Genomic DNA, 288358 nt, shown 5'->3' with positions numbered 1-288358 from the left:
ATGAGAATACAATCCCGACTTCATGGATCAAACACTTTATATTGTAACTGTAAAGTGCATTTATATAGTGCTTACTATCCCTGAGGAGCCATTGAAGCGCTTTGCAGCAAGTAGAACACTAATCTGGAACTGCTAGGGCGACTTTGTCAATTAAACCATTAGCAAAGTCCCCACTTCCCTTAAAAATATCTGTCAGTCGCCCCTAAGAAAGGCATATGGAGCCCTGAGGCAGGGAGCGGCGTATTATTATGTAGGACATATATTTTTCAATATGTCCTAACAGCGAAAACTTCCAGATTGTCATTTTGCTGTGGAAACATTAGAAGCCCCATTGGCTCACACAGAGTTGCCAGCTGACCACTCCGCCCGCTAACTTCTGAATGAGACCACGAAAATGGGTCCTTAAAGGTTTCAAACTGATCGTGGCATTAAACCCGACTTGATGCCCAAGTCAAAATTAATGTTAGTTTTATAATAAGGCAACTTTCAGAAGGTTGCCACCCTGTAGCCCAGCCTGACCAGTGACCGCAACTGCTCAGTGGCCACCAGACAGCCTTTCTGCCTTCCTGGATAGTCACGTAGACGACTCCGAGGCTTAGGAGCAATAGAAGCTTGCTACATGGAGAGGGGTTGCCTCCCCTTGCAGGAAGCCACTCAGAGTATTGGCCCAAAAGGCAAGCTTCAAAGGCGAACCCACCTTTGGCGGGCAAAGAGCGATCACACACCTGAGGGTTGGCCATTTGTTCAAGTAGACGGGCTTGTGGCAGAAACAGAGAGGAAATCAGTGCCCAAACCGGTTTTCCCATCGGTGTGTAGCCTTAGGTAGCCACACCTCTAGAGTGGGCTACCAAGCTCCTAACATCCAAGGTAGGGTTTAGACTTCTTAGGAGTGGGACGAACAGTGCACTCTGGGATTGTTACATACCACACATTGTCGGAAGTCTTCACAGGGCAGGAGGGAGCCTGCTAGCGCATTGGCTAGTGATCGCATCACCCCCTCCCCCACTGCTCTTTCTGGACATAATGGCAACCCTGGCACCCAGAACCTCAGATCACTACAGAACTGGAGAAAGGACCAAAGAAGACTGCCATGCTGACCCCTGGACCTGGCAAAGAGAGGCTGCACCGTCTGCTGGATTGCACCTGCAGCCTCTTGGGCTTGCAAAGAGAGGACTGTGTCTATGGCTCCTGGCTCAAGGAAATGGCGGTCCTGAGCCCCAGACCAAAGAAGGGACTTCAAGGGTCCATCAGCTGACCCCCTGGAACCACTAACAGGGCCATCAAAGCTGAAGTAGCCCAACTCTATAAGTCAGTATTAGGCCTGGGCGAAAACTATGCTACTCTCGCAGAGTGTGCGTAGTTTGCGCAACTACGCGCTAAGCGAATTGCACGTAGCACAGTGCAAAAACACGTACCGTAGCATAGCGGTCATTTTTTGCTCTCTCGCGGTCCTCAACGTCAAGTTGGCGACCGCGAGCGAGTAAAATCAACATCCCGGCGAGACTTTTTCCTCGTTCGCGATCGGCAACATCAAGTTGCCGATCACGAGCGTGGAAAAAAAAACTTCAAGCGAGATTCTCAACGCGGGGAGGTCAGGTTTCTCATTGTGAGTGGTCGCGTATGCTCGCGACCGCTCATGATGAGAAACTACCAGTCCGCGTTGAGCAAGCTGCCGCTCAAGTACAAATCTACTCGAGGGGCGGAAAACGACTGCTTGCACTGTGCATGATGCCGTTCGCATTGATTGCACAGTGAGGACAAGCATCTGGCACTGTGCAATCATTGTGAACAGCATTTCCCTACCACACTACGCAGTTTGTGTAGCTACCCGTAGCGCATAGTGCACTTCGCGTAGCTACATGTATCGCTACTACGCAAACTATGCCCAGGGTTAGTCAGTAGCCACTTCTGGAGATTCGCCACAGACCATCGCTGGGCACTCCGAGAGACTGATCCGCGATGGCAAAAAGTTGCACCCGACTCTGCCGGGAGTGTCATCTGAATCCAGATTGGTGACCCAAGAGGGACAATAACCTCCATCAAAGGATACTGCTGGACCTGCTGTGACTGTAAATTGGTAGCCCAGCAGCAGCTGGCTTACTACTGGCTCAAAGAGGACTTTGAAGGAACCCAAACTCTGTGGCCAAAGTCACCCCACCTGACCCGTGAACCGAGAACAAATTGCAAGGTCACCGCCGTCAAATGCACAGCACTCTGAGCATCCTTAAGCATCTTCCTTCTCCGGGATCCGCAGCATCAGGACCAATACATTGAAGTCTACGGCAGTTGTGATGTAAAGTTCAGAACTGGACTGGAGCACAATTTGGCAGCCAGATAGCTGTCCAAATACTCCCTGGTGGCCCCCCTGACCTTGTCCCTGCTGGGTTTTGTCACCCCTGTTGGGCTGGTGTAGCCGAATACAACTCTTCCAACTTTTCAAGTTTCCAAACATTACGGTTACCAATGCTTGTATGCGGTTGTGACTAAAAGTACTGAGATTAACATGTACTTTAAAACTCTATATCTCTGGAATCCTCCCATGGATTTGGCTCATTTTGGACTCTAAAATTCACAAAAATATAATCTGTGTTTTATAAATTAGTGAAGGATTTTTTTCGTATCGTGTGACTCTTAATTCATTGTTTGGTGCTTCTGAATTCTTTACACTACTTCCTTTGAGTAACCCTTGCTGCTCGAAGCCACAGCTACCTAGGGTTGAGCTAAAGATTTTGCAAATGAGCCTGACTGGACCCAGGATAGTTTTGCAAGTGTTTTACACGGTAGGGTCACCCAACCACACCATATAATACACCCAAATCCTCACATGTAGTAAATTTAAGTTGGTGCTGTCTTACATTTCCTGTAGTGTGTTGGAAAGGACAGATAATTGAAGTCGACTAGTAAAGGGAAGATGTGAGTTGTTATTGGGTGTAGTGGATATGTGCACCTCTTAGTTCGATGAATTGTATAAAGGAAGAAAGAGTTCGTACAGGACGTCTGAGAGTCCATTGTAGTCAGGAAAGGTTGGGAGACTGGGTCAGTCTGATTCACCGAGAAACCAGACATGATCCCCGGCAAGAAGAAAACTGACCTGTAAGGATTTCAAGAGCTTTCCTGAAAGAGCAGGGACTCCGTCAGGAAGAAAGGGCTTTGGCACTAACAATTACGTGAAAGGTAAACGTACCTCAGACACTGATTCATGAACATGCCAGGCGTTGCGAAGTAACACCAAGCAGCCTTTAACCCCTGATGACATCACAAGGATGACCCTTTACCCCAGCCCTCAAAAGTCAGTTATTTGCGGCTGAGACTATTGGTAAGGACTAGGAATACACACGCGGACAGTGTTGTGTGTTCTGTATTGCATCCTGATGGCTAGTGAGACAGAACACTCCAAGCACTCACCATAGTCTAGTGACAGCGAGGAGTCAGAGCACTGAAGGACTCACCATGGTACACTGACAGCGAGGAGTCAGGACCCTCAGAACACTCACTGTGGTCTAGTGACAGCGAGGAGTCAGGACACTCAGGCACTCACTGTGGTCTTCTGACAGCGAGGAGTCAGGACACTCGGGCACTCACTGTGGTCTTCTGACAGCTAGGAGTCAGGGCACTCAGGCACTCACTGTGGTCTTCTGACAGCGAGGAGTCAGGACCCTCAGAACACTCACTGTGGTCTTCTGACAGCTAGGAGTCAGGGCACTCAGGCACTCACTGTGGTCTAGTGACAGCGAGGAGTCACGGCACTAAAGGACTCACTGTGGTACACTGACAGCTTGGAGTCAGGACCCTCAGAACACTCACTGTGGTCTAGTGACAGCGAGGAGTCAGGACACTCAGGCACTCACTGTGGTCTTCTGATGGCTTGGAGTCAGGACCCTCAGAACACTCACTGTGGTCTAGTGACAGCGAGGAGTCAGGACACTCAGGCACTCACTGTGGTCTTCTGATGGCTTGGAGTCAGGACACTCAGAACACTCACTGTGGTCTTCTGATGGCTTGGAGTCAGGACGCTCAAAGGGACTCACCATGGTATACTGACAGCGAGGAGTCAGGACACTCAAGGGACTCACTGTGGTCTAGTGACAGCGAGGAGTCAGGGCACTCAGGCACTCACTGTGGTCTTCTGACAGCGAGGAGTCAGGACACTCGGGCACTCACTGTGGTCTTCTGACAGCGAGGAGTCATGGCACCAAAGGACTCACCGTGGTATACTGACAGCGAGGAGTCAGGACACTCAAAGGGACTCACCATGGTATACTGACAGCGAGGAGTCAGGGCACTCAGGCACTCACTGTGGTCTTCTGATGGCTTGGAGTCAGGACACTCAAGGGACTCACTGTGGTCTTCTGATGGCTTGGAGTCAGGACACTCATGGCACTCACTGTGGTCGAGTGACAGGGAGGAGTCAGGACGCTCAAAGGGACTCACCATGGTATACTGACAGCGAGGAGTCAGGACACTCAGGCACTCACTGTGGTCGAGTGACAGGGAGGAGTCAGGACGCTCAAAGGGACTCACCATGGTATACTGACAGCGAGGAGTCAGGACACTCAGGCACTCACTGTGGTCGAGTGACAGGGAGGAGTCAGGACGCTCAAAGGGACTCACCATGGTATACTGACAGCGAGGAGTCAGGACACTCATGGCACTCACTGTGGTCTTCTGATGGCTTGGAGTCAGGACACTCATGGCACTCACTGTGGTCTTCTGATGGCTTGGAGTCAGGACACTCATGGCACTCACTGTGGTCTAGTGACAGTGAGGAGTCATGGCACTCAGGCACTCACTGTGGTCTTCTGATGGCTTGGAGTCAGGACACTCAAGGGACTCACTGTGGTCTTCTGATGGCTTGGAGTCAGGACACTCAAGGGACTCACTGTGGTCTTCTGATGGCTAGGAGTCATGGCACTCAGGCACTCACTGTGGTCTTCTGATGGCTTGGAGTCAGGACACTCAAGGCACTCACTGTGGTCTTTCAATGGCTTGGAGTCAAGACACTCAAAACACTCACCATTGTCTACTGACAGCGAGGAGTCAGGTCACTAAAGGACTCCCCATGGTACACTGACAGCAAGGAGTCAAGACACTCAAAACACTCACCATTGTCTACTGACAGCAAGGAGTCAGGGCACTCAGGCACTCACTGTGGTCTTCTGATGGCTTGGAGTCATGGCACTCAAAACACTCACTGTGGTCTTTCAATGGCTTGGAGTCAGGACACTCAAGGGACTCACTGTGGTTTTCTGATGGCTTGGAGTCAGGACACTCAAGGAACTCACTGTGGTCTTCTGATGGCTTGGAGTCAGGACACTCAAGGGACTCCCCATGGTATACTGACAGCGAGGAGTCAGGACACTCAGAACACTCCTCTCGGTCTCTACTTTGCCACCTTCACTAGACTCAGTGTGTTCCAGGTGGGAAGGTTCTTTGCGGAGGGTTGATGGGTTGATGGGATGCTATAATGCTACAAAGAGGCTGTTGAAATGAGTGCTGTTGTTGGTATTGGGGGGAAAACGTTGCAGGCTGAACCTTGGCCAGGTCCCTTTAAAGAGCTGCCCCCCATGTTCCTTTCTACCATCATCTGTTCTCATCACTGCTGCTCCTGTATGGGATGATAAGGAGGTACATGGAAATAAAGGGGTGGTAAATCGACACTAGGCATTAGAGTGTACTGTTCTGCCATTCACTCCGTTTCTGCGCACCTTTGAGGAGGGTGGTGTTATATCACGTGCGTTAGTTTGTCGGTTTCATCCTCGCTTTCTTCATCCCTCAGTAACAAGATTCAAGTCTTGAAAGAACTAGAGGACGACAGAGACCCCAGTAGAAAATCAGTCGGAGAAGATCACAGAAACAGTGATATCAGCCTGCCAGGAGGTACTGGACCCCAAGAAACACCAGCATTAAGAATGGATCTCCACTGAGACTCTCCGCAAAATCCAAGAGAGACAGGAAAAGAAAGCTGATGTCAACACCAGCCAAACAAGAGCAGAAAAGTGAGAGCTCAAGGCGAATACACCAAAACCAACAAGGAAGCAAAGAGAAGCTTAAGAGCAGAGAAGCGAAAAGTCATCGTTTTTTCAACAGTATTCCAGGAAGCAGCAAGGCATGGAAACTTGGAAGAACTCTATGACATAACAAAGAAACTCTCTGGCAGATACAGCAAGCCAGAAAGAGATGTTAAAGACAAAGCTGAGAAGACAATCAAGGGTAACAAAGGCCAACAACGAAGATGGGTGGAGCACTTTGAAGAACTATTGAACCAGCCGGTGCCGCAGTCTGCACCAGGCATACCGCCAGCTGACAAGGACTTGCCAATCGACTACAGCAGACCAACCAAGGAAGAAATACGGCACACCATCAAACATCTGAGAAATGGGAAGGCAGCACGACCGAACAACAATCCCAAAGAGGCACTGAAGGCAGACATTGAACCACGAGTATCTACCCCATGTTTGGAAGGATCTGGGAAGAGGAAGAGCTGCCATCAGACTGGAAGGAGAGATATCTCATCATGATCCTCAAGACAAGTGACCTAAGTAACTGTGAAAACTACAGAGGAATAACTCTTCTATCAACCCCAGGTAAAGTGCTCAATAGAGACATCTTGCACAGAAGGAAGGAGCAAGTCAACGCTCAGTTGTGAGACCAGCAAGCTGGCTTTCGCAAAGATAGATCCTGTACAGACTAGATTGCAACACGGCGCATCATCACTGAGCCGTCGATAGAATGGAACTTTCCCCTCTATGTCAACTTCTTTGTATCTGAGAAGGCATGTGACAGCGTGGACAGAGGGACCCTTTGGAAACTCCTCCGCCACTACGGTGTGCCAGGAAAACTCCTAAGAATCATCAGGAACTCTTAATTGGAAATGAGCTGCACGGTAGTCTATGGAAGGCAACTCACTGAAGCCTTCAAAGTGAGGACCGGAGTCCGCAAGGGTTGTTTGCTCTCGCCTCTTCACTTCCTGTTGGCCATCGACTGGATCATGAAGACATCCACAGCAAGGAGAAGAAATGGGATTCAACTGACACCTTGGACGCTGCACGGTGACCTGGACTTTGCAGAAGATCTGGCCCTCCTCTCCCGTCACGGCCAGCACAACTGCAGTCACTCTTGCAGGAGATGCACTGGAAGAGGTTGAGGTCTTCACCTCCATGGGGCAGTGCCATAGGCAAGCAGGACAGCACAGACGCTGACGTCAAGGCAAGAATCAGAAAAGCAGGGGCTGTCTTCATTCAGATAAAGAAGATCTGGAGCTCCAAGGACCCAACGCTGCAAATCGAGATCAGGCTCTTTAACCAATGGAAAATCAGTCCTTCTGTACGGAGCAGAAACTTGGAGGACAACAGCGACCACCGCCAGCAAAGTCCAGACCTTCATCAACACTTGATTTAGGAAACATCTCCAAATCCGCTGACCATGCGCCATCAGCAACGACCTTCGGCAGCAACTCCCTCCTCATGGAGAAATCATGAAAAGATGCTGGGGGTGAAAAGATCACACACACTGCAAGCGTGCACCAACCACCACCAGGAAAGAGCTCTGAGCTGGAACCCTCAAGGGAAAGGAAAGAGGAAGGCCCAGAGACACCTGGTGCAGAGGCCTTGATCCCGACTGTAAGGAGATGGGTTACACCTGGAGTGGGATAGAAAGGAAAGCCATAAAGAGATGGCTGGAGAACCCTGGTTGACGCCTACACCCCAGGTGGGGTTGTAGGCATAAGTAAGTACTGTTCTGCCACTATCGGGCAGGTTAATGACTTGGTCAGGGGAAATAACCAGCGCAGTGAGAAATTACTGAATGTTCCTCCGCATTTTTCCGCACTGTCATCCCATTTACCAGGCAGGAAATCTACCATCTTATGCCAGGTGGATGGTGCCCAGATTTGAGCATACTTTTTAAACTGTGCCCTGCCTCCTCGTTTAAACTTCTAGCAGGTGAAAGCTAATTTTTTTTTTTTTTTTTAACTCTTCCAAGTTTAGTATTGTACATTTAATATTGAGGTTTTCAAACAGTGCTGGGGTTTGTGCTGACCTCAGAGGCGACCGGCTGTGGCCAGCATCTGATGGTGCCGGAGGCTGGTGTGCTGACTCTTCAAACTACCCATCGCCTCTACTGAGCAGTTCACACGCGCGCAGCTCACACGCGCGCAGTTCACACAGGCGCAGTTTACACACGCAGTTCACACATGCGCAGTTTACACGTGCGCAGGGACGTGCTTGGATTTTCACTCTCCTTCTAGCAGCGATCGTGTCAGGGCGCTAGACATGTTCAAGAACAGCCTCACAGTAGTGAATCATTCTGTTTTTAAAATAGTGGGGCCAGGGGTGTAGCTTGGTCAGTAAGATTGAGGAGTGGGTGGGTGGGGGGTAGCGGGTGGGCGTCAGATCTCCCAACAGCCACACTGGTTACGAGAAGCTGGGCAGGAGGGGGTCTTAGGGTGTAGTTGGAAGGGAGAGGAGTGCGGCTTATGAAGGGGACTTCTAACTCAATGTTTTGTAAAATAACCATTTTTTAAGACCTTTGAGACCGAGACAGTGAGTGTGTGTGCGTGCGTCTGTGTGCGAGTTTTTGTCTGCTTGTGTATGTAAAACTCTCAAGTGGAATCTGACAAACACCTCACCACACCCAACTTAAAGGCCCTGTACCCAACAATGTACTCCAACATTTATTAGAAGGGTAACACCCCAAACGCCCCCCCCAGTCTACGACCCTGATCGGGGCGTATTTCTATGCCCCTCCTCTGATCCCCAAAGAAGCATAGAAATACGACTCCTCTGGGGAGAGGCGGATACGCCGGCGGCTTCCACGATTAGCGCATCCTTCCAGCCGGCTTGTCTACACAACCTGAGCTTTGATGGGCTTTGGGTGTGTGGAGTTACTGCAGGGTTACCACTTCCGGCGGCTTGGTACTCTCAGAGCCTGTCCCCCACCTGAGCCCGCATGAGGCCCATCGGAAGGCTTGGGTAGCACCTCAAACTGGAGACCAACCAGGGGTGCAGGAGAAGGTAAAGAAGTACAACATTAAAGACTGGAAAGGACTTCAGCCGGTTGGAAGAGTGTCAATGTCCAGTTTCTATACATGACTGGAAGCAGGCTTGTTTCTAAACACACACAGTGAGCAGCACAAAGGGGCAGTGAATCAATAGGTGAAGCGATGGACTAATACTCACTGTGGGGGGGGCGGGGGGAGGAGGTTTACGGAGCAAACCTTGATGGGCGACTCAAAGCAGCATCTTTCAGATGATGACTTTGGGAGAACCTCTCAGTTTGACCACAATAACAGCTCTGTCTGTTGCAGGGCTCTGAAGAGGGATCACCGCTCAATGCATTCTAAGGCAATCCATACGTACATCTTTCCTTACATGCATGTAAGTAACAAAGGAATGTTTCTAGCAGACCAATATTCCCAAAGATATTCAATCTCAAGATCTATAAATAAATACACACAGTAGTGAAGTAGACAGCCGTCCTAGGTTGTTTAGATCGCATTTTGCTATTGAGTCTGAAACCGAAATCTGCGAATCAATTTATTAAAAGAAATACGGAGCCTGAGCGTGCGAAGGATGTGGGTTGGGGGAAGGAAGAGAAAATGACAGCATCCGACCCTTCAAAGACTTGTCCATAGACCGCCTAATGCTCGAACACATCTGTCACGCCAATCACATCCACGCTCGATGCCAAAGCCCTTCTAATCCACTTCATCACTTTTATGGAAAAGTACGTGAACATCCATTGCCCGCGTAAAACACGCAAGCGCAAGCCAAGGCCTTTAGCACCCTGGTATTCTAAAGACCATCGGAGGCAGGACTGAAAAAGAATCGATACTAAAGTCCCACCGCGCAAAAGGCAGACAGGCCGTCACACCAGCCAAAGCAAAGTACTACCCCAACACCATCAATGAAGCCACAAACCCAAGGAGAAGGCTTTTCAAGGCAATCAAGCTCTGCAACAGCCCCCTTCATGGCCCTCCTACCCTACACTCTACAGAAAACTGCACCACCATCAACCCCTCCTTCCATGATAAATAACAGAGGCTGACAGCACATCAGCAACGCCAAGCCTGCTTCATCGCTGATGCTCAACCCTTCCGAGAGAATCCTGCCATGGTCAGCCTTCAAAGCCATGTTTTATATCTCGCGGACATACTCAACTCCCTCAAAGCCACTTTATATGAAGATGGTGTCTTTTTACCGCTGTTCTTCATCAAAGCCCTCTTTCAGGGCGCTCGCTCGCCTCTACAGACCATTGCCCGTGCCTCCCTCACTCAAGGCACCATCCTAGAAGCTCCCTATACAGGCCGGATCCTCTCGCTCCTGAAGAAGCCTACACTAGACCCAGATGATCTCGCCAAGTCCTGGCCCCTCACTCGCTTACCATTCACCGGCAAGATCATCGTTCATCTACGAGATCACATTCATGCTGTCTTCTGTATGACTTCAGATCACGCTGCAGCACGGAATGCAGCCTCGCAGATCGTAGACGAAGCCCTCGACCACAGATGGAGATGACTCCTGCTTCCTGATACTCCTGGACCTCTCGGCTGCCTTCATCACAGTCGACCACCCCACTCTCACATACATCCTAGAGTTTCAGAGGGGGTCACCAGCAGTGCCCTTCACTTGCTCTCCTCCTGCCTTTCCACCGGACCCCAGCGTGTTTGCCTGGGTCTCCGGGTGCTCAAGAGCTCTATCACCGTTGGAGCCCCCCAGGGTTTCCTACTGTCCCATCATTTCCAGAGTCTCAATGGAGCCGTCTGGGGCTCTGGTCACTGACTGAGAGCTGAGAATGATTCTACAGAACTCTTGATTCTGTGTGTGCGGTGAGGAGGTCTCCAAAGCTGTGACTGGTGAAGCCCCCGTGGTCAATGGGAGAGTCTGGGTGTCAAGAGTCGGGCGAGGGGGTGCTAAGCCCTGGGCAAAGCCTGGCAGTAACCGGCCCTCTAGGTGACTTGTGGCTCCTAGGCTGGTTGGCAGCCCTTGTGGGCATCGGTGAGTGCCCCTTGTATACCACACACCTGGCTACAAGGCAATGACTGACTGCACGTGAGGGGTTTACAACAGAGTACTGGACAGAGTAAGGGGTGCAGAAGAGAAAGGGGGTGCATGTCGCCGGAGGGGGGCGCTCTAATGAGGCACTACAGCAAATGGTGTAAAAAGGGGCAAGAACAGCAGAGGAGAGGGTGGTGGGAAGGATTCTCTTGCGAATGATTCGAGTGAGCGTTAGGTCACGTGAACTACGTGTCTATGATTGTTCAACACCTTTGAGAAGTCAGCCTCCTATATAAGCACCGGAATGCCTCCAAAATGTGTCTAACAGTGCTTTGCACGCCCCTCCCAATAAATAACTAAATGCACATAAAGGGGCATATTATCAAGCCAGGCGATAAAATTATCGCCGCTTTACCGGCAGAAAACTGCCGCTAAAACGGCGATAATGGGCTTGATAATATGCTCTATGGAATTCCAATTGAAGCCCATGTTAGATGTCCTTCCCATTTAACATGGGCTTCAATTGGAAATCCATAGAGCATATTATCAAGCCCATTATCGCCGTTTTAGCGGCAGTTTTCTGCCGCTAAAGCGGCGATAATTTTATCGCCTGACTTGATAATATGCCCCTAAGTGCGATGTTAACAAGGGTTTGTTAGTAATCTAAACAGTCGCTTGTGGTCACGCTAGAAAGAGGATATTTAATGATCAATCAACATTCGTATTTTCCGGTTTAATGTGAGTCTCTCTTCCGTGTGAATCTCCTGTGGTAATGAACCGTAGAAGCGCCTGGAAGGTACAGAGACTGGCGCGAGGAGGAGGGGTTCAGTCATTCTTAACATAGGCCGGGCGCTGGAACCAGATGCAATTGAATTTTGAGTGTTTTCAAAAAATGTGAGCAATTCCAGCGCTGAGAGTAGAAGATAGGATGGTGTGCTGCTCCAGGGAACATGCTTTAAGGAAGTTAAAAATAGAACTTGGACCACTGTCCATATTTAAAACAAGCCTCAGATCACCCACTGCTGGCATGCCAGGCAGCCAGGGCCCCTTCCGCCAAGGCTTGCCAGGCATGAGTAGGCGAGCCACGCATATTAGACAACAAGTGTTCTGTTTGCTGTTCTTGAAACCGCTTTTATAAAAATGTAATTAAGGTACAAGGTTGCTGTAGATGGAACACACTGCCAGCGCCGCTTGACAAGCCTGTGGAGTGAGCGCCCTCTCCAGGAAGTCGTGAAAACTGCACCACTTAGACACATTTCTTTAATTTTGTGCAATAGAAATTAAGTGCTCTGCCTGGACTACCATCCTTGCCTCCTGGGGTGTGTTATAAGGGGCGTTTCACTCAAAGGAGATGCGGTGGACTTAAGAAGTTCCAGGGACAAACCCCAACTATTCAGTGTAGCCTCAAAGATGGTCAATTATCACAAGTTGTAATAGGTTGAAAGTGACGTTTACAGGGACTCTACCTTTGTATCGTATTGCAATCTTGTTTTCACCAGTTTTACATACCATGAACCCGACTGCACGGTATAGGAGCGCTTTAGGTGAGCATCAGTTACATTACACAAGGTCACATTCATTCATTATTTTTATTTTTGTGGCCTGGGGGCATGAAGTGATGTGCACAGAATCACAAGAAGTTAAACAGACGCGGAGACTCCACCCTGGTTCCCCAGTTCCAAAGTCCGCATCTCTGAACGTAACGTCACATCCTCCCCATTGCATTTATATGGCGCCTACTATCCCTGTCGAGGGGTTGGAGCGCTTTAAGGTGAGTAGACTACCCCAGAACGCGAGATTAGCCGTTAATATCATGCAAGGGCTTTATCTCTGCTGTTTTGGCTTTAAAAGCCAAAAAAGCAGAGATAAAACTAGTGCCCTATCAGCAACAGGGTGCTAACACGCAAATTTGCATGTTAGCACCCTTTTACTCAACGCTTCCCCTTGCATCTCTAATGAGATGTAAAGGGGGCGTTCCAGAGTAAAATAATAGGAGAAATGTCACCAAGCGACATTTCTCCTATTATCAAGGATATCGCTAACCCTGTAAGAGATTTAAAAAAGCAGCGCTAACCGCGGTTAACGCTGCTTTTTTACGTCTGGTATTTTTCTGACTTAGCCATGATATCCTATGTAAGGTGGATATCATGGCTAAGTATGTCTATCCCTATCAGTAAGCTATCGCCAAACCTTGTGGGATTATCGCTCTATTTCCAGCGATAATCTCACAATTGGAAGCTTGCGCTCTGAATTTTATAGCTTTGGAGATAAGCGTTGCTGATAGCACGCTATCTCCGCGATAAAATTCAGAGTTGGCCAGCGATAATTATCCTCGCGCTAAGAGCGCTGAGCGATAATTATCGCCGGCCCTTGCTAATATGCCCCATGCTTTTTAGGTAGTGAGTTTAGCCTCAGATCAGCAGCAACCTTCACCAACAGAAACCTTGACCGCACCACAGCCGTTTGTGTCTGTTTCCGGAACAGGTAGCTAGCGCTGGAGGACGCACGTGACGCTCAGTTTGGGAATCGCCAGCTCTCAATAGTTGTTGTAAATTTCAGGTGGTTGTCAAGGTCTTGCTGGTGCTGGGAGGGAATGCCATCATTTGGCAGCCAGTCCAGAGTAAGTAGCGCCACAGACTGATTTTTGTTTGAAAGGTGAAATGGTTGATCGGGGGCGAGTCCAAATGTAACTTTCTATCTATGCATTTATGGTTGATTTCCCTCCAGAGGGAGTCAGGACCTTTGTTGTCTATTTCCTTGTGAGTGAGAATAGTTTGAGTGAATCTCTTCTGGCTTCAGTAACCAGTGGAGATATGTGTGTGTCTTTAGATGTAGAAGTAATCTTACGCACGGCGGCATCAAGACAAGATGGCCGCTCATAAGAACCTCTCCGTGGCACCGAGAAGCCTTCGCTCACCGAGGGACGTCAAAACGGCACTACACTGCCGTAAAACATGGGACAAGGTGTTGGAAGCTCTCTCGAGCGGCGAGATAGGCTATTCGACCGTCTAATTGGTACCTTTTTCTTCTTTTGCCTTGCCCTTCCAGTGCGCTCCTCATATCGGCCGCCATTTTGGAGGCTCCGACGCTCACGTCTCCTCAGGAGCCAGCGCACCTGAGATTTCTTCTTCCTTCTCCACCAGGAACGTGTTCTCAGAGGAGGGAATAAGAATATCCAAATTAGGTCACACATATTTTTACTTTCTTGCTCTCCTCATGAGTTTTAATATTTTTGTATCCAAAGCGGGGTACAGAGTTCCTCAAGTACTAGAAGGAGGAGATGAGGTTGGTAGATGGAAGGTTCAGTCACCAAGAATTGTTGGAAATCAACAGGGAACCAGGGAAGTTCCTTTAGGTGGAACTAATGCTCTCACACACCCAGCAAGCTAGGTGTCATGCTTCATCATATGAGCATTGCCCCTCGTCAAGTCGGCGCTGCAATCCTTGACGGGCTCCCGAAACCGGGGCTCTTTATCGGGGATCTTTTGTTCCTGCCGATATATGCTTGGGTGTAAGGGGCCTGGTAGAATGAATGTAGCAGAAAATGGAAATTTATAGTAAAAAGGGTTGGTCAGTCCTAACAGTGTTTTATTCAAAAGGTAGACTACCCTATTAAAAATATGTAGAGTGGCTAGGTGCTAGAAATAAGGTGTCTAGACGTAAAGCTCTACTCTAAAATGATCGACATGTTTCTTGCCATGTTTGTCAGAAGGATCAGGGCAATTCATCAGGATCAGGAGCTGTCTACATAAAAAGTGGTGATGTGTGCTCTACATACCACGTCCGATGCTGCTGACCTGTAGAAATAAAGTAACAACATCAAGGGTAAAACCAATTACATCTCTACCATGAGTACATAATGTCAACAATGGTGTTGCAAGAATCACCGTGCATAACGTGAAAATAACAACCTGCTTCAAGGTGCACTATTTCAAACTACTACTTTTAATATTTTTGGGCAGCATTCAAGAAATTCTACGATAGCGTTCTGGTTCCTATTGGTTCCCATTGTTAGACTGCGCATATTCTGACTATACAATATTTTTCACAAAATAAGTCTATTTTTATTGGATTATTGGGTCATTTGCTGCGCATTCAGTTCCAATTTAGCCTTGGTGGTTATTTAGTGACTAAAAAAGCTTGTTGCTCTTTGGCTGTTACCAATATGGATTCCATGCACTCAAGTAAACCTCAAGCTTCAACTATTTCTAATACCAACGGACGCAAAGAATCTGGTGCCAATGCTAATAAAAGGGTTAAGAAAGACCCCTCTTCCCCAAACAAATCACCTCTGCCTCTGACGCTAGAGGACATTATGGACGAGCTGAAACATATATGAACTTTTATGGCAGATACTACTGCGATGCTTCAAAGATTTGAGGACAAGTGGTCAAGTTTGGATTCAAGATGTACTGGGGTTAAACAAAGGATTAGTGACGCTCAAGATGTTCTTGCTAAGGTAGAATAAAGTGGTTCTTCAGTTAAAAAAGCTATCAGAAGATTTGGAGTACCGGAATAGATGAAATAACTTACGAATTTATGGTATACCGGAGAGTTTGGAGGGTCCCGACATGATCAGTTTTTTGAAGTTGCATATGCCAAAAATAGTAGGCTAGCCGAAACCTACGGTTCTCAATATCCAAAGGGCTCACAGGATTGGTCCTTTCAACGTCTCAACCTTCAACAGACCACGTGGGATCATTACCTACTATCTTCAGTACTCAGATCTAATGTTGATTATTACAACAGCCAAACAACGAAAACACATTTTATTGTCTGGTCAGAAGATATTTTGCAGTCAAGATGTCTCAAAATCTACCGCTAATCATCAAAAGGAATTTTTAGATCTCAGACCCACACTTCGATCCATGAACGCTCGTTATGGTCTTATACATCCCTGTTTCTTCAAAGTAACATCTAAAGAAAAGACAATTACTTTTGAGGATCCTGCAGGGCTCAAGAGATGTATTCATGTGCAAGAAGGAGAAGACATGGAACTCAGTAAATCTTAAATGTTTCACATCTCTTATTTAACATGAGTTTTATTCTCTTTTTCTTCATACATGTCCGTACCTTCCCCTTGTTCTGATGGAATTGTTTATGTTCAACATTGTTTATTTACTCAAATGCCCATGTTTTGTTCAGCTGCACTGCCTCCTTAATGTATGGTAAGTCTCCATGGTGCCGTGCTGGTTATGTTTTCTTCACTCTAATATCGTCCTTCCACTACTTGTTGCTATCGTTTGTATTTCTTCTCTGTGTTTCTTTCAGAGTGGTGTCCGTTCCTCTTGCTCTCCCCCCTCATTATTATTGTCCTTTCTGTTCTTGACGTCATGGCTAAAGCCCCTTGGCTTTTTGTCATCCCTCTTCTCTATATAAACACCAGAGGAGGCCGTGTCCTCCTCTTGCTCCTCTCGTCTGTCCTTTTGGTTCTTAACTATTTTCTACCCAATCCCGTTGGGTTGTATGAATACGTTTACTTTTTCTACTTTTCTTCTATCTTTCCCTTACATTTTTTTCCTATTCTCCTTTTCAATACAATTTTTTTGTATTTTAGAAGTCATGTGTACTTAAATTTCTACCACGTTGTCTCATACTTGTTTTGGTGGGTTGGCATATTTACCTTTTACAGGTCTCCAATGGATTTTTTATTAGCTTAATATATATCGCTTCAATGAATGGTTTGCGTATTGTCACATGGAATGTTAAGGGCCTTTGTAACCCAGGCAAGAAGCAAAGAGTGTGGTCTCATTATTCAAAGTTGAAAAGCCAAGTGGCTTTATTACAAGAAACACACCTAAGAGAGCAAGATATATCCTCTTTACGCAGACATGGGGTTAGGAGTGTTTTCGCCTCCCCTTCTATGAATAATAAGAATGGTGTTATAATATTATTTCATAAATCTCTATGTACTCATTTGCTAACCGAAGTTAAGGATGATAACAGCAGATGGCTTTTGTTAAATCTTAAGATACATGATACCCAATTTTTGATCTGTAATGTTTATGGTCCTAATGGTATAGATTTAGTATTTTGGAATTAATTTTCCACTCTCCTTTCTTTCCATGCAACAGAAAATCTTATAGTGGGTGGCGACTGTAATCAACTGATGGATCCTTTTTCAGATCAGAAATCTCAAACTAGGTTTGTTCCTAACAAAATGCATAAGGCTGTTCATAAAGCTATATCTTCTAGAGGGCTGGTAGATGTCTGGAGAACTTCACACCCTAATGTTTTAGAGTTCTCTTTTTTCTCTCCCACTCACAGATCCCATTCTAGAACAGATTACATATTTTTCACACAATCCACTCTTCAATTCCTGACACATGCTGAGATAGGTTCAATACTTATTTCTGATCACACCCCTGTCATAGTAGATTTGGATTATCCCACTCCTACACCAACTTCACGCAGATGGAGATTTAATAATTCCCTTCTGCTCGACAACCAATTTACTGAGCACTTTACAGTATTTTAACAGGAATTTTTTTAGAACAACCTTCCCTCGGACTCAGAGAGGAATTTTATTTGGGATGCGTTTAAAGCCATGGCTAGGGAGTTTATAATAGATTTTGTTTCAAATAAAAAGAGGAAGGCATTTAGAGATTCAACACTACTCTTAAAACAAATTAAGTCCCTAGAACGTGAATATTTCTCTTCAAATCCCTCAGATACCTTGTCTAAGCTCATTAAAGCTAAACTGCAATATAATACACAGTCCTGAGAAAGCGCCTGTGGTAGTTTGCTTACGTTTAATGCTAGAATGTTTGGTGGTCGGAATAAGGCTGGTAAATCTCTGGCTAACTACCTTAAAATTAAAAAACAAAAATCCAAGATTGTTGCCATAACGGATAGCGATGGGGTTAGACACATTAGGGACTCCAAGATGTTAGAGTGCTTCACAAAGTACTACACTATGTCGTATACCCTTGAGTCCTCTCCTTCAAGTGATCAGATTGATGCTTATTTCCAATCCATTCCCAAACCCCCAGAAAATTCAGTTGACTTGTCCTCTCTTGATGGTCCAATTACGGAGCAAGAAATTCCTAACTCCATTTATCACCTTCCAAAAGATAAACTCCTGGGCCTGATGGTTTTTCTTTACGTTTTTTTCTTCATTTTAAACACCTGTTAATTCCTAAGTTGTTGCTTCTTATTACTCATTTTTCTAATATGGGAAAGACACAAGGCTCCTTTACTCAGGCCATGCTTTGTCTCATCCCTAAGAAGGACAAGGATCTTTCTTAATGTGGTAACTACAGACCTATCTCACTAATTAACTCGGATTGCAAGATTTTTTAAATATAATTGGCTCTTCATATCAATCAGTTCATCCCTGAATTAGTTGATAAACATCAGTCCGGGTTTGTGAAAGGACATTCTATTGCAGACAACTCCAGAACTTTTCTTGATATAATTCCTTTGGCTTCCAAGTTGAACTCACCTGTTGCTGTCATAACTCTGGATGTGGAAAAGGCATTCGTCAGAGTAGGCTGGGAGTTCCTTTTCGGAGCACTGAAATGGCACGGCTTCAGCCCACCCATCATTCTTTTCACCCAGTTATTATACTCTGCCCCCTCCACTTCTATTTGGGTTAACGGTCATCAATCTAATTATTTTTGCCTCCAAAGAGGAACTAGACAAGGTTGCCCTTTTGTTATTTTTAGCTTTGCAACCTTTCTTGGAAAGCATCTGTTGTTCTCCACAGTTTACTGGCTTCCAATTTAAGAATATCGTCATTAAATTTACAGCATATGCAGTTGACATCCTATTATATCTATCCAATTCAAACACGTCTCTACCAGCGTTTCTCTCTTTATTAATTGAATATTCTATAGTCTCTGGACACAAACATACTATAGATAAATAAGAGGTCCTGTCCCTAAATAAATACTGCCTCCCAGATATGTTTAAAGACACGGGGTTTACATGGAATTCAAAAGGTATTAAGTGTCTAGGCGTCTTATATATAAATAATATTAAAGACAGCATTAGAATGAACCTCGAGATCATCATGAAAATCACGGCGTTGATGGAAGGCGGGCCTCCATTATTTGTTTCTTGGTGGGGTAGATTAGCAATGATTAAAATGATGCTGCTACCAATCATCAATTTCTACTTATCCATGCAATCAGTACCCTCCCACTGTCTTTCTTTAAAATCATTAACATTCTTTGATCAAATTCTTGTGGAATAAGCGCAATCCTAGTATCTCACTACATCGTCTTCAGCAACCCAGAGATTCTGGTGGGGTACATTTTCGTAACTTCTGCATTATCATCCCACCTTTACTTTGAAACAGATCTGGTTTTACCTTTAGACAAACCCACACACAACGCTAGCCACCTGGGGCCAATTAGTGCAGGCCCAACTTACTCCTTTTTCTTTAAACGAGTCGGTTCATATTTCTCAACCTGCCAGGATCTTTCTCTCTCCTATACTTGCCCATTCATGGCAGTTGCTAAATCTGTAATTGCTTTTTTTAATTCTCATGTAGATATTATCCCACAATCACCTATTTGGTACAATAAGTACTTAAAGCTAAACAATAGAGTTCTTTTTTGTAAAGAATGCATTGACAAAGGTATTATAACCATCGGCCATATACTTACTGACGGCTCTCTTATTGACTTTTCAGAGATCAAGAAAAATATCATATATCCTCTCAACATGCCACACATTTTTTACATCTTAAAACTTCCCTTCTTCTTCTCGTCACTCAGGATTCCTCTTTGGTTCCACAAAGTCAGCCTCCCTCTCACAATTTAGATTTCTCCTCAAATAAAAGCATCTGGGATTTATAAAATTGTGTCCCGTCCTTCACACTTGAGAACAAAATCCAAGGTGGAATTCTCATGGGAAAGGGACCTTCACCAGGAGTTTCCCCTCCAGACCTGGAGTTCCACATGGGCAAAGGTCCACACTTCCTGTCGTTCTGCAAGCACAACACAAACGTTGTATTATTTTTATAACAGGCTTTTCTTGACCCCTAAAGATCTTCATAAGATCCCGCTGACTAACAATGCAAAATGCTGGTCTTGTTCTTACGATAAAAGTGACTTTTTACACATGGTTTGTCTTTGCCCTTTGGTTAAAAAGCTCTGTCTGCTCATTTGGAGGAAGCGGAATTAAATGTTCGTCACGGCTTTTGATTTTGATATTTCACATCTTTTCTTAGGCAGCTCTTCCCCCCTGCGGCCTTCTCAAGTGAATGTAGGAAGGGTTATTGGTTTGACTATAGCTATTGCACTGCAGACTTTTACCACAATTTGGAAAGACTCCTCTAAAATGTTTCTTATTGGCTGGTGGAATCTAATACGTCATCATTACAGATTGGACGGTTCACTTGCCACTTCCACTCCTTTACTGATTATAAAATATTGATTATGGTTGCCACTCACATCATTCCTATCCAGACAAGCTGTTCTATCCAAATCTACTGTTACTAGTTATGAACCTCCATAAATGTTGGTAAATCTTCATTAGCTTAGTTTTGTTATGACTGCAATGCTGTTATCGCTTACTAATTGCTTTTCCTTTTTCTCTTTTCCTTCCTTCCTCTTTTCTTTCTCTCTTTTCCTTCTATCTCTTCTCTTATAAAATCTTTTAGAAATGTATATTGTTTTGTAAATTGTTTATAATTTTCAATTCGAGTTCTGATCTATTGAATTGTTAAGCTTGCATATCTCTTCTTGTATTCGCCGTGCTCGAATTCAACTATTTGAATATTGCGGTATACCTTATATTTGTTTCTCCCTATAACTTCAATAAAGCATTTTAAACAAAAAAGATGTAGAAGCAATCTTGCAGCTGAGTTCTGAATTCTCTGAATTCGTCCCAAGGCTGAGAGAGAAATCCTGAACTACAGACCATTTACGCCATCAACGTTTAAGAGGATGAGTCCTGTTGTCACTGACTTGACATCCAGGAAGGAGAATCATGCTATGGCTCCTTCATAGCGCCGCGGGCTGACTTGCTTCGTTTCTCCACTTGCTCTTTTACCGAGGGTGTAAAGTCTCTCAGTGTCGAGCTTTCACACTTCTTTGGATATTTTGGCGGAGGTTCTTGATTGGCTGGTCAGAGTCTAAACGAATTACAGGTTTTCTATTCGGCACAAGTATTTTGTTTTTTCATGCGTAGTTTAAGGTAGTTTCATGTCATCCAGAGGTTTGCAAGTTCGATACAGTTCGTGAGTTTTGAGTTTCATGTCTGTGGATGTGGTGATTGGGCCCTCAGGCCCGCATGCAGATAATGACTGACACAGGACACAGGATTACTGGTGCAGTAAACTGGCCACGAGCACGTGCGCTCGGCCCCTTTTATTGTCAGGGTCACCTGACTGGTGACGCCTGTGGTGGGTGGGTGTTCAGTGTGGGTTACAGGCACAATGGAACACTAGACTGTATCCAGCCGGATACTACATCCCTCCCAAACTTTAATGAAAGTTCAACCAAATGAAAAGTCCGAACCTGTGGGAGTAAACACAAGTTACAAATAAACCATAAATTGGTGATCAGGACTTCCACGTAGTCTTTTTGCTGATGGTCAACTGCCGGCGAGGGTGTTCTGACAGCCGGGACCACTCTGCCTCCTTGGCACGATGTCTGAGTGTTCTACGGATGTGTTCTTTTGGACTTACATCGTGGAAGTGCGCCTCACAGTCTCTTTCTTGTACCGCCGTCGGTGGAAGTGGGGGGTGGAATGATGGTGGACCATTGTTATTCAATTTTCCGCTGTGCGCCCTGGTAGAGGTGTTTCCTCCGACTAGTAGTTGAGTAATTGTCTTCTTCCAGGACTCACCGTTGCAGGATATCCCTCTCACGGATATCCCTCTCTCGTGGGTGTCCCCTCTCACTGGACGACCCGGAGGCCCTTCGTTGCCAGGTTTCCACTGGACCGGTGGACCGCCGCCTTGCCGCTCCCCTCGCGTTGGGGGAGCCACTGCGGGTCCTCTTTCTGTGTCCGAAGTTCCGCCTGAAAGGGTGCTGTTGGCACTTGGTCCTTCGCGCTCTGCCTTTGTTCTCCCAGGAGCTCCAGAGCCAGCTTCAACAGTCCATCTCTCGTCTTGGGGGTCCGCTGCCACCGGTGTCCCTGAGGCCTCTGCCCCTTGGATGTCCACGGTCCTGTTTCCGTGACGTGGTTGTTACCAACGGACCGGCCTGCTCGTGTCTGTCGTCCCCGGGTGACCTTCGGGTTTACGCATCGATGTATACTCCCAGTGGGGCTGATGTTGTTTTCCAGGTACTGGGTCTGGGTGTCCATGCACCTTCTCACTTCCCTCTTCGGGTACTCCCCTTCCGGTGTGTGTTGTGTTGATCTGTCACGCACACCTCTTTGCTCTTCTCCTTTCCTCTTTGGGTGTTCCCCTTCTGGTGTGTGTGTTGATCTGTCCCGCACACCTCTTTGCGCTTCTCCTTTCCTCTTCTCTTCCTCCGTTGTGGCGTCATGCCACTCAGGATCTGTCTTCCTTTTCCTTTCTTTGCGGCGTGATCCAGTCTTCCTGCCTCCTTGCTCATCCTTACCAGGCTTCTTCGTGTAGCGTGCACTCTACGCGTTTCCCTCTGGTCTTGTCCCGCCACTAGGACACTGTCTTCCTTTCACTCTGTGACTGGACCGGTCGTCGCGACCTTCTGTCTCGTAGTTGCTTCTGATTTCGAGTGATGTTGATGTTGCTGGACCTCTTGTCCTTCTCCTCCTGGTCCTCTTTGCGGACCTTTCATGGGGTCCTCTTCATTGATGTCCCCTCGGACTTCCTCTTCTCTCCGGCTCTGACCCTTGGCAGGTCAGTGTGCTCTCCGACCTCTTGTAGGCCTGTATCCTCCTTGCGACCAACTGGTGGTCAGCGTCGTCCTCCTTGCGACCATCTGGGTGGTCGGCTTCTTCTGTGCGACCATCTGGGTGGTTGGCTTCCTCCTTGCGACCATCAGGGTGGTCGGCTTCTTCCGTGCGACCATCTGGGTCGTCGGCTTCAGTCTTCCGTGCCACCATCTGGGTGGTCGGCTTCCTCCTCCTTGCAACCATCTTGCTGGTCGGCTTCTTCCTCCTTGCGACCATCTGGGTGATCGGCTTCCTTCGCGCGACCATCTGGGGGCCGGCTTCCTTCGTGGTGCGACCATTTGGCAGGTCGGCTTCACGAGGTTCGTCACGTCGTGTGGCTCCCTGTGTCTTCTGACTTGTCAGGCGCTAGTGCATGCTTCACTTCGTACCGTCGTGGTACCTCTTCAGTGTAGCGTTGCTCCTTGTACCATGATCTCTTGATGTGGTGGCTTCTTGGCGCCACTGGGTGTGACTCGACATCCTTGCCCGCCAGTGTCGGATACTTGCTGCGTCCATCTTCTTCAGTGGGTTCCTCTCCTGTAGGCGCTGCAGTGTACCTTCCGCGTCCGGGGCACCTCTGCGCTGAGTCCTCTAGTTCGCTCGAGGGTTCGCTCCACTTGATGCGGCAACAGCGCAGTCCTTGCTGGGGTGGATGTGGCTAGACACCGTTCTTCTTACTTGTTGCAGCGGGATGGCGCTGCATCCCTGTGGCACACTGTCTCTTCTTCCTTGCGCTTCTGTCGCGTTCCTGCGCTTCTGGCGCATTCCTGCGCTTCTGGCGCGTTCCTGCGCGCCTCCGTCGCGTTCCCGTGCACTCACCATTGTGCATCAGTCTGCCCTTGCGGTACATGCCTTGCTGCCTCTTCTCCATGCCTCTCTATTCCTTTCCTGCAGCTGGTGCAATGCTTCTCTCCGGCCACTAGATGGCAGTGCAGGGTTTGCTCTTCTTCCATTCAGCAGCGACCTTCTCTGCTGCTGACCTTTTCCTCCTTGTTCTTTTCCAGGCTTTGGTAGGCTGTGGAGACGGGCTGGAGCTATGGCAGAGCAGTGGAGAGCAGGACACGGGCTGGACAGCAGGTAAGTCTCTTCATTTTTCCATTGAGAGGCAGGGGGGGTGGCACAGGCAGTGTCAGTGGGCTCTGTGGAGGATGAGGCATCATTCGTGAGCTGGGGCAGTGTCTTCCTCACGTGGATGGTGGCTGGGCTCAATAGTTTCTTTCCATTTATTCATCTTCCCCCGCACCAGCCTGGCACAGTCACAGTGTGCACCCGTGATCGGGGCACATCTCTGCTGCCACTTAGCTATTCTGCCTGCCGCTCCACTCGCTCTGCTGGCCTCATTGGGGTGCTTCTTCTGCTCTCCCCGCCCGCAGCAGCTCCTTTGCCATCACGCTGCTCGGGGCGGGGGAGGGTCGGTGCTAAATGCCGGCACTGGCCGACGGGCAATGCACGCAGTGCAGGCTTCAAAGTCATCAAGCGGCGTCGGCCGCGCGCTGATTTCCCCTATCTCTCCCGCCCCCTCGGCAGCTCCTGCCTTCGCTCGCTGACCGGGGCGGGGGAGTGGTGCTGCGGACGGGGTCCCTGTTTAGTGCTGCAGGTTTCTTGCCGCGGACCGGGCACTTCCTTTTTGTCTCCCCACCCCTGCCGCAGCAGTCTCACCTTTCATATGCTGCGCGGCGGGCAGGGGTGCCGGTGTCGTTCCTTGACTGCGGGTGGGCTCCGCTTTGCCGCTCGTCCAGGCAATGGGTTGGGGTGGTTAGCTACTCCACCCCCTCCCTCACTAGCTCCCGCGACGATCCCGGCGTTGGCTCCTCCAGACCTCTGGTCACGACGATCTTCCCGCGGGGTGGGCTCCCGCTTTGGATAGGGTTATATTCATTTACCCCGCGGCTCCTCGCTCACTCACCGGGGGCTCGTCGCGGCCGATGCGGGTTGGCTCCGCACGGCTCGCATTTCTCCTCCTCCACCAGGCAGGTCGCGGCCGATGCGGGTGGGCTCCGATCGGTCCGCTCTGTATTCGGGGTGATCCCCCCCACCGGGATCACTGCAGCCACGCGACAGGGTCGGGGTGGGCACCCGACTTCCTCGCTATCTCCTCGGGGCGACCTGTACGCCCGCAGGGCTCGCGACGGTGCGGGGTGGGCTCCCGGTCACTGTCCTCGGCCTGGGGCTCTCCACATGCCCGCAGGCAGTTAGGCGCCATCCGTGCCTGCTGGGGTTTACACGCGGGCAGCTCTCACCCCTCCTTACATCTTGCTGGGCTGCTGCACGCCAGGGCACAGCCCCCTCGTCGCCAATGTGGTGATTGGGCCCTCAGGCCCGCATGCAGATAATGACTGACACAGGACACAGGATTACTGGTGCAGTAAACTGGCCACGAGCACGTGCGCTCGGCCCCTTTTATTGTCAGGGTCACCTGACTGGTGACGCCTGTGGTGGGTGGGTGTTCAGTGTGGGTTACAGGCACAATGGAACACTAGACTGTATCCAGCCGGATACTACAATGGACTCGTTTTTATTCCTACTTAAGCAACTAACAAAGCCTTTGCATGATTGCACATTAATATGCATTTTAAACACAGCGCCATCTTGTGTTCGATGCTCTACGCTGCACATTCGCCTGGCTGTTTGAGTAATTGTCGCCTCGTTAGAAGCTTGACATAGGCATGCAGGAACCACAGATATGTGGAGACCAGCTTCCTACCGTCCCCCCTGTATCCTGTCTTCAACGTCTTCTCACACTCCTGCCATGAGACGAGCCAGGCGCCTGCTCGTAGCTGCTACCTAGAGTTTCGTACAGCATCACATGTCCTGTCCTCTGCTTGCTGCACCCTAGAAACATATAAAAGAAATGTGACTTGAACTGACCTAGCACTGAATACTCCAACAGCGCAGACGGTGACGCGCCAGTATGTTGTCTTGTGAATTTGCACTGAGTATTTTTACTCCTTGCTCGATTTTTGCCATTAAACCAGTATTAAACGCCAGTGGCCTCTCAGGGGGGTGTTTTCCATCCACAGAACCAGGCGCATTGGCCTGGAAGAACATTAACCCAGACACCAAAGGGGGGAAGCACCAGACTCCACAAGACACCCCAGGTGCTGAGGTGAGGGAGACAGCCCCCTGGGGGGACAGGGGTGGAGGTGGCCCAAGGTGGAACCTGGTAACGAGGCGCGACCACGCTAATTTAAGGGAAGTCTGAACATGTTTACTATTTTTTGCTTGGCTTCTTTGTATGTGATGTGCTGAACTTGAAACAACATCTTGTCTGTGAAGGAGACAATTGGACAATCACCCCCAGTCACAGATCTGGGTTGATTCCATCATCGTTCTTCAGCTCACTTCATCACCCCAGTTCTGACCCAGCCATATGCAAATCCGTTTTGACCCTGTGCCTCATGGGAACAGTCCAGCCTGAGCTGCCAAGCCAGGTCTTCCCTGCACCGGAAACAAGCATCCTGGGGCTGATTTCGGGATAACACCCCTCAACAGCCAGGCTAGCTTGAATCCAGTGGCAAAGTGAGCAAGGGACTCACGTCTGAGCATACCCTACCAAACTTAGGGTAAACAAAGTAAACACAAGGAGGTGATGGACGGAGCGCTGAAACGTTTCAGACACTCACGCCCAGTCACAGATCAGGTTTGAATCCATCATCGTTCATTATTTCACATTTCCACCCCAGTTCAGACCAAGCCATATGCAAATCAGTCCATCATCTCCTTGTGTACAGCCTTTCCTTTTCCCAACCCCTTTTCTTTGTACTGAGGTAAGAAAGTAGCTTTTACTCATCCACTCTTGACCCCTTTGCTTTCGGCTAATCTTCGGTTAATGCCACAAGGCTCACAGACAAGACTGTGCAGTTCGAACAATGAGCCTCTTTTACACACACATTCATCCTTATAGGGTCTGTGCAGGCCTCCTGACACCCCTGCCTAGCTTCTCTATTCTGCAGAGCCATCTCGCTCACATACCAGTCACACGTGAGCATGTCCTAAAGCACCCAAGCAAACTTCACCTTTTCATATAGCTTCAGCCGGTCGAGTGCTGGGCTGAACTCCACCCCAGTTCTCCTGGAGACATTTCATTTTTACCTGCTTCCTGCAGGCCAAGTGTGGAGTCCTGACCAGCTCTCTTCCCACCTCATGCCAAGTGCAGGAAGTTCCCGCAGGGACGGACTGGTCGTAGTGGGCACCAAGGGCTTTCTCGGAGGTCTGGAAGGATGGCGGCCAGTTTTTGAGTGTTGAGTTCCATTTTTAGGTTGAGCCTAGAGCAGCGCACCTCGTGGGCAGAGCTGGTAGGTAGGCCTGGGCGAAAATTTCGTTCCGTACGCGGAAATTGCGATAATTTGACATTTTTGCATTCCGCGGAGAGCGTGAAAATGTCAAAATTTCCGCTTTCCGCAGCTTGGCGATAATTTGTTTCTTGCTCACGCTGTAAAATAATACATTCTCGCGCACGCGCGATCGCCTTACCTGAATCCCTGCGTTCGCCGACAAGTTTTCTTGATCCGGTCGCGTTCTCCACGAGATGTTGTATTGTTTTTAGCCATTTGCACTGTCTCGAGACAGTTCGCGCCCGCAGTGACGTCATGCGGCGCGCGATCACGTCTTTCTTCTCGCGATCATGCACCGCGAGACAACTCAAAACAAGATGGCCGCGCCCGCGAGCAACCACATGGGTAAGTTGGCGACCCGCAACCATGCAGAAAATCTCGCGAACATGCGGGAAAAAAACTTCTGCATCTTCGCGATATTTCCGCTTGTTTGCGATAATTTTAAACATTTTCGCGATAATTTGCGAAAGTGGATTTCACAAATTCCGCCCACCCCTACTGGTAGGCAACCCTGGTTGTGATGGAGGGCAGAAGTGGAAAGCCGTCTCGCTGTGCGGGTTACAACCTGCTGCCCGAGGCCAGCCTTCCAAGCGCTTGCCATCGGCTGCACTCGCCCAACGGCACGTCTGGCCTCCCTCGGGTGTTCTCGATGCCACAAGTGACCCGTGCCTTCTGGGCACAGTCTGGGATCTGGGGCGAATAACCACATATGCAGGGGCGCAGCTTCAGGGGGGTGGTACACCCCCCTAATGAACAGGGGCATAGGTTGGTCAGTAAGAATGGTGGGGGGAGGGGAGAGTTTAAGATTTACCGACAGTCAGGCTGGCGCATAATGTTAAAATACATTATTGGACACGCGGGGAGCATGTGTGCGGCCTAAGGGGCAGTGGGAAGGGGGAGGAATGCGGAGGGACAGGCGAGCTTAAAGAGAAAACTTACTATTTTATAAAAAAAATATCCAACATTTGTGAGGCCTTTCAAAACGGAGAGTGAGGGTGCGCGCTTTTGTGTCTGTTCATGTAAAAATTCTTGTTGGGATTCTGTTGCCACTGCTCTGGCCCACATATAGTCCCGGCTTTAAAAAAAAGTAAAAAGTGTGTTTTTGAGCTCCACTGTTGCGGAGTTTAATCCGTTGCTGCCTTGTATTCGCCCGCTCTACTGCCGCAGCTCCAACCACTAGACACCCTGTGCTACCGGTGAACTGGAACTTCCATGCGGAAAACTGCAAGTCCCAGAATGCAATCGGCGTGAGCTATTCTCACCTGGAGTGGGGCATCTCGGTATCTCTGGCAACGTAAATGCGAATTTATAAAGCAATGGCTAACTATCAAGGAGCTGTGAAGGAAACAACTTTGAAAATAGCTTAAGTAAAACTCTGTTCTCTAAATCTCTATATATTTGTCTTTGGCTTTTATGCATTTAGTCTTACATTCTTTGGTACAAAGAGGCTGTAATTAGTGGTGCTGCAGCACCCCTGGTGTTGCCCTCTCTGCATCTGAGATTTGTGTCAAACGTGTTAGTTTATTTCCAAGGTTTCAGCATCAGTGCCATGAGAGGGAATGCCACGCCTCTCCCCTTAAAACAAATTCAGAATCCTGTCGGATTTTGTTCATTTTGTTTAGTACCCCGGGAACCGCTGCTCTCCACCCAGGAGCACACCTGGGGTGAGTGCACAGTCAAAGGCACGGGTTGAGAGGGCGGGGATGGGAACTGTCATTGTGTTATATCATTTCTGTGTCTGATCGTCCCCTTCACCATCCATCAAATGTTGTTGCAGGCTATGTTATGAAGGTTGTTTGGAGCTCAGCATTTAAATATTGCTAAGGAGGGGCGGGTGCTTTACTGCATCCTATAAGTGCCCCTAACAGTGTATGTGAGGGGACGTCAAATGTACATCCTCATGCTCCTCACAACCACTTCCCCAGCGCAGTCTCCCCTTTCTCTTCTGCTATCCTTCCTTTCAGACTATCTTTCCCTCTCCACTAACCTCCTTTGCTACTCACCGTCGCCAGCCTACGCACTAGTCTCCCTTCTAATTCCCTGCGCCCACTCAATCTGCATGTTCCCACCCTAAGCAGTGCCTCTTCACTGTTCCTTGTCTCTCTCAGTGTTTTGTTCTCCTCACTGTGTACTGTACTCCTCCTGTGCATTTACCTCCTTCTACTCCCAGGTCATTATTCTGCCCTATATGTCCATCGCCATTGCCCCTCCCAGGGCTCCGTCCCTACACATTACCACATTACCTCGTAAAAATTATTAACACAAATGTCCCTCAGCGCCACACACTTCCACGCCACACAATTTAACTCTACACATTTCCATTCCATAACACATAATTCCACAACAAACAACATATTTCAACTCAACAACACAACTACATACATCCAATCCACACCACAAAATTCCACATCATGCCACATAATTCAACAACACACCACATAATTAAACTCCACAACATACCACTCCACTGCACAAAATGCAAATCCACATAATTACACTCTAACACACAATCCCACTCCATATAATTCAAGTACACTTAATACCACTTAATTACTATCCACATTTTTCCATTACACACCATGCCACATAATTCCACTACACAAATCAATACCAGACAATTCCACCACATACGATTCCCAAACTAACAATTCCAAGCCACATAATTCCACTCCACACACATCCACTCCAAACAAAAACACATGGGTAAAACACATTCTCATTTACAACGCCAATACCTCTAACTCTCACAAATGCAAGACCAATTTGCATTGCAAATGCTTGTTCTTATTGGGGGCTGGTTTTGCAGTAGTTCTGTAATATCGGCCCCCAGAAACAAAAGCAGCAGCAGCGCTTCTCACTAGAATCCCCCCCCCCCCATCCGGGGCCAGTCTAACAGTCTAACTAATTTGCCAGGGCTGGTTTGTGTTCCCAATCCGGCCCTGCGTTTCCAATCAACTGCACCAAGTTCTGGAAAAGACAAAACTAGCTCTGAGCCCACTTGAAGCCTGGAACATGTTTAGTATGCAGACATATAGCAGTGTAGCTGTTCAACGAGACAGAACTTTGCCTCACCAAGTAATTGAGCAACTAATGCTAATCCCTCCCCACATTTCCCCCGCTTTCATACATTTCTTCACATAAGTAACTGTAGCAGTATACATGGGACAGAAACTAAAACTTTAGAAAAAGGTACCAATAGGTGCCTCGGCTTCTCATGAAGGGAACAAAAAGTACCTTGGGAAGAGATTCATTTGCAGAGATCTCCTTCACTGAGCTAACTTAACCGAGACAGCTCGCTTCGCCGTCCAGGCATGAAACGGGACTGGAAATGTCAGAGAGCAGAAACATCAAGTGCATTCATTTCACATGGATATGCAAAATGGCTGCGCTTTACGGCGGCTGATGTCTGACCTACAAAAGAACGAGGTAACTAAGTTGCAGGAAAGCGTCTGGCCATACCACTGCAGGATCGTCCTGGATGGAGCAAGGAGGACCCAGAGGGCCGCGCCCTCCAAGGCAATTTGGAACATCTTGGCCTTAGAGCCCTCAACGGGCGTTTCCTTCCTGATAAGCCGCCTGGTCTCTCATTTCTATCCAAAAAGGGTGCATCTCTCATCGACTACCCTTTTGTCAGCCTTTCCCTCTTGAATCATGTCTCTGGATTCGGGTTCGGCAATAGATTGGAAAGCGATCACAGCCCTCAAGAGATGTCCCTCAGCATTAGGCTGATGCAACACGAGCAGGCAGCGGCACAAGCCTTTGAAAGCTCCACTATTAACTTCAAACGCGTTAAGTGTTCAGTTAATAACCTTCAGCTCCCGGCGACAGAAGCAAAGCACAGGATCGTGAATCCCAGCAGGACAATGGCGGACCCAATCGCAAACTGGATACGTTTCTCAAAAACCTTTATAGCCAGGCATGCTGAACCAACAAAACACATGAAAGCGACCGGGTCGCAACAGCGGACCCCCTGGGTCCCTGTGATACGATCTGCCAAACGCAGCATGAACCGGCTATGGCGAGGACTTAAAAGGAAGCCAATGGACCCACTAATAATAACCAAACTAAGAGTTGCCCGAAGCCACTTGAAGGCTGCTAAACGGGAACAACGAAGGGCTGATTGGAATTCTTTCTGGGCCAGGCTTTACCATGATATAAGGACAAACAATTCTGCGAGGTTTTGGCGCACAATAAATAGTTTAGGGGCAGAGTCCCCAAGGTTGCCTCGTCTAAAATATTGGAATCTGAGTGGTACCTTTCCCTGTACAGCCATTTTAATGACCCACAAGACTACATCTACAACCAACCTTGGACTGAGGGTAATCGACCGCCAGAGCCCCTATATAAAGCGCCAGTAATTGAAAAGCAAATTGAAAGCTACAATCAGGCTACTGGGTCAGAGGTATGTGTGCCTTCAAGGGATTTATTCTGATATTTAATTCGATTATTCAGTATCTTTGTTATGCGCAGGATATAATATTTGCCTGCCTGGTGAATTATTCAAAGTTATTTTAGCAACACAGTTCTTTTATACTTAGAAATCAGTCTTCACTTAAATAGACTTTAAATAAGCAGTGTAGGAAGGTGGAATCTGACTGCATGGTTGCCCCCACTTTTTTCCTGGTGGTTGAATGGTTTTTGACTAGTCTGGCTGGGATCCTGCTATTCAGGACCCCAGCCTATCTGCTTACTCCCTTAAATGACTGGTGTGCATATTAGATGCACTAGTGATTGGATACTGTGGTACCTTATGAGCCCCTAGTATATGGTACCTTAGGTACCTAGGGCATTGGTACTTCACAGGCCTACCAGGGGCTGCAGCATGTATTATGCCACCCCTGGGAAGCATTCTCAATCTGACACCACAGGCCTGCTACTGCAGCCTGTGTGAGGTAGTGTTAGCACTCCTCACTGAGGTATAGGTTCCTATATCTCACCATACACACACATATAAAACTATCAGTCACCCCTATTGCAGGCCCTATCAATCCTGAGGGCAGGGTGCTTGGTTTACAATGTGAGGGGGTACCTCTGCATGAGCAGGACCCTCTGCAGCTGGCAGAGTCTATTCTCTGTGGCTGTTTGTGGATGCGGTTAAACCATATACTCTCAAGTGCATTATAACCCAACGGTAAATGCAAACTTTGGAATGACTGCATCAAAACATGTTGTGTTTGGTGTCAAACAACTTGGAATCATACCCCCACAACAGTAACTGGTGTGGGAGTATGATCCCACCCTTCTAGAGGGGACGACATGTACCCACTGTGGAAACACGGTAGAAATCTGAAAGAGCCCTGGCATCACAAAATGGATGCCACCAGCACAGACACTGGGCTGCCCTCCTGCTGCTGACTGAAACTCGCAGTGGAGGAAGCCCAACAAATGGCATCCTGTCACAGGGAGGTGTCACCACCTTCCAGACAGGATTTAGTGTATTGGGGCTGGGTGGGTGCACTCCTAGAGTGCTTTGAAGTCCTGCACTGGGGGAGCAGTAGGCTCCTCTGTGCATATGCCAGCTCAAACTGGTTCAGGGGCTACCTCTCCCTGCTCTGGCGTGAAACTGGACAAAGGGAAGTGGGTGTAACCACCCCCTACCCTGACCCTCCCAGAGGAGTGTTCATAAAGCTAGTCCCTCCCTTTTTTTTAGTATAAGATACGGAACCCTTGCCATTGCAAACTTAATATTCCTGGACGACGCTTTACAAAAAGAATCCTGGCCCTTCCACGTTCCACTACCTTTGGAAGACGGAAGAATCTCCCTTGGAGTCAAGGAGTGACTCCCCTGCTTGGCAGGCACCAAAAACTCTAATCAACGGTCGCAAACTTTCCCGCTCCCGCTGGAGCCCGAAGTCCCTGCAGCCCCAGAAGTGGATTTCCTGACTTCTCGATGGCCATTGTGAGTCCCCAGCAAAGCTGGACCCCACGAGTGACGAGGAACAGTAATACCCATGTACCGTGCACTATTGTCGAGTGCAACCCCTTCACAACGTTCTACGAACTTGTGCTTTGGACCATTTGTGGCCCAAACCTCCAGCAGGTTGTGCACCGAAAATCAGAGGCCTACCCCATCCCGAGTGACCGTGGGCTCCTGTAAAGCATTTCCTCATGAGGCGTCTTCGCGATCCCTTGCCCGTTGGCTTCCCTGAAGACTTTCTGATCAAACCAAAGGGCTCCCCTGATTGCTACAGGCCTGCCCACACTTACCCTTGCTGGGTGAGTTCTTCAGACCTTTCTGGTTTGCACCGCTGACTTTCTTCAATTTCCACAAGACTTGCTGTTGCCAAGGCTTGTTGGTGCTAATCCGGTTGCCGACACCTCAGTAAGCTGCAGACGTAGTGGAACAGTCCGAATCCAGCTCCTGGTCATCATCGATGCCTCCTGGACCTCGTGCCTGAAGAGTCAAAACACCCTTGATCACCTGAAATCACCCGACTTCCGTGGGCATCCATCTTCCTGGCCCCGGGTCACTGGCCAGTGACTGTGAACACTGTCCCTTCTGCTTTCAGGTCATCTTCATCTTGAATCCAGCCTTGGATTCCACCGGACACTTCTTCAGTCTTCCATAGAAAACAGCGACGCAACCCGACACCAAAAGACACCTATGCACCCGGCTTCCCTGGGTGAGGTAACTCATGCACTCCGGTGCCCTAGTGTGTGTTGGCCCTCGAGTTACTTACCTTGTAAGTGGCTTGCTTGTAGACTCTCCCGAAGTACCCTAAAACTTTAAAAATCCAACCGCGACTTGCTCCATTGAAATCAATAGGGAACCCACTGCTGTGTTCTCACACTGCACGCGTCTCCCGTGGGTCTTTTACTTACCTGCCTTGGGTGGATTAGTGAAGTCCCAGCGATTCTACAGGCCCTAGGCATTGTCCCCTTGCAAGTCAACTTTCCTAAACCTCTTTTTTAGTATATGGTCTGGTACGCCCCTAGGGCCCCAGCCATATTTGTGCTTAAGTTATTGTTAAACATTTTCTGCATATTTTACCTTGTTGTTTCATTTTCATGCTCTTTGTAATTTACTGTTTGATCAGGATTGACACAATTTCTTTATTTCTTTTAATGCCCATGTTCATTGTTTCCATATGCAATTTCTCTTATATGTTTCATTTGTAATCCCACTCCCCTCCTCCTTCCTGCCCCTTTTTTTTTTTTCCCCTCCCTATCTCCCCAATTGATATCTTGTATTGCATTTACCTTTTCATTGCTCAATAAAACTCTTTTGAACTTAAAAAAAAAAATTGTTAAACATTGATATTTGAATGTGTTCCTGACTTCTAATCTCATAAAGAGATTAGTAGAGTGTGTCTAGAAATAAATACATATATATTTGATTTATATACCTGTGTGGTGTCCTTTCATTTGGTAATTCAAGAGATTATAAGGTAAAACAAGCTGCTTTACATTCCTCAGAGGCTTAGCCTGAAGGCAGCTCTCCACAGCTACCACTAGGATAGCTTTCTTTAAAAGGTTGTCTTAAACCTATCTACCATAAGAGTCGAATTGGACTGGTACAAGGTGGCCACTATAACTAGTGACCAGCATATGCCAGGCCAACTTCTCACAAGCAGCAAAAAACGGTTGTATCTAAAAATAATCAATTTTATCTTTGAAATTTCATGAAGGGTACTCCAAATAATACATACAATGAGAAGGCAACAATTTGATATTCCAACCTTCACAATTCCAATTGTAAACACTTTCTCACAGTCTAAGTACAAACATACATTTTGGAGAAAAGGTGTTTGTGTCGACGTTTCAGTCTCTAGGCTTGCGTCGATGAGACTATCTTCAGGACTGAAATGTATTGAAAGCAGTTGACCCCTGAAATCAGCAGTGTGTGAAAATGATTCTCAAGTATCAGCCACAGTATTACAGCCGTAATGCCAGCCGGGGGAACAAACGTTTCCGTATCAACGTTTATTCCCCTGACCGGCATTTTCGTAAGGAGATCACAGACTCCCAAGCGCTATGGCGTGAATATATGCCAGAGAAGTAAACGCCCTTTTCATTAAACAGAGCGCAGATTTAATAAAGCCAGTACGAATTTTAAGCGCCAGGATACCCGTCGGGTGATAGAGCACTATATAAGCACCTCATTACATTACATTACATAAACATTGCATAGGCTTGCGGCTTAAAGATACGCCGGTTGCAGGTCCTGAGTTACGGCTATATTATTATATCCTGCGCATAACAAAGATAGTGAATAATCAAATTAAATATCAGAATAAATCCCTTGAAGGCACACATACCTGTCCATTTACTTTGCCCAAGCCCTCAAGGGTAGATTGGGTTGTCCACTACACTTACTACTGGTACGGAGGGCAGCAAAGCCTCGGAGGTCCAAATCCAAAAGCAGATTGAGGTTGAAAAGATGGGGCCCCAGCATCAAGAGGCATCCCCTCAGCCCTGTTTAAGGAGGCTCCTGCTTTCTGGGCTTCTCAGCTAGCTTCGCTCTATTCGACTATTCTTTTTTTTTTTTTTTTTTTTTTTTTTTTTTGAAAAACCTTTACTGACGTTTCAATCATTTACACGTATGGGCCTACAACCCCCCGGGGCCGGCCGCTAAGCAATCAGAACAATAAAAGCACGTGTAAACACAGGCGGCACCTCGGAGAGCAAAGTCTACAATACAGTATAGTCCGGCCAATGAGCCGCTCAGGTAGGACACCAGGAGAGAAAAGGTTTTTCATTTTATAATAAAACAAAACAGTAGGATCAGGTGCCAAACAGTTTCCCAACAGCGATAAGGGCTAGGATAAGAGACGCAAGCAGCAAGCAGCAATACATTGAATCAATGGCGCAGACACGGGAAAGTACGGATAGGGAGAAATATCAAAGATAGTTGCGCCTACAGGTCCCCGTACCTAAAGCCCAGCGAACCCCCCGGAAACTGTGGCACACATTAAGAGCAAGCAATTCACGATAAGAGAGGTGTACCGCGCTGATCCCAGAAAAACAAACAAAAAGAAAACAGAGAAGAAAAAGGAGGCCATGGAAAAAGAGATAAAGACTAAAGAGTCCCCTCCCCCATCCCCCCACCCTGCACCTCTGCGAATGAGTATGGCCCCACCCCCCAGCAGTGTGCCTGTCGCCCTGGAACTAGACCCGAAATATAGAAGAGACAGGGAAAAAAGGAGTAAGAAAGAGCCCCCCCAGACGGGGGGGCGGAAGAAATGTAATAAAACTGGAGGAGGGCCTTCAAAACATACCCCCGGCTTCTCTCTCCCGCACGGTAAAGTCTCCCCACGGCAAACAATTAGCAACACCAAGTTGATCATATCAAAAAAGGGAGGGGGGGAGTGGGGAGCATTATGCACCAACTATGCGAATAACCATGAGAGCACGCAACCATGAGTCCGCCTGTCTACTAGGTGACCACTCCCGACGGATCAGCCTCAGCCTTGACCGCTCTTTGCAATTCTGCCCATGCCTGCCCCTCGACCCAGCACCATGTCCGATGTCCCAAGGTACAGGAGTGTCCAAAAACAGTCGGGAAGCGACGCACACAGGTGGGGTGGAAGACTCTGAGCATCAGCACGGACCGCTTCATGGGGGGGCGTCTTTTCCAGTGCTGCCCCAGGATTTACACTGCACACAAGGTCCAGACAGGCTGAAGCAGTCGAATGAGACACACGCTGCCGGAATCGTCCCTGGGCCGCCAGAGACCGCGCACGGGACAAGGCCTCCATCTTCCGCTCAGGTCCAACACCTCCGGAACAGATCAAGCCCACAGTTAGCCGACCACACGGTAGCATACTGTCCGGAGTGTCCGGCTGTACACTAATCGCGGGGGGGGCCGCAACATCTTCCTCCTGTGTGCAGTGTGGAAAGCCACTGTGTACTGGTGGACCAGCATGCCGCCACTGTCCCAACGCTGATACCACACCATCTAGCTTCCTCCCCAGGACCCCGGCGCCATGAGCCAAGGAGTAATGAAGGGCACCAAGGGCCTCCAGGAGGTCGCCGTACCCCAGGGCAGCTCTCTCCGATCGCTCTGCCACACTTCCGACCGTCACACACCCCCAGTCCCGCTGCGTCCCAGCGGACAGGATGGTAGGCTGCATAGTGACAAAAGGGCCGCTGGGAAGGCCCGACTCGTATTGGGGCCAGGACCCCGGGACCAACGCCTCAAGGTCCACGTCGCTGAAGACAAGGATCCTGGGGGAGGAACAGATGCAACCGTTGCGCGGTCACGGGCAATAGTCGTCTCCGCCACGGACCAGCTCCCGCAAAAAGCCGGGAGCAGCCCGCAAGGATCAGGGCGAACCAGGGACGGCGCCCGGGCAGCTCACAGTCAAAGGCAGGGGCAAACACCACAGAATCCGAGAATCGCACACCCGGGCATGTCCTCGGTCCGCAGCGCTCAGCAGGGGGGGAGCGACCACAGCAAAATGCAGGCCGATGGGAGCAACACTCCGGCGGACCGACTCCACCCAGTCACCACAGGCCGCTGTTGTTAAACTGCCGCCCGGCCAAGGCGTCCACTCGAGGTCCCGGCTTCGGGACCGCACGGGCCGCAAAGTTCAATCGCTGATTTCTCCGGCGGTACTGCAGTCAGAAACCTCAGGATCACACGATCGGTTGCCACTTTCGTTTACAAACACGATCGCGTGGCGCAGAATAAGGATCTCATGCAGGATATCCGTGCGGGGTGCGGAGGTTCACGGAGCCGGGAATCTACGCTGCCGTCCCGGTCGCCATCTTGGCTCCTCCCCCTATTCGACTATTCTTGAAAGGAACACCATTCCGCCCTCATGGCAAGGATCGATCTTCGTCCCAATTTCTAAAGGAGGAGACAAAAAATCCCCATGCAACTATTGGTTGGTTGCTTTAATTGAGAACGAAGCGAAGTACTTCGCGGGGATACTGCTAAACTCACTCCGGGCATGGGCCGAGGCACGCTCAATAATTCCACCAAACCAAACCGGATTTACAAGTAATACCGGCACCATGGTCAATCTTATGGCACTTTCCTTTTTAATTGACCAGGCAGAGATTAGTAACGGCCCGATTTATATGGGGTTTATTGATTATAAATTGGCGTTTGACAAGGTCAACAGGTCAAAGCTGTGGCAGAAGCTCTCTTTATTGAACATTCCAAATAGTTTCTTGAGAGCTGTGCAGCTTTTGCATCAGGACACATGGGTCAGGATCAAGATTGGAGTTGGCTCCAGACTGTCACCACCAATTCCGACAATGCAAGGCCTTAAGCAAGGGTGTGACCTGACACCCATACTTTTTTATTTATTTTTATCTGATCTCCCGGAAGCCCTTAATCTAGCTAACTTGCAGTCACCCAAACTAGGCAGTCTCCAACTGTCAAATGTATTGTATGCCGATGATGTGGTTCTTTTAAGCCACACAAAGATAGGTCTACAACGGCTCCTGGATGCAACCACTGTATACTCAAATAGGAATGGGCTTCAGATTAAACTAAAATCCTGGCGGTTTGCTCAGAAAGGCCCAAGAAGCTGTCATTGGTCTTAAACTCGGAAAGAATTGAAGAAACCATGTGCCACAAATACTTAGGAGTTTTCTTCAACAATAACGGAAGATACAAGAACCAACTGGGCGAACAGAAAATGAAAGGAACAGTGATAGCGTTTGCACTCAGCTCCGTTCACAAGAAATGATTTGGCCTGACCTTCGCTCCAACCATTCAGGCGGCCCAGGGAAAGGTTATTCCAACTCTACCCTACGGAAGTGAGGTGCTAAAAGGACTAGACTGCGGCCAACTAGACAAAATAGTCGCAAAATGTTTTTAGAACAACCTTCCAGCTACCGTCCCACACCTCTCCGGCAGAAATCAGGCTGGAATTCGGCATCTGCAGTCAATGGGCCGAAAGATGACTTTTTTAAAGAGCTGTCATAAGCTAAGGGTGTCAAAGGAGGGCAGCCTGGATCACCACCTATGGGCACAGCTGAACACAAGACGATGGCTAGCTGGGCACTGCTATTTGCTCTGTGGGCTCAGTATCCTCGACCTGAGCGAGCTCTGGGACTTACATGTAAGCCAAAGTGAATTCAAGAGGCTTTGCGAAACTCAGCACGAAAAGGCTTTCCTCAGCAGAAGACAGGGCTAACCTCTCAGTCAGAAGTCACGGTTGGATGTCGCTCAGCACCTATGCACAGCTTAAACCTCAGAGTTATTTAACTCTCACTTTCAGTGCACGCACCAAGCTCCGCTTTTTAAAATTGAGAATGGGGGTGAATCCATTGATTTGCCATCTGCCCAAATGGAAAAGAGACTGTGCCCTGGAAGCATGCCGACTTTGAGGCCAACATAGGGAAGATCTACTGCATGTACTGTGTTTGTGTCCTAACCTCTTGAAGGAAAGAAGGGCTCTTCTACGAAAGGGTTGGATCGACAAGGAGGTCAGGTCATGTAGAGGTGCAGTGTTGGCCTGCTTTGATCCCCGGAACATCACCCTAAATTGTGCACTGGTTAGGTTTATGGATCGCGCTGCAAAAAAACTAGCGGCGGGGAACTGTTCAGCGCTTTCTCGACCTGAGACCCAGACCCCCTGCTTACCGTAATAGCGGTTGGACAAACTCCTTTTTCGAGCAGTTAGGCACATGGACAGTTTTTTCGAAAAATAAAATAAAATAGAATGGTCAGCAGAAGGGGAGCAGCCTATAGGTTAGCTAATCCGGGTCTCAAACGCTATTTTAATCTTGGACTTTATAGGAATTATGGACAGTGCACCTACAAGAGAGTTTTATAAATTGGGTTGCGTTTACCCACAGGAACCACGTTTTTTTCTCAAATTTAAATATTGTAACATTTTTATCGGCAGTGTTTGCAAGGGTTTTTAACAAATCATGCAATAAAGTTTCTAAAGTAAAGTGCTCTACATATCCATTTGTAAATGCATAATTAAATCATGATAAAATGGCAAAACACGTTCCCTGTGCTATAGAGGGTATGTTGTTGCATTATTGTGGCAGCGTGGGTGTTGATAGCATCTCAGTAACCCCTAATAATGTTTGAGAAAGTTTGAAAATATATATGGCTATATTTCTTAGTGTGTAGAAGATTGAATGTTTGTGTAAGTAAGGGGCTCATTACGATGCACGTCAGACTAGCTCCCGCAGTCCTGTCGGAGGCGGTTGGACCACCGTTGTCTCGTCAAAAGCGGTCAGTTTGACCTCCGGATTACAATGCATGCATCCTATAATAAGACCGACCGCTGAAAGACCACCGACTCCAACAGATTTTCTCCGACTACCGAGATGGCGATCGGAGAAAAACAGCATCCATAGACCAGTATTACGATGAGGGTTTCCGACAATCCGGCCTTGAGTCGTCGGACACAAAGGATTTGGGGTGCACAGATCTGGGTTGAAACTATCATCGTTCTTTAGCTCACTTCGCCAACCCAGTTCAGACCCAGCTGTATGCAAATCAGTCTTGACTCTGTGCCTCATGGGAACAGTCCAGCCCGGACTGCCAAGCCACGGTGCATACTCACCCAAATTCACTTCTCTCCATCAATCTCCGCCATGGATACCTTCTTCCAGGTTCCCCCTGCACCTAGGCAGCTGAAACCCGATGATTGTGATCCTGTGGGCGCTGGAATCCAAGTAGGTCTTTATGTGGTATGTATCCCCATGGACTGGAATGTGCACATTCCGCTGCACTCCAGCAATGGGGTACATGGTGCACAAGGCATACCCTCACATATGCCATGCATGTGTGTACAATTCACGTTTATTGTGAGCTTTGTATGCATTTGCAGTGACATATTTTGAGATATATGCTCCATCGTAGATGTGAACTCTGTGGTAGCAGCGGCTGCATCGTAATACAATGTGGGGAAGCTTCCTGGACTCGGCAGTCGGAAAAGGCTCGTGAGGATGGCAGTCAGATTATCGTTCCGACCGGCATCGTAATGAGCCCCTAAGTTCTTTAAGTGAAAGTGCAGATCACAAGTATGTGGTGGTTTCTTGAACGCAGAATTTTGGGCAATTCCACGTTGTCCGCGGAACGTGAAATTACCCAAATTCTGCAAATTCTGCGAGCGGAACAGAATTTACCGCCCAGGCCTACTTATGATCATGAAGTTGTGGGTGTATGCTGGTAAATCCGTGCATGTATGATAGTAGGTGTTTACATGTATGACGGTCAGTTGGTTGGCGTATGATAGAGCTTGAGTAGTTGGATGATGTCAGTGTGTTGGCATATGGTGGCGGGTGTACTGCCTCTTGCATATAAAGGTTTGTTGCTGGGTGTAGGAATTTGAACATGGGTGTGTGGTTGTCTGATTGAGGGTGTGTTGATGTAGGCTGAGGGGAGCCAGATGTGCAATGGAAGGTGTTATTTATTTTTAAAGATGAAAGACATAAGCCAGTATTCTGGGTTAGTAGTTAAGGGCGACATAGTATGACGGACTGTGACACAGAGTGACGCAGCACCTTAACTGACATACGATGGTGAGTCCATTGAAATTTGATTGGTATGCTGGCCTGTAAAGTTGGTTGTGCGTACGTATGACGGTAGATGTGTTGGCATATGATATGGCTTGTGTACATTTATGATGGTTTGTGTGTTTGTGTATGATGGTGAGTGTGGTGGCTTATCGCTGGTTGTGTGCACATACAATGGGTTGGCATATTAGGTGGATTGTGTGGACGTACCTGGAGTATTAGCATTGGCTGATGGCTGTGTGGACCTATGATGTTGAATATGTGGATGTACTGGTGTGTGATAGTGGTTGTGTGACATATGAAGTGAGTACACCACCTGCCTTTCTGTCTTCCCGCTGCCCCTCTGCGTACCACCCTGCCCTGCCCTTGCAGTCCCCAGGTGTCCACACACTTCCTGCAGTGACTTTGTTTGCCCTCCATATCCCCTACATTCTAAGTCTATGGCCATTGCTCCTTTGCAGCCCCCATGTGTGATCCTGCCCAACTGCAGTCATGCCCTTGGATTCCCTCTGTGTGCACCTCCACGCCCTTGCAGACCCCGCCCCTCTTGGCATATAAGTGTGTGCCCCCACCTCTCCTATGCTCCTCCTATGCTCCTCTGTGCGGTAATGCTCCACTCCAAGCCCAAATGGAACAATCATGCAGCGGTGGGTGGCATTCGGGGGTTCCTCTGAGGTTGTAGTGGGGAGGCCCTGCAGAGAAGGGCGAAGTTGTGCAGGGGGTGGGCAGGGAAAGCGCAGTTTAAAATATGGGGGAGCTCGCAGGTTTAGTAGAAGATGTTCAAATACTAGATTAGTTAGAATAAACTCAATCCTGCGATTTTTTAATAGATGCCCTATATACACATCATGCAGTTTATGTAGTCTATGCACTTTATGTACAGTGTTTTAGTATACCTAGCCAATGGGAAAGTGGGTGATACACAAAACCAAAGCTATAGATGACATATAAAAGATAAGAGCAGTAAACGGTACATGGACCTTATGGATACGGCGGCACTGGATTCCTTTTCATGCACTTTTTAAGCACTTTCATACACTTTATATAATTTATGCATAATATTTATATGCACCTAATCTGGTTGGGAATAAGGCTAGATATGAGGCAGATCAGCCCTGTAGGATATGTATAACCACATATATTTATATATGGATAGAGATATATAGCAATTTTGCCCGTTCATGTATTTTTAATATTTTGTTTAGTAAAGATTACTGGGACGCGATGCCATCGGGTGGTGATGGATGACGAACAGTAGCAAACTGAAAATGATATTGTTTCATGTGTATGGATTGAACAATAATTGTAGGACAAAAGTCATTGAAAAGTGGTTAATAATATATTCTCCAGATATAATTCGGATCCAAGAGACTCAAATAATGAAGCCAAAATGGGAGGTTTTTCAATGTTTCGCAGACGGGCGGCTTGGAGTTTGTTCCTTCATCAGGAGCCGCACATAGGGGTGCAGCTCTGGAAGCAATGTCAGGTGGAGGTCTGTGGCACTCAACAGATAGAGAGGGTGGACGGGTGTGGACTAACGGACCGCTGGATGGTGAACACATTACAGCGGATACGATATATGTCCCCATTGATAATCTCCCAGCACCGCTAATTGATTTGTTTCAGCCTGTTATGGCCGATCCGGGAAAATTAATTTTAGGGGTTGGTTTTAATGTTATCCGTGTCCGAGGCCAGACTCATCGGTAATCAATCAAACAGAATAATCCTAGAACTCTTGAGGCATTCCAGGACTATAAGAAGGGATTCAATCCAGTGGATCCCTGGAGAAACAAAATCCCAACCAGCAGGAGTGTACCTGTCAGTCTGCTGGATACAAGTCAGCAGTGAGACCCAACTATTTTTAATATCCAACGATTTTATCCTTAGACATTTTAAACACCACCGAATGGGTTTTCAAACCACTCATTCGTAGAGATGCATATTGTAGCTTCCGAAGCCTCGGTCCATCCGCAGATGGCTGATCAATAAATGAAATCCGGAAGAAGAACACAGGGTTTTAGAAACTAAGACAGAAATAACTCATTTTCTTTTTTTCTTTTTTCATCATGAGCATTCTGCACGAAAGGAGATGGTCTGGGGTGTTTTAAAGCTGCTTTTAGGGCCACTATAGGAACCAGAGATATATAGCAGAAAAACACGTCTAGATGTTTAAAGAACAATTTAGAGTTTCAGTTAAAAATGGTGCGCGATAATTATCCAATCATAAGACGAGCATCAACCATCAAGGTCTTGAGCAAGCGAAGCAACAGATGCAGAACTAGTATTATGAGCACAGTTATGTGTCCAGTAAAGGTATCTGCAGAAGGGATATGAAGAGAGTGAGGATTCCGGAAGTTTCCAACCTAGCAGACACAGAGATAAAACAGTCAAGAATACCATTACGGGGGGAGGAGCCTAGCGCGCAACCAAGATGGCCGCGTAGGCACAGGGCTCCCGAGGGCCTCCACAACCTCCCACGTCTATCCTGAATATATCCTGATTCTATCGACGGGCTTCTAAAGGCGAACCTATGCGGAGATGATACCTGTTGTCCAAATTCAAATCGGACTTCAGGAACCGGGATAGCATCGATTTCAAGTCAGCGGCCTACTCCTGCCCTTGCCCCGGATTCGAGTTGGCATGGTGCCCGGGCAGAAAGTGAACAACAACGGCCTGCAGGACCCGGGCCGGTGCGCACCCCCTACTTTCACTTTCGTTTTCGGGTCTCCTCGCTGAAACTGACGGAGGGACCCTGGATTGTCAGCATACATTGATAGTGGGAAGATCGGGTATCCTGCCTGGATCTTGGACCCTAGTCTGGACCACCTTTTGTGATCGCCGAGGCTCCCTAGATCGGCTCTCCGAGGATTGCTAATCGTTTTGGTGGACGACAACCTTGGCGACCATCAGACAATGGCGGCTAGATTGGACGGAGACAAGCAAAAATCCAAGACGACGAGGCGGGGAGCTCATAACATGGACCGCTATACCCAGCCAAAAGGATCCCCTAGTGGCCTGCATAAGTCACCGGAGAGATCCAAGGATGTCCCGGGATCGTCTACGGAGTTAACATTGCAGGACGTCATGGGCGCCATCGATGAGATGAAAGCAGCAGTCGGCCAGCAATTCGACACCTTGGCCCATAAATTGGACACGGTTTTGATCGACGTTAAACTTGTCAGAGCGGACCTTTCACAAACGAATAAAAAGGTCAAATCCTTGGGTCTGACAACGTCGAGTCTGACAACGGACGTGTCTGACCTGCAAACCGAGGTTCGTAATCTGCGGACGTCCAATGATTTGTCTGTCCGTCGGCTGGAGGATTTTGAAAGTAGGGCTCGGCGGAATAATGTGCGCATAATAGGGGTACCGGAGAAAACGGAGGTCCCTGCGGCTGACCTCTTCGTGGAAGTCCTCGTGATCAATCATCTCGCACCCAAGGGATTGAGTAAATTCTTTGCGGTCGAGCGGGCCCATAGAGTTCCGGGTGGTAAGCTGAAACTGGGCGCTCCCCCACGGCCCCTCAGTGCCAGAATTTTTCATTTCAGGGACAGAGACGCTATCCTGCAGGCCTCAAGGGTGAGTGGGCCGACGAAGTTTGAGAACACTAACATAAGTTTCTACCCGGACTTTACACAATCGGTCCAAAAGCAGCGACAGGGGTTCATGGGTGTTAAACGGCGACTGAGAGACATGGACCTGAAATATGCGATGCTCTTTCCGGCCATGTTGCGAGATGAGTTTGAGGATCGGACACATTTTTTCGATCGGCCGGAGGAGGTTGGAGATTGGCTTGATACCCTGCCCCAGCGACGAAGTCGAGAGGGACCGACCGAGGAGAACGGAGTGGGCCTGGCCGGACAGGAATAGACTTTGGTTCCCGGTGACTGAACATTGCGATGACACTTCCATATTTTGGTTCGATGTTTCTATTCAGTGCCTTATCCTTAAATGCCCGGGGGTTGTGGGGTGCTCAGTGAGGCTCTTTCCTCCTCTGGGGTTTCCTTTTTGTAGATTAGTTAATGCTAGGGCGACAGGCACACTGCAAGTTGGGGGGGCTACATGGGCTCACGCAGGGGTGCAGGGAGGGGGGAGTTGTAACGGAAATGTTGGTGGGGAGGGGGGAGTTGGGGACTGTTTGAATGTTCTACAAGGCAACGTAACGCTATACGACTGGTGGTCGGGTTCGTGTTCTCTGGGGGGGGGAGTTGTGCGCGGGGTTGGGATGGGGGGTAGGGGATTGAGAGTACTTTTGTGGAATGTGAATGGCTTGGGGGATAGGATTAAACGTGGAGTAGTGCTGCAGTTCTTGAAACGGCTGTCGCCAGACATTGTATTTCTGCAGAAAACGCATCTAATTGGGAATTCTTGCCATGCTATGAATAGGCGGGGATATCGTCTCGTTGTGCACTCTGGTTTCACTTCTGGCTCACGCGGGGTGGGCATCTTGATTAGAACCACTCTCCCGTTGGAGGTAGACGATGTGATTCATGATGATAGAGGGCGGTATGCTGCACTTGTAGGCCGATGGGAGGGCAGCACCGTCTCGCTCGTTTCTGTTTATGTCCCACCGGGGTTGCAGACCGTAACTTTCGCTGATTTGGGGCGAATGGTCTTGGGGCTCCCGGGGGGGGGTTCTGGTGATGGGGGGCGATTTTAACTCTGTCGCATCCGGTAGAGCGGATCGTCACCCTCCCAGGGACCTCCCGGGGGCACAGGCCTGGCTGAGTGGGTTTATAGATACCCTCGGGCTGATAGACTGCTGGAGACTGATGCACCCGGGGCAGGCGCAATACACTTTCCACTCAGGGGCTCATGGCAGTTTATCGAGACTCGATTATGTCCTTATGCTGGCGGCCAAAGCTGTGATGATTAGGGACGCAAGACATCTGGCCCGGGGTATTTCTGATCATTCACCACTACTGTTGCACGTTGAGGTCACCCCCGGGGCTGAGGGGAGGGAAGCACCGATTATCCCCTGGTACCTGCGTAATCCTAAAATCCGGGCGGACCTGGTCAAGTCCCTTGAGCGCTATTTCAATGAAAATGTGGGGTCAGTGTCATCTGCTGTCTCGTTGTGGGAAGCCTTCAAAACAGTGATCCGTGGGCAAGCACTTTCTCTAATTTCCCACTCCAAGAAAAGCAAGACTGAAGAGGTGGTTCACCTTGAAAACGAAATAGCCCAGTTGGAGGGGGACCTGGAGTTGGGTGTTACGAATGATAAGTTGCATGTTCTCAGTCTCAAGCAGCTTGACTATAAAGCGTTGGTTACTGATGCTGCCAAAGTGATGAGTAGAGAGCAACAAGGGCGCTTATACGATGTGGGGGATAAGGCTGGAAAATTGATTGCATGGTTGGACAAGGAGAGAGCGAGTCGAGTGGTGCCGGTTATTGAGAGAACGGATGGCGTGCGCGTGACTGACCCTGTGGAAATTGTTGAATGTTTCGCGACTTAATTCCGCGAAGTATATTCTCCAGTCTTGGATGGCCTTGAGGATGACTCTCATCTGTTGCTGAGAGATATTGCGTTGCCGTCTTTGTCAGAGGCGGACAGGGTACTAATGGATGCGATGTTGTCGCCTGATGAGATTGCTTTGGCCATTCGCTCGGTCGCTTCTGGCACGGCCATGGGTCCCAACGGCCTTCCCATCGAACTGTATAAGCTGCGCCCGGACAAGATGGCGCCTCATCTCTGCGACATGTTTCTTGAGGCACGTGACGTGGGCTCCCTCCCCTATGATCAGCGTCTCGCTACAATAGTCGTGATTCACAAGGAGGGGAAGCCACGGGATCGGTGTATTTCTTACAGGCCCATCTCATTGTTAAATGCTGAGCCTAAAATTCTGGCTAAGGTTTTGGCTAATCGTCTGGTTAGGGTCGTTGGCGACTTGATCCATCCGGACCAGTCCGGTTTCATACCTCACCGTAATACGGCTCTGAACCTGAGACGTCTTCATGGAGTGCTCGCCAGAGCGGCGTACATACGTGAACCGGCCGTTTTGGCATCCTTGGATGCCACAATGGCGTTTGATACCCTAGAATGGCCGTATCTTTGGGCAGCGCTCGCGAAATTTGGTTTTGGCCCCGGGTTTATCGGGTGGGTGAAGTTGCTGTATGAGGAGCCGTTGGCTCAGGTAGTGGTGAATGGCAGAGCGTCGGCGCCCTTCGAGTTGGGAAGAGGCACGCGGCAGGGTTGTCCATTGTCACCCCTCCTCTTCGCACTTGCATTGGAGCCTCTGGCTGCCTGGCTACGATGGGAGCCCTCATTGCGCGGCATTAGGTGGACGCCTGAATTTGAGGACCGCATCTCTCTTTATGCGGACGACATTCTCCTGTACCTCACATCTCCACGGCAGTCTTTGATTGTACTAGTCGATGTTCTGACCTCGTTTGGTCGCAACTCATGTTTGGTCATTAACTGGGCCAAGTCATGCGTCTATGTTCTCTCTGGGGATGCTCCCCACCTCCCGCGTGGCTGCCCTATCCAGATTTCGCGGTCAGGGTTTAAGTACCTGGGGGTATTCATAACATTAGACCCCGTGGCCCGTTATGAGCGGAACTTACTTCCCCGACTCCAACGACTGAGGGCCGACGTCTCGGGGTGGCGACGGCTCCCGCTTTCGCCGCTCGGACGTGCGGCGTTGTTTAAAATGATGTCGCTACCACGATTCCTGTATGCACTGCAAAATACACTCGACGTCATACCGGCCCGCTACTTCCGTGAGGTGGAGAGCTTGCAGAGGCAGTTGTTTTGGGACGGGCGATCGCGAATCGTTCTCTCAAAATTGACACTCCCTTGGTATGATGGGGGTATTGCACTCCCCGATATCAAGCGATACTATTGGGCGTCCCAATTGGCGGCGGTGAACCACGGGATGTACGGACCGGCCCTGAACCTGGCGTTCGAGATGGATAAAATGCTATTGCCTGGGGGGGATTATAATAGAGCACTCTATTCGAAGTCTCCGGGTGTGCAGTTGACAGGCCCAACCAAGATAGCGGTACGTGTGTGGCATGCTGCTAATGCTGCGATGGGTTGGAAGGACCGCCTGACTCGAGCGACTCCATTGTATGCCTCAGAAAGGCTGGGCTGTTTGTGGAGAACTAAAGGATTTGAGAAATGGGATATGATTGGCATATGTAAGGTGAGTGATCTCTGGGTGAAAGGGGAGTTTAAAACGTTTGAAATGCTGAAAGCGGAATATAAGCTGAATGATAGGGAGTACTTCCGGTATGCTCAGGTCCGTCATGCATTGTGCTCGGTTTTCCCTGATGCTACTGCTATCCCGGAAAATTCCCCACTGGAGGACAGGGTGCTCGATGGCTACGTGCCTGACAGCACAATCTCCTTGATCTATAAAAAGCTTATCAACGACCGGGCAGACCTGTTGACCCACTTGAGGGAGACCTGGGTGGCTGACGGTTTGGAATTAGATGATGAGGACTGGGTCTCGGCAATAGCCTCCCCGAGGGAGGTGGCAATTCCGGCCCGCCTTCGGTTCGTACAACTAAAGATACTCCATAGAGTGTATGTCACTGGTCCCCGCCTGATGCGCATGGGTTTCTCCGTGGATGGGATGTGTAAGCGTGGCTGTGGCTCGCTGGGTACTTTCCTTCACGTTATATGGGAATGCCCTGAGGTGGCTCGCTTTTGGCGTCGGGTGCATGCTGTAATGGAAGAGGTCACTCATGTTGCTCTGCTTCCAGAAGCTAGGAGATGCCTGCTGAATGTGTGGGAGCCAACCGATTATAATGTGGCGCAGACGCATTGGGCGACTTTGGGAAATATGGTGGCTAAACGCGACATCGCACAGTTATGGGGCTCCCACAGGTCGCCCAGGGTCTCGGTGTGGAAGGAGAATATGGATTGGTGCATGTTTAGGGAAAAGACGGTGTATGTAGCGAGAGGCAAGCCTAGGAAATGGACTGGGGGTGGGGTCTGTGGAATTCTTATCGCGGAGACATCTGCGCCCCTCCTCTGGCTATTGTATTGGATGTCCCTTTGTCCCCCTAGCTGACCATTCCTCATCTGTTAGGTTATGAGTAGGTTACAGTTTGATTTTTCCTCTGTTCCCGGGCCCCCCTCCCTTCCCTGCCGCAGGTCATTGATTTCCTACCCCGGGGAGCGCGTCCTGATACTCACACTGCCTATTGCCTTGTTTGTGTGTAATGTTTATTTGTTTTAAATTGAAAACCGAAACCGTATTTAATATTGTCACTCAACTACTGCTTCTGCCTTCACTGGGAGTGCTGATGGACTGACGGGATCCTCGGATTGACCAATCTGTATAACGGTGAAATGATACGTCTCATGCTAATGAGTGGCCGGCCCAAGGGGTTGTAGGCCCATGTCTGTAACTCTTTGAAGTCAAATAAAGGTTTCTTTAAAAAAAAAAAAAAAAAAAAAAAGAATACCATTACGACACTGAGACAAATGTTCAAATCACGGATTGTAAAACCATCCACTGTATGATCCTTCAGCATTATGAAAAGATAAGTGGCCTCTGGCAAAAAGTGGCTATTTGTGAGCTGTAACACTTTTTGAGAGCTTTCCAATTCCAACACTGGGGGGCCGATTCCAATCCGGGTCGGAAGGGCACCGAACGCAATCCGGCCGGAAAAACTACGCGCCGTACGCGTGTTTTCCGCCCGACTCGTACAGCTGTACGAGCGTGCAAGTACGATGCGAGCTACATGAAATTCACCAACCGACTCGTTTCCGGGTCCGAACCGCTCCGTACGTCTCGGTCGTAAGCTAACCGTGGCATGCAATGGATGCGATTCACGACCGACCCAGTATGATGCATGCTTCGGACCTCCTGTGCGAGCCAGAGTGTCCAGCTCGCAAATCGTCTGGGTGGTTGCCTTTGGGGGTCCGCGTCGGACCCCTGTCATCAGGGCCGGACTGGGAACCAAAACCGGCCCTGGCATAGTGTTTGGCCGCCTGTCTCCGAATGTATTTACATTTGTTAGTGCACCTCTTGCTATGCCGTAAGAGATGATATGTTAGTGATGGCCTCTATTGACAAGATGTCTAAAATTAAACTGTATGCAGATGAAATTGTGCTTTTTTGTAATAACTGATTTAGAAGTTCAGAATGGAATTTTAAATATGTTTTATTACTTTCAGGAGATGTAAGGATAGAATAAAATATGTTGAAGACTAACATTTTGATACGCCATTACAAGACGGACACTTTACTTCCAGAATTGCGGTCTCTGGTCAATTGGAAGTTATAGAGATATCTGGGAATATTGACAACTATGATGACCTTTTCAATGTAAATTATATACCATTGTTTGACATAATCAAGTCTTATTTACAAAATGAAACCTCTCCTAATTTCAATTTTAGGTAGAATAGTGCTGATTCTAATGTAGGTTTTACCACTATTAAATTCCATACATGCAGCACTTCCTTGTTCATTGCACATTAAATGTTTCAGAAAAATTGAGGGATTGTTCTCTGCATTTATTTGCGCCAATAAAGCACCTATGCTGACATTAAATATAGTAAATAAACCAGCAAATGGAGGAGGGCTGGCCCTGCCTGACGTGAAACAATATCACTTTGTGAAGTCTAAATAATTATTTGCCTGTTACATAACATAAAATTGGTTTATAACATATTAGATAATAATTTTATGAGTAAAGTGCTTGCACAATATAAAATAGTGGAATTTCTGTATTTAACTAAGACACCAAAAACGTTTGATTTAAAACAGTGACGTTGAGTATTGAAAAAGAAAAAACAAACGTTTAGATATGTTATGCTATTCCATGCGTACACTCGATTATAAGACATTATAATATACTTATGTGGTATATTTCTTAAACAAGGATACATGGAAAACATGCCCAAATTGTTGCCCCGCATAATAGATTTTGTAAAGGGGCAAGGGTATGGGCTTGCAATAAAATGCTGTATTTATTAAAGAACATAGACCAGAAAGAGGCAGTGGTCAGACTGGAACTAATTGATGATTTTGAAGAGACAACCTCATACAGATCAGTAAGATTTTTTAAAAATAGGCCGGCGGAAATGAAAGAGATAAGAGTTCTCCTAAAAATCATTCCGAAATGGCGGCCAACTGAGAACCTGACTAGTTCAACTGAGACGTTGAACATCAGCACAGCGCCTTGAGACCCTTACGGGTGAGTAGTTACGCTTTACAAGAAACATTACAAATCGCTGTAATTATTCCATTCTTAAAGAAGAAAACTTTTGTATAATGCAATTTGTTTTACTAAATGGATACTGTATAGACCACCAGCGTTTTTAAACAGAATGATTTTGCAAATTCCAGGAAATTGTTTAATGTGAGCAGCACAAGGCGAGGGCAGCTGGAAGCATATTATATAGCAACGCCCGAAACTGACGATCTACGGGACAACAATATTGCAACATTGTCGGACCCCGCGGGATTTAATGTTTTTAGATGATGCACTGTTAATCTTATCCTATCCTTTGCATTTGGGCTTAAGTTCAAGTCATCACATAAAGCTGTATATAGCAATGCTTGTACACAGTTTCTAAAATTGCAAAATTGGAGAAAAAAGTCAAAAATGTTCAAACAATGGGAAAAAAAACGCAAAAGAATAAATTTAAAAAACCTTATTCAATAAGTTCTGGGTCACATAGGAATTTCTGGCTATCTGGAATTACTTTGTGTAAAAATGCACAATGGATCAATTTCTCTAGTTTTGGAATGTATTACTATGGTAATTTATTATGGGCTGGTGCAATTGTGAAAATTCAGAGGCTGTCTTTTTACATTTGAGTTTTTTTGGACTGCGATATATATGAAATGTGATTTTTTTTTGTACTATATTTCAATTCATACGCATAACTCATGTGATATAAAGATGAATGTAATGGCTGTGATGTCTCCCAATAATATATGTTTTGAATGACTTACACCATTGACTGCGCGTTGGCTTTTATTGCCTCAATTGGAATAATTTCAGAAGAAGGAGCAACGGATGACCAGATAGTTACATATTCAGCATTTATTAATGTCTTGAGATGAGCCGGGTGTGACCAAGGGGTCTGTGTGTGCACCTGTGAGGCCTGCCTGCACTCAACCTGCGGTGCTGCTCATAACTCCTCCCACAGGACAGCCCTGCATTCTGTGATGGTTCATAGGCTGCAGGTTGCACCTTGTTGGCCTGCCACGCTTGCCTCACTTCTCTCCCTCAGGACCTGCTGCTTGCCCTTCAGCACGTCCAGCTTAACATCACATATGTGTACACGTCACACCTCCCATCCTCCCAATCCCAGTGCTTTAAGTGGGAAAAAAAACCTGGGGGTGCTCTAAAAGGGGCGTGGTTAATGTCTTGAAGGGGCGTGGCCTATCCGAGTAGGGGCGTGGTCTAAATCAAAACTCTTTCCAGATCGCATGTGGAAGGGGGTCCAAACGGGACCCGGAGGAGATGCTTTGGGCTAAGTTGTTGAATATATCCTCAGTGGGGATCTGAGGAAAGGCCTCTGCTTATTCAGGTCCAGATGTTCAGTGAAACCTTGAACAGTTCTCCAAGTTCAATCAACAGGACCTGTCATTCGGACACTTAAATTCTCAGCATACCTCATCCAAGATTACGAACAGCCATCTTTAACTATTCTCCCTGCCACGTACAGCCCAACAAAGAGAAGTGTAACACTCCATCTGAATGTTTTTAAACCACTGTCAGAGGTGTGCCTACCTGGCACACACCTGGCAGAGGCCACTTGGAAAGTTCACGGGATTTCAGCTCAGGAATACAGGGGTTCGAGAAAGGTGTTGGGTGACTGTTGGAACCAGCGACTAATGGAGATGGATTGTACGTGCTTCCTCCAATAAAGTACTTTAGTCATACCTACCTGCTGCGTACAGTCCATTCCTATAATTGGCGATAAGTTGAATTTGAATCACTGGAGGAGGTCTTTCGTTCTACGTGCAGCTCTTGTTCCAGTATATTCCTTCCACTAACTCATTGGGCAGCAACTAAGGGAGATGGATTGTACCTGCTTGCTCCAACACTTTACTCATACGTACCTGCTGCGTCCAGTCCATTCCTACAGAATACAATTCGGGCACACTTGGAGTAGTTCAGCACAGGTTTGTGTCACATGAATAATTTTGTGTGGATTCAATATTAGCAATAGTGGCATTACATTTGTATACACGATCTAAAGTCATTCTTTTTTAGAATGATATATAGTCTTCAAGTGTTCAGTGCTACACGTTGAAGTGACTTTAATATTTGGAGCATATCACACGCAGCGCCCTCTTTATTGGTCTTTTATTCTCCTTTAGGTTTTGGCTCCGGAGCTCTTACTCCCCTCTTGCGCGATGTTGAGAATATAAGGGCGACGCGACTTGGGCATATTAAAACACACACAATTTAGATGATGCCAAACATACAGCTTAAGAATTTGGGTACATGACGGAAGCCTAACATGCAGATTGCCCCAACCTTTTATATGAATTTCTTATAAGTATCCTTAACTCACTGAAAAAGGCTTTTTATACGCGCGTCTTCCCCTGTTTCTATAGACGTCCTAACGAGCCCCACTAAGCACTTTCCAGGGAATATCCGCTACGTAACCAGTGAATACCACAGACTGCCTTCCCGCTCTTTTCTAGAGAGCCGCCTGCAGTGCAATACGTAACTGTCCGGCGTGCGCATTAACTGCTCTCACGCAGAGCCACTCCACCGATTACCCCTGACAGCCTCTCAGTCACGGCCGGCGCCGCCATCACCAAGGGGAGGCCTGAGGAATGAGAGCTCGAGGAGGTGCTGACACCTTCCTTTGTCACACCGGTGTCCCAGGAAGGACAGTATTGACTGAACGCCTTCCAGATCTTTCTCATACTGCCGGGGTCAAGAACCCAGTCTTCTAAAGCGACACACAAAAGATTCATGTATTTTTTATTTGACCTCGTCCGGGAAAATGTGCGAGTTTAATCTTATGGAAGCAAAAATGATTTGTGTCAGAATTTAGAGTTAAAAGAGGAAAAGGAAATAAGAGAAACTCTTTAACAACTGACACTTTAATGTGCGATTATGTACCGTCTATAAACCACTTCTTTCTGGCAGATTACAACACCGAGAAACCCATGGTGCCAATTTAACTATGTCTAGCTCTAAAGATCTATTTTCTTGTAAAAGTCTGGTTGTATCCAAGAAGGGGTTCTGATTTTAGGATTTGGACTTGCGACGCATTTCCAGACTTCCCCTTTAATGGTATCATGTGATACTGTGACTCGAGTCTTTATGTTTCTGAAATATCTTCAAATAAAAACACGTGACATTCTTCTGGACAGTGTTTCGCTCTCATGCCAGTAAATACATTAAAATAACTTCTCAACTCCTAGGGCGCGCTGCTTATGGCATTTATAAGCACAAGGATACATGGAAAGTTCTTAGAATTTACTTTGAAATGCATTATAAAGGAATGCAGTGCAAGTGGGTTGAAAAAAAGCACAAGGATGCATGGAAAGTTCTTAGAATATTCAATGGGCCCTCAAAACGGGTCCGAAAAAAAAAATAAAGAACGGACTACCTTTAGTAGCCACGAAAATAGAGCCCGATAGAGACCCGTTTCGAGGGCCCCAAAAAAAAACTGCCGGTGCTCAGACCCGGACAGACCCGGCCCACTTAAAGCCCTGCCCAATCCGTACATTACAGGCCGCCCTCACCACAAGGACCCAACAAAGTTCAGATACTCAGGGCGTGGCCGCGCAACAAGATGCTGACGAGTGACCGCCACGGGCCAGAGCACCAATCCGTAATAGGCATCCTGTAAAATATGGCAGCGGCCTTACTCCACACCTCTCACAGCCATACATGACCCCACAGCAGTGCTTACTCGCAGAAGGAGGCCCAGCACCTTGAGGAGGTGACCCGCGCCGCTGCTTGCGGCCCATCTTACTGGTCAGCTAGAACAGAACGCGGGTCACTGAGGTGCGGGCCGACCCTGGCTGCGACCAGGGGATGTCTTAACAGCATTATAGGCCCCTGGGCAATGGAGTGCACTGGGCCCTGACTGCACAACCACTCAGAGGAATAAAAAGGTTTAACGGGAAATGAGTGTTAAATTCTTGTCTGCATGGGGCCCCTATGCTCGAGGGGCCCCCGGGTCAACTGCCCAGGGTGCCTAAGCGTTAATATGGCACTGGCTGCGAGGTGAAAACTGGTGCTGTGGCCTGCGCTCTCCCCGAAGGGCAACACTAGAGCCGGTGGTCATCGAGGCCTGCGATGCTGCGGGTGGGTACGGGTGGGCACGGCTGCCAGCCTGCTGAAGGCAGCTGTTATCCCCTCATAAGAAGGCAGCGATGTGATCCTGTCGGCACCCTAGGACAGAGGTCATCCAGTGACGTCGGAGCTGTGAGTTAAAGGCAGGCCCTTCCTGTGAGCCCAGGTTTGAAATGCTGGCTGTGAAAACGGGGGCTCCCAGCTACAACCAATGTCACAGTGTGTACGATACACATATTGGTAATGCGGAGACGGGTGACACGATGAGGGGTGAGCGGGGTCCGACAGCAGGCTGCGGGATTGTGTATTCACAGATGGCTGGATCTGGGGATTGCAACTGAGTGAGTATTCAGAGATGGCTGGAACTGGGGACTACAACAGATCGTGTATTCACAGATGGCTGGATCTCGGGACTGCGACGGATTGTGTATTCACAGATGGCTGGATCTGGGGACTGCAACGGATTGTGTATTCACAGATGGCTGGACCTGGGGACTGCAACGGATTGTGTATTCACAGATGGCTGGATCTGGTGACTGGAATGGATTGTGTATTCACAGATGGCTGGATCTGGGGACTGCAACGGATTGTGTATTCACAGATGGCTGTATCTGGGGACTGGAATGGATTGTGTATTCACAGATGGCTGGATCTGGGGACTGCAACGGATTGTGTGTTCACAGATGGCTGGATCTAGGGACTGCAACAGATTGTGTATTTACAGATGGCTGGACCTGGTGACTGGAATGGATTGTGCATTCACAGATGGCTGGATCTGGGGACTGCAACGGATTGTGTATTCACAGATGGCTGGATCTGGGGACTGCAACGGATTGTGTATTCACAGAGGGCTGGATCTGGGGACTGCAACGGATTGTGTATTCACAGATGGCTGGATCTGGGGACTGCAACGGATTGTGTATTCACAGATGGCTGGATCTGGGGACTGGAATGGATTGTGTATTCACAGATGGCTGGATCTGGGGACTGCAACGGATTGTGTATTCACAGATGGCTGGATCTAGGGACTGCAACAGATTGTGTATTCACAGATGGCTGGACCTGGTGACTGGAATGGATTGTGTATTCACAGATGGCTGGATCTGGGGACTGCAACGGATTGTGTATTCACAGATGGCTGGATCTGGGGACTGCAACGGATTGTGTATTCACAGAGGGCTGGATCCGGGGACTGCAACGGATTGTGTATTCACAGATGGCTGGATCTAGGGACTGCAACGGATTGTGTATTCACAGATGGCTGGATCTGGTGACTGGAATGGATTGTGTATTCACAGATGGCTGGATCTGGGGACTGGAATGGATTGTGTATACACAGATGGCTGGATCTGGGGACTGGAATGGATTGTTTATTCACAGATGGCTGGACCTGGGGACTGCAACGGATTGTGTATTCACAGATGGCTGGATCTGGGGACTGCAACGGATTGTGTATTCACAGATGGCTGGACCTGGGGCCTGGAATGGATTGTGTAGTCACAGATGGCTGGATCTGGGGACTGCAACGGATTGTGTATTCACAGATTGCTGGATCTGGGGACTGCAACGGATTGTGTATTCACAGATGGCTGGACCTGGGGACTGGAATGCATTGTGTAGTCACAGATGGCTGGACCTGGGGACTGCAATGGATTGTGTATTCACAGATGGCTGTATCTGGGGATTGCAACTGAGTGAGTATTCAGAGATGGCTGGACCTGGGGACTACAACAGATCGTGTATTCACAGATGGCTGGATCTCGGGACTGCGACGGATTGTGTATTCACAGATGGCTGGATCTGGGGACTGCAACGGATTGTGTATTCACAGATGGCTGGACTTGGGGACTGCAACGGATTGTGTATTCACAGATGGCTGGACCTGGGGACTGCAACGGATTGTGTATTCACAGATGGCTGGATCTGGTGACTGGAATGGATTGTGTATTCACAGATGGCTGGATCTGGGGACTGCAACGGATTGTGTATTCACAGATGGCTGGATCTGGGGACTGGAATGGATTGTGTATTCACAGATGGCTGGATCTGGGGACTGCAACGGATTGTGTATTCACAGATGGCTGGATCTAGGGACTGCAACAGATTGTGTATTCACAGATGGCTGGACCTGGTGACTGGAATGGATTGTGCATTCACAGATGGCTGGATCTGGGGACTGCAACGGATTGTGTATTCACAGATGGCTGGATCTGGGGACTGCAACGGATTGTGTATTCACAGAGGGCTGGATCTGGGGACTGCAACGGATTGTGTATTCACAGATGGCTGGATCTGGGGACTGCAACGGATTGTGTATTCACAGATGGCTGGATCTGGGGACTGGAATGGATTGTGTATTCACAGATGGCTGGATCTGGGGACTGCAACGGATTGTGTATTCACAGATGGCTGGATCTGGGGACTGCAACGGATTGTGTATTCACAGATGGCTGGACCTGGGGCCTGGAATGGATTGTGTAGTCACAGATGGCTGGATCTGGGGACTGCAACGGATTGTGTATTCACAGATTGCTGGATCTGGGGACTGCAACGGATTGTGTATTCACAGATGGCTGGACCTGGGGACTGGAATGCATTGTGTAGTCACAGATGGCTGGACCTGGGGACTGCAATGGATTGTGTATTCACAGATGGCTGTATCTGGGGATTGCAACTGAGTGAGTATTCAGAGATGGCTGGACCTGGGGACTACAACAGATCGTGTATTCACAGATGGCTGGATCTCGGGACTGCGACGGATTGTGTATTCACAGATGGCTGGATCTGGGGACTGCAACGGATTGTGTATTCACAGATGGCTGGACTTGGGGACTGCAACGGATTGTGTATTCACAGATGGCTGGACCTGGGGACTGCAACGGATTGTGTATTCACAGATGGCTGGATCTGGTGACTGGAATGGATTGTGTATTCACAGATGGCTGGATCTGGGGACTGCAACGGATTGTGTATTCACAGATGGCTGGATCTGGGGACTGGAATGGATTGTGTATTCACAGATGGCTGGATCTGGGGACTGCAACGGATTGTGTATTCACAGATGGCTGGATCTAGGGACTGCAACAGATTGTGTATTCACAGATGGCTGGACCTGGTGACCGGAATGGATTGTGCATTCACAGATGGCTGGATCTGGGGACTGCAACGGATTGTGTATTCACAGATGGCTGGATCTGGGGACTGCAACGGATTGTGTATTCACAGAGGGCTGGATCTGGGGACTGCAACGGATTGTGTATTCACAGATGGCTGGATCTGGGGACTGCAACGGATTGTGTATTCACAGATGGCTGGATCTGGGGACTGGAATGGATTGTGTATTCACAGATGGCTGGATCTGGGGACTGCAACGGATTGTGTATTCACAGATGGCTGGATCTGGGGACTCCAACGGATTGTGTATTCACAGAGGGCTGGATCTGGGGACTGCAACGGATTGTGTATTCACAGATGGCTGGACCTGGTGACTGGAATGGATTGTGTATTCACAGATGGCTGAATCTGGGGACTGCAACGGATTGTGTATTCATAGATGGCTGGAGCTGGGGACTGCAACGGATTGTGTATTCACAGAGGGCTGGATCCGGGGACTGCAACGGATTGTGTATTCACAGATGGCTGGATCTAGGGACTGCAACGGATTGTATATTCAAAGATGGCTGGATCTGGTGACTGGAATGGATTGTGTATTCACAGATGGCTGGATCTGGGGACTGGAATGGATTGTGTATACACAGATGGCTGGATCTGGGGACTGGAATGGATTGTTTATTCACAGATGGCTGGACCTGGGGACTGCAACGGATTGTGTATTCACAGATGGCTGGACCTGGGGACTGGAATGGATTGTGTAGTCAAAGATGGCTGGATCTGGGGACTGCAACGGATTGTGTATTCACAGATGGCTGGACCTGGGGACTGGAATTCATTGTGTAGTCACAGATGGCTGGACCTGGGGACTGCAATGGATTGTGTATTCACAGATGGCCAGATATGGGGACTGCAACAGATAAAAAATTAGCTAGCATTCGCGCCAAGAATTTTCAATTCTATTAAGGACACGAAGGTGAGGATTATGCTTCTCTTTCTTTTATTTGCTACTCACAGCAGCCAATGAATATCGTTTTGTATGCAAATAAAACTACATTTCCCATGATGCTCGTCCATACATCACATCCTGTATAGCCCCATAAGAGCCACAGTATCCTGTTTCTCCTCCTCTTTCTTTGCTCGAACCTTAACAATAATAACATTAATACTTTAGTCCAAAATAAGGAATATGAGTCCAATAATCATCCTCCAACGTGGCAGATCCATATCCAAACTGGAATTTTACGTCTTCTAAACCAGAAGTACACCTGCTCCGTCTTCTTTCCCAGAACCTGGAAGGAATGAGACAGGGAAAACCCGTAACTTCTGCTTACACAGAGTATCAAGTACATGCGGGTTGGTAATTATTACCAATATTGTAATAAAACCGGGTGGGATAATCCTCGCCTCCGTGTCCTTAATAGAATTGAAAATTCTTGGCGCGAATGCTAGCAAATTTTTTATTCTATTACAGGACCGGAGGCTTCGGATTATGCTAGTTTAACGCTTATCCAACACAACTACAGTCATATCACCCACCGGTTTATAATAAACTGTTGAAATATAGAGTGAGAAAATCAATCAGTAGATCTTGAAATATCCTGTACTATGGAAATCAGCAAACAATATTGAGAGATATGGTCCCCCGATCAGACTGTCTCAAACATTTGGTTATGGATACCGTATTCTGGCATAACTGCCATCAACCACTGGCTATAATAGCCGCAGACACATATGTAAAGGTTCTGTAATGTAATCAACAGTTATATCACAACAATTATATCACAACCTCAGGTAGTAAACACTGAGTAACCTCCCTTGTAAGCCTTAAGGCATGGAAACCACACATAATTTGCATTATTTGGAAAACGTAATGTGAACAGACCTTGACCAGATGTAATTCTGACATTAATTATAATGAAACTTCCTGGAGTAGATACTGTACCTGTAAAATCGAGGGCCTGTCCCGTCGTCGGAACACCGAAAGGTAAAAGGCCTCGTAACACAGCCAGACGATAGTCTATTCCTTGTCGACATATTATTAGTTTGCCACTTTTCAAAGAAGAAAAAGCGAGAAAACCTCCCACAGAGAGGATTATTCTGGTCTGGGTTTTTATGCTACCCATTACCTTTCAATAACTTCCAGAAAAAAACAGCGCAAGCCCACCAACTTGCCTGTATCTAAAAATGACCTGCATAAATAACCGAAACGGCCGCTGCGAAGTGAACGCCACGCAAATCCACATTACATTACCTGATAAAACATACACAAAGTAGGAAAAATCAGCCCTCACACAGATGACACGAGGTGTACGTACCAACAAACGCGATCTTCCGACGTCGAAATAATATTGTGTTTGCGTGGAAGGACCCAGGGTTGTTAAATGAACGCCGACAGCGTGTCCGAAAAACATATATCATAACAAAAAACAATGTTTGAAAAATATACCACCTGGGGAAACTGAATGTACAGCATTGACATGTTGCGAACCCTGACCCTGTGCCACCAAAAGGCGCAAGACTAACCTTTGAGCTATAGTTCCTTAGTATATCAATAAAGGACCACTGCCCCAATTCACCATGAGCGCCTCTGCATGAGATGGAATGTTGTAAAGGGTCACGGAGGACTCTGAGCAGGACGCCGCCGACTCAAGGAGTACTGGAAAACAAAATGGAGACTTCCATGCGAGAGTTGCAAAGATCGCTTCCGCTAATCAATTCAAATTTTGCGTCCCCTTCTCCAAAATGTGGATGGAACGGAGGAAAACATAGTTCAGTCCCACTGACAGTCGTGAGACAAGGCATACATCCTTTACCCAATGGATTTTATCTCCAGCCAAACGTTTGCGACGAATCTGTCCTGCCACTAAAAAGGTCTGCGGAACAAGAACCCAAAAAGGCTTACAACCACTGAATGTCCTTCGGGTGAAGCTGCCACCTACAGATACCAGAAGTACCAGTCCGCCACTGTGCCCTGTTGCTATGGATTTTATTCAGTAATGACTTAAATCTGATAATTCCGGCAGAATGCCAAAAGTCCTTGACCAAATCCGCTAGGAACATGACCTCGTACCCTTTGACTTGTCGATAGCTCTCACAACCGAGATATTGCACATGGTGAGTAGTACGTGTCAAGAGACCTATGTGGAAAAAGACCCGAAATGACTGGAGGGCCGGAAAAAACAGTTTGACAGACGATGCTAAGCGCACCACTACTCCGGATACCGCCCGAAATGGAACCCTCTGCATGGATAACATCAGAATGGGCCCCTTTGGAGCTCCCTAATTTGGAGCGTGTAAGACATAGCTGATCTGTGAGGAATGAGATAACTCTGGGAATAAAAGGTCTAAGCTAATCGACACAAATGTATCGAAGTGAATAGCCGAAACAGGCCATTACAAATTGTAACCTCGAGGGCAAATTGGAATCCGAAGAGGAAATCTGACGTTGGGAAAGATGAGAAGCTAAGGCCTACGTCTGTGTTAAGATAAACATATATATATATATATATATATATATATATATACTGTTAAACCCGATTGGGAGGATGCCCTGTTCCCTTGAGGGAGCAATCACCTAGTTAGAAAGTTGGAGGAAAATATATAATTAACTCTCTGTTCCGTCATCGGAACAGCCGCGAATGACGGGAAGGAAAAATGGTGACCACGAGATGCCCTCCTGAAAGCCATACGGTAGAAATTTGTGGAATATGGTGGGAAAGGAATTGCTAAAACAAACAGAAATCCCTAAACGGTCCACAAAGGACCGGCCTCGTGAAAGAGCCTCCTAATTCCAGAGGGTGTAACCAAAAGTTAAATATGTCTACATATCATAGATGCGACCAGTAACGAAGCTGTCCCAGAGGGGATCCGTCGCCAAGGGCCAGCGCAGTCAGGACATCAAAATTTTCCATCGCTGCTTGTGTCCGGTCATGACCAGGAGTTTGTCCTGGCAACCTGTCAGTTCCGGGAAACCCTTTCTGTGATTTCTTTTACAACTAGCAAGTAAAGAAGGAGACCGGTGTTGACGCAGGACGACTCTTCCACCGTAACCAGTGTATCCGGCCGCAGTTCCCGAACTATAAACTATTGTGCCCTTATCTAAGTCCCGTCAAGCACGCGCGGATGCCCCAATATTCGTCATGTTGAGTTAGGAAGGGAAAAAACATGCCCAAGGAAATGTGACTCAAGAATGATGGGCGTCAATCAAGCCTTGCTTCCCCGAGCTAGGGACTGGTACATCTGGGGACCAGTTGACCTACTCAAGGACGTGTAGAACCTGAGCGTCAACAGAATTATTTCAGGAGACTTGTGCGCTATGTTCGAATAGATCACATCCTCCTTATATATCTCACCCATGTGTTGCCATGAGGTGTCCGTATTCAATATAGTAGTGCCAAGCACAGCGTAACGGAGGAGTAGAGGGGGAGCCAACCCTGTGCACACGAGAATTGAAAAATAATAATGTATCGGCTCCTCAGCAAAGCTGTAGTCAAATTATTCCAGCCCCACGGGCGTCCGAGTCATGGTGAAATATCAGGAGCGTGTGCGCACTCCAAAGGCCAGCCGATTGTTACAACCTGGAAGGCGTACAAAGAAATCCGCTCATGAAGGCACGAGGCACTGTGAACCTATGAAGCAAAACAGGGACGCGTGCGACGTGCATAGACCAAATTCGCCCAAATGTAGCCCGATTGGGTTACGCACACCGGAGCGTTATGACTCCATAACCGCACTCGGCTACTAGGGAAAGCCTTTGGCGGAGAAAGCGCGAGACCGCGCAATGATCAGAACAACCCTATGGAAGTGACAGGAGTAATGTTAATTCAGAAAACCATAATCATTGAAACACCTAACCTTTGAGTAATAATCGAGACATAAACCGCTGTCCCACAGTGACTCATTTTGAATGCTGCAACGACAGCGCAGTATCTCAGCTCTTGAGGGAGCATTATGATTCTGTGTTCGGCCGTACCAAGTCCTTCCCATGAAGATCAAGTGCAGGCCCAATCAGTTATGTCGCAGGCATCATCAGCGCGACATCTCCACTCCTGTGGGAGCGACTTTAATCTGAACCCGGGCGGGCTAAACCAAGAGCGCTACCACGCGCACACAAGCCAGTGCAGTATTAAGACTGATCATTCATCAGAGAAAAAATCACGCCTAAATTGTAATAAGAATTCAAATTTTAATATAAAATAAAATTTAAATATAATTTCGTCATGTGAAAAAACACAACCCAGAGAACCTGGATGTGAACCCCGAACCTCTGGGATAGGAGGCAAAGGCATTGCCCCTAGGCCACATTGACGAGATGCAAAACCATTAAGCGCGTAAACCTGAGGGGGACCTGTGGCGTATAACCCTGTCAATGGAAGCTGCTGAGGGCAGCACGGCATTTTGAGGTCAGCGGGAGTACAATTATGCCTGATCAGGCCACCCACTTTAAAGATTCACCGCTCCTGACGGGGAACGCCCCGCAGTACTCGTATTCAAATAATAAATGGCGGCGCGCGCCTGCTTAAGATTTAATTGAGCCATGCGCGTGAAAACAAAAAACAGAGCGGTACTGAGCGGCCAGCAGGGAGTGAAGCGAAGCCCGAATGGGCCGTCAGTGCAAATACCAAAGGTATGCTCCGGGCGGGAGCGTACCACCAATTACGCCGCTCCCAGCGTGAAACTCTAAAGGGGGGCCTGCAGGCCATCAGGGGAGGAAAAACATGCCCGAAGGGCTGCCCAGGTGATTATGTACAATGCTTCAGCGGGAGCGCCACACAGATCACGCTGCTCCCAGCGGGAGCCTCCCAAGACGCCGGTAAGCTGATAACAAATAGCGCCAGCGAGCGCTAAATCGAGAAATATATGGCAACTTAAAACAGAAGACAACTTGCCCCAGCACAAAAACGCACATATTTAAACACAATTATTCAACCTAGCACGATATAAGCGCAAACATAACTGCAACATCGTCAAAGATAATTCAACAGTCAAATAAGACATAAATCACAACATAACGTTCTGAGCACTTAACTTTCTGCGTGAGCAGCAAAGAAAGAGGACGAGAAACAGGATACTGTGGCTCTTATGGGGCTATACAGGGTGTGATGTATGGACGAGCAACATGGGAAATGTAGTTTTATTTGCATACAAAACGATTTTCATTGGCTGTTGTGAGTAGCAAATAAAAGAAAGAGAAGCATAATCCGAAGCCTCCGGTCCTGTAATAGAATCGTGTATTCACAGATGGCTGGATCTGGGGACTGCAGCGGATTGTGTATTCACTGATGACTGGACCTGGGGACTGCAATGGATTGTGTATTCACAGATGGCTGGATCTGGGGACTGCAACGAGTTGCCTATTCACAGATGGCTGGATCTGGATACTTCATCGGACTGTGTGTTCACTGATGGCTGGATCTGGGGACTGGAATGGATTGTGTATTCACAGATGGCTGGTCTTGGGGACTGCAATGGATTGTGTATTCACAGATGGCTGGATCTGGGGACTGCAACAGATTGTGTATTTACAGATGGCTGGATCTGGGGACTGCAACGGATTGTGTATTGACAGATGGCTGGACCTGGGGACTGCAACGGATTGTGTATTTACAGATGGCTGGACCTGGGGACTGCAACGGATTGTGTATTCACAGATGGCTGGATCTGGGGACTGCAACGGATTTTGTATTCAATGATGGCTGGACCTGGGGACTGCAACGGATTCTGTATTCACAGATGGCTGGACCTGGGGACTGGAATGGATTGTGTATTCACAGATGGCTGGATCTGGGGACTGCAACGGATTGTGTATTCACTGATGGCTGGACCTGGGGACTGCAACGGATTCTGTATTCACAGATGGCTGGATCGGGGACTGTATTGGATCGTGTATTCACAGATGGCTGGATCTGGGGACAGCAACGGATTGTGTATTCACAGATGGCTGGATCTGGGGACTGGAATGGATTGTGTATTCACAGATAGCTGGATCTGGGGACTGCAACGGATTGTGTATTCACAGATGGCTGGATCTGGAGACTGCAACGGATTGTGTATTCACAGATAGCTGGATCTGGGGACTGCAATGGATTGTGTATTCACAGATGGCTGGACCTGGAGACTGCAACGGATTGTGTATTCACAGATGGCTGGACCTGGGGACTGCAACGGATTGTGCATTCACAGATGGCTGGATCGGGGACTGTATTGGATCGTGTATTCACAGATGGCTGGATCTGGGGACTGCAACGGATTGTGTATTCACAGATGGCTGGATCTGGGGACTGGAATGGATTGTGTTTTCACAGATTGCTGGATCTGGGGACTGCAACGGATTGTGTATTCACTGATGGCTGGACCTGGAGACTGCAACGGATTGTGTATTCACAGATGGCTGGATCGGGGCTGTATCAGATTGTGTATTCACAGATGGCTGGATCTGGGGACTGCAACGTATTGTGTATTCACAGATGGCTGGATCGGGGACTGTATTGGATCATGTATTCACAGTTGGCTGGATCTGGGGACTGCAACGGATTGTGTATTCACTGATGGCTGGACTTGGGGACTGCAATGGATTGTGTATTCACTGATGGCTGGATCTGGGGACTGCAACGGATTGTGTATTCACTGATGGCTGGACTTGGGGACTGCAATGGATTGTGTATTCACAGATGGCTGGACCTGGGGACTGCAACGGACTGTGTATTCACTAGGCCTGGGCCAAAATTCCGTTCCATTCGCGGAAATTGCGATATTTTGGCATTTTCGCGTTCCGCGGAAAGCGCGAAAATGTCAAAATTTCCGCATTCCGCAGCTTAGCGATAATTTCTTTCTTGCTCGCGCTGTAAAATAATACATTCTCGCCCGCGCGCGATCGCCTTACCTGAATCCCTGCGTTCTCCGAGAAGTTTTCTTGACCCAGTCGCGTTCTCCACGAGATGTTGGATTTTGGTAGCCATTTTGCGCTGTCTCGCGAGAGTTCGCGGCCGCATTAACGTCATTTTTCACGCGATCACGTCATTTGTCGCGCGATCACGTCTTTCTTCTCGCGATCATGCACCGCGCGAGTATGAGAAGATTGAGATCTCGAACATGTCATTCTACATCGCGAGCCAGAGGATGAAGACGCGGGCACGTGAAATCGAACGCGAACAGGAGAAAGAGACCGCGAACACGTCATATCCAACGCGACAGGGACAAAGAAGAGAACGCGATCATATCGTTCGTTTTCGACACGCCGGCGGAAGTAATGTGAAGCTCGAGAACTCAACAACGTAAAATGTACAATTTGGAGAGGAATATCGGCTCTAGCAGCATGAAACCATCTGCAAATACTGATTTTGGATGAAAAGAACTCCTTACATTGACATTTGGCTTTCCTTTTTTGTGCAAGGAGTCATTTTTTTACAAGGTGGAGAGAGGGAGGAAGTGACACAGAATCTCCAACTTCCTGTTCCTGTCCAGCAGGCTCCTCCCAGTGCTTTGTCCATCTCCTGCTCATTCTGCCTTTGGATTTGGAGCTGGAAAGATCACTCTTTTTGTCTGCTGCATCATTGCAATTGGACTTCAGGATTTTTGGAATAGGCTATTTTACAAGTAAGTGGTTGTTGTGTTTGATTGTGGGCATTGCAGTTGTTGTGTAACTACAATTTATTTTTGATAATTAATTAATTATCATCATTCCTTTTTTTTTTTTTTGTAATTTTGTGGGTTGTAGTAGTAGGCCCGAGCTAGCCAGGGGCATGGCCTCATGGGTGTGTGTGTGCATGATGAAGCAACTGTTCCTTTTGTTTTTTGAATATATTTCATTTTCAAGCACATTTAGGGCATGGATGGCATTGGATTGAGTTGGGGAAGTGTGTTTTTTGGGGTGGCCTTTGTGATGTTGTTGGGCCTGGCCATGTGGCTGGTGGCCATTTTGAGGCCTAGGCCTGCTAGCTTGCCTGGCCTTGTCTGCCACCAGGCCTGCTTTCATCCACTAGGACCAGAGCAGGTAGCCACAGCTTTAGTAATCTACTGTTTGCTGTGTGCTCTGTTGAATTTAGACATCATTTAGGGCATGGATGGCATTGGATTGAGTTGGGGAAGTGTGTTTTTTGGGGTGGCCTTGCTGATGTTGTTGGGCCTGGCCATGTGGCTGGTGGCCATTTTGAGGCCTAGGCCTGCAAGCTTGCCTGGCCTTGTCTGCCAACAGGCCTGCTTTCATCCACTAGGACCAGAGCAGGTAGCCACAGCTTTAGTAATCTACTGTTTGCTGTGTGCTCTATTGAATTTAGACATCATTTAGGGCATGGATGGCATTGGATTGAGTTGGGGTAGTGTGTTTTTTGGGGTGGCCTTGCTGATGTTGTTGGGCCTGGCCATGTGGCTGGTGGTCATTTTGAGGCCTAGGCCTGCAAGCTTGCCTGGCCTTGTCTGCCAACAGGCCTGCTTTCATCCACTAGGACCAGAGCAGGTAGCCACAGCTTTAGTAATCTACTGTTTGCTGTGTGCTCTGTTGAATTTAGACATCATTTAGGGCATGGATGGCATTGGATTGAGTTGGGGAAGTGTGTTTTTTGGGGTGGCCTTGCTGATGTTGTTGGGCCTGGCCATGTGGCTGGTGGCCATTTTGAGGCCTAGGCCTGCAAGCTTGCCTGGCCTTGTCTGCCAACAGGCCTGCTGTCATCCACTAGGACCAGATCAGGTAGCCACAGCTTTAGTAATCTACTGTTTGCTGTGTGCTCTGTTGAATTTAGACATCATTTAGGGCATGGATGGCATTGGATTGAGTTGGGGAAGTGTGTTTTTTGGGGTGGCCTTGCTGTTGTTGTTGGGCATGGCCATGTGGCTGGTGGCCATTTTGAGGCCTAGGCCTGCAAGCTTGCCTGGCCTTGTCTGCCAACAGGCCTGCTTTCATCCACTAGAACCAGAGCAGGTAGCCACAGCTTTAGTAATCTACTGTTTGCTGTGTGCTCTGTTGAATTTAGACATCATTTAGGGCATGGATGGCATTGGATTGAGTTGGGGAAGTGTGTTTTTTGGGGTGGCCTTGCTGATGTTGTTGGGCCTGGCCATGTGGCTGGTGGCCATTTTGAGGCCTAGGCCTGCAAGCTTGCCTGGCCTTGTCTGCCAACAGGCCTGCTTTCATCCACTAGGACCAGAGCAGGTAGCCACAGCTTTAGTAATCTACTGTTTGCTGTGTGCTCTGTTGAATTTAGACATCATTTAGGGCATGGATGGCATTGGATTGAGTTGGGGAAGTGTGTTTTTTGGGGTGGCCTTGCTGATGTTGTTGGGCCTGGCCATGTGGCTGGTGGCCATTTTGAGGCCTAGGCCTGCAAGCTTGCCTGGCCTTGTCTGCCAACAGGCCTGCTTTCATCCACTAGGACCAGAGCAGGTAGCCACAGCTTTAGTAATCTACTGTTTGCTGTGTGCTCTGTTGAATTTAGACATCATTTAGGGCATGGATGGCATTGGATTGAGTTGGGGACATGTGTTTTTTTGGGGTGGGCTTTCTGATGTTGGTTGTCTTAAAGACATGCTTTTGTTGTGTGTGTCTGGTGAGTGTTGGTGTGCGATGCATGCTCCCTGCAGACCTTTTTGGGGCCTGTGAATGTTCGTATTTGCATTTTGTTGCATTAAAAAGGCAGAGCAGTGTGCTTCAGCATGCATCCTTTACCTGACTTTCATAGGCCTTTTGTCAGCTCCTGGTGTTTCCCAGGCCCCCTGCTTGTTAGTGATTTGTGAGTGTCCATGTGGCTGGTGGCCTTTTTTTGTGTTGGGAGTTATTAGTGTCCTGCTTTTGCCATATAGGCCTGCATGGTTTTCCTATTGGCTTACTGCTTCCATCCATCCACCCCCTTTGCCAGCAGCAGCTCCATGGATGCTGAGATGCTCAAATAATGCAATGGTCCACCCCACTTCCATTAGTTTTTTATTTTGTTGTTTATGATTAACTTTCCTATCCTTCCTGAGAGTGTAGTGTGTGGCTGTACACAGTACTAGTAGTATAACATAGCTCTAGTTAAAAAAAATAGTCATAAATGGCTAGACTATCTTTTGTTTGCACTAGTACAGTAGTAAGTAACTGAACCACAAAAACAAATGCAACATTTCACTGATGTTCTTCTCCTGTCTTATTTGCTTTTAGGTGCACAAAAGACAGAGTAGGAGGTGTCATCAGCATCACCCGGCTACCCGTTGTACTGCCAGCCAGACAGAAGTCCTGCTGCGCATCATGCCCACGTGTGACCAGAACTTGTTGTGCATCTGCCTCCTGCCTGACATCTGAAGAAGATGGCCCCAAAGAAAGGTACCAGGTCCAGTACCAAGAAAGTTGCCGGTGAGAAGAAGGAACAGAAAAAGGAAGTGCCATTAACCACGACTGGTGGTGTGCCGGCCAATGTTTTTTTTGGCACCAAAGCGTTGTCCGGGAACCAAGCTGGGAGCAGCACAGCGGTCTAACCCCACCAACCTAGGCCCAAGGGCTTTAGTGTCGCAGAGGTAGCCAGTCTACTAACGAGCAGCGATGTTGAAGAAATGTCATTACCGCAAAGTAGTACACAATCAAGTTCAACGCAGGCGCAAACTCAGCAGATCAGTGTCAAGCCGCCGCAACCAGAACAGCAGCAGCCGCCGCAACCAGAACAGCAGCAGCCGCCGCAACCAGAACAGCAGCAGCCGCCGCAACCAGAACAGCAGCAGCCGACGCAACCAGAACAGCAACAGCCGCCGCAACAGCCCACCATAGTAGTTGTTGCTCCTGACGTAGGGGCATTTCAGGAAATCGAGCTTCCTGCAGACAAAGTGGAGCGAAGTCAAACCACTGTTTCAGAAGATCAATTGTCTTCCAGACCACCAGCAAGGAAAAGGAGGCTTAGTCCATCATCTTCTTCTTCAAGCCCCGCTTCTGATGATCGTGATGACACTTGGGTCCCACCAGCTCGGTCTGAGAGTGAAGTACGCCACAAGACATTGCTTCTGAAAAGGAAGGTCCCAGAAAAACTTAGAGTTATGGAGGTAGATGTAGAAGAGGGGGGTGATGATGTTGATGAAGACGAGCCAGTCATCACGCACATTACTCCCGCCCCAAAGGGATTGGAGACCGACATTCTCACCCTATCTAGAAAGGCTGCTACTGAGCGGGATGTAGCACGGATCTCACCAACACAGGTTACACCACCACTACCTCCAGCTGCCATATTTTCCAAGGCCCGGCAGGGACCTACATCCAGCTCAACCATCTCAGTAGGAAGTGGTAGTAAAAGTCACAGTGTAGGTGGACAGGGTCACATATTTTCAAGCACCCCCTCAAGTTCATCTGGTGTTGAAAGTGGCACATCCAGCAGTGCCAGAAAGTTCTCCTCCCCAGTTTGGGACTTCTTTTCTGTTAGCGCCAAGGAGGAGAACGTTGCTATATGCGCAATTTGTTGGCAAGGTGTTCGGCGTGGTAAGCTTGGTACAAACTATGGTACCGGAGGACAAGCAAGTCATCTAAAAATACACCACAATATCGTGTGGGAGGATCACCTACGTAAGTTAAAAGAAAGTAGAAAAACTAAACCCTTTGAAGTTGGTCAGGAATCAGGGAGCGATATTATTGTGGTGGCAGGTGAAGAACAGGGAGGCATTTCCAGCCCTGTCTCCAGTGTGCAGTCACTGCAGTGGTAACGCCCACATCTTCCTCAGTAACATCAGAGTGGCACCGCAGTAAGAGCCATACTCAGAGTGTGGGTGAGACACCAAGGCGACCGGCGAGTACCTCAATGAGACAATCTGTGTCGTTGAGCCTTAGTGGGTTAATGAAAACAGCACCACTAAGGAAAGTAAGCCAGCCTACCATTGACAGCATGTTTAGGTTGGAGGGGCAGTTCCAACGCAACCACCCAACGGCACGATTGTACAATGCGAAGCTGGCTAAAATGTTAGCGCTGGACCTTCTTCCTTTTTCATTTGTGGAAGGGGTGGCTTTCCTTGAATTTGTGTCTGCCATCTGCCCGAAATGGAAAGTTCCCAGCCGGTCCTATTTCGCAAGAATTGCTGTTCCGGCACTACATCATGATGTGCTGGAATTGGTTGGTCATGGTTTGCGGCAGAGTGCTGTGCACAATATCCACCTGACAACAGACATGTGGAGCAGTTGCCAAGCCACAGATTACATGTGCATCACTGCACACTGGATCTCTTTTGTGGGGGTTAGAGATCAACTATCTGCACGAGGTGTTGTTGACACAGCTGCGATTTTTGAAGGTACTCGGAAACATGCAACTGTAGCCATGTTCGCCATGGAGAAATCTCATATGGCTGAAAACATTTTAGAAGAGTTTCGCACCAAGGTTTTGGAATGGCTGCGGCCCAGAGGGCTTGGTATTGGCTTTGTTGCCACAGACAATGGCAGTAATGTACTGAAGGCCATGGAACTTGGTTCCTATTTTAGGGTTCCGTGTTTGGCACACTGCATAAACATTATAGTGCAAGACTTTCTGAAAAAAGAACCCATAGTAAGCAATTTACTGGCCATCTGCCGAAGAATATGCACTCATTTCAGCCATTCTTTTAAAGCTCGGAAGCAGCTGAGGATCATCCAACGTGAGCTTAGGATGCCAGTCAAGGCACTCATCCAGGAGGTGGCAACACGTTGGAACTCAACGTATTACATGCTTGATCGTCTGTACGAACAGCACAGGTCACTCAATGAATATGTCTGGTACAGAAGCAGTGATGCTAGTGTTAAAGGCATGACCCTTCAGAGGGAGCAATGGACCCTAATTCAATGCCTGACTGAGATGCTGTCTCCTTTTGAGGTCTTCACACGTGAAGTCAGCAAGGAGGACTGTACAATGGGCCAAGCTATCCCATTGTTGCAAATGCTAGAGCATGAGCTGAATAATGTGTCTGAATCCTACAAAGGTGTAGAGGACAGAAGGCAAGCCCATGACTTGGTGGAGAGCTTATCCAGGCGCTTATCAGAAAATGTAAGGATACAAAATAAAATTTTGTCACAAGAACATTACATTTGTGCCACAATTCTGGATCCACGTGCAAAATTAGGACTATTCCTTTCTTTTTCCGACAATGATGTTGCCCGCTACAAAAGTTGTATAGCTGAAGCAGCCATCAAGTTTGAAAACGAAGGGCTGCTAATTAAAAGCCCGCCACATCAACCCACAACAAGTACTGATGCTGAAGCAGGCCATGCAGAATCAAGTGCAACTTCGTCGGCTGAGGGCAGTGCGGTTGGCTCACAATCGCAACACTCACCATCACCATCGACTACAAAAACAATAACTGGATCATTCGGCCGAGTACAATCATTATCAGATTGGTATGTAAAGATGGGCCTTAAGCACAGTGCTGATGCACAGAAAAAACAGCACAAAAGCTTACCAGCAGCAACCCTGAACATTGAGCGGATGGTCCAGGCCTATCTGGACGACCCAACAGAGGTGTACGTTGATCAAAACCCAGTGCAGTATTGGTATAGGAAAAGGTCTGATTGGCCACAGCTCAGCAGGCTGGCGATAAGCTATCTGGCTTGCCCTGTCGCAAGTGTCTCTTCCGAACGTGTTTTCAGTGCTGCTGGTTCCATTGTAACCTTGAGAAGGACCAGTCTATCTCCCAAAAACGTGGAGAGGTTAACAATGATCAAAATGAATCAGCACTTCATACCACCGAATTACACAATGCATGAATCAACAGAGGAAGATGAGGACAGCGGCTCAGGTGACGGAAGTATTGTTTCAGATGATTACCTACTACTGGAAGATCCCCCAGAGTTTGAGGACGAGCTATACTTCCCTGACAATTAGGCTCGCACTTACTGTCTTCCTCCCTTTTTTCCCCCTTTGTTTGTGTCTGTCGTTCCGGTTATAAACTTGTGAATCGCAACAAATGCATTATCACCATCTTCTACTCTTCTAATTTAAGATACAAGTTTCAGGTGTCTGCCATTTGACACTACAGTCCTCAGAATCCAGCTCCTCCGCTCGATCATACTGCATCTCCTGGTCAATTCCATTTCCCTCATGAATGATGATTGGATGATGGTAACAACAAATTCAAACTTTCCTCGTCCTTCCAAAACAAGTGGACCATGAATCTGATGACTTCTATAGCTATCCTCCTTCAGAGCCGAGAGAGACTGGCCATTAACTGAAAATAAGATGCAACAGGTAATGATTGATGCCATGCATTGGCCGCAGAATAGCAGACTGAATGATGTAGATTTTGTTTTGTGTGTTGCGCATGAATTGATGTAATTGTGCACTGCCACTAATCAACTTTCTACAGAACACACTAATTTTCCCCTTCTTGCAAACAAGAAATGTGTACTTCTCTCCTGCATCTTGGTGATACATTGCTTTTAATTCAATACAGGAAGGGGACTCACTCAATCTGCGCAATGCAAATGACTGTGACTTAACAGCACCGTCCATCATGATGATGGCGAAAGAGACGGCCTGCAGCGTTAACGAGATGAGATGCAACAGGTAATGATTGATGCCATGCATTGGCCGCAGAATGGCAGACTGAATGATGTAGATTTTGTTGTGTGTGTTGCGCATGAATTGATGTAATTGTGCACTGCCACTAATCAACTTTCTACAGAACACACTAATGTTCCCCTTCTTGCAAACAAGAAATGTGTACTTCTCCTGCATATTGGTGATACATTGCTTTTAATTCAATACAGGAAGGGGACTCACTCAATCTGCGCAATGCAAATGACTGTGATTTAACAGCACCATCCATCATGATGATGGCGAAAGAGACGGCCCGTTAACTTAAGATGAGAAGGAACAGGTAATGAATGATGACAATTAATGGCATGCATTGGACACCTGACTCTGAGCTATTGGTCTTTGTGTTTGCGTTGTTTGTTGTGCACAAAGTGATGTCAAAGTGTACTAGTAGTAATCTATCTTTCTGTACACAATAAAGAATGACTCAAGTCAGTAATATTTATATTTCTACTCTGGGTGATTCATAAAAATTATACTTATACTGCAGGCCGATCTTCAGTCAATAAAAGTATCAGAGATGATGATGAAGTCAGGAGGAGGATGTTTCAGGAGTGGCATAAAACGGAAAAGCCTAAAGGTAAACACGTCAACAACAACCATAGCAGACCCAAATGTCTGTGTAGAAGTAGAATAGAGTGTAGCGGTGGGATGACTGCAGTGCATTGATTTTACTAACTTTAACTGTAAAATGCTATGTTTGGAATGGATAATGTGCTTTGCGTTTCTCCAACTCTTTGAGAGAAAAAAAAAGGACTCTAAAGTGTTAACGTAGGATGTGCTAATGGTAAGCACTGTGGGCCTGATCTCTCCTGTTACTGTTGAAGGTCAATGCTGGAAACAGACTAGAGTAGAGATGATGCATATGCATACATGCCACCTCGGAAAGTGTTCTTGTTGCACTACACCATCACTTGTGCATTTGTTTTCACTTTCTTTCTCAATATCCCCTTTGGTTTTCAATCTAAAATTACAGGCCGGGCCTTGTCCAAAACTTTGTAAAACATTACAATGCATATTAATTACCTTACCAATCCATCACCTTTTTATTCCAGCCGGGCAGTGGCGAGTGGTGAGGCGACACACCCAAGATTGATGGACGAGAGGAGCAAGAGGAATGCCGAGATGCAAAAAACCAGTCCACATTTTTGACCAGGATAAGACAGTAACAGTATCCACTTTTAACTTCTTTTAAATAATTTGATTAATATCTTGTATACAATCTTTACAACAGTGTGTTCTTGGAGTTGTTATTATCAATCATCATTACGTTTGCTCTGTGTTTACGATTCTTCACTACCAATATTTAAAATTTCTATTTGCTATCTGTTAAAGTATTAAGGCCGGAACAGAACAAGAAATAGAAGTGTATGTAATCTGGGGGTCTCATCATCATGCATGCATTGCCTTTTTCTCCCTTAACATATGGAATGGATATGGTATGGTAGTCTTCAATGATTGTCGTTTGTTTGTCTATGTATGCATACTGTTTTTCTATGTCAAACCTTTCCCAAAATCCCCCTTCCCATCCATTCAACAAACCCTAACCCTCTTCCCCCGGGCTGTGTGACTTATTGTCGAGGTGTAACTAAATTAAATGTACACCAATACTTAATCACACACTTGCTGGGGCGGATGTGGTGAAAGCAACACTACTTCAATTTCAATGCAGAGCGATGATCTTCTTCTGCTTGCCCACCCATGAGTACGATATTTCAGAGGTTATTTTATTTAACAAAGGAACATATACCTCAACATGAATTGCCGGCATTGATTGGATTTGTTTGTTGTCATTCCTCATATACAGCACTAACTGTTAGACTGTAGGCATAGTCAAGTGACTCGAGTCGACAAAACTATAGTTTGTAACTCTGTCTAGTAGGCTATCCTCATAATACCACCATTCAGTTTTTTTGTCAAATATTTGAGCATATAATTGTTGCTCGGTAAATTCTGTGATGTACTTCATTCAACTACTCCTCTAACAGTCTCTCAAAGGCGATTGACTATCTCCTTTTCTTTTTTTGGAAATGCTGCCACCCTGCCAGTGTATACTACTACTACTATACTACCACCACCCCAATCATGGCATGTATGAAAAAGGAAACCATCTTCACCATGCAGCCAGTGCTGTGCCACAGTTGGACATAAACATCAAGCACCGGTAAGAGAGAAGTTTGGGGGAGGCAGAATTAATAATGGACATGTTGTCAATGATTTCATTTTCAAACACCACTCCAAAGAATGCATAGACTAGAGGACAGACTGAAAGTACTAGAAGGACCAGTCAATGAGTGAGGTGTGTCGCATCTATCTGTTTGTGTCTTATACAGTCAGCAAATTATTGAAATCAAACACAGGCTATGGGCGGCCATGCACCAGCAAGGAAACAGTGTGATGTAAAATAGTTACCCCACCTACAAAACATTAACAACATTGCATGTAACATAGAAAAATATATTTAATTTACCCTAACAAATAAACTAAACCCACAAAAGCTGACCCACCCACCTCCCTAACCCCAACCACTGTCCACAGTAGAAAAAAGTCAAACGCCAAACAAGTAAAGAACAGGAATTAAAAAAGGGGCAGTGACAGGGACTAACTGGTGGGGCGGGACTGGAGGAGGACACGCATCTCGTCCTCTAAATGGGCGACGCGGCGTCTAAGGCCGCGGCAGTTGCAGCCACAGTGGGGGGGCACCGGAGATGACACGGTGGCGGCGGGCAGCCGCCAGGCGGTGGCGCCGTAACGCTGGAGGGCGGTGGCTGGGGCCCGGGGCACTGGAGGAGGCTTCAATAGCTGCTGCAGTCTCCTCCTCCTCCTCGGCTAGGACCACCAGCCGCCGGTATTCATGCTGGATTGCCTCCAGCTTCCGGCGCCGTGCCTTGGTGGCCAACTCCTTCCGGTTGAGTTTCGGAGTTGCTGTGTATCAAAAAGAAAAAAACAAGACAATTGTAAAATATAGTCTTAATAAAACAGTAGGACAAGGTAATTATTTATACACATAGTGGCATGGTAGAGTAGCACTATAAAATAAAGCACAGTAGTACATAACATTTAAAATGGCGCCCGTCCTTTTTCCTTCCACCTGTCTTACACTTTTTAGTTGAACAGTGCACCAGGTGCTCTTCTCCATAAAACTTTCAAAGCGGAGTTCAAATCAGATAGATGAGGCCATTGGTTACTCAATACTCCGGCTCCTAGTCCTATACCAATTAAAGGGAATTCTAGTCTTCTAGTTCACTCTTCAAACGTCCCCAAGAACTCATACTTACTTACGACATTGGATAGCGGGCGGACTTTGTCCGCCCGCCATCCGACTGCTAAAAAGGGTGGGGGTCCCGTGGGGACAATTAATTAGGATGATGCGCCCGGCACAGTGGCGGGCGCACCCTGTTTTTTTTAATTTAAATTCTGGTTGGCTTTGCTGAAAGCAATGCTAAAATGTTGTGCTGCTTTTCCAAGCACAACATGACGGGCCCCGCACGGAGCCTGTCACGTTTTGCTTTGAAAGTCGGGGGGGTACCATAGCATCGGTAGGTACCCTCCATGGGGGCCCCCAAGCATACTCTGCAATGTGTGCATGCCTTTCCGTGGCGGACGGCAATGCCGCCACGCAAAGGCATTCCAAAATGCAGATTATATGGCTGGCGGTGTGGTGAGAGAGACACCACCGCCATATTGAACCCTTTACCGCCTGGACATGTCTGAATATTTTCTACAGGGATGGCGGGCGGTTTGCCCCTGCGGTGACGGCAGTGAATTCCAGCCGGCCCGGCGGGGGCAATACGCCCACCATCCTAATGGGGGCCCCAAGACACAACTGTACAGTATACATATACATACAGTACACCCTTGCAGTGAGTGTGCTGTCAAGTTCAACAATAGTTAAAGATTATGAATCTAACTTACCACCGCCAGCCACTGGTGCTGCCACTCCCCCTACCGCTCCGTTGCTATCTGCAACTGCCGCATCCTCGCCCTTGGCGTCGCCTTCGCTGGCCCCAGCAATGGTGGTCGGTAGTGCGCCTAGAAAACATTACACATTTATTAGGCGTCATATACACCTCCCCCCTATTGATCAGTAGCAAGGTTGAAAAATGAGTTAATACTAACATACATCACTAGTACAAATCAGGTAGTAGTAGAGTAGACACTAATAGTTATATGATCATTGTAGCCTTTGCTTGATTAGCCCTAGCCATGCACATGTGACGTTACCTTTACCTTGCAGCTTCTTAAGACACCTTTGAGCCCACATGACCTGCCTCACACTGCTACTGTCTAGTCTACGCGCTGCGTACAAGCGGTCAACAAACATTAACAAGCCACTTTTTTAGGAAGAACTGGTGTACTACTGTTACTGTTAGTCCATATTGCTTATCCATAGATGCTACACTTTTTGGCACGGCTGAGAAATGCTTGCAAGTTGCAATATACTAACGCACACCATTTCTTTTTTCGCATTACAGACGCAAGATTTCCTTCTACGAACCAGAGCTTCTGAATGATGCAACAACTACCAGTACTAGGTTCTCCCATGGTGAGGGGTCCCTTCACTCACATCTTCATTTATAAATTTACATAAACTAAATTCCTAGGGGATGGTGGTGCTGCCTTCCACCACTGTTCAGTTATCATGATTTAATTCCCAACTGTATAAGTGTAACAATGTATATTGTTTTAATGTTATTGATTTGCCGGTTGGTGCTGCTAAGAAAACAGTGTACAGACCTTCTCAAATTGAAATAAACATTTTAAACTTACATAGACTTCGTGGTATTTGGTGTGGAGTGGACTAACTTACACGAGTGAGCAAATTAAAGTAAGGGTGTGCATGTGAATTGCTTCCACGACAGAGGTTGGGTGTGTTATGTTCTGGGTTGTCTACTTGTTGGGTATCTTGGGGGGAGGGTTCCGAGACCTAATAGGTATGACAAGACAGTACTATAGTCAAGCAGTGGAATTGTGGTGGGTGCGGAATTTCTGATTGAGGTGTGCAAGGAAGGTCCAACCTACCATCACCAACATCCTATTTTCTGGTGCAAATGTATGTGCAAGATCCCTACAACAGTGGTATGTCCTATAGGGTATCATATCAAAATATTAAGAAATCTGGTAGGGCTGTTGTTGCTGTGAATTTTCAAAGCCTCAACATCAATAAGAGTAAAAGTAGTACAAGACAACGACCCAACGGATTGTACGTGCTACTGGTGAATATGAGTTTTATATTACAACCTTTCACAAAGAGTGGCACTGGCCAACTGGGCAAGACTAGCTACTACAGTACAGACAGACAGACTGATAGTATGTAGTAGTACTCAGTCATCATAGCGGAGGCAGGGATAAGCTTTTTGAAACCGTACAGATCGAAGGATAATTGGTGGTAAAAAAATAGCATTTGGAAACACACTATAGTTCGGGATAAATGGGGCAGTAAAAGTTATGGAATAAGAAATATTATTAAAAACAAGAAGACTTACTGGGGCCAGCAGAGGAGTCCTCAGCGGTGTCCTCCTGGTGGTGTTGTTCCTGTCCCGCCGACTGCCCAGTCCCTGTCGGTCTGCCCCTGGGTGCTGATGGACAGGAAAGATATAAGAAAGAGACAAACATTGATGGATGGTGTCAAACAAATACAATATTTTTCAATAACGGTCAAAAAACACTTATGTAAACAACAATTGCAATAACTACATTGACCGATCTCATCTGGTCAACATAATATCGGGGGATTTGCAGTTCGACTACTTAAGTTACTATTTATCAACAGTAATCCAGTCTTCCATTCTGATTAAAGAAAACTAAGTTACAACTAAGCCTAAGTAGTAGTACAACGTACCACCCAACCTAGCCCACCTATTCCAGGCATGCCAATTGTACATTAAGTATGCATTTCCACTGTATTCCTCAACAATGTGTATGGTCCAATCATGGAGGACACATGAACATGACTACATTTTTTGTATACACCAAATTTTGGTTTGATTGATGCTGATCTGCTACTGCTAAGTAACTGCTAAGCCTACCTCCACTCATTGAACAAACTAGAAAAGGTTCTAAAGACTGCCGTACTCGCAGCACGTCACGTAACTCAGTGAGGGGGGGCATCACACATACCACTAACCAATTAGAAGGTCCTTACAAAGTACCTAAACCTAAGTATCAATCCGCCCCTATCTATTAGTGACAGGACAAAGTAAGGAGTGGACGTGAGTCACTGTAGCATTACGTAACTTAATTTCTCTAAAATAAACTCGTAAAGAATCACGCTAAGCAAGCGCAAACGCAAAGCTGCAAACAAGTAAGATTAGTAGTAGCGCAGAAGAGCACCTGTGTCATAATCACAGAAGACTTTTAAACGTTTTTAACCTGGAATGTATTGTAAGCAGCAACATTCTAGCTGGTTGGAAGGAAAAAAAGATATTCGCAATATATAACATAGAGCAGAAGAACAGACACAAAGTTGTAATAATTAAATAGGTACTCACCAAGCCCCGGGACCTCCACTCCTAGCAGGTCCAGCAGGTCCTGCTCACGGTCCAGGATGTCGGACCACCGGTGCGTCAGCTGCGCCTGGGTGCGCCGGACCCCAGAGATGCGCGACACTGCCCGGCGCACCTTCCCCCACCGCTGCCGACGCTCCCGGAGGCCGTACCCGGACCCAGGCCTGCCACCTGCTGCCAGGGTTGAGGGGAGGTGGCGCTGCACAAAGAAAATGAGTGCAGCCAACTCCACCTCCCCAAATAAGGCCCGTGCCTGCACCCCTTGTGGGCGCGGCTCTGGCTGCGGCGAGCCCTACCCTTTGACATGGTTCTGGGGATGAGAGACGGGGTGGGAAAGAAAAGGTAATAAAATTAAAAAAGTAAGTAAAGGAAATAAATAGGCAATAGAAAGAGTGAAAAAGTAGCTAAAAAACAAAAAAAAAGTAGACAAAAACCAAAAATATAGAAGCAGGAAAATAGTTAGAGAAATAATAAGTAATAAAGATCTAAAAAAAGTGGCTATAAACAAAGGATTGAAAAGATTTAGGGAGGATTGAAAATCAGGCCCCAGAACCATGCAATAGAGTGAAAAACAAGATGGCCGCGCCCATTGCGACCACGTGCGCAAGTTCGCGCGATATTTTCTCCCCGAGCAAGCAAAAAGCAACGCGATCAAGTAAAAGCGGTCGCGAACAGGAAATATCGACCGCGAACAGGCGCGAACATGCATTGCGCGACCCGGAACAGGAAGTAAGCATCGCGAGAGGGCGGGACAAGTGAAAACAAGATGGCCGCGCCCGTGAGCAACCGCATGGGTAAGTTGGCGACCCGCGATCACGGAAAAAATACCGCGAACAGGCGGCAAAAAACTTCTGCGTCTTCGCGATATTTCCGGCGTGTTTGCAGAGATTTTCTGCATTTTCGCGATAATTTGCTGAAGTTAATTTCGCAAATTCCACCCACCCCTACCCTAGTATTCACAGATGGCTGGACCTGGGGACTGTAACGGATTGTGTTTTCACTGATGGCTGGACTTGGGGACTGCAATGGATTGTGTATTCACAGATGGCTGGATCTGGGGACTGCAACAGATTGTGTATTCACAGATGGCTGGATCTGGGGACTTCAATGGAACCATCAGTGTCGCTAAAATCTGCGACTCAGTCTTGTGGCCACAGAACACCATCCCACTGACCTCATACTGTGAAGCCCACACCTGACCACCCCTCCCGGAGGACAGCCAGTTTACCAGTGAGAGGGTGACCACATACTGTATGCAAGGTGCGACCTGGTTTGTGACTGGGACAAGGGAAGATTATTACACATTAGCTCCTGCAGGCCCCCTCAGACCCTGCAAGAATGACTGGAGCCATCGGCCCTACTCCCAGAACTCCATTTTCTCGCTGACGATCATAGGTTTGCTGTTGATGGGTTCCTTCCCTTTTTGCACACTTCCTCCTGCTCGAAGGTGTGGCACAGTGGCACTGATGTGCCGACTGCTCTGGCGCCCCCTGGGTGGATCCCTGGATGCATTTTAACACACTGTTATTATTGTTAATGTCGTCATTGTGCTTTATAATTTATGATGTTGGAGGTTATCTAAGAAGAAGGACGGTGAGGACGAGGAAGGAGAGCGGCCATGGCGAGGAGGAGGCAGCCACGGCAGGTAAGTGCCTTTTTTTAAACTTTATAATTAATCTGAGAGGAGGGAGGGTGCATAGCGGAGCGGAGCGAAGTTCCACGGAGTGGTTTTCCAACTCCGTAGAACTTCTCATAGAGGCACTATGCCTGCTCCACCCAGGCTTACTGTCGATGAGAATCCCATGAGAGGTAGCGGGAGGTGGCGGTCCTGGCTCTACCGTCCATCAGGAGTCCCACTGTGAAATGCTTTCCCTCAATATAATGACATTGGATGAGGAAGGGGAGGGAGACGGTGTCAAACGCTGCGGAGGGGGCTGCTGTGTCTCCTCATCCAGAGTCACGTGGATCTCATCCGTGACGGCAATGAGGGCACTTTTTATGCTCTAGTTGGGTCTAAAAAGAGACGGAGTGTGTCGAGGAGTCGGCGGTTGTTGAAGTATTTGGTGAAGAGTCTGTTGATGATTTTCTCTAAAACCTTTGTCGGGAATGGTAGCGGGGAGGTAACAGGGCGAGCATTGAAGGGTCCATGGAGGATTTCTTCAGCAATGGGTGGACAGATGGGTTTTTCCAAGCATCTCGGAAGGTGGTAAAAGAGGTGGGGGCATTCAGGATGGGTGTGCGCATGGCTCTGAAGGGATGTAGTCCTCTCGAGTAGGCGTGCTCAGGGCGAGGGAGCGATGGGGCCCTTGAGTGGATGAGGTTCATGGTGGCTGTGGTTTCTTTATTCTTTGTCCTTATCTCTCCCATCTCTCTGTATCCTTCCTAAATGTTGTCTCCACTTCCTTTCCTTCTTGAATCCTGTGTTTCTCTCTGCTCTCTCACTTCACCTGCAGAAGTATTTCTCCCTCCTTTCTCTCTCTTTCCTCAGTCTTATCTCTCCTTCTTCACCACTCCTATCCTGAACCCTTACCCATCGCTCTCTTTCTCCTTTTGGAACCTTACCTTCACTTTCAATTTTGTTTCTGTCCTTACAGAACCATGCTTCTCCCTCCCTTCTCACTTCTTGAATCTCTTCTCTTAATTTTCTATCTCCTTTTCTGAAATCTTTATCTTCCTCCTTTCTCTCTTTTTCATCAACGCACTCAAATGGCTTCCCATGGAAGGTAGATGTATTTACAAACTGGCCTGCATCACACACAAGGCCCTTCACGCCCAATCCCCAAACTACCTAAAGAGCAAACTAGTAAAAGCAGGAAAATCCAGAACTTTGAGAAGCACCAACTCTCTTCTTCTCATCCCTCCGAAACTAAAAAAGAAAACGACCCAGTGCCGGTCCTTCTCTGGCAACGTACCCAGGACGTGGAACGCACTCCCTATTGTCCTCAGATGCAACCCCTCCTTCTCTTGCTTCAAAAAGGACCTGAAACTCCTTCTCCTCAACCAATACTTTACCGACCAAGGCAACCTTCCCAGGCATCGATACCCTAATGGACTCCCCCCTCACTTTGACCTTCAAGGGTAGTGGTTTTCTGACTGTGTCAACTACCTCCCCTCACTGGATACAAAAGTATTATGTCTTTGCTTATATCTTTAAGCATCCTCATGTCCTGCGATGTTATGCAATCTTTTCTTTGTGTATGTAAAGCGCTCTGATACCCACGGGTCTAGCTAGCGCTATATAAATCTTTATAAATAAAATAAATAAATAAATGAATAAAATAAATCTCTGTCTCTCACCCTTTTTTATCTCTTTGTCTCTCTTCTTCCTGAATACTGTCTGTCTTTTTGTTCTTCCTTTGTTAAATTTTCTACTAGAGGATGTGGTGTAAAGGCCAGAGCTGCTGACCTTGCAGGTGGGGAACTAGGTTTGAGTCTCGGAGTCGGCTCAACATCATGCGATCCTGGGCAAATCACCTAGGGCCTTATTGTGAGTATGGAGGCGCGGGAGCGGGACCACCCCGCTCCCGCACCTCCAAACTCGTGGTACAACTGCCCGCCAGATTAGGAGTTTTCTCCTGCCTGGCGGGTGTCTTTTTTTGGCGTTCCCAGGGCGGTGCCTATGAAATAGACACTGCAATGGAAACATCAAAATCACTACCGGCGCGGCATGGACTGCTGCAGTCCATGCCGTGCAGGTACTGGGATGCATGCACACAGGAGGGCACAACATGTACCCCCTTGCATGCACCCCATGGCGCAGAGGCACAAGGTGGCCCTGTAGGGCCCCCTTTGTTTGCTCACCGCCACACTTTTCATGGCGGTTGCACCGCCATGACAATTGTGGCAGTGAGGGAACTCGTAATATTCTGGGTGGGGCCGCAGCAGCCCTGCCAAGCATATTGTGGCGGCAAGATCGCCACACCGGTTGCGGTGTGCCCAGGGCAGCCCGACTGCCCTGGTCGTAATAGGGCAGTCAGAAGACCACCGCGCCCCGCGAGTTTGGCGGTCCGTGGATAGCTAGACTCGTAATAAGGCCCATAATCTCTTGTGCCTACCAGAAATGAGCGTGTCCTTGTGTAATGTAACTGGTGCTCATGTAAAGCGCTCTAATACCTTCGTGCTATATAAAACTGCAAAAATAAAGTATATTCCACTCTCCCCCTCTTATTCCTGACCACCTCTCCTCCTCTCTCCTTGCTGACCCCATCTTTTCCTCCTCTCTCGCTTTCCTGACTCGCTCTCTGCCGCCTCTCTCTCTTTCCTGGCCCGTCTCTTTTCCCTTTCTACTTCCCGACCCTGTCTTTCCCTACCTTCTCTCTCCTTCCTGATCCTGTCCCCCCTTCTCTCTCTCCCCTCCTCTCTCTCCTTCGTAACCTTGCCCCCTCCCCTCTCTCTCTCTTTCCTCTCTCTCTCTCTCTCTCTCTCTCTTTCCTAACCCAGACCCCCCCTCTCTCTTTTTCCTGACTCTCTCTCCTTCCTGACTCTTTCTCTCTCTCTCTCTTTCTCTCCCTCCTCTCTCTCTTTCCTAACCGTGCCCCCCCCTCCTCTCTCTCTTTCCTAACCCTGACCCCCCCTCCTCTCTCTCTTTTTCCTGACTCTCTCTCCTTCCTGACTCTGTCTCTCCCCCTCTCCACCGGTCCCTCCAGGCGCGGCTTCCCACAGGGATGTCCCAGGCTCACATTCCACAGCAGTCACTGATAAGAGGCCTGCATGTGTCCTATCGCCGAGACAGATCTCCCCCTCCCCCACACACACACCTGGCGATGGGGTGGGGCGGAGAGGGCCCCACCTCACCTGGCCGCCTCTCCAAGCAGTCTCCAGTCTCACCCAGGCGAGGCTGGCAGACGGAGGAGATGGCGACCCCGGGCAAGAAAGGCTTCTGTCGGCTGGACATCAACAAGACGGTGTGGGAGGTGCCCCTGCGGTACAAGGACCTGCGGCCGGTGGGCTCCGGGGCCTACGGCACCGTCTGGTGAGGAGGGGGGCCTTCTGTGTGCTTGGGGCAGGGGGTGCGTGGAGGGCTGAGCAGGCGGGAGGGCTGGGCAGACGGGAGGGCTGGGGTCAGGCGACACTTCCTGACACCAGGCCGTAGAGCTGGGGCTGACTCCGCCTTTCAACAAGTCTGACAGTGGCTGACTCTGCTCCAGCCCTACAAGCCATTCAGGGGCACCGCTCTCTTGGGAAGTCTGGGAAACCTGGGGCCTCTGGGTCGATTTACTCACAGCTGTTTGAGAACATCTGGAGGTGCCTTACACATCCTTTGAGTCCCGCGTTTCCTTTCTCTCTTCTCTGTCTCTTCTGACGCCTGCCTCTCCACCCCCTACTCTCCTCCTTTGGCCCTGGTCTTGCTGCCGCTGCCGGGGTCCTTGATCTCCCTCTGCTGCAGAGCACACATCGCTAAAAGCGCAGCGCCGCGCCGCGATTCCTTGCTGTGATTGTATTTACATCAGTGTTTCGCCACGTGTTCCTTTGAAGTCTGCACGGGCCTCCGCTGAAACGAGAGAGATGGGGTGGGGTGGCGGTGACAGCGTAGAAGAGGGGGGCCGTGTACACCATAGTGGTAGTGGAGGGCCGTCCTGGACCTGATGGGAAAGTGCTTCACACCTGACTGAGGCTACAGGACAGAGGCAGGAGTGGAAGCGTAGACGGAGCATGCGCACCTGGAGAGAGCTTAGTAGATCGGGTCGAGCCAACACATTCACAGGGAGAGCCGAGCCAAGGGTCTGTAGTGGCTCTAAGAGGCCGTGGACGAGCCGAGCCAGGCCCTGGAAATGTCCGCAAGTAAATCATACAACAAACATCATATACAAATCTCAGAGTCACTTCAAAGTTCAAATAAGCGTTTCACTTTAGTAAATCAGATTGCATCCCTGTATCGAGAAGGATTTATTACAAGTGACAGCTTTAAGAATGAACTTGGAAACCGTCCTGCCCTCCCCTGCCCCGCCCTGGCCACAATGGCATTAAACTAAGAGGCGAGCCGGGTGTCAGGGGTACCCTAAAGATTGCCAGGTTCGTATAATAAATGGAGCAACAGTGAAGTCTGTGAAATCAAACACAGGGACATCCTGAACCCTCTTTCGAGACGTCTTGGCACACGAATGTTTTCTTTTCTAGCGGCAGGTTGTGCGGTTCAGCCCCCGGATGCGTTTGTTTCTCCGCTCCCCGTCTTACATCAACAGTTCATGCTTTGTCCTCCGTTCTTGGTACGAGGTTAGAGGGTGAGGGGGAACAGGTGGGGGGGGGGCAAGCAGGCATCACACGAACGCTCGGCTCGTCTTGGGCTCGAGGGCCTAAGAAGACCTCGAGCTCAGGCAGAGCCAGGCGTCTGACTCGAGCTTTCAGTGACTCGCCCACCTCTAGAGCGACTGAAACTCTGGGTTTGTTTGGTATGTTACTGTGTGTGACATTGTGTTACACAATATTTATGAAGCACAATCTACCATCTTCACAGCTTCTTGGCGCTGACTGCTGTCTCAGTTATCTTGTGTCGACGGATGGGTGTGGGTGCCTCCAGGGTGGGGGTCCAGGAATTGTGTTCGGGTTTGTAGCCACTGCCCCCCCCCCCTCCCCCGCCCCCTTAGGGAATGTGGAAGCGTGGCATTCAAACACAAGTGCAGGCAGAGCTTTGGGGGCTAAAACAGTGGGTGGTCCCTAAAAGGGGCGTGGCCTGAGAAGCATACCTAGGAATCCTTGCCATGAGGCTCTCCATGTCATTAAGGGCGTGGCTTGAAACATATCTAAAATCCCACCCTTCCCATAGTGCCGCCTGTTCAGTATCTTGGGGCCTCTCTGAGAATTCCATGTTATTGCTTCTACACATGTAAGTCAACAACCAATACACGCGGAAACCAGCCAGAACTATTGGACGTGCCAGTGTTTATTAGGTAACCAAATCTGTGATTTTGTTGTAGTGGAAATGCTTCAATTCTGAACATAAGAGAGTGTGAATCAGTAAGTTTCGTTGAAGGGGGGATGGGTTCAGAGGGTCTCCTTCACTCCTGTTCTCCCCTTTTCAACACTTTCCTCTGCAGTCTCTCTGGGAAACACTTTACCAGTTTCTCTCCCCACATCTTTCTGAAATACTCCATCTACACATCTCACAACTCATCTCTTTGGTCTTCAGCACCATTTTGTACTCTCTCTCCAGATATTTCCTTGAATGCCCTTCACTTCCCAACTCCCTGCACACACCCACTCACCTGTAAACACTGCCTTGTTGCTCCTTCACACACTTTTGCATAGAATCACCAATTTCATTGTGCACTCTACGGAGAGGCCAAGGATTGCATGTGCGAGTAGTCTGTCCTCCTTTATGACTCACTGGCTTGCACTGTGGGAAACTCGCCCTGCCTTCATCCTGAGCTCTCGAAGAGGCCCCTTTATAAACAGCTGCCAGCGCTGCGGACTCACTCAGACACCTGGAGGGGGCGCAGTTCACAGTACGCTCTATACTGTACAAGACTAATATGCTGCGGTGTACCTGGATCTGTTTCAAGATGGTGGGAGTTGGAAGTGGTTGACAGAGTGGACACCTGCACCTGATCCAAGTCCTGGATAACATTCTTTGAGGGAGGGTTTCCCGCTTCCATATTAATGCCCATGGGGGGGCACTGGAGATCTGAAGACATGAACACATGCATTACATGTGCGTGCATTGAGCACAGATCCACAGCAGCACACCATCTCAGAGGAAATGGTGTTGTGGAGGGATCATATTGATTGATTGGGGGGGTTTTGCAATTAGCCAATCAAGGAAGGAAAAATTGGTGCGGGATTGAGAAAACTGGTTTGGACCTATAGGGTGACTTCCCATGATTCAGTGGGGGAGAGTTGATCTGGAGTGATGAGAAGACGCGCGCCGCACTCCAAAGCGGATCCTGATTGGATGAATAGAGGGGAAACATTGTTTCGGATGTGGGGGGATCGAAGAACGCATCGTATCATCTCGGGAGAGGAATAAGTCATATTTTGATTCTAAACATGGAGTACACGAGGTGAATGTGAGACTGGGGCGATGGGTGTGAGTTAAGTCAGTTTGGAAGGTTGCTAAAGGGAGACGGATGTTCAATGCTCCCAAACAAACGGTGACAGTAGCGAACAGTCCCGCGGCGCTGGGTGACGGCAGCGTTTGTCGTGAGCGTCCTTTAGCATCGGCAAGACATGGCATTGGTAGGGCGAACGACATGACAAAGGGGGTCGAGAATGATTGGGTAGGCACATTCTGGCGGTTGTGTACGGTACCGGAAGTGGCACGAGAAGAGAACATTATTGAGGAAAGACGTTAGAATGAGTGTGAAAACAGAAATGTTAATTAGAGAGAGGCTTAGAGTCAGGGGGTCGGATAATTCCATTTGTGGATGTTGGGAGTCGCGCCTTCGTGAATGAAGAGAGGGGCGGCGTTAGAACGAGCACTTTTAGTAGAAGCAACAAGAACCCTAAGATTTTAGATTTGATTGCAGTATGTAAATGGATCAGTATTTTAGTTGCTGCATGTTAATATGCGTTGTTAGTTTTCAATTGTCTTGTTTTATGAAAGGGAAGGGATGCGTGGTGATGGGGCTGCGTGTCATGCAGAATGCTATTGTAGAATGTTAGGAATGTCCCATGTGCTCGAGGTGAAGGCTTGGAATGTCGTGGGAGTTGGAGCTGGGGAAGGACTTGTGTGTACATGTATTTCCTGCGTCCTCCCAGGTTGTTGTTGTACGAGTTACCTGGCGGTCCGTCATCACTACAGCGGACCTGGCATGCAGGCATTTCTTGGGGTTCAGAGTTCCTCAGTGTGCCACATGCATTCCATGCCCCTGTCCCTTCTCACCTCTCTTCCACTCACGCCTCTCCCCAGCCTCTCTATGCCTGTGCCCCCTTCCTGTTTCTAATCTCTCTGTGACCTCTGTTCCTCCTCTGTCTTCTACCACCTGTTGAAGGAGGGGTTCTTGTGTAGAAATGATGGTTCTTGAACGAAGGTTAGGTTTGAAGACTTTTAATGCTTACATGCGTGATGGGCAGCCCAACCCACAACCGCTCATCCTGGTGTTCCCGCTGCAACTTCAAACTAGCAGAAGCACGAGAACTCCAGAATGAGTGACATATGCAAATGAGAGCAGCGCTCGAGAGCAGGTGCGCGACATAGACAAATTGTCCTTAAAGGAAGAAAGACAATTTGTCACCACAACACCACCCTGAGCCAATCTCCTCTGTCCTGCCGCCTCTTTCTCTCGCCTTTCCTGCCTTCCCCTCTCTTCCCGTGTCTCTCTGTGTCTTCTCCTCTCTGTCTCTCTGTGTCTTCTCAGGCTAAGGACCACCCCCTTTTCTCTCTGTCCCTCACCCATCCCTCCCTGCCCAGTGACACAAGACCCCCCTGTTTCACGCAGCTCTGCTCTGTGTGCTGTGGCATCGGTGTCACCCCACAGCCACACCCGCGAATGCAGACACCGGATATGACGACAGCAGCCAGAGTTTGTATGTATGATGCTGTGCTCCGGTGAGTGCACCACCGCTCCAGGTGCACCGGTGAAGACGCAGCCAGAGCCCATCGAGGCGCTGACTGCAGGGGGCCCCAAAGGTGCCTGCTGCGCGTCGCTTTCAAGGCGCGCATCCCTCATACTTGCGGCTTCATTACACAAGGTCATATATTCCGCCAGGTCCCTTCTCCCACAACATTCCCAAACCTGCCAACTTGTAGAACAATCTCACAGTGTAAGGAGGGGGCGGTGTTTCGAGGGGGCGGGGCACATGCCGAGAAGTACCTAGGAGGCACTTTGAACCAAACCCCTTCCCACTGCCCCCCCCCCCTCACTCCCCCAAAAAAGGCTTGTTGAGCCTGGTGTCCTGGGGGGTTTTCGCACCCCTTAATGGACGTCCGCAGTTCAAAGCCTCTCTAAAACCAGCTGGAAAAGAACTATTTACGGTGCGTTTCAGCTCGGTTTCCTGCCAGAGTCTGATATCGGCTCCTCACCGGTGACCTTGTCTTGGGAGCTGATATCGTGTGTCACACTGTGGCACCGTGTGAGTTGGCAGGCTTGCGTTCCCCACGTTCCGGCCGTGATTTGAACGCATCTGCTGTGGCGGTGTTGTCGTCACCGTACGCCATCTGTTCTGCTCGGCCTGGCTACAGACAGGAGCAATCATCATGCTTGATTGGACCGCACCCTGTCAATCAGTGGGCTGCAGGCCCGCCCCAACCCTGGCAGCCCGAGGGAGTTTGGTGAATCAGGTGTACAAAGGAAGAAACCTGATTATCGAATCTTTGGCCTCCCAATCTCCTCAGGTGTTTAACCCCATACCTCAAAACATTAAGAGCGCTTAGAAACATGCTCAGTTAAGGTAGTGAGTGCTATAAATGTCCATGACAAAGACTCCCAACAAGGCATACACTTCCCTGAGGTCGGCAGCCACACACATGAATCCTCCGCCACTAGACATGTTAGGGTGGGAAAGTTTTAGACCGCACTAGCAGACACGGCACTTAATCCTGGCTTTACCATTTTGCCAAAAGTTGCTGGTTGTGGACTCTGTATTTAATGGCTGTCCTAGTTTCACAACACAGCGGCATCTCTTTGCTTTGAGGTGTCCCAGAGACTCACCATCAGAGCCACTCACACCCCAAGTGCTGTGTAGTGAGCAAATGGAAAAGCAGAAACCAGAAGGCATTGTTTTAAATGATCGCATCTTCCGCTTGTGACAAATTGTGTGCTCTTCGTCAATCGTTTGATGAACACAGCTCTGCGCTCTTTTCTTTCAATACACTTAAGAAGAACTTATCCAAAGCAAACACTGGTAGCCTGTATGTGATAAAAAACAGGACTGTATCCCAATCTCCATTCAATTTTACCCAAAGGGAGAGAACGCCCAATGTCATGGGCCACTCCCTAGAATGTGGCACAGAGAGAAGGCTGCGGACCTTGAAACAAGTAGTGCTGCTCTGCGGTGTTGGCCCTCCGCTTTACCGATGGTTTGATGAGGGTCAAATCATATCCTTTTTGTGTTTCGATTATTTGATAAAGGTGGGTGAGCCTCTAAAAGCTCGAGCCACTCTCGAGCGAGATGTGTGACTCTGGCCCAGCTCGACGTCCTCTTGTACCTCGAGCCAAAAACGAGCCGAGGCTTCATGCTGCTTCTGTCTGTCATCATACCTCTAACCTCATGTGCCAAGAATTAAAGACAAAGCCTCAACTTTTGAGGATAAACGGAATCGAAAGAAAGAACTTGTTTTTCGCCCACTGTGCCACTCTAAAGAGGCCCGAAGAAGGGTTCGGTGGATGAAGTGAAGGCAAACAGGGTGGCAGAGAACTTTACATCAGCCACCCCGCCTTTCCTCAGTTTGCCAAATTTAGAGATGTCTGCCAGCCTTGTGGACACATCTATACATTGACAGGAGCCGCCATAATGGAGGTTCCAGTTAGTAAAGGAAAAGTTCGAAGTGTTTCTCTGTCAAACACAACGGACAGCTGGAAGTCAAACTTGCCCAAATTCCTTTCTTCCTCCATAACAAACTTCAATAGCAGGAGTTTCTTTCCGAGAGATAAAAAACGAATGGCATTTTATCCCATAATTCTGTGATCCTTTTCCTCACCACCAGTGTATACCTGTTGATAACTGACAGTTAATAAAAAGCCATCCGACCGTCTACTGTAAATAGGATGGACGGTCGGATGGCCTACCTATGAGGCCCTTACTCTGCTGGAGGGAGTTTTACACATATGGAGTAAACTTTACTCCATCAGCGTAAAACGCGAGGTCCGCCCAACTCAAAATCAGACAGGCAGACCTTGGATTTGGCAGACAGGGTGCTACGTCACTAAAAGATTTTAACTTGTTCATTTTTTGGATCAGGAACTTAAATAAATATTGCAACATTTTACCAAAAAGTAGTAAATGTTCCTAAACAAAGTACTCCTTGAATGGATGCAAGTTTACTACATTTTGGAAATCACAGACATCGGCAGTGGCAGGCTTGAAAAACTGCGCTAGTCTCAGGGTTCCAGGCATGCTGCTGGCAATCAATGACGTAAAAGCTGATGGATCAAACCGATGCGTGCAAAAAGCCTAGTAACTGACAATCGCTCAGCTTAGCATTTCAACCCATCATTTTACGCCCACTATGTCACTCTATATCAATTGCCTGATTTCTATGGTGTCTGCCTGCTCCTTCTTTGGTCTCTGCCTGCTCCTTCTTTGACATCTGCCTGCTCCTTCGTAGGTGTCTGCTTGCTCCTTCTATGGTGTCTGCCTGCTCCTTCTTTGTTGTTTTCCTGCTCCTTCTTTGGTGTCTTCCTGCTCCTTCTATGGTGTCTGTCTGCTCCTAGTTTGGCGTCTGCCTGGTCCTTCTTTGGCCTCTGCCTGCTCCTTCTTTTGTGTCTGCCTTCTCCTCCTTCTTTTGTGTCTGCCTTCTCCTTCTTTTGTGTCTGCCTTCTCCTTCTTTGTTGTCTGCCTGCTCCTTCTTTGGTATCTGCCTGCTCCTTCTTTGGTATCTGCCTGCTCCTTCTTTGGTGTCTGCCTGCTCCTCCTTTGCTGTCTGCCTGCTCCTACTATGGTGTCTGTCTGCTCCTTCGTTGGTGTCTGTTGGTGCCTTCTTTGGTGTCTGCCTGCTCCTTCTTTGGTGTCTGCCTGCTCCTTCTTTGGTGTCTGCCTGCTCCTTCTTTGGTGTCTGCCGGCTCCTTCTTTGGTGTCTGCTTGCTCCTCCTTTGTTGTCTGCCTGCTCCTCCTTTGTTGTCTGCCTGCTTCTTCTTTGGTGTCTGTCTGCTTCTTCTTTGGTGTCTGTTTTCTCTTTCTATGGTGTCTGACTGCTCCTTCTTTGCTGTCTGACTGCTCCTTCTTTGGCGTCTGCCTGCTCCTTCTTTGGCCTCTGCCTTGTCCTTCTTTGGTGTGTGCCTGCTCCTTCTTTGGTGTGTGCCTGCTCCTTCTTTGGTGTGTGCCTGCTCCTTATATGGTGTCTGCCTGCTCCTTATATGGTGTCTGCCTGCTCCTTCTTTGGTGTCTGTCTGCTTCTTCTTTGGTGTCTGTTTGCTCCTTCTATGGTGTCTTCCTGCTCCTTCTTTGATGTCTGCCTGCTCCTTCTATGGTGTCTGTCTGCTCCTTCTTTGGCATCTGCCTGGTCCTTCTTTGGCCTCTGCCTGCTCCTTCTTTTTTGTCTGCCTGCTACTTCTTTCATGTCTGCCTGCTCCATCTTTGCAGTCTGCATTTCCCCTCCTTGGCTGGTGGGTCTCTGCCTCCTTCAGTCTTTCCCAAGCACTGTTGGATATTTTGGAACAGGCACCCATTGAGGTGGAAACTTTTTGATACCCATAAAATGTGGGGAGTAGAATGTCGGTTAGGATGGAGGCAAGTCTAGAAGAAGGTTCGACACTAAGCACTTGTATTGGTTTAGAAAAAGATCAGACACCAAGTACTTGTGTGGGTTTAGGAGAAGATCAGACCCTAAACACTAGGGTCAGTCTGACTGAAGCTCACTAGTTCTCATGGACCACTTGTCAGGTATAGGGAAGTAGACATGTCTTACCAAGAGTTGACAAGCTGTGTCTGGTCAGAAGCCCGCTAATTAGTAAAACTGGCCAGTCACTAGTCGCGAGTAAACGTGCCACTAGCTATGCCTTGAGTAGGTTTGCGGTATGTTGCTCATAATCCTAACAAATATGGAAATGTGTTTCAGAATTTATTTTGGGTTTCCAAATGTGGGTCCATGACCTCTGGAAGGTGAGTTAATGGACTGAACTTTCATTTGACATATTACAGACAAGAGTTAATCACCACTCGATATTCCTGTTCCATTTGACGTTTCATGACGGGTAATCTATATTCCATTTGGTAATGTCAGCAGAGAAATGAAAGACGAGGGAGAAGCGAGAAAAGTAAAATGGCCCCCACTTTCAACCATATCCTGAACGGCACTCAGCAAATGAGCGCAGCAGTCACTCCACAAATTGTGCCATTTTGGGGGGCGGGTGGGATTCTGCACTTCTTTCGTCCACTCCATTCTTCTTTCAGTGTTTGTCCCTCTTTCTTTCCGTCCCTCCATCTCATTGTGTTTTCCATCTTCATTCCCATTTTCCATGTTTACATACTTCTTTCTGTCGTTTTTCATGCATCTTTTTTCTTTATCCATCCTTCTGTCCCCCTTAGCTTTTCATTTCTTCTGATGTCTTTCATTCGCTTAATCCAGCCCTTTCTCAATCTAGCTTACCTCCATTCATCTCCACGTCCAGCCTTTCTCCATCTGTCTCTATATCCATTCATCTCCTGATCATTCATTCTCCATGTTCATTCATCTCCTCATCCATCCTTCTCTATATCCATTCAACTCCTCATCCTTCCTTCTCTATATTCATTCATCTACCCGTCCATCCTTCTCTATATCCATTCATCTCCCCGTCCATCTTTCTCTATATCCATTCATCTAATTTTCCATTGTTCTCTATATCCATTCATCTCCCCATACATCCTTCTCTATATCCATTCATCTCCCTGTCCATCTTTCTCTATATCCATTCATCTAATTTTCCATTGTTCTCCATATCCATTCTTCTCCTCGTCCATCCTTCTCTTCATCCATTCATCTCCTCGTCCATCCTTCTCTATAGTCATTCATCTTCTCATCCATCCTTCTCTATATCCACTCATGTACTCGTCCATCCTTCTCTATATCCATTCATCTAATTTTCCATTGTTCTCTATATCCATTCTTCTCCTCGTCCATCCTTCTCTATATTCATTCATCTCCTCGTCAATCCTTCTCTATATCCACTCATCTCCTTGTCCACCCTTCTCTATAGTCATTCATCTCCTCATCCTTCCTTCTCTATATCCATTTATCTTCTCATCCATCCTTCTCTACATCCATTCATCTCCTCGTCCATGCTTCTCTATATTCATTCATCTCCTCGTCCATCCTTCTCTATAGTCATTCATCTCCTCATCCTTCCTTCTCTATATCCATTTATCTCCTCGCCCATCCTTCTCTATATCCATTCATCTCCTCGTCCATCCTTCTCTACATCCATTCATTTCCTCATCCATCCTTCTCTATATTCATTCATCTCCTCATCCATCCTTCTCTATATTCATTCATCTCCTCATCCATGCTTCTCTATATTCATTCACCTCCTCGTCCATCCTTCTCTATATTCATTCACCTCCTCGTCCGTCCTTCTCTATATCCATTTATCTCCTTGTCCATCCTTCTCTATATCCATTCATCTCCTCATCAATCCTTCTCTATATCCCTTCATCTCCTCGTCCATCCTTCTCTATATCCATTCTTCTTTCCATCGATCCATTCATCTCGGCATCCATACTCCCCCATCCTTCTCTAAATCCATCTGTCCTTCCATCCTTGCTTTCTCCCTAGTCCCCCCCCACCCCACAGCTGCATTGACTAGTCTCTTGCAGATGTATCAATGAGCTTCTGCTTGGAGGGCAGCCTCTCCACTCACACACCGAGTTGTAAACACTGTAAATGCCTCATGTTAATCGATTTGGGAAAAAGGGGGTGGTGATGGACAGAGTTTCTGAATGATGCAGAATACTCTTACCAAGTCAAGAGATCATGGTTTTAATCCATCACCGTTTTTTAGCTCACTGCACCATCCCAGCTCAGAACCTGGCTACATGCAAATTAGTCTGTACCTGTCCCAGTGCATGATGGGAACAGGGCAAACCAAACTACCAAGCCAATTCTTCTACTGGGAAGGAAACAAGCTTCCAGGGACCGGTTTCTGGCATCACAGCCTTCGTCGGCCCGGCTTGCCTGAATCCTGATGGTGCAATGAGCAAGGGACTCACGTCTGAGCATACCCTCCCACACTGAGTGTGGATAAAATCGATTTGGGAAAAAGGGGGTGGTGATGGACAGAGTTTCTGAATGATGCAGAATACTCTTACCAAGTCAAGAGATCATGGTTTTAATCCATCACCGTTTTTTAGCTCACTGCACCATCCCAGCTCAGAACCTGGCTACATGCAAATTAGTCTGTACCTGTCCCAGTGCATGATGGGAACAGGGCAAACCAAACTACCAAGCCAATTCTTATACTGGGAAGGAAACAAGCTTCCGGGGACCGGTTTCTGGCATCACAGCCTTCGTCGGCCCGGCTTGCCTGAATCCTGATGGTGCAATGAGCAAGGGACTCACGTCTGAGCATACCCTCCCACACTGAGTGTGGATAAAATCGATTTGGGAAAAAGGGGGTGGTGATGGACAGAGTTTCTGAATGATGCAGAATACTCTTACCAAGTCAAGAGATCATGGTTTTAATCCATCACCGTTTTTTAGCTCACTGCACCATCCCAGCTCAGAACCTGGCTACATGCAAATTAGTCTGTACCTGTCCCTTGCTCATTGCACCATCAGGATTCAGGCAAGCCGGGCCGACGAAGGCTGTGATGCCAGAAACCGGTCCCCGGAAGCTTGTTTCCTTCCCAGTATAAGAATTGGCTTGGTAGTTTGGTTTGCCCTGTTCCCATCATGCACTGGGACAGGTACAGACTAATTTGCATGTAGCCAGGTTCTGAGCTGGGATGGTGCAGTGAGCTAAAAAACGGTGATGGATTAAAACCATGATCTCTTGACTTGGTAAGAGTATTCTGCATCATTCAGAAACTCTGTCCATCACCACCCCCTTTTTCCCAAATCGATTTTATCCACACTCAGTGTGGGAGGGTATGCTCAGACGTGAGTCCCTTGCTCATTGCACCATCAGGATTCAGGCAAGCCGGGCCGACGAAGGCTGTGATGCCAGAAACCGGTCCCCGGAAGCTTGTTTCCTTCCCAGTATAAGAATTGGCTTGGTAGTTTGGTTTGCCCTGTTCCCATCATGCACTGGGACAGGTACAGACTAATTTGCATGTAGCCAGGTTCTGAGCTGGGATGGTGCAGTGAGCTAAAAAACGGTGATGGATTAAAACCATGATCTCTTGACTTGGTAAGAGTATTCTGCATCATTCAGAAACTCTGTCCATCACCACCCCCTTTTTCCCAAATCGATTTTATCCACACTCAGTGTGGGAGGGTATGCTCAGACGTGAGTCCCTTGCTCATTGCACCATCAGGATTCAGGCAAGCCGGGCCGACGAAGGCTGTGATGCCAGAAACCGGTCCCCGGAAGCTTGTTTCCTTCCCAGTATAAGAATTGGCTTGGTAGTTTGGTTTGCCCTGTTCCCATCATGCACTGGGACAGGTACAGACTAATTTGCATGTAGCCAGGTTCTGAGCTGGGATGGTGCAGTGAGCTAAAAAACGGTGATGGATTAAAACCATGATCTCTTGACTTGGTAAGAGTATTCTGCATCATTCAGAAACTCTGTCCATCACCACCCCCTTTTTCCCAAATCGATTTTATCCACACTCAGTGTGGGAGGGTATGCTCAGACGTGAGTCCCTTGCTCATTGCACCATCAGGATTCAGGCAAGCCGGGCCGACGAAGGCTGTGATGCCAGAAACCGGTCCCCGGAAGCTTGTTTCCTTCCCAGTATAAGAATTGGCTTGGTAGTTTGGTTTGCCCTGTTCCCATCATGCACTGGGACAGGTACAGACTAATTTGCATGTAGCCAGGTTCTGAGCTGGGATGGTGCAGTGAGCTAAAAAACGGTGATGGATTAAAACCATGATCTCTTGACTTGGTAAGAGTATTCTGCATCATTCAGAAACTCTGTCCATCACCACCCCCTTTTTCCCAAATCGATTTTATCCACACTCAGTGTGGGAGGGTATGCTCAGACGTGAGTCCCTTGCTCATTGCACCATCAGGATTCAGGCAAGCCGGGCCGACGAAGGCTGTGATGCCAGAAACCGGTCCCCGGAAGCTTGTTTCCTTCCCAGTATAAGAATTGGCTTGGTAGTTTGGTTTGCCCTGTTCCCATCATGCACTGGGACAGGTACAGACTAATTTGCATGTAGCCAGGTTCTGAGCTGGGATGGTGCAGTGAGCTAAAAAACGGTGATGGATTAAAACCATGATCTCTTGACTTGGTAAGAGTATTCTGCATCATTCAGAAACTCTGTCCATCACCACCCCCCTTTTCCCAAATCGATTTTATCCACACTCAGTGTGGGAGGGTATGCTCAGACGTGAGTCCCTTGCTCATTGCACCATCAGGATTCAGGCAAGCCGGGCCGACGAAGGCTGTGATGCCAGAAACCGGTCCCCGGAAGCTTGTTTCCTTCCCAGTGTAAGAATTGGCTTGGTAGTTTGGTTTGCCCTGTTCCCATCATGCACTGGGACAGGTACAGACTAATTTGCATGTAGCCAGGTTCTGAGCTGGGATGGTGCAGTGAGCTAAAAAACGGTGATGGATTAAAACCATGATCTCTTGACTTGGTAAGAGTATTCTGCATCATTCAGAAACTCTGTCCATCACCACCCCCTTTTTCCCAAATCAATGCCTCATGTTAGACAGCACTGCCCAGTGGCACGCACCCCCGCTAGAGCTGCTAATGCGGTGGATTCACGACCCCCGGAAACACATCCCTTTCCTCTCTGCTCCCACACCGAGCTGCGTCCAGTGACGTGTTCCACTGTAACGTCATGTCTGCTGAAGGTACTGCTGCTGCGTAACGAAAGTTGAGCCCCCCCCCCCCCGCCACATATACGGAGGGGCCCCCACTCCGGCTCTAATCCGAGCTCTTGGGCCAGAGTATTGTGCTGTAGGGGCCCACCTGCAGCTCGGGGCCTCTCCGCACCGCGGAGGCTGCGGGGGACTGTGTTACGCCCCTCTTCTACAGGGGTGTGAAAGTCACTTTAACAAAGAGTCTTGCCCGGGAGGGATAGAATGGTCTAAGCAGACAACTGCTGGGTGGAAAAGGTGCACATCTTGGCTGGACTGTGAAGGGGTTTTACATGCTGTCTTTTAAGCACACGGGACAGTTCGTCACAGCAGGAGACACCTTGTACACGAGAGTCCTTCTCTGAAGGTGGGTTCAAAGGCCGGCAGCGCTGAGATGTGCTTGGCTGCCCTGCCCCCCTGCTGGAGCTTACACGTCACAACCCCTCCCCTTTTCAGTCAATGGGTTGTATCTGGGATACCCTCCCAGCTGATTATGAGGGGCTCCGAGCAGCCCACCCTAAAGACAGGTATTACAAGATCCTTCACCGTTGGCACTGGTCACAGCAGATCTATGCAGAGCCCGCCTCAGCGTGGACTCTCGCTGCTGGAGCTGCGGGGCGACGGAGGGTGATATCGTCCACATATTGTGGGGTGTACAAGACTAAGGGGCATATTAACAAGGAACAGGGAAAATTAACGCTAAGGGCGCTTAGCGTTAATTTTTTTAACGCCCGCTATCGCTGGATAATATCGCCTGGTTATCGCGGTATTAACAACGCTAACCGCCTAGGCGATAAAAAATCCAGCGATAGCGGCATTTTGGGAGGTTATCGCTGGTAATGTAGCGATAAAACTACAAGGATAGGGATAGCCTTGTTGAGAGCCCATGGTGGACTTAGCCATGTAATCCACCTCCCATTGGATTACATGGCTAAATCTGAAAATTAGCAGACGTAAAAAAGCAGCGTTAACCGTGGTTAGCGCTGCTTTTCTTGTCTCTAACAGGGTTAGCGACATTCTTGATAATAGGAGAAATGTCGCTTAGCGACATTTCTCCTATTATTTTGCTCTGGAACGCCCACTTTGCATCGCATTAGAGATGCAAAGGGAAGCGTAGTGAAAAAGGATGCTAACATGCGATTTTGCATGTTAGCACCCTGTTGTTGATAGGGTGATATTTTTATCTCCGCTTCTTTGGCTTTGAAAGCCAAAAAAGCGGAGATAAAGACCTTGTTAATATGCCCCTAAGGGACATATTACCAAGGGCCCTATTGCCGCTTTAGCGGCACTTTTTGCCGCTAAAGCGGCAATTGTTTTATCGCCCTATCAGCAAGCTGTCGCTAACAGCAGTTAGCGTCAGCGACCGGTTTGGGTGCCGCTTTGCATGTTAGCGAAATTTATCGCTAATGACATGCAAAGTAGGCGTTCCCGACCAACAGACATGTTAACAGCCGCTAACAGGCCTATCGCGTATTAGCAAGGAGGCCCTGGCCCCGGTTAGCGACGTAAAAAGTCGCGCTAACCGGGGTCATCGCCGGTTTTTAAACACCTGCTAATTTCGGGGCATACTAGGACCGGCGATAATTATCGCTAAGCGCACTTAGCGTTAGGATAATTATCGCCGGGTAACGTGGAATTTTATCGCTGAGATAGCGTGCTATTAGCAACGCTTATCTCAAAAGCGATAAATTTGAAGCGCTAACTGCCAAATGTGAGATTATCGCTGGAATTCCAGCGATAATCTCACAAAGTTTGGCGATAGCTTGATGATAGGGATAGACATACTTAGGCATGATATCCACCTTCCATAGGATATCATGGCTAAGTCAGTCTTGAAGCAGGCGTAAGGAAAGTAGCGATAACAGAGGTTATCGCTACTTTGCTTGTCGCTCTGCAGGTTAGCGTGCCCATTGATAATTGGAGAAATGTCGCTTAGCGACATTTCTCCAGTTATGTCAGGGCAGGAATGCCCACTTTGAATCTCATTAGAGATGCAAAGCTGGGCGTTCAGAATACAGGCACTAATGCAAGGTTTCACGTGACAGCGTGACCTTGCTGATTAGGCGATAAAATTATTGCAGATTTTCGTCTGAAAACGGGCGCAAAGCGGCGATAATTTTTTATCGCCTCATTGATGATATGCCCCTTCGTGATTTAGCAATACCTAACATGGGGGGGTGGATGGGGGGTGGATTATGCTGATACGATCGCAGGGTCGTATCAGCAAGGTTTTCCCCCTTCCCCATGCAACATGGCTGGTTTTGTCGCGATGTTGGCCCTTCCCTCCCACTATCGCTGGAATATATATCACCATTGCGCTAATTGTTGCTAATACAGCGTTAGCGTGGCAATCTATTCCAACGATAGCTGGCGATAAAAATGTTCGCGCTAAGTGCGCTCTGCGATATTTTTCGCAGTTTCTTGCTAATATGGCCCTAAATGTCTTCTGGTCGCAGATTTCGGATCTGAAGAAGGGTTTTCAGGAGCCTAGACCACTAGCTGCCCACCTGGCTCTCTTACATGATACGTCTGACCTCCCCACCAAGAATGAGCATGTCAACAGATGACACTCCTCCACCTTTGACTCTCGCTGCTGGAGCTGCGGCGCGACGCATTGTGATATGGGCCACATATTATGGAATGCAGAAGAGTAAGGGCCATATGTATCAAGCTAAATTGCGTTCGCAAATGCTGAAATTCGCAGAATTTCAGCGATTGCAATTTAACTGTGTGCTATGTAGGTAGGCAAATACCTACTCGCAAAATAAGGAATTGCAAAAATTGCGATTGCTTATTTTGCGCAAGTATTTAAAGAATCGCAATTTGCTATTCCCTATATGCTATGCTAGTAAGTCTGGCAAATTACGATATTGCCATAAAAGGAATCGCAAATTACCACCAACTTCAAGTTGGTGGTAATTTGTGATTTCCTTTGAAAAAACACTTTTTGCTTTTTCAAAGTGCCATGTTGCGCACATGTATGCGCGCCACATGTGCACACATGCACATTTCAGGGGTGCAACAGGGTGTCTTTTTGGCACCCTTGCACCCTTGAAATTGCGCGCGCAATTCCCATTCATTCCTATGGGCCTCTCAGACCATAGGAATGAATGGGAAGCCATTCCTTAGTTGTGACTCGCAATTTGCGAGTCGCAATTAAGGAATGCGAGGGAATTGCACACAAATTGCTAAGTTTTTATTTACATATCGTTTTGCGATTCTAAAATAGCGATTCTCTAAAAATCGCTATTTGAGAATCACAAATGCGTTAGTTGATACATGTGCTCCTAAAGGTTTTCTGGTCACAGATATGGGTTATCTGAAGAGGGATTTACAGGGAACTTGACCACTAACTGTTACATGCTATGTCTGATCTCCCACCAAGACTCAACGCGTCACCGTCACTGTTGCAGCGGCCAAACTGCAGATTTTACCCCACTGGAAAATGTCCCAAGTCCCCTCCCTGCAGTCCTGGTTGGACAGTATGTACGACATGGTGTGTGTGGAAGAACTATCTACAAACTAAACAATAAGATACAGACTTTTGAAGAAGTTTGCGGCACGTAATCGGTCACCGCTTGGATTGGGGGTGCCCCATGTCTGCACCCATCTTTCTATCCTTACGCACTCCCCCTCTTATCTATTTGATGCCCTTGTCTCTCTTATTCGCAGAGTCTCATATCCAGCTGATATCCAATGTACTCCCTGTTATTGATGGCCTCCTTTTCAGGGGCATGATAAGTTTTACGGGCTATGGATCGCAGCATGTTGTTGTGGTTTATTTTGTTTATCATTGTGACCATTGTGGGCTTTCTGTTTATTGTATTGGTCACAACAAGCTCAATAAAGAATTGAGAGCATATATATATATATATATATATATATATATATATATTCACTGAAAAAAACATAGGTTTCACACAGGTTATAGTTAGCGGAAATTTTACTGATAAAAAACCAATGAAATTCCCCCGTTATAGTTAGTGCAGGCAACTATAACTCACGCGACCGCAATCCTCTGCTGATGCTAATACTGTATTTAGACACTTATTTACCCATGTCTTCTTCCATACATTTTTAGCTATACATATATTACAAATATTTTCTTTTCATAAATACACATATGTCATCAGCAGAAGATTGCGGTCGCGTGAGTTATAGTTGCCTGCACTAACTATAACGGGGGAATTTCATTGGTTTTTTATCAGTAAAATTTCCGCTAACTATAACCTGTGTGAAACCTATGTTTTTTTCAGCGAATTTGCAAGGTTTTTTAAATGCTAATTCCTAACTATAACGTGTGTGAAACCTATGGTTTTTTCAGTGAATTTATACGTTTTTTTAAATGCTAAGTTACTTTACGCCATTCGTGGCGTGCGCGCCCACTTAACGCAGTTTGTTCCGTGCGCGCAGGGTGCGCTTCGCGCACCGTGCGCGCACAGTGAGCACGCGGTGCGCATCGCGCACCGCGCGCCCACTTTACGCAGTCAGTGCCGTGCACGCACGGTGGGCACGCGGTGCGCTACGCGCACCGCGTGCCCACGTTACGCTAGATGGGCCATGTACGCACGATGCGCTTCGCGCACCGTGCGCACATGGAGGACATATGATGCACTTCGTTTTTAAAGGTAATATTTTAATTTTTCGCAGTAGTTATAAGACATGCACAAATGGTGCCCTTCGGGCACCATTTGCACACGGGGTGGAGAGAGTGTGGATAATTTTTTTTTTTATATTTTTTTTTTTAATCTTTTCGTTTTTTACTTATGTGATAAGCCATGCCCAATTGGTGACCTTCGGTCACCAATTGCACACGGGGTGGGGTTAGTGTGGATATTTTATTTTTTTTAAAAAATTTTTACCGTACGCGTACGGTAAGCGTAATCGGCGAAATTAGCGAAAAAATAAAAATTCCGTTTTTGGCCTTGGGGGATCTTTGGGGACTCCCTGTACATGGCTATGTGTGTGGGAGCTGTCAAAACAGCCCCTTTAAATGTTTTTGTGCTTTGTTTGTTAATCATCTCTCTGTGCGAGAGAGAAAATGGCGGCCGCCGCTTCGAATGTTTACTAAGATCTAAGAGCCAATCATAATCGCGCTCGCACACGCCACCGTACGCGTACCGTAAGCTGGCTCAGATATATATATTGATTTAAAGGCTATTTTCTCAGAATCTACTGAACAGATTTACACCAAACCTACAAAAGGCACTTCCTTGACCTGAGGACTACCTCTCTGCCAAATTTCTAGTAATTCTGTTCAGCCGTTCGGGCTGTAGCCCTGTCTAAAGGTCCTATGGAAAAATGCATGGGAAAAACGCGTTTTGGGACCCCCCTTTTATCTCAGCCCCCGCTTGACGAATCCCCCCGAGACTTTCAGGGTAGGAGCGGAGCGTAGCGCCCCACCTATTTTGAAAAATTTGCGAGGATTCGTCGACCGGCGCCAAAGTTATTCAAAATAGAATGTTGCGGATTTCCTATGGAAACGTGGTCCTAACTATAACTACCTACTGGCGACCGCCAGTAGGTAATATATATATTACCTACTGGCGGTCGCCAGTAGGTAGTTATAGTTAGGACCACGTTTCCATAGGAAATCCGCAACATTCTATTTTGAATAACTTTGGCGCCGGTCGACGAATCCTCGCAAATTTTTCAAAATAGGTGGGGCGCTACGCTCCGCTCCTACCCTGAAAATCTCGGGGGGATTCGTCAAGCGGGGGCTGAGATAAAAGGGGGGTCCCAAAACGCGTTTTTCCCATGCATTTTTCCATAGGACCTTTAGACAGGGCTACAGCCCGAACGGCTGAACAGAATTACTAGAAATTTGGCAGAGAGGTAGTCCTCAGGTCAAGGAAGTGCCTTTTGTAGGTTTGGTGTAAATCTGTTCAGTAGATTCTGAGAAAATAGCCTTTAAATCAATATATATATCTGAGCCAGCTTACGGTGCGCTTACGGTACGCTTACCGTACGCGTACGGTGGCGTGCGCGAGCGCGATTCTGATTGGCTCTTAGATCTTAGTAAACATTCGAATCGGCCGACACCAGGAAGCGGCGGCCGCCATTTTCTCTCTCGCACTGAGAGAGATGTTTAAAATATAAAGCACAAAAACATGTAAAGGGGCTGTTTAGACAGCTCCCACACACATAGCAATGTTGAGGGAGTCCCCAAAGATCCCCCAAGGCCAAAAACGGAATTTTTATTTTTTCGCTAATTTCGCCGATTACGCTTACCGTACGCGTACGGTAAAAAATTATAAAAAAAAAAAAATTATCCACACTCTCCCCACCCCGTGTGCAATTAGTGCCCGAAGGGCACCAATTGTGCATGGCTTCTTAAAGATGAGTTAAACTAAAATATTTAAAAAAAAAATAATAAAAAAAAAAATTATCCACACTCTCTCCACCCCGTGTGCAAATGGTGCCCGAAGGGCACCATTTGTGCATGGCTTATAACATATACGAAAAATTAAAATATTACCTTTCAAAACGAAGTGCATCATATGTCCTCCATGTGCGCACGGTGCGCAAAGCGCATCGTGCGTACATGGCCCATCTAGCGTAACGTGGGCACGCGGTGCGCGTAGCGCACCGCGTGCCCACCGTGCGTGCACGGCACTAACTGCGTAAAGTGGGCGCGCACGGAACGAACTGCGTTAAGTGGGCGCACACGCCACGAATGGCGTAAAGTAACTTAGCATTTAAAAAACCGTTTAAATTCACTGAAAAAAACATAGGTTTCACACACGTTATAGTTAGGAATTAGCATTTAAAAAACCTTGCAAATTCACTGAAAAAACCATAGGTTTCACACATGTTATAGTTAGCGGAAATTTTACTGATAAAAAACCAATGAAATTCCCCCGTTATAGTTAGTGCAGGCAACTATAACTCACGCGACCGCAATCTTCTGCTGATGACATATGTGTCTTTATGAAAAAAAAATATTTGTAATATATGTATAGCTAAAAATGTATGGAAGAAGACATGGGCAAATAAGTGTCTAAATACAGTATTAGCATCAGCAGAGGATTGCGGTCGCGTGAGTTATAGTTGCCTGCACTAACTATAATGGGGGAATTTCATTGGTTTTTTATCAGTAAAATTTCCGCTAACTATAACATGTGTGAAACCTATGGTTTTTTCAGTGAATTATATATATATATCTGTATCCCTTCCTCTGGCACGCCCAGCCCTGAATTTACCCCGGAGAATAAAGGTCCTGAGGTTGTGATTACTGCAGCGCTCGCTTCCTGATAGGGACTTTTTTTAAAGCCCTGATTAAAAAAGTCTAAAAACCGTATTATTATCTGCAGACATTGTGAGTTTAAACATGCTCTTTCAGGAGAGATTAGCATTTCTCAAAGTTATTTTCTGCTCAGAGACCAGATCTGTCCCTCTAGTTGCTGGCAATGTGATCTTGTGAAGGCCAGTAACGTAAAAAGTCAACATGGAGTGCAATATATGGCCAGGGAGACGTCGATGCCCCATGAGTACGTACCATTACCTAGCCATGTCACCCATGTCAAAACAATGCCATAAGCCCTTTCCTTATCTCTTTGGATAAAGGGTCGTAAGACCTCTGGCTGTATTTATTATTTTCACTTAAAAATAAAAAAATGCATAACATTTTACACACTAACCACATTATTTATATCTTGTTTATGAGTGAGACCGAGCATTAAGAGAGACTCTAGTACATGGGAATCACCTAACCATAACTAGTCTGTTCCTGTGCAACCAATAAAAGATTCCATAACCGCTCCGAGTGAGCTCAAGACTGGCTCTGCCCCTTTTTTTTTTTACTCCTCCTCCATCCCAAAGGATGGGGGCCCTCCCAATGGGAGGGTCCCCACCTTCCGTCCCCCGTAATGGGAGCTCTTGCACCTTAGGAGTTCTTGTGCGGGGCCCGGCTGCCCTTAGGATACTTATCGCGGACCACACCCCTACACCCAGGTTCTTCGTCCCACAAGGGCCAGTGCTAGGTTGTGCCCAAATGCACCTGTGTGGGTGGTTGATAGGTAAGGACCGCATGTCTGTGACCACCCATAACCCCCTGCACCCCTGCCGCCTCCTTTCGACTTGGTAGCAGCACCCCTTGGAGGGTCCAGGGACGCTGATGTTAAATTTGGTATAAAAAAGAAGGATGCCGTAAAGGCCCAAAGTTCCCCCTCCCAATCTTGACCTCACCGCCACAGGCCAGCATAGTTTACCGACTATCTGCCCCCCCCCCACATGTTTCATGTTGGCCTAGTCGGGCCAGCAAACTTTCCAGAAATATTGCATTACCCTCTTTTGACAGGTGCACTCCTGTAATAAAAAAACACTCACCTTTTATGCATCCATGAGGTATGTCTGACAAATGCTCTGTCCTGAACAAAGTACCCACCTTTCGGTTCAACCATTTCACTGACTCATTGATAGCTCTGACCGACTTACCATTTCTCCAATCAACCTCTGGACAATATTGGTCCATGCAATTATGGCCTCCGGCAACTTCTTTAACAGCCAACACATTTCAGGGACCATCAACTCAAACAAGTCTCTCCGACCCAGATGCACAATTACCACCCCTGGAAGTGTAAGCCTCCGGGGAAGCATTTTTTCCAAAGCAATTCTCCAGTGGGCCTAGCGAAGCCCCTTTTGTCCGCAGAAAGTCAGCTGGTATCCGTCTTTCTTTGCTCGAGATGCGTAGACACCTGCAGGATAGAAACTCTTTGTGCACCTCACATAGGAGTGGCCCAACACCAACACGTCTGTAACACCTCTTGCTCCAGCGTAGACCGGAGGCAACGAAGCATCCCGCGGCTGTATCCTTATAATATCTCCTCCACCTGTGTTGACTGGAGAATATAGTCAGGAATGGGAAACATTACACAAGAAATAAACAAGACATTCACAACATGTTCAATCTCATAGCGCTTGTAGCAATCTGACTTCCATCTGCCTATCCTTTGAACTGCCTGTCCCGCCAATCACATACTTGCTGCAGAAGTGGTTACTCCAATCTGAAATGAATGGGTGCTATATTCTACCTGATCCAAACCTGCTGACACCAGAGTCCTGCTGAGCATCCAGGCGAATTGAAACCTTGTGAGAGGCGTCCCATCCTCCTGTAAAAAAAGAGGGCCTACCATCCCTTGAACCTGGTGGGCCATAAAGACTTCCAGATTCCCCAGCAGACAACAGTCATTCCGTGGGGCTAGGTGCAGCAGTATGTAATGTCCCTTGCCCACTTGGTCGGTCTTAGAATGAGTAATAGTGACCGCCAAGGAGCCAGTTGGCCATTGAATGTTTGTTCAAAGCAGACCACCCCTCATATCTTTTTTGTTCTTCGCTACCAGCACCCTCATTCTCAATGCCCCATAAAATGCCAGGGACAATGCTGCCCTAAAAAGGTGAACTTCATCGGATGAACTACATTCCTTGCCAAGACTGACCATGATATTGGCCAGTTTTGCTATGTCTATGGGGCATCTGGAGTCTTGTCTACACCCCTTTAAGCACTGTCAGCCCTTCAGAGTGCCCTTTGCACCAGGAATGCCCTATCCCATCTGTGTAACCCAGCATCTTTGCAAAAAAATAGATTGCCACAATATGTTGGCATAGGTCATGGGTCTCCCTTCCCCTCTCAGATACCCCAGGAATGATATTACTGACTCAGGTGAAAACCATTCCCCATCCCTTTTGCATTCTCAAACCTGCGATATGTGCAATATGCCCCCTAATAGGCATGCCTTGCCCTGGGCGCTAAACTGGCCGCCACGAAGTCTGGTAGACTGGTGTACCAACCCGTCATAGTTGCTCTGGCTGGCTGCTGCGAGGGTGTGCGAGCTAGACCTCTGACCTCCTGGTCAGAGACCTGCTCTCTCCCCCTGCAGCTCCGCTGTTGTGCCGCTGCCTGTGTCATGCCCTGTTCAGGTAGGTGTTCGAGGCCCTCCTCCACCAGCTGCGCCTCATCCCTGGTGGTCCAGTGGGAGAGCCTTGCTCTTCTGCTGCTTCCGCTGCGGTCGGTATTGTGTTTTGCCTGTTTTTCTGTCCTACTGTTATTGTGCCTCTGAATTTTTATTTGTGATCTGTTATTTGTTGCCTTGTCATTCTATGTTTTTGTTTTTGCTATTTCTGCCAGTTTCCCTTTCCTGCCGCTGCTGTCCCTCCCCCCCTGCCGGTTCACGCTTCTGCCTCCCAGCTGCGCTTTCCTTCCCCTTCTATATTTAATGGCAGCTGCTATGTGGCTGTGCTGCTGGGGTGCCAAAGGCAAGCCTGTCTGCACCCGTCCGCGACACAACCACGACCAGTGCCAGGGACCTGGGATCTCCGACCACACACCTCTACGACCCGGCTGCCCTCCTCACACTCAGCCTCTGGAAGGAAAAATAACTGCCAGCTGTCCATACCGAACACCACCCACGGCCAGATCTCCTGGCGTCACTGCCGCCAGACCTCCACCACCCTCCACACCCTCACATTCTCAGCCCCCACAGCGGAGGCCAACACCACAGGAGCCCTGAAGTGCATCCTTCTCAAGGTGCGCTCCCTGCACAGACACGCCATAGAGATCTGGGACCTCCTCGACACCCTCTCGCCAGATGTCACCTTCTTCACAGAAACCTCCTCCGCCCCCAACATTGCCACGCCATTCCTGATGGATACAAGCTCCAGAGGAAGGGCAACCCCAACCGCCCAGGAGGAAGACTCGCCATCGCACACGAGCTCCGTACGACCCTCCACCACGAGCGACTCCTCCTCCACCACCGAACACCTTCACTTCCAATTCCAGATCAGCCCTAGAACCACACTTCACGGCACCCTAGCCTACAGACCCCCAGACCTCGTGCGTCGTTCACCGCTACCATCGCTGACCTCATCACACCCCACGCCATCGCCTCCATGGCCTACATACTCATCGGAGACCTGAACTTCCACCTCGACAACCCCGGTGACCCCAACTCCGTCATCCTCCTGGACAACCTCACCAACATCGGACTTAAACAGCTCGTCACCAACCCGACCCTCCACGCAGGACACACCGTTGACCCCATCTTTGCAGGTGGGAACAACATCCGCTTCAGCCACACCACACAACCCTCATGGATGGACCACCACTGCATACACATCCTCGTCAACAAACCCACGCCACCCAAGCCTGCACCCCGCCCTCCGCGAAGAAACTGCAAGGTCACCGAAAAGCAGCTCAACTCCACCCTCAACCGCGATGCCCACACCACCTCGACGGACGCCAACTCTTCAGCCAAAGAACTCCATAGATGGATCACCAATTGCGTAGACGAGCTCGCACCCATACGTAACCCCGACAGACAGTGCCCCAGAAAGGCCACCTGGTTTACCACTGACCTCCAATAAGCCAGACGCACCTGCAAATGTCTCAAGAAAAACTGGAGAAACAGCAAATCCTCGTAAGACCGCACCACCTACAAGAACGCCATGACGGAATACCACCAACGCATCAGGTCCAACAAAAGGACCTTCATCCAGAACAAAATCCTCGCCAACTCCAGCAACTCCAAGGAACTCTTCAGCATCATCCAAGAATTCACTAAACCCCCAGCGAAATAACGGACATCACCCCCTCCCAGGACCTCTGCAACAAGCTCGGCTCCTACTTCCATCTGAAAATCAAGGGCCTCTACGGCAACTTCAACGACCAGACACCGGACTCAGAAGCCACTCCCTCCTCCAGCAACACCATCCAGCCCACCATCTCCTCCTGGACCCCAGTCACCACCGCATCGACCATGAAAGGCATCCACTCAGGAGCCCCCACTGACCCCTGCCACCCGCATATCTTCCACAGAGCCGCTGCCGCCATTGCCCCAAAACTACTACGCACCATCAACGCCACCTTCGAAACCAGCATCTTTCCCAATGATTGGAAACACGCAGAAGTCAGACCGCTACTCAAGAAGCCCTCAGCAAATCCCACAGACCTTAAGAACTACCGACCCATCTCTCCCCTCCCCTTCATGACAAAAGACTGTCAATGTGCAACTAATGAAATTCATCTAAGAAAACTCCATCCTCGACCCCTCCCAATCTGGATCCTGCAGCAACCACAGCACCGAGACTGCTCTACTCACCACCACAGACGACATCCGCACCCACCTCGACCAAGGACGCACCGCAGCCCTGATCCTACTCGACCTCTCTGCAGCATTCAACACCGTCTCCCACTGAACACTCACTGCCAGACTCCACGACGCTGGCATACAGGTCACAACACTTGACTGGCTCTGCTCCTTCCTCACCGACAGAACCCAAAGTATCAGACTGCCACACTTACTCTCCGAACTCACTGACATCAACTGCGGAGTACCCCAAGGATCGTCATTCAGCCCCACGCTATTTAACATCTACATGGGGAGAGAAGTTGGCTTAACGGCTTGGGCGGTCGACCTTGAATCTGGGGAACTGGGTTTGAGTCTCGGCAATGACGCTGAACATCCTGTGATTCTGGGCAAATCACTTAATCTCCCCTTGCGTAACAAAAATGAATGTGTCCTCATGTAATGCAACTGGTGCTATGTAGATCGCTCTGATACCGATACCTTTGGATCAAGTTCGCCATATATAAAACTCCGTAAAATAACAAATAAATGGTCCCCCTGGCCGCAATCATCAGACAGTACAGACTCAGCATAGTATCCTACTCCAACGACACCCAGCTCATCCTCTCCTTCACCAAAGACCCCATTACCACCAGATTCAACCTCCAGGAAGGAATGAAGGACGTCGCATCCTGGATGAGCAGAAGCTGCCTGAAGCTCAACTCAGAGAAGACAGAGTTCCTCGTCCTCGGACCCTCCTCTTTTGCATGGGACAACACCTGGTGGCCCACTGCCCCCGGCAGACCCCCACCCCCTCGGGCCACACCCAAAACCTCAACATTATACTTGACTCCTCCCTCTCCATGACCCGACAAGTCAATGCTGTTGCCTCCATCTGCTTCAATACCCTCCACATCCTTCAAAAGACCTTAAAATGGATCCTTCCCCCGAATCAAGGAAGACCGTCACCCACGCACTCATAACCAGCAGACTGGACTATGGAAACGCCCTCTATGCTGGGATCAACAATTCTCTGCTCTGCAAACTCCAGACCATACAGAAAACCACAGCCAGACTCGTCCTCGGCATCCCTCGACACGAACATATCACCCAACACCTGTGTTACCTCCACTGGCTCCCCGTCAAGAAGAGAGGAACTTTCAAGATACTCACCCATGCCTACAAATGCCTCGACAACACCAGACCCCAATATCTCAACAATAGACTCTCATTTCATGTGCCCAATAGGAACCTCTGATCCGCCGACCTCGCCCTCGCCAAACCCCCGTGCATCCGCAGAGCAAGAACGGGTGGAAGAACCTTCTCCTACATCGCGGCCAAAACCTGGAACGAGCTCCCTATTGACATCAGACGCAACCCCACCCTGCACATCTTCAGGAAGACCCTCAAGACCTGGCTCTTCGACTGACCAGAGCTGCCCCCCATGTCTTGAGACCCTCATGGGAGAGTAGCGCACTTAAAGAATCCCTGATTGATTGATTGATTGATTGATTGATTGATTGATTGATTGAGGGAAACTCCGCTGCTTCTGGGTGGTGATACCTGAAAACCGGCATCTTAAAACAAGATAACGCATCTGCAGCATTGTTCAATACACCAGGCACATGTTTTGATATGAAGACAACATTTAGTCTCAAACATAGCGGTGTGATTTCTTTCAACAATCGCAAGATCATTTTACACTTGGCAGCTTGTTGGTGAATGCACTCCACCACCGTCATGTTTTCCGACCAGAATTGGTTGCGGAACTGTTCTTGCCATATCGTGAGAGGCACCAAAATGGGAAAGAGCTCAAGGTAACCAATGTTCACAACTAGCCCAGATTCTAACCAGTTTCCTGGCCATCACTTTGCGCACCAAGGTGTCCCTAAAATAGCCCCAAAGGCTGTGCTGCCTGCAGCATCTGTAAAGAGACCTAACTCCTTATTGGTCTTGGCAGGGCTTGGCCATACCACCGTCCCATTGAAATCCTTCAAAAATGCTTCCCATATTTTCATGTTCTGGCGAACCTCGCTTGTCAAGAAAAGCTCTCCAGCCCATGCGGCTCCAGGCAGGGCGATGGTCTGGGAGGGGGCTCACTACCAGTGCGCAGTTGCTGATGAGGGGTGAGTGTCCCAGGGGGCAACCTCTTCGGCCGCAAGCAGGAACCAAGAGGGCCGCTTGTGGCCGTGCGGCCCTTTAGATAGGGGCAGGATTTAGACGCATTGCCCCAGAAGCACTTTAATGCTGCTGGGTCAACGCCTGACCTGGCCCAATCGCTGCTGACCCTACCACTGGGAGCTGGGGCGACCACGCCCCGGTCCCTTAGATGTCCCCCGACTCCTCACCATAGTGTCGGCTCTCCCTAGCGGTAGAACCTCTGTTAAACATTGTTCTAAAATTATTAAAGCACATGGTTTGAATCTCTCTGGCTGAAGAAAAGCAAGTGCACTGTAGGATTCTGAATCTAAAGATCTTCCACCCAGGACTCGATTAGGTGGTGAAGTCTAAATATTTGTATTTATTTAATCCTTGATATAGCACTTACCGCCCACACAGGGGCCGTGGGTCAGCTTTACATAACCCGGAGGAATAGTATATGGAGGGAGAAGTAAGAGGAAAGGGTGTGGCATGAGAGGGGGGGTTGAGTGGAAATTTGGGAATGATAGAAATACAAACTGACCATGGTGAATAGAAAATTACATCCAGTCAGATGCAGCATCATATATTTATTAAGGGAAACATTGTTTATTTCTAATGCGATACATCGCATGCCATTACAACGCGGTCGTTACAACAACCGCGTTGTTACATTGCATATGATTACATCGCAAGTCGTTACAACGACTTGCTGTAGGGGGCAGAAGGTGTTAGATTTACAGTTCAACACCTACCCTGCTGTTGCACAAACTGGAGTAGGAATAGTAAATTACACTATTCCTAAATCCAGCGCGCCCCCTACAGCAAGTCGTTGTAACAACTTGGGATGTAATCATATGCGATGTAACAACGCGGTCTTTGTAATGACCGCGTTGTAATGGTATGCGATGTATCGCATGCAAACTAATGTCATATATTCGGTAATTAATGAAGTTGGGCAGAGGTGTATGCAGCGTCCCACAGTTCACTAACACTCAGGTTAATTTCAGAATGTACGGAGGAAATGAGTCATAATGAGAACATGACGACCGAATTCATGGGATTGAGGAGAGGATGGATGTGTTTATAAGGGAGTGGATAAAGTGTCAGTAACAGTGTCTTTTCCCTGCTCTCATGCCTTACATATGTGTACCTTCCATGCAGCTCAGCTAGGGACCAGGCGACGGCAGAGAAAGTGGCCATCAAGAAGCTCTACCGACCCTTCCAGTCTGTGATCCACGCCAAGAGGGCGTACCGCGAGCTGCGACTGCTCAAACACATCAACCACGAAAATGTAAGTGTGTGTGCGCGCGAGTCATGTATGTTATGTCCAATGATCACTAACAATTTACCTGGTCAAATGAAAGGGATGATCTGTCCAGCATAAAGGTGCACCCCAAGATGATAGCTCCCCACTATGATCAGAAGTGTCAAGTACATAAACAGGAGGAGACACCCAAGAGAAATATTCGAAGGCGGGAAGTAAATGTAATATCAATCAGTATGCAAGACTGTTGATACATATCTTATTATAAATTAACCAAAGTGTAATTCATTCATTGACAGATACAACTCATAGGAAAAAAGTCAAAGTAATGATGTCATCTAAACAGTGAAATCACCTCAGTTATAAAACATGGAAAACGCCAGCCAACACGTGTTTCGTGACTCCTGTCACTTTCTCAAGGCTGAAAGGACAAAAAAAAGATTTTCTATACTATAAAGTATCCACGTCTTACAGCCATGCATAAAAATGATATCTATTGGCTAACTTTACAGTTACAATTTGATGTTCACAATTATTACTACAAAAAGTCATATACATAAGACAGAACCCTACAATGGCAGCAAAATAATTTGTAATTAGACCAGAATCATTTATTATGAGAATATTGCATATTAAATCCTTTAATTTAACAATTCATTACATCTAATTTAAGAAATTGCTCCAAAAATCTCTAGATTGACTTGTTTGGACAACATACTCACTAGAAGGTGGAAATTCTTCAATTAATTACAAGCAAGTATTGACAAATTAATCAATCAGATACATACACCCTCCATTTTGAGCCCTTTTCACATTCACAGGAACCCATCTCGTGTATGTTCATAACTCCCTCACAACATATAATTGTAATTCATTTTTTAACCATTCAGTCCTACACCCCATTGTAAGTACTCAGAGTTTTTTTTATAATTTTCTCCCCAAACATTTAGTGTAGCAGACGCCCTGGTCCACCAGTGATTCTGCAGCCCATGTGCGTGGGGCTCGCCTCGTGACTGCGTCAAACACGCCTTGCATCACTTGGTTCTCTGTTCGATGGCTCTGTGAGGTGTAACCACATCCTCATCAGCATCCCTCGGAGTACCTCGTGCCCTAGTGCTTGGAGCAGGGTCCAGGTGGATGACAAAGGTAAAGGCGCCTTCGCACCAGGGTCATGTAGACACCCAATCCAATATCTGGAAGTTACGAAACCTGGACCAAGGATTTAGGGAGACAGCCTGGAAGTGACAAGAATATCTAAAGCATGAAGAGCCCACAATTAATGCTCAAAATAAAGCGCAACGTGTAATTTTTCCATAGAACCACAACAAAGTATTCTAATAGAAACCAGAGGACCCCTCGACTCCCAGTCCACACCCCCTTTGATCACTGAGTACAACACCTTCCTCAGGTCCTCTGGGTCTGACTCAAAAGTCCTCAGATCTCTGAACCTCAAAGATGGACTACTCCAGACCAGTGCTTAATTTGAGCCGGTGGGGGCCCTGGCCATCATTTTAGGGGACCAGCGCTTATTAATCTTCTTCAGACTTTAAACTGGAGCTAGCGAAAGAAAAACACCAAAAAAGGGCTAGAAGGAGGAAGAAAAAGATATAAAAACAGCGACAAAGAAAGAAAACAAGAAAGAAAAGCACCTTAATGAGTGAGATAAAGGCGCAGGGAGTGTGTGGTGCTGGAAGGAAGAAGTCTGAGGTGGAATCAAGAATGCACAGCCTTGGTATTCAGCACCTGGGACCTTGATAGTGTTTACTGGGGCTTCCAAGTAAGCTTTGGGCATGAGAATCAACTGTTTGCCATGACGTAAATCCCGTTGTCTTCTGAGTAGCCCTCGGCACTGTCTGCTTTAGGAACATACCCTCTCGCCATTCCAGAGCGCACTTTAAAGTGTGAGTCCAACATGGCGGCCATATCAGTAGCAGTTCATCCCCCCTTCGCAGAGACAAAATGCACATTTTACAGCGGGAGTCCAACATGGCTGCCATATTGGTAGTGTTTCATCTTCCCTCCTCACAGACCACAAGACACACTTTACAGCAGGAGTCCAACATGGCTGCCATATTGGTAGCGTTTCATCTTCCCTCCTCACAGACCACAAGACACACTTTACAGCGGGAGTCCAACATGGCTGCCATATTAGAAGCAGTTCATCTTCCCTTTGCAGAGACCACAATGCACATCTTAAAGTGCAAGTCCAACATGGCTGCCATATTAGAAGCAGTTCATCTTCTCTTCGCAGAGACCACAATGCACATCTTAAAGTGCTAGTCCAACATGGCTGCCGGGTTAAGAAGAGGCTTTCTTGGCATTATAGAGGCAGTTCTGCACATTTTAGGAAGGAAGTCCGACAGGGCCATCAGTCTTAAAGACATTTTGGACCAACAAGAGGGGTAATCAGAACATAGACTGTGTGTTTCTATTGGCTGTGATGGGAGAACAGGACGTCCGTCACTCTATGATTCAGTCAAGGGTGATCTCCTTCTTAGGTGGAGCCTACTAGAGAGCGCATGCGCTGTCTGTTGCGAGGCAGATTGTGGCTTACCAAGACCATGCAGGGGCTTGCAACCTGCCCTTTGCTTACCTCTGGTTGGCTGTCCTTGTGACTCTCATCTGCCTGGTTTTCTTTGTGTCCCAGCTTGTCAATCTTGTGTTAGTTCCTTCCACGGAACATTGCCTCTACCTTTGATTGGCTGGCATCAATGCTTGCTTCTCAAGCACTACTTCTTCCTTTTGTGTGAATCACTCCATGAGAGTGCATGTGTTTTTGAGCTGTCTCCCTTGTCTTTCTGCATGCAGTCCGTGCTGCTGTCTGTTCTCCCCACCTCCTACCTTTTGCACTCACGTGTGCCTTTCCCCATGGCTTCACCCATCTGCTCCCTCCGTTGTTGCTTCCTCCAACCCTCGTGTTGCTTTCACTCCCGCACTTCCCTATTAGTTTTGCATCCTCACCAGCCCACCCCAGTGTTGCTTTCGCACCCCACCCATGCTGCCTCTGCGCCCTCCCCTGAACTGCTTTGTCATTCCCCCTACCCTCTGAAGCAGTGGTGTTCAAAATTTTAAATGCATTGCCCCCTCCAGTGGAGAAAAAATCATTGCCCCCCCAATTAAAAACATATTTTTCCCAATCATTTTATAACATTGACAATTTTTAAATATGTTTAAACATATTTAAACATTGCAGGTATCAGTTTTAAAAATGCAATCGAATACATGGTTGCCAACATACTATTCTGGTCAGCCAGGTCTTACTCAAGTGTAAAAGAATGATTCAGTGGCGCCCCCCTTTGACGCCTACACCCAGCCATCTTACGAATGACAAACGGTGCTAGTAATGGCCGATTGCCAAGTGGTCTTCTGCCCCTCTGTTGTCTTTCAGTAAAAACAAAGCACTGTTATCAGCAAGATGATTCTCTTGGACTGTGCCTGGCGCCCCTCCCTGAGATCAGCTGGGCCATCCCGCCCCCCCACCCCCGGTTTGAAAACCTCTGCTCCAAAGCGTTGCCTCCGTTCCCCCTGCCCAACGTTTCTTAAAAAAAAGAAAAAAAAGTTTTTGCTCACTTTGGGGCATATTATCAAGCACGGTGTTGACACCAGAACATGGGCTTCTATTGGAATTCACAAGGGCATATTATCAAGCCCATTATCGCCGCTTTAGCGGCAGATTTCTGCCGCTAAAGCGGAGTTAATTCTAATGCCATATCTTGATAATATGCCTCTTTATTTTTAGTTACTGATTCAACTTGGATCAGTAACTAAAAAAACATATAAGCGCCCAAAATATTTTGTGGTAGTGTGCATGGGTTTTGTGCGCGCCTACGAAATGATGGGAGCAGCTGTGTGTTTTTTTAAACTTCAGTCATACTCCAAGGCATTCATTGTGGATTCTGTGCAGCATAGATAAAATCTCACACAACTGTGAGATCTATTGGATTTGCCAATGCTTCTTTTAAATTAGCGCCTCACTTGACGCAGCTCTCCCAACCTCAACAATGGAAACAGCATTGCAGGTTAGCAGTGAACAGGCTTGGCTGAATTTGGTTCATAAGAAACCGAGTTGGTGAATTTTGGCCACAATTTACCTTGAGACAACCTAGGATTCAGCCCAAATTGGTGCAGAAAATCATCAAGAGAAAATGTCAAAATGAGTTGTACATTGAAAAAAACAACATCAAATCACGAAATAATTGCTCAAAACAGTGTTTTGATATGTAAAAATCTAAATCTGACGAAACTCCATGATATTCATTCTTGCTAGTGGATTTTTGCCAGAGTTTACCCTAATTATAGTTTGCTATTTGCAAATCTAAAATGAGCCTTCCAACCAGATGTTAAATTAGACACCGCCCATGCCGCCATGGCCCTTCAAGAGACACAAACATTAGGAGAGAGGCCTGACGTCACCAAGGCAGGGAGGTCAGTGACAGCACATACCCTCGTGAGGGCCTTCTCAAGGGTTTTGGGGCTGGGGGGGGGGAGGAGGAAGCGGTCTGCAAGGAGCTGGTGGAGTTGGTACACTGAAGACGGCATGCTTTAATCCGGTGCATTGAAGACGGCGTGCTTTAATCTGGTGCATTGAAGACAGCGTGCTTTAATCTGGTGCATTGAAGACGGCGTGCTTTAATCTGGTGCATTGAAGACGGCGTGCTTTAATCCAGTGCATTGAAGACGGTGTGCTTTAATCCAGTGCATTGAAGACAGTGTGCTTTAATCCGGTGCATTGAAGACGGTGTGCTTTAATCTGGTGCATTGAAGACGGTGTGCTTTAATCTGGTGCATTGAAGTTGGTGTGCTTTAATCTGGTGCATTGAAGACGGTGTGCTTTAATCTGGTGCATTGAAGATGGTGTGCTTTAATCTGGTGCATTGAAGACGGTGTGCTTTAATCCAGTGCATTGAAGACGGTGTGCTTTAATCTGGTGCATTGAAGACGGTGTGCTTTAATCTGTTGCCCTGAAGATGGCGTGCTTTAATATGGTGCCCTGAAGATGGCGTGCTTTAATCCTGTGCACTGAAGATGACATACTTTAATTCGGTGCACTGAAGATGACGTGCTTTAATCCGGTGTACTGGAGACAGTGTGCTTTAATCCAGTGCACTGGAGATGGTGTGCTTTAATCCAGTGCACTGGAAACGGTGTGCTTTAATCCGTGCACTGAAGATGGCATGCTTTAACCAGGTGCACTGGAGATGATGTACTTTAATCCGGTGCACTAGAGACAGTGTGCTTTAATCCAGTGCACTGAAAATGGTGTGCTTTAATCCCTTGCACTGAAGACGGTGCTTTAATCCGGTGCATTGAAGACGGCGTGCTTTAATCCCGTGCACTGAAGATGACGTACTTTAATCCCGTGCACTGAAGATGACATGCTTTAATCCGGTGTACTGGAGACGGTGTGCTTTAATCCGGTGCACTGGAGATGGCATGCTTTAATCCCGTGCACTGAAGATGACGTGCTTTAATCCGGTGCACTAGAGACGGTGTGCTTTAATCTAATGCACTGAAGATGGCGTGCTTTAATTCCTTGCACTGAAGATGGTGTGCTTTAATTCCTTGCACTGAAGATGGCGTGCTTTAATTCCTTGCACTGAAGATGGGGTGCTTTAATCCGATGCACTGAAGATGGCGTGCTTTAATTCCTTGCACTGAAGATGGCGTGCTTTAATCCCATGCACTGGAGACAATGTACCTTAATCTAATGCACTGAAGATGCCGTGCTTTAACCCCTTGCACTGAAGGAATGGAAAAACGCATTTTGTACAATCCGGTATGAGAGAAAAGAGTTTGAGCCAATGCAGAAGTGGAAGAAATGGGATCTGGAACCATTGTTAAACCTGTCTAACATATTTATTGATTATCAATTATGTAGCATATGCAATGGAGCATTTTAAAAATAAATCCCTATCTTTGATTTACCTTGTTGAAGAAAATCCAGCAATCCTAGGATTATTAGATTTTCCACCTCACCAATGCAAAATGGAACAAAAGGTGATTTTGTCTCAAGCTTAATCCCATCGTTTACACTTGAAAGTGGAGAAAATTCGTGTTTTCCCTCCGATTTATGGAAACACAGATCAGGAGAATGTAATCAGTTGGCTTCCTCTGCTAACCCTTGGATGAACCCCTTCGCTCGACCCCTTATTACACAAAGCACGAGAATGGTGCAAACAGGTCGGCTCTCTTCTAGGCATTTCTTTATTGGTATTTGTGCACTAGTGCAAAGTTCCTGAGGTAAAGTGACCGGGGCAGTCAGCAGCGAAGGGTCCGCTGCACGTCAGGCGGGGGGAGTCAGACCCAGCCCTGCTGGCCTCTGTGATGGGGGACATCTGTCTGCAGCCCAGTCCGCCGCTTTCATGCCTTGTTCTCTGTATTGTCGTCTGATATCACCGGGTCCTCTGTATTACACCGTTTGCTTCTTCTCTGCTGAGCTCAGCACCCTGGATGCTTTACACAGACCAAGTGGAGAGGCAGCATAAGGAAAAGGCCTCTCGGGATCTCCATCCGGGGCATTCTCACTGGCTGATGATGGAATCTATTCAATGTTTATCCTGCCCTCTCATTAGAACCCTTGGGGGCAGATTTATGTTCCCTGGCGCATCCCTGCAAATCAGCATGGATGCGCCAGGGAAGATGCGCCACGCAAGTTTACCCTTGCGCCACCGCAGATGCACTGCATTTACAATGCGGTGCATCGTGGCGCAAGGACAAGCAGATGCGTGACGTATCTCCCGGCGTAAGTATGGCGCAGTGCTGAAGTTGTGTCGCAAGCGCGACACAACTTCAGCACTGTTCCAACCTACCCCATACCTAACATGGTGCGTCAAGCCTTACGCCTGCTTCAAGCAGGCACAGGGTTTTGACGCATCAGCATTGGGAAAGTGACTCAGTGAAATCTTATAGATTTCACTGAGTCACTTTTCAGGGGCGTTCCTGCGACGGAACGCCCCCACAGCGTGGAAACGCCCACATGAAACCTGACGCAGGTTTCATGTGGCGCAGGGCTTTACACCGTGACGCATCTCCATAGATGCGTCACGATGTAAATAGGGCGCAACGTGGCGCAGGGTTTACGCCACCGCTGCGTCACAAAAGTGACGCAATGGCGGCGTAAAAGTGGCGCAACTCCAACATAGATCTGCCACTTGGTATTTCCGACAGCACTGGGGTCTTTTGCATCAGTGCGTGAGAACATTGCAAATTAAGCATGTAAAGCCACAGTATGACCCGAGTAATTTTCCCTTGGCCTTGTCATTATATGCCACATAATTTGCCTTTCCTTTCCACATAATTTAGCCAACACTGCCACTTAACTTGTTTCTCACTTGACACATAACGCCGGTAGGTATGCATATAATTATACCTTTTTTATATCCATGTCTAACTCTTTGAAGCAGCTTGTCTCTCTCCCCCACACTCCTTGAACCAGCTTGTCTCTTTCTCGCTCCCACATCCCTTGTAGCAGCTTCTCTCTCTCTCTTTCTCTCTCACACTGCTTGACCCAGCTTGACTCTCTCTCCCACACTGCTTGAAACCAGGTTGTCTCTCTCTCTCACACTCCTTGAACCAGCTTGTGTCTCTCTCCAGCACTCGCTGAACCAGCTTGTCTCTCTCACACACTCCTTGAACCAGCTTGTCTCTCTCTCACACTCCTTGAACCAGCTTGTGTCTCTCTCCGGCACTCGCTGAACCAGCTTGTCTCTCTCTCACACTCTTTGAACCAGCTTGTCTCTCTCTCCAGCACTCATTGAACCAGCTTGTCTCTCTCTCCCACACTGCTTTAAACCACTTGTCTCTCTCTCAAACTCCTTCAACCAGCTTGTCTCTCTGTACCACACTCCTTGAACCAGCTTGTCTTTCTCACTCCCACGCTTCTTGTAGCAGCTTCTCTCTCTCTCTCACACACACTCCTTGAACCAGCTTCTCTCTCTCAAACTCCTTGAACCAGCTTGTCTCTCTCTCCAGCACTCATTGAACCAGCTTGTCTCTCTCTCCCACACTGCTTTAAACCACTTGTCTCTCTCTCAAACTCCTTGAAACAGCTTGTCTCTCTGTACCACACTCCTTGAACCAGCTTGTCTCTTTCTCACTCCCACGCTCCTTGTAGCAGCTTCTCTCTCTCTCTCTAACACACTCCTTGAACCAGCTTGTCTCTCTCTCAAACTCCTTGAACCAGCTTGTCTCTCTCTAACCAGCTTGTCTCTTTCTCCAGCATTCATTGAACCACCTTGTCTCTCTCTCACACACTGCTTATTTCTCACGCTGTGCTGTCTAATGCCTTGAACCAGCTTGTCTCTCTCTCCCACACTCCTTGAACCAGCTTGTCTCTTTCTCACTCCCACATCCCTTGTAGCAGCTTCTCTCTCTCTCTCTCTCTCTCTCTCTCTCTCTCTCTCTCTCTCTCTCTCTCTTTCTCTCTCACACTGCTTGAACCAGCTTGACTCTCTCTCCCACACTGCTTGAAACCAGGTTGTCTCTCTCTCACACTCCTTGAACCAGCTTGTGTCTCTCTCCGGCACTCGCTGAACCAGCTTGTCTCTCTCTCAAACTCTTTTAACCAGCTTGTCTCTCTCTCCAGCACTCATTGAACCAGCTTGTCTCTCTCTCCCACACTGCTTTAAACCACTTGTCTCTCTCGTAAACTCCTTCAACCAGCTTGTCTCTCTGTACCACACTCCTTGAACCAGCTTGTCTCTTTCTCACTCCCACGCTTCTTGTAGCAGCTTCTCTCTCTCTCACACACTCCTTGAACCAGCTTGTCTCTCTCTCAAACTCTTTGAACCAGCTTGTCTCTCTCTCCAGCACTCATTGAACCAGATTGTCTCTCTCTCCCACACTGCTTTAAACCACTTGTCTCTCTCTCAAACTCCTTCAACCAGCTTGTCTCTCTGTACCACACTCCTTGAACCAGCTTGTCTTTCTCACTCCCACGCTCCTTGTAGCAGCTTCTCCCTCTCTCTCACACACACTCCTTGAACTAGCGTGTCTCTCTCTGAAACTCCTTGAACCAGCTTGTCTCTCTCTCCCAGGGTTTTGACGCATCAGCATTGGGAAAGTGACTTAGTGAAATCTTATAGATTTCACTGAGTCACACACACTCCTTGAACCAGCTTGTCTCTCTCTCAAACTCCTTGAACCAGCTTGTCTGCTTTAAACCACTTGTCTCTCTCTCAAACTCCTTGAAACAGCTTGTCTCTCTGTACCACACTCCTTGAACCAGCGTGTCTCTTTCTCACTCCCACGCTCCTTGTAGCAGCTTCTCTCTCTCTCTCTAACACACTCCTTGAACCAGCTTGTCTCTCTCTCAAACTCCTTGAACCAGCTTGTCTCTCTCTAACCAGCTTGTCTCTTTCTCCAGCATTCATTGAACCAGCTTGTCTCTCTTTCCCACACTCCTTGAACCAGCTTGTCTCTTTCTCACTCCCACATCCCTTGTAGCAGCTTCTCTCTCTCTCTCTCTCTCTCTCTCTCTCTCTCTCTCTCTCTCTCTCTTTCTCTCTCACACTGCTTGAACCAGCTTGACTCTCTCTCCCACACTGCTTGAAACCAGGTTGTCTCTCTCTCACACTCCTTGAACCAGCTTGTGTCTCTCTCCAGCACTCGCTGAACCAGCTTGTCTCTCTCATACACTCCTTGAACCAGCTTGTCTCTCTCTCCAGCACTCATTGAACCAGCTTGTCTCTCTCTCCCACACTGCTTTAAACCACTTGTCTCTCTCTTAAACTCCTTCAACCAGCTTGACTCTCTGTACCACACTCCTTGAACCAGCTTGTCTCTTTCTCACTCCCACGCTTCTTGTAGCAGCTTCTCTCTCTCTCACACACTCCTTGAACCAGCTTGTCTCTCTCTCAAACTCTTTGAACCAGCTTGTCTCTCTCTCCAGCACTCATTGAACCAGATTCTCTCTCTCTCCCACACTGCTTTAAACCACTTGTCTCTCTCCCTCACAGTCCTTAAACTAGCTTGCATCTCTCTCCAACACTCCTTGAACCAGTCTGTTTCACTCTCCAGCACTCCTTGAACTAGCTTGTCTCTCTTTCTCCCACACTCCTTGAACCAGCCTGTTTCTCTCTCCCACACACCTTGTTGCAACTTCTCTCTCTCTCTCTCTCTCTCTCTCTCTATCGCGCTCTCTCTCTCACTGCTTGAACCAGCTTGCCTCTCTCTCCAGAACTCATTGATTCTGCTTGCCTCTCTCTCACACACTGCTTGAACAAGCTTCTCTCTCTCACACACACTGCTTGAACCAGCTTGTCTCTCTCTCTCACACTGCTTGAACCAGGTTGTCTCTCTCTCACACTCCTTGAACCAGCTTGTCTCTCTCCCACACTCCTTAAACCAGCTTCTCTCTCTCTCTCTCTCTCGCCTACACTCCTTGAACCAGCCTGTCTCTCTCTCCCACACTCCTTGAACCAGCTTGTCTCTCTCTCCCACACTCTTTGAACAACCTGTCTCTGTCACTCACTGAACCAGCTTATCTCTATCTTCCACACTCCTTGAAGCAGCTTGTCTGTCTCTCCCACACTCCTTGAACCAGATTGTCTCTTTCTCCCACACTTCTGAACCAGCTTCTCTCTCTCTCAGTACTCAATGAACCTGCTTTTCTCTCACTCCTTGAACCTGCGTATCTCTATCTCACACTCCTTGAAGCAGCTTGTCTCTCTCTCTCTCTCTCCCACATTCCTTGAACCAGATTGTCTCTCTTTCTCCCACACTCCTGAACCAGCTTGTCTCTCTCCCATACTCCTTGAACCAGCTTCCCTCTCTCTCACACTCCTTGTACTTGCTTGTCTCTCTCTTCCTCACTCCTTGAACCAGCTTGCCTCTCTCCCATACTCCTTGAACCAGCTTATCTCTCTCTCCCACACTCCTTGAACCAGCTTGTGCTCTCTCCCACACTCCTTGAACCAGCTTGTCTCTCTCCCACACTCTGTAAACCAGCTTGTCTCTCTCCCACACTCCTTGAACCAGCTTGTCTCTCTCTCCCACACTCTTTGAACCAGCTTGTCTCTCTCTCCCACACTGCTTTAATCAGCTTCTCTCTCCCACACACTCCTTCAACTGGCTTGTCTCTTTCTCTCTCTCCTACACTCCTTGAACAAACTTGTCTCTCTCTCCCACGCTCCTTGACCCAGCTTGCCTCTCTCTCCCACACTTTTTGAACCAGCCTGTCTCTGTCACTCCTTGAACCAGCTTGTCTCTCTCTCTCCCGCACTCCTTGAACCAGCTTGTGTCTCTCTCCAGCACTCCTTGAACCAACTTCTCTCTCCCTCTCTCTCTCTCTCTCTCTCCCCCCCCACACTCCTTGAACCAGCTTCTCTCTCTCTCTCACACTTCTTGAACCAGCTTCTCTCTCTCTCTCCCACACCTCTTGAACCAGCTTCTCTCTCTCTCTCTCTCTCTCTCTCCCACTCGCCTTGAACCATCTTCTCTCTCTCTCTCTCTCCCACTCGCCTTGAACCATCTTCTCTCTCTCTCTCCCACACTCCTTAAATCATCTTCTATCTCTCTCCCACTCACCTTGAACCATCTTCTCTCTCTCTCTCCCACACTCCTTGAATCAGCTTCTCTCTCTCTCTCTCTCTCTCTCTCTCTCTCTCCCACACTCCTTGAACCAGCTTCTCTCTCTCTCTCCCACACTCCTTGAACCAGCTTCTCTCTCTCTCTCCCACACCTCTTGAACCAGCTTCTCTCTCTCTCTCTCTCTCTCCCTCCCGCTCCCTCTCTCTCCCACACTCCTTGAACCAGCTTCTCTCTCTCTCTCTCTCTCTCTCTCTCCCACACTCCTTGAACCAGCTTCTCTCTCTCTCTCTCTCTCTCTCTCTCTCTCCCACTCGCCTTGAACCATCTTCTCTCTCTCTCTCTCTCTCTCTCTCTCCCACTCGCCTTGAACCATCTTCTCTCTCTCTCTCTCTCCCCCACACTCCTTAAATCATCTCCTCTCTCTCGCTCCCACTCACCTTGAACCATCTTCTCTCTCTCTCCCACACTCCTTGAATCATCTTCTCTCTCTCTCTCTCCTGCACTCCTTGAATCATCTTCTCTCTCTCTCTCTCTCCCACATTCCCTGAACCATCTTCTCTCTCTCTCCCCCCCCACTCCTTGACCCAGCTTGGATCTCCCTCTCTTCAGCTTGTCTCTCTCCCACACTGCTTTAATCAGCTTGTTTCTCTCCCCCACACTGCCTGCTTCTCACGCTGTGCTGTCGCTCCCTCTGCAGGTCATCAGCCTCCTCGATGTCTTCACACCAGACGACTCCCTGGAAACATTCCAGAACTTGTGAGTAAAGAAGATGACACCGTGTATCTGTGGTAATGAGGTTGCCTGCAAGAGGGGTAAAGGGGAGAGGGAAGTAGCTAGCGAGATAGCTCACTGGGTTAACCACCTCCTGCTGACGCCTCTGCAGCCTGTTACTCTTAGGCTCAAACTTTGGTGGAACAATTCAGCCTTTCTCTCTTCTTGATTGAGTCTTGTCTTCTCTGTGCTGGAAAACAAGATATCCTGGGTTAGAAGAAAGAGCATGGACGTGCGCGGGGCATCTGGTGTGGGGCCTGGAGAGGGCACAGTTAAACCTCCTGGTACTAGTTTTTACACGTGCTCTGATGGCATATTTACATTTTATTTATAAAGTGTATACACATGAGTAATGGAATGTATTGTATTGTAATTGCATTTATATAGCACTTACTACCACAGACGAGGCTTCAAAGTGCTTTTTCGGCGAGTAGCACACTACTCCGCAACCTATAAAGGATTATTGTTGAATTAGTATAGTGAAATATGAAAGTAATTTGAGTGGTGGATATGTTAGTCAGTTTTTTCGATTGAGAAGGGTAGCGGAGAGCAAGAAGAGAGAAAAGGTTTGCATCTGGACAATTTAAAATATTAACAATATATATATATATATAAATATATACACATATTTTAATTTGGAACAGTACGGAGAGTGAATTCAAAGAGTATTTTAACAGACTGAATGAAAATGATGTAGGTTTGAGATTCACCTGCACAACCAGTACCAAAGGCGTCTCATTTTTGGACACCTGGATGTACAATGAAGAGGATCAAATTCACTCAACACTGTACCGAGAAGAAACGTCAACAAATAGCATCCCACACGGCACAAGCTTTCACCCAAGATCTCTCCTGGAAAGCATCCCATACGGGGAATTTACAAGGATGGAAAGAAATTGCTCGAAGGCAAGTGATAAGGAGGAAAAAATCAAAGAAACATCATGGAGATTAAAAAGCAGACGCTATAGAGAAACCACACTACGAAAAGGCAGACAAAAAATTGGGACAAAACAAGAACTGAAACTCTAATCACTAAAAAAGAAAAGGAAAAACCAACAGAAAGCTCCCAAGAACAAAAAGCACCAAGCTGCATTATCGCCTATAGTAAAGAAAGTGGGACAATCATAAAAAACATTGAAAAATATTGGCATTTATTATCAAATGATCCAGACATTGGCTCTCTATTGGGATCACGTCCGTTGATCACATATAGAAAATCAGAATCATTTAAAGACTTACTAGTAAGAAGTCATTTCCAGGAAGAAACATCTACCAATTGGTTACAAAAACAACAGGAAGGGTTTAAGTGTAATGTGTGCAAAGCGTGCAAAAGTGGAGTAAATCATAAAAGCATACAAGACTTCCAAGAAAACAAAATTGAAATAAAACAGAAAATAAAATGTGCCACGAAATTTGTGATATATATGATCAAATGTAAATGTGGCATGCAATACATTGGGAGCCCCATTTGTATGCTGAAAAAGAGAATCCTCGAACATATAGGAGCAGTGAAAAACAGAGATCAAACATATGCCACTGCCGAGCATATGATAGCATGTCAAAACGGTGATTGGAGAGCTATGACTTTCTGTGGAATCCACACAATAAAAGACAATGAGAGAGGAGGTGATAGAACCAATGGAATCTAAATACATAATCAAATTGAAAACTAAGACGCCTCATGGAATTAACAACGATGAGGAATTATATGTAGATCTGGAATGATAAAGAAAGAATGGAAATAAAATGTGAAAGGAAAACTGCTGTTGTATACACAAAAAAAATCTGGGGCACTAATACCGTCAAAGAAAAATAGAGTCCAAGAAAATTCATACCATACAGTTGGTTAAGAATAAAAAGACTCTATGGCTGTAGCTGGACAATTAAAATAAAATAAAAAGCCATACCAATGGACATAGAAGAATGACTTCTTGAACATAATATGACCAATACTAATTGAAAATAATTGGACTTAAATTTAAACAATTAATTCTTCGAAACATGTTAGACAAGATGCAACTTGTATAAATAACACTGTGAAAATGGTCAGAAGACATTATGTAAATATTGTAATATAGTTCAAATGTTTAATAATACATGCAATACATCTCCCACAATGCCACATAGAAGGCTGATGTGAACTGTATATAAGTGCAATGGTAAAAAGACTCACATACCGTGATTAAGGCCTTGGAAGGCTGAAACGCGTTGGTGTGGACAGATCTTGCTGAAATAAAAGCTTGAAAATCAGGTTTTCAGAATGCAGAGAAATCTTGTTAAAAAAAATTAAGTCTATGGGCTTGGATTCAGTCCACCGCGATGCACCCATCGTTGAGCGCGCTGCAGAGAGGATCCAATTGTTTTGGAATATGTATGTGTGTGTATATATATATATATATATATTAAAGGAACGCATCATATATTCTCCTCTTCAAGGATAATTTCTGTCAAGAAATCAAGAAATATTGCTGGACAGAAATATTAAGTCCTAAACGTAATATACAAAAATATCACGTCACTGTTGTTATTAGCAGGAATTCTACACCTAAATGCAGCTATATTTTTATAAACGATGTTTGGATGGGACAAGATGTAGCCAGCCCAGCTTCATCACTAGAGCCTGTGTTTGTCACGTGTCCTCTTTTCTAGTTACTTTTCGAGCTAATATAATTTATTACATTCTGGCTATAGATTTATAGAGGCGAAAATTTGTTTATTTTAAAAATAATATATGTTCTTAATGTTTATATGAAATTTTATATTGTACACAAATCGTTGACAAAAAGGGCAGCTGGCATACATTTCTTATTCTTGGTTGTCTTATAGTTTTCAAAACTATCGTCCCTTTCGGTGTTTCTTTTCACGATATCCGGACACAATACCACTGACAGACAATATTTAGCCGCAACATTCTGGAGCCATACCTTCATCGATACATGAAACACACATTTTCTGTACATGAGACAATATCCAGACGTATTGCTTCGAGACTTTCACCTGGGTGTTCACTTGAGCATTGTCTGGGTTTGACATCTACTGTGCAATGTGTTTGCGGGCAGCATTTTCTTTAAGTGTGTACTTTGTAATTGTATTTAAATCGCGCTTACTATCACTTACGAGGCTTTGAAGCGGTTTTCGGCAAGTAGCGCGCTACTCCGGAACACACAAAGGATTAGTGGTGGATTAGTGGTGGATTGGTGTAGGGAAATATGAGTTAATGTGAGCGTTGGACAGGTTAGTCTGTTAGCTGGATTGTTGTATGTTTGTGTGTCTGCAGGTCCACTCTATGTGTTCCTTCCAAGTTGTGAGTTGTCATGGCTTGTATCAAGGATTTGCAACCACACTTCCAGTCCCAAACCTTTCTCGAGCTGCTGGCTCCCTTATTGGGGTGCTAACAGGTTTGCAAAGGGGAAGAATTTGGACTTCTTACGCTTTGAGAATTAGGGTGCAGCGTATACGGAACAAGGCAGCGGTCCAGGGGGCCACTGTTGTCACTGAAGTTTTTTAAAACAGAAAACATTTCTTTGCTCTCTACGCAGCCCTGGTTCTTTTAAGGGACTCAAGGCTGCTTTAAAAAATACGTTTTCTGTTTTAAAATGAAATCACCGTGATGGTGGTCTGCTGTCCCTTCCAGGCCACCATCCCTGTGATGGGAGCCAACTGGCAGGGTCAGGCATTGCGACCTGCCTCATGAATATTAATAATGGAAGGAGTTCTGCGACCTCCTCCGTGTGTTTATTTAGCGAACCGACCTGTTAGTACATTCATCCGTTTGCAAAATCAGATGCAATTAGCAGAAACTCCGTGTGCATTTTGCGCTAGATTGTTGGGACTCGAATCGTAGTTGATCAGGCTGTTTACATGTAATGCATAAGCCCAGTGCACAGAAGGTTGGAGCACTGTCTGTCCAGTGCACCATCAGATGCCAGCCTGGTACAGGGGCAGAGCTGCGCTCACTGTGCGTGCGATGCCCGTCAAGGATGCCAACATCATTCAGATGGTGCATGCTTGGGCAATAAAAAGCATTGCCAAAGTCAACAGGCATGATGTTTGTATAGTGTGTGGATCAGTCACGCGTACTCCATGCAAACGTCACACTGTACTAAAGCTCAGAGAAACGCCTTTGAAGGAGTGAAGCTGCAGAAACAGCTGCTTTACGCTCACACCCCAGTGCTACCAAGAGACACCTGGCTTCAGATGTAAAGGAGTCCCACAGGCATTCCAGTGGGAGTGGAAGAACACAACCAAACACCAATAGAAAAGCGGTGGGATTGACATATCGCTTCGGCTGATCGAGGGTGTGAATGACACTGTCTCAAGCCAATGGCTGAAGGTTCCAGAGCAAGGAAGCCAATGGCTGAAGGTTCCAGAGCAAAGGAAGCCAATGGCTGAAGGTTCCAGAGCAAGGAAGCCAATGGCTGAAGGTTCCAGAGCAAAGGAAGCCAATGGCTGAAGGTTCCAGAGCAAGGAAGCCAATGGCTGAAGATTCCAGAGCAAAGGAAGCCAATGGCTGAAGGTTCCAGAGCAAGGAAGCCAATGGCTGAAGGTTCCAGAGCAAAGGAAGCCAATGGCTGAAGGTTCCAGAGCAAAGGAAGCCAATGGCTAACAGAGGCTAACCAGGGACCCCTTGGAGGATGCATAGAATGTGGCATGTTCACAACACACAGTGCAGGCTCCTTGCATGTGACCCCGAGGAGGGGCCCTGCAGGCCCCCTACGATGAATTTAGACTGGTTAGCTGGTTGGGAAGGTTTAATAAGTCAAACAATAGAACGCTGGCCACCCACCGCCACAGTGGGAAGACCTGTTTCTATATTTTCCTGTTATCCACTGTGTGGACAGGGGTATCTTTACCTAAACCTGTGTAAATCACTTAATAGTAATGGCTCCAACTTATCTCTGGTGCACACTCATTTATGCACTAGTGACGTGAGGATTTTCACCAAGTGGTGACGATTGTTGTTAATAACAGCTCAGCTCGCTGAACCTCACCTCAGGGAGAGGCATAGACCCCCTACTGAGCCCTCACAACCCCTTACACCTGTTTGCCAAACAGTGCCAATACATACACAATAGCGCCTTGCAACTGCATATAAACCAACAGGTGAGCTGCATGAGAGCGGAGCTACAGAGGCACAGTTTAACATCAGGTCCTGGGTATTTCTGATAGATACTTATCTCAGTAGCCACTGGGCCACGTGTATAGTAGCTGAAACCAGGGACTAGCTGTGGTGGAGTGGATCCCACACCCGTGGCAGGCTCCTATGTGTGTCTTCAGTCCCTGTGCAGAAAAGAGGGGCTACAACCAGAACAGGCACCCGTGTGTCTAAGAAAGGCTTGGCATCCGCCTTGAGGGCACCGCCACAGGAGGGGGTACATGTTGGACCCTCTGCCGCATCTGATTAACAGAAGAGCTCCGGTACACCCTCGTGGGTAATAGTGCACTTTACAAATACACATAACATCCCAGCCATGTACAAAGAGATGAGGGGCAGATGAGCATGGCGCGCACAGAGGTAAATATTGATCCAACTGAACCTTCTGCCACTTCCTGCCAGAGCCTCCAGGACCAGGGTCCGGGAAGTGGTGACGTCACCCCCCAGAGTGTGCCTGCACCTTTAACTGGAAATGGAGTGGATGGTAGTGTGCCCAGCCACGGTGTACACTTCCCCTGGACATTGCACATGCCGCCCCAGTGCCCTATACCCACCCTATGTGTCATACTGCAAGAAGCCCAAGTAGAGCCGCCTCTTGCAGCGCGACCCCCTCCTGCCCCCACTCAGCCGTGGTCCCTCTTTTTCGGTATGATGTGGGATTAGTGTTTAATTTGAGCTGGTGGTTTCTGGTGCTCGGCACCGGCACTTAATTGACAACACCAGCACTTGTAACTGTTTGCCTCAAGGTGGCACTGTTTGACTAATTTCGAAATGAGCAGAACAAAGGTTGTTTAATATATTAATATGCATTAAAAATGACTACTACCTGCCTCCCAATCCATTCTCATAGCTTTGGGGGCCTGGGATACTCTGAATTGTCACCCTTGTAGGAGTGTGATGGTTAGTAGTTGTGTTCGCACTGTCATCGGCAGTGCTGGCAGGGGCAATGGGTGGTGAGAGCTGCTGTGGCCTCCTGACAGGGCCCTGCACTTAGTTTTTTAGGTCTCGCCTGACCCAGAGCATGCGCTGCTCTGGCGAGACTTTTTGTAAGGGCTCAAAAAATGCAACCATGGCCAGCCTAGAGCTACAGTGCATGTGCGCACGCTTAGGAGCAGAGGCTGGCAAACCGCGTCATGCTCATTAAGCGCCCGCGATCACTTTCACTTTCGCCCGAGATCACTTCTGCGGCGCCCCTTTGATGTTCTCGTTCAAAGAACATCAAAGAACATGTTGTGTTAATGCTTTGCTGCCCCCGTTTGACTTACAATGTGCTTTCTCTTTCCACAAAAAAACTCGATATTTGTGTTCCTTTATTTTGAGATGCTTTTAGTATTACTGTCACACACACAACCACACACACAACCACAACCACATGTACAACCACACACACAACCACACAACCACACACACTCACACACACACACACAACCACACACATACACACAACCACACACATACACACAACCACACACACAACCACACACATACACACAACCACACACACACACAACCACTCACACACACCCACACACAACAACCACACACACACAACAACCACACACACACAACCACACACACAACCCCTACACACAACCACACCCACAACCACACACACACAAAACCACAACCACACACACACACACAACCACAACCACACACACAACAACACACACAACCACACACACACAACCACACACACACAACCACACACACACACAGCCACACACAACCACACCCACAACCACACACAACCACACACACAACCACACACACACACAGCCACACACACACAACCTCACACACACAACCACACACACAACCACAACCACACACACAACCACACACACAACCACAACCACACACAACACACACACACCACCCACAACCACACACACCACCCACAACCACACACACAACCACAACCACACAAACAACCACACACACACAACCACACTGTGAGACCGGCCTCGTGGCGTGGGCCCTCCCGACCAGCAAGTTACCCTACAACCACGCCGAACCTCGTGGACACGGCCTTCCGGCTCCCGTGGGCCAACATCCCGAGGGCCGACCAGATCCCCAACACGCATGCCCGGCCGAGGGAGAACGAAACCCCCACCCCAAACCAGACCGAGAGGCGCCGACCCTGTCACACCTCTGGTCTCTCCCCCGAGGGAGGTTTCGATCGACCACCAGGCCCCCGGTGAGCGGGCGTCTCGCCTGCTGGTTGTCTGGAGTCCCTCCCAGACCCACCTGAACAGATCAAAGGGCCAAGCGACAGGAAACCCCGACACACCGCCCCCCAGGCACCAGACCCCTCTCCGCGAGAACTCCGGACTTCAAAGAGGAGGGGGAGTATAACAAGGGGTGCGGAAAAGACGGGAGCAGAGAAGACCTGGACTGACGAGAGCCTGCTGACCTGATCGCGGCTCGATCGCTCACCGAACAGAAGAACGCTACCCGAACTCTGAACCACCTGAGCCCTGCGGACGCTGTCGCGGCTCCCCGAACTCTGAACCATCTGAGCCCTGCTGACGCTGTCGCGGCTCCCCGAACTCTGAACCATCTGAGCCCTGCTGACGCCGTCGCAGCTCCCCGAATTCTGAACCATCTGAGCCCTGCTGACGCCGTCGCGGCTCCCCGAATTCTGAACCATCTGAGCCCTGCTGACGCCGTTGCGGCTCCCTGAACTACGACCCTCCGGTGCCTGCTGAATGACTCGCGGCCCGCTCCTCCAAGAGAATCGGCAGAGATTGCCAAGAGAAGCAACATCCCCTCAGCTCGAGGATTGAGAGCTGTGCGCCGGATACCTCGCAGAGACACTAATTCAAAGACTGTCCCGCTACCCCTTTCCCTCCTCACGAGATCGCTGCCGCTTGTGGCATTAATTCTGCACCTGCCTGCCGGATCATAAAGATCCCTGACATCTACCGATAAAAGCATATTGTCTTATAACGACTTACTGTGTGGTGTCCCTCTATCCGAAGAGAGAGTAAGCGCAGCGTGTGCGATCCTAGGTGCGAGACCCTTCCAGGAAGGGGCTCCCTGCTCTTGCTCGGCCTAGCTCTGGGTAAGGTGGGCCTCCGGGTGGTCGGGAACACATTCCGCAGCCTCCCCGGGGAACGCCTTCCAACATTTGGTGGCAGGCGACGGGATACGAGCCAACACCTAGAGATCGTGCAGTAGACGGCTTACGCACTACCAAGAAGAAATGGAAGGAGAAACTTCCCTAGGTGCCGCAGGCACCAACCCGAGCACGGCATTTCAAAAAGACCAGTTAGAATCTTATACGCACCGAGAACTGAAACAATTTTGCAAAGACTTTGGAATCGCTACCACCGGACTAAGCACGAAAGAGGACTTCCAGGGGGCATTAAAAACCTGGATCGAGGCAGGAACTCCCTGGACACAAACGGAAGGAGAGCCTCCCAACGAACCGCGAAGCACCCCGGGGAGGAACGGCGCCCCCGAGGGGGGCCTATCCCCAGAGGAACTAGCGGACCGAGAAAGAGGTCGCAACCACGAACTGGAACTAGCAAAATTAAAAATCGAAGGAGAGATAAAACTGGCGGAAAAAAAACTGGCGGTGGAACAGTTACGCCTACAAGGAGAACTAGAGGAAAAGAAACGACAGAGAGAACACGAAGAAAAGAAACTCCAACTAGAGCACGAACGTAGCCTAAAAGAAATCGAGCTCAAGGCTAAGAAGGCGGAGGCCCGACCCTCGGAAACCCAACCCATCTCCTCCACCGTGGAACCAAAGGTCCACATCCCCAAAGATGTGGTGAAAGAATACTATAAGAACGACGACATTCAGCAATGGTTCAAGGCCTACGAAGTCGCCATGACCTCCCACCGAGTCACCGAGACTGGGGGGCTGGGCTGTGGGGCCGGTTCCTGAGCGAGGGGAGAGATACCCTGCTGGACCTGCCCTCCACGGTGATGAACTCCTACAGTCACATGAAAGAGACCCTGGTAGCCAGATATGGGCTCACCCCTGAAATGTACCGGCAACGGTTTAGAGACTGCAAAAAGATACCCGGTAGCACCTGGGTGGAGTACATGAACTTTTACAGCCGGGCCTTGGACGGATGGATCAAGGACAGCAAGGTCTCCACCTTTGAGGAGCTGTTTGACCTAATCGCATGGGAACACTTGGCCGCTAATTGCTTCGTAGAGCTGCGCCAGCACCTCCTGGACAGCAAACTCACAGACCCTCGAAAACTGGCCGTCGAGGCTAACCAGTGGGTGAACACCCGGGCCTCCCGGGGCCCCGTGGGAGACTACGGTTGCCACAGTCAGGGACCCCCCCGCCAGAGGGGCGGAGGGAATCAAGGCCGGCAAAGGGAGCTCCCGGGGGGATCCCCGCTCAGCCCTCCCAGAGGACAATCTCCGCCCTTTCCAGCTCCACCTCCGGCCAGCACCGGGCCACCAGGGAGGCCGGGGCCCCGAGTGAGGATCACCTGTTTCCGCTGCCAACAGACCGGACACTATGCCAGTGACCCTCAGTGTCCCCTGTACCAGCGGACCGCCACAACAACCCCGCCGGCTCCACAGATGGCCTCTGTAGCCCTGGGGGAAGAGATGGAAGACTCCGAAGAATGGGAACCAGCCGCCATGGCCTTGGTCTCCCTAGGGGACCGGGAGATGGTCCCTGGAACGTCCCTGCCCGCCAACACGAAGAAGTACCGACAGCAGGTAACGGTCAACGGTCACCGCATCGAGGGGCTCCGGGACACGGGGGCGAGTGTCACGGCGGTTCATTGTCACCTGATTTCCGAAGATCAGATCCTGCCTGACGCCTTTTGCCCCGTCATATCATCAGACAATTCCGAGAGCCTCTGCCGGATGGCCCTAGTCCCCTTCGAATGGGGGGGAGTCACCGGCAAGTTAAAGGTAGCGGTCCGAACCTCCCAGCCCGTGGACTGCCTCCTGGGCAACGACCTTGAGAACTCCCCATGGGGACAAGTGGAACGAAGGGCCCACCTCGAGATGATGGGCCTACCCGAGTGGGTATGCGCCACCACGCGCTCGATGACTCTCAGGGCGCCTTCCTCCGAGGGGGGAGAGGCCATGCCACTGAGCACCGCCACCATCCCCGAGATCCAGAATACACCACCAGAGGCCAACGACCCCCTTCTGGACGAACCAACCGCTCCCGACGAAGGATCAGTGCCTTCCGACCCCGAAACCCTGACCAAACTCGGGGACTTGCCAGAACTGGCCCCGTGGCCCTGCGAAGGGGGCCCCTCCAGTGAAGAGTTCTGCCAAGAACAATCCACCTGCCCATCCCTCATTGGACCCCGACAACAGGCCGAGGCCCAAGCAGCAGGCGACTGGACTGGCACCCACTGGGTATACTGGGAGAACGGACTGCTGTACAGCGAACAGAAGTCGGCCGAGTTGGGATCGGCCCGAGTACTAGTGGTACCCCTACGCTTCCGAAGTCTTCTCCTGGGCCTGGCCCATGATGTACCCCTGGCCGGACACTTAGGCCAAGATAAGACCTACCAACGACTCGTCACCCACTTCTATTGACCCAAGATGCGAGCAAATGTGGAGGCCCACTGCAAGTCCTGCCCCACGTGCCAGGCCAGCGGAAAGAGTGGGGGCAAGCGCAAGGCTCCGCTCCAACCCTTCCCCGTCGTCAGTACCCCTTTTGAGCGGGTAGGAATCGACATTGTAGGACCACTGGACCCCAAGAACGCCCAGGGCCACCGGTTCATCCTCGTCCTGGTGGATCATGCCACCCGTTACCCCAAAGCCATCCCTCTCCGCACCGTGACGGCCCCCGTGGTGGGCCAGGCCTTGATGGGGATCTTCTCCCGCATGGGGTTCCCCCGCGAAGTCGTGAGTGACCGGGGTACGAACTTTATCTCCCGATATATGAAGTCCCTCTGGCAGCAGTGCGGAGTATCGTACAAATTCATCACCCCGTACCACCCCCAAGGAAACGGCCTAGTCGAGCGCTTTAACAAAACACTGAAAGGGATGATCATGGGCCTCGAGGAACCCCTACGCCGGAGGTGGGACTTCCTCCTCCCCTGCCTCCTGTTCGCCTACCGGGAGGTTCCCCAAAAATCCCTGGGATTCAGCCCATTTGAACTACTATATGGACACCCCGTCCGGGGACCCCTGAGCCTGGTCAAGGAGGGGTGGGAAACAACCCCCCGGGGGACCCCTCCGGATGTGTTCCGATACATCTTGGTGCTCCGCAACCAGACCGGGAAATTCAGAGAACTCGCAGAAGCGAACCTCGAGGCTAGTCAGGAAGAAATGAAGCGCTGGTATGACCAGAATGCTACGCTGGTCGAGTTTCAGCCGGGCCAACAAGTCTGGGTCATGGCCCCGGTGAGACCCTGCGCCCTCCAAGATAAATGGACTGGACCCTTCAAGGTGGTCGAGCGGAAGAGCCAAGTCACCTATCTCGTCGATGTACAGTCCCCGCGGAACCCCCTCCGGGTCCTCCATGTGAACCGCCTCAAACCTCACTTTGTCCGGACAGAATTGAGTTTACTCCTGGCCACCGACGATGGGGCCGAAGAAGACACCGAGCCCCTTCCAGACCCCCTGGGGGCGAAAGAGACCGATGGGTCCGTGGAGGGAGTGAAACTGTCAACCGCCCTCACAGCCCAACAGTCCGACGACTGCCGCCAGCTACTAGGGCAGTTCGCGGACCTCTTCTCCCAGACCCCTGGGGTCATCAACTGGTGTGTCCACGACGTGAACACCGGCGACAGCCCGCCAGTGAGACATCGGGCCTACCGGGTCCCTGATCGGGTCCGAACCTGCATCCAGACCGAGGTGGCGAAGATGCTAGCCCTCGGGGTGATTGAACCCTCCGACAGCCCCTGGGCCAGCCCGGTAGTCCTGGTTCCGAAAGCAACTACCCCGGGTGTTGCCCCCGAGCTGAGGTTTTGCGTGGACTACCGAGGACTCAATGCGGTCACCCGAGCAGACGCTTACCCTATCCCCCGTGCCGACGAGCTCATTGACCGCCTTGGGGCCGCTCGCTACCTCAGCACCTTCGACCTGACTAGTGGATACTGGCAGATTGCCCTCACCGAGGGAGCCAAGGAGCGCTCCGCCTTCTCCACCCCGGATGGGCACTACCGCTTTAGGGTGATGCCGTTTGGAATGAAGAATGCCCCGGCCACCTTCCAGCGGCTGGTGAACAGGGTCCTGTCCGGACTAGAGGGGTTCAGCGCAGCATACCTCGACGACATAGCAGTCTTCAGCTCCCAATGGACCGAGCACATCCAGCACCTCCGTCAAGTCCTGCTGGCTCTGCGCCGGGTCGGCCTCACCATCAAAGCCAGCAAATGTCAAATTGGGCACGGCTCCGTAACCTATCTGGGGCACCAGGTGGGAAGTGGGCAGGTCGCCCCCCTCCAGCCGAAGATCGACGCCATCCTGTCCTGGGAACCCCCCGCAACCCAAACGGAAGTCCGGGCCTTCCTGGGCCTCACCGGCTACTACCGAAGGTTTATCAAGAACTATGGCAGCATCGCAGGCCCCCTCACCGAACTAACCTCCAAAAAACACCCCAAGAAAGTACACTGGACTCCCTCCTGCCAGAAGGCGTTCGACACCCTCAAGGCCGCCATGTGCGCAGCTCCAGTGCTCAAAGCACCCGACTACCCCCAGGAGTTTGTGGTCCAGACGGACGCCTCGGAACACGGCATCGGGGCAGTCCTCTCCCAGTTCGACGACAAGGGCATAGATCGGCCCATAGCCTTCATCAGCCGAAGGTTGCTGCCCCGGGAACAGCGGTGGAGCACCATTGAGAGGGAGACCTTCGCAGTAGTTTGGTCCCTCAAAAAGCTACGACCCTACCTGTTCGGAACCCACTTCCGAGTACAAACGGATCACCGCCCCTTGCGGTGGCTGATGCAGATGCGAGGGGAAAACCCCAAGTTGCTACGCTGGTCCATCTCCCTCCAAGGGATGGATTTCACGGTGGAACATCGCCCCGGGACGGACCACGCCAACGCGGACGGCCTGTCCCGATTCTTCCGCTTCAGCGAGGAGAACCCCCAAGTGGATGGGTAGTTCTCCCCGCCTTTCAGCTGGGGGGGGCACGTGTGAGACCGGCCTCGTGGCGTGGGCCCTCCCGACCAGCAAGTTACCCTACAACCACGCCGAACCTCGTGGACACGGCCTTCCGGCTCCCGTGGGCCAACATCCCGAGGGCCGACCAGATCCCCAACACGCATGCCCGGCCGAGGGAGAACGAAACCCCCACCCCAAACCAGACCGAGAGGCGCCGACCCTGTCACACCTCTGGTCTCTCCCCCGAGGGAGGTTTCGATCGACCACCAGGCCCCCGGTGAGCGGGCGCCTCGCCTGCTGGTTGTCTGGAGTCCCTCCCAGACCCACCTGAACAGATCAAAGGGCCAAGCGACAGGAAACCCCGACACACCGCCCCCCAGGCACCAGACCCCTCTCCGCGAGAACTCCGGACTTCAAAGAGGAGGGGGAGTATAACAAGGGGTGCGGAAAGGACGGGAGCAGAGAAGACCTGGACTGACGAGAGCCTGCTGACCTGGTCGCGGCTCGATCGCTCACCGAACAGAAGAACGCTACCCGAACTCTGAACCACCTGAGCCCTGCGGACGCTGTCGCGGCTCCCCGAACTCTGAACCATCTGAGCCCTGCTGACGCTGTCGCGGCTCCCCGAACTCTGAACCATCTGAGCCCTGCTGACGCCGTCGCAGCTCCCCGAATTCTGAACCATCTGAGCCCTGCTGACGCCGTCGCGGCTCACCGAATTCTGAACCATCTGAGCCCTGCTGATGCCGTCGCGGCTCCCTGAACTACGACCCTCCGGTGCCTGCTGAGTGACTCGCGGCCCGCTCCTCCAAGAGAATCGGCAGAGATTGCCAAGAGAAGCAACATCCCCTCAGCTCGAGGATTGAGAGCTGTGCGCCGGATACCTCGCAGAGACACTAATTCAAAGACTGTCCCGCTACCCCTTTCCCTCCTCACGAGATCGCTGCCGCTTGTGGCATTAATTCTGCACCCGCCTGCCGGATCATAAAGATCCCTGACAACTACCGATAAAAGCATATTGTCTTATAACGACTTACTGTGTGGTGTCCCTCTATCCGAAGAGAGAGTAAGAGCAGAGTGTGCGGTCCTAGGTGCGAGACCCTTCCAGGAAGGGCCTCCCTGCTCTTGCTCGGCCTAACTCTGGGTAAGGTGGGCCTCCAGGTGGTCGGGAACACATTCCGCAGCCTCCCCGGGGAACGCCTTCCAACACACACACACAACCACACACAACCTCACACAACCTCACACACAACCACACCCACACAACCACACACCCACACCCAAAACCACACAACCACAACCACACACACACACAACCACACAACCACAACCACACCCACAACCACACACATGACCACAACCACACACACAACCACACACACAACCACACACACACAACCACACACACACAACCACACACACACACAACCACAACCACACACACAACCACACCCAACCACACATCCAAACACACACCCACAACCGCACCCACACACAACCACAAACACACACACACACAACCACAAACACACACACACACACAACCACACACACAACCACACACACAACCACACACACAACCACACACAACCAAACAAACAAGCACACACACAACCACACAGCCACACACACACAACCACATACAACCACAACCTCACACACACAACCACAACCACACACAACCACACACACAACCACAACCAACCACACACACAACCGCACACAACCACACACACAACCACACACACAACCACACACACAACCACACACACAACCACACACAACCACACACACACAACCACACACACACAACCACACACACACAACCACACACACACAACCACACACACAACCATCCACACAACCACGCACACAACCACAACCACACACAGACAACCACACACACAGACAACCACACACACACAACCACACACAACCACACACAACCACAACCACACATACAACCACACACACAACCACACATACAACCACACACACACAACCACACACACAACCACACATACAACCACACACACAATCACACACACAACCACACCACACACACACAGAAACACACAAACAACCACACACACACAGCACACACACAACCACACACAAACACAACCACTAACACAACCACACATCCACACACACACCCACAACCGCACCCGCACCCACAACTGCACCCACACCCAACCACACACACCCAACCATACACACCCAACCACACACACACAACCACACACACACAACCACACACACACAACCAAACACACACACAACCACACACACAACCACACACACAACCACACACAAAACCACACACACAACCACACACACAAACCATACACACACACAACCACACACAACCACACACAACCACACACACAACACCACACACACACAACCATACACACAACCACACACACAACCACACACACAACCACACACACACACAACCACACACACACAACCACACACACAACCACACACACAACCACACACACACACAACCACACACACCCACACACACACACACCCACACACACACCCACACACACAACCACACACACAACCACACACAACCACAACTACACACACAACCACACACACACAACCAAACACACCCACACACACAACCACACACACAACCACACACACAACCACACACACAACCACACACACAACCACACACAACCACACACACAAAACCACACACACACACAACCACACACACACACACACAACCACACACACACACAACCACACACACACCACACAACCACACACACAACCACACACACAACCACACACACAACCACACACAACCACACACACACAACCACACACACACACACACAACCACAACCACAACCACACACACAACCACACACACACAACCACACACACAACCATCCACACAACCACGCACACAACCACAACCACACACAGACAACCACACACACAGACAACCACACACAAAAACAACCACACATACAACCACACACACAACCACACATACAACCACACACACAACCACACATACAACCACACACACAACCACACACACAACCACACATACAACCACACACACAATCACACACACAACCACACCACACACACACACACACAGAAACACACAAACAACCACACACACACAACACACACACAACCACACACAAACACAACCACACACACAACCACACATCCACACACACCCACAACTGCACCCGCACCCACAACTGCACCCACACCCAACCACACACACCCAACCACACACACACAACCATACACACACAACCATACACACACAACCACACACACACAACCACACACACACAACCACACACACACAACCACACACACACAACCAAACACACACACAACCACACACAAAACCACACACACAACCACACACACACAAACCATACACACACACAACCACACACAACCACACACAACCACACACACAACCACACACACACAACCACACACACACAACCACACACACAACTACACACACACCCACACACACACCCACACACACACCCACACACACACCCACACACACAACCACACACACAACCACACACACACACAACCACATACACAACCACACACACAACCACACACACACACAACCACACACACCCACACACACACACCCACACACACACCCACACACACACCCACACACACACCCACACACACACCCACACACACAACCACACACACAACCACACACAACCACAACTACACACACAACCACACACACACAACCAAACACACCCACACACACACAACCACACACAACCACACACAACCACAACTACACACACAACCACACACACACAACCAAACACACCCACACACACACAACCACACACACACACACAACCACACACACAACCACACACACCACACACAAAACCACACACACACACACACACAACCACACACACAACCACACACACAACCACACACACAACCACGCACACACACACACAGACAACCACAACCACACACAACCACACACGACCACAACCACACATACAACCACACACACAACCACACACAACCACACATACAACCACACACACACACAACCACACATACAACCACACACACAATCACACACACAACCACACACCAACCACACACACAGAACCACACAAACAACCACACACACACAACACACACACAACCACACACAACCACAACCACACACACAACCACACATCCACACACACACCCACAACCGCACCCACAACTGCACCCACTCCCACACACAACCACACACACACACAACCATACACACACAACCACACACACAACCACACACACACACAACCACACACAACCACATACACAACCACACACACAACCACACATACACAAACCATACACACACAACCACACACAACCACACACAACCACACACACAACCACACACACAACCACACACACACAACCACACACACACAACTACACACACTACCACACACACAACCACACCCACCCACACACAACCACACAACCACACACACACAACCACACACACACAACCACACACACCCACACACACACCCACACACACCCACAACTACACACACAACCACACACACACAACCAAACACACCCACACACAACCACACACACAACCACACACAACCACACACACAACCACACACACATACAACCACACATACCCACAACCACACACACAACCACACACACAACCCCACACAAAACCACACACACACAAAACCACACACACATACAACCACACACACATACAACCACACACACATACAACCACACATACAACCACACACACAACCACACACACAACCACACACACACACAACCACACACACACACAACCACACACGCACACAACCACACACACACACACCACACACAACCACACACACACAACTACACACACAACCACACACACAACCACACACACAACTACACACACAACCACACACACCCACACACACACCCACACACACAACCACACACACAACCACACACACAACCACACACACACACACAACCCCACACACACACACAACCACACACACACAACCACACACACCCACACACACACAACCACAACTACACACACAACCACACCCACACACCCACACCCACACCCACACACACACCCACACAACCACACACACAACCACACACACAACCACACACAACCACACACAACCACACACAACCACACACAACCACACACAAAACCACACACAAAACCACACACACACAACCACACACACACAACCACACACACAACCACACACACAAAACCACACACACATACAACCACACACACACAACCACACACACACCCACACACAACCACAACTACACACACAACCACACCCACACACCCACACCCACACACCCACACCCACACACCCACACCCACACACACACAACCACACACACAACCACACACAACCACACACAACCACACACAAAACCACACACACAAAACCACACACACATACAACCACACACACAACCACACACACAACCACACACACAACCACACACACAACCACACACACATACAACCACACACACACAACCACACACACACACACACACACACACACACACAACCACACACACACACACAACCACACACACAACCACACACACAACCACACACACAACCACACACACAAACACAACCACACACACAACCACACACACACAACCACACATACACAACCACACACTGGTTAGAAGCAGCAGACCAGGAAGCAGAGGACGGCCCGGGACCAGGGTTCAATTACCGACGCGGCAGGGTCGTGGACCAGGGCCAGCAGACTCGATAATTCTCGCCTCGTTGCCTACTCTAACCAGGGATCACACTCGGCAACTCTGGCCATTAGCTTGCCTCATCTCCACAACGGCCCCCCACATTCGCTGGGGATGCCTGGTTTCACCTTGGAGATACCCAGGAGGGACCATCTCGCAGGGATAGCCAGGACGGGTTCCCCAGCGGTCTACAGCGCCAGGACGCCTCAGGGCAGCAGTGCGCTTTACAAGACATATACATTTATACATTTACATTTACAAATCCACACACACACCCACAACCACACCCACAACTGCTCCCACACCCACAACCACACACACACACACAACCACACACAACCACACCAAGCATTGGCATATCCAATAGGTCTCGCCTTTGGGAACTTATAAGTGTTTAGCCACGCAACAGTTGATGTGGTTGCACCAAGGATATTGTGCTGCATAACTAAATACTTAGAAGGTCCCAAAAGCGAGACCTATTGGCTGTGCCAATGCTTGTTATAAATTAGGAACTGTGTGGGATTCCCCGTGGCTAGAAACCCGTACCTGTGTCAGTGTGGTGAAAGACGTGTCTAAAATGCACAAAGGTAAAAAGCCATCTCTCATCACACATTTTGCCACACAAAACCTAGAAAGATATCTTGTCAAAGACCCTATAAAGCAATACTTACAGTCCATTCAGCTTGGATCAATGTATCTTGTCCAATCATGTGCTTTGCTAGCATTGGCCACTCCCTTTAATGTGTTATAACTATACAATGCAGCCCACAGTGCAGGAGGCCATGACTGGAATGGGACAGTGGCCCGCGGGCTTGCTCTGAATGCAGCCCACAGTGCAGGAGGCCATGACTGGAATGGGACAGGGGCCCGTGGGCTTGCTCTGAGAGCAGCTCACAGCGCAGGGGGCCATGACTGGAATGGGACAGTGGCCCGCGGGCTCCTCTGAATGCAGCCCACAGTGCAGGAGGCCATGACTGGCATGGGACGGGGGCCCGCGGGCTTGCTCTGAGAGCATCCCACAGTGCAGGAGGCCATGACTGAAATTGGTCAGGGGCCCGCTGGCTTGCTCTGAATGCAGCTCACAGTGCAGGAGGCCATGACTGGAATGGGACAGTGGCCCGCGGGCTTGCTCTGAATGCAGCTCACAGCGCAGGAGGCCATGACTGGAATGGGACAGGGGCCCACGGGCTTGCTCTGAATGCAGCCCACAGCGCAGGAGGCCATTACTGGAATGGGACAGGGGCCCGCGGGCTTGCTCTGAATGCAGCCCACAGCGCAGGAGGCCATGACTGGAATGGGACAGGGGCCCGCGGGCTTGCTCTGAGAGCAGCCCACAGTAAAGGAGGCCATGACTGGAATGGGACAGTGGCCTGCGGGCTTGCTCTGAGAGCAGCCCACAGTGCAGGAGGCCATGACTGGAATGGGACAGTGGCCCGCGGGCTTGCTCTGAATGCAACCCACATTGCAGGAGGCCATGACTGGAATGGGACAGGGGCCCACGGGCTTGCTCTGAATGCAGCCCACAGTGCAGGAGGCCATGACTGGAATGGGACAGGGGCCCGCTGGCTTGCTCTGAGAGCAGCCCACAGTAAAGGAGGCCATGACTGGAATGGGACAGGGGCCCGCGGGCTTGCTCTGAGAGCAGCCCACAGTAAAGGAGGCCATGACTGGAATGGGACAGGGGCCCGCGGGCTTGCTCTGAATGCAGCCCACTGTGCAGGAGGCCATGACTGGAATGGGACAGTGGCCCGCGGGCTTGCTCTGAGAGCAGCCCACAGTGCAGGAGGCCATGACTGGAATGGGACAGGGGCCCGCTGGCTTGCTCTGAGAGCAGCCCACAGTGCAGGAGGCCATGACTGGAATGGGTCAGGGGCCCGCGGACTTGCTCTGAGAGCAGCCCACTGTGCAGGAGGCCATGACTGGAATGGGACAGTGGCCCGCGGGCTTGCTCAGAGAGCAGCCCACAGTGCAGGAGGCCATGACTGGAATGGGACAGTGGCCCGCGGGCTTGCTCTGAATGCAGCTCCCAGCGCAGGAGGCCATGACTGGAATGGGACAGGGGCCCACGGGCTTGCTCTGAATGCAGCCCACAGCGCAGGAGGCCATGACTGGAATGGGACAGGGGCCCGCGGGCTTGCTCTGAATGCAGCCCACAGCGCAGGAGGCCATGACTGGAATGGGACAGGGGCCCGCGGGCTTGCTCTGAGAGCAGCCCACAGTAAAGGAGGCCATGACTGGAATGGGACAGTGGCCCGCGGGCTTGCTCTGAGAGCAGCCCACAGTGCAGGAGGCCATGACTGGAATGGGACAGTGGCCCGCGGGCTTGCTCTGAATGCAACCCACATTGCAGGAGGCCATGACTGGAATGGGACAGGGGCCCACGGGCTTGCTCTGAATGCAGCCCACAGTGCAGGAGGCCATGACTGGAATGGGACAGGGGCCCGCTGGCTTGCTCTGAGAGCAGCCCACAGTAAAGGAGGCCATGACTGGAATGGGACAGGGGCCCGCGGGCTTGCTCTGAGAGCAGCCCACAGTAAAGGAGGCCATGACTGGAATGGGACAGGGGCCCGCGGGCTTGCTCTGAATGCAGCCCACTGTGCAGGAGGCCATGACTGGAATGGGACAGTGGCCCGCGGGCTTGCTCTGAGAGCAACCCACAGTGCAGGAGGCCATGACTGGAATGGGACAGGGGCCCGCTGGCTTGCTCTGAGAGCAGCCCACAGTGCAGGAGGCCATGACTGGAATGGGTCAGGGGCCCGCGGGCTTGCTCTGAGAGCAGCCCACAGTGCAGGAGGCCATGACTGGAATGGGATAGTGGCCCGCGGGCTTGCTCAGAGAGCAGCCCACAGTGCAGGAGGCCATGACTGGAATGGGACAGGGGCCCGCTGGCTTGCTCTGAATGCAGCCCACGGTGCAGGGGGCCATGACTGGAATGGGACAGTGGCCCGCGGGCTTGCTCTGAGAGCAGCTCACAGCGCAGGGGGCCATGACTGGAATGGGACAGTGGCCCGCGGGCTCCTCTGAATGCAACCCACAGTGCAGGAGGCCATGACTGGAATGGGACAGGGGCCCGCGGGCTTGCTCTGAATGCAGCCCACAGCGCAGGGGGCCATGACTGGAATGGGACAGTGGCCCGCGGGCTTGCTCTGAGAGCAGCTCACAGCGCAGGGGGCCATGACTGGAATGGGACAGTGGCCCGTGGGCTTGCTCTGAATGCAGCCCACAGTGCAGGAGGCCATGACTGGAATGGGACAGTGGCCCGCGGGCTTGCTCTGAGAGCAGCCCACAGTGCAGGAGGCCATGACTGGAATGGGACAGTGGCCCGCGGGCTTGCTCTGAGAGCAGCTCACAGCGCAGGGGGCCATGACTGGAATGGGACAGTGGCCCGCGGGCTTGCTCTGAGAGCAGCTCACAGCGCAGGGGGCCATGACTAGAATGGGGCAGTGGCTCGTGGGTTTGCTCTGAGAGAAGCCCCACAGCCTTCAGCCTCCTGGGGAAATGCCATAGTGACAGAATGGCCAGTCGGGTACTCGGGGGTCAGTCGTGAATGGGGGGGTAGGGGGGACCCTGAAGTCCACAGTAGCTTGATGTGCTTTAAAACACATCTGTGGCACCCTTTTCCAAAGAACCCTTTGGTGGCCTCTCCGACCCCCTGTACAGAGGGTTTTGACTTTGCATGTTCATGGAATTTACACATAGCACAACCCTAGCCACAGGGAGCGGATCACTGCATATGGTCACAGCCGGACACAGAGTGACCGACGGACAGGAGAGGCGGCTGTCTGTGCACTTTTCATTCCATCCACGCTGTTGGTCCAGCGTGCGTTATAATGCACCATGTGTCAAGGGGATTCTGTTTTGACTCGGAAACCTGTACTTTGAAAGCAGAGTATGATACCAATGTCCCCGCTTGTCCATGGACTAGGGTAGTGCCCACTGTACCCTCTGAAGGTCTCACGTGTCGTACCACCTTTCCCTAAAACTGCCAGGGTGAGAATGCCTCAGCTGGGGACATATAAATGTGTCCCCGGAGACCTCTCAGAACATGTAACTCCAGCTAGAGACTGCCTCGGCTGCCTGCCTAAAGCTCACCCACATGGGCATGAAACTACTCCCGGTGCAAAGTTAGGTGTAGCGAGTCCTTTCACTGCTTCTCAACTCTCTGCATGGCCCTGGCAGAGGAAAGGATCACTAGCAGTGTGTAGGAAGAGTCCTAGAGAGCACCAGCTGTACGTAGCTAAAGTGAGTGAGCACTCACCGTCTGTCAGAAGATGGAGTGAGAGTGTGCTGAAAGAGGAAAAAGGCACTAGCTGTGTGTACTTAGAGGGAGTGAACACTCGCTGTGTGTAGGGAGAGGGCGTGAGCCCTAGTTATGTGTAGGAAGAGGGAGTGAGCACTCGTGTGTAGGTAGGAGTGAGCAGTAGCTGTGTGCAGGTAGAGGGAGTGAGCACTCGCTGTGTGTAGGTACAAGGAGAGAGCACTAGCTGTGTGTAGGAAGAGGGAGTGAACACTCACTGTATGAAGGAGGAGAGAGTGAGTACTTGTGTATAGGTAGAAGGAGAGAGCACTAGCTGTGTGTAGGAAGAGGGAGTGAACACTCACTGTATGAAGGAAGAGAGCGTGAGTACCAGCTGTGTTTAGATAGAGGCACACAGGTATGCTGGTATGCGGTGTACACTGAACGTTTTTCCCTCTCCACCCCACCCCCCTTCTTCTCTCGGTTGCAGTTACCTGGTGATGCCTTTCATGGCGCGAGACCTGGCACAGGTGATGAAGGTGCAAAGACTCACTCACAGCGCAGTAGTTTACTTCCTGTTCCAGCTCCTGCGAGGACTGCAGGTGAGTTTACCCATTGTGAAGGCGGTGCACGCCCCTGTTGTGCGTGAAGCAGTGCGTGAACCTTCAGCATAGGGATTTGCGGGGGAATTAATTGCCCATGACGTGCAGCCAGTGGACAGCCACTTACAGTTCAAGGTTCTCGTCACGTGCTTCTGAGATCACAGATGGAGAACAGCCAATGGCACTAGTTTGAGGATCACTCACTCATTGGGCGTGACTCTCACACATCTGCACACTGTCTCCCTCATAAAAAGCCTCATCGTGTTTTACATTTTTATTGACTCTTGCATCTGTGTATCAGCAAAAGATTATGTTGATCGACAATCCAAAAATATCAAACCTGTTTATCACTTTGCCTTCTACAGGGTCTGTGCAAGGAATTGGCAGTGGGGGTCTCTTAGGTTCCACTTCCGGTTGGTTTTCCAGTGTTGAGTTTTACACTGAGAGTGTTTATGTAGAGGGGGAGTGTGCAGTCCAACAGCAGGACAGATGTGTTCTGAGCATCACAGACCATGCGCTCTCTGGGTGAGGAGCTTTGCCATCCAGGCCTGATCCCACCAGGCTGCTGACCACCTGAAAAACTCTCTTCTAAGTAAATGTAAATCCGTATTTGTAAAGTGCAAACTACTCACCCTTACGGGTCTCAAGGCGCTGTGGGCCGTCGTGGAAATTAAGTGAGCTATGCCCAGAGTCACATGGTGCTTGAGCTGCCCCCAGAACCAGGGATTGAACCATGAGCCCTGCGCTCCGAAGTCAGCTGCCCCGGCCGCTGCACCACACCTCTCAACTCAAGCGAGAAGCCACAAAAAACAAAAGGCTGAAACGTGAATCGGATTTGTAAATGTTTCTGATAGTTTGATCTTTCATTGGCCCGGGTTTGTGTCCGCCAGGTTATGGGAAGTCTGTTCCTCTGATGGATATTAATGTGTTTGGTGCTTGCGTTGTCCAACGTCCGATGCAAGCACTACCTCCATGGTGCTGCGCACGTCCATTGGCCGAAGCAGCCCCGCCCACTCTTTAATTCTCCCGCCCTGCGGGAGAATTGGCACTGGGGTTAAGGGCTGCTGTGGGCGGCAGCACCACCCACGTTTAAGATAAAAGATGTATATTTCATAAATGTATTCAACATTCATCTCAAATGATTAATACTATTAAGTTACACATGTTGTGTCCAGCATAGGCCCAGGTAAAGTTTGTGGAGTGACCAAAAAACTCTCCCACGCTATGTGGAGTTCCGCAAGTGGTAAATTGCATTACAGAGCGCCTTTCGCATTCATTTTTTGTGCCGGGTGTTTGTCCCGCGCTGTAAAATCAGTGCAAATGGTACCACGCACAGCGCAAGAGAGCGCTGCTTCTCCCTGCCGCTCGAGTAGATATTGTACTCGAGCGGCACTTCCTCAACACGAACGAAGGTTTCTCAGCGCAAGTGGTAGCGGCCATCCTCGACTGCAAGAGTTGTGAAATCTCGTCGGGAGGTGGTCTGGAGTAAGATTTTCCTCGCTTGCGCTCACCAACTGACCATTGGTGAGCGCGAGAGAGGAAAACGTTTTGCTTTCGGAACTCCGTGCACTACAAACAGCGCGGAGTGGGAAAAATTCTGCAAATTCCGCAAGCAAAGCAGAATTTCACACCCAGACCTGCTTGACAACAGCATGACCCACAGAAGCGCTCACTGCCCTGCAGGTCTGCTGGTGGGCGTCCAACAAATGCACCAAATCAGCATCTTTTATCATAAACGTAGGCGGTGTGGCCTCTGCAGGGAGAGGGCCAGTGGCCAGGGTTGTGGTGGTGAGACAGACCACCAGCCTGTGACCATCTGGGCACCACTTTGCATTTCTCGCCCTCACCATGCACCTCCTCTCAGACAAACCAGTTTCCAGGCTCTTCATCTCAGAGGCGAGGCGCACGCGGTGAGTGTTTTACCAGGCAGTGCCCAGTTTCTAGGCACTATAGCCAATCTGACCCCCTGCATTGTGTTCGGTAAGCTGTTTGCACTTGGTAGGCACCGCACTGAGCTGTGCAGATTGTGTTGGAGACTGTCGCACCTCTGTGTGGAGGGCACCCGCCTCCTCACCTGGTACCAGGTGCGGTGCCAGTTTCCTTTTGATATTTAAAACGAAGATGCTGAGAGCGTGAGATCTACAATTTGTAGACGGTATTTATTTTATATCTGGGGCTCCCACCTGCATGAGCACGAGCTGTTAATGTTTATTATGTACCCCTCCTTCTGAGGTGGATTTGCCGATCGGAGAATGGACAGCTTGTCTGGGAAGCTGGGACAGCGGTGCTGTCACTGACGTGGCTGGCTTTACCTCCGCTCCGTGACGCACACTTTGCAAACCATGGACGCGCTTTGGTGAATGTAGTATACACCCGTTGGCGCCCCCTCCTCCTGCAGGGTCGCCCACTCTGGGGACCCCGTGACCCTGCCTAGGCAGAGGAAGGAATGGGCCCCTGGGCTGGGGCCCACAGCTGCCCCTCCGCTCCGTGACGCACAATTTGCGAATGCGAACCATCGACGCACCCTTAGTGAATGTAGCATGCACCCGTTGACGCCCCCATCCTCCTGCGGGGTCGCCGACTCCGTGACCCTCCCTCGGCAGAGGATCTGCAGGGTTTGGCTGCCTTTGTGTGAGCGGCGCGGGGGCGCTGGGCAGGCATTCGGCGGACATGTCTGCACAGGCCCCTGTGCTCTCTCCAGCCCTCCAGGGGGAGGGCAGGTGTGCCAGGAAAGCAAGTGGCATCTCACAGAAAGAGCCCTCGGGTCCTGCTCACATACCTCAGAGTCAGAGAGCCTGAAATGCCACCATAGACTCTGCACACTGCGCATTACCCACAGAGCGCCGGGTGGTAGCAGTGCGCTTTAAAAGGGCACCAGCGTGAGTGCCAGGGCGCCTTAAGGTAACTGGGCGCATTATAAGCTCATCACTGTTAGTGCAAGGATGCCTTAAGGTAACTGTGCGCATTATAAGCTCGTCGGTGTTAGTGCAAGGACGCCTTAAGGTAACTGTGCGCATTATAAGCTCGTCAGCGTTAGTGCAAGGACGCCTTAAGGTAACTGTGCGCATTATAAGCTCGTCAGCGTTAGTGCAGGGACACCTTAAGGTAACTGTGCGCGTTATAAGCTCGTCAGTGTTAGTGCAAGGACACCTTAAGGTAACTGTGTGCATTATAAGCTCGTCAGTGTTAGTGCAAGGACGCCTTAAGGTAACTGTGCGCATTATAAGCTCGTCGGTGTTAGTGCAAGGACGCCTTAAGGTAACTGTGCGCATTATAAGCTCATCAGCGTTAGTGCAAGGACGCCTTAAGGTAACTGTGCGCGTTATAAGCTCGTCACTTTTAGTGCAAGGACGCCTTAAGGTAACTGTGCGCATTATAAGCTCGTCAGCGTTAGTGCAAGGACGCCTTAAGGTAACTGTGCGCATTATAAGCTCGTCAGCGTTAGTGCAGGGACACCTTAAGGTAACTGTGCGCGTTATAAGCTCGTCAGTGTTAGTGCAAGGACACCTTAAGGTAACTGTGCGCATTATAAGCTCATCACTGTTAGTGCAAGGACGCCTTAAGGTAACTGTGCGCATTATAAGCTCGTCAGTGTTAGTGCAAGGACGCCTTAAGGTAACTGTGCGCATTATAAGCTTGTCAGTGTTAGTGCAAGGACACCTTAAGGTAACTGTGCGCATTATAAGCTCGTCAGCGTTAGTGCAAGGACACCTTAAGGTAACTGTGCGCATTATAAGCTCGTCAGTGTTAGTGCAAGGATGCCTTAAGGTAACTGTGCGCATTATAAGCTCGTCAGCGTTAGTGCAAGGACGCCTTAAGGTAACTGTGCGCATTATAAGCTCGTCAGTGTTAGTGCAAGGGCACCTTAAGGTAACTGTGCGCATTATAAGCTCGTCAGTGTTAGTGCAAGGACGCCTTAAGGTAACTGTGCACATGATAAGCTCGTCGGTGTTAGTGCAAGGACGCCTTAAGGTAACTGTGCGCATTATAAGCACATCAGCGTTAATGCAAGGACGCCTTAAGGCAACTGTGCGCATTATAAGCTCGTCAGTGTTAGTGCAAGGACGCCTTAAGGTAACTGTGAGCATTATAAGCTCGTCACTGTTAGTGCAAGGAACCCTTAAGGTAACTGTGCGCATTATAAGCTCGTCAGTGTTAGTGCAAGGACGCCTTAAGGTAACTGTGCGCATTATAAGCTCGTCAGTGTTAGTGCAAGGACGCCTTAAGGTAACTGTGTGCATTATAAGCTCGTCAGCGTTAGTGCAAGGATGCCTTAAGGTAACTGCGCATTATAAGCTTGTCAGTGTTAGTGCAAGGACGCCTTAAGGTAACTGCGCATTATAAGCTCGTCAGCATTAGTGCAAGGACACCTTAAGGTAACTGTGCGCATTATAAGCTCGTCAGTGTTAGTGCAAGGACGCCTTAAGGTAACTGTGAGCATTATAAGCTCGTCACTGTTAGTGCAAGAACCCCTTAAGGTAACTGTGCGCATTATAAGCTCGTCAGTGTTAGTGCAAGGACGCCTTAAGGTAACTGTGAGCATTATAAGCTCGTCACTGTTAGTGCAAGGACCCCTTAAGGTAACTGTGCGCATTATAAGCTCGTCAGTGTTAGTGCAAGGACGCCTTAAGGTAACTGTGCGCATTATAAGCTCGTCAGTGTTAGTGCAAGGACGCCTTAAGGTAACTGTGCGCATTATAAGCTCGTCAGTGTTAGTGCAAGGACGCCTTAAGGTAACTGTGCGCATTATAAGCTCGTCACTGTTAGTGCAAGGACGCCTTAAGGTAACTGTGCGCATTATAAGCTCGTCAGCGTTAGTGCAAGGACACCTTAAGGTAACTGTGCGCATTATAAGCTCGTCAGTGTTAGTGCAAGGACACCTTAAGGTAACTGTGTGCATTATAAGCTCGTCAGTGTTAGTGCAAGGACGCCTTAAGGTAACTGTGCGCATTATAAGCTCGTCGGTGTTAGTGCAAGGACGCCTTAAGGTAACTGTGCGCATTATAAGCTCATCAGCGTTAGTGCAAGGACGCCTTAAGGTAACTGTGCGCGTTATAAGCTCGTCACTGTTAGTGCAAGGACGCCTTAAGGTAACTGTGCGCATTATAAGCTCGTCAGCATTAGTGCAAGGACACCTTAAGGTAACTGTGCGCATTATAAGCTCGTCAGTGTTAGGACGCCTTAAGGTAACTGTGAGCATTATAAGCTCGTCACTGTTAGTGCAAGGACGCCTTAAGGTAACTGTGAGCATTATAAGCTCGTCAGTGTTAGTGCAAGGACGCCTTAAGGTAACTGTGCGCATTATAAGCTCGTCAGTGTTAGTGCAAGGACGCCTTAAGGTAACTGTGAGCATTATAAGCTCGTCACTGTTAGTGCAAGGACGCCTTAAGGTAACTGTGCGCATTATAAGCTCGTCACTGTTAGTGCAAGGACGCCTTAAGGTAACTGTGCGCATTATAAGCTCGTCAGCATTAGTGCAAGGACGCCTTAAGGTAACTGTGCGCATTATAAGCTCGTCAGCATTAGTGCAAGGACACCTTAAGGTAACTGTGCGCATTATAAGCTCGTCAGCGTTAGTGCAAGGACGCCTTAAGGTAACTGTGAGCATTATAAGCTCGTCAGTGTTAGTGCAAGGACGCCTTAAGGTAACTGTGCGCATTATAAGCTCCTCAGTGTTAGTGCAAGGACGCCTTAAGGTAACTGTGCGCATTATAAGCTCGTCAGTGTTAGTGCAAGGACGCCTTAAGGTAACTGTGAGCATTATAAGCTCGTCACTGTTAGTGCAAGGACCCCTTAAGGTAACTGTGCGCATTATAAGCTCGTCAGTGTTAGTGCAAGGACGCCTTAAGGTAACTGTGTGCATTATAAGCTCCTCAGTGTTAGTGCAAGGACGCCTTAAGGTAACTGTGCGCATTATAAGCTCGCCAGTGTTAGTGCAAGGACGCCTTAAGGTAACTGTGAGCATTATAAGCTCGTCACTGTTAGTGCAAGGACGCCTTAAGGTAACTGTGCGCATTATAAGCTCGTCACTGTTAGTGCAAGGACGCCTTAAGGTAACTGTGAGCATTATATGGTCATCAGTTTTACTTCTAGAACACCGGATGGTAACAGTGCTCACCAGCCTCAGAGCTAGGACAATCCCTGGTACTGTATGGTTCCTAAGCTCACCAGTCTTAGCTCCCGGACACTGTGTGGTAGTCAAGCGCTTTATAAGCACATCATCCGCCGGGATACTTTGGTAACCGTGTATGATGTGCAGATACAAAACACAATTGACTGGGATGCGGCCCTAGTAATTCCCAGTGGCTGAGATTAATCAAGCATTCCATCCATCACTTTTTCATATTCTTCAATGTGATGCCCTCAGTGCAACAGGTATGTCACCTGCACCCGACTGAAAAGGTCCAAATAGGGTGAAACCGGGCTTGGGTTCCTTGTCTTCTGGGTCTGAGCGAACCGTCCTGGCAGTTTCGGCTGGTCTGTTCCGATTGGAGCCACACCGAGGCTAATTTGCATATGGCTGAGTCTAAACTGGAGTGGCATGGTGGGCAAAGAACCATAGAACAAGTAATTACCTGTGGCCGACATTAGTTGAAGCATTGAATCCATCAGTTTTCTGTATTGTTCAGGATGAGACTGAGTGCACAGAAGCACTGGGGGATGAGTGAAACTGCACCTGAGCCTTGTAAACAGTTGTCCTGAAGTGCCCCAGATAGAGAGATCGGTGTAACCCAGAACCATGGGAGATGCCCAGGTGGTTGTAGTGTCTTGGGAGTTTGCAATGATGGAACCCTTTTGGCTCCAGATGGACTCCGTAGGACAGTGACTCAAGTGTTAGAGCGGAATGCACTGAAGGATGGTTTAGAATGTTGAGTTCGCCGTTACACGCAGAAGAATAAAGATGTGTAAATCTAAGGTCTGTGTGTAGCGGAATGAAGACGTGTATTATTAAGCTCCGTAGGTAGCATAGTCCTTTGCGGGTACCCAGGATGGGGAGGATGCTACATGGGGCAACAGAGAGGTAGTGGGGTGGGTGCAGTCCCTGCCAGCTATAGCGCCCAGAAGTGTTGATTACTGAAGTGTGTATACTGAAAACAGCTGAGATTAAAGTGCTTTCTTTCTTGCAAAGGTATGCGCTGCGCTGGACATTCACTTTATTGTGACTGCTGGCGGATTGTTGAGCTCTGAACTCGAGCCCTCCTCCCCCACACTACCTCCATGAGAGGGCTGTGACCGCTCGCCCTCACTGCCCTCCTATGAGGGTGTATTTACCATGGTTGGCAGAGTCATATAAGGATGGGCCCTGGGCTACCAGAGGCAAACAACTCACCCCCCACTGTGGAGACCCAGTACCCCTGCCTGCACCATGCTGCCCCCACCCACAAACAGGGTCAGACTATCTGTCAACTCAGATGTGTTTAGTTATTTATTTTGTTTCTGGATAATGTTTAATGTTGTCCAGTTTCTTTTTTTCAGCTGGGGGTGAAATGATAAGCACCTCAGCTGGGAGCCGGTGGAGGCTGTGTGAAACCTATCCGAAGCAGGGACCTTTAGCAGGACTCCATAGAATCTAGCTCCTCCTCTCCACTGGTGGAGGATTCTGAGTGTCCTCAGGGTCATGAAGGACCTCAGCACACCGCTCCATGGAGAGTGGCACTGGGCACTGATGGTGTGCTGGAGGAGCCAGCAGCAGGGACCTTCCTACTTCATAGAATCTAGCTCCTCCTCTCCACTGGTGGAGGATTCTGAGTGTCCTCAGGGTCATGAAGGACCTCAGCACACCGCTCCATGGAGAGTGTCACTGGGCGCTGATGGTGTGCTGGAGGAGCCAGCAGCAGGGACCTTCCTACTTCATAGAATCTAGCTCCTCCAGTCCACTGGTGGAGGATTCTGAGTGTCCTCAGGGTCACGAAGGACCTCAGCACACCGCTCCATGGAGAGTGGCACTGGGCGCTGATGGTGTGCTGGAGGAGCCAGCAGCAGGGACCTTCCTACTTCATAGAATCTAGCTCCTCCAGTCCACTGGTGGAGGATTCTGAGTGTCCTCAGGGTCACGAAGGACCTCAGCACACCGCTCCATGGAGAGTGGCACTGGGCGCTGATGGTGTGCTGGAGGAGCCAGCAGCAGGGACCTTCTGACTTCATAAAATCTAGCTCCTCCAGTCCACTGGTGGAGGATTCTGAGTGTCCTCAGGGTCACGGAGGACCTCAGCACACCGCTCCATGGAGAGTGGCACTGGGCGCTGATGGTGTGCTGGAGGAGCCAGCAGCAGGGACCTTCCTACTTCATAGAATTTAGCTCCTCCAGTCCACTGGTGGAGGATTCTGAGTGTCCTCAGGGTCACGAAGGACCTCAGCACACCGCTCCATGGAGAGTGGCACTGGGTGCTGATGGTGTGCTGGAGGAGCCAGCAGCAGGGACCTTCTGACTTCATAGAATCTAGCTCCTCCAGTCACCTGGTGGAGGATTCTGAGTGTCCTCAGGGTCACGACGGACCTCAGCACACCGCTCCATGGAGAGTGGCACTGGGTGCTGATGGTGTGCTGGAGGAGCCAGCAGCAGGGACCTTCTGACTTCATAGAATCTAGCTCCTCCAGTCCACTGGTGGAGGATTCTGAGTGTCCTCAGGGTCACGAAGGACCTCAGCACACCGCTCCATGGAGAGTGGCACTGGGTGCTGATGGTGTGCTGGAGGAGCCAGCAGCAGGGACCTTCTGACTTCATAGAATCTAGCTCCTCCTCTCCACTGGTGGAGGATTCTGAGTGTCCTCAGGGTCACGGAGGACCTCAGCACACCGCTCCATGGAGAGTGGCACTGGGCGCTGAGGGTGTGCTGGAGGAGCCAACAGCAGGGACCTTCTGACTTCATAGAATCTAGCTCCTCCAGTCCACTGGTGGAGGGTTCTGAGTGTCCTCAGGGTCACGAAGGACCTCAGCACACCACTCCATGGAGAGTGGCACTGGGCGCTGATGGTGTGCTGGAGGAGCCAGCAGCAGGGACCTTCTGACTTCATAGAATCTAGCTCCTCCAGTCCACTGGTAGAGGATTCTACGTAGCCTCAGGGTCACCTGTTTCCTGGTTTGATGGAGGAGCTCAGGACACTTCTCCAGGGAGAGAGGCAGTGGACACTAGTTATGCAGTGGAGGAGCCAGCTGCAGAGACAGCCTGGCTTCATAGAATCTATCTCCTCCAGTCCACTGGTAGAGGATTCTACGTAGCCTCAGGGTCACCTGTTTCCTGGTTTGATGGAGGAGCTCAGGACACTTCTCCAGGGAGAGAGGCAGTGGACACTAGTGATGCAGTGGAGGAGCCAGCAGCAGAGACAGCCTGACTTCAGAGAATCTAGCTCCTCCTCTCCACTTGTGGAGGATTCTCAAGAGCCTCTGATTCATCTGTTTCCTGGTTTGAAGGAGGAGCTCGGGACACTGCTCTAGGGGTAGAGGCAGGGGGTGCTGCAGATGCATTGGAGGAGCCAGCAGCAGGGACCTTCTGACTTCATAGAATCTAGCTCCTCTGCTCCACTGGTGGAGGATTCTGCATGGCCTCAGGGTCACATGTTTCCTGGTTTGATGGAGGAGCTCAGGACACTTCTCCAGGGAGAGAGGCAGGGGACACTAGTGATGCAGTGGAGGAGCCAGCAGCAGAGACAGTCTGACTTCATAGAATTTAGCTGCTCCTCTCCACTGGTGGAGGATTCTGATGGTCCTTCAGAGTCATAGAGGAGCTCAGGACACCGCTCCAGGGGGAGAGGCAGGGGATGCTAGTGATGCACTGGAGGAGCCAGCAGCAAGGACCTTCTGACTTCATAGAATCTAGCTCCTCCAGTCCACAAGTGGAGGATTCTGAGTGCCCTCAGGGTCACGGAGGATCTCAGCACACTGCTCCATGGAGAGTGGCACTGGGCGCTGGTGGTGTACTGGAGGAGCCAGTAGCAGAGACAGTCTGACTCCATTCCACTAGTGGAGGATTCTGGATAGCCTCAGGGTCACGTGTTTCCTGGTTTGATGGAGGAGCTCAGGACACTTCTCCAGGAAGAGAGGCAGGGGACATTGGTAATGCACTGGAGGAGCCAGCAGCAGAGACAGCCTGACTTCATAGAATCTAGCTCCTCCGCTCCACTGGTGGAGGATTCTGAGGGTCCTTCAGAGTCACGGAGGAGCTCAGGACACCGCTCCAGGGGTACAGGCAGGGGACCCTAGTGATGCACTGGAGGGGTCAGCAGCAGAGTCCTACTGACTTCATGGAATCTAGCTCCTCTGCTCCACTGGTGGAGGATTCTCAAGAGCCTCAGATTAATCTGTTTCCTGGTTTGATGGAGGAGATCTGGACACCCCACCTGGGGGAGGGGCAGGGGGTGCTGCTGATGCAGTGGTAGAGCCAGCACTAGCTGCCCCAGGAGTGGATGTCGCTGAGCTTCATGTAAAGTTCCTGCTGGTGGTGCCACAGGAGAGGGTTGGGCAACCTGTAAGAGGTGCAAAAAGAACAATTGATGGACAGAGTGTTGAACAATGTCATAGATTCACCCCAGTACAGAGATCTGGGCCTAAATCCATAGTTTTTCTGCTCCCCATGCCATTCCAGTTTGAACCCAGCCATATGCAAATCAGCCTTGATCCTGCCCCCAATGGGAACAGTCCAGCCCGAACTGCCAGGCCAGGTCCTCCCTTGACTTGAAACAAGCATCCTAGGACCGGTTTGGGGGTTTCACCCCTCATCAGCTGGGCTAGCTTGACTCCAGTGGCATGGAGAGCACAGGACCCACATCTGGGCATACCCATCCCAGGGTGACAAATGCAAAAAGAACAATTAATGGACAGAATGCAGAACTATGTCATACATTCACCCCAGTGCGGCGATCTGGGCCTAAATCCATCGACCCTGCCCCCAATGGGAACAGTCCAGCCCGAACTGCCAGGCCAGGTCCTCCCTGCTCGAGACCCATCCCGCTGGGGGTGACAAATGCAAAAAGAACAATTGATGGACAGAATGCAGAACAATGTCATACATTCACCCCAGTACAGAGATCTGGGCCTAAATCCATCGTGTTTTTGCTCACCATGCCGTTCCAGTTTGAGCCCAGCCATATGCAAATCAGTCTTGACCCTGGGCCTCATGGGAACAGTCCAGCCCGAACTGCCAGGCCAGGTCCTCCCTTGACTTGAAACAAGCATTCTAGGACCTGTTTCGGGGTTTCACCCCTCATCAGCCAGGCTAGCTTGACTCCATTGGCATGGAGAGCACGGGACCCACGTCTGGGCATTCTTGTCCCACTGGGGGTGACAAATGCAAAAAGAACATATGATGGAAAGAATGTTGACCAATGGCAAACATTTACCCCAGCACAGAGGTGCCAACCCAATGCCAGGGCAGTGAAGTTCGATAGACAGATGTCCTGCTGAACCTGATGCACACCCGGTGCTGGTGCAGTCCTTCTTCTCTCTCCCTGCAGGTGGTGGAGCAGGGCCAAGCGGAGCGTAGCAATATTGTGAAACACAGGCCCTGGAAGGAGGGGTGCTGGGGTGCTGCAGCACCCCCAAAGTAACTGTGCCGGAGTTTAGAAGGTTAACAAGCAATGGAGGTCTTTGTATTTTGTTTTTGTCCAATCTCATTTGTTGTCTTCAGAGGCAGAGGTCCAATGGCAGGCTCTGTCTTCTGACAAGCTGCTACTTATGTTCTAAACATGGAGATTGGTTTTCACTTGAGTGGATTTTGTCAATTCTCTATTTGAGAATCTTGCCGGGGGACAGGGAGTGTGAAAAGAAAAGCTGTAGGATGTCAGTTTTATCCTAACACAACAGCAATTTGAAGACCTGTAAATGAACTGAACAAATGTTTCAAACTAAATCAGCCAAAAGTAAAGGGCACGAGTCACATTATAATGTGAAGGAAACAAAGATGTTAATAGGATCAAAACAAATCAAGACACTTCTTTTGGTGATGTGCAAAAGATAAATATTTGCTGAAACCTGATTTTCACTAATTATCATGTGTGCACTATATAGTTTTATGCAGGGATGGCCCCTCCACGAGGGTGGAGGAGCGTTTCCCCACTGCTTTCCCGCAGTGCGAGAAGCAGAAAAATAAAATAGTATAAATGCCATTTTATGTTTCTGCTTCTCGCACTGCGAGAAAGCAGAAGAAGGGTTTGGTTGGGGGCAGGTCGGGTAGGAGTGGCTAGCCCAATGTTATGGGCGCTGACTGGTCGGCCCTAGGGCCAACCAAACCAGTCATGAGCACTCTCCTGTTTTCTCCATGCAGCCTGCATGCCTAGACTCCTGTATGGACGGTGTCCTCGCCAATCACAACGCTGCCTTTGCAACTTTATGATTGGCTTAGGGAAGGTGGGGGAGGCTGCCTGCTACTGCTTCCGGTGAGCAGAGAGAGAGCAGGAGACGCGACGAGGGTCACAGAGGTGCAGGTGAGTTGTATTTTTTTTAATTTTATCAAATTAACCCGCGTGACCCTCCACCCACGAATAATGCCAGCCACAGCTGGTTGTATGAGTAAAACTGTAGGTCTTTACAAATTTAGTGGCTATTTCAATGGAAAATGTGCTGTTTGTAAATGAGTGTGGTACCACACTGTACATTAGTGATATATGTGCAACACTGTGCTGGAAAATGCACTATGAGTTACATACTATACCCAGTGCTTAATTTGTAATACAATAAGTGCTATGGCCCTCATCAGGAGGCGCTACAGCTTGCATCACCCTTTGTTCCTTTCAGTGCTGCCAATAACCGTACCAACACGACTACTAACCATCACACTCTACAAGTGTGTTAATTCAGACTATTCCAGGCTCCCAAAGCTGTAAGGATAGCTTGGACAGCAGGTATTGGTTATTTTGCATGTATATTGAAGTAATAAACAACTATTTTAGAGCTCATCTCTAAATTACTCAAACAGCGCCACCGTGTGGCACAGCGTCATAAGTGCTGGTGCTGACAATTAAGTGCCAGTGCTGAGCACTGGAAATCACCAGCTCATATTAAGTATTGACCACACCCTTACCACTCTCCCATTGAATAGAGGGGGGTCCTTTGCTACACTTGTTCTTTGTGGGACACTTGGATTTTTCTCGAGCGCTGAGACTACAGTGATATAACATTGACGGCAATACCCCGACTCTCAAAATTGTTCCAGGACGACTGTTAATGAACGGAAAGCTGAGGTGAAAAGGTAACATCAGGAGGACAGTGGATGGCATGTGCGTGGCGGCTGACATCACTGCGCTGACACGTGCTTCTCTGCTCCTACCCACAGGGTGCAGCTGATGCCTGAGCCAGACTGGCACCGTGTATCAGGCCTGCTGGCATGTGCTTAGCTTAGAAGAGCTAGAGGGCAATTCATCGCAATGTTACAGAAAGGTGGTTGCTTTCGAAATGTGAACAGCTGAATCTTGAGCTGTCTAAAGATTGTAAGAGATGTTTCTGAGCTGCCATGGCCAACAGACTAGAGTTAAATGTCCTGTATGTCGGTGAAATGGAAGAAATGAGATTGTCAACCTCTGCGGATTGCTTCATTTTAAAGCTCTGAGAGTATATTGATGGGTTTGCAGGGAAATGGCTCACGTTCGGTGTGAAAGGCATGGCTCAATCCTTTTGAGGACTGAGTTTGATAGTCTCCTAATGAGTAGGGGTTGGTTGGAATCCTTTTGTGGACGGAGTTTGATCATCTTCCCATGAGTATGGAATGATTTGCGCTGTCATAGGCCACTCATAGATCATGGCTCAATCCTTTTGAGGACTAAGTTAGATAATATTTTCATGGAGTGGGAATAATTGGTGTGTCAGGGGCCGCTGGTAGATCGAAGAGGATCAGTGTACAACCCTGCCATCCTCCGGAGGCTGTACAGTTCCGAAAGTACCAGAAGTTCAGTCCCCAGTCAAACCTAAACCCATCTGACACAGATATAGGTTTCAGGGGCATGTTTATGTAGATTTTGCGTCACCCTTGCGCCACGCAAGGGGGTGCATGGGTGATGCAAAACCTAAGTAGGATTCTACAAGCCAAATCAAACGGGCAAGAATGCACCTTATATATGAGCTACAGGGGCGTAACCGGCCCCCACAGCCCCCGTGGTGTGGGGGGGCCTGAGCTGCAGGGGGTCCCCTCAGCACAGTATTCAGGACTGAGAGCTCCGGATTAAATCCAGAGTGGGGGCCCCTCCATAAACCTTGCAAGGGGACCCCTTAACTTTCGTTACGCCACTGATGAGATACAGTGCATTCCTGTCCTTTCAGCCAGCGCTGGTGCACAATTTGGTGCCTAGCGCCAACACCGGCACCCTTGTTGTGCGTTGTGGCAGAATTGTTTTTGTGCAGGATGGGACACCTTCCTGCACAAAAAGAGTCCATGGAGGCGTTGTCCTCATTCTAGAACGCAGCACACTTGGAAAGAGGAAAAAAGAGGATAAATGAATTAGTGAGACAGGGTAAGACTGAATGAGTCAAAGTGAGACAGTAAGCTTAGGGGGTTTTTACAAGAGGCTTGTACTGCCGGAGAGTCACTTTCTCTGACGCTCCGGTGGCGCAGGCCTCTCAATCATATCTATGAGGCGACACAAAGCCACCCAGCATGATTTTGCATGGCCTTGTAGATATGGAGTAACACAAGGTGGTGCACACTGCTGCATGCTTTAATCTGTGACGGGGAAGCGTTCCATCGGCGTGGCGGTGGGCGTTGCGATGGGTGTTTCCATGCAACACCCATGGAGCTTGACACTGCTCCAGATTTAAAAAGTCACGTAAACCTGGGGCAGCGCAAAAACCTAGACAAAACACATCACACCATCCACAACCTCCAACACAGCACCCTAGACATAACACATCACACCATTCACCACCTCCAAATCTACACTCTAGCTGCAAAACATCATACCATCCACCACCTGCAACAAAGCACCCTAGACACAATACATCACTCCATCCATCACCTCCAACACTACACTCTAGGTACAACACATCACACCACCCACCACCTCCAACCCTGCACCCTAGATACAACACATCACACCATCCACCACCTCCAATCCTGCACTCTAGATACAACAGATCACACCATCCACCACCTCCAACCCTGCACCCTAGATACAACAGATCACACCATCCACCACCTCCAACCCTGCACCCTAGATACAACAGATCACACCATCCACCACCTCCAACCCTGCACCCTAGATACAACACGTCACACCATCCACCACCTCCAACACAATACCCTAGATACAACAAATCACACCATCCAACACCTCCAACACAGCACTCTAGACACAACACATCACACCATTTATCACCTCCAACACTACACTATAGACACAACAAATCACACCATTTATCACCTTCAACACTACACTCTAAATACAACACATCATACCATCCACAACCTCCAACACAGCACCCTAGACACAACACATCACACCATTCACCACCTCCCACACTACACTCTAGATACAACACATCATACCATCCACCACCTGCAACAAAGCACCCTAGACACAATACATCACACCATCCATCACCTCCAACACTACACTCTAGATACAACACATCACACCATTTACCACTTCCAACACTACACTATAGACACAACAAATCACACCATTTATCACCATCAACACTACACTATAGACACAACAAATCACACCATTTATCACCTTCAACACTACACTCTAAATACAACACATCATACCATCCACAACCTCCAACACAGCACCCTAGACACAACACATCACACCATCCCTCACCTCTAACACTACACTCTAGATACAACACATCACACCACCCACCACCTCCAACCCTGCACCCTAGATACAACACATCACACCATCCACCACCTCCAGCCCTGCACCCTAGATACAACACATCACACCATCCATCACATCCAACCCTGCACCCTAGATACAACACATCACACCAGGGCACAAGTCCTAAAAAAGAAGTGGGGGGACGCTCCAAGTTAGGTGGTGTCACCGGAAGTGACATCATCACAGAAAGTGACACGTCACGAAATTTGCCTGTCTCCGTCTGATATGCGGTGAATACATACAAGATACAAGTAGAGGTATAAATACTTCAATAAGTGGCAGTTACTCAAAACACAAGAACACACTATACGCAGGACCTATTCCTCGGATTACACGGTTATTACAGACTCGGGCCGTAGGCACTACGGGCATCTGTCGGGGTCCCTGGAAGTGACATGCTCGGCGTGTTGACAGCGCAGCTCCTTGAAGCCTTGGGGCCTCGTATGTGCTCTGAGAAAGGCTGGCAAGGGGAGGGCGCGGGGTGGAAGGGGAGATTAGTCTGAGCCTCGGGTGCATTTGAAAGGCTATTATTCGCGCGCAGGTGCAGACTCGGGTATCGGCTCCATCTTTTGGGCAGGGGGGACGGCGTCCACCCGGTAAAATAAGTGGGGGGACGCCGTCCACCCGCGTGGTACCCCGACTCGAGCCCTGCATCACACCATCCACCACCTCCAACCCTGCACCCTAGATACAACACATCACACCATCCACCACCTCCAACACAGCACTCTAGACACAACACATCACACCATTTATCACCTCCAACACTAACACTCTAGATACAACACATCACACCATCCACCACCTCCAACCCTGCACCCTAGATACAACACATCACACCATCCACCACCTCCAACCCTGCACCCTAGATACAACACGTCACGCCATCCACCACCTCCAACACAATATCCTAGATACAACAAATCACACCATCCACCACCTCCAACACAGCACTCTAGGCACAACACATCACACCATTTATCACCTCCAACACTACACTCTAGACACAACAAATCACACCATTTATCACCGCCAACACTACACTCTAGACACAACACATCACACCATCCACCACCTGCAACACAGCACCCGAGGCACAATACATCACACCATCCATCACCTCAAACACTACACTCTAGATACAACACATCACACCATCCACCACCTCCAACACAACACCCTAGATACAACAAATCACACCATCCACCACCTCCAACACAGCACTCTAGACACAACACATCACACCATCCCTCACCTCTAACACTACACTCTAGATACAACACATCACACCACCCACCACCTCCAACCCTGCACCCTAGATAAAACACATCACACCATCCACCACCTTCAACCCTGCACCCTAGATACAACACATCACCCATCCACCACCTCCAACACAACACCCTAGATACAACAAATCACACCATCCACCACCTCCAACACAGCACTCTAGACACAACACATCACACCATTTATCACCTCCAACACTCTAGATACAACACATCACACCATCCACCACCTGCAACACAGCACCCGAGGCACAATACATCACACCATCCATCACCTCAAACACTACACTCTAGATACAACACATCACACCATCCACCACCTCCAACACAACACCCTAGATACAACAAATCACACCATCCACCACCTCCAACACAGCACTCTAGACACATCACATCACACCATCCATCACCTCCAACACTACACTCTAGATACAACACATCACACCACCCACCACCTCCAACCCTGCACCCTAGATACAACACATCACACCATCCACCACCTCCAACCCTGCACCCTAGATACAACACATCACACCATCCACCACCTCCAACACTACACTCTAGATACAACACATCACACCATCCACCACCTGCAACACAGCTCCCTACACACACCTTACACGATTCAACACCTCCAACCCTGCACCCTAGATATATACAAATCACACAATCCACCACCTTCAACACCACACCCTAGATGGAAAACCTCACACAATCCACCTCCTCCAGCACAACACCACAGACAGAACACATCACACAATCCAACACAGACCCTAGACACAACAAATCACACAATCAAACACTTCCAACACAACACACTAGACAGAAAACATCACACCATCAACGACCTTCAACGCAACACCACAGACAGAACACATCACCCAATCCAGCACCTTCATCACCACACTCTAGAAACAACAAATTACGCAATCCGGCACCTCCAACCCCACACCGCTCTGGGTTGGAGTCTTTAAAACCAGGGCTTTGCGAGGCCACAGTCCGGGAGAAATGGGTGTTATATGCATATGAATCACACGGGACAGGAATGCACTCTCCGTTTTATGTTTGGGGTGCAGAGTCTATTGTATTGTTTCTGTGTCTTCCACCCCCCTTCTCCTACAGTATCCCCCACCCCCACCTCCGGCTGCAGACAGCTCCCCCTCCCCTGTGGATGTACAATAAATCACCGCTTCAGACAGGTCCGTGCAGCAGGGACTGGGGGGGGGGGGGGGGGGGGTGGCAATGGATGCCGCAGAGCCTCGTTGGACAAAGGGGCTCAGGTGTGGGGAGATGAGGGGGCCGGGTGGGGGTTGGGGGCGGCTCTCAGGAGCATCCGTGGTAAAAATAGCAACACTTTAAAAGCCAAGGCTAGTATAAGCCACTGGAAATGACTGCACACACATAAGGCAGGCGCAAAAATATTGCTTCCAAGGACAGAAGTGATGAATTACGAGCGAACTGTAGACATCCCCCGCTGTTTGGGGGCGGGGACAGCCCCCCATATCCCTAAGAATGCTCCATTCTGATCAGAAGGAATGTTAGAATCTACCTGTGTAGCCCTGTTGTTTATATAAACTGCTTTTATGTCCTGGCACCAATGAAACTGAGCATGAAGGCTGTCACGCGCCCCCGTCCTATCACGCGGATGTGCTGAGGTGATAAAAGCAATATATTGTCCCCAGGGCGCGTCTTTGCACAGGATGTTAGTTCACGTGTGAGCCGGGCCCAGGGAGCAGAGTCAGGCCGCTTCCGGGTGTCTGAAAGGGAAAGTGATCGGTTCCAGGAATGTCTGCCGCGCCCTGATCTAATCATTAACACACACACTCTGCAGTGTAAGTCACCTCTAGGAGCTGTGACAGGCACTGTGGTGTCGGGCCTCAGGCCCGCATGCAGACAAATGAGGGGCACAGGACACAGGGTTACTGGTACAGTAAACTGGCCACGAGCACGTGCACCCGGGCCTTTTTATTATCGGGGCCACGTCACTCGTGACACCCGTGATGGATGGGTGTCGGGTGCAGTGTGTCCAGCCCTCGAGGGAGTGGCTGGGGTTACAGCTTCCTGTGAGACACTAGAGCATGTCTCGCAGGACACTACATTCCTCCCCAACTTTATTGAAGGACAAAACAAAGAGTCAAGTCCAACCTGTGGGGAAAAACACAGTTGATGAAATACCACAGGGTCCATCAGCTTCTCGAGTCAGGTGGCAGGACGACATCAGACGTTGGCTGGTGACCTTGGCTTGCAGCAGAACCTTCTCCGCGGGCACTCGTAGTTTAACCTGAGGGACTCAGGGCACGACCGCTGGCTTGGAGACGTCCGCTGCCTACCGTCCGTTCGCTGACAATGACGGGTCTTGCATGGCTTCCTCTTGGCTGACGTCGGTGATGGTCTGTGGTGAGATCTACTAGTTCTTTTGGTGGGCTGCGTCATGACCATGGATGGGGTCTAACGTGAAAGTTCACGGAGGTGTTGCTGGACCGACTGTCCCTGTGGAACGCTTGGCTGTGATCGGTACCTTGTCGGTGGGGCAATGTCTCTTCTCGCTCTCCCGCCTGGGGAGGCCCGTCGTCGGGGTTGCTGCGGGACTGTAGGAAGGCTGCGCCGGAGCCGCTGCTTGTGTGCCGTCTGGGGGCAGCTGCAGGACCGCCGAGGAGCCGTTGCTTGGTCGCCCGCACGACCCTCACGGGTGGATGAGTCTTGACCAAGACTTGCACTCGCTGCCGCGGTTCCGGTGTAGGCCAGGTTCACAGGAGGTTTTGGGTTCCATTTAGTCGGCTTGTGTGGCAACGGTTTCGGACTCCAGTCCATCGGTACTCAGGGAGTGGTGCTTGACGCATGTGCCGATGGCTGGCGTGGGTGACGGTTGCCAGCCATGTGGTGACTCGGAATGACAGGTGTTGGTGACTTGCTGGGAGAGTTCGGATGTCAGGATGGACCTGGGCAGCCACGTGCCTCCGCCTTGCTGATGTTGAGTGTCCATGGCGGCTTAACACGTAGAGTGTGTTGATCCTCTCTTGCCTGGCTTGGGGGCCACTGCCGACTCCATCTTGAGGCGGTGTGAGGACTAACACTCGGGGCAGATCTTCACCCATGGCATCTGCGGACAGGAGCAGGGATGCCACTTGACTTGGACAGCCGACGCTTGGGGAGTGGCCGTTCACCTGAAGACGTGTTGTGGAGAGACGCGGTTTGCGACCGCTGCGGCTTACGTTCGGTTCTCCTGTGAGCCTGTGTCCAGGGACGGTGATCCGCCTTGGTGGCTGTCAGATGTGTCAGGGTGAGCTCTTGGCTTGCTGTGAGTCCCCGGTCTTCTCCTTTTTCCGGTCTATTCAGTCTACCTGTGTTTTCCGGTTTTTCCGGGTGACAGGGCTGTCACTCTTCTTTCTTCGAGGGCGTTGTGCTTGGACCTCGAGGCGGCGCTGTTCGGGCGCCGGCTTCTGCTTTGCTCCGGCGCGCTCCCTGCTTGCTGGGCGACGTGACGTCCAGACGCGTGTCGCTGGCGTTGGAGCGCTTGGTGCTGTGGCGGCCGCCCCGTGGAGTGTGCGACTCCTTCCTTGCCTGTCGTGGGTCACAGCCGACTCCATCTTGAGGCTGTGTTGAGGAGGACACTGTGTCACGGACACTATGACGCTTCCGGGCCGCTGCGGGTGCGACTCCTCTCTTGCCTGTTGTGGGTCACAGCCGACTCCATCTTGAGGCTGTGTTGAGGAGGACACTGTGTCACGGACACTATGACGCTTCCGGGCCGCTGCGGGTGCGACTCCTCTCTTGCCTGTTGTGGGTCACCGCCGACTCCATCTTGAGGCTGTGTTGAGGAGGACCCGGTGTTGCTTTCAGCCCACTGCGGGGCTTCGCTGGTGCAGTGGGGACTTGGTCGCTCTCTGTGCTGCGTCCAGCTGTGTTTCGTTAAGGAGGACACTGTGTCGCGGACACTGTGTCGCTTTCGGGCTGCTGCGGGTGCGACTCCTTTCTTGCCTGTTGTGGGTCACCGCCGACTCCATCTCGAGGCTGTGTTGAGGAGGACCCTGTATTGCTTTCGGCCCCCTGCGGGGCTTCGCTGGTGCAGTGGGGACGTGGTCGCTCTCTGTGCTGCGTCCAGCTGTGTTTCTTTGTGGAGATGCTTCTATCTCCCGGGCACCTGCTCGTATTGTCGGATTCACTGGTGTGGCCTTCTGCGCGCATCGGACCACGTGCACTCCGCCTTCGCCGTTCTCTTCTGGCAGCTTGCGTGCCTGTGTTGTAGCTTGCGATTGTACCTGTTCACCAGTAGGAGCGGGTGGTGCGACCTCTTCCCTGGCAGTGGCGTTGGGCAGCCATGTGTGGTGCGTGCTCTGCACCGGTCCCTCTTGTGCTGTTGCTAGGGGCAGCTCCTGTGGGGCGTTGTTGTCTTAGCTAGCTGTCCATCCATGTTGGTGGAGGCGGTCCGTGCTTAGCTCTGAGTTGCTTGCATCCCTTTGCGAGGCTTGCCAGTCTCTCCGTGATTTGCAGAGGTGGTAGGCAGTGCTCATGCCTCCGTTGTGCCGGTTTGCGCTGGTGCAACTTGGGGTGTCTGGGTGGCCTCTTGAGGGTGGCAGCTGCCTGGAGACTCCGCTGTCTTCAGGGGGCGTCCTGGCTGTTCACATTTGCGGGGTACCAAGGGCCGCTCTAGGCGCAGACTCCTCTGTGGGCACTTCTTGCTGTGCCTGTTAGTCCGGGTCAGCCACTGGGGTGAGCAGGCAGTCCTCCTGGTGGTGGCGGTGCGCACTCTTGGCTCTGTTGGCTGTCGTTGCTGGCTGGTGAGCCGGACGCTATGCTGTGCTCTAGTACTGCTGGTCTGTCGGGGCAGCGTAGCCACACTTGACGCTGATCTGCTGACGTCAGTCGCGGCGGGCGGTCAGCGTGCTGGACCGCTCTCTTGATGTGCCGGCGCAGACCTCTTGCACGGAGCCCTTCGCAAGCTCCTCTCGCTGATCCTGCCGCTTCTGGCAGGGTAGTGGGGTGTCAGGGGCTCTCCTCCAGTCTCTGGTGCTGCTCGGGCGGACAGTTACGGGGCACTGCTGGCTAACTGCTCTTACCGGGCAGAACGTCTGTCTATCAGCGCAGATTTGTCGGGTGTCACAGCATTGGGCTGGGAGTGACTCGTGGTGCACTAGGCTCCAGGGTGACATGAGCTGCTCCCTCTCCTCACGTGGGGGTCTGAGGCATTCGCGGTAGCTCAGCCTTGTGTCTGGTTGCAATGGCTTTGCGGATGTGTGGGCTTGGTTTCCCCCCTGTCCTCGTTTATGTACCGTCCTGTTGGTTGCACAGCAGGCTGCTTCTCCTCTACGTTCTGGGTGGCAGTACTGCTGGTGGCCACCGGGTGGCAGTGTAGTACTCTGTGCTGGTCGTGAGTCCGTTCGTTCAACTGCAGCTTGTGTGGCTCCTACCCGCCTGCGACGTGGTGAGGCCACCCTGTGGGCCGTATGTCGTCTGTGGAGGTAGGTGGAGCAGTTTGCCACAGGGAGAGGCAGGGGGTTTGCTGCCCAGGGTGTGTGGTGGCAGGCTCCTCACCGTGAGCTGATGCTCTTTGCCAGGACATTAGAGCTTCGTTTTTTTTTGTTTTCCTGGGGCATTGAGGCAGCGCTGTTGGTGTCACCGGGTGTTGGGACTTGTCCTGGGGAAGCCGGCTGGCGGCAGTGGGATGGCTTTGTTGCTCGTGCTGGCTGGTGGGGCGTCGTGCAGCTGTGTGTGCTTTTGCGTGTGAACGCGTACGTTGAGGGTGTAGGGCAGGCAGGCGGCCACTAGATGGCACTGCCTGCAGGTTCCTTCGTTGCTGACAGCGGCGGCCTCCTTCTCGCTCACGGGCAGTGAAGCGCGCTACCAGTGATCAGCGCAGGGCCTCTCGCGACGCTGATGCCTCTTCTGCCGACTGTCCCTTCCCGCTGGGGAGCGGCCAGTGCGCACGGACTGACCGACGCTCCAGGTAGGAGGGAGCAGGGTGAGACCTTGAGCGCTGCCGGGTGGGGGCATGGGACCTCCTAACGGTGTAGGTGATCGTCTGGGCGCAGCTGCGGGCTCATTCCCACCGTCTCAGGGCTCGGTGCTCTCCCGGGACTGGAGTAGTTTCTGGGAGCAGTCTCTTCTCCCTTACGCTTTAGGTGCGGACACGGTGGCCGGGACAGCTTGTGGTCGCTGCAGGGCTCCCTGGGATTTCTACTGACCTCTCGTTGTCGGGCAGGCTGGTTCCCGGGTTGTGGCGACGGCCGTGTGTGCGCATCACCGGGCCCTTGCTGAGATCTCCGCCTGTGATGCCGGTTCAGGCCCACGGTGTCCTCCGTCCGGCGCAGCACGGCCACGGCTGTCCTGCAGGCAAACGGTCGCGCGTGTGAGTCCCTGTGCGGATCACGTTGATCTTCTCGGGCCTCTGGGTCGGAGACTGGGTGACATGCGGGGCTCGATCCTCGCCGCCGTCACGGGTGGCATAAACAGTGTGCCGGTGGGGTGCCACCTACTGGGCTTCTCTCCTCCTTCACGCAAAACGAGGAAGCGCGGATCAGCAGGCATGCGGGGTCAGCTGCCCGCCTCGTCGCCAGTGTGGTGTCGGGCCTCAGGCCCGCATGCAGACAAATGAGGGGCACATGACACAGGGTTACTGGTACAGTAAACTGGCCACGAGCACGTGCACCCGGGCCTTTTTATTATCGGGGCCACGTCACTCGTGACACCCGTGATGGATGGGTGTCGGGTGCAGTGTGTCCAGCCCTCGAGGGAGTGGCTGGGGTTACAGCTTCCTGTGAGACACTAGAGCATGTCTCGCAGGACACTACAGGCACAACAGGACGGATATTCATAGAACAGTAACTTACCGCGGCTGACAGACGCGTGCATGGCTTGCACTGTTCGTGCCGCACTTTCTGACCCTCAAAAAAGCGCGGGAAACAGGATTTGGGGAAAAACTGTGGGAATGTGTCTGGAACAGGAGGATCCCGTATGGCTCCAGGAGGGACAGATCCATGCCAGATTTCAGGATTTACACCGAGCTCTCTCTAGAGTCATTCTGTGTGTATATCCTGAAACCTGGCATCGGCCGGCCTTTCTGGGCCTGCGTTGGACATCGTTGCCCCGGAATAAAAGGAGATGGCAGCCACCTTGGAGCTCCAAAGAATTGGATTATGGTAAATTGAGAGGAACCGATTGGTGCCAAATCTACAGTAATCAAGGTTTAGCCAGAATTATAAATCCACCATCGTGTTAGCATCCACAATGTTTCAGCACTGGTGACAAGTCCTTTTCACTAAGACTTCATCAGGACGTGGGAGAGACATGCGCACTGTACACTGGAGTACTCACTCTGTTCACCTTTGACTCTGCATAACACACCGCACCGCTGTGCTGTGTGTCCTCAGAATGCGCGGATCCTAAGATATCGCGACATCTACTAGTAATAGCTACAATATGCAGTTACAATAACCTTAAATGTTTTAATTGGATGATTCAGTAATATTTTCTCTATTAAATTCAATGGAACTCATTTTTTAGATGAAAGGTTGCATGAGACCCTCCAAGTTTCAAAGTTTTGTGCACGAATATACCATCTTGGTTTTTTAACTCGAGTTATTGCCATGTCAGCTTTTTGTAATGAAAGCTCATCTGCTTCACCGGGGGAGGGATGTGGGGCATGCCTTCGTATCCTTCCTTGGGTGTCTGACCAATCAGAAACTGTTGTCCATCTAAGTTACTGAACACCCACTGCGTTTTCCCGGACTTCCCACAAACACTGAAATTCTAAGTGAGCGACCAACCTATATGACTTCACCTGCCCAGAAGATGAGATTAGCAGCTCTGCCCTCCATGCCAGGCAGGGGGGGCATTCAGTCCTGAGGGAACAGGTGAGTACCTCCGGGCCGCCTTGTTGTGGTAGCTGAGTGAGCTCTCCACCTCGTAGCCTCTCGCATCCCGATGGATTCTGTTCATAATGAGAACAATTGTGGCAAAGCACTGTGCTCTTAAGATTCTCAGACTGTGCTTGAGTAATTCCGGATTTCAGACTACAAGTCCCAGGGTGCAAAACTAAACACCTGAACTGAATGAGTTACTGGAGTGTGGACCTGGGAGACTTCAGAGCTCTGCACATAGTTCATACACATCGGAGCTGAATCCGCCCCACAGCGGTCAAATAAGAATTGTGAGCTTGAAATGTGCTTTCACAACCCTGTACCAGCACCGAGCCGATTGTAAACTAATTAAATCTTCATCTTTCTGTTTTTGTTGACAGTACATCCACTCTGCCGGGATAGTGCACAGGGTGAGTATGTTAATACAACCACGAGTAAGGCATGTGTGTGTGTGTGTGTGTGTGTGAGTGTGTGTGTGTGTGTGTGTGTGTGTGTGTGTATGTGTGTATGTGTGTGTAGGCCTCGAGCATTTGTGTGTGTGAATGCCGTGTGTGTGTGTGTGTGTGTGTGTGGGTGTGTGTGAAGACCTTGAGCATTTGTGTGTGTGAAGGTCGTGTGTGTGTGTGTGTGTGTGAGTGTGTGTGTGAAGGCCTTGAGCATTTGTGTGTGTGAAGGTTGTACGTGTGTGTGTGTGTGTGAGAGTGTGTGTGTGAAGACCTTGAGCATTTGTGTGTGTGAAGGTCGTGTGTGTGTGTGTGTGTGTGTGTGTGTGAAGGTCTTGGGCATTTGTCTGTGTGAAGGTCATGAGTGTGGTTGCGTGTGTGTGAGTGTGAGAGAGAAGGATGTGAGCATGTGTTTGTGTGTGTGTGTGATGCCGAGCTTAATTTGCAAAACAATAAGTGCCGGGCCCTCGTCAGGAGGCCACTGAAGCCTGCTTCACCCTTTGCCCCTGCCAGCGCTGCCAACGACCGAACCAACACAACTACTAACATCCACTCCTACAAGTGTGATATTTCATACTACTCCACACTCATGAAGCCATAAGAAGGGCTGGGCTGGCAGATATTCGTCATTTTACTTGTATACTGAATTGATAAATGTAGGAGAGTAGGATCTGCTTGCATGGTCACCCCCACTTTTTGCTGGTGTCAATGCTTTACTGACTAGTCTGACTGGGATCCTGCCGATCAGCACCCCAGCCTCTGTGTCTTCCCTAAATTGGACATGGTGAGTTCTTAGGTACACTCCAGATTGGCTACTGGTGTACCCTGCTTAGTCCCTAGTATATGGTACTGTGGTACCCAGGGCATAGGTACACCAGGGGTCTCCCATGGGCTGAAGCATACGTCATGCCACCCATGAGAGACCACTGAAATGGTGACTCCAGGCCGGCCATTGCAGCCTGTGTGGGCTGGTGCTTGCACCACTTACGACAGATATGAGTTTCCTTATATCTGAGGTCACTGCACTTAAAACCTAGAAGTCACTGCTTAGGCACGCCTTTCAAACCTGAAGGCAGGGGGCTCAGTTCTAAGCGTGAGGGTGCCCCTGCATGAGCAGGTCACCCCTACAAACTTCGGAGCCCATTTCTCTCACACCGTAAACGGTGTGGGAGGTTTGATTCCATGCACTGTAAAGTTCCTCCGGGAGGACCTCAGTGCCCCTTTGTACCAGTTTTCTAGAACCGGACAGCAAGCTATGGCTGCTGCTGACCAAAGACATGATCTGCCCTCCTGCTGCTGAGCCACCCGCGGACAGGGGAAGGCAAGACAAGAGGTTTCCTTTCACAGGGAGGTGTGAGCACCTCCCAACAGGACTTAGTGTATTGGGGCTGGGTGGGGGCGCTTGCCAGCGCCACTAGACTGCTTTCAAGGGCACCTTCAGTGCCCTCCTTGCTTACTCCTATTCAAACCAGTTCAAGGAGACATTGGCTCCCGCTCTGGCGTGAAACTGGGCAAAGGACATGGGAGCATCTTCCTCTCTGTCCAGCCCCTCCTCTGGGAAGGACCCCTAAATTGTCCCAACCCTTTCCTTAGGGTACTGAAGGGCTTACCTGTGGGTGAGTCCCTAGATTCGTCGTGGGGCAAGATTCAGATACAATACCACTTCTTTTTTAATCGTCCGGGCACTCTGGACTTTGCTGGACTTCACTTTGGGAACCAAGACTGCATCTGGGAAGACTCCTGCTGCTCCTGGTCACGTTGTCCTGCAAGTCTGCTGCAATGTCTGCCTGTGCTCCATACAGGTTCTCCACAGGACCTGTGGACATCCAAAATTCCAGAAGGAGTCTCAATTGGAGTGAAGGAGTCACTCCCCTGCGTCTGCATGCACCGCAACAAAGCTGACAGGAATGCTGATCCTGGGCTCCCATGGACTCCAAAAGCCTCAGCAACACAGGTGGTGGTTCTGCAACTCCTGCGAGGCTTGCACTGTCTTCTCACAGTGTTTGAGGCTAGGATCCCTCGTCGGAACTGCTGGAACAGAACCCCTGTGTACCACATCGACTTTCCGTTGCCAAGGCTTGTTGACTCTCTCTTCCAGAGATCTTCGGGCTCCCAGAAGCTCCAACTTCAAGCATCTCCTACAGCCCAGATCTGCACCTGCATTGCATCCTTTGCACCATGGGCCTTCATCCTTTGGTGAGCTGCTCAAGGTCCTCTTGTGACTCTTGTGCCTCCGGCCCGTGGGTCCTCGTGAGGGTCTATTTTGGCTCCAGTGGGCTCTCCTGCTTGCTCTGGGCCTATTCTGACTTACCTGCTTGTGGGGAGTCACTTGAACCATGCTGGTCCAGACACTGCACCTTTTTCTACAACTACGTTGGTTGCCGTTGCAAAGGCTTGTTGGTGCCCCTGCCGGACACTGGCCCCTTGGCTCTAGACATCCGACAATGGACAGCTTGTGAATGGCTCCTTGTCTTCCACAGCATCGCCTAGTCCGCACAGCTGCAACTTCAAGGGCACCGTCAACTCTCCTGCATCCCTGACATCGGTGGGCATTCGTCTTCTGTGCCTCCTGGTCACTCTTGAGTGGCATAGACTCTGACCCCTCTGCTTGCAGGTACCTCTCCTCCTGACTCCACCTTTGGATTTCACCGGACTCTTTCACCTTCTTCGCCAGCAGCATCTTTTCTGAAGTCCTCCATTGCAGTCAATCAATTAATCAATAAGGGGATTTTAAGCGCACTACTCACCCGTGAGGGTCTCAAGGTGCTGGGGGTGGGGGGCAATGGGGGGAACAGCAGTTCCGTTCCGTCAAAGTGCCAGGTCTTGAGTGCCTTCCTGAAGGTGTCCAGGGAGGGGGCGCGTCTAATGTCGATCTGGAGCTCGTTCCAGGCCTTGGCCGTGATGTAGGAGAATGTTCTTCCCCCTGTTCTGGCTCTGTGGATGATTGGGTTTCGGCGAGGGCGAGGTTGGTGGAGCGGAGGTTTCTTTTGGGTTCGTGGAAGGCTATTCTCTCATTGAGGTTTTGGGGTCCTGTGTTGTGGAGGCATTTTTAGGCGTGGGTGAGTAACTTGAAAGCGACTCTCTTCTCGATGGGGAGCCAGTGGAGGTTCCGTAGGTGTTGGCTGATGTGCTTGTGTTAGGGTATGCCAAGGACGAATCTGGCTGCGGTGTTCTGTATCATCTGGAGCTTTTGGAGTAGAGACTTGTTAATGCCGGCATAGAGGGCGTTTCCGTAGTCCAGTGTGCTGGTTATGAGTGCATGGGTGACTGTCTACCATGACTTGGGGGGATCCATTTGAAGGTCTTTTGGAGGATGTGGAGCGGTGTTGAAGCAGCTGGATGTGACAACGTTGACCTGCTTGTTCATGGAGAGGGAGGAGTTGAGTACGATGCCGAGGTTTCTGGCGTGGTTCATGGGGGTTGGAGGGCTGCTGAGTATGGTGGGCCACCAGGTGTTGTTCCATGCTGACGGGGTGGTTCCGAGTACGAGGACTTCTGTCTTCTCCGAGTTGACCTTTATGCAGCTGTTGCTCATCCAGGATGCAACGTCCTGCCTTCCTTCCTGGAAGTTGAGGTCCTTGGTGAGGGGGAGGATGAGCTGGGTGTAATTGGCATAGGATACTATGCTGAGGCCGTGCTGTCTGATGATGGCGGCGGGAGGGGGGCAAAGTAGATGTTGAAGAGGGTTGGGCTGAGTGATGATCCCTGTGGTACTCCGCAGTTGATAACGGAGGGTTCGGAGCGGAAGAGTGGCAGTCTGATTCTTTGGCTCCTATTGGTTAGAAACAAATGGATCCAGTTGGGGGCGGGTCCTTGTATGCCGACGTCGCGTAGTCTGGCGGCAAGTGAGCTGTGGGAGACAGTGTTGAATGCTGCTGACAGGTCGAGTATTATCAGGGCTGTGGTGTGGCCTTGGTCAAGGAGGGTGCGGATGTCGTCTGTGGCGGCAAGTAGGGATGTCTCAGTGCTGTGGTTGCTGCGGAATCCGGATTGGGAGGGGTCGAGGATGGAGTTGTCTTCGATGAACTTTGTTACCTGTACGTTGACAGTCTTCTCAGCGACTTTTGCTGTGAAGGGGAGGAGAGAGATGGGCCTATAGTTCTTGAGGTCCATGGGATCTGCGGTGGGTTTCTTAAGCCGGGGTCTGACTTCTGCGCGTTTCCAGTTGTCGGGGAAGGAGCCGGTCATGAAGGTGGCGTTTGATGGTTTGTCGTAATTCTGATGCAATGGCGGCTCTGTGGTATAAGTGTGGTGGGCAGGGGTCCAAGGGGGCCCCCAAGTGGAGGCTTTTCATGGTCGAGCTGGTCTCTTCGGTCGTGACCGGTGTCCAGGAGATGATGGTGGGCTGGCAGCTGTTGCTGGAGACTGCGGTGGTTGCATTGTCAGGTGTTTGGTCCTTGAAGTTGTCATAGAGGTTCTTGATTTTCAGGTGGAAGTACACTGCCAGCTTGTCGCAGAGGTCCTGGGAGGGGGTGATGCCTGTGGTTTTGTTGGCGGGTTTGGTGAATTCCTGGATGACGCAGAAGAGCCCCTTGGATTTGCTGGTGTCGGCGAGGATTTTGTTGTGGATGAAGGTTCTTTTGGTGGTTCTGATGTGTTGGCGGTATTCTGTCATGGCGTTTTTGTAGGTGGTGTGGTTTTCGGGCATCTTGTTGTTTCGCCAGTTCTTTTGGAGGCGTCTCCAGGTGCCTCTGACTTCTTGGAGGTCGAAGGTGAACTAGGTGGCTTTCCGGTTGCGCTGTTTGTTGGAGTTGCGTAGTGAAGCAAGCTTGTCTGCGCAGCCGGAGATCCAAGCGTGAAGTCCCCTGGCTGCGAGGTTGGCGTCGGTTGTAGCAGAGGGGTGTTGCAGTTGAGTGTGGAGTTGAGCTATTCCTTGGTGACACTGCTACAGTTTCTTCACGGAGGGTGCAGAGCAGGTCTGGGCAGCTTGGGTTCGTTGACGAAGTAGTGTACGCAGTGGTGGTCAGTCCATGGGGGTTGCGTGGTGTGACTGAAGTGGGTTCTGTTTCTCCCTGTGAATATGGGGTCGAGGGTGTGTCCTGCCTTGTGGGTGGGCATGGTGACGAGTTGTATCAGTCCGATGTTGGCAAGGTTGGCAAGGTTGTCAAGGAGGCTGGTGGAGTTGTGGTCACTGGGATTGTCGAGCTGGAAGTTCAGGTCTCCGATGTGTATGTAGTCCATGTAGGAGATGGCGTGGGGTGCGATGAGGTCATTGATGGTGGAAGCAAAGCGGGTGCGGGGGCCGGGGGGTCTGTAGGCGAGGGTGCTACGAAGTGTGGAGTTGGTCTGGACCTGGAAGTGCAGGTGTTCGGCGGCGGAGAAAGCGTCACTCAAGGTGGAGAGGCGGAGGCAGTTTTTGTGCGCAATGGCGAGTCCTCCTCCCGGGTGGTTGGGGCGGACCTTCCTCTGGATCTTGTATCCGTCCATGATAGCGTTGGCGAGGGCGTTGGTCCAGGTTTCTTAACAGAAGGCGACGTCTGGTCGAGGAGGTACCAGATTTCAATGGCGTGTCTGTGCAGGGAGCGCACGTTGAGGATGCACTTCAAGGCTTCGGTGATGGTGACGTCCGATGTGGGGGGCGGCCGTGGTGGTGCGGAGGGTGGTGTAGGTTCGGCTGCAGTGGCGGCAGGAGAATTGGCCATGGGTTGTTTTCGGAGAGGACTGCTGGCAGTTGTTGTCTCTTCCGGGGTTCAGTGTGAGGAGGGCGGCTGCATCATAGCGGTGGCTGGTCGGAGATCCAGGGGTTCTGGCACTGGTTGCGGTCGGGTCGCTGACGGGCGCTGACGGGCGCTGACGGGCGCAGACGGGCTTGCCTGTGGCACAGCTGCCATTAAGTAGGGATGGGGAAGGGGCACGCAGCTGGGAGGCGCGAGTGGGGAATTCGGCAGGGGGGTGGGGCTGCGGGGGCAGCAGTGGAGGGAGGGGAAGCAGGTGGGAGGCACAAAAAAAGGGGTAAAAACAGAAAAGAACCAGGCACAATATAACAATACAATGCAGCACAGTAGGATGCAGTGATTAAGGAGAAGACGGCACTCAGCAGAAAGCAGGCACAAGGCAGGGCCCCGAGCCTTTGACAGAGCAGAGCGTGGCACAGAGGGCAGCGACACTTACCAGCGGAGCTGGAGAGGGAAGAGAGCAGGTCCCTGACCAGTAGGTCAGAGGTCTTGCTCCGCACTTTGCACCCGGCTTCCCTGGTGTAGGTATCCTGGTTCCTGGTGTATCCACAGGTGGGGTGACTATCCAACCTTCCATCTTCCACAGGGTGTCTTCAGGGTCCCCTGGGAAGGGTCCTTTTTCTTTAAAAACCGGAACTGTGACTTACCTATCGACTAACATTGAGCCAGCGGTCGTGTTCCCACTCTGCACACAACCTCCGTGGGGTTCTTAGATACCCACCTTGGGTGGTTCCTTGGGTCCCCGGCTCCTCTACGTCTTCTGCGTCCATTCTCGACTTAGGTTGTGGTTTTCATTCCACTCTTTTAGTATATGGTTTGGCCTCTCCCTGGAGACCACTGTGTATTTTGCTACTTACGTATTCTGTTGAGAAAGTATTTTGTGCATTGTGTTTATATCTTTGTGCTAGTGAGTGCTAATAATAAATACATCGTTTGATAACTACACTGTGTGGTTCTTTTTCACTTAACCTATAGCGTAAGATCAAGTACTGGTAAAACAAGCTGCTTTACACTCCTTCTGGACTAAGCCTGAAGGCTCTTTCTCCACAGCTACCACTTGGAGAGCTTTCTAAGGTTGTCTAAAGCCACTAAAATCACCATAATGGTTGTCTGGATTAGTGCAGGGTGCTACACTTAGATAAGTGTGCACAATATGCTAAGCCAGCATCCTACAATAAACAACTGTTGTTGTGCTCATTTCTAACATAGACAGACAGCGCCACCATGTGGGAGACTGTCATAAGCACTGGTGTTGACAATTAAGTGCGGGTACCAAGCACCGGAAACCACCAGCTCAAATCAAGCGCAGGTGTGAAGGATGTGAGCATGTGTGTGTGTGTGTGTGACTGAAATCCATGAGCACATGTGTGAAGGTCATAAGCATATGTAAGTCTGTGTATGTGAGGTTCATGAGCATGTGTTTGTTTGTGTGAAAACGATGAGCATGTGTGGGCTTGAAGGATACGAGCATGTGTCTGTGTGTGTGTGAGAAGACTATGCATGTGTATGTGTGTATGTCTGTGTGTGTGTGTGTGTGAGGGCATGAGCTCGTGTGTGTGTATATATGTGTGTGTGTGAGAGAGAAGGCCATGAGCATGTGTTGGCAGGAAGGACATGATCATGTGTCTGTGTGTGTTAAGACTATGACAACATGTTTTTGTGAGGGCATGAGCATGTTTGTGTGAGGGCCATGATGAGCATGTTTTTGGGTGTGTGTGAAATGTCATGAGATTGTGTGTGGGAGGGCCTTGAGCATGAATGTAGGCCTTGAGCATTTGTGTGAATGTGAAGGCTGTAAGTGTGTCTGTGAGGCCATGAACACGTGAGTGTGTGAAGGCTATGATAGTGTGTGTGCATGAGGGCATGAGCACGTGAGTGTGTGAAGGCTATGATAGTGTGTGTGCGTGAGGGCATGAGCATGTGAGTGTGTGAAGGCTATGATAGTGTGTGTGCATGTGTGTGTGAATGAAGGCATGAGCATGTGAGTGTGTGAACGCTATGATAGTGTGTGTGCATATGTGTGCATGTGAGGGCATGAGCATGTGAGTGTGTGAAGGCTATGATAGTGTGTGTGCATTTGTGTGTGCGTGAGGGCATGAGCATGTGAGTGTGTGAAGGCTATGATAGTGTGTGTGCGTGAGGGCATGTGAGTGTGTGAAGGCTATGATAGTGTGTGTGCATGATGGCATGAGCATGTGAGTGTGTGAAGGCTATGACAGTGTGTGTGCATGAGGGCATGAGCACGTGAGTGTGTGAAGGCTATGATAGTGTGTGTGCATGAGGGCATGAGCATTTGAGTGTGTGAAGGCTATGATAGTGTGTGTGTGTGCTTGAGGGCATGAGCACGTGAGTGTGTGAAGGCTATGATAGTGTGTGTGCATGAGGGCATGAGCATTTGAGTGTGTGAAGGCTATGATAGTGTGTGTGTGTGTGAGAGGGCATAAGCATGTGAGTGTGTGAAAGCCTGCCATAGTGTAATCCTGCCAGCACCAACTGGGCTGAGAGAACAGCTCGACATGAGATTATGGGTCTCTACCCATCACTTAAGATGGCGGCCTCGGTGTTTACATGGCGCCAAGTACAAAGGGTGCTGTTTACAGAAGGGCGCGGCGTTGGGAAGCTTCAAGGGAGGGGATGAGCCGGTTTAAGAGCCAAGGAAAGCAGGGTGTGCTCCTTGCATGCCAAAAGCCACGGGGCTGGGAGCTTAGGGCTTTGTAAGTTGAAAGAGGCCCAACCGAGGCCCCTCTTTAGAGCAGACCCCAGCAGCTCTGAAAGTGGGACGGGATCTCTCATGGGCTAGGCCCAGAGCCAGAGAGAGAGAAGGAGAGAGAGATGAGGAAAACAAAGCACACAATGTGTAAAACAAAAAAGTAAAAGTAACTTAAAAATATAGAAGGATTTAGCAAATAACTCCAGCCTGCAGATGCAAACCGTGCACACAATTTCAAAACATGTTAAGGCACCTGACTCCCCACAGAAGAGTAAACCCGGCTTTGGAGGCCCAGCTCAGCAGCGCGAGGATCTCCCCTGAAAACGGCCCTTTATCAACGAGAGTCTGCGCCCTCGACTGAACCCACAGCCTTCAGACATGGAGCTGGAGAAACGGGGAAGGCAGGGACTGCATGATGTGTTTTGTCTGCGGGGAAAGGCAGAGTACTGAAGCTTCCGGTATAGCGCCTAGTCCAGGAGGCTGGAGACCTGGCACACCCCTTGCCACCTTGACATAGCGCAACGAAGCGATGTGAACCAGATCTCATGCCCAGCCCGTATTCTAGAGAAAGGGGATTTACAAGGGATATAAAGTCACCCACATAGAAGAGGCTTTCAGAAAAACCCGAAAAGCACCATAAATACGAGATGACCCCTTCGTGGCGCTACACAAAATGATTCTTTAGTTTCGCATAGTTACTTTCCAGTGTTTGAAAGAACCATAGAGAAAGATAGGTGGAAAGAAGCAATCTTTGCCGATTATTTAATACAGCCAATCAGAGTGCACGCTTTGTCCAGAAAGCCAATCAGCACAGAGCATGTGAGCCGTGCACCCTGGGCCTCCTATGGGCGCATTTCCTTGTGGCCAGCAGTTTTCGAAGTGCATTAAAAATGTATGGAAACTGTGATGCTGCACCATGGGGGTGGGATAAGTGAGCGTGTGGGCGTGGTCACAGGCATGGCTAAAGAACCTAACATTCTGTAACTTTTTATGGTGTCACCTTTAAGTAACTACATATAAAACAACACAGTGTAAATGAAAATTAAGTGTCTGTCCTGTTACTCAGTGGGAAATGCACTATGGTACTATCTGAAACCTCTATTAGTTAATGCCCTGCACCAGTCAGTCATGGAATCGAAACCTGGTTTGTGCAGTGGAGAATAGTGACTTGTACAACGTGCCAGTTTGTGACAGAAAGCACTGTGAACATGTAAGTCATTACTTTAAACTTGCGCTACACACCGTATAAAATAGGCTGCTACAAAAAGCACAAAAAATGTACGCTAAAAACGTGCTTTGCTTCCAAAATTTAGATTTAGTAATACCCAGCCTGTTCTAAGTGCAATTTTTTTTATAAATGTCTTTTAAAAGCACACACTTCGCAGCTTAACTGGTAGCTCCCTTGCAATAGCTGTCAAAAAATGAATAAATCTGTGCCATCAGGAAGCTTAAAGGGATTCCATCAATTAAAGCCAATACCAGGGTTTCAATATCCTTTACATTTGCAGATTGACAAGTTGCACAAGTTTACATTTCTTTCAGGCAGCAGCACCCTGGCAGGAAGGCTTGTTTACCTGTCTGCCCCCCCTCGGATTCACAGCACAGGAGACCCCCTGCCTTGCACTTCAGCTGAAGCATTTCAAGTGTCTAAATTAAACGTCGCACAACTGTTGTCTTTTCACAAAAAGTAGGGCATTTGTTTATCCAAAATTGTAAAAAGTATGGGCACTTCATGCCCCTCTGATCCCCCCCACTTCGACCACTGGTGGCCAGCCCAGCGTGCTTCTCGTAATACCAAGATGGCTCCCCCAGCAGCTCCTCAGATGGGATTCTTTATCTGGGACATGTCGATATAAGATGAATGTACCTTCCAGCAAGAGTTGGGAGGCAGGGCAAACCTCAGACATGAACCGAGAAGGGCCTCAGACAGGCCCAGGTGAGTGATATTAGTGTGAGAGTGAAGATAATGCTGGGGACTATGTAGGGTCTGCAGCTGTGGTGTCCACAGTAATTCCAGGAGAGTCGGATTCATGCCAGATATTCAGGACTCCCACTGACTGTGCAAACAAGTGCCATTGAGATTGTGTTTTCTGTGGATCTCCACAATCAGACATGGATCCACCCTTGTGGACCAAAGCTGGACACCCCTGGTCAGCTGTGTCACAAGAGCTCATATGTGGTTCCAGCCGCCACTATCCCACGCCAATAACTCCGTGCCGACATCTTTCCACTCCCTACAGTCATTTTCATTCTTTGTTTGACTGATGCGTGTCAGTTCCTGACCCCACCTTTACTTTCTCCCTCCTACAGGATCTAAAGCCCAGTAACCTGGGGGTGAACGAGAGCGGCGAGCTGAAGGTAGGTGCCAGGGATGAGAGGATGGAAGGACATGTGAGAATTGGGTGTATTCTGTCCAAGTTGTTTTCCTTTATCTGCTGATATAAACATTGTTTCTTTGTTCTTAAATAGTATTTTACCTGCAAAAACATGTCCGAATGATTTCCCTGCAGAGTGACTTTTATTTCTGCCACATCTCTCGACTTGCCTTCTTACCAGGGGCCGCGTCATGATGGCCAAGTGCCTGTTTTTGTGTGCGAAGTGTCTGAAGTTCAGACATATACAACTCAGAATTTCTCTATGTTAATACATGAACTTTAAACAGAACAAGTCGGAAACAGTGAGCAGACACTCGCCTCTCTCTGTTCCAGACAGAATTTCCAAGTTATATGCTTCAAGTTTAGACACCTCACTTGCAAACAAAACAGGTGCTCGGCTCATCATGGTATGGCCCCAAAACTCACTGTCTCCCATGGCACCCCGATAATGATCACCAGTATCTTTCTGGACTTATTGAATATTTCATCTGTCGAGGGTGGGAATAGCACAGCGGTAATTTCAATGGCTGTTCCATATAACCCCATCATTCTACAGCTCGTACGGCGAACTTTGAAACCCAACCAAGGGCTTGATTTGTGGTTTGACAGAGGGCACTCAGTCCATCAGGGTGGCAGAGGACGGTACCTCAACCACCCTGATGGACTACCATCTGTCATATTTAAGTACGATCGCCTGCCTAGTGGTCATCTCTGTACTTTGAGGGGAACTGCTTTGCCTGCAGTTTCTGTAAATTTTGACGGCCGTTCATCAAATTTTCAAAATTGTTTTGTTTGTCAGAAACAAACTCCTAAAGCAGCGGTTTGTTTCTAAAAAATAAAATTTCACAATGACCCCCCCTCAAACTCTGGGAATTTTGTACTGTGATGCAAGGTTATTTACTTTTTTTCTTGTCACTCCCTGCCAGGAGTTTCCTGATGGTGATGGACATGAGAAAGCAAGACATTACTCCGTCCCCTGAAATATGGTGGGTGGTGTAATGTCAACTGCCGTCGGACGAAATTTTCCTCCGATGGAGCCAACAGAGGAAAACCAAGGCTCTGTCCGTCTATAAGCTAAGTGGGCAAACAAAGGGCTTGTTTGACTGGAACTCTGGGGCATCCTGTTCACCAAGCTCAAACTCAAGCCCCAACTCTGCAAATTGATTGCGGATTTTACAATTGTCTACATGCAATATCCCAAGATCTAGTGCTCAACCTCTGCTTACATTGAAGTATTCCCTCAGGTCTCACCAAACTAACTTGATGACTGCTCCCTTCACTCCAGTGCAGATCCAGCCATTGGAAGCAGACCATCATCAATCCTTTACTCAAAAACCTGCTGCAGACCCAAAACCCTGGCCAACTATTGGCTGATCACCAACCTCCCCTTCCACATCAAAATCATGGAAAGGCCTGTACGACAAGGTTGGAGTATATTGCTCTCACAGCCTCCCTCGCACCATCAGAGCAGATTCCGCCCTTCCTTGGCTAGTTTGAGGGAACGACTTCTTGTCTTCCTGGACCAGAAGTACAAAACTGTCCTCACACTATTGGACTTTTCCACCGCCAAACACACTTTTCACCGTATAATCCTACTGAAAAGTTCAAGCTCTGGGCTGGGACATCTGGAAGTGCAGAGCATCAGGTCTAATCTTTTCCTGTCTGCAAAAAAGTTGTGATTGAATCATTGATGTCACCCACATGCCCCGTGGAGCGTCTACAGAGCGTCAGCCTTCTCGTGCCTTCTGGTTCATACCTACGTAAGTTCCACAGGCTCAGCTTCTTGAACACCACCATGTGAACTTAAAGCTGTAACAGATGACTTACAAATCGCAGATCTAATTGGAAAGTGCCTGAGAATCCAAGCAACGTCCCCTGGACCACTGGCGGATGAAGGAGCGCGTCCTGGGAATGAATGGTGCGAAGACGAGACGCTCGTGATCAGAAACACTAATCCCAGTTCGAACACTGACCCCTGTTCTTTGACTGACCCGGAGGATTTGGAGCACCCTTGCGTCAACCCCTGGCACCTCTTAAAAAACAAAGAAACCAGGGATTCTTGTTGATGCCAAGGTCTCCATTGGTCCCCAAGCCTGTGCAGATGCAAAGCGCACACACATTCAGCCCCTCCTGCTTGAAACATCCAGCCACATCCAGTCACTTCCAGCCACATCCGGTCACTTTCAGCCACATCCAGTCACTTCTAGCCACATCCAGTCCCTTCCAGCCACATCCAGTCCCTTCCAGCCACATCCAGTCCCTTCCAGCCACATCCAGTCCCTTCCAGCCACATCCAGTCACTTCCAGCCACATCCAGCCACATCCAGTCACTTCTAGGCACACACAGCCTCTTCCAGCCACATCCAGTCACTTCCAGCTACATCCAGCCACTTCTAGGCACACCCAGCCACTTCCAGCCACATCCAGTCACTTCTAGGCACACCCAGCCTCTTCCAGCCACATCCAGTCACTTCTTCAGACTGATCAGCGTCGCGTCGACGAGACCCCTCGGTCGGGCACTGCTCGACTAATACAAGATCATCTAGTTTGGACTCCCAGAGATCTTTTGTATCTGGCTCCGCAGGCTTTAGAACCAGGCAGCCTTACTTTGCTGTAACCTTAGCAAGGGGTACCCCAACACACCTGCCTTCAGAAGCTTCCATTCACCCCAGTCTGGCTTCTAGGGGTGCCAAGGTTAAATGCAGGTTCCTGCGCCATCCATAAAGGATGTAGGAGGGACTGACACGCTTACCCCTGGAAACTGGCACCTGGGCGTACCCCAGCTAAAGGCCTTCGCTCAGTGTCTGCCCATCAGATCAACGAAAAACCATTGAAGGGGATGAAACACAGAGGCAGATCTCTGGGCGCACAAGGTTCTAGACTCCAGAATGTTCTCTGCCCCAACCTGAGAACCCAACAAAAAGCAGCTCATGAACTCCTGACAACAGAACTATTCAGACTTGACTCTCACTGAATGTTACTCAGTACACGGGTCTCAACTGAGGAATTTGTGGATACTCCCGCCACCTGGGGGGGTTGGACTCTAACCTGCCCATTCTAGCATCTGATGCACCCCCTCCTTCCTCCTGCAGAGGGCTCTCTTGGACGATGGCCCTTTAGAACACTTCATAATAAATCAATTTGAACACTAACGCATCTTCCAGTTAAAACAGCAATTTAGCGGCCCCCGTGGCCATGCCCCCCCCCCCCCTCTGTGACTTGAAGTGCTCCTGATGCAAATGTGGATTTGTGCAAAGCTCCAGTCAGTAATCAGTGAAGTCCTCTGGGAGCTATCCACAGCACAGAAGTCTGTGGAGGGCAGGGGTGCCACGCACGAGCTGGCTGGCGGGAGTTACAGAACCGGAGCATGCGCAGAAGAGGTGGACAGTACCATGCTGGGTACGGGTTCCTTATCACAGCAATAGGACAAGAGCGCCATGGGGCCAGAAAGTGCAAGAATGAGAATATGAAACAAGGGGAGAGAGTGATTATACGAAGAGAGGAGACTGCAGAACAGGGCAAATGAGACAAGCGCGGCTCATCGCAGCCGCCATTACCGCGTGCCCTCCCTTGGGGTCACTGAGATGGTACATAGGACAACTGCTCCCTGGCCAGAGGGCACAGGGCTGTCCAAGATCCATATCTGCCTTAGCCCTGCTGATGCATGGGCATCAACTCACCAGAATGGAAGTGACGTCACATACCCTTTAACCCTAATGACATGAAATGACCCTTGGCCCTCATTTGTTTCCCAGGACGTCATGTCACATAACCTTAAGCTTGATGACATCACAATAAGTGACATTGCTGAAGCTCCATTGTAACTGCATGATTAGTGTAACAACACACATAAAGGTCTGATATACATACCGTCTGTATTATTCTGCTGTCTAGCTCTTTGAAAGTCCTGGGATGTAACCCTCCTCTGAGCGAGTGAAGTGAGAATGCCAGGCCAATAGAAGCGGGGGGGGGGGGGGGGGGGCTGAGTTTCTCCTCCCTGAGAAATGTTTGAGAAGAATGTGGTCAAATTATGACTTTTGTAAAGCATTACTTCTTCTGTGACATTGCCTGTATTTTAACATGGGTGTCCAATATGCTACGAATTACCTCGAGTGTGCCAGTGGTTTGTCACAGATGTGTGCCATGCTATGAAATGCTCCAAGAATGCCAGCACCGGTGTTGTACCAGGGGTATTGAACCATTGTACCAGAGGTTAGGGGGCTGAGAGAGAAAGCACGCCCCCCCCCCCCCCGCCCCCGCCCCCCGCCAGGTAAACGAGATGTGCCTTCAACGGGGTGTTCTATTGTAGGACCCCGGCCTCCTGCGGCTCGTGCTCCCGGTCCCTGCAGCCTGGGGGGCCTGGAACATCCCCCCTACCCTCCCGCCCTGTACAGTGAAGGACAGGACGTATTAATAAGCGGGCCGCCAGTAATGCATTCCTGAATTACCATGATAGACTCGCCGGTCATGGCTGTTACCATCATTTAATACACGAGTGCTGAGGGCTAATCTATAAAAGATCGTAAACTCGATCAGCCGGAAGATGCGGTTGTGCTGAGAGGCGCACGTGGTTGGGCTAGGCAGAGGGAATTACGGTTTCCAGGGTGGAACTGTATTGCCACCTAGTGGCGCTTCTGAGACTAGCACGGGTCTCTGCAGCCGGAGTCACTCCTTAAAAGAGGGCTTTCATTTTTACTGATTTATTTATGTATTTATTTAATTTATTTTATGCGTTTTTATATAGCGCGGACTTTACCCGAAGGTGTCAGAGCGCTTCACAATAGGAACAGTAACGTTACATGAGGAGAAAATTACAAGTGGGCATGTTACAAAAGCAAACGTTACATTACATGAGGCAAAAGTGACAAATGTGGATGTATCAAAAGCAAACAAAATACAAGAAGAGGTAGCAAACGATACGTTACAAGAGGAAAAAGTGACAAGTGTGCAAGTTACATAAGCATACAAGATACAAGTAGAGGCATAAAACTGCAATAAATGGCAGGCACTCAAACCACAAGAACACACTGGGAAGGCACTTCTATAGGCATGAAGTGCAGACTTTCCTGTAATGGAAGGACTTCCTTCAGGGACTAGAGAGGGCGTGAATTAAATTTGGAAGTGTCTTTGAAGGAGGAGAGCTTTGAGGTCAGTTTTGAAGGCCTGGGAAGAGGTGGTGGTCCGGAGCTGAGGCAGAAGTGAGTTCCAGATTCTCACCACGTTGCCTGAAAAGGATTGGGCCATCTATCTTTCCTTTTGAAAGCGGGAGGTTCAAGCAATCCATTCTCTGCATTCCGTGATGGTCTGGAGCCTCCGGAGAGTTTCAGTTTATCCGCCAGGTAGCGAGGGGAGGATGAGTGCAAGGCTTTGTGGGTGATACAGGCCGTCTTGTAGATAGATCTTGCCTCGATGGGAAGCCAACGGAGGGTGGATAAAATGGGTGTGATGTGGTCGCTTCTTTTGGCCCCATATATGAAACGAGCTGCTGAATGGAGAACAGACTTCAGGGGGGACAGGTGGGATTTGGGGAGGCCAGTAAGAAGAGAATTGCAGTAGTCCAGTCTGGCGAGAACCAGCGATTGGACCAGGGTTTTAAGGTCTTGCTCCGGGAAGAAGCGACGTATCCCCCAAAGAAGGCGCAGTTGGTATCGAGCAGACTTTGCAATGGAATCGATGTGGGAGAGTAGATTGAGTTTTTTGTCGAGTATGACACCAAGGGATTTTGCGCTGTCGACAATGATGGGTTTATTGTTAAGTAGATTAATCTGATCTATCCATGATTGAACCGGGGGAGGAGAAAGTGAGGAGGAGAGGAGGAGGAATTCAGTTTTGGAGGGATTCAGAATCAGTTGATGAGTTAACATCCAGTTTTGAATGTAGTCGAGAGTAGAGCTTAGGAAGGAGAGATCGTGAGTGGAGGCCACCTTAAGATAGATTTGAGTGTCGTCCGCATATAGATGATAGAGGATCTCGGATTTACTCAGGAGATTTCCCAACGGTTCTAAGTAGAGATTGAACAGTGTGGGTGCAAGTATAGAGCCTTGAGGGACACCTTGACCGACCGCTAAAGGAGATGAAAGACTGTTCGCTATTTTGATCATTTGGGATCTATCAGAGAGGAAGGAGGCAAACTATTTGAGCACAGTGCCCTCCATGCCCATTCTCTGTTGCAGAGTGTTAAGGAGAGTATTGTGATTGACAGTGTCAAAGGCTGCAGAAAGGTCAAGAAGAATTAGAAGACAAGACTCCCCCGAATCGAGTATCCGCAGTGCGTCATCAATCCCTAGCAGCAGGGCTGTTTCAGTGCTGCAGTTTTGAATGAAGCCGGACTGGAAATTGTCAAGAAGATCATTGTCCTTGATATGACGAGAGAGTTGTTCCGCTACACATTTTTCTGTGATTTTCGCAAGAAAGGGTAGGTTAGTGATGGGGCGGTAGTTGTTGAGGTCATTCGCATCAGCGGTGGGTTTTTTAAGCAGAGGGGTGACCTGCCCAGTTTTGAAGGAAACAGGAAGGGAGCCTTGACTGAGGGAGAGGTTGACCAGAGTGGTCCAATAGGAAAGAGAATGGGTATAGAAGTCAAAGGCAATGGCACTAGGGATGGGGTCAAGAGAATGGTTAGAGGGCTTTGTATCGAGGATGCATTTGAGGAGGGCATCTTCAGAGATGGGGTCAAAGTTCTGCCAAATGGCTAAGGCTTTGCGCTCCTCTAGGGGGTGGGATGAATGACCTGATCCACAGTGATTTCACTTTTTCGTCAAAGAATATAGCGAATTCCGCTGCTTTCTTTGTAGAATCCTCCAACTTGGAGGTTGGGGGAGAGCAGTTTGGATTCTTGATGAGATCGAATAGTTTTTTGGGTCTATTTTTTGCTGAGTCGAGGAGGGTTCTGAAGTGTGAAGCTTTTCCAAGGAAGATGCGTTTGTGGTACTTTGATCTTGCTGCACGAAGCGTGGCCAAATTATCAGTGGAGGGCGCTTGTCTCCATTATTTCTCCAGAATTCTTAGGTACTTCCCATCTTCATAAAGGGATTTGTTGAACCAAGGTGCCGAGGGAGTAGGCCTTTTCTTTTTGCTTTGAAGAGGAGCGACGTTATTGATTTAGACTGCAAGGACTGTGAGGCATTGGGAGGTGAGTTCGTTAACATCCAGGTTCGGATCTAGCTCAGAGGGTACCGAGGTTAATATTTTTAGTGTCGCGGAACCAGGAAGTAGCCCTCTTAGGTTGGCCGAGAGTTATAGAGTGTGGTAGGTGAAGAGAGAATGGGATGAGGAGGTGGTCAGACCAGTCTACATGAATAGGGATAGCGATAGTAAGCATGCCTGCTTTAGAAATAACAAGGTCCAGGATTGAGCCCTTAGAGTGTGTTGTTTCTGTGCAGCGTTGAATAAAATCGTTTGCAGAGAGGAAGGTGGCCAGCAAATTCACAGAAGAGCCTTGAGGCGAGCCCCAGTGGAGATTGAAGTCACCCACGAAGATCTGGTTGTCACTTTGCGAGTATTGGTCGCTGATGCAGTCCGTGAGTTCCTCCATAAACGAAGAGCCGCTACCAGGGGGGTGGTAAATAGCATGGAATCTGAGAGGTGAGCGGTGGTGCAACTGAAGCTCAAGACATAGGCATTCAAAAGTGCGGAAGGAGCTGTTAGGAAAAGCCTTCAGTTGAAGGGAGTTTCTAAAGATGACTGCAACACCTTCCCCAACTTTGTCTATTCTGTCATTTCTAAATATAGAGTAGCCTGTGGGTAATAGGAGATCAAACATAAAGTGAGAGGTATCGTTGAACCAGGTCTCTGTAAGGAAGAGCATGTCAATATTGTGAAGGATGATGGTATCGGAGATTTCAAGTTTGTGTTTTATTGCAGCTCTTCAGTTGTGGAGCAGACAGCGCAGCTCTGTCAAGACTGTTTTAGTGACGGGGGCACTTGGGCTATGAGGGGTGATGGGGATATTGTACTTATAAGAGGGTGCTCGGGAGGGTTTAGGTGGACGAGTGGCTCTGACAGAGGAGATGGTCGGAATAGTGTAGATAGTAGGGTTACTTGGAGAGGAAAGTGGAAGAAGGGTGGCGTTCCAGGACTTGTGTGAGTTCGCAATGTTTGCAGCCGACAGGTTCTTTTGGCTATTTTGGGGTGTGGGGGTGAGGTGTATCTCGTGGGAAGGTGAGTGTTTTCCAAAGGAATAGAGGTATATGGAAAGGTGGAAATCTTGGAGCTTAAAAGTGATATGGTAGCTTCAAGTTGGGAGATGGAGGTGATGAGAGAACCCAGCTTATTATCCAGAGAGAGTAGAGTACAGCACGGCATGTTGGGTGGCTCAATGGAAACAGGAGGGGGTACAATTGGTGGTGGAAGGCAGGGAGAGGTGGGGGAACGGGAGGGGAGTAACAGGGTTCAGAGGTGGGGAAAGGTGGTGGATGAGGGCAGGCGTTGGTGCACCAGAGGTGGAAGGAGAGTTGTCTTTGTTGGCGTTGCAAGAAGGATAGGAATTAAGGACATAATTAGGGGGAGATAGGAGAGGAGCGAGGCGGTGGGGCGGAAGGAGAGGGGAGGAATGTGTGGATCCATAGAGATGAAGGAGGTTTGGGAGGAAGAGAGGGGAGGGGGTTGGAGAGGTCCTGTCAGCTAGGTGAGGTAGCTGTGAGGTAGCGGGTATTTGGCAGAGTGAGGGGGTTTGGGAGATAGGGAAGTTGAAGAGAGAAAGTGGTTCTGCTAGGCCTGAGGGAGGGAAAGGGTTACCAAGGGGGGAAAGGGGGTAGCACAGCATTACTGGAGGAGTGGGGGAAGAAGAGAGATGCAATGGGTTTGTGAAGAAATCGGGGTACATAGCGAGGGGAGGAGGGGGTAGAAAAGAGAAGACGAGGAGGGAATAGGGAGAACGTAAGGAAAGTTAACTAGGGGAGAAGGTTGGAAGAGAGGTGGACTAAATAGGGGGTGGCAGACAGGGATACGGGGGAGGATATTAGATTGGAGTACCGGGACGGTGCAGATTGGATGAGGGGCGTATTAGCTAGAGGTGAGGCTGAAGTGATGAAGGGGGGGCACACTGTGAGGGGGAAGAATGGGCGAGGAGAGGAACGTTGATGAAGAAATGATGAAGAACGTAGTAGTAGAGTTAACGTCACTTCAATAGTGTGTCAGACGCCCAAGTCATCCCTACAAACTACAGAATGGCTCCCGACACATTCAAGAGTCCAAAGCGCGTTATATGCGATGGTGGGTCCTGGACAGTATCGGAGATCGAAGTGGCAGGGGACGAGCAAAGGAATTTTCATATTTTTTTCATTAAAAAAGCAAGCGTGTAGCGGTGGAGCTGCCGAGGGTTGAAAGGGGCGGGCGGGGTCTCTTGTACTGTGATGGGAGCGGCAGCTTTCGACGAAACAAGCCTTCGCTCCAGGGTCCCTGCTCCTGAAAGAAATATACATGGGGCAATTGGTTAGTTGGCAAATCTGAAAGGTGCTTGGGAGCCAATGATAGAGCCCAGAATGTGTCCTTTTAATACAAAACTGTAAACAGATTTGGACTAGGTACAGTCAGTGCATTACTAATACATAACTTTTGAAAGCACTGTAAATATTTTAAATAACCCCGATTTATACTGTGTGCATCTTTTCTTATACTGTGGTGATACATTTTTAAATCATTAGCTTCCATATTCACAGTGCATATACTCTGAGGTATGGAGGAATGACAGACACAACATACACAATGTAACAACACAGTGCATCTGAGGATGGCTGGCTCCTTCCCACTGTTGAACTGAAATGTTACATTGTAATGGTGGGCGTAGTGCTCCACTCCGCCTGCAGAGTGTACGTAGTGCTGCCTGCTACGCGGTTCACGAAGTAGGCGTAGCAGGCAGCGCTACGCACGCGCCACGGCGGAGCAGAGCTGCCCGCCACCCTCCTCCCGCCGCCCGCCCGCCCTCATTTTAAAATAATTTAAAGTATTTTAAAGTAAGTAAAATGCCTTACCTGCGGTGCGGCGTCCCGGGGCTCCCTCTTCCTGGTTCACGGCAACTTCTTCTCACAAATGTGCATGCGCTGATGCCCGCGCATGCGCATTTCTCGCGAGAAATTCGCATGCGCGGGCGTCCGCGCTTGCGCATTTGTGAGAAGAAGTTGCCGTGAACCAGGAAGAGGGAGCCCCGGGACGCCGCACCGCAGGTAAGGCATTTTCTCTTACTTTTAAAATACTTTACATTATTTTAACATGAGGGCGGGAGGCAGGCGGCGCGTAGTGGGGCTACACGGAGCGCGCGAGTGTGCGTAGATTTGGCCACACTACACGCTGCTCAACGTAGCCCCACTACGCCCACTACGCCCAGGGTTATTACATTGTTGCTCCCCCGGTGTGAAATCTAGTTTCATCAATGTATTGTCTGATGTGTCTACAACTAGGTTGTATTTGGTATCTTCATTTTAGTATAGTTTGTATTTTACTTCCTTCATAAAGTGAGGTGTTCATCCTAATATACATTGCATGTTTCTTTGAATTCAGACAGAAACAGGTCTCACCTGCTGTGATTCCCTCCCTACAGATTTTAGATTTTGGTTTGGCCCGACATGCCGAGAACGAGATGACCGGATACGTGGTGACGAGATGGTACAGGGCGCCGGAGGTGATTCTGAGCTGGATGCACTACACGCGGGCAGGTAGAGTAGAGCATGGTTACCCTAGCACCTGTGTTCCAGGTGAACACCTGCAGGCAGGTGTCGTACAGCATGAACGGTCTTACACTCCAGGCATATACACCAGGACCCGATTCAAGAAGGTACTTACGTGCAGCAAAGTTACACGCGTGGAATCTCCACACTCGGCGCGGAATCTCCGCACTGAGAACTACAGTGCGAAGATGCTGCCCCGACTGCAGAGACTCCGCCACAAGTACAGAGACGCTGCCACGAGTGCAAAGACTCCGCCATGAGTGCAGAGAATCTGCCACAAGTGCAGAGACTCCACCATGAGTGCAGATTTCGCCACGAGTGCAGACACTCCACCACGAGTGCAGACACTACACCATGAGTGCAGAGAATGCCATGAGTGCAGAGACTCCACCACGAGTGCAGAGACTCCGCCACGAGTGCAGAGACTCCACCACGAGTGCAGAGAATCTGCTACGAGTGCAGAGAATCCGCCACAAGTACAGAGATGCTGCTAAAAGTGCAGACTCCGCCATGAGTGCAGAGACTCACCACAAGTGCAGAGGCTCCACCACAAGTGCGGAGACTCTCCCACAAGTGTAAAGACTCTGCCACGAGTGCAGATACTCTGCCACGAATACAGAGACTCCGCCACAGTTGCAGAGACTCCACCACAAGTGCAGAGACTCCGCCACAAGTGCAGAGACTCCGCCACAAGTGCAGAGACTCCACCACAAGAAGAGAGACTCCACCACAAGTAAAGAGACTCCACTACGAGTACAACTCCACCACTAGTACAGAGTTTCCTCCACGACTGCAGCGACTCTACCACAAGCACAGAGACTCCGCCACAAGTGCAGAGACTCTGCCTCGAGTACAGAGACTCCGCCACAAGTGCAGAGATTCCGCCACAAGTGCAGAGACCCTGTCAAGAGTGCAGATACTTCACCTCGAGTGCAGAGACTCCGGCACAAGTACAGAGACGCTGCCACGGGTGCAAAGACTCCGCCATGAGCGCAGAGAACCTGCCACGAGTGCAGAGACACCGCCACGAGTGCAGAGAATCTGCCACAAGTGCAGAGACTACCCCACGAGTGCAGAGACTCCGCCACAAGTGCAGATTCCACCACAAGTGCAGAGACTCTGCCACGAGTGCAGACACTCCACCATGAGTGCAGAGACACCGCCACAAGTGCAGAGAACCTGCATGAGTGCAGAGAATCTGCCACAAGTGCAGAGACTCCGCCATGAGTGCAGAGACTTCGCCACAAGTGCAGAGACTCCGCCACAAGTGCAGAGAATCCGCCACAAGTACAGAGACACTGCTAAAAATGCAAAGACTCCTCCATGAGTGAAGAGACTCACCAAGAGTACAGAGACGCTGCTGAAAGTGCATAGACTCCTCCATGAGTGCAGAGACTCACCACGAGTGCAGAAACTCCACCATGAGTGCAGAGACTCCGCCACAAGTGCAAAGACTCTGCCACAAATGCAGATACTCTGCCACGAGTACAGAGACTTCACCTCGACTGCAGAGACTCCACCACAAGTACAGAGACGCTGCCATGAGTGCAAAGACTTCGCCATGAATGCAGAGAATCTGCCACGAGGGCAGAGACTCCACTACGAGTGCAGAGAATTTGCCACAAGTGCAGAGACTCTGCCACGAGTGCAGACACTCCACCATGAGTGCAGAGAATCTGCCATGAGTGCAGAAACTCCACCACAAGTTTCAGAGACTCCGCCACATGTGCAGAGAACCTGCATGAGTGCAGAGAATCTGCCACAAGTCCAGAGACTCCGCCACAGGTGCAGAGACTTCGCCACGAGTGCAGAGACTCCGCCACGAGTACAGAGAATCTGCCACGAGTGTAGAAAATCCGCCACAAGTACAGAGATGCTGCTAAAAGTGCAAAGACTCCGCCATAGGTGCAGAGACTCACCACAAGTGAAGAGACTCCATCACAAGTGCAGAGACTACCCCACAAGTGCAAAGACTCTGCCACGAGTGCAGAGACTCCGCCACGAGTGCAGAGACTCCGCCACGAGTGCAGAGACTCTGCCACGAGTGCAGAGACTCCGCCACAAGTGCAGAGACTCCGCCACTAGTGCAGACACTCTACCACAAGAAGAGAGACTCCACCACAAGTAAAGAGACTCCACTACGAGTACAACTCCACCAGTTTCCACGAGTTTCCTCCACGAGTGCAGAGACTCTGCCACAATGGCAGAGACTCTGCCACAAGTGCAGAGACTCTGTCAAAAGTGCAGATACTCCACCTCGAGTGCAGAGACTCCACCACAAGTAGAGAGACTCCACTGCTAGTACAGAGTTTCCACCATGAGTACAGTTTCCTCCACGAGTGCAGTGACTCCACCACAAGCGCAGAGACTCCGCCACGAGTGCAGAGACTCTGCCTCGAGTGCAGAGACTCCGCCACGAGTGCAGTAACTCTGCCTCAAGTGCAGAGACTCTGCCACAACTGCAGAGACTCCGCCACGAGTGCAGTGACTCTGCCTCGAGTGCAGAGACTCCACCACAAGTGCAGAGACTCCGCCACAAGTGCAGAGACTCTGCCACGAGTAAAGAGACTCCACCACGAGTGCAGAGACTCTCCCACAAGTGCAGAGACTCCGCCACAAGTGCAGAGACTCTGTCAAAGGTGCAGATACTCCACCTCGAGTGCAGAGACTCCACCACAAGTAGAGAGACTCCACTGCTAGTACAGAGTTTCCACCAGGCATACAGTTTCCTCCACAAGTGCAGCGACTCTACCACAAGCGCAGAGACTCTGCCACGAGTGCAGAGACTCTGCCTCGAGAGCAGAGACTCCGCCACGAGTGCAGAGACTCTGCCACGAGTGCAGAGACTCTGCCACGAGTGCAGAGACTCCGCCACAAGTGCAGAGACTCCGCCACTAGTGCAGACACTCTACCACAAGAAGAGAGACTCCACCACTAGTAAAGAGACTCCACTACGAGTACAACTCCACCAGTTTCCACGAGTTTCCTCCACGAGTGCAGGGACTCTGCCACAATGGCAGAGACTCCGCCACGAGTGTAGTAACTCTGCCTCGAGTGCAGAGACTCTGCCACAAGTGCAGAGACTCCACTGCTAGTACAGAGCTTCCACCATGAGTACAGAGTTTCCTCCATGAGTGCAGCAACTCTACCACAAGCGCAGAGACTCCACCACGAGTGCAGAGACTCTGCCCGAGTGCAGACTCTGCCACAAGTGCAGAGACTCTGCCACAAGTGCAGACACTCCACCACAAGTAAAGAGACTCCACTACGAGTACAACTCCACCAGTTTCCACGAGTTTCCTCCACGAGTGCAGGGACTCGGCCACAAGTGCAGAGACTCTGCCACGAGTGCAGTAACTCTGCCTCAAGTGCAAAGACTCCGCCACAAGTGCAGAGACTCCACCACAAGTGCAGAGACTCTGTCAAGAGTGCAGATACATACTCCACCACGAGTGCAGAGACTCCGCCACGAGTGCAGAGACTCTGCCACGAGTGCAGAGACTCCGCCACAAGTGCAGAGACTCCGCCACTAGTGCAGACACTCTACCACAAGAAGAGAGACTCCACCACAAGTAAAGAGACTCCACTACGAGTACAACTCCACCAGTTTCCACGAGTTTCCTCCACGAGTGCAGAGACTCTGCCACAATGGCAGAGACTCTGCCACAAGTGCAGAGACTCTGTCAAAAGTGCAGATACTCCACCTCGAGTGCAGAGACTCCACCACAAGTAGAGAGACTCCACTGCTAGTACAGAGTTTCCACCATGAGTACAGTTTCCTCCACGAGTGCAGTGACTCCACCACAAGCGCAGAGACTCCGCCACGAGTGCAGAGACTCTGCCTCGAGTGCAGAGACTCCGCCACGAGTGCAGTAACTCTGCCTCAAGTGCAGAGACTCTGCCACAAGTGCAGAGACTCTGCCACGAGTGCAGTGACTCCGCCTCGAGTGCAGAGACTCTGCCACAAGTGCAGAGACTCCGCCACAAGTGCAGAGACTCCGCCACAAGTGCAGAGACTCTGCCACGAGTAAAGAGACTCCACCACGAGTGCAGAGACTCTCCCACAAGTGCAGAGACTCCGCCACAAGTGCAGAGACTCTGTCAAAGGTGCAGATACTCCACCTCGAGTGCAGAGACTCCACCACAAGTAGAGAGACTCCACTGCTAGTACAGAGTTTCCACCAGGCATACAGTTTCCTCCACAAGTGCAGCGACTCTACCACAAGCGCAGAGACTCTGCCACGAGTGCAGAGACTCTGCCTCGAGAGCAGAGACTCTGCCACAAGTGCAGAGACTCTGCCACAAGTGCAGAGACTCCGCCACAAGTGCAGAGACTCCGCCACGAGTGCAGTGACTCTGCCTCGAGTGCAGAGACTCTGCCACAAGTGCAGAGACTCCACCACAAGTGCAGAGACTCCACCACGAGTGCAGAGACTCCACCACGAGTGCAGAGACTCTGCCACAAGTGCAGAGACTCTGTCAAAGGTGCAGATACTCCACCTCGAGTGCAGAGACTCCACCACAAGTAGAGAGACTCCACTGCTAGTACAGAGTTTCCACCATGCGTACAGTTTCCTCCACAAGTGCAGCGACTCTACCACAAGCACAGAGACTCCGCCACGAGTGCAGAGACTCTGCCTCGAGAGCAGAGACTCTGCCACAAGTGCAGAGACTCTGCCACAAGTGCAGAGACTCTGCCACAAGTGCAGAAACTCCACCACACGAAGAGAGACTCCACCACTAGTAAAGAGACTCCACTACGAGTACAACTCCACCAGTTTCCACGAGTTTCCTCCACGAGTGCAGGGACTCTGCCACAATGGCAGAGACTCCGCCACGAGTGTAGTAACTCTGCCTCGAGTGCAGAGACTCTGCCACAAGTGCAGAGACTCCACTGCTAGTACAGAGCTTCCACCATGAGTACAGAGTTTCCTCCATGAGTGCAGCAACTCTACCACAAGCGCAGAGACTCCACCACGAGTGCAGAGACTCTGCCCGAGGGCAGACTCTGCCACAAGTGCAGAGACTCTGCCACAAGTGCAGACACTCCACCACAAGTAAAGAGACTCCACTACGAGTACAACTCCACCAGTTTCCACGAGTTTCCTCCACGAGTGCAGGGACTCGGCCACAAGTGCAGAGACTCTGCCACGAGTGCAGTAACTCTGCCTCAAGTGCAAAGACTCCGCCACAAGTGCAGAGACTCCACCACAAGTGCAGAGACTCTGTCAAGAGTGCAGATACATACTCCACCTCGAGTGCAGAGACTCCACTGCTAGTACAGAGTTTCCATCAGTTTCCACGAGTTTCCTCAACGAGTGCAGGGACTCTGCCATAAGTGCAGAGACTCCGCCACGAGTGCAGTAACTCTGCCTCGAGTGCAGGGACTCCGCCACGAGTGCAGAGACTCCGCCACGAGTGCAGAGACTCCACCAAGAGTGCAGAGACTCCGGCATGAGTGCGGAGACCCCGCCACAAGTGCAGAGACTCTGCCACAAGTGCAGAGACTCTGCCACAAGTGCAGAGACTCTGCCACAAGTGCAGAGACTCTGCCACAAGTGCAGACACTCCACCACAAGTAAAGAGACTCCACTACGAGTACAACTCCACCAGTTTCCACGAGTTTCCTCCACGAGTGCAGGGACTCGGCCACAAGTGCAGAGACTCTGCCACGAGTGCAGTAACTCTGTCTCAAGTGCAAAGACTCTGCCACAAGTTCAGAGACTCCACCACAAGTGCAGAGACTCTGTCAAGAGTGCAGATACATACTCCACCTCGAGTGCAGAGACTCCACTGCTAGTACAGAGTTTCCATCAGTTTCCACGAGTTTCCTCAACGAGTGCAGGGACTCTGCCATAAGTGCAGAGACTCCGCCACGAGTGCAGTAACTCTGCCTCGAGTGCAGGGACTCCGCCACGAGTGCAGAGACTCCGCCACGAGTGCAGAGACTCCACCAAGAGTGCAGAGACTCCGGCATGAGTGCGGAGACCCCGCCACAAGTGCAGAGACTCTGCCACAAGTGCAGAGACTCTGCCACAAGTGCAGAGACTCTGCCACAAGTGCAGAGACTCTGCCACAAGTGCAGAGACTCTGCCACAAGTGCAGAGACTCTGCCACAAGTGCAGACACTCCACCACAAGTAAAGAGACTCCACTACGAGTACAACTCCACCAGTTTCCACGAGTTTCCTCCACGAGTGCAGGGACTCGGCCACAAGTGCAGAGACTCTGCCACGAGTGCAGTAACTCTGTCTCAAGTGCAAAGACTCTGCCACAAGTGCAGAGACTCCACCACAAGTGCAGAGACTCTGTCAAGAGTGCAGATACATACTCCACATCGAGTGCAGAGACTCCACTGCTAGTACAGAGTTTCCATCAGTTTCCACGAGTTTCCTCAACGAGTGCAGGGACTCTGCCACAAGTGCAGAGACTCTGCCACGAGTGTAGAGACTCCGCCTCAAGTACAGAGACTCCGCCACGAGTGCAGAGACTCCGCCATGAGTGCAGAGACTCCACCAAGAGTGCAGAGACTCCGGCATGAGTGCAGAGACCCCGCCACAAGTGCAGAGACTCTGCCAGAAGTACAGAGACGCTGCCATGGATGCAAAGACTCCGCCATGAGTGCAGACACTCCACCACGAGTAGGGAGACTCCACCACAAGTAAAGAGACTCCACTATAAGTACAATTCCACCACTAGTACAGAGTTTCCTCCACGAGTGCAGCGACTATCACAAGCGCAGAGACTCCGCCACGAGTGCAGAGACTCTGCCTCGAGTGCAGAGACTCCGCCACAAGTGCAGAGACTCTGCCACAAGTGCAGAGACTCTGTCAAGAGTGCAGATACTTCACCTTGAGTGCAGAGACTCCGCCACAAGTAGAGAGACTGCACTGCTAGTACAGAGTTTCCACCATGAGTACAGAGACTCCGCCACGAGTGCAGAGACTCTGCCACAAGTGCACAGACTCCGGCATGAGTGCGGAGGCTCCGCCACGAGTGCAGAGACTCTGCCACAAGTGCAAAGACTCTGTAATGAGTGCAGAGACTTGCTACAAGTGCGAAGACTCAGCCACAAGTGCTTACGTGCAGCAAAGTTACGAGCGTGGAATCTCCACACTCGGAGCTCAATCTCCGCACTGAGAACTGTAGTGCGGAGATGCTGCCCCGAGTGCAGAGACTCCGCCACAAGTGCAGAGACTCCGCCCCAAGTGCAATGACTCTGGCATGAGTGCGGAGACTCCGCCATGGGTGCAGAAACTCCACAGCTAGTACAGAGTTTTCGCCATGAGTAAAGAGACTCCGCCACGAGTACAGAGACTCCACCACAAGTGCAGAGACTCTGCCAGGAGCGCAGAGACTTTGCCCTCATAACTTTACTACATGTAGTACACCTTGCTTTTCTTTTCATTAGCGCTGACTGGTGAGGGGAGGCTGGTTTGTTCCATGTGCTGCACACTGCTGACCTTTCACACACACATTCACTTGCCTTCTTCTGCAGTGGACATCTGGTCGGTGGGATGCATACTGGCTGAAATGATAACGGGACAAGTCTTATTCCCTGGAGGTGACTGTATCCTTTTTTTTAACCTACCAACTTTCTAAGACTGATTAGGTAGATGGAAACACGAGGAACAGTGAAGAAGTAAGCCTTTTACAGTGGAAACCATCCTTAGATCAGGCCCATCTTTAAATGTGCAGAGAGAATATTTGTGATCTGGTGACAAAATGTCTACTTTCATTGCACGATCGCAAAGAAACATCTCAGAGTTTGGATTTCAGTGGCGCGTTTACAGTTTGATATCATTTGAGTGCACATGCTAAAGGAAACGCACACTTGATTGTACAACGGTGTATTCCAAATGCTGCTCTCTGTAGTGGCTTCAGAGCGTCACCGGTGCTCTGCTAAAGGCACAGTACCTACAGGCATAAACAGAGATGTCCCTGTGGGGCATGGGTCGCTGGATTGAATGAGAAATTCAAAAACCTGAATAAGCTGAGTTGTAGAAGCCCTGCCTTCATCCAGCGCAACAAATGATGTCTGTGCCACTAATGACTCCATGGATGTGCTAAGAAATTGTCGGTTGCTTGTCATGTAATCAATTGCGACAGAGACCCAGGATTCCAGGGCGGTGATTGGTCACAGGGATGTCTGAACTGGAGTAGAAATCCACACGACACAAGCAGGCCATTTGCCATCTGACAAAATAGTTTGTGTCTTAGAGCGTGATATATGTCTCAGAGTGTGTCATTGATGAGCAAGTTTCTAATAACACTTCTCTTGCCAGATTTACACTATCACTTTATCCAAACGCAAGAGAATGAAGGGTCCAGAACATGCTAAAAAAAACAACAGATGTTACCCAGAGATCTGCAGTGGGTGCCTTTAGTCACAGAACATCAAGGACTTCACAGAGCCGGATGATAAACCAATGAGACTAACAAAACCTATTAGATATAAGGAGATCTTACAGTTGTGGGGCTGGCATTCGCACAGGCAATGTGTAATTTGTTGACAACTGATTTATAAAACAAATGCAGCTGCTTACATAGTAAATTATTTAATCATGAGATGTCAACCTCACAATTTCATGAAACAGAGTAGTCATATTTACTTGTTTTTAATTAAAAACTCAAATTCATTCTACCCAGAGTTATATTTAGTATATGTTTTTGTTCACAAGCTTAAGTTTTCTCAAATTCCAATGTCTTCAAAAATGTTAACTAACAATTCAAACTAATTTAAACTTCCAAACTACTTCTTAAAAGACAATCTCCACTTTGTTGAAACTTTCACAGTTGCTATTTTTTTAAACGATAGAATGATAGTATAGCCTAAAAACTTACAATTTCATCTGTCTCTGTCCTTAAACTAAACATATTTTAGATCTAAAAATGCTAACAATGTTTATTTTAAAATAATGTCAACTATTAGAAGTACACATATGGACTGGTTGCCATGTAGATCTTTTAATGTGGCCATTACATTCACCTTCCTTTGATAAAATCCACATGGAAATGTGTTTTGAATGAAGGTACTTTATTTGCTTGTTTTAAACGTTGTTCACCCTCGGTGCTTTGTACTCCATGCCGGGTAGTTCTGCCAGACGTCCGCAGTTTGAAACTGCTGATTCTGACCTTGTCATGGGTAGAAGTTGTTGATACACCTTAACCATCCAAACAGATTTCGATGAGTTGAACAGGATCATAGACTTGACTGGAAGCCCGCAAGCATCGCTCATCGATAAGATGGACAGCAGGGATGTGAGTACCACTTCCACAAGCCGTTGTCCTGTCGAGTGTGCCGCCTAAGACACAGCTGCCTCTTTTCAGTGTGAATATGATGTACTTTCATTATACTAGGAGGTCTCGCAAGATATTACCTAAGACTTTGACTTGTATCTGATCAGAGTTCATGAGACCAGATAGAATGGTCCAGAGTACAAGAGGGGCAATGGTCTTTGGTGACACTGCATGGGGACTGGACCAATTTTACTTTTGGCCACATCAAAATTGTTCTGAAAAGAAACATACTGCACTATATGTAATAGTCTAATTACAGCACATGGACAGTGGAAAGGAATCATTTTGTTATTTGTAGCACAAACCTTGGAAGTTTAAGCGACTCTTAACTATTTACTCAGCCTCAGTCAAAATCGTGCTTGTTTTTTCTTCAGGAATATGGGATCTATAGTTTCCTCTGACTGAAAGTTACAATTTTCATCTCTCTAATTCAACAATCATGGTTTTGGAATTTCTCCTTTTCTTGTCTGAGTCCGCATTCTAGTTAACGTCTGAATGGCAGGCTGTGCATGGTTGTTTCTCCATTACTAAAAGTTTTATGGCTGTGACAAAGTGTTGGCTAATGCAAATGGATGCCGCAAATGTTTAGAGGAAGCTTGAAAAAAATGAGTTTTCCATAGTAGGGTATTTGACTGAAGCACCCTATAAATTTAGAAAATATTATTGACAATTGATGTATATTGTTTTAGGATTTAAATCTATAAATATGTGCATTTTCACAGCATTCAAGGGTTGGTTTTGAGAGAATAAACATTGACAATGGAATTACACCTAATTACAGGAGAGAATTATCACAACAGCTTGTTTTTCTCAACTGAGGGATCCACTTTGCCCTAGAGGTGCTTGCGTGAGATTGGAGCACAGTCATGACGTGTTTCTTAGTCTGTGCAGATGTTTTTAGCGTGTACATACTTTCATTGTTTATATGACAGGTACTTGGGTGGATTTTTCATGCACTGATTCGTGGGTTAGAGAAATGATTTTGAAATTCATCCTGGGCTGAACTGGCAAGAATGAAGGAAGCACAGAATGTTTTGTTGGCCTCGACTCTGATCTGAGCCGCAGAGCGTGGCCGTCAGTTGAGTAACAGTTGAGGGTTCTGCACACACAGCATTTCTCTAATTCGAGACCTGGAGATGGCGAAAGTCTGATCTGAAAGTGTCATCATTGAGGCATTCTAAGGTTTTTACGATTTATTGAGAGGCACAAGTGACTGGATGCGTGTCGCCACTCACCCTTGAGCGCCGCGACCTACCATAATCTTGACTCCTTCATATCAATTCACTTTTACGTTGGCCCTAGGTACTTTACATTGCATTGGCCACTATTTTAACTCTTTTACCACATTCTTCCATAAACATAAGTTTCCTTTCTTTATGCTGATTTCTCTTGTTTTATCATTGTAATCCCTATACTGTTTTTTCCCTCCGTTCTCTTTGTCCATATACTGCTCCGCCCAAACCATCTTGACTACTTTCACACCTTCTCTTTGCTCTCCCTGTTACTTAAGTAGTGTCAGGGAGAAGTGACCCCTGCCTGAACCCCACCTCTCTTTATCCTTTCTCCTTCCCCTCTCTGTGCTGTGAAGTTGTAGCTGGGGGTAATGAAGTCTCTTCTACTCATCCGATTACTTGTATAGTTTAACAAACCCTTATGGAGCCGGCCAGCCTTCTTTGCTGCTGAACTCTCTGTGGAGTTTTTTAAAAATTGCTACTCGATTACTCTTCCTTTTCTCCTATTAAATATTATTTTACATTACTCTACATTTTGTGTTTGGAACTGTAGAAAATATTGTTTAAGAAAATAATGTGAATCCCTTGCCGGAAATCAATAAAGTGGCTGTTGTGTTAAATTATTGAATTGCACTTGTGGGCCGTCTAAATAAGGAAAGTCATTCCATGTCATGGGTCTGTCAAGAGCTGCCCTCATCTTTACTGAAGTTTTTGTTGGATTGGGAAAAATTATTTTGTTTTGATCAAGGATGAATATGAAGAAATGTCCATTCAAGACTGATCTTACCATCCTTGCATTTACATCTTAGATTTGACTTTTCTGTAAGATGGTCAGTTAGTCATCTGCAGTTTCTAGAAGTGAGAAGTGTGAAGACTACCTGAGTATCAGAAGTACGTCTTAGAACAGACAGGATGAATGTTTATAATAATGAGGAGCCCGCGGGCCCTTGGGAGACTCTAGAGGAAAGAATACAAAGGCGTGGACTGGTCTCGGATGACAATTCAGGCGTGTGTGTGTGTGTGTGTGTGTGTGTGTGTGTGTGTATAACAAGAAGGATTTTCAGCACTGTACAACTGTCTAAGCATTACGTGATTGACCTCTTTCATGTCGTGACATCATCTGGATATTCTGAAAAAAAACATCCGTGATCAGTTAGGTTTTCTCTTTTGTGGGATTTAGGCAAAAAAATATGTGAAGGCGCTTCCTCAGAAAGAGAAAAAAAATTTGAAGAGCGTTTTCCCAACTATGAACCGAAATGGTAAGAACACCTCAATTTTATATCTTGAAGTGATTCACAACTATGAGCTGGAGCCTTTCGTTTTCAACAAAGTGTAAATTTGTTAGTCGCAGATTTCTAGATTTTATTATCTTTATTTTCTACAGAAATTATGTAACTTATTGTACGAATAATTATTTCTCCATTAAAAGAGTGAACTGGGCTTCTATAGGTGTTCAGCAGCACGCCTCTCTGATTGGCACAAAGCCGAACGCTCTCTGATTACATTGAAACTTTGACTTCTGTAGACTCTGGTATTTCATAGGTGGTGAAATCCTGGCCGGTGGCTACAAGCCGGCTGCAGTTATGCAAGAATCGCGGGAGATACTGCCCAAAGGGTGTTTCTGAAGGGTTTGTTAACCAGAGTGAGCCATGCGTCAGATGTGTTGGGGTGTCTTGACTTTGCATGAGTACCATCTCTTTCCCTGGTAGGTGGCGCCCCCAGAATATGTGCATTAGTCTCGATTATGCACTATTTATCTTCAGGCCATATTTATGTGTCTTGTAAAATAAATGTTTACATTGAATCGTCCACAGATGACGCTCAGGCACAGCAGATACCAAGCCTGCTGGAAGTCTATCGAAGAAACGCTGAAGCACAAACTGTACTGTTAAGACTGGAAGGAGGATACATGCTAGGACCCGGCTCCTTCTTACAGATGGCAGACACCATCCCACTCAAATGTCAGCTCCCTACTCCATCCTTCTACCAGATTAAAAAAAAGAGTCCCCTTACATGAAGATACCCAAACGAGAGATGCGGCCCATGCAATCAGTTCTGTCAGTAGGGGATTCGATGTATATGACCATTCGTACTTCAAACAGAGGGAGAGGTAGAGGAAATATTGGGAACAGGAGGGCTCGTCCGCCAAATCAAACATGTAACAACCATAGAGAGCCCCTCTGTTACATGAAGGGTCTTTTTCTTTTCACTTAGATGTTGTTCTAAAGGAAAACAATGTGTTTTTCTGAAATAACTCTCACCCAACAGGGTTACCCCATGGGGGCATGCTTCATCATTGGGTTCTTCCTGTCCCGCTGCAGAACGGGATGTGCCACAACCTACAGAAACGTGGGAGCACTTGTAGTTGGTTCTATGTGTTGATGAAGTGTGAGTGGAGGGGAAACCAAAAAAAAACCTAAAAATACCTGGATAGTAGGAAAATGTTTTTTTATGGTTACCCCTATCCGGTATGGGTAAAATACGGGGACATTGGGAACTTGGAGGATGCAATGTGCCTCGGTTCCACTGGTGGACATGGTAAGCCCTGCCCCAAGGCTATCTTTCAGGACCAAAGAAGCGAGGGTTCCCTAATCACACTCTTATGTTAGTAAATATAATCACAAATATATACAGCACCCATTGGGGTCAAAATCTTGATAGATATCACACAATTAGTTGCCTCTAATTATAACATGCGACCGTACAGGGAAGGGGACGCCTGTAGTCACGCTTGCCTCAAGGCTACTCCCTTGCTTTAAGGTGAGTGCCCGCCCGTGTCTCAGACGATGTCGTCAAGGCAAATAATCATGCCCCGATGATGGCGCTCTCCCCATACTGCCGCGACAGTCCTCTCATCTTTGCCATTTCTCCGTCCTGCCTGAACGTGAGGAGTTGTTCTCTCCTTTTCTGACAAGGAGGCTACCATACTCGACTCCGCCACAAGGTTTGCATCTGCTGGTGTGACCTGCTACAGCCGTGTTGGAAGCATTCTGCACATGCGCAGACATTCAGCCTCTAATGAGGTTCATCTTTTGGGCTTGCATCGCAACCAAGCTTTCCTTAATCGGGGTAAGATGCTCTAGCAGGATTTCCCATAGATCTCAGAGGTTTAAAGCTTCCCCCCTCGCCCTGATTTTCCCCTTACCAGCTCTTGGTTTAGCCTATTTGAGTGTTGGGGGCATTTTGTTAATTAGGGCCTTGTACGTTTGGCAGCAGGTTCTGGGGAGGCGTTAACAATGTCTGGACTATGGCATGCCAAGCAAGCGCAGGGGTTAATCTCTGCCACTGTAACCCTGTTCGCAGCTCCTGCAGTACTTTGGGTAGTCGCCCCGTCCGTATCCCTTACTGAACAGGCTTCTCCGCCACAGGGAGTGCATCCCTCAACATGCTACCACAGGCTGACATCTTCCTGCAGCTCCCCTATGCTCCTCCCGGCCTCCATGGACAGTCTTCACGCGGTCAGAGCTATTTCCATAGAAACTACCGCAATGGCTCTCTCAAGTATGGTGTCCATGCTTGTAGGCCCAAGTGGAAGCAACGCTTGCCCCGTTGCCTTGAGCTTCCCTATTGTGATTCTGACTATGCTGATGTCATGGGGGTGGCCTAGCCCGGCCTTCTCTGGTCATGGGGGGTGGGCCCACCTTTAACCCGGGCAGCGGGACAACACAACGAGCTTAAAAGCCCTAAATCTCTTCTGCAATAATTTGACAGAGGAGTCACCTCATGGCCCCACAAGATCTTAATCTGTGTAGCCCCACCAGGGATCGCCGTCAACAGTCCGTGCAGCCCATGGGGGGGGCCAAAGTGCCTCCGATACAGCCCTGGCTTGGCGCTGCCTTTCACTCAACAGTCTGGTGACAAGTAATGCAGGTAGTCAATGGCAGTCAATATTGTGGGCAGTGAGCCACCAGACATCAAAAGCAACAGGAGTACTACTTATCAATAGCAAACAGCTGCAATGATGGCCCACTTACCTCCTCCCGCCTAGTTTGCGGAGCCGTACCTTCCACCCACACCAGGCTGCAAAAAGATGGCAATGACGGCTGAAGCTGTAGTTTGAAGCTGTGATTATTGCAGCACAATTCGGCACGGCATGACACCTCCTGCCACTACCAGCCCCTACCTCCCTGCCGTACCCTGTACTCACCGGTCTCCACAAGCGAGCCAGGTACAGTGGCGGCCGATGAAGCAGTAGCAACGGTGTCACCTGTAGTCACAGCTGCGTCAGCCTCAGCTGAGCTAGCCGCGTCGTCTCCTGCAACCACAAGCAGACCACAGAGCACCAACAACACGACAGCGCGATAGGTCGGAGCAAGCAAAGCCAGGTGAAGACAAGCGACGTGTCGCTAAACAAGCCGCCTCAAACAAGAGCCAACTCAGCCGTCAGACAACCCCCGATATCCGTGACTCTCCGCACAGCTCTTCCAGTGCGGAGCTCTCCCAGCGTGAGGGCGGGCGCGAGCACGGCATCAATGGAAGGAGGTCCTTCATCAATAGGACACTACTCATAAAAGGAAGCATTGTGAGTCGTGCCATTTGTTTGTGATTTCGAGGACCTTGAATCTTTGGAACCCAAAGTTGCCCTTAAGAAAAATGAAGTAGAACAAACTCCAAGAGCTATACATGATGTCCTCCTTCATAAAATAAACCATAATCCTCGTGTCTTAATTCATGCATCACTAACGCCCCCTCATTGTTCTCAGAGCCATCATCAGTTCGATTTCTGTTGCAAAGGTTGGGTGTTGGATGGTTATTAGTTATTCTAGAAATAAATTCCATGTAAAAAAGTACCTTCTGGTTTTTTTTAAAGGGATTTAGTCTTTAGATGGTCACAATTTCTTCTAAAGGTATCCTGAAGCTGGTGATCTGTTTTCTTTTTTCAACTAGAGATCGATATGTTGGAAAAGATGCTGCTCTTGGACCCCGAGGAGAGGATTACTGCCGAGGATGCTCTGTCGCATCCCTACTTAGTAGAATATCATGACTCCGATCCGGATCCTCCCGCAGAACCCTACGACGACTCCTTTGAGAATTTGGACTTAGCGGTCGAGGAATGGAAAAGTAAGTCGTTTGCAACAGTTGTAATAATGCAGATTAAGTTGAGGTGGGCACAGATGGGCAAGTTCCACTGCTTTAATCTGTTGGGATGGGCAGTGGTCGTCAAACCATTGAAGCATACCATTACATATCAGGAAACGAACTTTTTTCCCCAATTCTTCAAGTCAGGAGGGCGCAGTAGTCTTTTCATCACCACTGGGTATAAAATCTAGAATTTGGGCTTTACTGCACGGTTTCCTACACATTCCATGACCTATGTTTAAAAACTGATAACCTGTTTAGACTTTAGCAAATTAATGCACATACAATTAATGAAACATTCATGTTATTCATTACATGGCATCTACCTATAGAATTACATATTTACTATATAGGTATATACGTATGTGGCTGTCTGGAAGCGCTGCCTTTTTATTTGGCGCATTTCCAGACTGTCTTCCTTTACTCATAAGTCAAAGTTAACAGAGATGGACCCTTCTTTCCCAAAGGGACAGGGCACCGTGTTAGACTATTTGTTCAAAAAGAAACTTCCCTTTGGGCCTGTTTGTCAAATCATTCACTCCCTTCTCATTCTTACTCAGTTTACAATCAACATTTTATATACATCCCCAGTTACATAGAAAATTGAGTACCACACATATATGATATATTAAAACGTATTATCACTTTATTTGTTTTATTTCTCATCTAAAACATTTGTAACATTTCATATAGGTATTACATAACTAGAACACCATCACATTACATTTAAGAATTGATTTTTTTTTTTAAACCTATTAAAAAACCATTTGCAACCCTTGGCAAGGTATTTTTCTCTTATGTCCTTCTTCACAATTGGAGAGAATTCATTACACAAGAATTAAAAAGATCAACCAGAGAGTTCTGGAGGAATAGATTTTACAAGCAATAATAAATCAAAGCAATTTCCCTCGACCACAAACAAGCCTTGGCAAAGTCAACACCTTTGAAACTTGGAAACGTTTTCCAGGATACCCTGGGTAAGTCTCAATGTGGTCGGTCGGAAGTACTTGGGGCAACTGACTCCAGCAGGGAGCTAGTCAGGGGGACCAGCAAGGTCTTCGAGAACAGTTACCTTCACAGAAGAAGCAGTCCTCCAGCAGTCCAAGGCACTTTATCTGCGTCGTAATGGATTCCTTTGGAGTTGTCCCGATGCAAGGGACAAGAATGCTCCAAGCATGCTGTGGATGCGATGCAGTCGACAGGGGTCTTCCTGCTGGGATCCCTTGATCCCCAAGGATGGTGAGAGAATCCTGGTAGCAGGGTCGACATCCCACGAGGTCCGCTCAGGTCTGGCCGAAGTCCAATCACCAGTAGACCATCAGTCGCCCGGTGTTGCCGTCACAGGCCAAAGCTTCCCGGGTCGATAACTTGCCTTCTGAGGCTCCCAGCAACTCTCAGACAGCACTCCCAGGTTCAGCGAACTATGGTGCATCTCTGTGCCTTGGTTCTTGTCCGTGGTGCTGCACTGCAGCGGTGGTAGTGACTTCAAGACTTTGGGCTACCAACTTGCCCCAGCAGGCTTCTTCAACTATTGTGTCCCTGTGCTGGGACCAGGAGGTCAATTAGCCGCCCCTGGAGTTTTTTCAGCTTGACTGGGCTCTGGAGACAGCTTTTCCCCGAGAAGGACACAACAGGCACAGTTCCTATCTTCGTTAGCCGCCAGGTGCAGCAGGTGCAGTCCTCATCGGTGCAGCCTCTCTTTGCTGGACCCTCGGTGCAGCACGTGCAGTCCTCATCGGTGCAGCCTCTCTTTGCTGGACCCTCCCATACGTCACCAGTTGCACTGAAACATAGAATACTTTTTTCTACTGTAGTCATTATAAGTGTTAAACACATAAGCAATCGAGACATATCAAATGTAATCTACAAGGAGAGTGAGACGGTCGTGCAGGTCCGTCAGTCCCTCTTCACAGTCCCTGTTAGCGTTTGAAGGGTGTCGGCCACTTGCAGAAAGACCAGAGAGCACCACAGACCATGAGACACAATAAAGACCAAACACACGTGGGCAGAGACATTCAGATTCATGAAGGCAGATCCAGAGAACTCAACATGAAACAGAGGGGTCTTTCACAGCTGCTGAAGGCGCAGATGCGAACGCAGAAGGCGCTAACACTTACGTCACTCAAGGGGCACCAGGCTCTTCCTACCCCAGAAGAGAGGCCTCACATCAGATCTTAGGCCCAAATAAAGTCCTTGGTGTAATACACTATATATGATATAACTTTGTTTTGACCGCTTTGGGTTTCTGACTTTCATGGGCAGAGATGCTGGAGGTGGGTCTTGCTAGGCAGGCGAATGCTAATGACTGTCCTTGATCAGTGTTTTCATTTCCGTCCTTGCAGGCCTCAGTCATATGGAAATTATCACCTACGACCCCGCGAATCCAAGACAAATGGCTACATAACCGGACTGCAGATCTACGAGTGCTCTTCCCCCACTACATTATTCGAATCTTCTTTGGAGTGGACTGTTTGAGAGTGGTTTCCATGGAGACCAAGTGATGGGAGCTTGGAGGACGTCCACCAGTTACTTGGGTAATCGCAACACGTCGGCCGCGGTCCAAAGTCCAACTAGGAAGAAAGCGGCAGAGCGCCCCAGAGGTGGGAGCGGAGAAAAGACCCTTGGATGCTTCAGCGGTAACCAGGAAACCTGGGGGGTACAAACCAGACCCCCCTCTGAGATCCCTGGGCAGAACCTCCATTATTTGATCGACGTTTCAGGATTCTCTGGGATTTGAGAGTGTCCTCCCGGGGCACTGTGCTTCTGTCCAGCCGTCCAAGCGGCCTCAGAGACAGGACCCGGTGAAAGAGGGACATTCACATACTTGTCTGTTGCATATACTGTGAAATAAAGAATTGCTATCCGTTCATTTGTTCGGAGCTAACTTTGTGGCACCGACGTAGCCTGAGGGAACTAACGATAGGGAGACATTTTTCTCCAGAAAGTAGTCCCGACCCATTTACAAAACAGGAAGTCGATTCCAGGGCTCTCCCTAGGGCAGGAAGTTCATTAGCAAGGAAACAAAACTTGAAGAACAAACTCAAGTAAGGTCGGGCAATAATTCTGAGTAAAAGTAGGATCGGCCAGAATTCTAGTTTAGAGCTTCTCTTCCGCATTCCCTGAGCTCGCGGTGTATTTCTGCTGCATTAAGGGTCTTGTAACAAGTGGCAGCAGTAGAGGAGGGGCATATTTACAAGCAGGCGATAAAAAATTGTCGCCGCTTTTGCGGCTGTTTTCGGCCGAAAAGCGGCGATAATTTTATTGCCTAATTAGCAAGGCCACACTAACGCGCGAAACCTTGCTTTAGCGTCAGAATTCCTAACGCCCAGCTTTGCATCTCTAATGAGATGCAAAGTGGGCGTTCCTGACCTAACATGACAGGAGAAATGTCGCTAAGCGACATTTCTCCTATCATCAAGCCCCACGCTATGAAGCATAGCGTCAGAAAAAGCAGCGATAACCCCTGTTATCGCTACTTTCCTTACGCCTGCTTCAGGACTGACTTAGCCATGATATCCTAAGGAAGGTGGATATCATGGCTAAGTATGTGAGGCCCTATCAGCAAGCTAACGCCACATTGCGTGAGATTATCGCTGGGTTTCCAGCGATAATCTCACGTTAGGCAGTTAGCGTGAAGATTTTTATCGCTGAGGAGATAAACGTTGCTAATAGCACGCTATCTCTGCGATGAAAATTCACGTTACCCGGCGATAATTATTCTCACGCTAAGAGCGTTGAGCGATAATTATCGCCGGGTGTTGCTGATATGCCCCTAAATCTTTCACCTCCGGCATGCAAACGTTACTACAGAAAATATAGGGGATTCCGTTTTCAAATCGAGGGGAATATTTATAGTATTTTGTGAGAGGTTGTAGGGGGCAGTTTTTCACCGCAGGCAAAAACATCCACACTTTGTAAGAAGTACACAACGTCTCGGCTGCGGACATCCTCCAACCGTGGAGATGAATGCACACGCACTGCACATCTAGAAATTGTGCACATTTCCAAGAGAGAGTCTTGGAATGTTTTCGCAGCTCCAAAAAGTTTGAAATCTTTGCAACTTGTAAAACATTTAAGAGGGGTAGCTTTGTAGACAGGAGCACAGTGTGGTCTTGGACATGCTTACCCCTTTACTACTGGGTGTACAGGGTAAATGGCGCTCATATGATGATCACCTAATTCTACTACACTACGTCATATATTCTGGTGCATCCAAAAATGAGGGAGGGGAACACCCTACTTCCCTAAACTCAATCCGAGGATTGAACAAACACTTTAACAATTTTTTCGGAGCACACAATTTTTACAGTGCATTTAGCATTGAAGTAAAACAAATTCAAACACAGTTCAATTGAGCTCTAATGATAGTCTTCTTTAATATCGTTAGTTCCAATCCCTTATGCAAACGCGTTTCGCCGTGGTCGGGATAACCTACGGCTTCCTCAGGGCTTTAGTTTCTCAAGAACGTTTCTCTAGAAGTATCCATCCATAAAGTATCCACCAGTTAAAATCCTTTCAGGGTCAAAAGTGCTTGAAATCTTTTATTTTTTTATTTTTTTTTTAAACCGTTTATTAAAGAATCCAAAAAATTTACAAAGATGGGCCTACAACCTTCAGGCCGGCCGCTAGCAAACAGGAAGAGCATATAATACAAGCAGTAAAACACACGCTGCGGCAGATGAGAGGTCACAGGAGTTGAAAGAAGCGTCGGCAGCCACACCATCCGGACCCCACACAACGGTTTCATTTTTATATAAGAAACGAAAAAACAAATCCACAAGGCAACCAACAGTCGAAGTAGCAGCATGAGCTCCCATGGGGGGGACCCTACCGATCCACAGGAAGAGCAAGGGGGGGATAGGTCGGGACGGAGACAAAGCGAACTCAATGCCCAGAACCAGGGAGACAAGCAGGCTAAGGAGACGGGGCCGGTGACAGATCAGGCGTCAGCGGCGGGGTACAGATTCCCCCACGGTAGGTGTTCCAGGGGCCCCACACTTTCACCCATTTCCCAGGCTTACCTCTCGCAACATACACTACCTTTTCACGAAACATACACCAATCCATGTTGTCCTTCCACGCCGAGACAGTTGGCAACCTCTGGGAACCCCACAATTGCGCAATATCACGCTTGGCCACCATATATCCCAGAGTCACCCACCACGTCTGTGGCACTGTGTAGTCGGTTGGCTCCCACACATTTAGGAGACATCTCCTCGCCTCGGGCAGCAGCGTCACATGCGTGACTGCCTGCAAAACCGCATGCACACCACGCCAGAATCGCGCCACCTCCGGGCATTCCCACAAAATATGGAGGAAGGTCCCCAAAGCACCACACCCACGCTTACACAACCCGTCCACGGCATAGCCCATACGCATCAGACCCGGCCCCGTAACATAGACCCTATGGAGTATCTTGAGCTGGACGAAACGAAGGCGAGCCGGTATGGCCACCTCTTTCGGGGAGGCCACCGCGGACACCCAGTCCTCGTCATCCAGCTCCAGTCCATCAGCCCCCCACGCCTCACGAAGGCCAGTCAGCAGTCCCGAGCGATCATTGATGAGCTTTTTGTAAATTAATGAAATCGTGCCGTCCGGTACATGCCCATCTAGCACTCTATCTTCCAGAGGGGAGTACTCCGGGATGGAGGCAACATCCGGGAATACGGAGCACAGCGCGTGACGGACCTGCATATATCGAAAGTATTCCCTGTCCTGAAACTGGAATTCCGTCTGCAGCACCTCGAACGTCTTAAATCCCCCCTTCCTCCAGAGATCGCCCACCTTGCTGATGCCTATCATGTCCCACTTCTCAAAGCCCTTCGAGGTCCACAGGGAGCCCAGCCGCTCCGATGCATACAGTGGCGTCGCCCGGGTCAACCGGTCCCTCCACCCCATCGCCAAGTTAGCCGCGTGCCACACCCGTACCGCGACCCGCGTAGGGCCCGTCAGACGCGCGTCAAGCGATCTAGAATACAGCGCCCGATTATAGTCGCCACCCGGCAGTAATAGTTTATCCATTTCAAAGGCCGGGTTAAGCGCGGGCCCATAAAGGCCGTGGTTTATCGCTGCCAGCTGGGAGGCCCAGTAATACCGTTTGATGTCTGGGAGGGCGACCCCCCCGTCGTACCACGGGAGCGTCAGCTTCGCAAGGGCGATACGCAGCCTACCCTCCCAGAACAGGCGTCGCTGCAGACTCTCCACCTCGCGAAAGTAGCACGCCGGGACAACGTCCATCGTATTCTGTAAAGCGTACAGGAAACGTGGCAGCGACATCATCTTAAACAATGCCGCACGGCCGAGCGGTGAGAGGGGCAAGTGCCTCCAACGCGCCACGTCATCCTTCAGGCGCTGGAGGGGGGGGAGCAAGTTCTGTTTATATCGGGCCTCCGCGTCCAGGGTAATGAAGATACCCAGGTACTTAAATCCCTGCGGAGCGATCTGGATCGGACAACCCCGCGGAAGGATAGGAGCCTCCCCGGAAAGGACATACACACAAGATTTAGCCCAATTGATGACTAAGCCGGAGTTGCGGCCAAATGAGTGCAAAATATCAACTAGTACAATCAGTGATTTACGAGGGGAGGCAAGGTATAAGAGAATATCATCCGCGTAAAGGGATACGCGATCCTCATACTCGGGGGTCCATCGGAGACCACGGATAGAAGGATGCCACCGCAGCCACTCCGCCAGGGGCTCCAAGGCAAGCGCGAAGAGGAGCGGTGATAACGGGCAGCCCTGCCGCGTGCCCCTACCCAGCTCAAACGGAGCCGACACTCTACCGTTCACCGCCACCTGCGCCAGCGGTCCGGAGTACAACATTTTACCCAACCGATGAATCCCGGGCCAAAACCAAACTTCGCCAGTGTCGCCCAAATATATGGCCACTCAAGCGTGTCGAACGCCATAGTGGCGTCCAGGGACGCCAAAATGGCCGGCTCTCGTATGAACGGGACCCGCGCGAGCACCCCATGCAAACGCCGCAGGTTGAGCGCAGTGTTGCGATGAGGGATAAAGCCGGACTGATCCTGGTGAATCAGATCGCACACCACGCCAACCAGCCGATTAGCCAACACCTTGGCGAGAATTTTAGGTTCCGCATTCAGTAGCGAAATGGGCCGGTAGGACGTGACCCGATCCCGCGGCCTCCCCTCCTTATGAATAACCACGATAGTGGCCAGACGCTGGTCCAGCGGGAGGGAACCCGCCGAGCGGGCCGCGAGGAACATAGCACGGAGATGTGGCGCCAGCGTATCCGGTCGTAGTTTATACAGTTCGATGGGAAGGCCATTGGGACCCATGGCCTTGCCGGAGGCGACCGAGCGTATGGCGAGGGCAATCTCCTCAGATGTTGGGGTCGCGTCCAACAACGCTTTATCCTCCTCCGAAAGGGAAGGCAACGCAATATCTTTAAGTAAGGCATGGGAGTCCTCTTCCGAGCGGGAAGATACCGGGGAGTACACCCCACGGAAATATTCAGCAAAGCAATCGACAATTTCTCCTAGGTCAGTGAAACACACACACCATCCAATTGCTCAATCGACGGCACAACTCGACTCGCTCTCTCCTTTTTATCCAGCCACGCAATCAGTTTACCAGCCTTATCACCCACATCATACAGTCTCCCCTGTTGCTCCCTACTGAGGCCCCTGGCTGCCTCCGTGACGAGGGCCTTGTAGTCCGCCTGCTTGAGTCGGAGAGCATGCAATTTGTCCTCTGTCACCCCACACTCCAAGTCACCCTCCAACTCAGTTATCTCAGTTTCAACACGGGTCACCTCCTCCCGCTCGCGCCTCCGGGAATGGGAAATAAGGGACAGGGCCTCCCCCCGGAGTACCGTCTTGAACGCCTCCCACAGAGAGACCGCCGAGGACACAGACCCCACATTATCTTCAAAATATCGCGTAAGGGATTTAACCAACTCTGTGCGAATGGTGGGGTCACGCAGGTACCAGGGATTAATCGGGACCATCCTCCCCTCCCCCCTCGGGACAATGTCGAAGTGCAACAGGAGCGGGGAGTGGTCTGAAATACCCCGCGCCAAATGGCGCACCTCCCCGACCCTCCCCGCATGCGCCGCTGGCATTAGGACATAATCTAGCCTCGAAAGACTGCCATGGGCCCCGGAATGAAAGGTGTACTGTATCTGCGTAGGGTGTTTCAAACGCCAGCAATCCACCAGCCCCAAGGTATCCAAGAGGCCGGACAACCACGCTTGGGCGAGGGGGAGATCCCTAGGGGGGTGACGATCCTCAGTCCCGGAAACCACAGCGTTAAAATCCCCCCCAACCACTAGAATCCCCTCCGGAAGTGCTTCAAATCTTTAAACAAAATTAACCAAGGCTTATTGATTCCAAATCCACTATATATTCGTCAAAGAAAAAATTGTTAAAATGCTTACCCCTTTGTCACTTTCACCTTCGCTCACCATCAGCTCTCATTCACAGCTGTAGCGCCTAGAGGCCACCCCCAGCGATGCAGAATCAGGTGAAGATGATCGAGCGAGGCGCTCACCTGCACAGGTGCCAACAGTGAGCACACCATGGAGCCCTCCTCGGCATATGTTGGTGCTTGCCAGGGGACCGGATCTTGGACACACAGTCACCACAAAGGCTGCGCATCATTTCTAACACATGGATCTGCTTGTAGGAGTTAGTGAGTCAGTACGAGCTGCAGCCCGAACAGAAAAGATCAACCCAATGCTCCTTAACTAAACACAGAGGTCAAAGATCAAACGTGCTGATTTGAACAAGCATACAAAATACATTTGTTTTAAATCAAACACAAACATCTTGCTTAAGTCTCAGAATGCCTGAACAGCACATACATATCAGGACTTCCAGAGAGATTTACAAACGTGGCTTAAAGAAGAGAGATCATACGTAAAATTCACAAAGAGTCCTCAGTATTAATAAGAACATTGTTTAACAAGAAGGCGAAACACAAACGTGTGGATAGTTTTGACACCAGTGTCAATGAGACTCCTTAGGAGGAGAAATGCTTGGGGCTGTTAAAGAGTCCAAAAATATTTAGTCATCAGTTAAATACAATATATCTCTGATACAATTTATAGTTTTTTATTTAACTAACTTCATCGTGTGAGGGGATCTCCTAATACTGCAGACCACCACCCAGGGTCAGGGGGCACCTTCATCGGCAGATGGGGGCCCATGCAGAGATCTGCCTTAAAAGTACTAGATCCAACAGTAGTGCTGGTCAGGGCCACTGGATTCTGCGGCCGTAGCGTTTTCCACATAATTATGGATGTTCCGCATTTGCCACATAATGCATTATATGCTGCATAGTTTGCAGATTTTAACTAACAAAAAAAAGTTTCTAGCTCAAATGGATCCTAATGTTTGCGGCTGTGCAACGGGCGGCATTTCACGTCGTTTGAGTGTTCACCTTTCTGTTGCATACAGGTGTGTTTGGATGTTGAACTAGTACTACTGAGGTGAAGCGTTTGTCCAGACTGTGTTGACGTGTGGAAATGGCAAAATAATGAACAGATACTATCATAAAATGTGAAGCATCATGCCGCAGAATTTGCACTCTTTTTGCATAATTTAGTAAACTGTGCACTTTTATTTAGTCCTCTAACTTTCCACATAATTCCGGTGGCCCTGGTATTGGTCACACTGTTCCAAAGCACGGATTCCCCACCCCGTGTAAAAAGAAAGGTGCTCACGGGCCAGTTCATCTTTATTTCTGTGCTGCAGCTGCGATGAAACAGCCCCTCAGGTGGTAATATTATGAATGCATTTAACAGGCTTAAAAGCCGTAAATTCATCAAAGTGCGGCGGATCTAAACTGATCACTTTCGAATGAGCTATAATGTGTGACATGTCCTGGTTCACTAAGACGTGCAGGTCAATGGAAGTTGTGTAATAGAAAGACAGGGGGTCTTTGGGCTCCTACATCTGTACTTAGGGGTGAAGGGTGGATGAGGAACAGAGGAGCTGGGTAGGGTGGGAACTGAAAGCAACAAGGAGTGGGGGCTGGGGTTACAAATAAAGACGGGTTGGGGTGAGAAGGAGTAATTGAGGGGGAAGCAGCACATTTTGGACAGAGGAACATACACGTGGGGTGTGAATTTGACAGGGCAGAGAAACATATGAAGGAGAGAGCAACACAGATCACAGAAACAGATATTTGGCCTGGGGGAGAAGCATACAAGGAGTAGAAGCAAGCGGGGGAGAAGCCTGCGAGGGGGAGAAGCCTGCAGGGGGAGACGCATACCAGGGGGAGAAGCATACCAGGGGCCAGGGGGAGAAGCCTGCGAGGGGGAGAAGCCTGCGAGGGGGAGAAGCCTGCGAGGGGGAGAAGCCTGCGAGGGGGAGAAGCCTGCGAGGGGGAGAAGCATACAAGGGGGAGAAGCATACAGGGGGGAGAAGCAAGCAGGGGGGAGAAGCAAGCAGGGGGGAGAAGCATACAAGGGGGAGAATCAAGCAGGGGGAAAATCAAGCAGGGGGAAAATCAAGCAGGGGGAGAAGCAAGCAGGGGGAGAAGCATGCGAGGGGGAGAAGCCTGCGAGGGGGAGAAGCCTGCAAGGGGGAGAAGCCTGCAAGGGGGAGAAGCCTGCAAGGGGGAGAAGCATACAAGGGGGAGAAGCATACAAGGGGGAAGAAGCATACAAGGGGGAAGAAGCATACAAGGGGGAGAAGCATACAAGGGGGAGAAGCATACAAGGGGGAGAAGCATACAAGGGGGAGAAGCATACAAGGGGGAGAAGCATACAAGGGAGAAGCCTGCAAGGGGGAGAAGCCTACAAGGGGGAGAAGCCTGCAAGGGGGAGAAGCCTGCAAGGGGGACAAGCAAGCAGGGGGACAAGCAAGCAGGGGGACAAGCAAGCAGGGGGACAAGCAAGCAGGGGGACAAGCAAGCAGGGGGACAAGCAAGCAGGGGGACAAGCATGCGAGGGGGAGAAGAATGCAGGGGGAGAAGAATGCAGGGGGAGAAGCATACGAGGTGGAGAAGCATGCGATGGGGAGAAGCATGCGAGGGGGAGAAGCATACAAGGGGGAGAAGCATACAAGGGGGAGAAGCATGCAGGGGAAAAGCCTGCAAGGGGGAGAAGCATACGAGGGGGACAAGCAAGCAGGGGGACAAGCAAGCAGGGGGACAAGCAAGCAGGGGGACAAGCAAGCAGGGGGACAAGCAAGCAGGGGGACAAGCAAGCAGGGGGACAAGCAAGCAGGGGGACAAGCATGCGAGGGGGAGAAGAATGCAGGGGGAGAAGAATGCAGGGGGAGAAGAATGCAGGGGGAGAAGCATACAAGGTGGAGAAGCATACAAGGTGGAGAAGCATACGAGGTGGAGAAGCATACGAGGTGGAGAAGCATACGAGGTGGAGAAGCATACGAGGGGGAGAAGCATGCGAGGGGGAGAAGCCTGCAAGGGGGAGAAGCCTGCAAGGGGGAGAAGCCTGCAAGGGGGAGAAGCCTGCAAGGGGGAGAAGCCTGCAAGGGGGAGAAGCCTGCGAGGGGGAGAAGCCTGCGAGGGGGAGAAGCCTGCGAGGGGGAGAAGCCTGCGAGGGGGAGAAGCATACAAGGGGAAGAAGCATACAAGGGGGAGAAGCATGCAGGGAAGAAGCATGCAGGGAAGAAGCCTGCAAGGGGGGGAAGCATACAAGGGGGAGAAGCATACAAGGGGGAGAAGCATACAAGGGGAAGAAGCATACAAGGGGAAGAAGCATACAAGGGGGAGAAGCATGCAGGGGAGAAGCATACAAGGGGGAGGAGCCTGCAAGGGGGAGAAGTATACGAGGGGGAGAAGCATACAAGGGGAGAAGCAAGCAGGGGGTGAAGCATGCAGGGGAGAAGCCTGCAAGGGGGAGAAGCATACAAGGGGGAGAAGCATACAAGGGGGAGAAGCATGCAGGGGAGAAGCCTGCGAGGGGGAGAAGCCTGCGAGGGGGAGAAGCCTGCGAGGGGGAGAAGCCTGCGAGGGGGAGAAGCCTGCGAGGGGGAGAAGCCTGCGAGGGGGAGAAGCCTGCGAGGGGGAGAGAAGCCTGCGAGGGGGAGAAGCCTGCGAGGGGGAGAGAAGCCTGCGAGGGGGAGAAGCCTGCGAGGGGGAGAAGCCTGCGAGGGGGAGAAGCATACGAGGGGGAGAAGCATACAAGGGGGAGAAGCATACAAGGGAGAAGCATACAAGGGAGAAGCCTGCAAGGGGGAGAAGCATACAAGGGGGAGAAGCATACGAGGGGGAGAAGCCTGCGAGGGGGAGAAGCCTGCGAGGGGGAGAAGCATGCAGGGGAAAAGCCTGCGAGGGGGACAAGCAAGCAGGGGGACAAGCAAGCAGGGGGACAAGCAAGCAGGGGGACAAGCAAGCAGGGGGACAAGCAAGCAGGGGGACAAGCAAGCAGGGGGACAAGCAAGCAGGGGGACAAGCAAGCAGGGGGACAAGCAAGCAGGGGGACAAGCAAGCAGGGGGACAAGCAAGCAGGGGGACAAGCAAGCAGGGGGACAAGCAAGCAGGGGGACAAGCATGCGAGGGGGAGAAGAATGCAGGGGGAGAAGAATGCAGGGGGGGAAGCATACAAGGTGGAGAAGCATGCGAGGGGGAGAAGCATGCGAGGGGGAGAAGCATGCGAGGGGGAGAAGCATGCGAGGGGGAGAAGCATACGAGGGGGAGAAGCATACAAGGGGGAGAAGCATACAAGGGGGAGAAGCATACAAGGGGGAGAAGCATGCAGGGGAAAAGCCTGCAAGGGGGAGAAGCATACGAAGGGGAGAAGCCTGCGAGGGGGAGAAGCCTGCGAGGGGGAGAAGCCTGCGAGGGGGAGAAGCAAGCAGGGGGACAAGCAAGCAGGGGGACAAGCAAGCAGGGGGACAAGCAAGCAGGGGGACAAGCATGCGAGGGGGAGAAGAATGCAGGGGGAGAAGAATGCAGGGGGAGAAGAATGCAGGGGGAGAAGAATGCAGGGGGAGAAGCATACAAGGTGGAGAAGCATACAAGGTGGAGAAGCATACAAGGTAGAGAAGCATACAAGGTGGAGAAGCATACAAGGTGGAGAAGCATACAAGGTGGAGAAGCATACAAGGTGGAGAAGCATACAAGGTGGAGAGGCATGCGAGGGGGAGAAGCATGCGAGGGGGAGAAGCATGCGAGGGGGAGAAGCATGCGAGGGGGAGAAGCATACAAGGGGGAGAAGCCTGCAAGGGGGAGAAGCATACAAGGGGGAGGAGCCTGCAAGGGGGAGGAGCCTGCAAGGGGGAGAAGCCTGCAAGGGGGAGAAGTATACGAGGGGGAGAAGCATACAGGGGGTGAAGCAAGCCGGGGGAGAAGCATGCAGGGGAGAAGCCTGCAAGGGGGAGAAGCATACGAGGGGGAGAAGCATACGAGGAGGAGAAGCATACGAGGGGGAGAAGCATACGAGGGGGAGAAGCATACAAGGGGGAGAAGCATACAAGGGGGAGAAACATACAAGGGGGAGAAACATACAAGGGGGAGAAACATACAAGGGGGAGAAACATACAAGGGGGAGAAGCATGCAGGGGAGAAGCATACAAGGGGGAGAAGCATACAAGGGGGGGAAGCATACAAGGGGGAGAAGCATGCAGGGGAGAAGCCTGCAAGGGGGAGAAGCATACGAGGGGGAGACGCATACGAGGAGAAGCATACGAGGAGGAGAAGCATGCAGGGGAGAAGCCTGCAAGAGGGAGAAGCATACGAGGGGGAGAAGCATGCGAGGGGGAGAAGCATGCGAGGGGGAGAAGCATGTGAGGGGGGAAGCATACGAGGGGGAGAAGCATACGAAGGGGAGAAGCATACGAAGGGGAGAAGCATACGAGGAGGAGAAGCATACGAGGAGGAGAAGCATACGAGGAGGAGAAGCATACGAGGAGGAGAAGCATACGAGGAGGAGAAGCATGCAGGGGGGAGAAGCATGCAGGGGGGAGAAGCATGCAGGGGGGAGAAGCATGCAGGGGGGAGAAGCATGCAGGGGGGAGAAGCATGCAGGGGAGAAGCCTGCAAGGGGGTGAAGCATACAAGGGGGAGAAGTCTGCAAGGGGGAGAAGTCTGCAAGGGGGAGAAGCATACAAGGGGGAGAAGTCTGCAAGGGGGAGAAGCATATGAGGGGGAGAAGCATACGAGGGGCAGAAGCATACGAGGAGGAGAAGCATACGAGGGGGAGAAGAATACGAGGGGGAGAAGCATACAAGGGGGAGAAACATACAAGGGGGAGAAACATACAAGGGGGAGAAACATACAAGGGGGAGAAGCATGCAGGGGAGAAGCATACAAGGGGGAGAAGCATACAAGGGGGGGAAGCATACAACGGGGGGAAGCATACAGGGGAGAAGCCTGCAAGGGGGAGAAGCATACGAGGGGGAGACGCATACGGGGAGAAGCATACGAGGAGGAGAAGCATGCAGGGGAGAAGCCTGCAAGGGGGAGAAGCATACGAGGGGGAGAAGCATGCGAGGGGGAGAAGCATGCGAGGGGGAGAAGCATGCGAGGGGGAGAAGCATACAAGGGGGAGAAGCATACGAAGGGGAGAAGCATACGAAGGGGAGAAGCATACGAAGGGGAGAAGCATACGAGGAGGAGAAGCATACGAGGAGGAGAAGCATATGAGGGGGAGAAGCATACGAGGGGGAGAAGCCTGCGAGGGGAGAAGCATGCAGGGGGGAGAAGCATGCAGGGGGGAGAAGCATGCAGGGGGAGAAGCATGCAGGGGAGAAGCCTGCAAGGGGGAGAAGCATACAAGGGGGAGAAGCATACAAGGGGGAGAAGTCTGCAAGGGGGAGAAGCATACAAGGGGGAGAAGTCTGCAAGGGGGAGAAGCATATGAGGGGGAGAAGCATACGAGGGGGAGAAGCATGCAGGGGGAGAAGCATGCAGGGGGAGAAGCATGCAGGGGGAGAAGCATGCAAGGGGGAGAAGCATGCAAGGGGGAGAAGCCTGCGAGGGGGAGAAGCAAGCAGGGGGAGAAGCAAACAAAGGGGAGAAGCCTACGAGGGGGAGAAGCCTACGAGGGGGAGAAGCATACGAGGGGGAGAAGCATGCAGGGGGAGAAGCATACGAGGGGGAGAAGCATACAAGGGGGAGAAGCATACGAGGGGGAGAGCATACGAGGGGGAGAAGCATGCGAGGGGGAGAAGCATACGAGGGGGAGAAGCATACGAGGGGGAGAAGCATACGAGGGGAGGAGCCTGCAAGGGGGAGAAGCATGAGAGGGGGAGAAGCATACGAGGGGTAGAAGCATACAAGGGGGAGAAGCATACGAGGGGGAGAAGCATACGAGGGGGAGAAGCATACGAGGGGGAGAAGCATGCAGGGGGCAAAGCTGGAATTCCCTGCACTCTCGTGAAGTGCTTAAGAAAAAAGATACAATGAGGTTCTCTAAAAGCAAACAGGGGAAGGATCAGCCAATCAAAAGCATAGAAAAGAGGTTATGATCCCAGGAAGAACAAACAGAAGAAGGGGAGAGACAGACAATGCACAAGGAAAGTCACAGAATTAAAAGCAAGCATATTAGAGTGGCAACAAAGACAACCAATGAAAGAAATGGGTTCGGTGAAAGACAATTAGGGCTTTGCTATAGTTCCCAACAAGTTATTGCCAACCAAATAGAATTTAGTACGTCGAGCCATCAAATAAGAAGTAAGCAGATGGGAGTGACCATAAACTCAACCAATGGGGGGCTCCAAGCCCACTGTAAGCTTTTGGTGTGGCCCACTGAAGGTATTTGACAGAGTGCAAAAAGCGGCTTATCGGGGACACCTAAAAGGACTCTAGGCCGGCACTAGGGTGGCCAGAGGGGATATGGAATAATCTCAAAAATATTTATGGCACGGTGTCCCTTGTAACCATTTGTAAGGAGTTATGGAACCGTGTACAATGACACCATAAGAAACAAGAACAGGGCAGACCAGGCATTCGAATACAGCAGAGGAGAGCAGTCTGCAGTTCATGCAAACATGGTCATTAGCACAATTTAAAACCCAATTGAGTGCAAAGTGCACTTTAGATGGGAAGAAATCCCTCTTCAACTGATCTCCTGTGAAACAGCAGGGACATCACTATCATCTTGTTTTTGTAGACCTATAGAAAAATGCACCAATATGTATTATGTCAGTGCATGCAGACTGACAAACAGCCTTTTAATTTAATTAAATGGAAACAAATGTTGCCTAAAGTCTAACTCAAGACTTTCCATTTGTAAAAGGTGTTTATATATCTGCTGTCTATATGATGGCTCTTTTAAAAACAATCTACTTGCAGTCTTTACTTGCAGGGAAGTAACATGTTTCGTCCCTTCCAAGTGTACACGGGGTGGTCCTTCAACTGAACCTCGATGGCTTGCAAGTTGGGAGGAAGTTAGGGATTTCCACATATGCCATATAACGACACCTGAGGTACAAACCTCTGTGTAGGAATCTCTTCTGCGTCATTGTCCGTGTAGCAGAAAAACGCCACAGAACACGAAACGGAAGTTGCCTTTAGCTGGCTACTGTGTAGTACGCATAGGTTTTTTCATGCCACACAGTTTGGTACAGCATTGCCCCCTTCTTCCAGCAGCCCTGCCTGTAACCCATACCTTTTCACTGCAAGCACACACACCTCGCACTGCACTTTCAGTATTCAGAAGCAACTTCAGGGAGGTTTGCGGCACTATATGAAATATCCTACTCCAGAAAACCAGACGAAGGGCAATAGAACGAATGACAACAATTCAATCTTCTGAGGTGCCAGAGATCAGCTTCCAGCTGCTCAGTGGTGCCCATGCACTTTGGGTAGCGAGAGAAATTTTAAGTTTGAATAGATGATACTTTTAAAAGATGTTGTGCCAAAACTATTTAGTGGAATTGTTTACACTGAAATTCAATTTGTCTTTACTACCAGTTTCACATTTTTTTAGGTTTCGCCTAAGACAGTGTATGCGGCATTCGGCAACATCTTTTGTAAACAAAAAAAGCTTAAAACAGTCTACAGCCTGCCCTTTATGTACCGTTACTTATGATTGGTTGGCTTCAAAGTCACTCTTATTTTCTTGCTTCTTATTGGTCGGCGCCTCCTGCGGCTTAGAGTGTGTTCCTGCTGTGGAGCATGGGCCAAGTACAGCTTCCAGTCTATGACCAATGTCCTTCCTCTAGCCGTAGGCTCCTGCAGGTACTTTTTTTAATCTATGTTCATGGACTCTATGAGTGCATGTGTCTGCAGTCCACCCCCACCTCCTGCTGGCCTTCATTTGCTGATTCTCTCCCACCATCCGTGCTCTTGCTACAAACCTCCCACTTACTGGACATCGGTTTTATGCTGAATTTACCGACGTTTCCAGTAAAGGAGCAGGACTCTATTAAATCTTTCATTTGTTTGAATGCTCTGCCTGCCTGTAGTTGAATAACAAGGCGCTCTAATTCCAGGATAATGAATGGTCTCTGGGCATTTCTGTAGAGTGAGTACACCAAAGACCTCTTGAGTTTCCTCATCTTCTTATTTCAGCTTTCTTGGTGTTTTCCCTTTGACATCGGGGGCAATAGTTGAATTTGTCTTGCATCCAATAGTGCTCAGCTTACCATTCAAAAGGGTAAATCCATGCGTGTACTGTAAGCAGTGCTTAATTTGTAACATACTGAGTACCGGTGTCCAAAGCACTGCTCAGTAGACAGCAGCAGGCGCTATTAAATGTCCCTGCGTCAAATACAAAGTTTTCCCAGTCCTGAATCCACCTCCTGCCTCTTTAACCCACCACCAAATGCTCCTCGCCCCTTTATCCCACTCTTGCAGGTTCCTGCTTTCTCCCTTATGATGGTTTCCATCTTTCTATTCCTCCTTCTTTCCTGTTTGTGTCTTTCCTCCCATTTCTTTAGGGAAATGTTTGAAGAGGCAAAATAAGTGCCGGTCCATAAAAATGAGTGCCTGTGGACCCCACCGGCACAAATTAAGCACTGCTTGTAAGCATATGCTCCTCTATGCCCATTTCTACAGCGAATGTTGGAAATCGCTTTACTGGCGTGTTCTATCACAAGTTTAGAAGCTTGTTTGTCACACAGCTCTATGACTCTTACGGGGAGGGGCAAAGAATTCATGAGATTTACTAAACAAGCATTGCCAAAAACAACAGGTCATTCCTGTGCAAGCTCTATTGGCTTTGGCCATGTTTCCTAGGCATGTTGCACAGCAGCGCAGGCTGCTGTTCAACATAGCTTAAAGAAAAAGGTGATATGACTTTCTTTTTTAAATTTTAAGCCATATTGCACAGCAGCCCGCTGCTGTGCAAAGTCTAAACAAAATATTGACAATGCCAATAGATCTTGCATAGGAAAAACCTACTAGTTTTGCTAGTGCTAGGCTAGTTTGTAGAGTTTTTAACCTTTTTCTCTTTACATTTAAAAGTGAGACATACCCATTTCCCTTGCTCTCTTCTACCACATCGGGAGATCACATATTCAGCCGTTCTTTGTTTTTCTTGCAGTCACAGGAAACAGCAGATCATTTATCGATGCCCAGTGGTTAACAAATTACTGGTCTCAGGCCAAGCCTCACAGCGGCACCCTTTCACTGGGTCATACAAGGTGCCCAGAACAAGAGAAAGATCCTGATGTACCAACCCTGTCCAGACCAAGCCCCCCACTAAGGAAGAAACGTCAACCTTCAGGAATGGGGGTACGGCCTGTCCAAGTCTGGCAGCCGACATGACCTACATGGACCTTCGCTTAGGGCTGTTTTACCCAAGAGGGTGCACTTAGTCCTTACACACCAGTGTGGCATCTTACTGCCCTACACCCACCTTCCAAGAAACCTCTCTGCGCACACGTCTGCTGCAGATCTGTACTGTAGATTATTGCAGTGGCGGCTCCCCCATTGGGACGTGGGGGCGTCGCCCCACTGCTGTCTCGCAGTGCGAGGAGGCAGAAACAAACGGTAAAAACTACCATTTATGTTTCTGCTTCTCGCACTGCGAGAAAGCAGAAGTGCATTTGTGCCTGGTTGGGGGCGGGCGGGTGGGCGGTCTTGCTCGAGGGCAGGGGGGATAGTGGCTTTGCCCACTGTTGTGGGTACTGACTGTTTGGTCTGCCCCAGGGCCGAACAAAGCATTCATGCGCACTCCCTCCTTTTCTCTATGTAGGTTGCTGCATGCAGCCTACATAGAACCAAACCAAAACCATTGATCAGGTACTGACCCCCACTTTGGGGTGGTAACAGATTTGCAGTTTGGGAATCGTGTGACGCGGCCACTTGGGCAGCTCACAGAGGTCCGGGCTCCACGGCTTGCTCCACCCGATGTCTCACTTGGATGTCAATACTTTTTAAAAAAATAGACAGGGATGACTTTAAAAAGAAATATTGACATGTGCTGAGCGTGAACTCGGTGATGGAGGAGTGCTGTCTCACTCAGGTCTACCTACCTCCGTGCATTTGCAGCTGTTGATAAACAGTCTCATATCCAGATTAGTTATTGTAATGTTTTTTTCTTTAAATTTAGGTCACGTCTGAAAACCTGGACCTTTCCGATTTATTAGTCATTTGTTTTTCCATGGACGCAGTAACACTTATTAATGTCAATTAGATTCTTGTTGCAAGATACCTTTGGGTGAATGCAGCAGCGCTTTATAAAGATTAAAAAATAAAAACACATAAATGTGGCTTGCAAAATGTAATAATGAGGGTGTAGGAGGACTTGCTCCCCCTACAACTGTTTGTTCTGGTGCCGGATTATTAACTCACAAGAAGCAATTTGTCCCCTCTATTAACTCCCAGTCCAATAAAACATCAGCTCATTTGTCCTTTCTGTCTCACACACACACAGGTCTCCCCATCCGGTTGATCTATTGACTCGGAGGCCTTTAGAACGATGTTGCATGCAAGTCCGCTTATTCGTAGAAGGGCGGTGTGGTCCATATGGCAGTGATGTGGTGGGAGGTTGGTCATGTAAGAGTGGGGTCAACAATCACTTTGATCGCTGAGCAGTTGCAAGAACTATGAGCAAAGGTGCAATTCAGTGCAGACTGTTTTATAAAAATTACTGAAATTGACTTTCAAGGGTGGGCTTTCATTCCCATTAAAATTAAATAATTTATTTGTAAAATGCGAAAACAATTGAGCTGGGGCCCGGTTCTTGTTTTTTTTTTAGTCCCTTCAGAGCTAAAGTGTAGACTAGTGTGCGTCTGTGAGACCGGCCTTGTGGCGTGGACCCTCCCGACCAGCAAGCAACCCTGCAACCGCACCTGATCCCCGGTGTCACAGACTTCCGGCCACAATGACCCAACAAACCCGATGGCCGGCCGGGGCCCCAGCCGAACCCACGACACTACCACTCATGCACGGCCGAGGGAGCGGGAAACCCCCAAGCAAGACCAGGAGACGCCGTCTCGGTCACACCTCTGATCTCCTCCCCAAGGAGGGTTTCGATCGGCCACCAGGCCCCCGGTGAGCGGGCGCCTCGCATGCTGGGCGTCTGGAGTCCCTCTCAGACCAACCTGAATAGATCAAAGGGCCGAGCGGCAGGAAATCCCGACACACCGCCCCCAGGCACCAAGACCCCTCTCCGCGAGGACTCCGGACTTCAAAGAGGAGGGGGAGTATAACAAGGGGTGCTGAAGGGACGGGAGGCAGAGAAGACCTGAACCACCTGAGCCCTGCTGACGCTGTCGCGGCTCCCCGAACTCTGAACCACCCGAGCCCTGCTGACGCTGTCGCAGCTCCCCGAACTCTGAACCACCCGAGCCCTGCTGACGCTGTCGCAGCTCCCCGATCTCCGAACCACCTGAGCCCTGCTGACGCTGTCGCGGCTCCCCGAACCCTGAACCAACTGAGCCCTGCTGACGCTGTCGCGGCTCCCCGAACTCTGAACCATCTGAGCACTGCTGACGCTGTCGCGGCTCCCCGAACTCTGAACCATCTGAGCCTTGCTGACGCTGTGGCGGCTCCCCGAACTCTGAACCATCTGAGCACTGCTGACGCCGTCGCGGCTCCCGAGAACCCAAAACCACCTGTGCCTGCTGAGAGACTCGCGGCGCTCCTATCCAGAAAGATCGGCGGAGATTGCCGAGTGAACCCAAATCCCCCAGCTCGAGGATTGAGAGCTGTGCGAAGGATACTCCGCAGAGACACTGAACTTAAAGATTGTCCCGCTACCCCAATACCCCCAACCCAAGACCGCCGCCGCTTGCGGCATTGATCCAACGGCTGTATCACAGATCATAAAGATCCCCTGACCTTTCGATAAACTATACTGTCTTACTAAGAACTACTGTGTGGTGTCCCTCTGTCAGAGAGCGTGTACGATCCTAGGAACGAGACCCTTCCCGGAAGGGCCTCCCCGCCAGTGCTCGGCCTAACTCTGGGAGAGGTGGGTCAACGGGTGGTCAGGAACGTATTCCGAAGCCCCCCGGAGAACGCCCTTCCAACATCTGGTGGCAGACGACGGGATCCGAACCGACACCTAGAGATCGTACAGTAAACGGCTGACGCACTACCGAAAGGAGATGGAAGGAGAAATCACCATCAGTACCGCAGGAACCAACACAAGCCCGACGTTCCGAGAGGACCGGTTGGAATATTATACGCATCGAGAACTAAAACAGTACTGCAAAGACCTTGGAATCGCTACCACCGGATTAAGCACTAAAGAAGATTTCCAGGAAGCATTGAAAACCTGGGTCGAGGCAGGAGCTTCCCTGCCCCAGACCGAAGGGGACGGCCAAGAAAGAGAGCCGCCAAACGAACCACGAAGCATCCCGGTAAGGAGCAACGCCCCAGAGGGGGGCCTATCCCCGGAAGAGCTAGCGGACCGAGAGAGGGGCCGCAACCACGAACTAGCACTAGGCAAACTAAAAATAGAGGGAGAGCTAAAATTGGCCGAAAAGAAGTTAGCTGTGGAACAATTACGCTTACAAGGGGAACTCGAGGAAAAGAAACGCCAGCGAGAACACGAAGAAAGAAAAGTTCAACTAGAACACGAACGCAGCCTAAAAGAGATCGAACTAAAGGCCAAAAGTGAGGAGTCCAGAACCACGGGAAACCAACAGACCTCCTCCGCCGTGGAACCAAAGGTCCACATCCCCAAGGATGTGGTGAAGGAATACTACAAGAACTACGACATCCAGCAGTGGTTCAAGGCCTACGAAGTCGCCATGACCTCCCACCGAGTTCTGCAGAAGGATTGGGGAGCTGGCTTGTGGGGCCGGTTCCTGAGCGAGGGGAGAGATACCCTGCTGGACCTGCCCTCCACGGTGCTGAACTCCTACAGCCACATGAAAGAGGCCTTACTAGCCAGATATGGACTCACCCCCGAGATGTACCGGCAACGGTTTCGAGACTGCAAAAAGATACCCGGTAATACGTGGGTGGAATACGTGAACTTTTACAGCAGGGCCTTGGACGGGTGGATCAAGGGCAGCAAGGTCTCCACCTTTGAGGAACTGTTTGACCGAATAGCATGGGAACACTTGCCCGCAAATTGCTTTGTGGAGTTACGCCAGCACCTCCTGGACAGCAAACGGACTGACCCTGGGAAACTGGCGGTCGAAGCTGACCGATGGGTGAACACCCGGGCTTCCCGGGGTCCCGTGGGAGACTACGGTCGCCACAGTCAGGGGCCCCCCCGCCAGAGGGGCGGAGGGAACCAAGGCCGACCGAGGGAATCCCAGGCGGGCTCCCAGCATAGTCCCCCCAGAGGCCAACCCCCGAACTTTCCAGCCCCACCTCCGGCCAGCACAGGGCCCCCGGGGAGGCAGGGACCCAGAGTCAAGATCACCTGTTTCCGCTGCCAACAGACCGGACACTATGCCAGTGACCTGCAGTGTCCCATGTACCAACGACCCGCAGCGACAGCCCCTCCAGCCCGACAAATGGCCTCCGTAGCCCTAGGAGAAGAGATGGAAGACTCCGAAGAGTGGGAACCAGCAGCCATGGCCCTGGTCTCCCTAGGCAACCGAGAGATGGTTCCCGGGACACCCCTACCCGCCAACACGGAAAAATACCGATAACAAGTGACAGTCAACGGCCACCGAGTCGAGGCCCTCCGCGACACCGGGGCGAATGTCACAGCGGTCCACTGCCACCTGGTATCCGAAGACCAGATCCTGCCCGACGCCTTCTGTCCAGTCATATCTTCGGACAACTCCGAGAGCCTCTGCCGAATGGCCCTGGTACCCTTCGAATGGGGGGGGGGGGGTAAAGTCACCGGTAAATTAAGAGTGGCAGTCCGAACATCCCAACCAGTAGACTGCCTCCTGGGCAACGACCTCGAGAGCTCCCAGTGGGGACAAGTGGAACTAAGAGCCCATCTGGAGATGATGGGCCTACCCGAGTGGGTATGCGCCACCACGCGCTCCATGGCTGCTCGATCACCTTCCCCCGAGGGAGTTGAGGCCTTACCCCTGAACCCAGTCGCTGTCCCCGAGGACCGGGACACGCTACCCGAGCCCGACGACTCTCTTCCGGAAGAGGAACCCGTTCCCAATAACGGGTCAGTGCATCCAGACCCCGAACAACCGACCGAGCTCGGGGACCTACCCGAGATGGCCCATTGGCACTGCGAGGGAGGTCCCTCCCGAGAAGAGTTCTGCAGGGTACAAGCCACCTGCCCTTCCCTCCTTGGACCCCGACAGCAGGCCGACGCCCAGGCAGCAGGCGACCAGTCCGGAACCCATTGGGTATATTGGGACAACGGCCTCCTGTACAGCGAACAGAAGTCGGCCGAGCTGGGATCGGCCCGGGTACTGGTGGTACCCCTGCGCTTCCGAAGTTTCCTCCTAGGCCTAGCCCATGATGTACCCCTGGCAGGACACTTAGGCCAAGACAAAACCGATCATCGCTTGGTGACCCACTTCTATTGGCCCAAGATGCGAGCGAATGTAGAGGCCCACTGCAAGTCATATCTCACGTGCCAGGCCAGCGGAAAACATGGTGGGAAGAGCAAGGCTCCGCTAAAACCCTTCCCCGTTGTTAGTACCCCTTTTGAGCGGGTGGGGATTGACATCGTGGGACCCCTGGATCCCAAGACCGCCCAGGGCCACCGGTTCATCCTCGTCCTGGTGGACCATGCCACCCGCTACCCAGAGGCCATTCCCCTCCGTACCGTGACAGCCCTCGTGGTGGGCCGGGCCTTGATGGGGATCTTCTCCCGCGTGGGGTTCCCTCGCGAAGTCGTGAGTGATCGTGGCACGAACTTTATCTCCAAGTACATGAGGTCCCTATGGCAACAATGCGGGGTGTCGTACAAATTCACCACCCCCTACCACCCCCAAGGCAATGGCCTAGTCGAACGATTTAACCGGACCCTGAAAGGGATGATCATGGGCCTCGAAGAACCCCTTCGCCGGAGATGGGACGTCCTCCTCCCTTGCCTCCTGTTCGCCTACCGGGAGGTTCCCCAAAAATCTCTGGGGTTCAGCCCTTTCGAATTACTCTACGGACACCCCGTCCGGGGACCCCTGAGCCTGGTCAAAGAGGGCTGGGAAACGGCTCCCCGAGGAACCCCTCCCGATGTATTCCGCTATATCCTGACGCTCCGCAACCAGACCCGGAAGTTCCGGGAGCTCGCCGAGGCAAACCTCGAGACTAGCCAAGAAGAGATGAAGCGCTGGTATGACCAGAATGCCACGCTGGTCGAGTTTCAGCCGGGCCAACAGGTCTGGGTAATGGCCCCGGTGAAACCCTGCGCCCTCCAAGACATATGGACTGGACCCTTCAAAGTGGTCGAGCGGAAGAGTCAAGTCACGTATCTGGTTGATGTTCAGTCTCCTCGGAACCCCCTCCGGGTCCTCCACGTGAACCGCCTCAAACCCCACTTAGTGAGGACGGAGTTTGCTTCTGGCCACCGACGATGGGATGGAAGAAGACACAGAGCCCCTTCCGGACCCCCTGTGTGCTAGAGAGAAAGATGGCTCCGTAGAGGGGGTGAGACTGTCATCCGCCCTCACCCCCCAACAGTCCGACGACTGCCGCCAGCTATTGAGACTATTCACAGACCTCTTCTCCCTCACCCCTAGGGTCACCGACTGGTGTGTCCACGACGTAGACACCGGCGACAGCCTGCCGGTAAGACACCGAGCCTACCGAGTCCCTGACCGGGTCCGGACCTGCATCTAGGCCGAAGTAGCCAAGATGTTAGCCCTAGGGGTGATTGAACCCTCCGACAGCCCCTGGGCCAGCCCGGTAGTCCTGGTCCCGAAAGCAGCCGCCCCTGGTGTCGCCTCCGAGCTGAGATTCTGTGTGGACTACCGGGGACTCAATGCGGTCACCCGAGTGGACGCTCACCCAATCCCCCACGCAGACGAGCTCATCGACCGCCTCGGGGCCGCTCGCTACCTCAGCACTTTCGACCTGACCTGCGGATACTGGCAAATTACGCTCACTGAGGGAGCCAAGGAGCGCTCCGCCTTCTCCACCCCGGATGGGCACTACCGCTTCAGAGTTATGCCTTTTGGAATGAAAAATGCCCCAGCCACCTTCCATCGACTGGTGAACAGGGTCCTGGCCGGGCTAGAGGGGTTCAGCGCAGCGTACCTAGACGACATAGCAGTATTCAGCTCCCAATGGACCGAACACCTCCAGCACCTCCGACAAGTACTGCTGGCCCTGCGCCAGGCCGGCCTAACCATCAAAGCCAGCAAATGTCAAATTGGACAAGGCTCAGTGATCTATCTGGAACACTAGGTGGGGAGCGGGCAGGTCGCCCCCCTCCAGCCGAAGATCGACGCCATCTTGTCCTGGGAACCCCCCACGACCCAAACAGAAGTCCGGGACTTCCTGGGCCTCACCGGTTACTACCGGAGGTTTATTAAAAACTATGGCAGCCTCGCAGGCCCCCTCACAGAGTTAACCTCCAAAAAGCACCTGAAGAAAATACAGTGGACTCCCCCGTGCCAAAAAGCGTTCGACGCCTTGAAAGCCGCTATATGTACTGCTCCGGTACTCAAAGCCCCCGACTACTCTCAGGAGTTTGTGGTCCAGACGGACGCTTCGGAGCACGGCATCGGGGCAGTCCTCTCACAGTTCAACAACAAAGGCATAGATCAGCCCATAGCCTTCATCAGCCGCAGGTTACTACCTCGGGAACAACGGTGGAGCACCATTGAAAGAGACCTTCGCAGTAGTCTGGGCCCTCAAAAAGCTGCGGCCCTACTTGTTCGGAACCCACTTCCGAGTTCAAACGGATCATCAACCCTTACGGTGGCTGATGCAAATGAGAGGAGAAAACCCCAAGCTGCTACGATGGTCAAGCTCCCTCCAGGGGATGGACTTCACTGTGGAGCATCGCCCGGGACTGACCACGCCAACGCGGACGGCCTGTCCCGATTCTTCGGCTTCAGCGAGGAGAACCCCCAAGTGGATGGGTAGTTCTCCCCGCCTTTCAGTTGGGGGGGGGGGGCGCATGTGAGACCGGCCTTGTGGCGTGGGCCCTCCCGACCAGTAAACAACCCTGCAACCGCACCTGATCCCCGGTGTCACAGACTTCCGGCCACCATGACCCAACAAACCCGATGGCCGGCCGGGGCCCCAGCCGAACCCACGACACTACCACGCATGCCCGGCCGAGGGAGCGGGAAACCCCCAAGCAAGACCAGGAGACGCCGTCTCAGTCACACCTCTGATCTCCTCCCCAAGGAGGGTTTCGATCGGCCACCAGGCCTCCAGTGAGCGGGCGCCTCGCATGCTGGGCGTCTGGAGTACCTCCCAGACCAACCTGAATAGATCAAAGGGCCGAGCGGCAGGAAATCCCGACACACCGCCCCCAGGCACCAAGACCCCTCTCCACGAGGACTCCGGACTTCAAAGAGGAGGGGGAGTAGAACAAGGGGTGCTGAAGGGATGGGAGGCAGAGAAGACCTGAACCACCTGAGCCCTGCTGACGCTGTCGCGGCTCCCCGAACTCTGAACCACCTGAGCCCTGCTGACGCTGTCGCGGCTCCCCGATCTCCGAACCACCTGAGCCCTGCTGACGCTGTCGTGGCTCCCAAGAACCCGAAACCACCTGTGCCTGCTGAGAGACTCGCGGCGCTCCTATCCAGAAAGATCGGCGGATATTGCCGAGTGAACCCAAATCCCCCAGCTCGAGGATTGAGAGCTGTGCGAAGGATACTCCGCAGAGACACTGAACTTAAAGACTGTCCCGCTACCCCAATACCCCCACCCCGAGACCGCCGCCGCTTGCAGCATTGATCCTACGGCTGTATCACGGATCATAAAGATCCCCTGACCTTTCGATAAAGTATACTGTCTTACTAAGAACTACTGTGTGGTGTCCCTCTGTCAGAGAGTGTAAGTTCAGCGTGTACGATCCTAGGAACAAGACCCTTCCCGGAAGGGCCTCCCTGCCAGTGCTAGGCCTAACTCTAGGAGAGGTGGGTCAACGGGTGGTCAGGAACGTATTCCGAAGCCCCCCAGAGAACGCCCTTCCAACAGCGTCATTGTACTCCATTGTATAGGCTATGCTCCCCGCGCTTCTATGAGCATTTCTGATGTATTTCCTGCTGCCTCTGTGATAGATAGGTTTGCGATATCAGTGAATCACATAAAGTGCTCTGTCACGTCATTCTTGATAGCTCAAGTGATGTCATCGGATGGTCATTCACGTGATGGCATTGGGTTGTGAATCTTATCGCACACTGTCAGCTGTGAAGTAATTATTCATATCACGCGTTGTATGTAATATAATTTCTTTTAAATTATGCGGTGCCATTTTTGGCGCGTAAGACTCCTCACAAGCGGGGTGGCAGGCGTGGGAGGCAGGGAGTTCTTCAGTCAACTTTGACTCCGTGTGTCAGGGTGTGGAAGGGGCTCTGATGGGAGTACAGTGCCTGTCTCCACCCTCCAGGTGGACTCAGGCACCCGGCGTCTTATATTGCTGTATGATATCATGTTTCTTGTCTTATGCTATGTTATAGCATAGTATGTATACTCTGATATGCTATACGTTTAATGCTGCTAGTTTGCGACCTGTTTAGTTGTTTGTTAAATAAAAAACATCAGTGAGGTACTCAGAAATACATTGTATCTCGAAGTCTGTTATGAAGCTCTGTGGTTATACTGATTAAGCAGCTACCTATGTTATAGGATATCTCTTAATTAATGTAATAACTGCACTTTCACAGTTGCTTTATTAACCTTCCTGCTTTCTCAAATTTGCTTGAAAATGCACCATTTGTCCACTTTAAAAAAATATATATATTGGGTGGAGAACCCCCCCCCCTGAATCCCACTTTGGTTGTTCGGGCTCGCTCACTACACTGGCTCACTACGGTACAGTATGAAAATCATTTTACGCCACACCACTTTCATATGTCACCAGCCTCCACTGGATTTTTGTCAAACAATCAGTAGCCCCATAACACAACAAAGCTTGGTGTTTAGTATTTGTTCTGTGAGATAATCATTTTTAGGTCGAGGACCATCCGGTCTGCCGAAGGCAGAACCGGAAGTCGGAGAATTAATGTTTTGGAGAAGAGGGGCTTGCACCCTCCCCTTTTCTCCCCTCTTCTCCATTGGCTGGCCTCTTGAATGCTGGCCAGCCATTGGAGAAGAGCTTCGTCACTCCGAAGAGGCCCCGTCCTTTTCGGATTCGGGGGCGTGTTTTTTGCGAGGTTTTCTCAGGGCGTGTTTTTCTCTACTCCAGCCAATGGCAAGAGGAGAGAAAAAAAAAACACGCCCCCGATTCCGAAAACGACACTGCGTTTCTCCGTGGCATTTTGGCTGACCTCGGAGAAAGGCGGTGGTTTTCATGGCGACTCCCTTGAATGATTGTTGCGCCCCCGACGATTTCGATCGCTGCATCTTGCAGCGGTGACCTTCGAACTTGCTGCCTCCTTCTGCCTCCATGTGTCCCACCGGGTGAGTAGTACTCTTCTAGTAGAAGCGAGGGGCAGAGAGAGATAAAAGATCCGAAAAGGTGTGTTTCCTGACACTTGCATTCTCTCACTTTTACGCCGTTTATCAGAAAAACAAGGCGGAATGCACAAGGCAGCCTTTTCCGCATAAAGGAGACAAAGGCACGAAGCATCCCAAGGCCTCGGAAAATTAGCAAACAAGGACTCCGAGAATATGTTAAGCAAAATTTGCTTTGGGGGAAAGAAAAACAGTTTTGTAAAGAGGATACCTTTATTAGGCTACTGAGTGCGTCAGCTGCGAGGTGTTAGGGCCAGCGAGCTGCCTTTTGTGTGAGCGGTTTTCACATTCAGTCGAGTGCCCTTCATTTATGTTTTTCTTTTTTAAGTGTATGGAATTTAAGACCGTTAACAGAGCACACATTGGAAAGATATGGAGCACATGTGAAGGAAGAGAAGAGTCTACAACAGCAGGAGAAAGAGAGTCATACATGGCACGTAAAACAGTAAAAAGAAATGTACGAAGAAAGCAGTGGAAAAGCCAGGCAGAGGGAAGTATCAGAAAGAAGACAGCGAGTATTCAAGAGGAAGGACTCGAGTCTGCAGACGGCTGGGAAGAACAGGAAATAGCGCTGGACTGCTTGTTGTTCACTGTCAGGGGCAGAGCAGCAGATAACAAGCTTAGCAAATGATGTCTGCTGTTGCTACACATTGATTAATATTTTATATGTTATTATCCTCTGTCCATTACGACAGCAAATTAAACTATAAATCACCCCTCCTGCCGGTGTCACAGAATCATAAATTGTCTCTTACCTCTTCCTCGCTCCGGCGCTGCGTCTCGCAAGGTCCCCTTTTTCATGAGAAAACAGTGTATGGAAAAGTGCCGGCATGCTTTAGCCTGAGTTATGGACTAGTCAAAGTCACAGTACATTAGGGCCTGTGAAAAATGGGGGAGTTTGTTCTGCTATAAAACAGAAGAAAACCAAGCATCTGGGCAAAAGTTTCAGGCTGTAATGGAGAAACAATATGTTATCGCGACATTTCCAGGGCTTTTCCTTGCAACAATTACCGCACTGGAAAGGAACCGCTTTCTTTGGAAATGTGTGCAATTGGTTTTATTGCACTCTCGCTGTCCCGAGTAAACCGGGGATTCATCATATTAGGGGGGCAGATACAATAATTAGCCCAGGCTGCAAGGGCTGGATAGGACGTGTAATGTGTTTACGGATTTTGGCGCAAGATGGAATGTGCTTGCAAGCATTTCCATAAGTGTGCTTCGAGCACTGGCAGCCTATCTCAATGCAGAGCCTTGATGTGAAATACAATGACATGTTATTGCGGCTCCCACCTCCACGAAGACTTCTTCTTAGCCAATAGTTGGCAAGCAGTCAGTAATTGTATTTGTAAAACAGTCTGGATGACTTATTCAATCAGTGCTTATTAGAAATACAGAGTGGCCACTTCTCTGCGCTTTAATGCAGGGGCTGGCGGGAAAGAGGACGAGGCCAAGAGGCGCATCTTAGGGTAGGTATCTCTGGGGCCCACCTTATTTACAGAGCCCTCCTGCTGCAGTGTTCAAGTGCAGCCAAATGGATCTAACTTATAGGTGGGAGGGCCAAGGCAGCCTGGCTGGGGCCAAACGACTGGCTCTAGCCCGGCTGTAGGCCTCAGTTTAAGGACGAGCCACAGACGAGCCAGCTTTGTAACACAAAAACAAACAGCATCCTGAACATTGAAGGAGAGCTACTGCAATAAAGTACATGCATGAATATAATAAAATGCGTGGATTGTTCTTCCCACATAACTTTTTAGGTCTCGCTCCAAGGTTTAATGTTTTTCAAAAGAGGGGCTTGAACCCGCCCCTCTTCTCCCCTCTTCTCCATTGGCTGGCCTCTTAAATGCTGGTCAGCCATTGGAGAAGAGCTTTGTCTCTCCAAAGAAGCCCTATCTTTTTCGGATTCAGGGGCGTGTTTTTTACTTTCTTTCTCTCCTCTGGAATGTAAACATTCCAGCCAATGGCAAGAGGAGAGAAAGAAAAACACGCCCGCGATTCCGAAAACGACACTGCGTTTCTCCGAGGCATTTCTGCTTGACCTCGGCGAAAGGCGGTGGTGTTCATGGCGACTCCCTTGAATGGATCTTGAATGGAAGCTGCCTTTCCACTGCCTAAACAACATAAGCAAACAAGCAGCCCAGCGCTATTTACTGTTCTGACCAGCCGTTTGGACGCAGATCCATTGTAGTTACGGTGATCTGCGCTGAATACAAAGTCGCAAATGACAGAATATGCTCCCAGAGGATCCTGCCGCCTGGGAAGAGGTTACCCACCGGCCATTACTCTTGTATCTACTGCGCGCCTCAGACTCCGCGCAGAGCACCAAAGAAGGGAAAGAGGCGAGAGTGCGTGTAAACTCCTCCCCCTTGTTAATCCAATTCCGCTTCGGAATTCAGAGATTCGTGCCTGCCCCGGTCACGCTAGAAGCTGTTATTTGTAAAAATTAGCATATCTGCCAAGTCATCCCTGGTTATGAGATAGTTTAGTGTTTGTCCACGATTCACAAACATTTTGTGCTGGTTTTGTGTTACAAAAATGATGCAAATCGGAGAAGGTGAGATTGAAATGTTTGTGGTGCAGACCTGCCAACTTAATTTTTAGTGATAAATGCAACGATCTAGAAACAACGGTGCCACTTCTGCTTTGGCTCCGAATATCAATGTGTATGTGTCTAGATCTATGTGTGTGTGTGTGGTTCTGTATGTGTGTGTGTGTGGCTGTGTGTGTATGTGGCTCTGTGTATGTGGCTCTGTGTATGTGGCTCTGTGTATGTATGTGTGGCTCTGTGTGTGTGGCTTTGTGTGTGTGTGGCTCTGTGTAAGTGTGTGTGGCTTTGTGTGTGTGGCTCTGTGTAAGTGTGGGTGGCTCTGTGTGTGTGTGGGAGGCTCTGTATGTGTGTGCCTCTGTGTGTGGCTCTGTGTGGGTGGCTTTTTTTTGTAGGTGGCTCTATGCGTGGGTGGCTGTCTGTGTGTGGGTAACTGTGTGTGTAGGTGACTGTGTGGGTGGCTCTATTTGTGTGTGGGTTGCTCTGTGTAGGTGGCTCTGTGTGGGTGGCTGGCTCTGTGTGTGTGGGTGGCTCTATTTGTGTGTGGGTGCAAATGCAGTAGGTCTCGCATTTGAGAGTGATTACGCTATTGACATTGTAAATAGCAATGCCGTTTCTTTAAATGTTTTGAAAACAAAAGCATAAACAAAAATAATGTCATGAGCAATGCCAATAGCTCTTACTTTAACAATGCCGAGACCGTTGCATTGTAAATGCTTGTTTTCATTGAGATCTATGCATTGCACGTCCTTGGAACTGATGAGGTGACCGGATACCACCATATTATTGTTCCAATTTATTTAAAGTTGATTTTCTGCACATCTCCATCAAGGGCTGATTCTGGAGACGCGTGATGTTGGCGTACAAATGTTTGCATTATGCTGACCAATGCTTCATATTAAGTTTCCAGGATGTGTTTGTTTCACATTTAACAAGCTCTTGGAACACAACCAAATGGTTTCTGAGACGTAATGGCGGTCATGTATATTTTGGTTCTTAACCCCTAGGTGTTAATGACCACAAGAAAGAAGATCAGATGCAAATGCTATTAAACAAAAGAGGTAAAGGCTTTACAAGATGGCCGTCTGAGCAGATGATGGTCAACATAGTGAAGGTACGTCGATGGAGCAGTGTGGAGCGATCGAACACAGCAATTTAAGACAGCAAGCAAAGCATGGCTAGAACAGTATAAAATTTACAGCTGCAAGTACTATGTACAGAACCTACTATGGACCCGATCGACCTTTTCTCAGTGATCCAATACAGCTCTGTCGATGACCAACACGATTTGTTCGATCAGCTGCCAGCTACACTTATCCACGAAGAGCAGACAAGCCACCCTCCAAACGGCCATTCTTTACAACTCCTTGGCATCAATTGTGCATTCCCACTCTGGTCACTTGAACCAGCAATAGTGCCACAAAAAGTATTTCTTCTGCAAGTCGTCTGCGGCTGACCGCAGTTCATCCTAAATGCACCCGCGAGACATGAACTGGATAAAAGTGCCTTTTGAAGGCATTTAGAGAGAAGGCCACAATAAAATCTTAAAAGATGAAAATAAAACAAAATCAATGTAAACAAGCATTGGCAAAGCCAATAGGTCTCACTAACAAGAGAGCTATTGGTGTTGCCAAGATGTTTTTAGGCATGTCGTACAGCAGAACGGCTGTAGTGTTATGTTATGTGTAGTTGTAAAGTGCACTATCACCTGTGACGGTATCCTGACGCTGAGCAGGAGGGTGTGCTTAGCCCTACCTATGGTAGGTTGTGCAAGTGAAAAGACGGGCCTTCAGCTTCTTGCGGAATTCTAGAAGGTTCCGATGTGCAGTGGGAGGCCGTTCCATGCTTTAGAAGCGATGTAAGAGAACGCCCATAATCCTGATCTGGTTCTGTGTATGTGTGGGATATGTGCGAGTGGGAGTCCTATGGAATGGAGGTGTCTCTTGGTGGTAAATACAGCATCATGGCTGAAAGTTGTTTTTTTTTTTATTTAGAGTGCTATTACATACCACTCCCTCTGGCTACATCACAGCACTTTTTATTTTATGTTAATCTTTCAGCCATACTGCTGCACAACATGATCACGTACATTGACAAAGCCAACAGGTCTCTCCTAGGTAAGACCTATGGACTTTGCGGATGCTCCAATTTGTCAACACCTTCCAGGGTGGACTAGGATTTTTTTTTTTGTTCCGACTCCGTGGATGACAATGTGTGAAATGTCATTAGCGGGATAGGCTTAAACATTGGAAACAAGTCTGTCATAACTTGCGCTCAAGGGTTTGGTGGCATAGACATTATAAGTGAATACTACTAGGGCAGTCCTATTTCTGGTATGGAACTATGACCGGACCACTTGGGGCTGCGATGGACAGAAACCGCACACATGCTGCCGGAAGACCCTAGTGCTAAGCTGTCACCACTTCCTGTTTCCACACCCTCCGTCTCCTACGAAAGAACTTCAACTGGATCCCCCCTGGAACACAGGAAAACAGTCACCCACGCCCTAATCAGCAGCAGACTGGACTACGGCAACTCACTCTACGCCAGGATCAGCAAGAACCTCACCCACAAACTCCAGAACGCCGCTGCCAGACTAGTCCTCAACCTACCGCACCACTGCCCCATCACCCAACACCTGCGGACACTACACTACACAAGCTTCTCACTTATGCCCACAAAGCCCTCCACAACACTAGACCCACCTACATGAACCACCGCCTCACTCCACGCATTCCATAGATCCCTCCACTCAGTTCATCTCTCCTTTGCGACGGTGCCGTGCATCAAGAAGACCAGAATAGGAGACCGCTCCTTCTCCTTCCTCACGGCCAAGGCATGGAACACCCTCCCTTTTCCACCTCCGAAAGACAGCAACACTCTCAAAGTTCTTGAAGGACCACAAGACCTGGTTCTTCGACGAATAACCGTGAATTTCCAGGAGCTGCGCGCCCCTCCCCCCCAGTCCCCTAAGCGCTTTGAGACCATTTCGGGTGCGTAGTTTGCGCTTAACAAACCCTTGACTGATGGTGCCAACTGTGTGATGCAAATTCGACCACTTTGGTTTAGTATGAATATAAAGCGCTGTACTATTGTGCAAGAATGGGATCTTAAGCATATGTTCATGAATGGCAAAGAGTTAGTGTGCTATTTATATATGGTTTTATACAGCGCTTCGTTCAGTGCACTGATGTAGCCATAGGAAGAGAAAAAAAGTGCAAAGCTGCTGTAAGGGCTGGGCGCGTAATCTTTTTTTGTGGTATGGCGGGTGGACCCAACAGAAAGTAGGAGGGGAATGGCAGTGGTAAGCAACACGACTGACAGCTGAGGAGGGTGAGAGAAGGCAAGCAACACAACTCACTGCAAGAGAAGGGAGGGAGGGGACAAGCAACACAACGGTAACTGCAAATCAGTCCTGACCCAGCTCCTCACTGGAACAGTCAGGCACGAAGTGCCAGGTCATGTCCTCCCTGAACCGGAAACCAGCATCCTGGTTTCGGGGTATCACCCCTCATCAGCCAAGCCAGCTTGAATACAGTGGCATAGCTAGCAAGGGACCCACGTCTGGGCATACCCTTGGACACTTAGGGCGAACATAGCAAACACAAGATGATGGACCGAGTGCTGGAACTTTTCAACCACTCACCCCAGTCAAGAGATATGGGTTTAATCCATTGTTCTTTTGATCACTATTCCACCCCAGGTTGAACCCATCCATATGCAAATCGGTCTTGACCGTGCTCCCAGGTGCACAACAAGCATGGGACACACTAGAGGCAAGCTAGCCTGGCTGATGAGGGGTGATATCCTGAAACCGGTCCCAGGATGATTGTTTCCGGTCCAAGGAGGATCTGGCTTGGCAGTTAGGACTGGACTGTTCCCATGGGGAGCAGTGTCACGACTGATTTGCATGTGACCGGGTTGAAACTGCGGTGGCATGGTGAGCAAAAGAACGATGGATTAAACCTGAATATGTGACTGGGGGGAGAATGTTTGCATTGTTCAGCATTCCGTCCATTTTTATTTTTTTTTGCATGAAGGAGATGAATAAATACATTGTAAACACATTCATCTAAAATACAGACCACTGCAGAGGTCCCTTTAGTCTTGCAGGTGACACGCCTTCACGACCCAGTGACCAGTACTTTCCTTTCCAGTTCATTATTGCATAGATTCTAGATTTACATCCATACGCTAGATAAGTAATTGAAGCTAATTTTCTCGCATTGCCAACAGCATTAGGAAAATTAAGAGCGTATCACAGGATGGAAAAGGAGCAATTTGTGAGGAATGAAACATTTATCGCTCTGAAGAGGCTGCAAAATTAGACCATCCTCCCACAGAGGCACTGGAAGAGCGGATATTTCTTTCAAAGTGTCTAAACACTTTCAAACTGTATCGCGATGAAACTTCAGAGAGACAGATGAGCACATGATCAACATTTCATTTATACTGGGACCACAACCCCCTCCTCCCCCATTCACACGCTCCAAACCAGTTCAGAAGTGGGAAGGCGAGTGTCTCTAAAAGACACCATAGACCAACGTAACCTAAAAAGGAAACCCAAAAACCTCAGAAATCTCGTCCAAGATAGACACTTTGAAATGTAACCACAGTGTTTCACTTACCAAAATACTGGAATGATGCGCTACACATCAGAGTTAAGAAATGTAACAAGATTCTGAAACGCCGGTGTCCTATATCTGGGACTGAAAAAAAGGCCAAGCTCAGTAGACAATATCAGCCACTGCAGAGATCATGGTGTATTGTGAAGGTCACAAATTTGAATATGCCTCAGAGCCGCCTCAGCGCCTCACCTTCTAAGGTAGGTACGATGAGTTCCATGGATTTGGGTACTCAGTATCTGGGCTGACATATACAAACGTACCCACTACTAGGGCAGGCGGATGCCATGCCTTTCCACGTGTCTTTCCTGAATTTCCTCACCTTTTAATTTACCACCACACATATTCTTCCCAACTTTTACAAACGACCAAGTTCCTCACATTTCATCCCTATATTGTATTTTTCTATGCACTTATGTTGCCCTAAAATTCCATGGGGGAAGTACTCGCTCTGAACAACATTTTTTGTGTGGTCATGGGGAGGGGTGGGGGAACACATGGTTTTCTGATGGCTGCCAGGCTGGGGCTTCGGGAGAACACTCGTCTGTATTTGCAGACTGCAGGCTCAACGGTTGATGTGCTGGGTATGATCAGGACATTGTATTAGCCCTTGACTCACAAATCATCGAATAACAACATCCTATAATTTATTTAGCCTCTAAAAATTGACTTGGTGCTTATCGCATTTCCAAGCCTCAGAAGCGTGTTGAATGAGGAAAGCAGTCCAGTGAGCTCAATTGATTCATCCAGGATTGCACAATGAGGTCAAGTAGAGAACCTCCGGTGACAACACCGGTCTCCTGCTGCTACTTAATACAATCAAACACTAAAAGACACTTATTACGCCAAAGAGGGTGGATCTATTTTTAAATCAACCAAAAGGTGCCAAGATTTTCCTTGCATCCACCCTATTAAAAAAGTGGAAGGCAGCTCCAGAGTCCACCAAGTTCACATCTCTATTAGCCACCTCCCTTGTTAAATACAACTAAAGGTTTGATTAGTGTCACTCAAAGACAATGGATTGAGAATGACGTATCAATAAGCCTTTCAAACCAGACCCTGCACGACAAACCTATGTGAGGCAAGCAATGATGAGCCACAAGGAAGATGGCGGTGGAGTCGATAGAACTGAGGCTGGTCACCAAACTACTGGGCGAACGAAGCATTAAAAGATTCTTCCCAATAATCTAGAAAGCATTTTATTGAACATTACTTTCTAAAGGGGGACACAGTAAGTTCTAGCATCCTCTCATCAGCACGTACAGGGCAGAGACAGTGAAGGCAAAGAACGTGCAAGTCATGGCAGTGGTCAAGCGAAAGTTCCCATTAATCTGGGACACCAGACTCTGCTTCGTGTCTACCAGTTCCAGCATCACATCGCTCACAGTGCAAGACACGTTTTCTTCCCCTACGAAAATAACTGGGCGCGATGTTTCCACTGGTGTCTTTTCAAGTGCAGCCTTCATGTTCTGTACCTCAGAAGACACTTTACTTATACTTTTTCCAAAGCCGCTCACCTGCTTCTGCAGATTTTCTATGGCTCTATGAATCTCTTCGGAGTAGTTCGTCTGCTTACTTATTTCGACTATAAGAGGGTCGTCAGTTACGGGGATCCCCTTAGCACCGGACCCCATTTGTATCAGGTGCTGTAGCCTCAAAATGGCATTACTGAGGTCTTTTTGCTGATGTTTGTACGTGGTGGCCTGTTCGTGAAGCGCTTCCTGCAAGTTGATTGGTCCTTTTTGCGCTTCCTGAAGTAGCGATTTCAATTCTTTTAGCCGGACCCGATTAATGTATGTTGAGCCCATGACCCCAATGAGAGTGCCTATCACTGAGCCAATGATGGACCAGTTTTTTGTCTTTTCGGCTCTAGTGCGCTCTTTTTCGTGGCTCTCCCTGACGGCAGCTGAAAAGAGGGCGAACTTCTCTCGTTCCGAGTCCTCTGCGTTCGCAAAGGAAGTTCTGACGCGCTTTTCCTCCTGTGGAAAACACAAGACAAGTTAAAGCAGACAAGCGGAAGGGAATGCAAACAATTTAGCTGCAAAATGAAAATGTGTCTACAAAGGACAAACAATCGCTTTGTTTTCACACATGGAACTAATCACCAAAACAGGTTTTAAATCTGTACAGTAGCACTGAACCTCTAAGCCCCGCGCATTTATAACGGCCTAAATGCTGCAGGATGGTATTTTTACATCAAAGAGTTAACAATTTAAACTATAACCAATCCTACCAATGGTATCTAAACTTCGTTCTTGGAGGCAAACCCATTTTATGCATTCTGTCCTTCTCTGCCATTTAACTGTGAGACAACCCACCTGCCGATTTAAAATGCATTAGGAATATGCTCAGATTGACAAACAATACCCACACCTGAGCCCCAACCTATGCATGACATTTACACAGGGAGCAATGGCAAAAAATAAAGCTCAAAGAAGAACCCGAGAAACGCTGCACGGAATCTGCAAGGGGGCACTGCTGGCCCCCAACCTGTCTGGATACATGATTAAGCAGGCAGCCACAATCGAATACAACAATAGTCAAAAGACATTTACAATAGGTCAAGAAGCATTTTTGTTAAATTTCTTGCAAACAAACAGACGTTTGGTTTTATTCACAAAGTGCATGTACAACAGATGCTGTGAAAGGGTGACCCTGGGAGGTGGCAGCAGACAAGCTTTACTCTCGAAGTAGCACGAGCCACATTCAAGACTGGAACCAACCTTGGCTGGATGGAATTTGGGTTTATTTACTACCTACATTGAAGTAACTGTCTAAATACAAAGGCGAGGGTGCCCTATTTCTGAGGAAAGATGGCCATGTGTTTCTGGTGCCTTAAATATTCATGCTTCCTTGTACACTCTGAATGGATATATTTCAAAATCAGATTAGGATATTGTTCTTGTATGAACCTGAAGTGTTCCTCACCTTTAACATGCATGCCAAGTGTCAGGATTCCCATTGGCCTAGGAGACATTTTACTAGCGGAAGTACATCGGCATACGTCCGGCACCTCGCGGTAAAGCGCAGCCTTCCTTTCAACATTGGCAAACAGAAGAAGGACTTTAAGAAAAGAATGATTTCTGCGTTATGTTCCTGTATCTTTATCTTTGACTTCAGGTCTTCTCGCACTCTCTCCATGAGAAGATTCTGCCTCCTATCCTTTTTATTTAGTTTTGTTAAAGTGTAAGTTTCTGTCACATGTTTATGCTCCATAGTTTTATACTGAGGGAGAAGTGTACATGAGCCATTTTATCCATATCAGATTTACATGCTCCAACTGACTTTTTGAGCAAGAACCCTGGTCGTGTGGAATGAATACAGTCACTTTATTATGAGCAAGGTGTTCTGCAATGTTTACTTTAATCGCATGTTAGACTTTTAGGTGTCCCGAAGTGTTGTGTTTTATTTTAACACTGTCAATCGGGAAACCTACTCCACAAAGGAGCGCGCTGGATCAGACCCCACACAACGACCTCACACACCAAAGGCAAGAAGAACTGAATCTTCTCAAGGGATCTAGGGGGCAACAGGGCCCAGCACTGCACCTGGGGAACTGGCAAAGCTGCGTGGGCACTCTGAAACAAACTCCTGTGTAAAATCTAATGAGCCTACAGTCTGTTCGCTTGATTACTCTGCCTGGCCTGTATTGTTTTACGATCAAGGTACTGTTAAAAACAGCGCACACAAATGTCGTCCGGGTCTGCAACGATAATGAAAATAATAGATTAGTAGTAGGATTGGGAGTCATCCCGTGAAAAGAAGTGTGTGAACTAATGGTTTAGAGCAGATGGGCTCTAAAAATAGCACTGTAACAGCAAAGACGGGCAGGAGTGCCAGGATCCGAAGAACAGAGCTTTGAAGGATGCACAAGTGAGAGAACAAGACCCTGTGATCCAGCACCTTCACAAGCCCCGCTGGGTGTTGACTGAAGGGGAAACCACACAAACGCAAGGGGTTCTTCGAGTCCGAGAGCACAATGCCTTCGCAGGCGACAGCCTCCTCACCCGCCCCATATAAGGAAGCAAAACCTAAATCTTGACACCCTGGAGGGGACATTATACGGAATCACGTGACTTGGGATCCAGATAAGCTTGGGAAATTTAATTGCTACATTTGTTTAATGTACGGCGAAAACAGGGAGTGGAAGAGATTATTTGTGCTGACTGTAAACCAATGATATACACAGCTGCAACACTCACCAAGTTTCATTTTAGGAAAAAAACAACAAACCAGATAATTAAAAAAAAAAAGTGTCCCATACCTTCTCAGCCCCCTATGGAATCAGGAGGAAGAAATATAACCGAGGGAACCCTGTTCCGTTTCATTCCCTACCGCCCTCCAAGAGAGGAGTTTCCGGGCAGAAGGCCTGCAGATCCCTCTTGCTCTTAACCGTGTGAACTGTGAAGAACGCTGATGGGGCAGGAAAATCTAGACACACGGAGTCCCCACTGAAAGGAACTCCTGCCCATAACGTGCACTATCAGTACGATAAAGGCATGAGCAGGTATTCTTACAAGAGTGGGGGGGACTCACTAAAGAGGATGAGAAGAGGTCTTTTCATGAACATGGTACCGCTGACAGAGAAAGATGAGCAAACCTGCAGAAGAACCCGAAGGATCCAAAGAACAAAACAGATGCCCAGCAATGACCACTCTTCCTCCAATGGCACCAGCACAAGCATGAACCCCACGTCCGAGGGATGAAAATCACCCAGGGAAAACTAGAGTACCAAAGGAGTCACCTTAGGAACAGAGTTAGGGCTTGTGCTACTACTGCTCTGCCGCCTCCATATCTATCCCCCATGATCAGTGCGCCGCCTCCATATCTATCCCCCATGATCTGTCCGCCGCCTCCATATCTCTCCCCCATGATCTGTCCGCCGCCTCCATATCTCTCCCCCATGATCTGTCCACCGCCTCCATATCTATCCCCCATGATCAGTGCGCCGCCTCCATATCTATCCCCCATGATCAGTGCGCCGCCTCCATATCTATCCACCATGATCTGTCCACCGCCTTCATATCTCTCCCCCATGATCTGTCCACCGCCTCCATATCTATCCCCTATGATCAGTGCGCCGCCTCCATATCTATCCCCCATGATCTGTCCGCCGCCTCCATATCTATCCCCCGTGATCAGTGCGCCGCCTCCATATCTATCCCCCATGATCAGTCCGCCGCCTCCATATCTCTCCCCCATGATCTGTCCGCCGCCTCCATATCTATCCCCCATGATCAGTGCGCCACCTCCTTATACATCCCCCATGATCAGTGCGCCACCTCCATATCTATCCCCCATGATCAGTCCGCCGCCTCCATATCTATCCCCCATGATCAGTGCGCCGCCTCCTTATCTATCCCCCATGATCTGTCCGCCTCCATCATATCTCTCCCCCATGATCTGTCTACCGCCTCCATATCTATCCCCTATGATCAGTGCGCCACCTCCTTATACATCCCCCATGATCAGTGCGCCGCCTCCATATCTATCCCCCATGATCAGTCCGCCGCCTCCATATCTATCCCCCATGATCAGTGCGCCGCCTCCATATCTATCCCCCATGATCTGTCCGCCGCCTCCATATCTCTCCCCCATGATCAGTCCGCCGCCTCCCTATACACCCCCCATGATCAGTCCGCCGCCTCCATATCTATCCCCCATGATCAGTCCGCCGCCTCCATATCTATCCCCCATGATCACTAAACCACAGGAAAAGGAGAAAGAAAGTGTGGAACCAAGAAATATGGATTTACTGGATATGTTCCCCTTGCCAGATGGAGGGGCTGGGGGTGACGCTGCTGATAACCCAGGGAACAAGTAGTGCCTGAGAGACCACCAGAGACTGGAGCACAAGGAGGTAACGTGTAAGTGAGCACTGTAATACAAATGATGGACAGTAAAGAGCCAGGTAGAGGGGTACAAGTGTCTAGACATGAGGCAGACTCCACTACCGTGAATCGATCCAGGGCGCACATATGAACATAGGAACCCCTGAGAACACAGCCTCGCCATTCCCTTAGAAAGTTTAAGACAAACCACTGAACGATCTAGAAGACATTTCCCATCTACGCCATTCAAGTGACCCCGACGAGGAGGACTCTTCCTCATCTGCTCTTTTTCCCTTGTGGGACTACACGGTGGTTGGAGGTGAGGGGGTGTGGGGTGAGAACTGGCAGGGGGATGGGTAGACTGTTCCTGGGCCCCCGCTGCTTATATGAGCATTAAGAAAACATTCTTCAATGTTAGATAGAACCCTCCTCAGTGCCGAGAGCAGCTGCAGAGCGTGTTCAAAGTATACAGCCCAACTTGGAAAGACATGTATCACCTACTACAGATGTGTGTCTGGTAAAAACCGCCTGGACTAAGATCTCAAACTGTTAAAATAAGGGTGGAGCACCGGCGGATGTATGGGTAGTCCCAAGGATGTGTTTAAAGGTACTGTAGCATATACCTTGTCCAACAGAGATGGCTCAAGAAGCTGTAGGGGGTGCTTTTACACACGGATTGTTACTGAATATTTGAAAGCAGGGGATGACCATCTGTATTGAATGTCAGACAAAGAAGCTGCCTGAATTAGGGACGGTCGCGAACCACTGCACGGCCTCTCATGAACGAAAAATAGAATGTTGAAACAAACTTTATCTATTTGAAGCTGCAAAACATGCAGAGAATAGTCAACGGGGCAAAGAGTCCCACAAAGGGGAGAGGGAAGCATGGGACAAGGAGGTGGGCGAGGGAACGGAAGGGGAAAGGGTGAGGCTCTGGGAGTGGGAGATTCATGCTTTGCTTGCGAGCAGCTAGGACACTGGAAACAAGATTGTTTCAATACTGCATCTAGGGTACACAGTATCCCCAACAAACGTGAATTTCATAAGAACACAAAATTCTTGCCCGGAGTTTTAGGACAACCCAAGAGGATCCTACTGCGTCATGAATACTTTAATGAAAGTAGATGAAAAGGACGCCTGTGGAAATGGTCTCACTAATGCTAGGGCTGTTACCGGTCTTATTGACACAGGTGTTATTCGCTCAGCTCTAAAAACCTCTGAATTCCCTACTTTACCCCCCTCAGACATGTCCAAAGATGCCGTCAGTAATTTTAACCAACAAGCTCCCTACCATATTTCTGACCCCATGTCCATCTCACTAGGACGCATTAGCGATAAACATTCCATTTTGCTTGACCCAACCTCCCCAGCTAACCTACGAGCAAGAGATATTTTCTTCAAATTAAGCTAGACTGTAGTTTGTGCTCTGGATGGTGAGTTCCTAAAAATACTCCATACAGCAAGAACATGAAGTGCTTGCACTGCTGTGTGAGAGCACAAAGTGCCAAAATGATGTGAATATATCAGCCACGTCTTCCGATTGAACTGAAATGGATAACAGGTATCGCCCACACCGTGATCCATAGGGGCCAATGATGTGGGGTGGATATCATCAAAGGAACCAGTAAAGATCAGAGTTGGTCCTCAGAAGATTTGTCCAAGATCTCAGGGCGATTAATAATGCGATTAACCCAAACTTTCCTGTCCAGCATCCTTTCCTGCATCCATGCAGACACCCAATGATGCACAGTGGCTGATCTCTGTTCGGTTTTCTTTTCCATCTCCATGCATGAAGGGACTCAACATCTCTTCTCATTCCAAGGGTCTCAACTTTCGTGGACCTGCCTTCTTCTAGGATTTAGAGTTCCCTTCAATCTCTTTGCGAGCCCTTAACAAAGATCTGGACATGTTGGGCTTTCTCTGGGGTTCTACTTTGGATCAATGTTGAGAATTTACATTTGGCATCTGTTATCCCAGATCACGGCGAGTTGGACTCCATCTACCTCCTTCCCAAATTGACTAATAAAGGGCATAAGCGCTCCAGGTTCACGTGGCAGTTCTGCCTCCCCACAGTGCAATACCTTGGGCATGACCTTCCTGCTGGTAAACGTCACTTGTCCTCTGATCAAGCTGAAGCCATTCGTTAATTGCCCCTCTCCATAACTGTCTCCCAAGTACGTACTTTTCTTGGAATGGTTGGGCATTGCAGACAGTGGGTTATGCTCTATGTCAAACTGGCAAAGCTCTTACAAGGTTACATCAGAAGCGATACCCCCGAATCCTTGCAATGAACAACTGAAGCCAAAAACACCTTTGTAAAGATTAAACAAGCATAACATCGGTCCTCCTTTAGGAACCCCTATGCAGAACCTTTTACTTTGTACCGTCATGAACGTAACAGATTTGCGCTTGGAGTGTTAGTTCAGAGTCATGGAGATCAGAAGATGCCCATAGCCTACTATTCTTCAACTCTAGACCCGATCAGGGCTGGGCTCCCACCAGGTTTACGGTCTGTGGTTGCTGCTGCAAATCTTGTTCAAGCATCTGAACGGTTTCTGTTGAGCCCTGTCCCAACTGTTGCTGTCATTCTGTGGTTGTGCTTCTCCTTGAGATGAAAACCCCAACACCTCTCTACGGCCCAATTATGCCGGTATGAAACTTTACTGTTGTCTTTCCATATCACCCTGATCTGGTGTCCAGCCCTGAACCCTGCATAGTTAATAATGGTGAGGAGGGGGTAGCCCTGCAACTATATCCTTATAGCATCTCCTGTGACCAAACCCTGTGTTGATTTCACACGTGTGCCTATTCCTAACTGTGAATTCATGTATTTTGTTGTTGGATCAGGTCTCAGGAATCACGATGGTGCCTAATTGTTGGTTATGCTGGCTTTACTATGTATCGAATTGTGGAAAGTTGCAGTTTGTCAAATGTGAAATCTGCTCACCGATGTGAGGCTCGCTGCTCTCACCAGAGCTTGCCTCCTAACCAAAGATTGAGCCTGTGTATAAGGAATCAAAGTCTGCGTTTGGAGTGATGCGTGACTTTGGGCTCTTCTAGAAGACGAGTGGGCTCTTAATGTCTGCCGGAACCTCTGTCAAGAATGACAAGCATGATCAAAACCTTCTAAATGCATTGCAATTACCCAAGAAGGTGGTAGATGTAAAGGGTGTCGCTCACCAGCATCCTCCTGATGATTTCTCAAGGAATAACACCCTAATTGATTCAGCCGCTGAAAATGCTGCCTTGTTTAAAACAGCGGAAGTTGCTATGTATATTGTGAGAACTAGTTCATTTCCCATGCCTTCATTAAAGATTTTTCTCTACTGCTGGAGCTAGCTGCTGAAACTGAAAAAGTGTCTTGGATCAAGCAGAAATAAGAAAAAGACGCTGAGGTATGGAGAGGCAGTATTGTGTGTGCTGCATTTCTTCTATAGCCCAGAACTAGTGCATTCCTGCGCCAACAGTCTATCCCAAACTGACGGAAAGGGTATTAAGACCACCCAGCTGCTCACCACCCCCCTTGATGCCCCTTTGTGCATACTCAAATGGATTTCCTCCAGATGGCAAGATGTGCTATCTGCCCATTATGTTTTGGTAATTGTAATGTAAGGAATACTTGTATAGCGCAGCTGCCACCCAACGGGTATCCTGGCGCTTAGATTACCAATCAGCCACTAGGTGTATCTAATCAGAGTACGTGAGGATCTAATCTCAGGGAAACAGTCTGGTTTTCAACTCCTTCCTGAAACGTGACAGAATGGTCAATTGTCTAAGCTCCAGAGGCAGAGCATTCCAGAGTATGGATGCTGTGGAACTAAAAGATCTACCACCCATTCGAACTTTGTTGAGATGAGGGATACAAACTAGGTTTGCAGAAGAAGAGCGCAGGCATCTAGCAGGAGAATACCATAAGAATTTCCCCTGCAACAACTTAGGCCCTGTTTTTTGTGCTGCCCTATGGACAATACAGAGTGCCTTAAATTGGACTCTTTGCGCAATGGGCAGCCAGTGTAGATCCTTAAGGGCAAGTGAAGCAGAGGCTCCGCGTGGTCGACTTAACGCAAGCTTAGCCGCCATAATCTTTACTCTTTGCAGTGTTTTTCATCGGTGAAGCTGGGGCACCCAGAAGAAGTGCTTTGCAGTAGTCTATTCCGCTTAAGACGATACTCCGCAGCACTAGAGGTCCAGCTGAGGCAGGTAAAAACGGGAGTATTTTCCGGAGAGCTCGAAGCAGAGATAGACCGGTCTAACAGTTTTGCTTACTTGAGAGTCCAATTGTAAATTACTGTCTATTAACACTCCTAGGTTGCGCACTGTCTTGACGGGGAGTGGAGGATTGTTAGCAGAGACTGACCAGAAATCTACTGGGAGAGGTCGAGGGATTTTACCTGCAGCACAGCAGAGAACTTCGGTCTTAGCCCTGTTAAATTGTCTGTATGCTTTCAGGATGGGTGGAAGTGTACCCCTGTGCCCGTACGCACGCCATTACAATAGCTAAGTTATTGGTTCAGGCTACCGAACTGCATCTCAAGTGTCTGTGGAACGCACTTCATGCCAACAGTATTGCAGTTTCCGAGGCTCTATCTTGATGGTGATACACCAGCACTGCCACTGTGCCCAACACCCAGAAAGAGGAGGAAATGTAGAAAGGACCAATGGCACCCCTAAGAAGAAGATAGAAACAATATGCTCAATTGATATGGCCTGATGCCTTGCCACTAGCACTATGATCCCTGACAGCGAGGCCTCTCCAGCTTCTGTTCACAGATTTAAGCAACCTGAGCTGGGTATCCAACCAAGGCCTGCCACGCACTCTAGGATGGCGATTGGGTGTACATCCAGGTAGAGAAAAGACAGACTGCACTGCAGCCTCGCTGGCGTGGGACCGAAGAGTCTGTTCATCACCAACATAGCTGTTAAATGTTGTGTTGTGGCAAGCGAGCTCTTCCTCCTAGAAATAGTGTTCCTGTTTCTGGACCTGACCCTGGCCTTGGACCCGGATACCCTGCTGGGACTGCCTCTGCTGCTATGATGATCTGCCAGTGGGTTAGGCCCTTATGCCTGGCCTCACTGCCTGCTCCCCCTCCACCACCCAATGCTGCCCCCACAGCCTGCGTTGAGGTAAGCAGCCCTCTGCAAGAACCGTTGTGGACCTGGTCTACCCTTTTCCACTGCGTTTAGGGTTTAGTTGGTGGTGGGATATATCCTCGCCGTTCAAGGACTAGCTGTACTAAACCTATACTCTTGATTGGTACACCCATTAGTGATATGATCGCTTGCCTTGATCTCGTCTACCACGGGCACTGACTGCCAGAGAGCACCAGGATTTCCCACACTTCTTATCAGGGCCTTGAAAAGTTCAACAATTCTTTGGGGCGGAGCAGTCCTGACGTGACTCATCTTGCACCGAGTTACCCAGGATTCATCTGTGAGCACAGTAAAGAGAATGTCTCTCGTGTTTTCAATGTAAAAAGTGAAACATTCCTTTCAAATCACTCCCTTATAAATTCAGTCCTACCACTGGGCAGTGGTAAGAGTCATCAGCAAGGGGGGCTATGCACTTTTCATTTGTGGATCTGGAGCCTAACTATGGTTGCCCCTGGACTGAGACCCGTTATCCGGGATATGTCAGACCCACAATCAGACACTTTGGCAACCACTCTTTATAGCGAAGGTGGGTTAGGCAAGCTGCTTCAACTTGAACTAGACTTTTCCTCCTAAAATTGTTGCTTTGAACGAAGCAAGATCAAGTGCAGAAATCAAGAGATTGCGAATCCCACCGCCTCAGCTTTAGTGGGCGATCAGTTTGATGCACATGCCAAAATGCTGATGGAGAGTAGGATGGCATGAGATTACATCTTAACAGCAAAAGGTGTGCGAGTGCTCGACTAGGTTCAGAATGCTGCACTCAACACCCCCCTCAGTATACACAAGCAAGTAGACTACATTTGGTGTAGCGATAAGGAAGCGCACAAGCTTCAGAATGGGCAAGCGTTCAATGTCTGCGGCTCATGGACAAGGCAGGGTGGATGTTTTGAGCACTGGGGAATGATATTTTAAATTATCAGTATCATATTTTTGGTTGCTTTACATAGGATAATTAAATTAATAATGTGCATCATCCTACATACTTATGCAAATGAAGGTACTGGTATATTCAGCAGCATCCCGCTCGATATCAGAAGAAGAGGCTGGCAGTGGCTGTTGCACACACATATGTCACGCTAGGCGTGCGTAGAAAGTGTTCAAGTGCAGCATGGGTGCACACAAACATGCATGTGTGTGAAGTAGATGCAGGTGCATGTGAAGAGACGCTGCTTAATGACTGCGTTGTATGATTATTACAAATTAGTGGCAGAGCACGTTAACTTGATGCGCTTATGCAGAGTGTATGCTCGAAGAACTTTAATTACAAAATGTGCGCCGAGAAAGGTAAAGCCTGTAAAGTGTCCATCCATTCGGCAGGTGTACAGTCGTTTTATGAACATACTCATACAGCGACACAATAACTCAAACCACCTACCATGATTTCCGACTCCATGGTGTGTTGTAATTACCAACAGCCTCAAGTTAATGCTGGATGTTTGTGGGATATTTTAAAATATGGTAATCTGCAAGAATATGGGTCTATCAAAGCACTGATGAAAGCAACACATCTTGGCGTTCGTCCTTTACCTGCAACAGTTTGTGTTCCTGGGTTGCCAGCTCCAAGAAGTGGACATCTTCCCTGGGCACCCTCTCGAGCTGACCCCGAATCTCCTTCAGTTTTACTTGTTGGAACTCAACAACATCACGAATGTCTCGAACAAGAGCTCGGGCCACCATGAAGGCTTTCTCAGCCTGAAAACGTAAAAAAGGAATGTGAGGCAGATGAAACGGAAGAGATAAGAATTCAAAGGACATGTTGTATGCAGTATTATTCTTCAGACTAACAAATATGATCATGTTCCCAGGGGTACGCTCACATACAAGGCTGCCAGGCCAAGCAGCACCATTCAGTTCTGCAGCTTTCGGCCTATCCGACCGATGGGCAAGTCATGTCAACTGGTCATTGGGTCCTGATAAAAATGAATTCTTCTTCGAACCAATCAGAGGCTCAAACAAAATGTGTGATTGGATGAGTTACTGAATCAACGATAACCACATCAAATATACGCTACATAACTCATAAACAATTTGCACAGATTAATAGACCTACTGGGTTGTAAACAAATATTAGGACCACAACATTCTACTTCACAGTCACTGGAATATGTGCATCTGGCACAAGTAACAACCTTGCTTGCTAGGGGTAATAAAAGCAAAACTGAATCACAAATAGTCTTTGTGCATATTAAAGTGAGAACTGCAACTGTTAATATCCTGGGAAAGGAAGAGAAGACATTAGCATATTTGGTATAAAACCAAACCAGTGGGACAAGGAACGGTTCTCGTTTTTCCTAACACATGCGGTATGAGCAATCACAGGTTCCAGCTTTGTACACACCTTTATAACCCCTGATTAACAGAGCGTGCCTGTGGACGCATCTTGATGTGTGTGCTTTTCTTCATTTGTATATAAACCACAAGTGTTTGTATATAACGAGTTTATTAGAGTCGCCCGGAGTCCTAGAAAAAAGGTTAAAAGGTAACTATAGCTCACGCCCTCGCCATGCGTCTTCTCATCAACAAACGCTGCAGTGATGCCATAGAACATGTCATGAGTGATGGAATAAGCGGGACAATTAGCAGCGCATGGCGAGGATACAATTTATAGCTACTGTGGGGCATGAGTTATAGTTACTACAGATAACTAGACCTGGTGAATTTTAGTGGTTTTGGAGCTTAAAGCGTTACTTTGTCATTGAAATTTTCATCTAACAATAACGTCACTTTAACCTTTGTTTTTTTTTCCCCAATGAATTTCTAGCAGTTTTTTTTAACGTAAAGTGATCTTTTACTACCATACGTAAAGCCAACCCCTGCCGCATATAGCCTTCTGGCGTGTGTGGCAAGGGGTTGATGGAGGGCCTGGCTTGTGGGCAGGCCATGCATCCTACTTCCCGCAAGCAGCCAATAACTTGCCACCCAGGCCTTTGATAATGCACGGCTGGGGGTTTGCCAACCCCATGCAGCACATGGCCTTTGGCCGTACAAGGTGGGAGTTTGGCTGCATGGCATTGAAGATTATCTGGAAGAAGGAGTAAGGGTACAGAAGGTGGGTAGCATCTAATTCAAAATGCATCCACAATTGTTCCAATACATCTAGTTTAAGCCAATATGGTTTCTGTTGTTTTGGGACCAGAAATATGGACGTGTTTCTCAGCTCCACTGGGAGAGAGTTCAAGAATGACGGAGCGTGATGGAGCAGAGAATGATGGCCTGTAGAGTTCCATTTTTTAAACTTCTTATTTTTCTAGCAGTTCTTGCAATCTTGATAGCAACATGAAGCTAAACAGATCAGCATAGTTATAAAACTTTGTCGACAATGCAGGCCAAAGTGAACTTTAGCCACAGGTAAGTGTGTATATTCTTAAGAATTTGTGCGATTTAATAATTCTCCTGGTGCCTGGAACAGTTTCGCTGCAGAGAGAACTGCATGAAAGGATGCAATAATGAAATGTTAACATCACAGTAAATCTACAAAATGCTCAGCCGCGTGCTGAAGAGACAGTCATCACTGATGTTAAAAATAGGCCTGCAAACAATTTTGATTACGCCCGAGTAATCGGAGTAATTTGGTAATTCCTCGTTACTCTATGACATGGAATTACTGTTAATTCCGCATTTACTCCTGCTCACGTATTGAAGACTAGTTTAGGGGGGCTAAAATCCTACCGCATGAGAACATTAATCAAGCAGGAGCGCCCGTCGGTGTTTAAGTGTTCTGCTGCATTTAGCGCTATCTCTTAGTGCAAAATGCATCCTCCCGCCCATTTTGAATGAGAAGGTGCATTTTGCACAAGAAAATAGGATCAAATGCTTTGCCGGTAGTAAGTTGGGGAAATCTTCCACCAAAAGCACACTTAGTGAGTGTGAACAGCTGCTCGCGCTCGTTATTCATGTTCCGTTACATTTAGATCTTTTCTTAGCACAAAATGCATCCTCGCATCCATTTTGTCCGCTAGAGGACATTTTTACGCTTAGAAATAGCGCTGAGCGTAAAATTACTCCTCTCGCATAATTCAAGCATGATCTTGCCTACTTCTTAGGAGATTCAGCATGTTTACACTACACTGAATTACACGAGTTATGCCCCCCACTAGTTAAAAATAGTTTTCTCCTTCATCAAGTTTGAGCTGTTTTAGTTCATCCACCTTACAGAAACCAACTTGCTTTTCTGGCCAGAAAGTAGTCCCCCTTCAGAACACTACTTAGAAGGAAGAAACATACAACATAATTTACCCAAACCCTGACACGCAATCAGTGTATGAACAGAACACATATGTAAAGGACTTGGCCATCTCAGTTGTTTTGTTCTGTTTTCCTAAATTGCTAGAGTAGGTTCTGTCAGATGTCCGTGTCACAGTATTAGGGTAGGTTCTGTCAGATGTCTGTGTCACAGTGTTAGGATAGGTTCTGTCAGATGTCCGTGTCACAGTGTTAGGGTAGGTCCCGTCAGATGTCTGTAACTGTGTGTTTCTACTCCAACTTCCAGAGGTTACAACAGCTTTAGAGGGAATGTTTCAAGAGTGTGCAGAGGGTAGGGCAATCAATAGAAACTCTCCATCATTGAAATAAATTGGTGGAGGAAATGTCACCTATGGATTCTCCTGCAAATTTAGCATTTCTTCAAGAAATTTAAGGGCTTTCCATTTCCACCCAGCTCTAAATCAGGGTCTTGGTGTGGTGCTTAAAGCCTCCCATGAAAGCACAGAACTCTAGGCCCACCATCTATACGCGACCAGAATGAGCCTCTCTGTGCTAGAGTAGCATCATCTCTGAGAACTGGAAGCACTTAGATACAGATTTCTTCCTTTTTAGTTACTAAGTAAAAAACATTAAAGAATAAAAATAAAACATTTAAGAAATCACCAACTGAAAAATTCACATGAAAGTGAGGAGTTTGGAGCTTCAGGGAAAGCAAAGTCCAGATCTCAAAATTTATTCACAGGAGCCACCACAGTGATAACTCTAGTGGGCATTTCAAATCGTTACATGGCACTTGCCCAGAATTTATCTCCAATATCATTCATAGATACACACCTCCCCCTAATCTGCGATAAGCCCACACAAACATGTTGGTCAGCCCGTACTATAAATGAAAGCGGTGAGGTGGCAGCAGATTGGCGGTACTGGCCCCTCGGTTCTGGAATGCCTTGCCTCTTGACATCAGATCCTGCACACAGATCTCCTGAGAGTCAGGAAACTCCTAAAAACCTGGCTGTTTATCCAGGCATATGATTAACCGTCTCTGGTCACTCCTATAGTTAGCGCCATGAAACCAATCGGTGTACGTGCGATTTATAAATAATTTTAACGTAACATAACATTTGATGTTGGATTCCGAAGGTAGATCTATGCAATTTCAGCCTCTGTTCCTGTTACGCAGGTTTGTTTGCAACCTGATAAACACAGACCGGCTCAAAGTGCAGGCTCCACAGCGTCTTATCACATTATTGGTTTACCCTCTCAGGAAGTGACACTGAAATAACATTGGGTTTATGTAAAAGGATTTCTGTGTAAATAAACAACCTTTGAAAAGAATGGGACAATAGAGAAGAGGGCAACAGAAAGACTGGATTAAACTGTCCACGTTCAAAGCAGCACTGGCCACGACGGACAAGCAGATGGCCGCCTTCCTCGAGACAAACGGATCCCTCGACCCCTCTCAGTCCGGCTTCCGAGCCAATCACAGCACCGAGACCGCCCTCATCGCCGCCACCGATGACATCCGAGCCCTGATGGACAATGGAGAAACAGCGGCCCTCATCCTCCTAGACCTCTCTGCGGCATTCGACACGGTCTGCCACCGCACCCTAGTACGGCGCCTCAGCAACATCGGAATCCAGGACAAGGCGCTGGACTGGATCATCTCCTTCCTCGACGGAAGAACACAGAGAGTCCGCCTACCACCGTACAAGTCAGAGGCCTCCGAAGTCACCTGCGGCGTCCCTCAAGGATCATCTCTGAGCCCCACCCTCTTCAACGTCTACATGAGCCCCCTCGCGGCCATCGTACGCAAACACAACCTCAACATAATCTCCTACGCCGACGACACCCAACTGATCCTCTCCCTGACCAACGACCCCGCCGCCGCCAGATCCAACCTGCACGAAGGGATGAAAGAGGTAGCCGAGTGGATGACGACCAGCCGCCTGAAACTGAACTCGGACAAGACGGAGGTCCTCATCCTGGGCTCCTCACCCTCCGCCTGGGACGACTCCTGGTGGCCTCCCGCCCTGGGCACCGCACCCAAACCGACAGACCATGCACGCAACCTGGGCTTCCTCCTGGACTCCTCCCTCTCCATGACCAGGCAAGTCAACAACGTCTCCTCGGCGTGCTTCAACATCCTACGCATGCTACGGAAGATCTTCTGGTGGATCCCCACCGAGACCAGGAAGACCGTCACCCAGGCCCTCGTCACCAGCCGACTGGACTACGGCAACGCCCTCTACGCCGGTACCACCGCCAAGCTCCAGAAGAGACTCCAGCGGATCCAGAACGCCTCAGCCAGACTCATCCTCGACATCCCACGAACCAGCCACATCTCCGGACATCTGAGAGACCTTCACTGGCTCCCCGTCAACAAAAGAATCACCTTCCGCCTCCTCACCCACGCACACAAAGCCCTACACGACCAAGGCCCGAGCTACCTCAACAGCCGAGTCAACTTCCACGCTCCCAAACGCCACCTCCGATCAGCCAACCACGCCCTCGCCGCCGTCCCCCGCATCCGAAGAGCGACTACAGGAGGAAGGTCCTTCTCCTACCTGGCCGCCAAGACCTGGAACTCCCTCCCTACCGACCTGCGCCTGACCCAAGACCACCTCTCCTTCAGGAAGGAGCTGAAGACCTGGCTGTTCGAGCAGTAGCGGCACCCCCCCCTCCCCCAGCGCCTTGAGACCCTACGGGTATGTAGCGCGCTTTACAAGTGTCACTGATTGATTGATTGATTGACGGTCTACATACGAATGTGCTGTTGTGGAAGCCACTTAAACATACAAGTGGGATTACCACTGGATGCTTATGGTGTACATCGCTATACACTTATGCATACCCATCTCGCACGCATCATGCGTTCCCCCAAAAACATCACCAATTTAATTTGAAATGAAGATGCCATGTGCAAGGACAGAGCGCTAGAAAACATTGAGCAGAACTGCAATAAGTTGTCTTGCCTTCAGAATCTTTGAATTAAAGTTCAATGAATTAAAATGCAGACAAGCATCCATTGGAGTACTGACCACAAAGCTGTAAAAAATACCTGAGCCTCGCCAAAGAACCGCTGTTGAAGGAGCACCTGAAACCCATGCATATGGAGGTAGGCTGCCAATAAACGACATGGCACTCAGTGGCCCCGTAACTGGAAGTCAGCGGCCCTGCCATACCAAAGACGGGGGATAACTGCAAGAGTGGGTGGTCACGTCTCATCACAAGGTGTTTATTAATTGAACTCTACCCCGTTCTTCCTGCCTACCTCTTCCGTTAGACAGGATACACCAAATATGCTAAGGGCAAGAGCATGAGGAGTGCCCTTTACACCAAAGAAGGGACAGGAGCAGATTCTTTGTACTGACTGCAATCACAAAGGCTTCAAACTCTTAATGGCAGCCTTGCTTTCTGAGCTGATCTGCCTTCTCTTGCTCTCTTTCCCCGCACATGGGGGACACATAGTCCAACAGCTCAGACCAAAGGTGTAGCTGTGATTAGTTTTAGTATAAAGACAAGGGGTGGCGTGCATTTTCATTGAAGCTGAAAAACTAGGTGCATCGCTCATGTACCCGACAAATACAGTTAAGAGAACAGTAAAATGAATGGTTGCGGCAAACTGCTCACACAAAACAAGCACATGGTTTGGACCATAAAGTGTGAATCTTTATTACGCTTTCCGTCCCTGAAGAGGCACTGAAGTGCTTTGTGAACTGGTAGCAGGCTACTTGTGAGAGCACAAGGTTATATTATTTAGCCACCCACAAGGGTTACACTTGGCCATGCATAATGCTCTCATGCAAATGTATTGTGCAATTCCTGACTTGAGAAGGTTATTGTGGTGTATTTTGAGTTACACAGAATGCTTCACACCATTAGCACATTGTATTGTATGGACGTTAATATAGCATGCGATTTCTACCTCCTGACAAGGGCCAAGTTGCTCGAGCACTTGACAAACAGGCAGCACACAACTCCTTGTGATACTTACAACATTATAAACATTAATCCTGCAAACTGAATTAAAAAAATATCAAGTCGGTTATCAGACAGTTGCCACCGTTTGTAATGTGATGCAATTTGGTATGTAAAGTCATCATACACTGACATGCAATCTCTCATGTGAAAAACACCCAAAGTGGAACTCTCCTTAACATGGGTGACTACTAAAACCATATCCTAGCCATGATACAGCCACCAGTTGGTGACCGCTGATGTACAGTTGTGCGGCTATCCCTATGGGCTCGCCCTCATACAAAGAGGTCTGTTGCTTTGGCCCAACCGCCATTGTTTGAGCATAAAAGTGGGCCTGTGACCAGTTATGCAAGATCAGCTCTCTATTGCAAGTACACCAGTACGAAGAAAGGGACTGAACCAGGGATAGGAAGTTTGCCAGCCCCCCGAAGAATTTGGGACTATACTCCAGGACAGACAAAAAAAAGTATGCTTTTTTAAGAAAAGGAAGAAGACTGCCCACTGAGGTGAGAACCTTCACTCTCTGAATGACCTGCTTTGCTCAGTGGCTATGAACTGATCTCATGGGGGCCACTGCATGGCCGGGAGAAGCCATCAAAGGTTAGAATACAATAGCAGCCAGTTGCCTGAAGGATGCTTCATGATTAAAAACGAAATCTGTCCCTCTCAACATTATTCCCATGCAAGAGAGACCCCCGCGCTGCAATAAGCACAGAACAAGGAGAGGCAAGAGAAGCTCAGGTCTTGAGGCGCAGACTACGCCCGATCCCAGGTATCCCTGAGGTGATCTTTTGGTCTGCACACCACTGGCTTTCCACATTCACCCACTCTGTCAAACACATTATCAGAGAGTGACATATGCATTGAGAAGCTTATGTCCTGCCCCTTCTTGGTTGTGCCTTGAAGAAAACTACAAGCCTCCCAGATGCCAGAGCCTGTTCCCTGTAGAGGGAGGCACACAATAGCCTCCCAGATACCAGAGCCTTATGACCCAGACTAGGGCACAGAGGTGAACTACTGAAGCAATGAGGTATTAAATAACTCTTTAAAAATAGTTATTGTCAACTCAATATTGAAGTATGAGAAATAAATGTTTCTGAATGCTTTTAAAAAATGGGAGAAATTTAAAGTGCAGATACATTTTACCCATTCCGAAGATTGTTTTGCAGAAGATTTTTCTGCACTCTTAATTTTTCCCATTTAAAAAAAAAAAAATTCTATCTTTGTGTTATACATGTAACGGTGCCACTAGCACATATGACACAGGCTCTCAATCACTCATACACATATATCCCATTCATACACACATGTTTATACATCCCCAAAGACCACACTCACACACGACAGCCCTTTTTTTCCAAACCATAGTATCTGGCTCGAAGGACATTATCCTTAAAGTCAGTGAAGTTGGGCGTGTCTGGCAACACTGCGAGTGTGCTTGGTCTTCAGTAGCTCACGGTGATATTCACTGATCAGAAGTAGCTCTCACCACAGAAAAGCTGGAGACTCCTGCTTTACATGAATCTCTCTCAAGAGGAGGCTTTAGCTTGGCAGAGGACATTCTTAATGAAAGAGAGACTTCACAGGCCGTACCAAAGGAATCCCTCATACAACTAGACAACATCTGCCTCAAGAAAAGTATTTTTATGTTCAAATCAGGCGCATACTTGCAAACCAAAGGGATGGCTAAGAGAGTAGTTTGGCTCCGGAGATAGTAAATCTCTTTATGGCATAGTTTGAGCATAGATGGATATACAATCAAGATAACTCATTCAGAAACAACATTAAACAATGGTATAATATATAGGTGATGTAATCACTATTTTAAAGGTACCTATGAATCATTGAATGAGTTCGAGATAAGGTTAAACCATTGCTCCGGGGATTTAAAATTTACCATGCACTCCGATAAAGATTAAACTACATTTTCTAGGATTGTGGATGAAAAGTAATAACCATCTTTCAGTGACTTTATATACTAAAATCACTTATAAAAATACATTTCTAAATTTTTCGCGTTCGTTCTCACTCACTCAAGAAGAACTTGCTATACCGCCAGTTTCTCCAAATACAAAAGAATCGTACACATGAGGAATTCAGACATTTTGCGGAGCAGACTGATGGAATGGGTGTTGTAAAAAAACTTGTCAAGACTGTACATAAACAATTGAGGTACACTCCGTATGGGACGCTTCTCGAGCCAAGAAAGATAATACTCTCCTGACCTGTGCCATTTACTACAGTCTATGTACAAAAACGGGGTACGGAGTTCCTCAGGTACAGGAAAAAAGAGAGATGCGGACCAGAAGGAGACCCAGTCAGTCACCAATTGGTTGTGAAGAAAGGTATAGGGGGAGGGCCAGGGGAGTGCCCTTTGCGGAACTAGAGCTCTCACACACCCAGCAAGCTAGGTGTCATGCTTCATCATATGAGCACTGCCCCTCGTCAAGTCGGCGCTGCAATCCTTGACGGGCTCCCGGAACCGGGGCTCTTTAACGGGGATCTTTTGTTCCTGCCGATATGTGCTTGGGGGTGAGGGGCCTAGTGGAATGGATGTAGCAGAAAATGGAGATGTTTAAAAAGGGTTAGTCAGTCCTAATCATGTATTTATTCTGAAGGTAGACTTCCCTGTTAAAATAAGTGTAGAGTGGCTAAGTCGCAGAATTAAGGTGTCCAGACGTGTAGCTCTACTCTAAAAGATCGACATGTTTCTTGCCATAAAATGTCTGGAGGATCAAGGCAATTCTTCAGGATCATAACACTGTCTACATAAAAGTGGTAATGTGGACTCTACATACCACGTCCTAGGTTGCTGCCCTGTGGAGATAAAGTGACAACATGAAGAAGAAAAATAAATTTATAAACATCATCTCTTTATCTAGTACATTGTTGGTCAAGGGTGGTGTTGTAAAAATCACCATGCAAAAAAGTGTACAATACAACATGGTAATAGGTGTATTATGATTAAAACCAGTGAGGGGGGGGGGGTGGTAGTGTAGATCTCTAGCGACTAATGTTTAGGCTAGTGGAACTCTCATGGACAAGCATGTGTGACCTCCTTTACACCTAACTCAACCCTGATCAAGAAAATCATCTTGAAACATTGGGATATCCTCAATACAGGAGAATTACAGATACCAAGACCGAGATTTGCCTACAGGAGGACCTGTAACCTACGGGATATGTTGGTTCACACTAGGCCCAAGAGAAAAGTTACCCCATCACAGACTACACTTTGGGGCCTTCCACCTGTTAGAGGTCATTTCCCCTGTGGTACCTGTACTGTCTGCGACTTCACCACCACTACCAAAGAAGTCACTCTACATGCCAATTTTAAATGGATTATCAAGAAAAACACTAATTGCAACACCAAACAATGTGTTTATCTGATCACGTGCCCTTGTGGGTTACAATACATTGGCATGACAATGCGACCAGTCAAAACCCGCATAATAGAGCACAGAAGCAACATACGTTGTCAACGTACCACGACCAAACTTTACAGACATTTCTTAGAGTCACATCACTCCCCTGAGTCATTACATTGGGTAATACTAGAATCCCACACACAGATTTCCCAAGCTTCTTTATTCAGGATTGAACAGAGGTGGGTGCATAGACTCTCATGTGACACCGTAGGCCTTAATGATGACATCCCTTGGAGCTCCATACCATGATTACATGTTCACGCTCATGGGGTGGAGTTATCTCAACGTCATGACACACAGGCCTTTGAACTATCACTGAATACAACTTTACAGGCTCATCCTAACTGTTCCGCCTCCACGTTATAACAGAACTGCTATACCTGACTTAATCATCATGCTAGGTATATGGATTGGGAATAGCAAATTGTCCCGTGAATATGCACTAGTTTCACGTCCACGGCGGACCCGATACACTTATCTTTGATGAACATGTGTCCCCACTACTTATACTGTATTAGGTGAAATCTGTACTAACCATGTGAAAATTGGCGCTTTCTAATTTGCGCGTCTCCCCCTGACATCATCCACGTCCCAGAGACTGTCTCCTCCCTCCACCTATTTGCAGCGTGACACACACGTTCATGTTGCTTAGCAACACACCACGTCTCGAATGACGGCTCTGTAACACTCCGTCACGCCGCCACGTCTCCTTACCAGAGCGTCTCAGGCCATCGCCTAGCAACGGCTGACGTCATCGCGCCACACAACGGCGCACGACTGACATTATGGCACGTACCTCTGCTCAGCTCCCCGAATAGTGCCTTGAAAGATGGAAGGGGGGGGGGGGGGGGGCGACACATACCAGTTGATCTTTAGCAATGCAGATCTATGCGGCAAGAAGTGGGTGTCTCTCCTGTTCAGGTAGGAGTGAGATGTACGTTTGAGACATATGTCGGTCATTATTGAAATTTGTGAAATGTGTCTTCCAAGACTAATAAGGTGCTCTGTGCAGTGAAACGGGAAGAGGGTGTAGAGCACAAAACTGTGAGCAAGTGTGAAAAGTCTTCTGCATATAGTATGCAAAAGCAGCGGAAGGTAAACAGAATGTGGAAAGGTACATGCGCATGGTTTAGGAGAAAACTAAACAAACATTGGATGTTGACAAATTGCCCTTCGTGGGAAGATGAAAAATGGAACAAGCAAGAAGAATACAGTCTTCAAAGACTTTACTACCGTGGGTACCTAAAAGTATAGTCATCAACAGAAAATATTTATTCGTGGAAACTATTTACCTCTGCCACCTTTCCTTGTGCTTCTCGGACTTCAACTAAGCCAACAAATTCTTCGTATCTGTCCCACCAACTTTTAGCAGTTGCAGACACTCTTTGTGCAGAGCTGGTGTACAGTACTTTGAGTGTCTCCCTCAATGATGGTGGTCCAGTGGAAGCAGCCGCGAGACGCTTCCTTCCATGAGGTTTTGGGTTTCGGGAAGGAAACGTGCTTACTCGAAGCTTAGTCAATGGTCGGCCCACTATTAGAATAGAGCGGGACCGCCTCATGTTTCGACATAGGAGCGCCATGGCCTTTCACTGCATCCAACTGGAAATGCACATCGATGAATCCTGCAGAAAAGAAAACAATAAATATACACGGATAATGACTGGAAGTCAGAAATACTGTTACTAAAAATGCAGAGTATCCTCCTACACTTTAATAAACAAACCTGGAGTACAGGAGACATGTTTTTAACTTAGATGGAGAACCCTAGAATAGAAAAAAGAGACTCTACCATTGGCATGGACCAGGAAGTGAGGTCTACAGATCAGTGAGTTTTCCATGAACCCTCAGCGACATCTTGCAGGGACCAGGTTCCCGGGTGGAGTAATGGACATAAAGGGATTGGGTGGTGCAGGGAAAGTTAATTTTCTTATTTTGTGCTCAACATGGCATTTCAAAGGATTTATGGTCCCTTAAGACTGTCCTTATAACTGATCTGTAGTTCTAAGCTCTAGGATTTGTGAATTACTCAGTAGTGCCGCCAGAGCCTAACTGGAGTTGTGAAACCAGTGAAAAAAAACACACTAAATGTGTTTTGTACTTTTTAACATAATGTTAGGCACTGGTTTGAAACGATGTGTCTGAGGCAGGCAGAACAGAATGGCAGCATTGTACAGTTTATTGGTCAGTGTTCGAGCTTACCCGGAGATCCATTGAGACAGGAAGTCTGTATTTCACCAATATCACAGTGATAGCGAAACTGAATCTCACACATATCGCCCACCCCATGAGGACATCTGCGGTGACAAAATTCGAAAGAATAAAAAAATCCTAACAGTGTAAAAATCTCACAAAACAGATAAAGTGCCATTTCAGGTACCAAATGACTCGCACGTGTTATGCTGTTAAACATAAGACAACCAGCATATTTCAGCCACCTTGAGAATTTTCTCAAGCAAAGACAATCTTTTCTTTTCACAAAATGCTGAAAACAAGTCTTTTTCAGGAAGCCTTGCCAGCAGATTGTATGAGAATTCAGCACCAGTACACCCCCTGAAGAGGTCAAAAAAAGCACTTTACAACCCCGGAGCTCAAATGAATCACAAAGACCACCATCCAAAGAACTTGGAAGCGTCTCCAAGGCCGTTCCCTTTGCCCGCTGTGGTGTAAGGTGCTCAAGGAGAAGCAATTTCTGCACAATAGGCTAATCTTTCTGTAATAAGCAGACAGGCAGAGCCTGGGCCACGTCTGAGATTATATTGCAGATTTTTTTAGTTCACTACAAGGTCTTGATTTAGAGAAATTCAGTAACCCCATAGACAGGTTATTTTTATCTAGCTACCGTTTATTTTATACCTACTGCGTTAAGCAAGTTAAAATAATAAAATGTTCTGTTCTTTTTACAAAAGAAAGTAGGCAATGGACAACCTAATTTATAGTGTGCATTATAAGAGTTTCCAGTACATTCAACCAAACATCGAGAGTAAGTATTAAATGCATACGTTTTCTACCTCCAGAAAGTCAAAGCATAAAACTAGGTATTAGGCAAATCAGTGAGCTCACAGTAGAATCCCATTCCTATAGTTCTTTGGAAAACAGCCTATATTTGTTACAAGGACTGCTCGGTTTCTCCTTGGTCCCGCTGGTGCCAGAGAACCAGACAATAACCATATTTCAACTAAGGTGAGTGCATCCTTTCTATACCACAGGCCTGCACAATGTGGCTAGTCATGCAACCTCCACAGAGCAGGAGTCCCCCTCTTTCCCTCCGCTCTCATCACAAAGCCCATTCTTCTTTCTGTATCCCTCTTTCCAAAACCTCCTCGTGCTTTAAAGCAACCACAAGACGCTGTAAAAGATTGAGCGAATGCATTCTTCAGCATCACCGCCTCCCCAGCGCACCCTCGCAGCCAGGCTCCATGGCACCAGAATACAGGAAACCGCCCTCGACTGGCTCCGCTCCTTCCTCGTCGACACAGCCCAAAGGATCAGACTCCAGCCTTTCCTCTCCGAAACCACAGAGCTCAACTGCAGACTACCACAGAGATCAACTGCGGAGTACCACAAGGATCTTCTCTCAGTCCCATGCTCTTCAACATCGACATGGCCCCCCTCGCCGCTATCGTCAGACAGCATGCCCTCAGCATTGTATCCTACGCCGAGGACAACCAACTCATGCTCTCCCTCACGAAGGACTCCAAAACCACCAGACTCCGCTTCCGTGAAGCAATGAAAGACGTCACAGCTTGGATGAGCAGCAGCTGTCTGAAACGCAACTCGGAGAAGACAGAAATCCCAGTCCTTGGACATTCCCCCTCTGCGTGAGACAACTCCTGGTGGCCCTCTGCACCCCCAACTCCCACGGACTACGCCCGAAAATCTTGGCATCATGCTCGACTCCTCCTTCACCATGACCTGACAGATCAACGCCGTCGCCTCCACCTGTTTCTACACCCTCCGCAAGTACTTGTAGTACTAGATAGTGCTGCCTATAAGGAACAAATTGACGCAATGCTTAGGGTACCCGAACATTATGCCAAATTCAGGAGTTATCCTGAACAAAGAATCAAAACTGACATTCTTGAAATCACACAGAGAGCCCTTGATAGAGGCTCTATATGTCAACAAGAGTTTGACTCTCTTAATGTTGCGTTTCATAGAATTCCTATTTTATATGGGGTTCCGAAGACTCATAAGAACCTCACCCTGTCACCCTTTAGACCCATCGTTTCTACCATCGGGTCTCTTACTGAGCCACTTTCCAAGTATGTAGATGCACATTTATAACCTTTGGCATCTAATCTTCCGGGCTATATTAAAGACACGGGACACCTTATCAGCAAAATTGAGGGCATCTCTTTTAACCCCAATACTGACACTCTGGTCTCAATGGACATCGAGGCCCTTTATACCAATATCCCCCAAATGAGGCATTGGTAGCTGTAAAGAGCATACTAGAAAATGGGAATAGCTCCTGTGATCATCTGTTTGTCTTGGAATGCTTGGCCATTGTTCTTAAGGAAAATTATTTTGAATTTGATGGAACAATCTACAAGCAAATATAAGGAGTCAGTATGGGCGCAGCTTGTGCGCCCAATGTGACGAATATCTTTATAGGAGCCTTCAAAACAAAGTTTATCTTTAATGAAATTGCTCCCTTCAGTGAGAACTTACTCCTTTGGCATTGGTTCATCGATGATATTTTCTTTATTTGGAGGGGCCCGGAAGAACAACTTGAGGAGTTTATCCTTTGGATCAATCCTTGTGACTTCTATCTCAAGTTTAGCCCCAACACTAGTAAAGAAAAAATTGAATTTTTGGACATTTGGATCCAAGCTATTGATCAGAAAATAGAGGTTTCCCTCTTTACTAAACCCACAGCACGGAATACTCTGCTACAATATGCCAGCTACCACCCACATAGTCAAAAGGATAGCATCCCGTTCAGCCAATTCCTGCACCTGCGCAGGAATTGTACCACCATACAGAATTTTGATATACATGTGGAACAACTTAAATCGAAACTTTTGGACAGAGGCTACCCTTATAGACTCATTAAAGACTCCTATAAAAGGGCAAAGTACTATGACAGAATGGCCTTACTCCAGACTAAAGAGGTTAAGATTGATAACAAACTTGTCTGTGTTACCACACACTCTAACCTTGACCATAAAGTGCGACAGATAATTAATACTGAATGGCACATCCTTAACTCTGACAGTCATAAAAGTACTCTCCCCAAACCCATTTTTGCGTTCCGCCGTAACAATCTGAGGAATGCTTTGGTTAAAGCAAAAGAGCCACAGAACAATAAGTATGTGCAGAAATCCATCTTAGGTACCAACCCAGTTATGGACACGCACAAATGTGGTCACTGCCATGCCTGTGACTCTGCCATTGTTTCCAATGATCCCATATGGGGGAAAAGGACTTTCACGTTTAAGAAGATGACAAACTGCCGTACTAGTAATGTAGTCTACCTCATTCTGTGCCCCTGCCATAAAAGTTATGTTGGTGAGACCAGTAGGGAGTTCAGAGTGAGGTTCAGCGAACATAAATCAGCCATCCATAACAAACGTCTTGGGGTGCCCTTGGTTGCCCATTGGGTAGAGTCTGAGCACTCTGTGAAAGATTTACGCTGGACTATATTGGAGCATATATTTCCCCCTGAGGATAGTAACCATGATGCCCTGAGACGAAAGAGAAAGGTATTTTGGATCTACACTCTGCAGACATATGATAAAGGGCTTAATGAATCCCTCCCTTGGGAGAATGCTATCATATAAATCTGGTATCTCCTTCTCTGCTTTAAAGTGACTTCCCTTCGGATCATTAGTCTCCTTGGCTAGATGTTGTATTTAGCCTTCTTGATGCAAGTGCCCCATAGTTTTGTTCTCCTTACTATCCTATCCTTGAGACCCATTCTTTGTTTGTATATTATCCATTTTTTGATTAGTTTCATGTTCATCTCTGCTTTATCTTTGGTTCTAGTGAAAGAGAGGGAAAAATATCTTAATCAGGGTGTCAACTGGAAAGTGTTTTAAAGAAAAAGAATTAGTGAAAAGAAGAATGATCCTTCGTTATCTCAGAATACCCATCAATCCTCAATGTGATCATTATCATCATTTGGGTTATCCAACCAACCTCCGGTTGTCCTCTTGATCATAGAGGGATACTGGGTGAATTGTGACCTTTTCTGGATCATTCACAGAGAGAACAAAAAGGGGAGAAAGACAGCAGTAAGAACCGTATCTGCTCGGTTATCGAATCACAGATCAATGTGAGTAAGTGCAGTGCAGGAAAAATATGATTAAAAAAGGATTCGCAAGAGAAATGCAGTTTCCATCAAATGTATAGTATCACGTGCAATCCTTCTTAAAAACAATAGCAATGATGTAGCAGTGTCAGGAAGCGACTGCTACCAAATGGTCGACATGTTTCAGCCGGCTGGACAAACTGTCCTCGGCTTTCTTCAGGACCTTTCTTTGATAAAACTGTATTAGCTTGGTCTCGGCGTGAGGTAACGACGGACAGAGCTTGGCCTCATTGACTGGAGCTGGTGCCTGGTGAGGTCTAACCCCTGTATTTTACGGATACGTTATATATCACATTGATACAGAGGAACTATCGCAAACTCTTGCTGTATGTACAAGAACAAAAACATTTTTTTGCAACCTACGTTGGATTGACTGCAGTAGCTAATACAGTTTTATCAAAGAAAGGTCCTGAAGAAAGCCGAGGACAGTTTGTCCAGCCGGCTGAAACATGTCTACCATTTGGTAGCAGCCGCTTCCTGACACTGCTACATCATTGGAGTCTAGGCTTCACTATTTTGTTCTTTGTTCAATTCTTCTGTATTTTGACAATTTTTTGCTTTCCATCTGCTTTCGCTCCTTCAGTTTGTGATTGCCCCATAGAGGTTACCTATGGGCCGTACTTGTCCAGGGTCTTAATCCCTGCATTGGACCTTGTTGAGAGTATGTTGATCCTTCTTTATATAACCTATCTTTGAAGGCTGTGAACATAGGATTTAGGATAGTGGTCGTTGGCTTACTCTAGCATCCATTTTCCCATTCTGTGGTCTCTCGTTATCCTTCAGTCTTTACTTGGTCACTATATACATAACCCTACACATCCTACTTGGTGTTGGTTACATTTCTTTCATTTTTCTTACTTATCTGTATCTTATTGGAATGGCTTTAGCTCCTGCCTGCTATGTTTTAGCTCTATATTCTTTGTAAATATTTATTTTATGCCTTTTTCCGCCCACAGACCAACAGTTTTAATGTGAATGAAGCCCGGCATTATTGTAAAAATATGGTCAGCAATTAAATTCACGATTTGTTTCAAAATGAACAAACCCATTGCGCCCTGAAGAAGGAGCTCGCTGAGTTGCATGGGATCTCCGAAACGCGCGTCGGCGCTTCTTTCCTTTTTTGTTCATTGTTTGTCCTATTTGTATGTTGTACTGTATTTTGTCATTTATTGTCTTGTTGAGCTTTTTTGGTAGTTATCATTGTAGCTTCCTTTTATGTGCAAATTTAGGTCCTTTCATGTATTCGCATTTACTGATTTTGTAATTATTTTGTTTGCTGGGCTAGGTTGTGTTTTATATTATTATTGTGTTATTTTTTGTATCACATATAAAAATGAAAAAATTGATATATAATCATTATGGGGAAAAAAATATATTTTGATAAATGAAATACATTTTTCATAATCATTCTCTTGGTCTGTGGGTGTATCTAATCCTATGGACGTATTGCCTATATTCGAAGCATTAATGTGAGGGAAGTTTTGTATGTTTTTTGATAATTGTTATTTCTCTGACTACTTCCTCACCAATTTAATTATCTCAGGGTCCCTCTTCCGTAGCTTTGTTAGTTTATACACCCTCCGCAAGACCTTCAAGTGGACCCCCCCAGGCAAGAAGGACCATCACCCACAAACTCATAACAAGCAGACTGCGGATTACGGAAATGCCCTCTATGCCAGAATCCACAAATCCCTGCTACACTAACTCCAGACCATACAGAAAACCGCGGCCAGGCTCGTCCTTGGAATCCCATGCATGACCACATCACCCAACACGTGCAAGACCTCCACTGGCTCCCCGTCAAGAAGAGAGTAACGTTCAAGCTACTAACCCAGGCCTACAAATCCTTCCACACCAGCGGACCCAAATACCTCAACTAAAAAGTCTCCTTCCCCGTACCCTCCATCGACCTCGCCCTAGCAGAAACCCCAGGCAACCGAAGAACCAGAGCGGGTGGAAGAGCCTTCTCCTACATCGCAGCCGAGGCCTGGAATCCAGTCAACACCAGATGCTCCCCCACTCTGCACACCTTCAGGAGGAGCCTCAAGACCTGGCTCTTTGCCTGAACCGTAGCTGCACCCCCCCATCCCCCCCAATGCCTTGATACCCTTCACGGTTGAGTGGCACGCTTTAAACCCCCTAATTGATTGACCACCACCTCATCAGAACAACAACAAAAACTGCCATATAGGAACTCATCAACGCCAATGCACACAACAGAAAATAACTCTTTACCATTGTCAAAGAATTCACCAAACCCAGCACGGAGAAAGCAGACCCCCTCCCCCTACCAAGACCTCTGCTACAACATCGCCACTGTCTTCCACCACAAGATCAAGGAGATCTACGACAGCTTCTCAACCCAAGACCCATCCTCCCCACATGCAACCACTGCACCCAATGGCTCCAGACCCCAGCAGACCCTGCACAACAGGACTACCCTCACCTCTGACGACACCCTCAGTATCATGAAAGCATCCACTCTGGAGCCCCCTTCGATTCCTGCCCTCACCACATCTTCAACAGAGCCAGCACCTCCATCACCCCCAAACTCTGCTGCACCATCAACTGCTCCAGAGTCCGCCACCTTCCCTGAAGACTAGAAACATGCAGAGATCAACCGCCTGCTGAAGAAACCCTCCGCGGACCTCACAGACCTCAAGAACTACAGGCCCATCTCTCTGCTCCCCTTCCCAGACAAAGTCATTGAGAAGGCCATCAAATCCCCACTCTCTGAGTTCATCGAAACAAACCAAATCCTGGACCTCTCCCCATCGGGCTTCAGAAGCAACCACAGCACCAAGATCGTACTCCTTGCCACTACAGACGGCATCCGCACCCTTCTCAACTGAGGCGAAACTGCAGCCCTCCTCCTGGACCTTTCGGCCACATCCGACACTGTCTCCCACCACACCATCTGTGCAAGACTCCATGACGCCGACATCCGCAACAAAGCACTAGAATGGATACGCTTGTTCCTCACCGGCTGAACACAGAGTCAGACTTCCACCGTTCCACTCAGAACCCACAGAGAACAGCTGCGGAGTGCCTCAGGGCTACTCCCTGAGCTCCACCCTATTCAACATCTACATGGCCCAGCTTGCAGCCATCATCAGAAACCACGTACTCACCAGCGTAACCTCCACCAATGACACCCAGCTGATTCTCCCACTCACCGACGAACCCACAGCCGCCATGAGCAACTTCTAGAAACTTTATTGACAAAAACAAACATTTTACAATAACGTAGAGCCGCTGCCCGCAAAACAACTGTAATCAGTGGAAATTGTGGCTCCACGACGTTGCGGCAATGCAACACAAAAAAAAGGGGGAGTGTAGAACATAGAAAACCAACTAACAAACACACCAGCTGAAGGAACATACTGGCCATATGAGAATTCCACCTAAAGCGATAATGGAAACAACGAGGAGTAAAACACACTCGCAATAGAAGAACATATCACGTAGCGACACAGGCAGTCATCAGTAATAATTATGTTGCCATAACAACACAACAACACTGAACGCAACGACGCCAAAAATATAAAATATAAATAAACACACCAGCTGAAGGAACATACGTGCCATATGAGAATTCCACCTGAAGCGATAATGGAAGCAATGAGGAGTAAAAACACACTCGCAAGAGAAGAACCTATCACGTAGCGACTAAGGCAGTCACCAGTAATAATCATATTTCCATAACAACGCAACAACACTGAACGCAACGACGCCGGAAATATAAATCCGGCCAATCAACACACCCCTCTGAAACGGGTGTTTTCACAGAGCTGAGGACGAAGACGAACACAACGCGGCACCAGAGAAGAGGCAGCCCTGACTTCCCACCAACTATAAAGGTACGCAAACCATCCCCTTGCGACAACGAGATGGCATGAGCACTGGGTTCCAAGAATTGCTGCCATGTGAAACGAGCACCCGAGCAACGCCACAGACTCTTTAATCACTCTACCCGCACCCCCACCCCCCGCATGACTGTACGGACCACTAAAGGAAGCCCTAACTCGCTCACCTCCCGTGTACCGCATCATGACAGTTCACCACGAAATAAATACAACATAATCACGAGCCGTCGTTCGTCCACACCAAGGGCAAGCAAACTCACCTGGTAGCACCCGCCACGTAGTAAAAGACTCAGTGGACATTTATTCACTCGTTCTACAGCGGTGTGTTTCCTTTGAATTTACAGATTTTTTCACCAAAAAAAAGTGACGGAAAGGCAAAAAGTGAATGTATGACACACTAGTCCCATTTCCCTACGGGCGAACCAGACAGGTATGTCGATCCCTCCCAAATTTAAATCTTTTTGCTTTTTGAAATGTGCAAACAAGAGACAAGTAACCTTGAGAAAACCATTTTTCTCATAGACGTGTACCCCTTTGTATATCATAGGGTAAAGAAGCCGTCAACAACACCCTCCACCAGCCAGCACGTAAGTGCCCCATGTGTACAGGTTTTTAGAATAAAAACATCCCAGGTTTTTTTAAAAAAAAAGTATGATTAGATACATCATTATTTATTTTTTCAGGAAAAAGATGTCCCTTTGGAACAACACACGAGCCCTGATGAAGACCACATGAACTTAATATAGGTCCACTCCACCAAAGGTCGAAACGCGTCAGCTTACTCAGAACGAGAAATATTTGGGATAAGAATTATACAATAAACGCCCCTAGAAGAGCAAAAACAATACATCTATTTAACGCTCTCCACGACAATTACGAAAAATATTTTTTCTCTGATTTTACCACTGGACCATAATAATCATTCATTGTGGAGGCAACAATGGGTTGTAATGCCCCCATCCCCCCAAATATAGGATATCTGAGTACTGTATTGTAATTTTTTCATTGTTTGTTTAAGTACTGTCAATGTGAAAAAAATGTCATGTTTGTTGATCTGTTACCAAGTCATTGTAAAAACAGGAATATATGTTAAATGTATGAGATATGTGTTTGTCGCACTAAGGAAATGTTCTCTCTGTTTAAAAACAACACAAAGTGTTACAAATCAAATATAACTCGCAGTCAATAAAATAGGCTTGCTGAGCAAAGTTATAACTGTGATTTATGGTGCCAGAGGCATTCGCATTTCTAAAAGCCATATTATAGATTCAGGCCTCTGTAAACCTTATTGAATACTACCCCTCCTTTATATATCCCCACGTACTCACCAGCGTAACCTCCACCAATGACACCCAGCTGATTCTCCCACTCTCCGACGAACCCACAGCCGCCATGAGCAACTTCCACAATGGGACCTCAAGACCTGGCTCTTCGACTGAACCACAGATACCCTCCCCCCATACACAGTGCCTTAAGACCCGAACGAGTGAGTAGTCATGCTCTCCAAGAACCCCAATGATTGATTCTCCTTATGCTTCCCTTGTACAATGAAGTGCCTCTATTCCCTTCTCTCCTTTCCCCGTCTCCTCGTGGAACAGTGGAAGGCAGGGGGGCCAGAGCTTTAAACTTAAAAAACAGAGCTCACCACAAAAGAATAGAAATGTACCGCAGGCTTTGGGCACAGAATGACTTAACTGAGAGCACTCACCAGCATAGAAAACCATGACGATAAAGCACTATGGTAGACATTTGGGTATTTTCGTGGTGAAAGTTAAAGGGAAAATTAGATGCAACTTTGAAATATGGTATTTGTCACTTATACTGCTACTTGTTGAGTGCAGCAAATTAATCCTGCGCAGGTTCACAGGAATAACTCAATTGCGCTTACGTCTTCTCTCTTTTAAAACTGGACATGTAGTATATTTAGAGACATCTGCTGGGACAGAAGCTGGAAAAACAACACTCTCTCAACTCTGTGATAACTACCCTCTTAACACTCCTCCACCTTGTGCAACGGTGCTGGAAGCCAAATAAACAGCCAATATAACAAACACTGCAATCATATGCTCGAGCATTAGCACTGCTCTGTATACTCCAACTCAAGACGCAGCACAATGTTCTCTGGGTGCTGCGCTGATGAGCTTATTCGCTGATCAATGTGCAATGGGCTTGACTCGTAAGTCGGAATCCAACCTGTGAACTCCCTCTCATTTAACAATTGTCTTCTCAAGAATATTAACTCTCCAAATATACTGCATGCCTTAACAGACTTCGATGAGGTAATTTCTTCACAAACTTCATATCACTATTCAAAAATGTCCCTTTCCCCAAGCGGTTGTAGTGGACAGGATTTATAGGGAACGATGTTTCCAAACGTGCTGCCTCACTCCCAAATTCACTGACCCCACCACCATTGCACTCATCATAGTTCCCATACTTTTGTATGCACTACAACCTCCGTATATGCCCCACCCCAAAGCTTTCAGTTTAATGAGCTGCAGTCTTCCACACCAGGCATCCCTACAAAAAAATACAATTTCCACCCTCCCCCACCCCCCAAAAAAAAGCCAGGACATCCTAATCAATACCTTGAAGACCTTTCCTGCTTAAGGTGATAGAACCTGAACAAGGGCCCAATTCTGCAGGGGTGCTTGCCAGTTCAACGCCTTTCTGAACTCAGTTACATCCCTTTGTCTATGCTCTCTGAGGCCACTAAACTAACCCCATCTGTGCAGCTGCTAACCTTAATTTGCTCACACTTGCATTCCAGTAGGCAGGCAGTAACACCATGCCAACAAATTGATATGGCCCATTCCACCCCTTGGGTCTGACTTCTGTCCCCAACCCAAGGAAAATTATTTCCACAAGGACAGCAACCAACAGAAGCCACTGACAGATGTCAGCATCCAGAGGCAGGTCCCAGGCCATTGTGGAGTCTCTGTCCTCTGTTGTTTCTCAACCTTTCTCCACCCCACCTCCACCAGTTCAGGGGTGGTATCATGCAACAAGGAAGGGCCAACAGGCTGACTGGCATGGAGCTTGTTCACACTGACAAGGGCCACCACCATCAGACAGGAATGCTTCATGTGGCTCCAGCGCTACCACCAGAGGCCTGTTGAGAAGGGTGGATGCAGAATTTTAAAGAAAGGGCAATGCCAGCTGTAGACTGATCCAGCCCCTGCCAATCACCTTCAACAGAGCCCCAGGCCCTAGGGTCCCACCTGGCCAGCAGCTGCACCTGCTCATCTCAAGCACCTGATTCCAAGGGGGTCCACGGGAGGCCTGGGGGTAACGGGGGCTTCCCACGGACACCCGCTCGAGCTCCTGCTCTGCGCTTCCGGACCGGGTGTCACATGACCCACGTCAAGTCATGGCTCCGCCATCTTTGTTGTGGGTAATAATGGCCGTCATGGACAGAGAAGACAGACAAAGCGCCAGCGGGCATTCAATCATCGCCTCAGCAGCCGCCATGTTGAAATGGTAATATCTTTCGACCTTCCCAATACGTAAGAAGATTCGGAAATGTTCATGCAGTGAGAAATCTCTATTTGACGCTACAATACACGTTTTTTTTCATAATGAGAACAACAGGTCCATTCCGACCATGCTTTATGATTCTAAATGTATGGAAGAGCTCTTCAGCTTTTGGACGACCAAATTAAAGTACTATTCGTTTTCCAATTGATATCATGATACGTGTTCAAAAAATGTGCCTCTATTGATTTGTTATCCGTTCTTTGCTTGGACCCTTCTTTTACATGACGAAGAGCCCCAGCCTCCCATGGCCTCCGCTTTAACCGCCCAGAAACGCTCCAGCGTCGACGTCACGCCGTCTGGCGGATGAGACCGGAAGTGTATGAGCCTCCACGCTGCGAGGCTTGTACTTCCGCTGTGAATCTGTGCCGCGCGCGGTGCTCTCTGTAGCTTTGTGAAGGAAGAGGTTTGACGGTCCATAGCGCCAAGATGTCCGGCAGAGAAGGTGCGAGGCTCTGGGAGGGGTGAGGGGCTACTGTGGACGGCCTCTGGAGGCGAGGGGCTGCTTTGGGCGTCCTCTGGGGGTGAGGGGCTGCTGTGGCGGCCTTCGGGGCGTGCGAGGGTGGTGCTTGGCAGGTCCGAGCTTCGCATCCCCATGCCCCCACCCGGCGGTTCCAGAATCTTAACTTGCCCGCTCTGGGCTTTTCATTTATTTATGTACAATTGAGTCTTTGAACTTCTTATGAGCAGTTGAACTGACTGAAGACTACAAATCCCACATTGCATTTGTTTTAAAGGGTAACCCACATTGCATTTGTTTTAAAGGGTAACCCACAGCGCATTTGTTTTAAAGGGTAACCCACAGCGCATTTGTTTTAAAGGGTAACCCACAGCCGTAGGTTTTCTGGGATTAATTGGAGTGAAAAAAACTAAGTCGTCGCGCCCCCCCCCCCCCCCCCCCCCATCATGCACCTAACTAGGCTTAGATTGCAATAAATGTTATGCGATATATACTTCTAAAGCGCGCGTGTACTCGTAGTTGGCGCTTGCCGGTCATGATCTACTAAGATGGGGCATTACTGATGCCTAAATAGCCGGGTCTGGAGTTCTATTCTGAAAGCAAGCAGGGTGGGTATGGATCGAAGATGCAATGGGATGGAGTTCCACAGCTTCGTTGGGGGGTTAATAACACTCCTTCCTCCCTATTTCACTTTCCTGATTCTTGTGGTGGTAATCAAGTCAAGGACAGCTTTATTCGATTGCTATTTCAGACAATCCAAAGAGCAGAAATATACGAAAAACATGCACATGTTTAAAACGAAATAAAAGAAAACATTCTATATACACGTTATTAGTTCAATTCATTGTACGTGGGATAAAAAGCATAACCATTATTACAAGAAATGGCAATAGGAGGCAAGGCTCTTAAAAATCTTAAAAACATGTTATTGCTCCAATATAATCCTTTAAACTTGAATATCCGTCCTTTTCCTGAGTTGTATGACTACCTGCTTTAAAAACATTGTGGTGGTAATCAATTTTGCATTGGTTGAACATTGAAGTCTACTTGATTATTGCTAGTTGAAAACTTTCCACAGGAATTTTGGTCCATCTCTGTGTAAGCTTTATGGGCCACACATAGTGCTTTGAATTTAATCTGTTGTCGCACTGGGTGCCAGTGCAGGTCCCAAAAGCCTGCTGATATCGACTGGTATTTGGGGATGTCTAAAGTTAATCTGCTGCGTTCTGCACTGCCTTGAGCTTATCAAGTAGTTTATCCTGGAAATTCGTGTGTAAGCCATTACAATGGTCCTGTTATGATAAAATCAGTGAGGATAAAGTCATTCTGACATCTCTGGGAATGAGAGAAACAAATTTCCGCATGGTTCGGATGGTAAAAAATGACTACTTTTGACACCTGTGCCTCATATCTGAGCTTATCGATGATAAAGCCAAGATTTTTAGCCTTAGTCACCGGAGTAGGAGGCCACCCCAAACTGTCCGGCCACCATGCTGAAGAGAGATTTCCTAACAGAATAACCTCTGTTTTACTTGAATTTAGTTTTAAGCTCATCCAGTTGCTTAAAGCGGTCATGTAATCTTAGAGGATTGTTGATATTATCCACAGCTGATACTACCAGTTGGGTATCGTTGGCATAAGATGTTGGATTTAAGTTAAAACTTTTAGAGGGGCAAGTTCAGAAACATAGATATTACAAAGCGTTGGGCTCAGTGCAGAAGAGCCCTGTGGGACTCCACAGTAAAAGGTGAGGATTTAAACTGACCAAGATTCAGAACTTGAGATCTTTCTGATAGAAAGTAAGTTTGTAGCTTGAGAGCTTTACCGTTAACCCCTATGATGATCAAATGATGGACCAATAATCCATGGTCCACCGTGTCAAATGCTGCAGATAGGTCAAGCTGGATGAGTGCTGCTGACCCTCCGTCATCCAAAGCCATTCTTATAACTAAAGTGGTTATCAGGGCATTCTCTAAACTGTGATTTGCTCTAAACCCAAACTGACTGGGGTCCAAAAA

At 49.1% G+C, this 288358-nt stretch overlaps 2 protein-coding genes across 5 annotated transcripts; one reads left to right on the top strand and one right to left on the bottom strand.

The window, feature by feature from the left end:
* The first annotated feature begins 85633 nt into the window (after positions 1–85633).
* LOC146797275 (mitogen-activated protein kinase 14A-like) lies at positions 85634–216434 on the top strand. Of its 2 annotated transcripts, XM_085624246.1 has the most exons (12): positions 85634–85911; positions 114846–114975; positions 127175–127233; positions 151024–151135; positions 176471–176500; positions 187229–187276; positions 197831–197945; positions 205455–205526; positions 207138–207217; positions 209669–209747; positions 213376–213549; positions 215910–216434. In XM_085624246.1, the coding sequence occupies exons 1-12, from the start codon at positions 85703–85705 to the stop codon at positions 215969–215971; spliced, it is 1170 nt and encodes a 389-aa protein (XP_085480372.1). In that variant the 5' UTR covers positions 85634–85702; the 3' UTR covers positions 215972–216434. The 2 variants fall into 2 exon arrangements, with proteins under 2 accessions (XP_085480372.1, XP_085480373.1); XM_085624247.1 differs by lacking the exon at positions 176471–176500 and having other exon boundaries at positions 85696–85911.
* A 34325-nt stretch (positions 216435–250759) lies between these two features.
* Positions 250760–285741, bottom strand: CCDC51 (coiled-coil domain containing 51). 3 transcript variants are annotated; one of them, XM_085624243.1, is made up of 4 exons: positions 285568–285741; positions 273460–273789; positions 262086–262250; positions 250760–251555 (listed from the first exon to the last, which is right to left on the bottom strand). In XM_085624243.1, the coding sequence occupies exons 2-4, from the start codon at positions 273745–273747 to the stop codon at positions 250815–250817; spliced, it is 1194 nt and encodes a 397-aa protein (XP_085480369.1). In that variant the 5' UTR covers positions 273748–273789; positions 285568–285741; the 3' UTR covers positions 250760–250814. The 3 variants fall into 3 exon arrangements, with proteins under 3 accessions (XP_085480369.1, XP_085480370.1, XP_085480371.1); XM_085624244.1 differs by having other exon boundaries at positions 285536–285738; XM_085624245.1 differs by having other exon boundaries at positions 285602–285738.
* Between the last annotated feature and the right edge of the window lie 2617 nt (positions 285742–288358).

Source organism: Triturus cristatus, chromosome 9 (genome assembly GCF_964204655.1).
Source record: "Triturus cristatus chromosome 9, aTriCri1.1, whole genome shotgun sequence".
Taxonomy (NCBI): Eukaryota; Metazoa; Chordata; class Amphibia; order Caudata; family Salamandridae; genus Triturus; species Triturus cristatus.
The sequence above is the reverse complement of the archived record's forward strand: the minus strand, read 5'-3'. Positions and strand labels throughout refer to the sequence as shown.

Coding starts and splice junctions, on each gene's coding strand:
- LOC146797275 (XM_085624246.1), top strand. CDS start 85,703: ATGGGGTGGGGCGGAGAGGGCCCCACCTCACCTGGCCGCCTCTCCAAG. Junction 187,277..197,830: donor ACGAGAGCGGCGAGCTGAAG/GTAGGTGCCAGG, acceptor CCCTCCCTACAG/ATTTTAGATTTTGGTTTGGC. Junction 207,218..209,668: donor ATAAGATGGACAGCAGGGAT/GTGAGTACCACT, acceptor TGTGGGATTTAG/GCAAAAAAATATGTGAAGGC.
- CCDC51 (XM_085624243.1), bottom strand. CDS start 273,747: ATGGCGCTCCTATGTCGAAACATGAGGCGGTCCCGCTCTATTCTAATA. Junction 262,251..273,459: donor CACAAGGAAAGGTGGCAGAG/GTAAATAGTTTC, acceptor TTACGTTTTCAG/GCTGAGAAAGCCTTCATGGT. Junction 251,556..262,085: donor AGGAACACAAACTGTTGCAG/GTAAAGGACGAA, acceptor TGTTTTCCACAG/GAGGAAAAGCGCGTCAGAAC.